The sequence below is a fragment of the Cydia splendana genome, chromosome 6 (assembly GCF_910591565.1).
Source record: "Cydia splendana chromosome 6, ilCydSple1.2, whole genome shotgun sequence".
Lineage (NCBI taxonomy): Eukaryota > Metazoa > Arthropoda > Insecta > Lepidoptera > Tortricidae > Cydia > Cydia splendana.
The window spans coordinates 6,802,447-7,051,036 of NC_085965.1; the positions used below are offsets into that span (position 1 = coordinate 6,802,447).

A 248,590-nucleotide genomic window follows, 5' to 3' on the forward strand; every position below is an offset into this window, starting at 1 on the left:
TATTTAAATAAAAATCATTATAACCAATTGAGACTTATTTTTGTACGCTGTACATTAACGTATTCACTGCCAGTGCGAGCTACGCTCATTATCTCGTGTGGTGTATCTGCTTTGTAGCGAAAAGCGCCTACGAAGAGAGAACCAGCCTAGCGAGTCGCTGGCAGTGAACGTTGTTGAAGTTGTCAATCATTAATGCGGTTCGAACAATATACTTAAAGCTACAGTTTTCTCGAATATATGATTATATGGATACCTTTTTGTTTATAAATATGAAGCAAGATAGGCCTCAGTCCGACCAGGTTAGGCACCCACTCGATGACGCCGCATTCCTCGTTTAGGGGGAGAACCGAGTATGTTCTAATGTATAGTCGGCGACGGCGCGTCTCTGGTGCATCCTAAAATTATATCGAATATTACACATGCAGTTAGGAAAGTTGGGAGGGGATCGGGCGGTCAAAAGAGCGTTTGAGGGAAAACCGATAGGGAAGACCGATAGGACGCCGCCCGGTCGGTCGACCTAGGTATCGATGGGCGGATGTGGTGAACGCTGATCTGCGCGAGCTCCGGGTTGAAAACTGGCGAGAAACGGCACAGGACTGGGATCAGTGGCGAGCAGTCGTGTTGGAGGCCAAGACACACTATGAGTCACTGCGCCTGAGGAGTAAGTAAGTAGTAAAGTTAGGATAACCCAGTTATCTTTATAGGTACTACCAGGGGCGCGAAACTCCTCCCTTCGGGCTAACTCGGCTCCGTTCGGCTCAGCATTGCTCCGAGCAATTATTAGGGTTGGCATTGACACCACTTGACGTCCCTTTGCGTGCACGACCACAGATAAGATAATGGCTTGAATTTTGACAACCCTAAATAACCGAAAGGGATAGTGCCATATATTAGAAAGGGACAGCATGATTCGTCCCTGAACCGCTGTCAAACTTCGGTTTTGTAGGAGGTTTCCTTTCTGTACGGTAGTACTATTCTTTATTCTTTATTCTATAGCTTAGATAAAAATATCAGGCATACCTGTAGGAATCTATTGACTACCACATTGAACTCCATCAAACGGTAGTCTTTTCTGAGATCGTCTCGTGGCTTCAGCATGATGATGTAGGCCTTTCCGTCTGAGCCTAAAAAAGATATAGAGTTACACAAATATTTGAATCAATCTTTATGCTTCTAGAGATACACGGGTGGAGTAGCGGTATGTTAAAGTCATTGAGTTATTATTACTTACTAAAAAAACTAAACAATGATATTGTCGCAATCGCAACCTCTACCACGCGACCAAAACGTCGTAAGCGCCGTAAAATTCATGGCGCTTACGCGTTTAGGTCGCGATTCACGCTCTGCTTCAATGGTTTGTTGCCAAAACGACAGCAACTCATGGCGCGAAATACTGGTTCTCTGTGCCGGTTCTATACGTTAGTTCCATGTAAATGTCAAGTTCAATGGTTAAAGTCGATTCTCTTGCCCGTCTTAGATGGCAGGAACTTGTAGAAATTAGTATAAATTTAATACCTTTCAGCGTGACTTTTCTCGGCTTCTGCAGCGACGGTAGAATGGTGAATGGTGATCGCGGGTATAGAGGAATCTATACCCGCGAGGTACACGGGCGGTGAGGCGGGAATGTTGAAGTGGATCCTTTCTTACCGAGCAGCCTTGAAAGGTAGGACGAACTTGCAGAACTGAGTCTAATGTTAATTACCTTTCAACGTGACTTTTCTCGGCTTCTGCAGCGACGGTAGAATGGTGATATGTTCCTCTATACCCGCGAGGTACACGGGCGGTGTAGCGGGAATGTTGAAGTCGATCCTTTCTTGTCGCGCCGCATTGGAACGTAGGACGAACTTGTAGAACTGAGTCTAATGTTAATCACCTTTCAACGTGACTTTTCTCGGCTTCTGCAGCGACGGTAGAATGGTGATGTTTTCCTCTATACCCGCGAGATACACGGGCGGTGAGGCGGGAATGTTGAAGTCGATCCTTTCTTGCCGAGCCGCCTTGGATGGTAAGACTATCTTGCAGAACTCTTGGAAGGGCATCATTATGTGGCTGAAGTTTTCGCTGGCTAGCAGACGGGGCAGGGTGCGGACTAGCGTTGATACTGTTGTCGTCTGAAATTAATACTTATGGTTATTGAAGAAAAAAATGCTAGCGGTTGAAACCGCAGCGACGCGCCGCATTTCAATTTAAGTATGCACCCGCACGTTATCGTATAAACAAATTGAACTGCCCACCAACTTAACCACCGACTACCCGTCCCAACAACATTCGATCGTCAAATATCGGCTTCTTAACTTTATCAGAAATGTAAAAGAATTGCATATACCGTTCTACCGTTCCGTAGCGGTGCGCAGCAATTACTACTGCTAGACACCAAATTGGTGTGGGCCGCATGTACTTGTAGCGACGCGATTTATCGCGGAGTGAGCCACGCCTGTCTGAGTGTAGTTAGAAGCATTAAAGAAGAATGTTACCGATGCACTGCCGACTATAGGTTTGTTACACAGCTCGATCAGCTTCTCGGCCAGCTGAGTGAAGTCGTTGAGCAGCTTGAGCATGTGCGGCTCCTTGAGTCTCGGGTCGGTGAACACGTCGCTGCAGCGCTTGATGCGCTGGGGATACGCGGATTTGATCACCGACATCATCATCCAGAGGGTGTGTTGCGGGTACGCGATTATTAGCTTTACGATTATTGCTTTTAGTTGGAGGTATACCTGGAAAAAAATGTTGATTGAGTTTTTACGTCTATCTACAATACAAATGTACGAAAATACAGGACAAATAGCAATTTTTGAAATTTACTGTGAACCAACAAGCGCGAGACCACGGACTATGTTGTAGTGATTTCTAGAAGTACAATATCCCGAATTGTCTAATTTTAGCTTATTTTGCCCAGCAGTGGGACACTCAAATAGGCTAAAAAAAAACAACTATATTTACTTTAGTTGTAATAATAACACATAAAATGTTTTTAATTATGAAGGAATGGCAAAATGACGGCATATGCCTTTCTTGTGCATCATAAGGTAAGAAAGGAGTAAAATTATAGGTCTACCACTTGCTCAAACGGTTTGCGAGAGTCCAACAAGTAGTATCGTATCCCATACATTTCACGACTCTTCTCTTTCCGCACAGACTCTAACCATCACTCACCTACTTCATCAATCTTATCTTTTGCACTAAGTGGCAAGGCAATAGGAAGTGATATAATCAACTCATTATACAAATAACTTACTTCTTTCACAGGATGGCAAATCCTCGACACAATTTGCGAGAAGGCAGTCAGATACAAGTAAAGGGGCAGTCTCTCCGAGTACGTCTTGATGACCTCCGTCATCTGCGCCAGCACTGAGTGGATGCTCGTGTCTGATGACGTCACTTCTACGTCCAACCTGTGAAATGAGAACAGATTACAGTTATAGGAGCAAAAGCGACATCTACTTGGAATGTCATCGGGAAAGCGCTAAATTGAGGTATAGTTCGTAGCTTTCTAATAGACCCCGACGGCTAATCCTTTGTCTATTGTTAAGTGAAACCGCTCGTGCCACGTGCCACAACCACCTGCATAAAAAATCGTTCGTTCACTTTATCCAGGTAATTTAATTATAACTCCTATGGAAATTGCAATAAGATTCAAAATGAACTAATGGATAAATATTTTGTTACGATGTGTGTGGTCCGTTCAACTCGCTTGCACTCAGTACTTCGGTTACTGAGTGCCGGCGAGTCGAACGCTACAGAACCAGTCTAAAATGTGTCATCGAGATGCGTAACAAAGGCGCGTTATCGGAGAGCGCACCTACACTGGTTTTTTGAGCGTTGGACTAGCCCGCGCTCAGGTGCCAAATAGAATAATTAAGACCCTTTTTGCAGGTAAGTAGCACGTGCGCTTTTACTTAACAATAGACAATAGGATTAGCCGTCGGGATCTATTAGAAAGCTACGAACTATAACGAGGGTATGAATCATAAAAATATTATGAATTAAAGCAAACTATGTTTTCAAAGTTTAATTCTTCTACTAGTTCTACTACATTATTGGACATGTGTGAAACGCAATGTGTGAAAATTACCCAAAATACGACGAAACGCTTAGAGATAAGGTAGGTAGTGCCATTGTCTTGTCTTAACGGGGGCACTGCCATGCCATGCCATGCCCCCAGTGTATTCATCAGACTAACTTACAAACCAGTATCTTGTTATTAATTATGTTATTATCAAAGAATGTTTGTCATCAACAATAGTGTTTTTAATGATAGATAGATAGATAGATTTATTTATTTCATAATACAGATTACATTATAAATTGCAGGCATGTCAATTTACAAGAATAAACAAGGATGTCACAAGAATATAATCAATAAAATATCAACTTAAAAATGAAATGATAAGATTTTAAAATAATGTCAAGAATAATGTTTGTGTGAATAATGTTTTTATTATTGATACTAATAAGTAATGTATTTACCATATAGACAGCATCCGAGGCATACTCTGGTACAGATACTTGTGGCCGTACTGAAGCGCTTTCCCATAGCTGTTCAGAGCGTATAACTTCCGAGACCAGTTGGGGCTGCCGCTGCCTGGCGTCTCGCTTACTTTCTCGTAGTACGCGCCTAAACAAACCTGGAGAAAAAAGGATTTTCCATCAGATTGTTTTACATTTTGGCCATGCATTTTTTACATGCCAAGTTTGACTGAATGTTGAATATGCATCAAAAATGTATGGCCAAAAATATGACCTTCAAATACGTCACTTACTATTGAAAGTAACGAAAGTGACGGCAAATACCTAGTTAGTGCTCAAATACATACTAATTGTACGTGCAACAACCAGTAATTTTATAAGCCCTAATTACCTACATCTAAGAATCTTTATTTACGAGTTTATTTTATCTGCTTTACTGAGGTGCAAGCTAAATAATAGGGTATTTGACTGTATTAAATAGTTATTTGTTTTACAAGGGGGCAAAGTTGTTGTTTAACTGCTCGTGCTAATATTGATACCCGAGCAAGCGAAAGATTCCAAAATTGAACCACGAGCATAGCGAGTGGTTCGAAAAATGGAATCTTGAGCGTTGCGAGGGTTTCAAAGCACGAGGGTTAAACAAAATTTGCCCCCGAGTGAAACACAACATTTTTCACCACATCAACCTGAAGCAAATATTAAATGTAAAATATCAAACAAAATCAAACCAAATCAAATCCAAATGAATGTAATTAAAAAATTATCATCCAAAATCATCATTTAAAAGTCATTTCTACCAGCAAACATAAGAAACCAACTCAAAATTTGCATTTGATTACTTTGTCTCACATGTGAATAAAATGCAACTTTGCTATCAGTTTTTAAAGTGCAAAGTAAGCCTTTCCGAGCTGGTGTGGTGAAAAATTAATTATTTTATACCACGCATGAAATAAAGCATCAGATAATTATTAGAGAAACGTTGACACAGTTATTTTTAGACACAATTTCTATTTTAAAACCCGTATAAAACTATAAAGAGTAGGTAATTTGATTGTGACGTCACATGCTAGTGTTTCATATAAATTCCATAGTAGCAAAATCGTTCTGACAGTTCGAAAAAAGAAACTGATTTGACTAGTAGTCAAATACCCTATCCATCCACATCAAAATATTAATATATTCTAAATTAGTATAAATTGTTTACCAAGCTCTTTTCCCACTGTTTGAACACATCGACGGCTTCTTTGTAATACCCGATATTGACGTCTACATCAACGTTCGTAGTTTCATCATTATACTTAGCAATGAGCAGCTTTGCTTTGGCACATGTTTTTCTGAAACAAATAAAACATTTAAAAAAAGTTCACCCCACCACGCACATATTTTGTACCTACTCTTTTTTGGAAGTCTGTAGAAAATGTAGTCCAGGGCACCCCGGTCATGCAAATCATGCGCGCACCCGAGCTGCATAGTGAATACATCGCCATTGTTAGTAGTAGTATTTAGTAGAACGTGTCTTATTTGAAATGTGCAATTTTTTGGGCAGTTGTGTAAAAGTCTGTGACAACCCTACCGTGTTCTTGTACGGTGTCGGCATTTACGCAAACATCAAAAGCGTCGGTCCAGTTACTTTTTACACTGTGGTAATGGGCCTTGGTTTTTGATTGTAAATATGATACGAAGGTCTTTCCTATATTCACTTACTTACCCCCTTATTCAAAAAAACTTTACGGGCCTGATTTAGTTAAATTATTTTTTATCCCTTTCTTACAAATACATAAGTCAAAATGACATAAGGTGTGATTATTAGCTAATTGAGGTTTGTAGCGCGTTTATGAATAAGGGGGTGATATATAAAAACGTAACTTCTCTGCATATGAACAGACATTACCTCTGCTCACTAGTAAGTTTGTCCAGCTGTGGATACGCATCTTCCAACCCTCTCCTGAGCGTCGTAAAGGCGTGCTCGTGCTGGCCGCGAGCCCAGTACATTTTGGATTTCTCTATAAACAACTCTTCTGGCCGGTATTCTTCGGCATTCAGTATGTACATGTATGACTGAAAAAAAAAACAGTGTGGGGAAATAGTACATTATTGTCGAGGCTCGGAAGTAGCTACTTGCAGGCTGAGGATTCGTTTTAAACGGACGACCTTGGGAGTCCGTTTAATTGAATCCGAAGCCAGCAAGTAGCCTTCCAGCCGAGTCATATATAGTGCTTTTCTCAAAAATGGTACAAGAAATATAAATATCATAGAAATATTTTACAAAAGCAACGTTCTTACGTATATATTTTCACAGAAAAAAGTAGAAACAATTGAAAAAATTAGCTTTGCCGCCTTTTTATTTTTTTAATAAAAAAATAGAAGTGTATTTTTCTGCCGAAAATACGCCAACCTATTTGAGACAGCTAAATAGTCGCGGTACTAATCATCTGTTTGGCTGTTTAATGGGCCTGTGCCTTCATTTGATATGGCCATTTCAACTTTTAAAAAGTTTGGAACTCGACAAATAATGGAATTTGTATGCAACATTGCAGTCCCGAAATCGAGACTGCAATGTTTTTAACTTTTTAATTTTTGACTGACCATAAACTACGCGCTTCGCGACCTATTTTTTAAACGGCAAAGTCGACTTTGCCGTCCATTTTTGAGAAAAAATATTTGCAGGCGAGATGGTGTTGTTGACACGCTCATACATTAAATAGTTTACAGGTTTATACAATAATTACCACTTCGTGGATGCACGTTTTAGTAAGATAGTTTTTTTAGTGTAGATCCATATTTTGTCACAGAACAGCGAAAGAATGAAAAATCAAATGGATGAATCGATGTTGATGAAACACCGGAAACCTTTATAGTTTATTTTAATACTACTCGTATAATCGTTAATTATTATTAAGTACCTGTTGAAATATTCCTGCTTTTCTTGCATGCTTCGCGCTTTGCAGCCACAGGTCGCCTATGCAAGCTTTGAAGATGCCCGCCGTCGTTGGGTGTGTTGGCTCCAATAACTCCTACAAACATACAAGGTTATTTTAATATAAATAGTTTCTTTAATAAATGGCACGCGGCACAGAATAAATAATAGTACTAGGTACTGAAGGTTCACTCTCTACCAAAACGCGTCTATTACGACAAATATGACCGCCAGGTGGCGCAAGCGCGAGCAGGCGTCCATTGCGGTGCGCGGCAACTAATAGTAGCGGCAGCCATATGGCTAGACACCAAAATTGGTGAGGCCTGCATGTACTTGTAGCGAAGCGACGAAATCGCGGAGTGAGCCACGCCTGGTCGCGGTTGATTTATTTGATGAGTGTTTTCGCCAATAATATGAGAGTGGCAGGACCATTAACCATGAGCAAAGTGGGACCTAATAATAGCGTTAGATGTTCATAAAATGATGTCAAAATTAAAATTCCGTCAAATATAATTTTGTGATTGTTATACCTAAAGAGACAAAACTTTACAGGCATTTTAAGCTTTATGAGTCCTTACTCACAGAGCTTAAAATGCCGGGCTAGTACCTATGTATCCTTGACCGTAGATTGAGTAGCCTAGATTTATACCTGTGTCTGTTGCAGCAATATCCGCCGAAGCCTCAACAAAGGCTCCACGGTCCGGACGTCCGACTGTACTACGGAGAGGCGTCGGCGCCACTCGTCTAACAACTTGTTTAATACGTCAGCGGCCTGTCTGTCCCCATCGTTTAGGGATTTTAGTCTGAAAAGAAAGTTTGGTTAGGTAATTATGTTAAAAACAAGGCAAAGTACATACATTCCTATGCTTCACTGACAAACTGACTCTTATCAAACTCATGTGAGTTTGATAAGAGTCAATTTTTCAGTGAAGCATAGGTATAAAGAAACATACTGTCTGCTTTTTATACTAGTACTAGACGGGCCCGCAGCTCCGCTCGCGCTCGACGCGGTCCCAGTACGTGTCGTCTTGAAACTTAAGCCATTGTCAATAGAGGTGTCATCTATTGGGCATTAGCATGTCGAGCACTAGTTCGTTTACCTTATATGTTATTACTGTAATGAGTGCCAATTTAATTCAACTGTTAAGCTCTGGTTTCCTAGGATAGCGGTGCCGTTATATATAGCGGCCGTCTCCATACAAAATACTCATCCATATTTAGCCGTAATATCTTGTATGGAGACGGCAGCTATATAACGGCTCCGCTATCCTAGGAAAACAGAGCTTAACGGCCCGTCCACGATATGATCTCATACGGCGGCGATCGACAAGTGATCTCCCTCTCTCTCCTACTCATAAAGTGCAAAAAATCAAACGCGCGGTGTAGGCGTAACTAGTACAACTTAGCATTACAAATTTGGTACCCTTGCAAGACTTCTTCAACATGTCTCGCCTCAGTAATAACATGCAAGCCCAGCACGCTTTGATATCCACTCCTTAAAGCACTTTCTCCCTTCGCCTCCCCATCCATATGAGCCAATAGCTTAGCTATGGCAGTTTTGTCGTAGTTTTCTAGAACTAAGGATGACCTAATCCTACCTTTGCAAGACTTCTTCTACATGCCCCGCCTCAGTAATAACATGCAAGCCCAGCACGCTTTGATATCCACTCCTTAAAGCACTTTCTCCCTTCGCCTGTCCATCCATATGAGCCAATAGCTTGGCTATGGCAAATTTGTCGTAGTTTCCTAGAACTAAAGATGACATAATCCTACCTTTGCAAGACTTCTTCTACATGCCCCGCCTCAGTAATAACATGCAAGCCCAGCACGCTTTGATATCCACTCCTTAAAGCACTTTCTCCCTTCGCCTGTCCATCCATATGAGCCAATAGCTTGGCTATGGCAGTTTTGTCGCAGTTTCCTAGAACTAAAGATGACATAATCCTACCTTTGCAAGACTTCTTCTACATGCCCCGCCTCAGTAATAACATGCAAGCCCAGCACGCTTTGATATCCACTCCTTAAAGCACTTTCTCCCTTCGCCTCCCCATCCATATGAGCCAATAGCTTAGCTATGGCAGTTTTGTCGTAGTTTTCTAGAACTAAAGATGACATAATCCTACCTTTGCAAGACTTCCGACTCAGTAATAACATGCAAGCCCAGCACGCTTTGATATCCACTCCTTAAAGCACTTTCTCCTTTCGCCTCTCCATTCATATGAGCCAATAGCTTGGCTATGGCAGTTTTGTCCTAGTTTTCTAGAACTAAGGATGACATAATCCTACCTTTGCAAGACTTCTTCTACATACCCCGCCTCAGTAATAACATGCAAGCCCAGCACGCTTTGATATCCACTCCTTAAAGCACTTTCTCCCTTCGCCTGTCCATCCATATGAGCCAATGGCTTGGCTATGGCAAATTTGTCGTAGTTGCCTAGAACTAAAGATGACATAATCCTACCTTTGCAAGACTTCTTCTACATGCCCCGCCTCAGAATAACATGCAAGCCCAGCACGCTTTGATATCCACTCCTTAAAGCACTTTCTCCCTTCGCCTGTCCATCCATGAGCCAATAGCTTGGCTATGGCAGTTTTGTCGCAGTTTCCTAGAACTAAAGATGACATAATCCTACCTTTGCAAGACTTCTTCTACATGCCCCGCCTCAGCAATAACATGCAAGCCCAGCACGCTTTGATATCCACTCCTTAAAGCACTTTCCCCCTTCGCCTCTCCATCCATTTGCGCTAATAGCTTGGCTGTGGCGTTTTTGCACGAGAGGTGCAAAAGAGTGTTGTCTTGATTGCGGTACGAGAGGAGAATGCGGCCCATTAGGACTCCCCAGTTTTCTCGGGAACTTGGCTGGAACAATAAATTATTGCTTAACTAGGATTGTAAGTTAGTGCAAGTAGCAGAAGGGAAGCCTAATAAACCCCAGTGGCCCTATGTGCGATGTCATGGGGTTCCCCTACACATAGATGTGTCAAGCGACGAGATATTTACTAATCTGAGTCCTTGGTATAACAAGATTTAATTTAGAGGACCACTTGAGAAAAATCTTCAACATTGGAGCAGTTTATGGAAGTCGCCCCTAAGATCGTTAAACGGTGGGTGGACAAGCTGCCTCCTGTGACCTTTGATCAGTCGGACATACATTATTTTGGTAAACGAATCTAAGTCAAATAACATGTGCTTTTCACATGACTTTAGCTGCACAACCGTCTGTCTGCTTATCTACTGAACCGGCCGAGCCCCCATAGTGGTTCGGAGGTAACTACAGCAGACCCTTTACTTCACTTAATTAATACACTGTGAACTGGTCTTAGTATACCTAGGTCCTATGTCTTACCAGTGGCTTGTTTATCAACTCGTCTAGCTGCTCGAACCGGCCGAGCCTCCACAGTGACTCTGCGGCTAACTCTGCGGCAGAACCTTCGGCCTCGTGCTCGCTTAGCAAGCGGTATGCTGTGAACGGCTGGTCTAGACCTAGGTCCTATGTCTTACCAGTGGCTTGTTTATCAACTCGTCTAGCTGCTCGAACCGGCCGAGCCTCCACAGTGGTTCTGCGGCTAACTCTGCGGCAGAACCTTCGGCCTCGTGCTCGCTTAGCAAGCGGTACGCTGTGAAAGGCTGGTCTAGACCTAGGTAGCAGTCTACCATGCCCTAAAAAGACAGGGTTTAGGATGAGATTAAAGTCGTGATTGATAATATTTGGCACATAGATGATCTGTAACCTCGACGAACGTATAGTGTTGGTTTACAGAAGTGTAAAGTATGTGTCACAGTGACACGCACTTTAATTACCAAATACAAGTAAATACTTAAAAACATTTACAACAATAATTAAACTTCCAATAGAAAACAAGTACCCGCAAACTGTGCCTATCTAGCTGGCCCTCTTGCGCCAGTCGTTCGTAGCAAAGAGCTGCATCTTGCAACCGGCCTGTCACCACTTGCGTCAGTATTAGCTCGTTCAGAGATGGTTCTGACCTCTTGATGGATAATATGCCTGAAAATTTACAGTTATAAAAAAGTCATTATCAAAAACAACTATGTTTTCACTACACACTAATGCCTACTGTACTTCGCACGTTGAAAGTATTGGGCTTCGTCAACCTACACTCGGGCGGTATACTAGGATAGTAGCTGCGGATAAGGTCTTCTATCTACCTCCTGCCTCCATAATCAGAATAACTTCGATAGTACTGAATGAACACTGGGCTAACCGTCCAAAAATGACAATATAATTAATAAGGTAAGAGTTAATGTGGTGAACTCACGGTGAAATATTTATTATGCTAATTTTATTTTAATTGTTAATTTTTGTTCTATTTTTATTTTTAATGTAATTATGAAAAACGACATGTAATATGAATTTTTATGAATATACGAATATGAATAAAATATCCTTGAATGATTAATATCTTACCAGCGACCGAGTCCGGTTCATCCAGCAGCGCGTATATCTCGGCCAGCAGCGGCAGTTGTTCCTGCATATTGTGTTTCTTCTCTCCCATGTATAGTTCTAGGTATTGCAGGGCGCGCTCTAGTTCGCCGCAAGCGAAGTTGCCGCGAGCTATTAGAAGCTTGTCGAATTTGTCCATGAACATTGATATCGCCCTAAAATTTAAAACTTTTTAGATAAATCAGGGACCATAGCCAAGATAGCAATCTTTTATTAACAAACGCCAATCGAAAAGTACAAAGTAACGGGATGACAAACGCGACGAAAAGTCACGTGATCATTTACCTACATAGGTATATAATTAAAGTTTCGTTTGGCGTTTTCTATAAATGATTGTCACTTGGCTAAACCCAGTGATAATGGACAGATGGGCTGTTTGAAACATTAATCGATCGTAAAACACAAGCTTTTACAAAGAATTTCAATATTGTAAATAACATTACTTGTAATTCTCATTCTCCAAAGGCCGCTGTTTTGAATGGCACCATTCCAACATCCATCTATTCAAGAAGTCCAGCAGGGTATAGATAGTTTTACTACATTTGCTCTGAAATTAGAATACATCTTTATCATTATGTTTATCGACAATTTTCACAGATCTTAATAGAGTAAACTTAAGGTTCCATACATAAGTATTACCAGCTGTGTCCACGGTTTGATCTGCGGGATTCAGTTTGTATCATGTGCATGTAAAGTATGCTTGTTGTGTGGAAGTTTGAATTTACTCTAGAACCCTAGACCTGCAGAACTAAGTTAGCAGTATCTAAAAATATACTTAGTGTAGGCTTACCTGGTTGCCTTCCTCTGCTTGAACGGTATTAATGTTAGGTGTCAAGCGTACGTCTCGAAGCATTTTATATCGGTTTCTATCTGATATCCCGCTTTCGGTTCTAGCGCTCTCGGACCCTGAAAATTGTATCTGATCAAAAACATTTGTCATATTTACATTAGTGTTTGTTGTAAAGAGAGAAAACCTGTTTTAACAAATAAAACCGTAGGTATTGTGTTCACAGTATCTGAACGTGTAGCAAGAAAAAGTTATTTTATATAGAAATTAGCATACACCCCTATACCTACATGACAGATTATATCGGGAATTTTGAACTTTCCGTTACTAATGTTATTCAAACTGAGATTTTGTCAATCTAAAGGCAATCTGTATTATAATAAAAAGCTATTATGTATTTAATTGTGGTCGTTATAAATAAGGCGGAACTACCTGCAACCAGTATCTCCTCCTGTATGTACTGCGTGTTGTTGTTGGACATGACCGCGTGTAATACGTAGGTACCTACAGTAGAAAAAGGAACAGAGTTCTGTCACGGCGCATGCTCTGGTGCACGGTGGCATAAGCAAGGAATCACAAGTGTTCATATCGTACCTATAACAGCCAGTATCTCCTCCTGTATGTACTGCGTGTTGTTGTTGGCCATGACGGCGTGCAACAACACGTACGGTAGGAACAGGAACAGGGTTCTGACGTCACGGCGCATACTCGGGTGCACGGTGCGTAATAGTTCGCGAATGTTCTCTGACTCTATTAGAGGGATCAGTTGACCGGCCCAGCTGTAAACGAAAATATATTTTGGCATTTCAGTGGCAAAGAAATAGCGCAACAGAAACATTTCAAGATTTACTTTACTTTTATGCTATTTAGGCATCGGAACACTCATGCGAAAAATATTTAAATTTTGAGACATGCAGAAGAACCTTATTCTTCCAAGGTCGTCAATACATTCAAAGGCCCAGAGCCCCAGAGATGACGAAGAAATATGAGCAGCAGCATTTCATGCAGATACATAAAAGAAATATTAAATATTATCGAAGTAAGAGTATTTGTTGACTTACTTGTGCGCCCATTCCAAGAAAGTTGTGGCGAACGTACTTCCAAACAGAGGATGAGCTTTCTTGGGTTGAGACGGATAGGCCAAGGTATACCTGCCAACAAAAAGATAATCAATGGATGCGCGTATGTGTATTTTTGAAGTGAAAACTTCTTTAGCGGCGCTGTGCACTTTTTGTGATGGGGAAAAAATGTTAAACTCGTGACAGCGTAAGACGCTTCGTAAGACGGACACGTGACCTGATCGAAAAACTGTTACAATGTCATTGAGTTTTTACTTCTGCCGGCACTCCCGGAGTTCAACCCGTTGTTTCTTTCACGCTTTATTGTGCAAGATATTATTGCATGTTATTTTTGTGAGTCTCTTTTTATGTCATTTTCTACCGTGAAACAAAGATTAACAGAATAAAATCGATATAATACACATAATATAATTATAATATTTGGAATACAGATTTTACGATTATTGAGACAAAATAAAAAATTAAATGTTAAAGGTTATCATAATGCATAATTATGTATGTATGTCACAAAGTTTGTCTTTATTTCTACTCTTCATTCTCCGTGCCTCTTCCCATTTCATTTGGGGTCGGCCCTCTGAATTATGCTTCCGCCATTTGGCTCTATCATAGTAGGTTGCTGGTATTTTTAGCGACTATTTCACCAGGTTTCCCCACGGTGGCTTTTGGGTGTCCTGGTGGTTGTTTGCCTATGTCAATTTCAAGAGCAATTTTTACCGGGTGATGTTTTTCTCGACGCATTACATGCCCGTACCATCGGAGCTGGCTTTCGTGGAGTTTGTCTTTATTTCTACATTTCCCATTATTCCATACAAATGATACAAACCTCGAACTTAGCAGAGGAAACATGATCTGGTGCATGTGCTCTGGAAAGCTGTCCCACACATCTTTCTTGCTACCGGTCGGCGAAATGTCGTATATCTTCAGGATTTCTTGAATCGTCAAAGCATAACTGTCCATATTCTGAAACAATAACAAATAACTGAATCTGAATGCGCTCACTAATTAAAACAAATGTATTGCTTTGCTAATTCGCGAAATAATAACGTGCTAAGTCGATCAGTGCTAACCCGTTTATACCTCTAGCGACCCGCCCTGACTTCGCACGGGTTTCACAAAACCTTAACAAACTATACACCTAAACCTTCCCCAAGAATCACTCTATTGATAGGTGAAAACCGCATTAACATCCGTTCAGTAGTTTTGAGTTTATAGCGAACATACATACAAACAGACAGACGCGGCGGATGACTTTGTTTTACAAGGTGTAGTGAAGGATACTATGGTAAGTGACTTCAAAAATACATGTCACTTACCATAGCAGGTATCCTTCTCATATTGAAAAGCACTAGCTAGCTCGATCAACGCTGTGGCAGCAAAACAGTTGTCTCCAATAGAGAAAGCGAATGGCGACCTGTCAGGTTGTACGTATTGTCGGGGTAGATGACCGGCTTCTATGGCGCCTAGTTGGCCTAGACAGTCTTCAAAAATATACAAAGTCATAAAAATAGGTGACTTACCATAGTATCCTTCTCATATTGAAACGCTCTAGCTAGCTCCATGAGAGCTGTGGCAGCAAAGCAGTTGTCTCCAATAGAGAAAGTGAATGGCGACCTGTCAGGTTGTACGTATTGTCGGGGTAGATGACCGGCTTCTATGGCGCCTAGTTGGCCTAGACAGTCTTCAAAAATATACAAAGTCATAAAAATAGGTGACTTATTACCATAGTATCCTTCTCATATTGAAACGCTCTAGCTAGCTCCATGAGAGCTGTGGCAGCAAAGCAGTTGTCTCCAATAGAGAAAGCGAATGGCGACCTATCAGGTTGTACGTATTGGCGGGGTAGGTGACCGGCTTCTATGGCGCCTAGTTGGCCTAGACAGGCGCCGCTGGCTGCGCTTACTTGGGGGTCTGGGTGCTTGCAACCTGGAGAGATTAAACGCTTTATAAATTTCAGACTCGTATATATATGCCGCATGCACCCACAGAGGTGGGCCAAAATAACCACGGTACGGGTGCAACAAGACGGCGAGGATCTGGTAGGCCCAGACGGAGATGGCGGGATGATCTGGACGCATATCTTAATGACTGGCCGGAGATGGCTCAAAACCGAGACGAATCTAAATCGAAGGGGGAGGCCTTTGCCCAGCAGTGGGACACCGTATAGGCTTATAATAATAATAATAATAGAGAACATGCACTCATTGGCATGATGTTTCAGATAGTGGACCAACCTCGACAAGTCTACGGAACTCCTATATGCGTTAGGGTCTCCCCAGATATATCGACGCGCATTCGGCAAAATCCGATAGGAAACAGCTTTATGTAAGCGCGAAAAAGCCGTAACACGTCGGCAGGTGCCGGCCGATGCGAGCCGAGCCGAACAACGACTTTTTCGCTCTTATTGCGTAGACATAAAGCTTTTTCCTATCGGGTTTTGCCGATTCCGCGTCGACATATTTGGGGGAACCCTTATAGTCACTACTCTCACTCTAGCTACGACCACGCGAGTGTGAATGAGAAGTTTTACAACCCCGGTCGTCAGTTTGGTTTGCGTCAAAAAATCCTCAATCGAGAGGAAATTAATTATTGTGAGGCTACTCAACCTGCACACGGAATTACAGCTGACATTCATGAGGCTTCATGATGCAAGTCCCTGAAGCATTATAGGTATGATTTTTAGTGTAATCGATACTGCATTCACTACATATTTTATGAACGGATATCACTCACCTTGCAGTAACGCATCTATCAGCTCAACAATAGCCGAATCTATGTTTTTCCCACCAAATATAGACTTATGAATCTCAGTTCTATTCTTCTTCAGCAGCCTATCCAACTGGCTGAAAGCGTATGCCTTTATACTCGGTATATCCTGATCCAAATGGTGCAAGTACCATTTCACTTTATCTAGGAAAGATTCGGGCTGTGTTCGTTTCACGTGTCTCTTTATTACCATCTTGATTTTTTCTGACAGTTTTGTGTCTTCCAAAAAAAAGAGCTCAGGGATGTGAGAGCTTAATAAGTTCTCGTTGTTTATAACGAGATACTGGAATATCTTGTTGATCTCTTGAGGCGCGTGTTCGAACTGTTGTAACAGAGACACGGCTAGATTTGTCAGCAATGGCCCTAGTGACGTGCTGTCTATGTTGTGTATGAAAGCACCCCACGCATCAGCCAAAATTTTCGGAAATTCCTTCGCTAAAGGAAGGGCCGATCTCAACGTAGCTAACACCTTAAACCTTAACGGTGTTAAGTACTTTTCACCCATCAGTTGCATAATATCTGGAAAGCTTTTCAACGCTTTCCGTTTTACGGATAACGCTACTTTGGCATTGACTAGCTTGTGATCAAAATATGCCAGCACTCCCAAGAATTTAGGATTTAGGAAGTCTGCTATTTGTGATGTACTCATGCTCATGCTTCCATCTGGTGTGGACACGTCAGGATCGTGACAGGCCAAATATCTGCACGCGTTTAAAACTTTCTCAGGATTGCAGCAGTATTGCAACAGGAATTCTGTCAGAATAACCCTAAAATGCTTCTTAATAAGGCTCAACATAGACGTTTTTGTCAGCTTTTCTATCGTGTTATTGCATTTCTGGGCAACCTCTTTAGTTTCGTTCAAATACACATGCACGTAAACGTGTGGAAATCTGTCTATTAGAAAATCTGAAACTGAGCATTGGACTAACGATGCTATCTCCTCAATCATGGCTGGTACTTGCTTCACTATGACCGAATATGGCATGAGATACGGAAGAAAATGATGGACATCTTTTGAGATGAAATCTCTATATCCAACAAAGCCAAACGCTCTTACAACCTTTAGAAGTGACACAGTGAATTCTTTCCCACTGTATAAGCTACATTCAACAAACAGTTTGCAGTAGTCCTTCTTATATCTGTGGTATACTTGGTTCGGTGTATATCCATGTACTTCGCATATTTCTCTTAGATAGAGAACCGCTTTGGGCCCAAGGGAACATTGTGGATGCATGATAAAATATACCAACAACTTTGTCACTGGTAAAATCACTTTTTCACTGCCGTGAATACCAAACACTTTTATATTGTTAAGGGTTTGTGTCTGTCTGTTATAAGAGTTGTCTTCTAGGCAAGATCTTGTCGACTTAACAAGTAGATTCACACACAAATTTAGGGCGTCATCTTTATGGGCATGTAACTCTGTGTTCTCCTGGAAAACAAAGGAACAGGTCAAATTTAAAAGCGGAAAATTTACTGTCTTGGGTGGGATTTGAACTCATGACCGCTGGATCACTAGCCCAATGCTCTGCATCTGAAGTAATAATGAATGATTTTATATTTACCGTTTCATTTCCCAATAGGGACTTGAGAGCTTCCAAAATATGATGGCAATTCTCTTCACACACTAGTTCATTCGGCACACCACCATTAAACACATAATAGTGCCCACATAATCTCCTAACAAGATCCCAATAGCATGTATTTTTCAGGTCTATATATTGATTAGCATTCAAGAATTTGCTAAAAAGGTTTCTCAAGCCTAATGTTGTGGTTTGGTTCTCTGTTGTATTGGTACTTTCTGAATGAAGAGTCAGACGTTCAGAACTGGTTACATTTGTTTTATGACAATTAGAACAAATTATAGACACATTTATAGTGCCATTATTGAATATTGAATGGCCTTCAGTGCCATCGGCATTGTCTAAGACAACATGGTATGTGCCCAATGCTATACAAGAGATTGCGGGTAGTTCTTTGGTTAAGAGTTTTTGTATGTCTTTGTTTTTGGTCAGGAATGCAGGCATGAGTATATCGCCTATGAGTTTGCTGGCGGATAGAACTTTGTTGATGAGAAGGAGACCGCTCATGGATATGACCTGAAATGATAAAAAAGTATAAGAATATGGGTGCAAAAAAATACTTTGTATGGCAAGTTTAACATAATGTTGGCCATGAAGGTACATTATGTTATGCAGTAACTCTGGTTGTCATAAGTTGAGATTTAGCGTCTTATTGCGCCATCTAGTTCAGCTGTCAAACACGCGGGCACGTATTTTTCTTAGGCTTTACAACTCTTCTACAGTCAATAACTCTTTGGTGTTATGTAGCACTGGATAGTAAAACAAAATAACTCCATAATAGTAAATAAAAAATTTCTTATGGTACATTTTCTACAAGATTACATGGCCACTTTATGAAGAAACTTATTCATAATGTGTCCACACAATTTTGCAGTACCATTACCTTGAAAATAAATCATCCAAAAATAACAATTAGAAACTTACCTCTAAATACATCAATTCATTTTTAACTTTGATCAGGTAGTTGAACATGAGTGTCACAAATCTGGACCAAGCCTCATTTATTTTATTTTTCTTCATAATGGTCAATGCAGCTAGCACATGTTTTAAAATAACTGCCGTTGTCTTTTGATCAAAATTAGATGAAAATGATGAAAACCCTGAAGAAGTTTGCAGACATATCAACCGGAGTAGTTCATTGGTATCATCAACTGCCAATGTAGATTTGTCTAAAAGACCAATTACGTCTAATATCATATTTAGCATTGTATCCAGGATATCTTGAAGATGTAATAGTTCATCTCTAAATACTTTTACATTTCGCAGTTGTAATGACCATATTCCTTTTGCTGTTTCTTTACTCAACAATGAAAAGTAGCTTATGTATTCTTGTCTTTTATTACTTTTCATTCCTTGTATAAAAACTTGGTATAATATCCTCAGAACTGCTCGGCATTTATGTAAAGTGTACTCATAGAGCACCTTTTCACCATGTATGCTGTCATGTTTTCGTAACTCTTGAAAAACTGACATTAATTGATTATAATACCAGTTTTCTGTTAAATTAGCAGGTTGCTTATTCTCTATGTTGCTCTGAACATGAGTTATGATGTTACTGCAATAGCATTCCGCTAGCATATTTACTTCGGAAGCATCTCGTTTTTTTATGTCCATCAAATCTTCCGGTAGCTCAATTTTGCTGCTCATCAAGAGGCAATATAGTTTTAACTCTTTCCCAAAAACATCATTACTCTTAGTTTGAAGAATAACTGTGCATATTGTAGTTAATATTTCTGTATATTCTTGCTCTATATTTACATCTATGAACTTCATCAATGTCAAAGATATAGATTTGAAATTCTCCAAATCTAATTTGTCCACTTCACCTTTTTCATAGTACACATGCAAAGACTTTACTACAGCTTCAAAGCTCTTCAACATTTCATTGTAAACCTCTGGAAATATTTGGTGGAACTTGCTTATAGCCATTTGCTCATAGTTTCTAAAGAGATTGGTGAAAAACTTCAATGATTCAAGTTTTAGGTCTGCACTAAAATTGTCAAGTACATACAGCACTTGCTCAAAGATTTTCTCATATTCTTCCTTATACTGATCAATGGCTATTGCTTTAAATGTAATGCTCTCGGACAACAGTTGCAATGTCAGATCTATCATTGATTTACATGTCTTTAGATCCTTTATTTGAACATAAATCGGTTCTAATTTCAATTCCACATTTGGAATTATAACTTTGTCTGGTGTAAAATGCTGTAAGCATATCTCTACAGGCTGATTATTTGCAGCATCAATATAACACTGAGTAAGTTTATTTAATATTGAAAAATATTCAGAATGCAATTTGTCATAAAATGATGCGTCATTCATACTCAGAATATGTAGAATTTTCAACTGTGCATCTTTACTTAATGTATTTATTCTGAAAATAAGTTACATTCATTCATTGTCAATATATAAGTACGAGTAAAATAGCAAAGTACCAATTGAACCTAGTATTAGTGTTTTTACATTGTTATTAGTATAGAATTTGCTATAGGTAACCATTTGAAAAAATAGATAGATCTGAAATATTAATGTTTATCTGTTTTATATTTTGAACTAAAGCTTGTATTGTACTAACTTGAACTTCATATTTATGGAAATGCCTTGAGATATTTAATTAAATCTGACATCTGTTTATTTATTATTTACCTGTTTAGCTCCTTTACTGACCACACATAGAACAGCCGTCCTATCAACCAGGTATTAAAGGCGCTGTAATACACATCAGGATACTTTGTCGATCCTGGCCGAGGCACTAGGACTTCTGAAACACTGAAAATATATACATTTCAAAATTGTCTTCTTTAGCCAATTCCAACAACAAAATACAATTTCAACAACAAAATATATAGGTAGGTATTACTTTATTCTATGATAATCAAGCAAACTCTACAATAAAAAAAATTACATGTATTTACCCTGATAGCTTGAGTATTGAATTTAACAGTCTTTCAAGACCGTCAGCTGCGTTTTCCAAGTTGTTGAAGAGCACCATAGTCGGCGCATTGAACATTTGCCATACCGTGAAGGGCCCGTCTTGGCCCTCTTCATCCATATTTGTAAAGTTTACGACACCTCCGACACGACACGATTGGCGCTGGTTCTAATAAAATAATTGAATATTAATAATTAAACCCATGAAATTTTAAATAAACAGTTGCTTTTATTTCCTCACATTCAATCACAAGTCACAACTCGCTTGCTTTATCAACTGTCAAGTGATTTTCATTTCCCGCCATTTAAATACATAGGGATTCATGTACCATTAAAATCAAAGAATATAATACTCACTAGGAGAAGAACGGTAACTCCATACAAAAAAATGTCCCCAACCGTTTATACGTTTATACTAGTGGCGCCGTCTTTGTGTACCAATGGAACTAAAGTTGACAACCGGTTTAGCCTGGCGGGTATTGGTAGGTAGTAATTCTGTTGATAAACATATTTGTTATCTTCATATCACGAAATATATGCAAGATGCTAATATTACCCCTTGTTTGTGGTATTATCAATTGATTTAAATAAAAGGCATGTTTATGTTTATAACATTATATATATTATTTATTAAAAAATGTTTTACATATAAAAATATACACTGAAAACTGGCAACTGGCAACTTAATAAAAAAATAGACATTAATAAAGCGCATTCACAAAGTTTTCAGTACCTTTTATACAAATAACATTAGGCATGCCTACCTATTACACTTTACACACAGATACACTACACTTTACATACGGCATTTTACACAGATTTCCAACTTGTATTCATACATTTCTTCACGGTTAATTAATACGCTTTCCAGATGCGTTATGACTCGGTTCCTTCTGAACCCACTAAAGTTGTAAATTTCACTCTGGCTGCTTCAACAGCCGTTGCTCCGCATTTAGCACATTTTCTATGTGCATTGCTGTAATCCATGTAGGTACAGACTTACAGTCTTAAGTGGTACGTAGCGGTACACGTTGTATGTATTATTTAAAGAGTTAATAAATAAAATTTTCGTTATGAACTTTAACCACAGCAGTTGGACAGAGTCATTGACAAATATATTTTTTATTATGGTGGGTAGACGTACCTACCCTCCATATATTTTATGAACATTGATAAAGACAGTTGGAAGCAAATATTCATTATAAAACTTAATCGCATGTAATTAAGTTTTAAGCGTTTTAAGTCCCGTTTTATGATTAATATTGTATAAAATTCGTGATAATTTAAATCAGAGTTGGGAGCAATGTTGCTGTAGAAAAATGTTTTTATTTTTATTACTCGCAACTTTTTCCCGGAGGCCAACGCACACATAGAAGATTAAGGCGCACACATGCGCAATTATTTGGGGACATAACTTTCTTAGGAAGTGAACAGGCTTTGATTAAAATATTATCGGTTTTTTATTCTGTTTGTGCAAGCGTTAATTAAATAAATAAAGAATAATATTAAAGCCTGACAACAGTTTATTTAACCCTGAGATAGTGTCGCTGCAAACAGCTTACGTATGGCAATAATGTGCGTACGTCATGTATAGTCGGGGTAGTGGGCATTGGCTTCATGTTGATAGGTACTCGTATAATGTCAAAACATTGCTTACAGAAAATTCGGTTCCTTCAATTTACCTATTCGTCAAAATCGGATTCTAAATATTCAATATTTATATATTCTTCGTTTTCTGACTCTGACGAAGTCTGATTTTCATCAGATGTTGTGTCGCTTTCAGGACCACCAACCTCGATTATAAAACGTTTAGTCTCCAATTCGATTATAGGATTTTTATCGTCGATCTACATAAACCTTAAATGAAATATTAAAGTTTAAACCAAACAACTAACCAGTTCAATAAAACCGCACTATAAAATGTCAATACCGCTCATGTCAACAACCAACTTTAAAACATTGTTTATTGGAATGCTATGTAATCCTTCGTCTTTTTTAAGCTGTAAGTATTTGATTGCATTCACTGCATTTTTTTTCGCATCTTTGGTAATATTTTTGGCATTTTTGTAATAAAACCGTTTATATTTGAATATATTCGTAGATATTTTCCGTTTGTTTACATCAGTGACATTCGATGACATCCAACGTTCGTTGTCAAAGAGTACTTGTTGCCAGTAAAAGAAATGAGTACCATTAAAAATCCGCAAAATGGCGAGGGGCAAATAAACTGTTGTCAGGCTTTAATATTATTCTTTATTTATTGATAAGTATCATTTACTAATACATCAATTATTTATTTCTCAACATTATCATTTTTTTGGTTCAGTCCGAGGTGTGTTCGATCGAGTAGGTAGAAGGTAGTCCGCCGTACGTCCGTTAAGGACGCAGCTATAACTGAGAACGAGAAAAAGATATGCTGACCGGACCAATGTCGCGGTCCGGTATACCCGTCTGTTATAGCTTCTAGGTTCCAAGCAGTTTTAACCGTTTTATAAAATATGACCCACCTACACTTCCGTATCCGCATTTCTCCGAATCAAAATACGAATGCCGAACGTGAATAACTTAATAAGAAAAGGTAATAGCTGGTAATAGGGTAGATAGATATTTGCTGAGGGTCGAATGGATTTTTCCGAGTTTGAAGTTAAGCGACACAATTTACGAGTGCAAGGTCAAAGCTAGTAGGTATAGGTTTATTTATTTACCTACTTTGACTAAAAACAATTACTTCTTTATCGTTGAAGTTTATTAAAGTGTAGGTACCTACCGATGAAGATAAGTAGGTATAGTTGGTCAAACCAATTTGTCAATCAATAAGAACCAGGAAAACTATACTCATCCTTTTCTTTTGGGTCCTAGTACTAGTGTAAGACAAAGATAGTATGATTCTCTCTGTCTATGATTGAAATGAGACAGTCCTATGACAAACTATATATGTTGTTTGAAACACTCGCTCGTGTACGGAATTTTACAGACTGATTTACCTTAAGTAAATAATTTCTGTTAGATAGGGTATGAATGGGATATGATTTTGGGTATTAAAAAAACAGTACAAAAAAATAAATATTTTAAATGTTTTATTGTATTTATACATCATAAATCATAACTTAGATAAATAACAAAACATCTATCAGCAAATAAAAAAATCGCTAAACAAAAATATTTTCAATTTCTAAATATAATTCTTGTATTATCTAAACCTATAAAATGACAAATATTTTACATGTTACACATTTACATACGTTACAAAGGCCATAAGAATGGTTTATTTAAAGAACTACACCAAATGAAAGGTGAATTTAAAATGAAGACTAATAATTTGCCTATCAATTATGAAACATAAATTGCAATGTTTGATCGGTAAATACAATAAACTTGAAATATTGATGAAAATGAAAAGCGTGAATATATCATATTATATTATAGTAAGTTATAATATAAAAACATTTATTATACTATCAATATTATAATTTCAGAAACGCTATATCTTACTGTGAATTCTAAGTGCTTTTTATTATTGCGTATTAATTTTACGTTACGTACAGATGATCGCCAGTCATTTTAATAATCTCCTATACAGGCCTCTCATATACGATCAATTTTATTGCACAATATAATCTACCGACTACACTGCTATTATGAGGCCGAAATCAACTTGTAGGTAGGGCAATAAAAATAGTGAGAGGGCCGCACGCCGATTTGCAACTTGCATGCATATTTAGGCCCCGTATGTCAAAACATAAAACATATATGTTCCTGCCTAATCGAATTTTATAGATTCAACTATTGACAGCCAGGCTACATAAAATGAGTCAGGTAGACAATATTGTCAATAATGCTCCGTCTTCACACTTGGAAGTTTTACTTCCATAAGCATTTAAAATGAGATAGCAATAATTTCTCATTCTAATATACAACTGTGTCCCTATCTCTCTATATGATTAAAACTTAGCAAGTGAATAAAACTTCCAAGTGTTGTCTATGGGCCCTAGCACTTCATTAGCAGTGTTAATCAAAGCTGATGAGTTCCGCTGTGTTGTTGTTGCTCTCCGACTTGACAGGCGTTTGTGGTTGAGTCTGTGGTTGGTTCTGATTGGGCGGCAGCTGATTGGGCGGCGGCGCCGGCTGGCCATTGGTGAAGTTTTGTGACGGCACTTTAATTGGTTGGCCTTGGTTGTTTGGCATTTGTTGAGGCGGTACTTGCTGACCGGGCGCCATTTGCATGGCCGGGTTTTGAGGCATGGTCGGATTTTGAGGCATCGTCGGATTTGGAGGCATTTGTTGCCCTTGAGACATTTGTTGAGGCATTTGACCCATTTGCTGTATCATCTGCGGATTTTGTCCTAACTGGCCCATGTGGATGGGCGTTTGTCCCGCGTTCATCATTGACTGTTGAGGAAGGCTCTGTGGTTGCTGGCCTTGAATGTTCATTTGCTGTCCTGGCACAGGTTGCCCGTGCATTGACATAGACTGCATGTTTTGTGGTATCTGCTGTATATTCTGATTATTATTAGGTTGCGGCATACTTTGGTTTGGTGCTTGCTGTCCCGGTAACGACATGGGTTGCCCCGGCAATTGGGGTTGCTGCATATGAGGTTGCTGACTATTTGGTTGGTTCATCGGAAACTGTGGGTTTTGGCCTTGCATCATGGGCATTCTCATGTTTGACAATTGCATTCCGAGCATCGGGTTAGCCTGTGTTAGTTGAGGCTGGTTTGGTTGTCCGAGAGACATAGAAGCCATCATGGATGTTGGCGGTTGGTTCTTTGGCTGTGCCTGTCCATTTTGCTGTACTTGCCCTGGGAACATTTGTGGCACGCTCTGCCCAGGTTGGGCCATTCTCATCTGATGTTGATGCATCATCATTTGCTGTATTTGCTGCGGGGTCATGTTTGGTCGGATGTGGGAAGTCATTGGAGCTTGGCTCATGGTCATAGCTGAGGTGGGCATGGCGAAGGCATTGCTGTGTTGAGGCAGGGACTGTGACATTGCTGCAATTTGGTTGGCGTTGAGAGCCATGGCTTGGGATATCTGAGGTTGACCGGTTGGGGGGATAGTACCGTCTGTGGTCTGCGGGATCATCTGGTGGAACTGTGGGTTGGCGTAGATGGGTTGGTTGGGGAAGCCGGGCTGGTACTGCTGCATGGTGACTCCTGGCATGAAGAAACCGGTGCCTGATGCCATCATGTATTGGTGTTTCTGTTGTTCCTGTCTCATTTGCATCTCTCTCTCTTGTTCCTGAAAGGAGAAAAGACTTAATAAAAACACTGCACATTCTAGAATAGTTCATTAAAATTTATATTATAATTTATTAACTCCGACATAGTAACGACGCCAATGCTTTAACGACTGCTAGCTAAAGGGGCCCACTGATTAACAGTCCGCCGGACGGTATCGGCCTGTCAGTTGTTCGGAACTGTCAAAATTGCAACAGGCCGATACCGTCCGGCGGACTGTTAATCAGTGGGCCCCTTAAGGGTGGTATTCCATCTATCCAATATTTTGGTCCAATGTGTATTTGCATCTCACATCTTGCTTAATGAGAGAGTGAGACGCAATGCACATTGGACAGGTGGAATACCACCCTAAACAGCAGTGATTGTATGCAACACCACCCAACTAGAATAACTATAGAACTCTGACCAGAGCTCAAAAATGACCTCACGTTTTATTGACCAATCACAACTTTTAATTAAATATTCACATTGTGTATTGCGTAATTCAAAGCTACGGGGATACGGAAGCTATAGAAGAGATATTAGTCAGAAAAGTATCAGTCATATCAACCGTTTTTTGAAGTCAAAAATGTACTAAGAGCTTCGTCTATACATATTCGCTGTCGCTGTACCCAACACGAATGGAATTCTCCTATACCTGCACCCTCTGAAGCGCGAGCTGGCGCTGATACTGCAGATACTCGTGCTTCTTCTTGCGCATGGCCTGCAGCTTGGCGGCCATTTGCATCTGTCTCTGTCGCTCGGCGGCCTCGGCCTGCGCGGCTAAGCGCGCCGCGTGCTCGGCGCGGAGCGTGTCGAGCGCTGCGCGGCTGTCGCGGATTTGGTTTATTTTGTCCTGAAAGAGTATATCGTACGTACATGATTTAATTACACTATTTTCGATCATGATGTATGCCGAATGGATTTCCAACTTATATCGTTTAAAATTATGGCTATGGCTCCGAACAATTGGATTTTTGGGAAGTGTTGTGAAAAACACTGTAACACGATATTAATTATTAGGAAAGTAATTACGAACAAAATTGCAAGAAGCGTAGTTAGTCCAAGCTAAGTTGGCAGCGATTTTGATAGCCCAGACTGTGCAAGGGTTATTTTAGAAGTCAAACTTCTATGAAATTAAGTCGTTATAACACTCGCATAGTCTGGGCTATCAAACTCGCTGCTAATACTTAGCTTGGTCTAACTCTAAGTTCAAAAAATCCAGTGAAAGATTCAAATGTCAGTGACAGTGTCGTGTGGACAAAAGAACTTTACAAAACTATTTAGAATCAGAAGTCTAAATATGTCGGCTTCTCAATATGACAACTAAGCCTGAAAAGCAAAGCTCATTTTTACCATTATTTAACTGAAGAATGTTTAAAGGGTCCCACAGATTACCAGTTCGCCGGACGATATCAGCCTGTCAATTATTCGCCACTGTTACCAGTGTTACCTTTTGCGATTAACTGACAGGCTGATATCGTCCGGCGAACTGGTAATCTGTGGACCCCTTAATACCTGAAGGCTTTCGAGATACACTCGCTTGTCATCCTGCTGTTGAATGTAGCGCAGTAGCTGGGAGTGCATCGCGGTTATGTTCATGAACAGGGACTGTACGGATGTGTCGTTCGCGATGGATCGGCCTCTGTATAAAAATAACACAATAAAATATTAACAACTAAGGTGTCATTCTATGGAACTTGCTAACTATGTAAACAAACCGCCATATTGAAATTGTCTCTGAATTATAAATTTACTAGTGATTTTTGTTTACATAGTTACCAATTTCCATAGAATGACACTTTAAAAGATAATACGCAAATAGTCCTAATGAGTATACATAACTTGTTTTTAAGAAAGCCAACGTTGTATTGACTTATGTAATTGTTAGTAATTTAGGGGTATTTTATCTAGGTCTGTACTATATGGTATGCGGGACCGTGGACCGTACCAAAAATAACAAAAAATACAGCTAGTAAGTATATAAAAAAATAGCTAGTATGTATATACATTTCACTCGATTATATACGGTGGCTAAAACATAACTGCATTCCCGTTGCCAGGGAGGTTTTATTATTATACTGAGCAACTTTTACTATGGGACCAACCCCGAAATAGACAATTTATCTTATCTTATATTATATTATCTTTATCTTATCTTATCATCCCGTATATTCTGGCAATCCCAATTTGTAAGTAGAAACAAGCGCAAAATTCTAATTTTGTATTCAAGACTCCCACATCAATATAACGTACCGGGAAGAGTTACTCTTCATTCGGTTAACAAAAATCTCGACTTGTGACTTGAGTTTTTCCACGAACTCGTCAATTTCTTTGTCCTCATTGTCGTCCTCTTGCGCCTTGCTTGTGGCTGGCTTGATATATTCCTGAATAAAAATGTATATGTTTAGTTACAGACATGCTCGAAGGACCTACTTAGAATAAGACGCGTAAGGTGTGCCCAATATTGTAGGCGAACAAATTTACTACTGAAATTAATGTCGGGGACATCAAAGATTGGCCGGGAAATAATCGATCTTTCTTTAATCCCAGCTTCGAGTTTTGAAGACTCGATCACAGAATCGATAAGAGTATTATAAGTACAAATAATTTTTAGGTATAGTGGTCTAACAAAACCGAATTTAGCAATTCAGTTTAGGTCCTAAACAGAATCGCAATAAGGACATGGTAAGGCCCCTGTACCTCGGAGGTGTCGCTGGTGGTGTGTGAGATGGGTGCGGTGGACGCGCTCTGGCTGGAGATGCGCTGCTCCCAGTAGCTGCGGTCCAGGTAGCGGGACAGTTCAGGGTTCTACTGGTGAACTTATATAGCTCCGTCCTTTAGTGATTCAGTTTAGGTCCTAAACAGAATCTCAATAAGGACACTATGGTAAGGCCCCTGTACCTCGGAGGTGTCGCTGGTGGTGTGTGAGATGGGTGCGGTGGGCGCGCTCTGGCTGGAGATGCGCTGCTCCCAGTAGCTGCGGTCCAGGTAGCGGGACAGCTCAGGATTCGACTGGTTCGCGTGCTCTGGAGACGCGCTCACGGATGACGGGGTTGGCGATACTGTAATAACAATAAAATTTATATGAATGGTCAAATTGACAATATCAAACGAATAGGGAATATTACGCAAAACTCTGCGTAGGGGGCGCCACTACCACTATCCATCACAATCTAGGGGTCTACCGCGAAACAACTTTATCTAACTAATCTCTTTATCACTCTTGCATATTCGAGCGATAAAGAGGCAGATAACTAAATTTCGATTTTCACGTTTCCCGGTAGGCCCTTGTTAACAAAATGCATCAATGACATATTTTACTGTGTGTAAAAACTTGCCAAAAAACAGTTTAAGGCACATGTATAAGTTACTCTATGGTTTACTAGCTAGCTTAGTGCTGCACTCTGGCGGCAGAACATTGCAGTAATACCCCCTATTATTCCAATTTTAGACACAGGTAACAGACCTTATGCTACTTCTTCGGACTGCGATTTCGCATTCACAAGTTTCATGTGTAAACTGTAAATAATTGATTTTAATTAGTTTTTTTTTCTCCTGTAATGTTCTGCCGCCAGCACTAGCGCCTATCGTAAACCATAGACATCCATAATAAAATATGACATTGATGCATCAAGGCGGTTTGTTTACAAAGGGCCTACCGGAAAACGCGAAAATCGAAATTTAGTTATCTGCCTCTTTATCGCTCGAATATGCAAGTGATAGAGAGGTTAAATAACGTAATTTTGATTTACTTGTTTCGCAGTAGACCCTCAAATTGTGATGGATTGTGGTAGTGGCGCCCCCTACGCAGAGTTTCGCGTAATATTCCCTATTCTAAGAACATCAACACCATGGTTGCAACGAATAAATAATTTAGGATTAATGAAATAAATTACCAGTAGGGTGCGTCACAGGGTCGGGCGCGATGTGCGAGCGGGAGCGCGTGCGTTCCTTCTCTTTCTGCTCGGCCTCTGATTGGCTGAGCGCGAGCGCCAATTGTAATTCTTCTTCTTCTTGCAGGTCCTGCTCGGATTTGCCGGGACGTTTCTGCTTTCAAATTGAATAGTAATTATCTAATTACTAATTATAAGTATGTCTTTATTCTGGATAATGTTCCTAAGTGTATTGCGTCTCACATTTTGCTTTAATGAGAGAGTGAGACGCACTGACATTGGACAAAGAAATTGGACAGGTGGAATACCACCCTGGCAAAAGCCCACGCTGTGCAAAAGTATCTACAGCCCTTGAATATTTTTCCAAATAGTGATAAATCTCTACAGTTCTCGTTCACAATTATTTGCTAGTGTAATTATTCTACATATTTTAAGGTATTAGACATTGGTTACACGCTAATTCTAGAGTCAGTTCAGTCCATCATTCTGGTCAGAATGACGAGAGAATTATCGTGTAACACTCGGACTGATGAAAATTTAATATTTTAGATAATATTCGTCAGTCCATTTTGAATGACAGAAAACTGAAAGGAGACAAAGTCACTACATTAGACAAGACTAAATGACTGTGTTGCGTTCTGTGTCCAAACGGCGACTGTGTCGTAATTTTATCAGTCTGTTGTCAGTCTGGACTGATCGTGTAACCGTGTCCATTTTCCATCATTCTGGCATCAGTCAAAACTCAAATAAGTTTTATGACTGAACTGACGCCAGAATTAGCGTGTAACCGATGTCTTAGAAAATAGAATAAATACTTTTGGCGCCCAATCTGATTCGCTACTATAAATGCCGACCGAACCAGGCGTAGGAAATGGGTAATATAGGTATATAGAGAATACATTACTAATACTCGTAAGAGTCGTAAGATAGCTCTTTATAATTTATTTTAGCATTTTTTTTATTCTGTGGATAGATGGAATTCCTAAAAAAAGAATTTTACTCTTTGTTTCGAGTTTAACACTTTCGCAACCAGGCATAATTTCAAACAATACCCCAGAAACCGACAGTACTCGCTAGTCGGGCAACGACGTGCAACTCAATGCCGCACGCCGCGAACCCGCTAGTCGGGCAAGCGGCGGACGCTCAGGGCTGTGCCAAGTAACTTTCGCATAAGTACGTGGATAAAATTAAATCTGCTGTCTCATCTGTTTAGGCTCCCCGTTTTGTTCTTCTCCTAATTCTAAGTCCAATTGATACATACCCGTGTATGCAATTTCACGTAACCAACTAATAAGAATTTTTATTTTGTAATCGCATTAGGTAAAGTAAATAAAAATACAAAGTGAAGTAATAAAATATAATAATCAACTGTACCAACTTTTCGACCACATGATAATCAGAAGACTTACAATTTTTTCTGTTAGTGGCAGTGGCAGCCCTGAGGTAGTGAAGATGCAATGCTTGCCCGCCTGTCGGGCACTTCGGCGTCGCGTGTAGGTTTATAGCTCTTGCCCGACTAGCGGGTATGCCGGCATCTGAGTAAAGTTTACGAGTGCCCGAGAGTCGGGTATGCGGTGTCGAATGTGTTAAATTTATTTGTTTCTGATTTATGTTGAGAGGGGACAATTAGAAAAACATCACCAGCGGCAGCGGCGGTAGCATGGTGGCGTTTTTATCGCCTGTCGGGTCATGCGTCACTTTCCCACTTAAGTACATACTTGTTAGAACATGACAGGCGATAAAAACGCGACCACATTACTGCCGCAGCACTTTTGCTGCTTGCACAGTTTCATTTTTGGGATAACTGAGAAGTCTGAGAATGTTTTGTTCCATTCGCCCTACTAAGGGGGGGATCAATTTAATTTGACTTAGCGCCCCTTGCACCATCCGACTAACTCGGGGTTAACCTGTTAAACCGTTAACCCAGGGTCAAATTGTACTGGTAACCAGGGCAACTCCAGGTTTAACCGGTTATCCTCGGGTTAGTGAATGGTGCAAGTGGCCCTTAAAGAATTACCTGTAACTTCAGCAATCCCAAAAAAAATTATGTCCCGATTGCATTTAAAGAACAGTTGATTAATGGGTAGAGAAAACAACAATATTAAGTTAGAAAACTTTTAATAAAGTGAGTTAAAGTTAACTTACACAATTACTAAACCAATCATTATTATGTATGTAATGACATATAAATGGAAAACATTATTACAATATGTTAAACTACACAATACAAACTATTTCTAAATTAAAACTACTCAAAATCAATGAAAATGTCATAAAATTTATGTAGAAATTACTAATGACTTGACTAACATTAACATTATTGTCAATCAGTCCACAATCTAAAATCATTAACAATAAAATGTCTATACGTATAACTAGAATGACCACAATATGTTCAATTTCTAAGCATTCCTTCCTCCGGGCAAAAGTGCCGTACCTTTGGCAAAACCACCTAACTGTCCAAAATCTCCTATGGTCCAAAACTAACTTGGAATCCTGGTTCACTTGTGACTATTATTTGAAATACTTAGTTCTGAGGCAACATAGTTTCATGAATGGCGGAAAGCATTTAGAAATTACTAAAAATAATATTGGTATTGGTACTTAATTAAAAGTTGAGGGATTTTATGGTACCATACTTTATACCTTAAACGGCTTAAATGGTCAAAGGAATTTGAAGTTTCTTAAAAAAAAAATGTTTCACCATCTTCCACATTACCACTTTCCTCACTATCATTTATTTTACCATCTTTCCCACCATTAATCATTAAATCGTATCTCTCATGCATTTCATTTTACTTTTCCCGGCTTTGTTGATGATTATGGAGTTCAATCAATAAATTTTTGTGTATTATGGCTCCATCAGGGCTTGATGATTCCGCCAGTGTCGAGGTTGGATAACACACGGCCAGTATGATAAAGATCGTCGGTGATGTATAGACGGTGTTCGGTAGAGTATGGAGTTGTCCGAGTCCATGTGCTTTTTGACAGGTGCGGGTGACAGGAGTCTGTTGTGGTGTTAAGGGATTTCGGGCGGGTAGGTGGGCGACGTTTGGGTAGCAGTCCTAGGAAGACTTCTTCATCATCACTGCTCCTTGAGACATTTTTGGGAGCTTGAGGGGTGTCTTTTTCATCTTCTAATTCATCATAAACAAGAGATTACCCCGAATCAGGTACAACCTTGTGGTTATTTCGCATTGGGAGTTTTCATAGGAATTTTTGGCATCAAGTCCTCGAGAACACTTTCTTTGATAATGTCAGTATCTGAATCACATTCTACTCCCGCTTTATCTTGGTATTCATAAAATGAATTCTCCATTTTTGTCACCCAAATTAGGATAACACTTATTTTATTTCATATACTAATCCAAATCTCCATTTCAACATATTATTGTGTAATGAAATTGCTGCTAAGTAACTTTTTAAAATTTAAACAGTCTCAGCAGAAGCACACGGAACATTACCAACATCAGAGGACCTACACTTCATTTGGCTCCAGATTCACATTATATAACATTATAAAAAGGAAAGTAATGCAAGCGTAATTGTTACAATTAGACATGTGTCGTTCACGAGTGAGTGATTTAAATGAACTGTATCATTTGACTGAACTCACTCACTCTTCAACTCAGTGCAGATTCAACTCGCTCATTTCGCTCAGTAACTAATCTCAGTGTTCCTTGCTCGCTCTTTCCCACTCATGATTTGAATGAGATCCACTGAGCGAAATGAACAAAATGAGTCATACATATCACTGCGAGCGAAAGATATGAATTAATCAGCGCTCAGTGAAGCATTTTGCGCATCTCTAGTTACAATTATGATTGTATACAAACAATCAACTTACTGAAAATAAAATGATACATTTTATACAATAGATTATAGAAATATAAGAATAGACCCGTCCAGCTTTGAAAAGCTCGTTCTGGTTGGGTGCGTCGAAGGGAGAAGGAGTAGAGGCAGGGCTCCAACTCGGTGGTCTGATGCCATACGCGACGCTACGAGCGTCAACATCCAGGGGTCAATACAGCTGGCCCAAGACAGGGGGGTTTGGAGAGCGGTGGTGAAGAACTGCACTCCTGATGGTCACGACCCTCAGCCTTGAGGAACCGACTAAGAAGAATACAATAGATTAATTTCATATACAACCCTACCTACCAAGTTTGTAAGAAGAGGAATAAATGCTATAAAACAATGTGATCATTCTAGTATGCTAGCCTATTAATGTTGCTTCAATCTCCTAATAAATTTAGGGGTTTCTGGCACAGTGAGTGTAGCCACAGATCTTTCCGGAACAAATGGGTGGTGAACAACAGGAACTGGTTTTGGATGGTGCACCAGTTTAGCCCTCAGTTCAGCATTAGCTCGCTCCTCTGCCTCTTGAATCTCCTTCTCTCTCTGTTGTCTAAGCCTCTCTTGTGCCTCCTCCTTGTCTTTCATAATCTTATCAAACCTCTCCCTATCAACTGCCCTCTTTTCTGTTGTAAGCTGGAACGGAGCCGGTTTTACAAGTTGCACTGGCTTTAATACAGGTTTGAAAGGTTCTTTGTACAATACTACAGGAGGTTTGGCTTCAAATTTGAAGCGGTTCTCTTTATTTTCCGAGGATGCTGAAGATGAACCACATTTGACTGTAGTGACTTGCATTCGCTTCTTTACAGCTCCTGGCAGCGGTTGCGCTTTAAATTGACACGCTTGTTTGCGCTCCTCTTCAAGTTGTTTTCTAATTCTCTCTTTGTGACGGCGCTTGATTTCTTCATCTCTCTTTTCAAATGAAAATGGCTCTACCACTAGGGGTCCAAGACGGGCTGGCTTTTCAACTGGCTTGGTTGGTTTAGGTGCAGAGTTGTGTGTCTGCGGGGGTGGTTTGTAGTGGAACTTCGGAGTGACAGGTATTGTGACTGGAATTGCCTGTTTTGGACAGACCTGTGGTTTCTCAAGTATGTGTTTGGGTGCAGGACGCGCTTTGAATACAGGAACATGTACGGGTGATTGAGCTAATTTTTTATTCACTTCGGTCAAGTGGAATGGTTCAGGAACCGTTGGCGTTTTCTTTGGCACCTCAGGAAGGTTTCTACACCCTTCAATCACTGATTTTGGAATTGGATTAGCTTTAATCTTGAATTTTTTGATTTCCTCTGCTTCCATCTCTTCTTTTTCTTTTTGAGACATAACGTGAAGAGGTCGGGAGCGTGCCTTACATCTCAACATGGGTGACTGAGGAATAGTGAGCCCTGACGGCCCTGGAGCTACACTAGAACGGAATGCTTGAGGTCGACTAGAATGGAAGCGATTTGGCGTATCTCTCTGATAATGATAAACTGCTTCAGCCATTGATACAAATTTTGTTTTTGACAGCTCGCCTGTTCCTGTAACTCTACGGTGCCTGTGGTCTGCATGTTCATGATATCCTAGTTTTATTAGGTCCGAAGTAAGTGAAGTTATGTCGTTCATAGACATAGATTTCCTCATTCCTCCATATTCGAGTTTAATTGAATCATCCAAATTGTTGTGATCGCCGAAGTCTTCCTCAATTGGAGTAACTGGCTCGTCCTTTATGTGTAATTTGCCGGTTGGCGTAAAGTATGTATCACCACGATAACTTGTCACGTAATTTTTAGACATTTTTAATAAACTACACTCCAAAAAAACAGTTTTTCAACGCTTAACAAAATACTATCATCAAAATATTGTCTGTACGTCGTTAAAATTCAAAAGATTTGTTGAAAGAAGAAGCTAGTTTTCTTTTCAGTGCAAAAGTCTACCTTGGATTCAAATCAATTGGCCAATACAGTGTTGCCATACCAAAGTAAAAACCGGTAAATCCGTAGTGATGTGCCAACGCTGTTTCAGTTATGTTGTAGCATATCGTTAGTTATTGTGTGGAGACGACTTATCTATGCCTCAAACGCAACTGTCAGATTTGATAACCTTGATCACAATTTGCGTTCGAAGCGTTTGTTGTGAGTGATTTATGTACGTTTCTTAATATTTCACTAATTATTACGTCCGAATTGTGTTTAAACTAACTATAATATACTTGATAACGTAGTAGGAAATCTATCTATCGCAAAAAATGGCTCAATCGTCGTTACCAAACCCAAACACGCTGTTGCCGCTAGAATTAGTGGACAAATGCATAGGTTCCCGAATTCACATTATTATGAAAAACGACAAAGAAATGGTGGGAACACTACAAGGATTCGACGATTTTGTGAACATGTTACTTGATGATGTAACGGAATACGAATCGACGCCGGAAGGAAGAAAAATAACCAAATTGGACCAAATTCTACTAAATGGAAATAACATTGCAATGTTGGTGCCGGGTGGTGAAATGCCAGGAGAAAATTACGAAGCCCAGTGATATTTATAACATAAATAAGTTAATAAAATAAGTTTTCTAACATATTTGTAATAATTTAGCAGATGCCTATAAAATCCCATAATTTAATTAGAAAGAGTTATTTAACTTCACTTCATAAGCTTCTTGTTTTTAGTGCAGTTCGTTCTTTTAATATAGATACTACAAAAGTTATTAGAAAATAGTAGTAGCACTTTTGCCACAATAGTCTGATCCAATACTTTTGATGCTGACTGTACATGTACACAGCTGCTAAAATGCATACCCACTTAATAAATGGAATTCATTCATAGTGGGTATGCACTTTTGCAGCTCACTGTACATTCACATGCTGCTGTACAGTCAGCAGCAGAAGGGCTAAGCAGGTGAGGTGTTTATAATTACCTTCACATGCTCTTATTCTTTCAACAATAAACTCGCGTCAAGATAATTTTGAACACCTGGCCCGCTTAGCAACTTCTGCTGCTGACTGTACATTACTAAATATTCTCCAGATAAAATGATGATTTTATTGAAACAACACTAAAAATCTGTAATAATAAGTGTGCATACCTGTGGCTGTGCTGCAGCAGGGCCATAGTCACTGGAGGTGTCAACTATCTCCAGCTTCGCTGTTGAGGTCGGCGGGCGGCTCACCTTGTCATAGCAAGCATCGCAAACTCGAACCTGAGTAAAACATAAAGCTACAATAGCTTTCAGGCCCAAAAACCAAGATTTCGTACAAATTTTGACCGCATTAAAAATTAAAATAAGGCCTGGTTTGAAAGTGGTACCAGTAAAGGAGTAATGTTTCATTTCAATAAAAATACATCAACAGAAGACTACATCATAATTAAAAATTCAAACATGCATGTTTTTCAACCAAAAGATAACTTAAATGCAGTTAAAAATCATTCTTATTGCCAAAAAATTTTGGTACTGTTGCACTATTATCATATAGTAGTAGTAGTAGTAGTAAAATACTTTATTGTACAAAAAGAAACATAAAACATGAAAGAACACACATCATTAGTACAAAGGCGAACTTATCCCTTTCAGGGATCTCTTCCAGTTAACCCTTGAGCAATTACCAAAACCCACATAATTAAAAAGTATGTAGGTCCACCTATCATTTAAGTTTGTCCCATTTTAGTAATTTGAGTACATAACCCATTTTAAACCTACCTCCTTCTCAATACCGAACTTGGGCAAGGTGGAACTCTTCGAGCTGCACTGCTGACAGAACACCTGCCCGCAGGCTCGGCAGTGGTGCCGACGCACCATCAGGGAGAAGGCAACTCGGCATCTGTGTACATTTGTGTTGGGTAAGTATGGTATCACAACACAAGAATCAGAGAAAAACCCAAGGTAACCGACGCTCTTACCCATGCTCTCAAGCTTAAGTGATGGACCATACAAACCACAAAATGGAAGGGACCACACGGAAAACGCCCCCCCCCCCGGCAGGCCGAAGAAACGCTGGTCCGAAGACATTACCCAAATAGCCGGAAAACATTGGATGGAGACAGTAGAAGACAGAGAAAGATGGAAAAAACTGGAGTAGATGTTGCTAAGCGGATGAGGTGTTCATAATTACCTTGACACGCTCTTATTCTCTTAACAATAAAGTCGTGTCAAGATCATTGTGAACACCTGGCTGCTGACCACTGAGTTTCAAGTACTGATAGCTAGGATTCTCCAGACACATACTTTATTGGTTTTCTAGTTAACAGGTTAACGGGGAAACCTGTCAAAGATCAGATATTGCTGTGATAGAGGAAATCCTTAATATATTGTAAAAAAAAAAAAACATTTTATCTTTATTTTGTCTGATTTCAGCAATTTTGCTGTCCATAAAATTAGCAAATTAAATTGGAAATGTCATACATGTGCACATATAGCAAGAAAAGCCTTTTAATCGGGGTAAAAATTCGTTCCATATACAAACCTATGGCACACTTCACCGTCAGCCCATTCCGGGGCAGTGTCAGCGGAGAACATGGCATCTGACTCCTTCAGCGGTGGAAACTTGTATCCTTCGGCTTTCAGAATATTCACCGTGTCCTGTTGACAACCATTCTATTTTAGTTCTAACCGCTGCTAAAATTACTCCTAAAATCACTAATAATATTATTGGTTCTCTAAAGGCTATTTGCACCATGCACTAACCCGGGGTTAACCGGTTAAACCTGGAGTTACCATGGTTACCAGTGCAATTGGACACTGGGTTAACGGTTTAACCGGTTAACCCCAGGTTAGTGGGACTAAGTGGCAGTGGCGCCGCCTGCCCGCCTGTTGTCATCGCATTTATATATAGGTACCCCATCCCTAATACTAACTATACCTATTAACTTTTCAAAATAACTAACATTTTTCATAAAGAATTAAAGAAAGTATAAGCTCTAAGGTGGAAATGAGTTACATAATTTTTTGAAATTCACCCCTGGTAGGAGAAACAGATCTAACCGAATTCCATGCAGGGAGAACAGTTTCTACCTACTTATTACAGCTTATTACACCATAACGCGAGCAGGTAAAACAGTCAATAATTGAATGAAGATTATGAAGAATATCATACCATTTGAAAGATATTATTTCCTCTTCACTGATTATACTTAAATGAATTTATTTAACTAAACGTACAGCGCCAAGTAGAACACAAAGTGAAAAAATATTTTTTTTAACGAGTCACTGAACAGTTAAAGGACATTGTATTGAATGAATGCTAGTTTCAGTATGACGTTTTGCTTTGTTTAGGTATGACTCACTATCATTGACAGGTAGGTGATAACGCAACTCGCGTCACAAAGTTGTAACTTGTAAACCACACAGACTATGATGATAAAGAAAATATTATACCTACCTATACAGATTCCTGGGGAAACTTAAGACGAAACAGGAGCTGAGCCCGTTTTCAATTTTGAGATTTCAAGGTGAATATTCCAGATGAAGTCGTAGGCAGTAGCTAGTAAGTAGATTAGAAACCATTCGAGAAATAGGACCTTGTGCAAATCTGTCTGCTACTGCCTAGGCACCTACTGTTATCTAAGTAATTGTGAGGTGATAATGTCAATGACCTCATTGGCGTGTTGTTGTCGCTGGTATCTCGTTTGAAATGAAAACACCAGAACTTATAGTTCGGCTAATAAATAGATATTATACTTACCTATTGATCTAGGCGGCTATTTATTATTTAAATTATACCTAAATAAAGCAACACTGCGAGAATTCCAAGTCCCGAGGGGTGACCAAAACTTGGTTGCAGAGTGAAAAATTTTGAAGTCGGTTGATACTTGATTATAAAATCAACAAATACCTAAATAAATTCATATTCATGACAACGACAGTTGTTTTCCAGAGAACCCTCGATACAAATAAACACATTAATAATGAATAATGTTTAACAACTATTACTGTAATGAACTTACTCTTATAAATGGTGCTGTCATTTTTATCACTAGACGTACCTACAAGGTGACTGGGCTCTGAGCAGAGTCAAGTAGTAATGGGGCCTAATTAGATTAGCTGGGTTACTTGTATAAATCAATAAAATAACAGTAGTTTAGGTCAAGAATCCGAATGTACCCGAAGCGCTGGACCAAACTAGCTACAGACTGGGTCCCACAGGATGGATCTCGGGGCAGAGGAAGACCAAAACGGAGATGGCGGGGCGACCTTGACACATTTAGTAAAGAGTGGCGGGAGTGTGCATCGGATAGGACCAAATGGCGGGAAAGTGAAGAGGCCTTTGCCCAGCAGTGGGACACTCCTATAAGCTAATAATAAAAAAACATGTCCAGAAAACATGTTTATTTGGAATAGACGCAATTCTTTTAGCTGTGTGTAGGGTTGCCAGATCGAAAGGCGCTATTATCGGGAAACAATATCAATTTTTCGGGATTTCGGGACTTAAGTCGGGAAAAAAAATTAGAGATGCCACGATTGCCACGATGCCATGATTCGGCAACTATTCGGTATTCGGCCTATTCGGACACTTTGCCCAATATTCGGTATTCGGCCGAATGTTGCCTACTATTCGGCCGAATACCGAATATCTGTTGCAACTACCTAAAAAGAAAAATTACAAAAAAAATTACCGTTAACTAGGTATATTTAATATTCAAAATGTATTTTTGGAAAGTAGTTAAATACGAAGGCACGTTTTTGAGCATTTATCGATTACAAAATATTTTATTTTTATCATGGGTCTGATTTGATTGACTCTAATATACATTCATTAATTCTGTTCAACATAAAAATATATCTTAGCAAACGCAGTGCTTTATTTGATGGCGAACAGTTTGCATAATAATTGTGACTCAAAATGTTCGCATGTCATGCCGAATATTCGGTCGCCGAATATTCTGTAATCGGCCGAGAGAGGGGCCGAATATTCGGTATTCGGCCAAATTCACTATTCGGGGCATCTCTAAAAAAAAATACATTCAAATTAAAGTAATTGTATTAAAAACAACGATATTTTACATTATTGGCACTACGTCAGCTCGCTCGCTCGACGACAGTTCGGAACTTGAAATTATTGTTTTATAACGTGATTAACGTGAAGCTGTTTTTCGGGACAGTTTACACTTTGTCGGGAATCGGGAACACCTGCTAAAAATCGGGAGAATCCCGCCAAATCCCGACCATCTGGCAACCCTAGCTGTGTGCATGAATAGGTATGGATCCTATCCTATAATAGAGTATAAATTCTAAAAAGATTTTTCCAACGCCATGTGTTGTAAGTTGTAAGCTAGAGTTAAGTAATTGAAAGCATACAAAGAAATTAACTGGTGTCATAATTAGAGAATCCGTATCACTACACCTTATAAAACGTCCCCCGCCACGTCTGTGTGTTTGTATGTTCGCGATAAACTCAAAAAGTACTGAACGGATTTTCATGCGGTTTTCTCCTATCAATAGAGCGATTCTTGAGGAAGGTTTAGGTATTTGTTAAGATTTTGTGTAACCCATGCGAAGCCGGGGCCGGTCGCTAGTTATTGTAATAAAAGCAAAATCGGTGACTGGGGCTATTCATAAATTACGTCATTTCAAATTAGGGGGGGGGGGGTCTGGACATCGGATGATGGTAGCATGCAGTAGGAGGAAACGGGGTAATTCGAAGCATGATTTTTGGATGATTTTAGGGGGGGGGGGGGGGGGGGGTTAAAAATAGATGACGTAATTTATGGACAGCCCCTGTTAACTTAAGTGTAAGAATCATATTTTTGTAGCCGATTGTACTCTGTGACCTTAACATTGTTGATCTTTGAACATGATTTCGTCTAGCTAGAATTTGTCAATCAATATTCTGTTAGGGCGGTATTCCACCTGTCCAATTTGGACAAAGAAATTGGATACCACCCTTAGAAGATAGACGCAAGCCTTGCCAAGAAACTAGTTTTATGTACTTGTAGTACTATAAAAATAGATTGTTACAGAAAATGAGAAAGGATGACTCACACTACACTTACATACCTATAAACATAGTACCTAATGTTGGTTGACCCTTTTGATATGATAAAGTAAAGTAAGCATCAAGTACAAGTAGAAATATGGAATATGTAAATTACGTAAAGTGCGCGATTGCACCGAAAACTAGTTTCCTTTCCGAGAGTGCTATTTACCGAGGGCTGACCGCTCAGTCACTTTTAAATACATATGTGGAACAGTATTCCGATTTTAAAATATATTTCGGAGCCTGAGGGCTAAAGTGGCCAAATATATCGTAACTAGCCTTTGTTACTACTTAATATATATATATATATATGGGAGACCGAGCTTTGCTCGGAAAACATATAAAAACTCAAATTCATTGAGCGACTTGCGACAGCGGCAGCGATAACCATAAGTTGGAGCGAGACACAGCGATCGGACCTTTCGTTCTCACCTATGGTTGTCGCTGCCGCCGTCGCGAGTCGCTCAATGTCGTGGCCGAGCCGTTAAGGGATAAGAGAAGAAGATGAGCGATTTTTCGCTCCCGAAAACCCCCTATATACCAAATTTCATCGACATCGTTAGAGCCGTTTCCGAGATCCCCGACAAATATAAATAAATATACATACAATAATTGCTCGTACACAACACAAGAATACAAGAAAGAAGAATATAGAAATAAGTGTGTCCTGATATATTACAAACTCTTGGCTAGACCCCTATATGAGCAAGATCTTCTGGGGGCCTAGCTAAGATGATAATGCCAAGATGAACCATCTAGGCAGCATATAGGCACTACAGGGGTAGTTGAAGACCGTACATCAGTGAAGTCTCTAATAATATTTAAAAACTAAATAAAATTCATATTGCAAGTAGGTATTGCTGATGATAAGAATACTCGTATATTCAAGTGTTTCTAATTAAGATAAATAAGGAGATAATAATGTAAATATGTAAATAATGATAGCCAATTACGATTTGGGTGTTGCTATAGGATAGGAAAACGACAATGACTAATGTGAAGTAGTTACCTAAGCACCTATGATACATTAATTATTATAAAGATAACTATTATTTTCCCTTCTTTATTGTCAATCATGGCTACAGTTACATTTATGACAGTTACATACATTTAGGATTTGGTCTGCGTTCTCTCTCTCTAAACCCAGGGGGGGTTGATTCACAAAGTATCCCATAAACCGACAGAGTCATTTCACAATTTAGAATATCAATAAGTATGGATTTCATTGAGCATTCAATATCACATTACTACAAAAATAAATATATTTGTTATTCAAATTTTTCCTGCAATCCTTTCAAATTTTGAGGATAATTGATCTAAATGCTGACCTACTTTAGATTACCTATTTATTTATAGATCTAGATTATTTATATAGTCACAAATATATTGTGTGTTACTTAAGAACATTACTTTTTATATTTCGTAACATTATAAAGCTGACTTTTGGTGGTATTTTAGCCAAGCTATGTAATATAATATATATTGATTTTAGTCAGACCAATATATTGGGTCCGAAGCATTTTTGAAAGCATTAAAAAATGTTAGTGAAAAACCCTGATGGAATAGTGTTAAGAGCATACCTGTACTGCTCTATATTTCGGATTGTTCCGGAATGCGAATCCCCATGCCTGTATCAGTTCCAAGATCTTGGTACGGAGATTCTCATGTTGGGTAGTCTTTACCAGGTCCCGCAGCATTTCACAGAACGCCTTTGAAGCCACTTCATCATGTATGCCAGAGCCTGTGGTAATGGTAAGAATGTTAAAACTATAGCAGAGCTAATACCAGCATCAGCTGCCTGTCTAAAACGAAATAATAATAATAATGTTATTGTTAATACAGCAGGGTTAAACTGGCTATGGAGGGCACAGGACAAAAACAACTGTCAAGATCTGGAAGAGGCCATTACCTCAGAAACTTCAGAAAGGGTTATGGTGAGAAGCATACTAGATTAGTTTAAGTTACTATAACTAAAATATCTAAATTTCTTTATTAATAAATTATATAAAACATTTTAATTCTTATTTATTTAATAGTAGAGGTAATATTATGAACTTTTCACATACGCCTGGTGAGGTTAAAGAATTCACATAAAGCTTGACTGTATACATATGTTTGATAAATGATGCTAACCAGTGGCATAGGTAGCTAGGTGTGGGTGAAGTTGGCACTTACCCATGGCCTCTCACTTAAGGGGGCCTCTGACTTATTATGTATTGGGAACACACATTGAAGGAATAGGGCCTCGCAGATGTGATTTAGCCTATGGCTAGATAAGTTCACGCTACGCCACTGAAGTTAACTATTGTAACCAAGATCTTATCAAATGTAACATGAGAAGAAAATATAGTTTATGTAATCTAGCTCTGGGCTTGTATGTTAGTTTGTTATTATTGGAACTCTGAAGTGTTGGTTACACCAAACCATTTGTTATTGTTAAAATGTTAGATAAATTTCGTTATATTGAAAATTCTATAGTTCACCGCTGAGTAGTGTTAATCAGTCAATCAATTGCGGTTGGTGCAACTGTCTCTAACTCAGTAATACTAATTGGGCTCCGAGTCATTGCATTATGATATGAAGTAAATGAGTTTACCCTTACCACAGTTTTTTACAACACTCTCAAGGGTGAGCAGTGCAAACATGGCCTGATGCGGGTTCTGAGAGTACAACTTCTTCTTGATGGCAGCAACTGCGTATTTTGGCCTACAAATATTATCACCATAAGACATCACCATCATCATACTATACGAGTAAATAATCATCAAGTAAACTTAAGTTTCGTAGTATATCATACGTACGTGCAATCATTTTGCCGAATCAAATCACATATTTGTAGAATAGTCGGCCAGTCTGGATCCAAACGTAGATTACTTGTGGCTTTGTCTGAAATTAAAAATTTCATAACATTTCGATCATGTATGCAGGAATTTTACAAATACTGTCAAGTTCTCCAATTTTGCTACCGTTACGTCGGCCAAGATAAGTGATTCGTGTTAGAAACTTTTTATACGTAGGAAAGAAAGTGAATCAGAGTAAATTCTACTAGCTAGTGATATCGGGAGATATTGGAATTGTCAACTGAAATACTAGAGTTAATAATAGTTACTGTATAGCATACTATGTATAAAGTGACTCTTAGATACTTACCGAGCAACTTATCAAAATTATTTGCTCGAAACATAATTACTAATATTGTTAAATAGCTTTTGTTTTAGAAAATCAACAGTGATTGATTTGGGACAGAAAAATGACAGCACACTTTTGTCAATTTTATTTTTTTCTAATGTTGGCATTTGCAGTGTTGCCATACTAAATACAGGTAAGTGAAATGTATTTTTCTATGTAAAACGCATTTTCTATAATAATCGATAGTATGTATCGATTTAAAAAATAGACGATATTACAGGCATAAGGCCCCATACACAAGAGAGCTTTTTCAACGCGCGTTAAAAAACGCGTTTGAATGACACAAATGGATACATTGTATTTGTTAAGGCCATAACACACTATCGCACCACACCGCGACCTTGGCGCGGTGCGATAGTGTGTTACCACTTTTAGACACGATGGCGGTGGCGCTTTTTATCAAGCGTTGTTGGATTGTCGACTTTAAGCGTTTGTCGTTAAATCGAATTCAGCGTGTGGACGGATTCAAGCGCTTTTTTAACACGCGTTGAAAAAGTTCTCGTTTAATGGGGCCTAAGACACAATGTAGAATTTATCTTTTATACGTTGTTACGTGAAAATGAACTGGATATAATACATCCCAATACAAAAACGCCCCTAAATCGCGTTATCATATATACAAATAATATAGGTCGAGTATCTTTATCATCTTTATTTACTATGTTATCATCGCACACCTTAATAAATTACTCATTCTTGACTATTTTCAAAAATGAGTCAACGGTAACGTAACATGTTCTCATTCATTCGAACTAGATTTGAAAAAGTAATTTTAATGCTTCAAGTTTTACAATGAGTGATCAAACATTGCTTATTGCTACATCCTACTTCCAAAAAGAGCTAGATGTGAATAAAAAACTATTGGTAAAATTTGATTCGGAATTGGAACAGTGTAGTATGCAGCTAAGTGCAGTTAAGTTGCAAGTGACGAACCTACAGCTTCAAAATAAAGTGATGCAGACTACCTACTATTGTTTACTGGAATTAAGAAGAATGTTAAAGACAAAGCTCGCAGTAGAACTTTGATTGTGCTAGACAGTGTGTCCATGTTTGAGGAAAAAACGGAACAGGTAATAAATAACATTTACCTATATATTATGAAATTTAGGTATTTATCTCCATTACTACTTTATTTTTGGTAATGCCACTCACGGCACGTTTAGAATATTGCTTGATCAATTATGATTTGGCCTATCTTTTTGTTTTGGTGCAATAACTGTATTCTCTTTTATAGATGGCGCTACTTTAGGGGGCTCAATTCTATTTGTACGCCATATGTGATGAATGATACACAGGATTGGAAAATTTACTGCGGTATGAAAAAGTTCGCAATCAACCATTTATTTGTGGAAATTTACATAAAACAACGTAAAAATATGAAAATTAAAGTAATTATGTAACTCTAAATTTAATTTAACACACACCTGCAAAACGCCCGTTTACCTTTGATTGTTTCCAATACTCAGTTTTTAAGTTACTTTTGTTAGACCACAAAGCTTAGACATAGAAACCATTATAACCATACGTAGCATACGTAGCAAAGCATAATGTTGCTTTTACTACTCAACCAGAGATGTCGCTAATAGTATTGAAATGTGATTTATTTGACTAACTTCAATGCTGATGCGGCCCAGGGTTGGGCAGTATTTCAATTACATGTATTTGAAATATGTATTTGAAATACATTTTAGTATTTTGTATTTGTATTTCAAATACTACCTGGAAAAGTATTTTGTATTTGGTATTTCAAATACTGCACTCACATGTATTTTGTATTTTGTATTTCAAATACTTTATTTAACCTTCAAAATACATTTCTACAAAATACATTTTTTTATTAAATTCTATGATCCTAAAATGGAACGTTTTTCTAAATATAATGTACGACTTGTACGAGGGCAAATATGTAGGTACAATGCGCGAGCTATTCTGCGCGGAACTTTCGTCAACAGCCAGGGGATAAGGTCATTGCAGTAGTTTCCGTCCATGCTCTAGTTTTCGACCACTTGATAGATTGGCAAATAATATATTTCCTTTTTAATTTACTATTTGTGAAATATAATTATTATATGTAGACAGATAGGTATATTGTTTAGCTAAGGGTTGAAATCAGTCCAAATATGTGCAGCAATGTAGGTTTATATTCAAATTTCGTCAAGTGGACGAAAACTAGAGCTGGACTAAAACAAGCGCAATGACCGTATAAGTTTTTAGGAAAGGATATTCGTTAAAACAACTAAATGATTAAACAAAAAAAATTAAAAGTATTTTGTATTTGAAATACATTATTTTAAACACTGTAATTTGTGTGATCCTCCCCAGCCGGACCACCTCGTCTGATTGCGCTCAGTTTTTAATGGCGAAATGTACCTCTAATGTACTTCACGTACCTCGTCGGAAATTGAACGTACCTCTGTAGTTTGGCAGATATATGCGTTTAAAAGGGGTCCGGCTGGGAAGTAGAATCTGCAGCCGGACCACGCCTGGATCCGCTGATATCTGTTATTTTGAGATATAATTTAAATAACAGATGAATGTACCTGTTACGTACCTCTGAATAAATACTTTTTTTATTTAAAAAATGGTCTCATAAATGGATTTTCATACATTTCATTTTTTGAGTATACTACGCGTAAGCGCCTGTCAAAAAATAATAGCAACAGAGATAGTAGAAAACAAATGTATTCAATTCGGGCAAGGCGTCTAACGTGACAACTAGATACAAATGTGGGTGGTTATAGGGAGTGTTTCAAACCGACACGAGTTGCGAATTGCCTTTTCGCACGTGTATTTTACAACGTTATACAGAACATATGGATATGGCCCTTTAAATTTTCAGACGTCCAAAAACAGGCAAGCCGGTGGGAATCGGCTTTTATGGACGCGCCGCCACTGATAGGTAGGGTCCTTACAGGCGGGATGCATACTTTCAGATCTTGAAAATCAAATAAGAAATAAGTAAAACTAAACTTCATTCCGTCTGAATATTTTTTATTTAAGAATCACAAAATTAATATCACGAATAAATTGTCAGTTTCATGAAGTTTCGCTAGGTTACTTAATTAGATCTCGAATCCATGAAACAGATGATGAAAAAAAAACAGCCCTGTTACTACTTCGCACCTAAGCAGCAAGAACATATCTGGCCTGGTGCCGCCCAATGTACTCTAGGATGTACACTCAGTTTCTATGTTATGTCCACCTTAATTTAAAACAAAGTAGGTAGCATTTCATTTGTCTTGTAAAATTTCCGAACAAATGAAATTCAACTCAGTTGAAAATAAAACAAGATTCTAACTTTCTTTTGATTATTGGCTATTATTTTGTATGGTGGGCGGCACGAGGGGAAAACACATAACATAAATAGAAATTAAGGTTTAAGTAAATCACCTTTACATTTACAAATTAAACAATTACAAAACTAATTCTAATAGACACCGCTCTCGTGGGACAAATCTACTTATGTAGGTAGGTATACTACATAACAAACCACAATAAGGTAATTCATTACGTATATTCCCAGTTGTCCCCACCGGGCACAGATGGGAATAGGGGCCTCATAAAAATCGTTCCTAGTTGTCCCCGCCTTATGTATGGAGGCGGCTACGTGGGGCGGAGAGAAATGGGAATACAATCACATTATTTATTGGACGAGAAACTAATGTAAATGCAAAAACCTATTACTATAATAATACCGTACATTTATGCGAAAAAACGGGCCGAGTGAGAGATGACAAATGAAGTTTGTCCCTTTCTTTCACAAGAAAGCGTAAAAACTATATATACAGCAGCAAACTATAGTTTTCACAATATGGCTGGTGTTCGCTAGGCAGATCATGAAATGGCGGCGTTTCATGATCTGACTGGCGACCACCAGCTATATCGTGCAAACCTCAAGGGGTGGTAATACTGATAGGTAATCCTAGGCAGATCACCAGTGAACACCAGCTATATCGTGCAAACTAATGAAACGCCGCCATTTTATGATCTGCCTAGCGAACACCAGCCATATTGTGAAAACTATAGTTTGCTGCTGTATATATAGTTTTTACGCTTTCTTGTGAAAGAAAGGGACAAACTTCATTTGTCATCTCTCACTCGGCCCGTTTTTTCGCATAAATGTACGGTATTATTATAGTAATAGGTTTTTGCATTTACCTAAGTTTGATATATATTTGGCCAAACCAAAGTCAGTAAATAAGAACAAAAAAACTATACCCATCCTTTTCTTTTGGGTGCTAGTACTAATGTAAGACAAAGATAGTATTATGATTCTCTCTGTCTATATTTGAAACGACATGTAGTCCTTTGACAAACTATATAAAGTTGGTCAAGCAGATCTTGTCAGTATATAAAGGCGGCACATTTGAAAAATGTAGGCGCGAAGTGATAGTCTCATAGAAAATTTGAATTTCGCGCCTTTTCTACTGACAAGATTTGCTTGACTATCTATATGCTCTGGCAACACCCACCTTGTCATTAGAAAATTTCGCCAATTTTAAAAATGTTTCATGATTGGAATTTCGCGCATTTTCCTACTGACAAATTAGATGTGTTAGATTACCTATAGGTAATGCAGGGTGGAAAAAATTGATGGGCCCTGGAAGGAAACTGCCTTCAAACCTTAAGTTATAGCGCATTATACTTAAAGGAAACATTCTTTTATTTCTAAAAAGAAACAAAACTGCATTCAAAGATATTCATTTTTCTTCAATTTTTTTTGTAATAAAAATAATTATTTTTGAGTACTAAATATTCGATTTTATGGATATGTTTCTTGTTTGCCTAATGTTTCTTGGAGAAATGTTATCATTAACAAAAATTCTAAAACTTAAACACACGCTACGTTATTCTAAGCTAATTAAAAAAAAAGCTTTAAATGCAGTTTTGTCTCTTGTTAAAAATAAAAGAATGTTTAATTTAAGTAGGTACAATGAGCTAGCTTAAGGTTTTAAGTTACTATTCTTCCAGGTTCCGTAATTTTTTTCCACACTGTATATTCCGGTATAACCGGCATATTTAGTACTTAAGTTATACATAGGATATAAATTTCAGTCGGAAATAATAATGATAATCATTTAAATACAATAATATTACAGTTTCAAAAGTCTAATAGAGCGTCATGGCAAGAAACAAAAAAACCGGTCAAGTGCGAGTCAAACTCGTGCACGAAGGTCCTCGTACCATTCCGTATTATCACTAATATCGAGCAAACAACGGCAAACAAATCACGTTTGTTGTATGGAATGAACTTAAATATTTAACTTATTGTTTTTAGTATTTGTTATAGCGGCAACAGAAATACTTCATCTCTGATGATTTCAACTGTATACTGTAAAACGTTGTAAAATACACGTGCGAAAAGGCAATTCGCAACTCGTGTCGGTTTGAAACACTCCCTATAACCACCCACATTTGTATCTAGTTGTCACGTTAGACGCCTTGCCCGAATTGAATACATTTGTTTTCTACTATCTCTGTTGCTATTATTTTTTGACAGGCGCTTACGCGTAGTATACTCAAAAAATGAAATGTATGAAAATCCATTTATGAGACCATTTTTTAAATAAAAAAAGTATTTATTCAGAGGTACGTAACAGGTACATTCATCTGTTATTTAAATTATATCTCAAAATAACAGATATCAGCGGATCCAGGCGTGGTCCGGCTGCAGATTCTACTTCCCAGCCGGACCCCTTTTAAACGCATATATCTGCCAAACTACAGAGGTACGTTCAATTTCCGACGAGGTACGTGAAGTACATTAGAGGTACATTTCGCCATTAAAAACTGAGCGCAATCAGACGAGGTGGTCCGGCTGGGGAGGATCACACCTGTAATTTGTATTTTGTATTTCAAATACCAGTCACCAAAGTAGTTTGTATTTGGTATTTCAAATACTTTTAAAAATGTATTTTGTAATTTGTATTTGAAATACGTGGAAGCCAGTATTTTGCCCAACCCTGGATGCGGGGTAAGTGCTCAATGTCTATTCAGCTCAGTTTTTCACTTTCTTGTTAGGTGAATATATGCAGTTTGTAAATAATTTGAATTTGATGTTGAAAAGGTGGGTATGGTACAGTCATGGTTGTAACGTAGGTTTGTATAAGTAGGTACTTACAAATAAAAAAAATTCGCTGTAATGTATTTATGTCTTTTTTTTATTATATCGATCGAGTGACACTAGTTACGGGGAAAATTTCATTATATATATAGTACCATAGGGCACAAACCAAAAGTTAAATTATGACTATTATGAGGCCCTATGTCGTCACTCATTACCCGTGTAATACAAGGTTTCATAATTCAATAATAAATAGTGATTACCTACTAATTTATGCTCGCTTTAGAATTTATTTCGATAGCCTGAGGGTAGGTTTGCATCGTTAAAGAGGCTCGGACATATAAATAAGACAGACTGGTAGTTACTTAGTAGCCTCTATAGAATGTGGCATTCGTGATAATGATAAAGGAACGCCACTTGTATGGGAAACTGAAGAATCTATACAGGGTGGCCCATTTAGATCGGTCAGTATGGGAAAATCTGAAACTATAAGACATACGACGATCTCTTCTTATTAGGAACCATGTCATCGATTTTGATAACAAGAAAAACCGGTGTAACAAATTAGGTACAGTCAGCATCAAAAATTGCTAAGCGGGCGAGGGTTCAAAATTACCTTGACACGATCTTATTCTCTTAACAATAAAGTCGCGTCAAGATCATTTTGAACACCCCGCCCGCTCAGCTACTTCTGCTGCTGACTGTACCAGATTAGAGTCGAATCCAGAAAGTTTAGCAGAGGCTACAAGAAACAAAATACAAAGAGGCCTACAGATCGTCATTAAATGCTTGACATTTAATGACGATCTGTAGGCCTCTGGGAGCTGTCTCCCCCCTCTTTTGGCACCGGGATACTTCTAGTCTGGCTTCTTTGTAAAGCCCCCCATTCACACTCCTACCTTGTAGTCCGCCTCGCAGGATTACGGCGTAGGATATAGCTCACACACCCTCCTACGTTGTAGTTCGCCTTGCAGGACTACGGAGCAAGAAATAGCTCACACACGGTACTGTTTTGCCGTCCATCATCAGTACTGCTTCGTATTTGCTATGTATTTTCTTGTTATTGGATAAAAATAAAAAAGAGTGTGGGAAAAGAAACTGCTAAAAATTCGCCAGAGAGGGTCATATTTCTTAAGCATTGGTAATAATTGTTGCAATGCCTATTCCTCCATTGTTTGTTGGAGTGATTGGGTGAATCAACCAAAAAATTTTTGGTCCCACAAACAGCGATTTTCTTTATAAATTTGAAAAAAATGGTGCGCACTGTTGTCATACGTCAAACACGGTAGTCCGCAACGTAGGACGACAACCCACACACAATCCTATGCGGCGGACTACAGCGGTGGGCGGGGCTTGCAGGATTTGTAGGACCCAAGAGGCATCCTACTTGGGTGTTGTAGGACGGCACGTAGTCCGCGACCCCCATACACAATCCTACCCAATGAGGCGGACTACGAGGCGGACTACAAGGTAGGAGTGTGAATGGGGGGCTTAAAGTACCTAGGTACAGTTAAACAAAATTTAACTTTTTTTTTCATGAATCAATTTTAGATGGTCAAGCAAATCTTGTCAGTAGAAAAAGGCGCCAAATTCAAATTTTCTATGAGACGATATCCCTTCGCGCCTACATTTTTCGAATTTGCCGCCTTTTTCTAAATGATACCTAATATTTTTTTTACCGGTCGAAGCTGCAATTCTGCATTGCAACCGCATTCCAACCACATCCTATACTACTTCATCATCACCATCGGAATAGGGATGCACAGAGGCCGGCGGACGCACCGGCCCTGGCAATCGAAAGAGCAGCGGCAGCGGGGTCCTAATTCGATAATCGGTGTGCTCTTGAACGAGTCCATCTGTCATGGCGATGTCGTGCCGAAAAGGTGTAGGGGGATTATATGCGCTAGCTGTTATATCCTGTACCTGGTGAATAGGGTTGCTGCGCGATTATTTATTTAAATTCAGCACGGCTATCATGTCGCGTTGTGTTGCTACTTTTAAAGATGTTTTAAAGTGCTTAGATTTAATCGGCGATTGAAAAACAAAAAGTGGAGATCGTTAGCTGAAGAAGTTGAAAAGTTTCATTGAACTACTTAGGTATATATAGTCGTCATCAAAAGTTTATACAATAGGTACTGGTTACTTAAGAATCCGGCTTGACAAATAGCGTTTTGCATACAGTGAGCTCGGTTTAATGATTTGTAATAGCATTGGCACCTGTACAAAGGTACTTTCTATTAAACTGTATGGTACTTTCATATTACAATAACTTAAAAAATATGAAATAAGTATGAAATCAATAAATTAAACCACTACATTTGAGATACTGCAGAAATATTTATAGTTAATGCTATTTTAGACAAACCAATTAACACAAGAATTATAGGTTAGGTACCTATAATTCTGTTCGCTGTCCAATCGAAAAAAATACCACTCATTACTCTTAAAACTCATTTCTCTACTTCAGTTGCATATGAAAATGTTACACAATCTCCAATCACTATTGACCGCTCCCTTCTTCTAAGTAGTTTGTAACCAGGTGTCTTTCTTAAATGGTCTGGTAGCAGGTTTGAATGATTGGCAAGACGTGCGACAAATGAGACGGCTTGACAAAAGGTGATGTCGAACAATCGAAGTGACAAGTGGAGCGGCGCGTGGAGGCGTTAGGGAATGTTATGTGGGATCGCGCTATGAATATTTGAGCGTATGTTGCTATTTCATATTGATAGGTTGAGCTTATATTTAATTCCACATATTGGTTGCTCGTCACATGGCAAAATTAGTAATATATTATTAACTTTTCCCATATGTTTAACTTTTACTACGGTGAATTTTGAATAGGAGCTTCTAGCTTGAAATGTAGGTAGTGATAGGTAGTACTGGTAGTAGATACATAGTACATAGGTTGAAAGTGGCCATGCAATTTTTTGGTTGAGTGAAGGTAAGTACCGATAGGTGAGTATTGTTTTATTTGTAGTCATACAGTTGATACAGCTATGAGTGAATCTAACGCGTAACGTTAAAGGGCACAATCTGTATTTAAGTAGGTACATATTAAGGCAAATATAAGCACCCCCTATAATAATCTTCTTGTATTTCTTTCCAACGCAAAATTTTTAGGACTATGTATAGGCAATGAGGCTTGATTTGTGGATTATTATAATAGACCAATAGTGGGACCGGATTTTTGCACTAAAAGTTTTGATAATTCTAAAGATGAAAAAGTGATACTTATCTGACATGGGACATATTTTTAAGCATATTTGTAAAATATGACGAAAAGTTAGAACGAGCGTTAGATATAAATTAGGTATTTATATATTTTTAGTAATGATTTTTTAATATTGAATTAAAGTGCAATGTTTAAGTTCCATCGTTTATAATATGTATGACGCTTTATAATGTAAAATTATTAGAAATTTTTTTAACGTGCTTCTTAGCCAAACTACAAATTAGCTTATTATTTTGTCGATATTGAATTAAAGTTTAATAAATCCACAACAACATATCTAAATTCTTAAGTTAATAGGCAAGCTAAAAATTTAGAAGAATAAGATATATGCTTTAGAATTAATATGCGTTTTTTGTCCTATAATATCTAATATTGAATTAGAGTCTGTAAAAATAAGTCTATTACTATAAAATAATATACGCAGCCATATTATGGAAAATAAGAAATTTCGGTGTGTAGCTTGCATTGTAATAGTAAAATATATTTAAAAAGGCGCGAAATTCATACATACGCCGCGCTGGTCCGTCAGTGTCGCCGGCGCGGCGCCCGAGACCCTATCATAGCCTACCTATACCTCGCCCCTCGCCTCGCCCCACCTGCCGCTCACAGCACTGTCTGTCTTTTCTTATCATTCATTTGTTTGTTTACTGTGGACATATATAAATTAGATGCGGACATTACGTGAAATTAAAGGGGTCCCTTTGTTTCCCATAAAGTTTTAAGTCATAATGTATTGTTTGTCATATAAGAACCTTCGGGCTCTCGAATTAAGGTTTATTTTTGAATGGCCTTAGTAGCAGTTTGATAGCGTTGACTCGGCTCGGAGAGTTGGTGAATTGGCGATTCATTCGCCGAGTTAGCGGATCGGATACCAAGTTATCAGTTAGTTTAGTGGCCGAGTTGATTAGGAAGAACATTTGAATTTCGAAATTGTAATAAAAATGTACATGATATTCACAACTATTTTTTACCATAGTTTGTCAAAGGACTGTCTCATTTCAAACATAGAGAGAATCATCATACTATCTTTGACTTACACTAGTACTAGCACCCAAAAGAAAAGGATGAATATAGTTTTTTGTTTTTATTTACTGACAAATTGGTTTGACCGACTATACCTATTTCTGGTTCCTATTGTCATGTCCTGTCCTATTCAACGTCAATATCATAACTATCATATTATGTATATTATAAACCAACTGCTCAATACTCACTTATTGTATATTCCGTGTCGGCCGTATATGCCTATATACGGCCCACCTTAAATTAAAATGTTTTTTTTTTAATAAAAGGATATTAAGTATGAAAAACTCACTCAAATAGGTATCTTATTTATTGAAGTTTCTTCATTATACCAAAATAGTTATAAAAATATTACGATACTCTTGGAAAATATACCTTTTATAAAAGTCCTATTGTGGGCCTTATTGAACACTAGCAGGGTATTACTTAATCCCCTTAATAAAAATAATAATTTTGACAGTAGACAATAACAGATTTTATTGTTTTTAACTTAAGAGTTATACATATACAAATAACAATATTTGGTACTTCACAACAAGAGGATATTTATAATAAGTTAAAAATAATTCTTTTGGGCCTTATTAACTAAAGATATAAAAATTGTCTAGTTTACGCGAAAATAGTAGGTAACTAAAGTCACTAAACATAAAGCTTTATTATTATTATGTTTTAACATCTGGGGGCACGGCAGTGCCCCCGCCAAGACGAGCAAAGCACAAGGGCACTATCTACCTTTTCTCGAAGCGCTTCGTCGTTTTTTGGAACCCTCATAACTTGGGGTTGGATTATACTAGATAAACAAAGTTATCGGACTTATTAAGCACATCAGTTGCATAGCTCTTATACTTTAGATTTTATTCATATCTAAAAACTTCGATTTCGTCACTGACTCACTCACTTGATGATTATCATTACCTTTAGGGTACTTCCTGAAGTCCTCTAAGAAGCTGAAATTTGATATGTAAGATAGTTTTAGTACACAAACAACAAATAAATTCAAAAACTTGAATTTTTTAATCCTTAAGGGGATGATGAGGGGGTTTAATCTTGTATGGGGAATCAATAATCGCTGAACCGATTTAGTTGAAATTTGGTATGTAGATAGGTATTGTTATGGGAAAGGATATAGAATAGATTTCAATCTCAAAGTTTACCCTTACGGGCTGAAGGCAGATTTCAACCCCAAAGTTTACCCTTACGGGGTGAAGGGTTTATATGGGGAATCAGTAAGAAGTACATTGTGTAACAGATGCCCCCAGATACTTATTTCAGGATTTTTAATAGTAAATCACCCCCAACCCTTTAAATTAGGGGATGGAAGATTGTCATAAGCAACTTACAAAAAGAAGTGAAATCCCACCAAAAACATTTTGATGTAAAATGTTGCCCAGACGAAACCATAAGGCTCGCACTGTCAAAAAGTTATCAGATCTCTTGCCAAGCTTCTAACTCTACAAGCCCTAACTTCACTTGCTCTACACCTTAGTCAAAGTATGTAGCTCGGCCGTTTCGTTTCTACAAGAACTATTGTATGTATAATAAAAAAACCGCCCAAGTGCAAGTCGGACTCGCGTTCCAAGGGTTCCGTACATTACACAATTTTTAACAATATGTTTTTTTAGTGAAAAGTGAGTAAAATGTCTTTTAAAAACCCGTAGGGATCGGATCAAAAACTAAGTACTTAAGTCCGACTCACGTCACAGATTATACAATAGTTCTTACGAACTGATACTTATCTCTCAAACAAAACGCAAGTACCTACCGTTTTGATACCTACACAAAAATACAATGGAGTGACCTTCAACGCGCCGCTCCCCGCACCGCGCGCACCGGCACAACGCTAGGGTTGCTGACGCTTAGAAATGATAAATAAATACCCACTTAAACAGAGGAGTGAAATAAAAGGAAAGCTAAATCTTAAATTATACCTAATATTCCGATTATGCTTTAGTGTTTGCGAAATAGTCATTTTAAAAGGTCATATGTCCCTGCAGTAACCGCAGTGTTTACGCCGTTTTATAAACCGCGCAATAATCCCAGCAAGAATTAGTTTTAAAACTTCGTGTAATTTAAAACCAGATAGAGATTAATGTTACATAGTAAAGAAAAATAATAGAAACCCCATGAATAAAGGTAATTAATTATAAGTTAACCAGAGCAAAAATGAGTAGGCACTTTCCGGTGTAAACTTACTGTCGTTAAAATAAACATTTACCAAAATAAATTAAAAATTTACTACCTATTTCAAATAGATAGATATCTAAATCTATACATTTGTCACACATATTAAACATTACATGTTTAATTAAAGAAATTCAATAGTAGGTAGGTACCTACTACCCGCGCGATTCGAACTTTAAGATATCGCGCCGTTAGACTTCACTAGATATGAAATAGTAAAGATATGTGACGTTCCACGGCAAAAGGTACCTTATGGCGGCTGGCGCTTACGCTTATTATTATCGCCACTCCAATATTCAGTCGGGGCAATGGTACCTTTTGCCGTGGAACGTCACATATCTTTACTATTTCTTATCTAGTGCATCTCTAATTCATTTCCCGAATCCCGCCGTCCGTGTAACTATCGTAAAAATTGACAGTGCGGCGCGCGGTGACGTGCGTACGTGAGCGCGTGTGGCAACCAACTGGCTTGCTTTTCTACCGTGAACGGGAGCAGATTCGTAGGTATTAATCCGAGCTCGCGCAGAGAGTTCCATAGGCCTGCTCACGCTTAGCTCCACATTTCTAATAGGTTTTCCTGTCATCTATAGGTAAAGAGCTAATATGTGTATTTTTTTCATAATAAAAAAACCCAGTAGTTTCGGAGGTAAGGGTAATGTTAATTTTTTGCCTGTTTTCTTAAATAACTTCTAAACTATTTATTTTAAAATTATGAAAAAAATATATTTGAGATTCTAATTCTAAAATGAGCCCCTTCATTTAATATATAATAAAGATATAGTTTTTTTTCTTCTATTTATCATTCATCTCAAAAGTGACCCCTTTATTTAAATTTATATTACATATTTACTTTACATGTATGTCTTTGGGTTATAGACAAGTTTCAACTTATTAGTCCAGTAGTTTCGGAGCAAATAGGCTGTGACAGACGGACAGCCAGACACACGAGTGATCCTATAAGGGTTCAGTTTTATTCCTTTTGAGGTACGGAACCCTAAAAATAATGATTATAATAAGTTTTTCACCTTATGCCCATGTGGCGGTAGCAAAACAGCCAAGCCACATATTTTGACTAAGGTGTAGAGTTAGTGAAGGGGCTTGTAGAGTTTGAAGCTTGGCTCGACAAGAGATCTGATAACTTTTTAACAGTGCGAGTCTTAGGCTTATGGTTTCGTCTTAGCAACATTTTACATGAAAATGTTTTTGGTGGGATAATTTTTTACAGTATAAATATTTCTTCGTAACAGTTAGTATTATCTTTTAACATGATTTTTACTGTACATCTGGGCCCTATTTCACCAACGTGACAGGTGCGACATTTGTCGACATCACTGTTACTGACGTCACAGGCCTTTATAGGCTACGGTAACCACTTACCATCAGACGAGCGGTGTGGTTGTTTGCCACCAACCAGTGTTGGGCGTAATTAATTACTCGTGTAATTTAATTACATGTAATTAATTACTCGTGTAATTTAATTACATGTAATTAATTACTCGTGTAATTTAATTACATGTAATTAAAATGTTTGTAATTTAATTACATGTAATTAATTTTTCTGTGTAATTTGCAATTGTGATTACATTAATTAGTAATTAAATTACTCAATTACTTTTCATTTACCTTTTTAATAATATGCAAATATGAACAAATTTACTTGTAGTAATTATAAAGAAAAACTTTTATGAATTCCATTATACGCTGGATAACGTTATAACATATTTTTTATCCCTGGAATCATACCTTTACAGGGTACTATGTGACAAACCACGTTGAATATGGCGGTCGGCGCTTACGTCGCGTAGCACCGCATTAGTTTGCACGATGCACATCCCTGGTGCGCCGGGTGCGGGCCAGCCCCAACCCAATCCTGTGTGTGATAGCGGACAGACTTGACTGCCCGTATATGAGACACTGCTGCGAAATGCATGTTTATCTACACACATATCATAAACTCTCTATGATACCTTCAAAATCCGTAAATAATGGCCCACATTACGATAAACTGTTTTGTTACAGCAAATTTCTTATCTGTGAAAATGTGGTAATAGCTTCATTACTATATCAAAATCGATTTGGTAATGACATTCAAATTTCGAACATCTCTGGAAAAAAAGGCAATTTGATTTGACCCCTATTCTAATATCAGTCGAGATGACGTTTTATTCGAAATCAAATGACAATTGCATACAATATTGACAAATCTCGCTTGTAAGTTGGTATCGGACGATATGGTAATCGACCCCGACTCTAGTTTGTCTTTGAATTCAAAAAAAACTACGGATGCGTGACATGCGTGAAAAAAGTTTTCATTTGCCGCCATTTGACGTACAGTTTATCTTTTAATTAGTTTGTAAGTAAAAAATAATTTGTTTTGTTGTTTTTAAAGTAACTATAACAAAAGTTTCGTGTAAAATGTACGATAAAGATATTTCGGAGACGCCATCTCATATCCGCGAGTTCCGCCAGAGAGGAAAGTGCCCCAATGTCGGCTGTAATATGAGGTTAGTGAATATATCATAGAAAGTTTATAATATGTGTGTAGATAAAGCAGTGTATGTAACTGTACATAATTAGGCATTAAAACACTCGTGTGATACTATTATGAAACTCATTTCATGCGTTTCATAAACCCACACTCGTATTTTAATGCCTTTCATTATGTAGCAGTCACATAAACTACTATTCCAGCAGTGTATATATATTGTAATAGTTAATTAGGTACTAACATTAGGAACGTAAGTCTACTAACAAATCTGTATGAGTCCATAGTTGCTCGAAATAAATATTTTTCATTTCATTAGTTAATAGGGCGCCGGTAATAATGACGTAAGCGCCGACCTAAGGTGCCTTTCGGGTTGGACTGTAGCAAAGGGGGGGCTGGGACTTGGACAATTGTCACAAGAAATACGACAGTTGTCACGAAATTCCGACACAGAACTCATTTACTGTCATGAATTACCGAAAGTTCTTTGAAATCTTGTGTCAATTGTCATCATTATCATCATAAACAAGAAAGATACCTGTTTTTTGCCGATATAATAAAGTTTTTTTTTTAATAATACAATGATAGTGACAAACAGGAATAAGGCCCGTCCGATGGTAAGCTATAACCGTAGCCCATGGATGCCTGTGACGTCAGCAACAATGTCACGTTGGTGAAATAGGGCCCTGGTGCTACATTACGACACCGGTGCTATAATAAGCACATTAAAACACTCCCTTTGGCCGTGTTTTAAAATTCGTCATTCGTTGCAAAATTTCAATTTTTCGCACTTCTATCGTAAATAACTACCTATGTATTGATAAAAAAAGTTACCTATATAAGTAAGTAGTTACTGCCTTTAAAAAGTATAAGTGTCTAAATGTTATTAGACTTTTTGATTCTTTAAAACGTCTTTAGGTCAATAAAGCAAGTGAAAAATTATTAGAGTTAGACCAAGAAAAGTCTGCAGCGATTTGGACAGCCCACGCAGTGAAGGTGTTATTTATAAGTCATAATTTCATAGAAGTTTCTTCAAATCGGTCTTATTAATGAGAGATTAAAAATATTCAAAATTATCTAAAAATATTTTAATCTATTATTTCATCTCATACGTTCAATAAGGCCCGGGACTGGACCTTTTTACCTGCACTGACAGTGGATCTTCTTAGCAACAAGTACAAATTCAGAATAATAGGGAGCAACTGCTATTTTTGAATGCTGGGCCTTGTTACCCGCCGGGCCTCATATGCCTGCACCTCACCTACCTTATTTATTTGTTTTACAAGGGGAAAATTTGTTGATTAATCATGCTAATATTGATACCCAAACAAGCGAAACATTCTAAAATTGAACCACAAGCGTAGCGAGTGGTTCGTAAAGTTGAACCTCGAGCGTAGTGAAGGTTTCAAGGGACGAGGGTCAAATAAAATTTTCACTACATCAGCTCGTAAAGGCCCTCTTGATTGTTCGAAACGGATAAGAAGAGTGGCATTTAATTTGATGCAAATTTTGAGTTGTTTCCGTAGGTATACTCGTAAAGCTCAGTTGGTTGGTAAAATTGACTTTAAAATGATAAATATTGAATAACGTTAGTTTGAAATTGATTTAAATGATGAAGTAAATATTATCGGAGATATATATATCGGATATCGCTCTTAAACAAAAAATATATATCGCTAGTCATTTATAACCTAAAAGCGCCAAATTACGCAAAATTATATTGAAATGACACCTGTCTATTGAATTTGAAGAATACTTTAACAAGGGTGGTTATCTGTATGACAATGCACCTAAAATAATTTTCAAATGGATCTATTATTTCTATACTTAACACGATAACGAATTCTACGTAAACCAAACCGCGGGCAATCCCTAGTACATATAGAAATAAATAAGTGTAGGTAAGTTTCCATTAGTGTACCTACTATTAACAATATAACTATTTACCATTGATAATAATTTTATAAACGTTTTACGTATTTTTTACGGGCACCGCGCTAATCGCTAGCCCGCCACCGTCGATCGCTGCCTCCTGCCACGGCGCACAGCGCGGCGCGCGAAAACGCCGCGCGTTTGAAATGTAACTCAATATAAGCGCGGAATGCATACTTACGTATCAGTATTTAGTGTCGCCGTGATTTTATATTTCTAATATTTTGTGTGGGAACTAAGATCTTTATTATGACCGTGTAATATTAACTCTACAAACTTTAATTCAATATTGGCTATACTGCTTAACCAGAAATCAATATCTAGACAAGCACATTGTCTACATTTCTAATTTTTTACAAGTATGCTAAGTTGATAGATAATATCGTAATTTTACAATATCAGCTACTTTAATTCTTTATTGACAAAGTAATTCGTGTTTTTACGTTCACCAGAAAGCAGCTGTTCCAGATTTCTAAAAACCGAATATTGTGAATAAATTAAAGTGTTATTGAACATGTTACAGTTTTTTGTAACTTTAATTTTATATTTACATAGTTATTTAGCAAAATTGAAATATTTAAATATGGCCGAACGCTCCACCTATAATTTTCTAATATTTTACATAAATGTTATTTAACATGCATGCAATAACATATCAAAAAAGAAAAAACTTTAATGTTATCAAAACCCATTTTTGTTCCACCGCTGGTCTATAAATCTGGCTCATTAACGTTAGTTTATTTTACACTTTCGAGGGCTTGTCTACTCTTTGTTTTTAATATGGTGCTGTGATCCCTAAACGAACTTAAACTGACCCTGCACAATCTGCAGCAAAATGGGCATAAAATCTTATCTGCAAAGGCCAACAGCGAACACCGTCAATTGTTTCCGAGCGCGTGGCTAGTTAACAAATAATCGCGGTCCACAATTGGAGTAGGTACCGGCGGAGTCCGCACGCATTGCCAGTCCACACTATCCTGGCGATCAGACCGCTCGCCAAAAACCGGTACGATGGTGCACGGTGCAGCCCTAGTGTAGAGGCCCGCGCAGATAAATTAAAAACAAACTGTCTCTTTTTCAAACCAGAATGGCGAGGATAGTTTGATAAGTTTTTGCAGTTGCGTGATTCTTGAAGAGAATTTGTGTTTTTTGTGCTGATGACGTTGGTACGTATAAGTACTATAAGTAAGTTTCTTTTAAAAGTAGAATTATTTCTTAAATGCCTTGAGCATTGAGCGGTAAGCAGATGTTCATTAACTACGTTTTAGGATGCTGAATATTGCATGGCATAAATTACGTAAATTCTAGAAGTTGTGCACTAGCTTAAGGGACTCGAATCTGATGAGGTGTTTCAGTCATTGAAAATCAAAACCACTGGGGGCCTAGCCAAGATAACAATCGTACATTGACAAATGCCAAACGAAAAAAAAGTAAAAATATATTTCTATGAAAAGTTAAGTGACTATTTCCATACATTATTTAAGATTCGATTGGCGTTTTCTCTCAACGATTGTCACCGTGGCTAGGCCCCCTGGGGTAAAACGAAACTCTAATGTCTTTCTATCACTCTTCCATGGATATTAGTGCGATAGAGAAAGAGAGGCGTTTCGTTCGCTACGTTTGCCCTGATTGTCATCTTAGCTTATTAGCTAGGCCACCAGTGGTCCGATTTTTGAACTTCGATCGCTCGATTTCGTCACTCGAAAATTGGTGGAAAACGACAAAATGCTAATTTTTGAAATACGAGCGATAGAAATTGGGAATCTAGTGGTATTGAACACTCGTTTTCAATTCTATTAGTAGAATTAAAATGCCTAGTAGTGGAGATATTATTGAACGAAATACACGAAATCGAGCGGTAGAATTCCAAAAATCGACCCCCAGGGCTATAACCGCGAAAATCGAATTTCGCAAATTGCGGGCATTTTTCTCTGTCATTCTAATTACGCGCGCCCTCATTGGAGTAAAAGAGAAAGATCCCCGCATTTTGCGAAATTCGGTTTTCGCGGTAGCCCCTCAGGCCCCTCTACTTCACTACGGTGACAGGTGCGACAATTGTAGACATCACTGTTACTGACGTCACAGGCCTCCATAGACTACGGTAACCGCTTACCATCGGACGGGCGGTATGCTTGTTTGCCACCAACATTTAATAAAAAAAAAAATATATATTTTTAATTAAAAAAAAACTCCAGTATAACGCCAATAAATACCTAAGTACTTATTTTGCGAATTTTGTCACAAGAAACACGACAATTGTCACGAAATTCCGACACAGAACTGATTTCCTGGCAAGAATTACCGAAAGTTCTTTTAAATCTTGTGACAATTGTCATCATCACCATCATCATCATCATAAACTTCGCAAGAGAAATACCAGTTTTATGCCGATATAATAAAGGTTTTTTAAATAATACCATGATGCTGGGGTAACCGTAGCCCATGGAAGACTGACGTCAGCAACAGTGACATTTTATAATTGTCGCACCTGTCACCGTGGTGAAATAGGGGCCAGGTGAAAAGGTTATAAAATTAAGTACCTATGTAGTAGACATTGTGGAAGATGGTACCTATAATGTAATACTTATCACAAGTTATCAACCACACCTCATGTTTGCGACTTCTAAACATCTTATCTTCTAAGAACTGCCGCTGATTCAAACGTCAAATAATATTTGTTTCCTATGATAAAGTCAGCTGACAGTATAATATACAACTTGGTATTTACTCGCACTACCCGTTGAACTACATATTGTAGTAAACATTGAATGCATTTGAATTGCAAATGAACGAAACACACACAAGGTATATTTAGTTTAAATCTACTTATACAAAATGTGTAACACTGAGTAGTTGAGTACTTACTGAAAACCTCACACCCTTTTTAGTGTACCGCACAAAACTTTGTTCGCGGTACACTTATGAGATCACTTCGGTCTTATCAGTCTTCGGTCTTCGGTCAATCAGTTAAATTTTATATTCTAAATTAATTATTTTTTTATTATTAGGGATCCGCACTATAGTGACAGATAGCTAGGTAATGCATAGCCTAAACCATTGAAAATAGGACCTTGAAATATATCAAATAGGTATGTGTTTTCCATCTTCACCACTTAGAATTTAGATGGTTGGCAGTCCTCAACTGTGCGTTTCTCCAGAAACTTCCTGCCTCGCACAGCCAAACTGTGGAATGAACTGTCGCCTGCGGTATTTCCGGACCGATGCGATCTTCACGTTTTCAAGAAAAGAGCGTACTCCCATCTTAAATGCCGGCAACGCACTTACAACCCCTCTGGTGATGCGGGTGTCCATGGGCGGTGGTAATCGCTCACCATTAGGTGATCCGTCTGCTCGTTTGCCTCCTATATCATACAAAAAGATTACAAGAAAGGATTTTTGGAAATTCAACCTTTAAGAGGACTCAAATGGGGTTGAAAGTATTTAATAATGACTTCAACGCGGACGAATTCGCGAGCGGGGGGTTCAGTTAAGTTAATGGATATACATTATCATACCTACTAGAAAAACAAGGCGTACCTAGATATATTATTGTTTTCATTAAGTGAAGTGGCCTCAGGTTATTTACTCAGCTTGGTACACGGACAACTTGTCTGAGAACTACCTTTATTACTTTACAAGTACCCGATACATGCTGCAAAGTTCAAATATGTGTGCGATTTTGAATCTTACCTCCCAGGGATAAGTTACAAATTGTATACACGTTATTGGGAGGGATATGTGGAAAAGTGCAGTCGTAAATCGAGTGGTATCTAGGAATTTAGATGTAAGCTGGATTCTTGAGTGCGTAATGAAGACAATTAGAAAATAGAGACTGGCAGTATCCATATAAAGTTGATTTTCTTATCACTGTAGAGGGCGCCGCAATAGCGCATTTTCAGCTCCATTTATATTGTTGTAACGGTTTGCTTGTACTTACTTAAAATATTAACCTCAGAAAATCACTCGCCTGCGATAGGTGCTTTTGTGCTAACCAGCTGACAAATTGGAATAAAATTGATAAACACCATCTTTGAGATTATAACAACTATGAGTTTGAGTAAATTTTCTAGATTTTCCCAAATCAAAGAGTGCGGATACCACTCGTGATGATGCCTCTACAAACTCGACGAAAGTGTACAGGCACTATGACGGTGAGTAGGTGAATCGAAACCACACAAACGTACTGCTCTTTATATTTATGAATGGATTTGAGAACTCAGTGAATAGCGTGTAGTGGCACCATTACAACCGCGATCGCGACTGTGGTGCAGATTGACAGTCCATATTACTGAGTTGTCGCCGGTTTCTAATGCTTTAGTCAGGTAGCTGGGCTAGTCATAAAATACTAAGTAGAGGTAACAGGATAAAATGCTATTATTACATACATTACATTCACGACAGTACGTGTGGTCCATAACCTTCTAATGCTCTAGGTGCCTATCACATTTTGTGCATGTATTATGGCAAATAGTGTGAGACATTATGACGTTAAAGGCTTGATTTAAGGGCATTTGTGGAATAAACATTAGGTACCTAAGTATCAGGGGACAAACGTTCATCGCCAAACGAAAATTAAAAACGTATTGGGATAGCAGTTGTTCTGACCATTTGTGACGTAAGATGACAATGGGGTTGGCAACTATCAAAGGTTTGCATAGATGGCGCCATCATAGCGCCCCTTTTTCTATGAGATTTGGCTTAAAGGGCTGGCATCCAGGGCATAAAATTCCATTAAAAACCCCCATTAAAGTTTGATTGGCATTTGTACTTGTACCTGTAACTTATAAGAAGCCATTTACACATTGTTTTTAAATACTCTGCGAGGTGAATGAGTACCTAGGTCATACTAAACAACTTTTCTATGAAGCTAGTCCCGATATAGAGAAAATAAATGGATTTTGCATTCTTTTTTCCCCGATTTTAGGGTTACTGCCATATTAAAAATAAAAGTTTCTCACAGTTGGCTAATTGTTGAAAAAGTACCCTGTAGCGAGAAAACTTTAGTTGAAATGGACATATCGCCAATTTGGTAATACTGCGGCAATACTAATTGATAGCTCGGCCATGGAATTACGCGAGCATTAAAATATTATAATAACTTTATTGGTATAATAATAGCATGGTGTTTAAATAATTACGGGGTTTGTAACGATTGAGTAAGATTTTGCGCATTTTAAGGGGTCATGACACGGCGATGTTGAGAAATGAAGGCCCAGCTAATGAGTAATGAAGAGCGGGTGAGTCAACTGAATTGACCGTGTCGTTAGCCGCCGCACTTGTTCTAATCGAATCATACGAAATTGAGAGGCTAGAAAAAAAAAATCTCAGGTGGGCCAAATTAAATGTCCGGTAAAGAGGGACCGGCCGGACTAAACAGTGTAGGCGCATTTACCGGTTTCTTTTACTAACGGGAACAATTTTCCGCCAATCTGATTAAATTGTCCGATCAAATCAGGTGGTGCGGACGCAAACGCCAATTTGGCCTCTTTCACCAACTTTAAATTTATGGTGATATTTCAGCGCTCTACATTAAAAAATGCCTCCGAACGCGAATACTAGCGTCACAAATTGGTATTCTTGCCTCCACACACATTTTATCGGTAATATCGGTCATAATCGGCGGTCTAATTCGGCGAGCCAAATTGGCGTTTGCGTCCGCACGGCCTGATTTAATCGGACAATTTAATCAGATTGGCGAAAAATTGTCCTCGTCTGGACAGGCCTTAAGGCCGCGAAGGATGTCCCCACCGGCGAAATATACCGGATATATTAGGGTCACGAAATGACAATTTTTCTCTCTAAAGATCGCTGGTATTGCTTCCAGAAATGAAACTGGTTGTCTTGTCTGTAACGTACCGTGAGTCATTGACCGAGCGGAAGTGAATATCTGTTTTACAGCTTGGGCAAAAATGATTTCGTATATCCGGATGTTCAGCTACAGGTCGCATTTCTCAAATCTCAACCGATTGTCGTGAAATTTTGTGAGTAGGTTCGATAATTATATATACAACTTTATGCCAATTCAGTTTTTGGAATTTTTCAAAATGTCTGATCCATGGGGATTCGTGAGCTCTACAGTAGTCTACAGCTCACAGAAGAAGGATTCCATTCGTTCAAAAGCTGGTGGCAAACATCTATTTATGATATTTTGTACTTAATCTCAGCAAGTCTACAATTTTGGACCTTCGGTTTGGAAGTTATAGTATATAGACTTTTTCACCACTACTGATAATTTGCCGTGTCGCGTGATCCAAATCACACTAGCAATAGCAGGGCATTTGCCTGCAATCAAATCACTGGTCAATTGTGCACTATAGTAATAGTCAAATAGCCATATGAGTCAGAAATAGATTCTTCCTGCTTCATTCACAGTTTGTAGAGGTAATCGTTGCAATAAATTCTTGTTCCCGCTGCCTGTGAAGACAGTAAAATGCGATGCGAATTATACTCTGGATGTGCATTCACATTGCATTGTATTAATGTATTATTACAGTCGACTGACCGTTTGTACATCTTATTGCAGCGAGATAAGGTACCTATGCCATGGCTAGGTAACTGGTTTGCCCTTAGTATATATCCATTGAGCGTGGGCGTCGGTAGGCGAGTGAAACCTGCAAAGATCACTATTACCTATCAGTATCATCATCTGGAGCAGTTCATAATTAGGTAGGACATCTAAAGTCCAACGGTCGGACCGGTGAGCTTCATAAAAAAAAAGTCTTACATTCGTTCGACACACACAGGAAAATAAAAGTTCACTTTTTATTTAATCCAGTAACTTTGTCGAATTTTGTAACCTGGCTCTTTTGCGTCAAATCCGGTAGTTCTGATTTTTTGCAGACTTGTTTATGATGTTAGCCCAATGAATAATCCAAGTTTGTGACTTCGAGCGCCGAACGCAACTTTGTCAAAAATCGAATAACCGCAATTTTTTTTAGATTTGGGCGATTATAACCCTAAAGTACTAGTTTTTGGTAGTAACTTCCTAGGGCGTTTTTAAAGTAGACTAAATTTGCTACAATAAAACACTAGAATTGTCTCTGTACATCTAATATTTTCCGAGATAAAGCCTTTCAAAATTTTATAATTTTACATCAGTTCTTAGGTGTAATATAAGGGTTAGGCGGGTAATTTATATGGAATTCATCACCGCCACGCTCTACAAAATATTTATTTTCCTTAAATTTTTTTTTTTCCAAAATAGGCTCTTATACAATTTTTTATCCAAATATAAAAAAAATTGCGGTTTATTAGATTTTTGACAAAGTTGCGTTCGGCGCTCGAGGTCACAAACTTGGATTATTCATTGGGCCAACATCATAAACAAGCCTGCAAAAAATCAGAACTACCGGATTTGACGCAAACGCAAAATGTATAATTTTACTGTATTAATTGCTGAAGGTTAAAGAATTGTGCAAACTAATTTCTGAGTGTGATATATAGGTAGAGTAGAGGTAAAACGATCAAAGCTTCTCCGTAGTAGTTTTGGACTGCACCAAATTGGTACTGTACCAGAGGTAGATATGTATATACCTACCATCGCCCACACTGTTAACTGTACATCGGTGGACCTTATGAATTTTGTAAGGTCCACCGATGTATAGTTAGGATAGGAGTGTCGCTGTTTGTACAACTCACACTGGTTCCTTCGAAAGTTCTCAATGCTCTTTATACTTTAATAGAGCGTATCTCAGCCATATATCTTTATTATTTACTTAAGTATGAGTAAAATTATATATTTACACATGTTAATGTCAGAACTTGAAATACAAGTTTTAACTTTGCAAAGATCAACTCGTGTGACCTCAAGACAAAACATAATAATATGTCAAAGTCATTAATACACCGTGAAAACTGAGCACCTATGAGTATGAATTATAGCATATACGACAGGCGATGGTTCTATTATAATATATTTCTATCTAGTAGTCCATCTAAAAACAAAACTTTAGCCTGGATTAATCTGGATCAGAATTTAGGGACTAGGTAACTATAGGTAGTATAGGTCTACCGTTTAACTGATGGATGTTTATTATGGTCAGCTAGTCAGCTACGGACTATTTGAAGGCTTGGCTGCAATGAAGCTTATTTGCATTAGGCATGTTAAGTAAAAATGTAATGTACCTATTTTTATAAAACCAATTTTAGTCCCAAAACTCCGCATCCTTCTATTACTAGAAAATGACCGCGTAACTTCTTTACCGACCGTCACCGCCGAACCGATTTAGAAGAAAGGTATGGAGTTAGAAGTCAAAGCCTCAAAAAAGTCTAAGGACACGGGATAGTTTTTATCAATCATCATAACCATCCCACGCAAACGAAGTCGCGGGCAGAAGCAAGTTCCGAAATAATTTAGCGACTTATTACTGTTTGTAATATGAAATCTGTTTTATTATGCTATTTATGATAATGTATATTGATGTGGCAGATCCGAGATATAAATTGATAACAAAAATGTAATTAAAAAATATATAACACACTGCTACTTTCACTTGTTTTAAAATTGTCATAGTTTCCTGTGTATGCATTTTAATAAAAGGATGACCATGACGTTGCGTTGCGATTGAGAGATAAACATGTTTTCATAATAAAGTCGTCGCAGTGCTATTTTTGTAGAGACGAGGTAGGTCGCGTCATCATTTTATTAATTTGTATAATTTCAAATATAGATTGGACATAGGTAGAAGTGGTAGGTATTTTTTATATTTTATTATTTTATCGTACTGTTATTAAAAATGTGAAAGAAAGAATCTCAATTAGTACTGTGGGTCTACTGCGAAATCTAAATTTACCTACCTGCCTTTCCATCGCTCGTTTCGCTCGAATATGCAAAAGGCAGATAACGAAATTAATGTTATTAGTTCCGCGAATACTAGTGTACAAGGTAGCAGGGTAGAGGAGGGGGTGGGAGGTCTTAGATAATTTAGCCTAACGACTTTCGGAAGAAGACTCTTGTTAATTTCTTAAGTTGGATTTAATTTTTTTTTTCTACTCCAGCATTTCGATTTGTCAGTTGAATGATTGCCAGTGATTCTAAATCAACTTCATTAGACGTATTTTAGTGAAAATTAAAATAGACTTAAGTACTTCAAAATTAAGGCTTCGTTCCATGGTTCTAGTAAAAATCATCCTAGGCGTTTCCTAGAGTGTACAAACTGCCAAGTCAGTCCACCCTTGATCCAAATAGGAATCATGAGATGAACCAGAACATACCTCAAAACTAAGGTCACACGCGTGACTAATTACTGGTCACCGTAATTGAGACCGGCCTTCGGCACTCAGGTGCCGTGACGTCACACTTTTCATTGGCCACCTTCGTGCATTTGTAATTATGCAATTGCACATGTCATGCGAGCGTTTATAATCGCTTGATGAAAGCTATGTGTATCAGTTATGTTACACTGATTTTGTATCTGGAGACTGTTTTCTGTTGGGCGAGAAGATATTGTCGACGAAGTTGACGCACAATGTTTTGACAAACTGGGGGGTGGGTAAGCATTTAAGGTTATCTAAAGTACCTACTTACGAAATATACCTCTACTATAGTTGGTCAAACCAATTTGTCAGTCAGTAAGAACCAGGAAAACTATACTCATCCTTTTCTCTTGGGTGCTAACTAGTGTAAGACAACGATAGTATGATTCTCTCTGTCTATGATTGAAATGAGATAGTCCTTTGACAAACTATATATCTTCTGTTCGTAATCAAAGGCTTAAAGATCCGCAGGGCATAATTAAGATTTAAAGTGAAAAAAAAAAGAAATACCTATAGTGAGACTAGAGGGACCTAACCGTGACCTAACCTAATCTATTCATAAAACATAAGATTACGATTTAATGGGATTTCTCGAAGTCCCTTCTAAAACTTAATTCTTCTTGATTGGATTCTTAAGAAAGTTTAGCTAAAGGCTTACCTAGCTAGAGGTAAGCTAAACCCTGGGGCTCTAACCCTACTCATTCCAGTAATGAGGCTATTACACCTACGCAACTCACTCATTAATAAACATTTTATAATCTTCCTCAATTTTATACCATTTACTGAAACGGCATGAATTTTACAAGGTTTTCCGCAGTATCGTGGACGTAGGTGGCTATCAAGACATCCGCCAAGCGTTAACTGGGTAAAGTATGGCGATAGCGCACATCCTTACGGCTGAGGATAGTGAGGATGGATGTGTCAAAACGGAACAATCTTCCTGAATTGATATGACATAATGACGACAACAACACTCAAAACTTTTCAACTGACCTATTAAATAAAATATGTATTTCCTCAATTTCATAAAAGCTTCGTAATTTAAGATATCTAAAAATATTTTTTATATGATTCATTAAATTAAGTTAAATAAACATGTTTGTTAAAAATATTTTTTTAAACTGTAAAAATGTTCGAAAGTTAATTGTACATCTATGTATCTTCTATACATATTATGAAACAAAGTCCCCCGCCGCGTCTGTCTGTCTGTCGGTATGTTCGCGCTAAACTCGAAAAATACTGAACGGATTTTCATGCGGTTTTCACCTATTAATAGAGTGATTCTTGAGGAAGGTTTAGTTATAATTTATTAAGGTTTACACGTGCGAAGCCGGGCAGGTCGCTAGGGAATTAAAATTTAAAATGCAATGTTGGTATTGCTACTCATCAACAGATGGCGCTGGTATTCGTAATTTGTTGGTAATTTAATTTGTAATCAAACGAACGAACATAACATAGCTAACCCATAGGTGGTTCAAGAATGCGACTGTATTAAACTAATTTTTTTAATGTAACATGATGTTAAAAAAAACACCGTTAGATATTCTGATCATGTTAGGAGGATTAGCAGGATTACCTATTTCGCGAGAGATAAGTAGTTAATAGGCAAAAATTTAATTCATAACAAAGTGACAGGGGTGGTACCTAATAAAATATCCCTAAAAATATCATTTTTATCCTTCCAGGATCAGCTGTCCCCAAAATGAAACCCCGCAACATGAAAAAACACAGTGCGAGTGCAAGGACGATAATAATATTGTGACAGTTCAATTCGTACATTGAATCATGACAGCCGAGCCCAGTTCCTACGAAATGGAGATCAGAACTGAGGATAAAGAAAAGCCCAAACCGGCCTCGGGAAAGATCTTTTATAACCCGGAGGAGACGGATGAAACCAGCGTGTTTGATAGTTCGATGGTGGAGTCACCGATGCTTGGGGCTGGATTTAGAGGCAGCGGGTTCCTCAGGCCGCCGTTGACGTTGCATGTTTCGAACAGTCTACATAGGATCCCGACGTACAGCAGCTCTATTGGACAGAGTACTATTTATCGACAGGATACGTGCAGGTAACTTTAATTCATTCATTCATTTCATTAATTCATTCATTCATTCATTTTGACGACCGGTCTGGTCTAGTGGATAGTGACCCTGTCTGCTAAGCCGATGGTCCTGGGTTCGAATCCCAGTAAGGGCATTTATTTGTGTGATGAACACTAATATTTGTTCCTGAGTCATGGTTGTTTTCTATGTATATAAGTATGTATTTATCTATACAAGTATGTATATCGTCGCCTAGTACCCATAGTACAAGCTTTGCTTAGTTTGGGGCTAGGTTTGATCTGTGTAAGATGTCCCCTAATATTTATTTATCTATTTATTTATTTTATTCATTCATCCATTTCATTCATTCATTCATTTAGTAATTTGTATTTTTTTTAACAATATCAAATATTTTCTAACAGCTAAGTCAGTTATCTGACCATGTAACCTTTGACCTAGTGTCTCGTGAAAGTTTATACATCGTTTTTAAAACAGTAAACTAAACTACTCTATTCGTTTTTAAAGTCAACTAAAGTACTCTATCAAAAGAACCGTAAAACCACCCAACTATTGTCTGAAATCCTCCAACTATGCTTAAAAACTAACAAGAATATCTAAGGGCCACCCCACACTAGCGTCTTTTGAGCTTCGGCCAGGCGTGGATCACTCCGCGATTTCGTCGCTTTGCTACAGGTAGCTAAAAGTTCCACCCCAATTTTGGGGAAAGCCATAAGCCGCGCGTGGCGCTGTCGCCACCTAGCGGCCATATCTGTGCTGATCGTAACAGACGCGTTTTGTTAGAGAGTGAGCCTTCTGTACCTAGTACTATTATTTATTCTGTGCTTCGGCGTCTAGTCAGCGCTATGGAAAAAGGCGTCACTGCGCAGTTGCTCCAACGTTGCGTCGATCAGCAGCCATAGAGTTTAGTAGACGCCGACGCTCGGGAGACGCTAGTGTTGGCCTTTAGTTTAGGTGAGACTATTTAAATTAGCTAATTTTTCGGCGAAATATTTTCATGAATGAGAGAAAAAACCGATAACAACATTTCCATTAAACTCCTAACTTTTACCTCTAGTCTAGAGATGAATGGGTTAGGTAAACAATAAAGATTATCTACTACATATTCATAAAGTTATCAATATGTGACTTTTTTGTACATTGGAAGAGTCATTTAAAAAATGTAACAACTCCTTTTAATCTTACAAGTTACATTTAAAACCGAGTCGCTAGTGCAAAAATGCTATGCTATTTATATAAGTAAGTCATTGGACAAATGTTTAATCACACAACGAGGTTTTTTTCTAAGAAAGATAATAAATATGTATAACTTCGCTACTTTGACAATTAGGTGCTATTCTAGTAAACTAACTTAAAAGTGGCAGACGTACTAATAAAATAATTAAGTATAAAATAGTGTAGTCTGACATGTGTGTGTTTAAAGTAGAACCGTGATCCAGATGCATCCGCAAAATTGTTACAGGTAAGGTGTTTACAAACTTCGAACAAAAACTCACAAACATCTGGATGAATCATATTATGCGTTCTACGAAACGCGGAAAATAATTATCTGATAGTAGTAGCCTATTTTGTTTAATTTAAGAGTTTTTCAATTAATTATAAATAAGTCGTTTCGCCGCTTTTAGTCATTTATAGTTAAAGAAAAAATAGATATAAATACTCGTATTGTGTACTTTTATTTAAGTAGCATCGTCAGAAAAACAGGTTAAATTGTGTAGATATCAATAATTTCCTATAAATTATAGATATCGGCTTGCGTCCCGTCCCGTGATACAAATCTGTTATCTAATAAGCAATTCGAATGGTGACCGAGTGAAACTCTTTAATAATCTCGATCGATAATTTAATAATTGAAATACGATGTTATTGTTAAGGGTACGAGTCCTGAATCACCATCCTTGAAAGTACCTACTATCTAATCAGTAAACTTAGATAAGTGACTTCACTTACTTATCGAAATAGTTTTGTTGAAATATTTATTCGCAATCCAGTATCCGTTGTGATTGTTTAGTTTTACATTTTAAAAAAGTTATTCTATTTATTCCATATAAATCGAAATTTTTGAGCGGCAAGCGCCATTTTGAAAAAAAAGAGGCCATAGTGTAAAGCGAGAATTGTATTCTGGAGAAAAACGTTTTTTTTTTCTGGAATCTTCTGTGTTCAGACTTCATTTTTTTGTGTCGTTTTGTATAGAGAAACACGTGAAAAGTGTCTGAAAATGCGTCGTAGACGTAAATAAGTGATAAGGTAGACATTATCGTTGTTGACCAAGTGCTCCAGTTCTGTTTGAATTAATCACCAGTGACAAGGTATGCTAGTTTATAGTCAGGTGGTTGTTTATTATTGATAATCACCAGACAAAATAAGTAAAATTACATTGAATAATGAAATAAACTTAGGCAGTAAATTAAGGGTCATAAAACTCAGTCTCAAGTCGGTCGTGTTTATATCAGCAAGTAAATTCACAAACCTTCAAGAGCGTAGCATGTGAAATGGAAATTAAAAAGAGCCACTTCCCGGCCTAGGCCTGCAACTTTGTATGAAATTTCATTAAAAACCTCTCATCTAGCCGCGCCGGAGACGTGATACTTCCCAGCCTAATATGAAGATCATATCATAATATCAATATTTCATTGCATGTTTGAGAAAAAATTACCAATAGTGCTCCGTATTGACCAATTTTCGAGTCAACTTCATGTATATTTCCATTAACATTTTCATTTATAAGATTAATTTGGTTTCCTCCTCCTGACAAAAGCTATGAAACATAATTTTATTTCAGGTTTCTAAGTTTTAATTATTCCCCCCATTGTGATATCACATCACACATCACACATACACAGTTCGTCACATCGTATATATCGTGTATACAAACTTTCGAATATTAATTTCCCCTCTCAAAGATTTAGTAAGAAACTATTCTTGTTAGGAAATTTAACATATAGTCGACTACGGTATGTGCATATGAAGTTATACAAATATGTCGAATTTACACAAATATTGCGATTTGACTGAATAGACTATTAGGAGGACTTTTTTTATTTTTAGGAAAAATAAGTACATACACGAATTTAATTAAGATTAGGTACCTACGTTACACAATATAAAATAAATTAAAAACGAATTTAACTAACAAACACAAAAGCTATGTTAAACGACTAATATTCATAGAGTCGATTATTGAAATACAGTACCTAAGTGACTTATCGATAACGAGCAAAGTTATTTAATTTTCTGAATTACATAAACAATGACGGCATTTCTTATTTCTTTTATGAACCGGCTTACCCGAAGGCTAATTGCCCAAAGTGTCACTTTCCAAGGCTCACAAATAAAAAGGTAAACACGGAGAGACGCGCCATAATCTGCCAAATCCACAAAAATCCTCAAACACTGATATGTGTCTAGGTAATCTTGATTAATCGCTTCTCGAGACATTTCCACCACGCGATGAAATTACCTACTAAGAAAAAGTAGTTTGATTTTTGTAGATCTAAGTCTCTAAAAACATCGCCTTAATATTCTGGTATTTTTCCTGATACTATAAAAAAAAATGCTGTTTCACTTTTAATTTCAAACTAACGGCATTTATGGCACGCGTCATGTTATATTGTAAAATGTGACGTTTTCAACCAAAAGGTACCACATTGTCGGTGATCGATAAGGTTGATTTCAAATTGAAGCTATATGGCAATAGCGCCTTATTGACGACCGACAATAAGTACCCTTTTGATTGAGAATGGCACACATGATGATAGGTGACTTACATAATCTATTAGCTTATGCCACTATGGCTTGTTTATTAATCTTTTTTCTCAGCGTTTTATCTTATTTTAATGTAGCTCGTAAATTTAATTAGTCATTTTCTATTACCAATACCAAATTCTTAAGAGGTGGAAGAGATCTGTAAATCTGTGTAAGATACCTTAAGAGCGGATTTGATAGCCCACGCCTTAGAGGATATAACCAACGGAGACGCCATGTCTAAAATTTTCGGTACAAAATAGTCTGCCGTTTTTTGCGGGGGAGGGGCACATCAAATGTATAAAGTCCATTCCAATAGAACTTGCTAACTTTGTCAACAAAGCACGTAACTTTGTTTTGTCACTGTTTCTCCTTGAATTTTCACATAATCTCATCAAACACCATTGAAACACATACACTATACACTATTAAAGCGGTCGTTACCGTAAAATACAACAATATATAACTGTATCTTGGATATTTCATTAAAAGTTTAAAATGGTTTCATAAGTTAGGTTATTAGGCCCTGATGTAATGACGTTTTTGTTTCTTTTACATTCTACAATTGTCTATGATGGGTAGTGTTGTGACTAAAGTTGGTGATATACTCGTAAAGCCGCTACACACTACGCGACTCACGGTCTGTACCTGCCAACGCGGTTATATACACTACGCGGTAGTTTGACAATTTTAAATTTCAATAAATATGTAAACTCAGATTAATCGTTTTAATTCCTTTTTTTTAAATAACCTTTTCCATTATTTCGCACCATTTTTAAACATTATTTTTAAACTACGGAAAATTATAACTGGTTGTTTTGGACTGTTCATAAATAAAAATCTACCCTACATTTGACAAAATAATGACTGTTGAATGATTGACGGTTTCAATATTATTTTACTCGTTCACTGTTTTTCTTGGCATGTACGCGTATCTTACTTCTTTGTTATTGAATTTTCTAACGACTTGGCCTGATTTACGGATTTTGTTTTGCATTGTGATCTGGATATTATTTAACTTTGGAACGACGACTTATTGCTACCTTACACGGATTCTGATATTGCTTATTATTGCCGGCAACGAAAAAATGAGTGATCAGCCAGGAACATCTCAAACTTCGGACTTGCAACCACGAAAGAGAGCGAAACACACTCCAGTTCAAATGACGGAAAATGAAAAACAAATTGCTATTAATGTGTACAAGTACGTAGAAAAGACATTGCCATCCTATCCCCATAAAAAAGACGTGCTACCGATTGTTTCAGAAATAATGGGAGTTTCTAGCCATACAATTGATAACGTGATTAAGTTTTATGAAAAAACTGGGACGGTTAAACAACCCGCAGCCAGCAGGCCACCAAACCGCGCTAAACTTAGCAAATTTGATAATTTTACGTTGACGGCTATTAGGAGAAAAGTACATCAATTTTATTTTGATGGTGAATTGCCCACTGTTGAAAAAGTGACGGCAGCAATCAACGAAGATTATTATTCGATATGGTTTGGCATAAAAACTGGGCAAGTGCGAGTCGGACTCGCGCACGAAGGGTTCCGTACCATAAAGCAAAAAAAAAAAAACGGAAAAAAATGCAAAAAGAAAACGGTCACCCATCCAAGTACTGACCACGCCCGACGTTGCTTAACTTTGGTCAAAAATCACGTTTGCTGTATGGGAGCCCCACTTAAATCTTTATTTTATTCTGTTTTTACTATTTGTTGTTATAGCGGCAACAGAAATACATCATCTGTGAAAATTTCAACTGTCTAGCTATCACGGTTCGTGAGATACAGCCTGGTGACAGACAGACGGACGGACAGCGAAGTCTTAGTAATAGGGTCCCGTTTTACCCTTTGGGTACGGAACCCTAAAAATGGTAACACACTATCGCACCGCACCACGACCTTGGTGCGTCGCACCCATAAGTGATATATAGTTCGTTTTTAGCATTAAAAATAAGGTAAACAATCTTTATGTCTTTGTTTTTGATTGAAAAAAAAATTCAAAAAATAAGTTACGGCAAATATGTAACAATAATGAATCCAATACGATCATTTATATTCTTCTGCTTTCATAAGTAATAGTTACTGATTTTTAATAAGCGTTTTTCAATTAAAAGACATGTCAAGATCGCTTACCTTCTTTCAAGTTCTTTTTAATGCAAAAAAACGAACTATAGAGCGAGAAAGAGATATCTGTTTCTCGCTCTCACTTATGGATGCGACGCACCAAGTTCGTGATGCAGTGCAATAGTGTGTTACGGCCTTAAGTAAAGGACCAAGTAAGACTCTTGCCCATCACTAGCAAATTCATCATTCAGAGACAATTTCAATATGGCGGTTTGTTTACATACTTTGCAAGTTCTATTGGAATGGACTTTAGGTAAGTACGTCATGTCAGATAAACGTCAGTCCATACATATGCTTGACATGTGGTTGACCATTGGCCGCCTATTTTCGACAGAGGGGAACGCCTGTTAATGGCGGCTCCATTGTTAATTACTCCGAGGCCCACGCAGTGCACGTGTTATTTTAAACGTCAAACTTCTATGAAATTATGACGTATAATAAATGACACTTGCATGCACTGCGTGATGGGCTATACAGTGTGGAGAGATAAGTCGGGCCCTGGAGGGAAACTACCTTAAATCCTTAAGCTGGCTCATTTTACTTAAAGGAGACATTATTCTTGGGCCGACTCTAGGTACCCACCCCCTTATTCATAAACGCGCTACAAACCTCAATTAGCTAATAATCGTTTGTCCTTATCTGTCATTTTGACCTGTGTATTTGTAAGAAAGGGATAAAACATAATTCAACTAAATCAGGCCCGTAAAGTTTAACGAATAAGAGGGTTAAAGTATACAATTCTTTGTATTCGCTATCAATTTTAATTCGGCTATTAACGTCATCTATCTCGCCCGCTGATGCATTCTCCTGATAATTCGTCATGTCGCAAATATATTATATAGGTATTGTAAAAAAAGGCATATCGTGAGTTTCCTGGATACAAGTCGAATTTACCACGTATTACTGGGAACGCTGCGCGCAATTTCTTAATGCGGATGTAAGTATGCATGTTAATAATGTTAAAACTTAATTTTTATTTTTACATAAGATAATACAATTTTTATTTTGAGCCATTCGACATCAGAGTGCAAAGTAAATAGAGTAAAATATTTGCAAATTCATATCCAAATCCGCTCAAATCTCCAGGTTACGAAAATATGCAATGTTAGAAATCCAAAATTCTCACATTGCATATTTTCGCAACATGGAGATTTGAGCGGATTTGGATATGCTTTTGAAAAGATTGTTCTTAGCCATACTACAAATATAAAATATTGTTAAGAAATATGACATTGCTTAAAATATTCCAATTGATCGATTGGAAGCCACAATGCTACAGGAATCGCATGCGATTTGTTGCAAATTAGGTAGAGGCCATTAATTCGACTCTGAAAGGGCCGAGCAAACATTTAGCTGAACTGTAAATTCGTTTCGTAGGTACTATCGGCCAAAGCCAGAGTCAACCAGTTTCAAAACAGTGTCGCTTGCAAACGTTGATTTTGGACTTGACCCGCCCCTAATTTGTTGACCAATGAGAAACAAAGATCCTTTTGACATTGGAAATGTCTTTTCGTTCGCTCCAGTATACGGTCCGATTTCACGAAAAAGTGCGATCCCCTTATATCTCGGAAAGTTGTGAAGATATAATATTAAAAAATAGGCTCAAAAGACGCATAATCACGAGAGCTGTAAGGTGCAAAAATAATTATTCGAGAAAGTCAAAAACAAAAAAGTTATGGTCGAAATAGTGAAAATAAAATTCAATTTTTTCCGAATTTTTGATTTTGGTGCTCGATAATTTGGAAACGAAGAATGATATCAAAAATTTGAGAAAAACGGCTCTGGACAATTTAGTCAGCTACAATTTGAGCCTAAAACAAAGATGATCGGGTTAAGGGTTTGCCCTGTAGCCTAACCTTAAAATAGTCAAAAAGTCAGAACGACATTTTTCACAGGACATTTATGACTTCATGTTTCGCAGAGTTCGTTATCGGTGTTTGTTGTGAATTATCGGGATTATGACGGCAGAATAACACTTGCACTGCGTGGGCTTTCAAAATCGCTGCAGATTTTTCTTGGTCTAAGGTAGAGGGAGAGGGAGAGGGAGAGGGAGAGGGAGAGGGAGAGGGAGAGGGAGAGGGAGAGGGAGAGGGAGAGGGAGAGGGAGAGGGAGAGGGAGAGGGAGAGGGAGAGGGAGAGGGAGAGGGAGAGGGAGAGGGAGAGGGAGAGGGAGAGGGAGAGGGAGAGGGAGAGGGAGAGGGAGAGGGAGAGGGAGAGGGAGAGGGAGAGGGAGAGGGAGAGGGAGAGGGAGAGGGAGAGGGAGAGGGAGAGGGAGAGGGAGAGGGAGAGGGAGAGGGAGAGGGAGAGGGAGAGGGAGAGGGAGAGGGAGAGGGAGAGGGAGAGGGAGAGGGAGAGGGAGAGGGAGAGGGAGAGGGAGAGGGAGAGGGAGAGGGAGAGGGAGAGGGAGAGGGAGAGGGAGAGGGAGAGGGAGAGGGAGAGGGAGAGGGAGAGGGAGAGGGAGAGGGAGAGGGAGAGGGAGAGGGAGAGGGAGAGGGAGAGGGAGAGGGGAAACACAAAATAACAACTTATACAGAGAAACATAAAAAAGAAAAAGTGCCACGAAATGGTCGCACCTCAGCATGTTGCTGGCGGCTGCTAGCAGATAGCTGATGCTGAACCCTGGCAGTACCTAGTGGAGCTCGGGTTTAATACAACATAAACACACGCTGTTTTGGTCATCGGACTCGTCTCGATGAGCACTTAGGAGAGTAGTACCCAAGATAGAGCTCATGCTGAACCCTGGCTGTACCTAAAGGAACTCAGGTTTGTTGCAACATAGGCACACGCTGTTTTGGTCATCCGACTCGTCTTGATGAGCACTTAGGAGAGTAGTACCCAAGATAGAGCTGATGCTGAACCCTGGTTGTACCTAGCGGAACTCAGGTTTGGTGCAACATAGGCACACGCTGTTTTGGACACCCGATTCGTCATGATGAGCATTACCCAAGATAGCTGATGCTAAACCCTGGTAGTACCTATTGGAACTCAGGTTTGGTGCAACATAGACAAACGCTGTTATGGTCATCTCTCGTCGCGTCAAACTGCTGTCAAGAAAATTTCATATCTTGCAGCAAATGGGCCGCTGGCGCCGCTGCCGATCACCACTTCTCGAGTTGACTACGGATTTGCCGTGTAATAATTTTCTTGTACTTTGAACATTAATATATCCTGCTTATTAATCGAAAAATGAAATATGTACCTATACTTATGCGCCACGGCGACAATTATTCAAACTTGGACACGCGTGTGGAAATTTTGCAATTTGTTTGTTCACATGCGTTATGTCCAGGATACTTGTGTTAGTCTAAGAATAAAATAATTATCATTCAACGTTGTAGTTTTATTTTGTAACTTTTTCCTTATCCAGACTTTCTCGTTTTCTCAGCGACAATATTTTTTCGAATTCCGTAGATTCATTTCCAATGTGCTCGATAGTCGTGTGAGGCACGAAATCTGTGAATTTTTTTGTTAAGTAACTGTCATTGTTCACAATCTTTACGTAGTAGCTAGCACGTGTTTTGTCAAGTCAGTTGCATCTTGCACATCTAAATCGGTAAAAAAAGGTGGCTAGAAAAAAGGCACTTAGTCGTCAAAAGATTTTATTTTAGAACCGAAACTGCGAGGTAAGGAATTTGAGTTGGGTCATTAGAATGCACGCAATTTTAAGTGAGTGTTACTAGCCAGATCAGCCAGATGTTTCGTGGTGGTTTACTTATACAGTATAAAAAAAGCTACTCATTTCAATTTCCTATCCATTGTAAATTGTACCGTATTGTTAGGCACGTTATGTTTATATTAAAATTTTAGAGTTACTGGTCAAAAATCTTGGACTGCATTTGAAAACGAACTGTAGCATGCTCAACCGTCGCTGCACCCGATGCACAACAAATGTTTTATTGACTTGTCGGCTATTTAGATTTGAGAATGTAAAACAATGCCTATTAGTTAAATGTTATTACGTTTGAGTAGTATTGAATGCGGTCGAATTAAAAATATCTACGCGGACAAACTGGTAAAATACATGGTGTGTCTGACCATGGGGCTTTAAATCCAGGGCTTGATTTTACTCGCTAAACTGAGCTACTTTTACTATGGGACCAACTCTCAAATTGGGGAAAAATTTTTGGCTTTTCCATAGAAAACGTCGACATTCTGATCAGCAAAAATGAAAAAGTAAAATTTTTTTTCGGAATTTCGGGGTTGGTGCCATAGTAAAAGTAGCTCAGTTTAGCGAGTAGAATCGAGCCCTGGATTTAAAGCCCCATGGTCAGACACACACTGTATCAATGAACTCGACTTTATAGTTAAGGCAGTAAGAGCGTTCAAATATTGTCGTCTAAACTGAAGCTCGATTGTATTGGAATATGGCCGGTAATATTAAAAGTAGTTTACAAGTGTCCTTTTGCGCACCTTTGGAGTGGCGGTATAACTTATTTCCTAGTCCACAAAGCTGTCAACACCATGCATACGGGGACCAACATATTTTGAGCTTCCTGTTCCAACAGTTGGTACTAGTCCAGGGTTCCAAAATATTAGGGACGTTCACTATAGCGTAGGAGTTTTTCGTTGGCCTGTCAATCTGGCATCGAATAACTGCGTTTACCTGCTGGGGTCCTAAAGGACATGACCAGAAGTTGCATTTCAAACAGATGACCGATACCCATACACTTTTTTTTACAAAAAACTTCAAGATAAATTCTAGTATCCCGCCCCCAAATTTCATTGGTGGACGAAAGCTGACGAGCCTCGGGCAGATGTTCCCGCTTCAAACAAAATGCGCCTTTAAGGTGGTCGACTCTGGCTTTGGCCGATAGTACCTCCCTAGATGAAATTACCCTCTCTCATCGTACACACAAATACCATATAAGTTATGTATAGTACACAAACATTAAGACAGCTGACGGCTAAAAAAATCATAAGAGAGCAAATACCTTCATGATTTTTAGGGTTCCGTACCCAAAGGGTAAAAACGGGACCCTATTACTAAGACTCCGCTGTCCGTCCGTCCGTCCGTCTGTCACCAGGCTGTATCTCATGAACCGTGATAGCTAGGCAGTTGAAATTTTCACAGATGATGTATTTCTGTTGCGGCTATAACAACAAATACTAAAAAGTACGGAACCCTCGGTGGGCGAGTCCGACTCGCACTTGTCCGGTTTTTTTATACACCTATGACTATACAGGGTGATTTTGTTATGTATGACCATACTCGGAGGGGTGATCATGCTGAACATTTTTTTTACTATGGAGCCAACCCCGCATAGTGAAAAAACAAACTGCTGTTCCATAGAAAACTTTGACAAATGATTCGTCGAAACAAGCAGATATATTTTTTTGTTTTCGGGATTGGCCCCATAGTCTGGTGTGACATCAGAGTATGGTCAGACAGGAAAACCACTCTATATAAAGGAAACATCAAGCTAGTAAGGTGCAGTATAATCCAGTACCTGCCCTCCGGGGTCCAGCACGCGCGCCCCGTCACTCTTCATCAGTTACCACTGACACTTGTACACTTGCTGCACTCGCCACGCGTATGCAAGTGCATGATTACTATGATTATCCTGTACGGGGGCGAGACCTACGTGCGAAGTTATGAAGACATATGCGACACTGCAACTGCAATACAGTCGCGATCTTTTCATTTTTTTGTATTGCACGAGGTGTGATTGTTTGAAGCAATGAGGATATTTTAATTTAAAGGTTTATGTTATACCGCCGTGCATACCATGTTCGCTGGGCCTGATTCTTGATACAGTGCAAGTACTTGAGCGGTGGCCGGCTTATACGTTGAACTATATGATAGTTTTCAATATACGCGTCGCGAAGACGAGCAAGTGACTCTATCATACATAGCACTATAAAGCACATATAAAGTGTCCTCCTTATTCTATGAGTATCTTCTTTATTCTAAATTCAGCGACAGTCTTTCATACAGAACTGTGATTGGAACCCAAAAATACGTTGATAATGAATTTTTAAGAATATCTATCTTGTTTACTCTACAATCACTTTAAATAAAACAAAACGTATTAAGTACGAGTATCTTCAAAATAATCTCCTTTAGCATTGGTACAGAAACTCAAACGTATGTTAAAATTTAAAATTATGAACAATATGCCGTATTAAAAAAACGTCAAAGTATTATTGGGCCTACCTGTATATTTATATTGCAAGTTAGTTCAAAACACCGTAAAATGGGGGTGAGTAGGGACAAAACTATAATTCAAACCTGATACTGATTTCTATACATAATAAAATTAATAAATGTTTCGGTGGTTTGAATTTTAGTTTTTTTAAGATTTTGTATAGTCCCATTTCATAACTTTAAAGATAAATACGAAATAGTAGAAAATCCCAGCTCACCCCGTAGTAGGGGGGTAAGGAGGGATTTCCTACTAAGGTGAGTTTTGAAAATTGTTGGATCGACACTTGGGATTATGAACATTATAATAGCTTGATTTGTTTTAGAATATATAATTTACGTAGCAGTAGCTTGTAAAAACCAACTCACCCCTGTGCCATCCCTCCTCACCCCATTTTACGGTACCTGTAATTTTGTTAAATATAACTATATCATAGGATAGTGATTTTCAAGAGGTATCAAGTTATTTTTTAGCAAAATTATTTGCAACCTTACTTGTTTATTTCATCAATCATTACATTACGTATGTATCGTGTCACCAAGGTGCTTTGTGACGTCCCACGGTCAAAGGTACCTTATGGCGGGTATGGAGTTATGCATACCCCAGTAATCTACAATAAATAAGCTATCGATAACACAAAAGATCAACCTTCTAGGTTGCGTAGTTACAGAGATATGATTTTTTGAAAATAATGTTGTGAAATGAGCAACTTTACGATAGAGAAGTTTTAAGTTTAGCCGCCTAAAAAACTATGTTCCTGAAGTAAGTTACATAGTTGACTACAAATAATAATGCCTTATATATCTGAGATTAAAAAAATATTGCGACTTGTTCTGTAATGCAAATAGAAACTTTTGATATCGACTGATTTATGTGTATACTAACCAATCTCTTGAAAATAAAGTTTTATTTCATTTTCACGATTGATTGCAATGAGCTCTCAAGATTTAAATTTTATCTATTAGAAAACGACACTGACAGACAGTTTAAGCAAAAAACAATACCGATTTAGAGGTGAAAATGTATTTTCTGACTTTTTCATATAAAATCACAAAATTGAATATTTTTACTTTTAATGTGACACACAATCAATTTTTCTGAGCACATATGAAAGAAATTCTGTCATTCAAATGAAATAAATCCTAAAACCCCAACTAAATACTATATTTAACCCCTTATGCCACTTTAAACTTACATAACAATAACAGTATTTGCTCCATACATTTACGAAAAGGTACCTTATGGAAATAAATCTAATAATACATCACTACAAAATATCAATCATATTATAGTTTATCTTTTATGAATAGAAAATATTAATTTACATTAAACTGCCCCCAATTTAATTAGTTCTTCGTCATAATAATCTTAAAAAAGACCAATAATTTGTATGTAATGAAAAGGTACCTTGTGGTCAAGTTACATGATGAGGCATGATGATGATGGAACAGTTAGGATAAACTAATAATATTTTGGGGTTAAGATGGTATAAATCGTCTATTTCTTATCAATAATATATTTCGGTTGCTATTGAAGATAAGCGGCATTGAGGTTCAATGACCTCAGATATTCCTTAAGGTAATGCGTCGGGTATTGGCATTTTTCAGCAAACCAATGGCTGATTTACTGCATGCGACCAAACCAAATGAAGATTATTCTAGTTAAGAAAGACTTGACGAGAGTAACTTTGGTATAATAGCAGTCTACTTGGATTTGTGATGTCGGTCTATGTACGGTTATAATATTTGCGAGGCGCCCCAACCAGAACTGAAATTATCAAATTAGTTTTGCAGAATGCTAATACAGTTCTCTACCAAACTTCTTTTCCCGTATTGACTAGTTTTTTTGGGAATGTTCAATCTTTTTTCCATAAGGTACCTTTTCTACTAAACTCTGAGACGACATTACTAGGCTTATAACTAACTTATAACAAAAATAAAAACAGGTAAACAAACGTTAGGCATTAAGGTTTCAGATCACACAATAAAAAAAAATTGAGCATTTTTTCACCTCTTTACAAAACATTTAATATCTCCGAAACTAGAAACCCTCATAAGGTACCTTTTCCCGTGGAACGTCACATTTTAATATCACGACTAAAATGTCGCCGTATTTGCTCGAGATACAATAATGTCGTGAGTAAATTTGTTTATACGGAGGTTTCGTGTGAATTAGTGCACAGAAAACGGAAATATCAACGTGACGGAACTTGTAAAAAATATTGGAAATATTATTTATAATAAATTATGTACCTACCTATAATCAAAAAAATAGCGATAGCAAAAAGTAACAAAGTCAAAGTCAAAGTGTTTATTTGTAAAACATAGGTAAAACTGTTACAGTGGTGTCAAAAACTTTTTGTACAATAAAGTATTTTACTACTACTACTGTGGAGTGTAGACTGTAGCTTTTCGTGATGTGGGGGTTCGTTGGGAGAAGCGTAGAAATCCGCCGCTGGAACGCGCTGGCCGCTGTGCTGTCTCGAAGTCCGCTATACCTCCATTTACCGGTATATGTGTTGTGTGAAATGAAAACACATATATTTGATTTATTCACTTGGAGAGTGTTCAGGCTGGTATGAGTGAAGCTCTCTTGATGTCTCTGATATCTCTGAATAAGCCACGAAACGGCTCTGCCTTATATAGTAAAACACAAGGCCGTTTGGTACCTTCTTCAACTAGTGGGTGTATCATGCAGAGTCAGTAATGTATATTTTTGCCAATCTCGTTAATTATAAGCACGTATGAAAGGAGCACGAATCCTAGACTTATAAATAGGTACAATATTAAGCACGTATGAAAGGAGCATGAATCCTAGACTTATAACTAGATATAAAACATTCCACGCAATTCATTTGACATAATATACGAGCACAAAGTAAAACATGATATACAAAAGTAAAAATAGTAACCTAAACGTAGAGACTAATTAAACACATACATGAACCCTAATAGTTATTTACGACAGTCTCCCCCACGTGTGTCAACACCGTCTTCATGCGCGGAGTAAATGGGGATAAGTCTAGAAACTGGGCGGCGGACGTCACCTGCGCGTGTGCGAACAATGGCCACTCTCACATGACCATCTGGGCCAGGAAATAGCTGGGCGATTACGCCTCTGGGCCACGTTCCTCGTGGCATGGAGCTATCCGCAATGATGACTACGTCACCTTCATGCAGTTTTCTCACGTTTTGGTGAGCACCGGGCCTGGGGAGGAGGCTGGGTCGGTATTCCCGCTGCCAGCGCCTCCAAAATTGGTCGGCTAGCGTTTGCGCTGTTTTCCACGAAGAGAGCGACATAATTGCGTCTGTGAAGACACCCAGTGGCGACATGGCACTTGATCGACCGATAAGAAAGTGATTCGGCGTCAGGGCTTCGATGTCTAAATCTGGATTCACTGGTGTCAGCGGTCTGGAATTGACTATGTGCTCTGATTCTAGCAGTAAAGTATGTAGAACTTCTTCGTGGGGTGCTCTTTCTTTCAACTCGTTGATGACGATCGCGTGGTTGCCGTGACTGTAGAGTGCATGAAAATGCTGTACTAATAACTTGACGAAATCTTCTTTTGCATGTAAAACAGGCATGTGCGTGTTTTTATCGATTCTAGCATTTAGTACGATGATTCCGTTTTTGTCAAGTTGTACAGCGATTTTGTATAGCGGAGATTTCTTCAGGAGTGGCCGCCCAGTTTCCAGAAGCTTGATTTCCTCCGGAAATGCAGCATGTTGACTCCGTCGGATTAGTAATATCTCTGCTAAATCTAAATGCCCCTTATTTATTTCTATGTCTGTTTTCTTAGCGAACAATGCGGCTTTGAAAACCTCGGCGGCAACCAGAATACTAGCGGTGGCGCGAACTAATCGTACGTTATTAATAATGAACGATCGCCACGCGGGTGCGAGTGAGACAGGTATAGGCGAGTCCCAATCGATCCCTGTCCACCAAACGAAACGTAACGTATCGCGATCTTGCTCAATTATTTCGATCTGTAAAGACTCTAACAGGTCGGGGCCAGCCAACAGCGCGCTGTTAAACGAACGTCTGTAAGCTGTGGCTGCCGTGTCCCAAACTAATCGCGTTTTCCCGCTTTGCGGCTGAAAAGTTGGGAAGTGCGCCAGAGGCCACGTCCGGGGTGCCTCGGGGGGCGGCGGCGAGTCCATTTTCTCCGCGTAACCTTTGTTGAGCAAGTTGTTCATATGCTTCGCATATTCGGCTTTAAGTTTCGCATCGCGGTCTAGCTTTCGTTCTAGACTGTACAGCCGTTTCAATGCTTGCGCTCGGTTATCGGGGAGTTTCTCGTCATTTGACCGCCAAAGTAAGCCCGAGTGATACCTTTGCTCCCCCGGTATCTTCTCGCAGGTGGCTTCTAACAAATCTAGCGCACGTTGGCCGGGGTCGGCCCGAGGTACCTTCTGCGAAACGCCTAATGATTCTGTCTCAGAATGTCGTTTCGCAAGTTGTAAGGCCTCGTCTTCCGCGGTATTAGGCTTTGCGTGCCCAACAAATTGTACCGCAGGTGCGATGCTGTCCGCAGTTTCGTGTATCGTCAAAGCCATTGCCGCGCCTTCGTCAAATAGCGCGAGGGTTTGGACGGTACCTAACGGTTCCGACACCTCTTCAGGAATGACTTTGAGACACGTCTGCGGCAGCCTAACATTGAGTACTGCAGGTGCCGCCGGGACACTATTACCGTTCGCGGATGCGGCCGCGCTTAATCCGTGTAATAGTTTATTATGTCCGGCTTCGCACTGACTCATGCCACACGCGACATATTTACATTTAAAACGCGCACGGTGACTCGCGCCTAAACATCTATAGCACAATCTAGTACCCTTTACCAAGTCCCATCGCTCAGATATAGTCGCGGCTAGAAATTTCGAACACTCGCTAACTTTGTGTTCTTTGCCGTTTTTACATATGGCGCACGCATCGCGCGAGACAGAGACAGACGATATCTCCCGCTGGGGCTTAGCTCCGGTTGACGCTGGCTTTTTTAAATTACCATCGCGGCGCTTTACTTGAGCTATAGTTGATTTACTAGTACGCGATCTATTTCCCGTATCACGTGTGTATGATTCGCGGGAATCTGATTCCGAATCCGAACTATAGTCGCGAAGGGACGCGGGGGCGCGGGACCTAGCGAGAGCGTGGCTCGATCGACTGGGCTCGCGCACAGAGGAAACCGCGTTTCGTCCATTTCGCGATCTATCATACGTATCACGGTAGAACGCGGGGTCGCGAGACCTAGAGAGAGCTTGGCTCGATCTTCTGGGTTCGCGCGCAGAGGAAACCGCGCTCACTGCATTCCGTGATCCGTTAGACGTATCACGCGTGTACGTTTCGTGGCAATCTGCCTCCGAATCAGTACTAACGTCGCGAGAGTACGCGGGGGCGCCGGACCCAGCGAGAGCGTTGCTCAATCGACTGGGTTCGCGCACAGCGTTTACCGCGTTTCGCGATCTATTAGACGTATCACGCGTGTACGTTTCGTGGTAATCTGACTCCGAATCCGAACTAACGTCGCGAGAGTACGCGGGGGCGCCGGACCCAGCGAGAGCGTTGCTCAATCGACTGGGTTCGCGCACAGCGTTTACCGCGTTTCGCGATCTATTAGACGTATCACGGTAGAACGCGGGGGGACGAGACCCAGAGAGAGCTTGGCTCGATCTTCTCGGTTCGTGCACAAAGGAAACCGCATTCACTGCATTCCGTGATCGGTTAGACGGCTTATGTCGGTTTACGCGCTTGGCCGCAGTGCTAATTTCGTTAAGAAACTCGGAAATTGCTACTAACCCGGGTGATTCTACGTTAGACTGCCTGTATTTGGCCCATTCATAGCGCACTATCAGATTTAATTTATCCACGATTTTATTCACGAGCTCAGGCGCGTGCAAGTATTTCTCTTGACGCAAGGATCTAATGGTGGCGACGGCATTCGCTACATGCGCGGCGAATGAGGCTATATTCGAATTGTCTTCGGATAAACGCGGCATGCGTTTAACATTATGAATTTCCGTAAGAACAATCTCCTCAGGGTCGCCGAACTGCCGTTCCAGCGCTTCCATTATCTCGTACGGATCCTGAACTGTGTACATTATTGATTTTACGGCCGTCCGAGCTTCGCCCTTAAGTGCGCGCCTAATCCGACTGACGTTATTGACGGCACTAAACATGGGCGACGTATCTTCGAACTCTGCCCTAAATGATATCCACTCGGTGATATCTCCGCCGAATGCAGGTAATTCCGGCGGTTTATGGTACATTGGCGCGTAGGTACCATGCGGTACCTCTAAAACGCGCGGGGGCGGTCTGCTAGCCCGGTCGGCGGCTGCACGCGGCGGCGGCTGCGCGGTCTTTTTCGGCGGCGGGAATTTAACGTTTTCTTTCGCGACCTCGTGCTGTAACCTAGCTTGTCGTTCTACCCAACTTCTAGTACGTTCTTCGACGGTCGCGTCACTGCTGCCGACAGACTGCGCCTTCAGTGGCGCAACCTGCGGCCGCAAATTTGCAGTGACGGACCCTGTCTTAGAAGCTTCGACGGTCGCGCCACTGCCGCCGCGAGACTGCGCCTTCAATTGCGCAATCTGCAGCCGTAAATTGGCAGTGTCGGACTCGGTCTTAGCAACGACTAGACGGGCTTTATGAACCTCGAGCTCGGCCATTAGCACGGACAATTCATTGTCGCGTTCCCTAACCGATTTGCGATTCTTTAATTCGCGATTAGACGGCGCCCGCGACGGCGGCGGCGGCGCATCGGCGTCTTTATTCACTAGCGTATTCGACCTACTACGATTTACTACGGTGGCGTCTAACATCTCCGAGTGTACCGACTCGGTTCCACCGGTAGCATTCGGGTTGCCACTGGTGCCCTTGCTCCACGTATTAGTCTCGTTGGACGTAGTCTTACCAGACGAGGGGGTAGGGGTATCCATGTTCGGTGCGGGCGCAGGTGGGCCCTTGGTGCGTGGTCGTAGGCTCCTTGCTTCCTTTTCGGACATCTTTCTGGCTGGAACCACTTCACTTAACACACGCGGGGGGTCCCTAACTTGACCTGCCTATGCCTATGACTGACCGTTGCCGTGCGCAACGTCAGTGCCCTAAGCGTGGATCCCTCGTGGCACTGAATCTCCCGCAATGGCAAAGTGCTATGCCTAGAACGTTCGAAAGCAGTGTGTGGGCATCAACCATGTGACACATGCAACGAAAGTTGCCAGGACACGTGAGCGGAGGTGTGGTCCTACGACGCTGCACGGTCCGTCCGGCAAGCCGGTAAATGGGTTACGGAAAGGTATAGGGTTTGGGTCTAAACCGAAGCGAACTTCTAGGCTCAGCGCGTCCTTTATTCTTTCTTGCCGTCTGAGTCAAGCAACGTTCGCTTAAAACTCAGCGCGTACTTGTTTCTTTCTTGCTGTCTGAGTTAAGCAATGTCGCTTGAAACTCAGCGCGTACGTTTTTCTATCTTGATGTCTGAGTTAAGCTATGTCGCTTGAAACTCAGCGCGTACGTTTTTCTATCTTCATCCGGCTTCAAAAGGACCAAACTGTGGCGTGTAGACTGTAGCTTTTCGTGATGTGGGGGTTCGTTGGGAGAAGCGTAGAAATCCGCCGCTGGAACGCGCTGGCCGCTGTGCTGTCTCGAAGTCCGCTATACCTCCATTTACCGGTATATGTGTTGTGTGAAATGAAAACACATATATTTGATTTATTCACTTGGAGAGTGTTCAGGCTGGTATGAGTGAAGCTCTCTTGATGTCTCTGATATCTCTGAATAAGCCACGAAACGGCTCTGCCTTATATAGTAAAACACAAGGCCGTTTGGTACCTTCTTCAACTAGTGGGTGTATCATGCAGAGTCAGTAATGTATATTTTTGCCAATCTCGTTAATTATAAGCACGTATGAAAGGAGCACGAATCCTAGACTTATAAATAGGTACAATATTAAGCACGTATGAAAGGAGCATGAATCCTAGACTTATAACTAGATATAAAACATTCCACGCAATTCATTTGACATAATATACGAGCACAAAGTAAAACATGATATACAAAAGTAAAAATAGTAACCTAAACGTAGAGACTAATTAAACACATACATGAACCCTAATAGCTATTTACGACAACTACTATTTTTGCCTATTGGCGTACAAAAACATGTCCTTAGGATAATTTATATAATAAAATAACTTAGCTAACAAATACAAACAAATAGTAAAAATAAAAACATTAAAAATTACAATTAAAAATTATTAGTTAATTAATAATATTACCAATCTTAAATAATACTTAACAATAAAGTCATTCCTTACATAAAATAGAAACATTTCATTTTGAATTACCTAAGATAATGTTTCGCATTATTATTACCTAAGATAATGTTTCGTATTAACGAAAACTAATGGTAAATATCTGAAATCTCTCTCTCTCTCTTCCTACTTACCTATAAATTATATATCCCACTGAATCGTATGGGCAGCTTCCATAAAGTTTCTTCTTCATTTTCATTATTAATATGAACTCCGCAAATCTCGTTAATTAGTTAAGAGTGGCCAGTTTGGATTGCCGTAATTAAACGTTATTTTAACACTGCACTTAAAAAAAAGGTAACTTTTTGTTTTTCTATAACGCCACACCCACTATAGTGCTTACAATAATTATAAAGATTTTTTTTTAAATTTATTTTCAGATAAATTAAGTATTGGTATGTAATGCAATGTATATGTAAGTATTGGTACATTTTAAACTTATATATTATTAGGTTCGCCAAACTTACGTTTAACGGCGACATGATGCACTCATTTTCAACGCTAGTACCTTAATCTAACTTTCATTACTAAGGTTAATTAATACATCATGATATCATATGAACACAGTATAAGTTGTATGTATACAATATTTACCTATTCTATTTATTCAATCATGTGTTGTACCTATTAGCTACTTCTTAATTTTTGAATTAAATATTTTTACTACCACACATTCGTCTTCAATAATTGATAAACTGTTAAATATTCGAAGAAGTAAATTGACAGCAGTGTAAAGAATATGTAAAAATAAAAGTTAATAAAAACTTTGAAAACAATTTGTACGTTACAAATGTTAATCCACTATTTTCAATTCTAGACTAAATTACTGAATCAATAAAAAATAGTTCGCAATAATATTAAAATGTTACCAATAACATGATCATGTAAAGTGGGTGTGTACTGTAGGTGTGTAAGGAGTATATAATGAAGATCGACCTTCGAAATGATCAGGAGTAACAAATTAGAGGGGGGGCATTAGCGGCCCAATTCGCACTTGTCAAATTGGCTATTTAATGAAAAGTTTGCGGCCATCTTGGTAAATAGAGGGTGTAGTGACATTATAAATTAATTGAAGTACCTAGTTTCGCAGTGTTTTCCTCGTGTCGATGTGGTGAAAAAAGTTTAATTCGGTGGCTAAACTTGTTTAACCATCGTTCAAGATTCCACTTTTCGAACCACTCGCTACGCACGTGGTTCAATTTTGGAATCTTTCGAGCGAGTGGTTGAAGAACAACTTTGCCCCCTTGTAAAACAAATTATGTTGTTATAAAACACTCGATGTTAATTTGGAGTTTTCCCCCTTAATACTCAACCCAATTTTACTGTTACGTAGCTTTTTACTAAAATTGTTAAGATAAGTACCTAAGTTCGTTTTAATGTATACAATTTATGGTTTATCATACACAATATTTTGCAATAGTAATGATTATCTTTACTTTTATGCTGTTAAAATTCAGAAGTTCCTTTAAAATTAACGACGGGCTTTAAGGACTCAAATCATAGAAAAAGCATCGTTTCACAACTAAAAAGACTTGGAACTTTTTGAATCATCGAATTCTAAAAATTAAGACTCATACTAGTAAGAATCGAATTCAGGCAGCAATTATAAGTTGGTCGCTCTTTTATCAACTGTCATCATGACCCTCACTTTAACGAGAATTTACTTACCTAAGTATAACAGAGATAGTGCAGGCCGTTTTTCGAGACATGCGTCGCTTAATGACATAGTCCGTCGGTCTCTTGCCACCATCAATGTGCCTGCTCTTCTTGAGCCGACTGGCATTATCAGAGATGATGGCAAGAGGCCCGATGGAGTGTCCTTAGTTCCTTGGAGCTTGGGACGGATGTTGGTGTGGGATGCTACCTGCGTAGACACACTGGCACCGTCCCACCTCCAACGGACTACTGTAAAAGCGGGCGGAGCGGCGGAAAGCGCCGAAATTCTAAAACGTAACAAATATAAGAGCCTCGGTAGAGAGTACCATTTTGTACCATTTGGTGTTGAAACTCTAGGTCCATGGGGTCCCAGCGCGCATAAGTTGTTCGCAGAAATCGCGAAGCGTCTGCTTGACGTAACTGGTGACCGAAGAGCTGGCGGCTACCTCGCACAACGTATCAGCATTGCGATACAGCGAGGAAATGCCGCCAGCATCCTTGGTACAATGCCTCAAGGGCCTATTTTAGATTTAAGCTAGTTATTAATTTCGTTTAGTAGTACCACTGTATATATATTGTATGTAAATAAATGATTAAAAGATAAACTGTACGTCAAATGGCGGCAAATTAAAAAAACAGAGATAGTTAGAGATCTTTATTTCCATACCAGGTATATTATATCTAATACGTATCCGTCTCGGTAGAATCCTAGGCATCCCATGGCTCCTTCAAAATGGTAAGAAGGGTGACGCCGGAGTAGGCTTTTAGTGGGTATACCTCCTCTCCCCCTCTCAATAGGAGAGGACGGCTGCAGGAGACAGTTCCACATATCCCCCAATGGCTCCCCAGGCCGGGGGAAAGCGTACCTAACGCATGTTACCACTCCGTCAATAAAAAAAGGTATATTAGGTATATGGACCCTGGAAACGGTTCGGAACGGAAAGTTCACTTATTACGTTTGACTTAATACACTTAGGTTCTAATAACTATACATTTTCTGAATTACACTTACAACTACATAAGTAACATATAAGAATGACACATTACGCAATTTTGGAATCGCTTCGAAAATTCCTCGAAAGAACAGATTAATCATGTAGGTAATCTTTAATACTGAAAACAGGAAAATATTATCGTTAAATATATTTTTATTATATGAAGAGATAAAATTAGTTCATTGTTATTGAAAACAATAAGATGCGTAGGAAATACTATGTGGTTATGTGGCGCTTGAATGAAGCTATTCTCAAACTAAATACTTCAATACCTACAGACAATTAATGTTATACATATATAGTAAATGATGTGATGAATAGTAAAATGACGGTAAAGATTTAGTAAAAATATTTTTTCAAAATATTACCACTAATATTGTAGAAGAGCAGAGTTTAAGGATGACTCACGTTAGACCGGGTCGTGTCCGGGCCGGAGCTTCCGGCGCTTACTTTTCTATGACATGACAGGCGATCACGTGATGCTTTCCATTGAAAACGATGCGCCGGAAGCTCCGGCCCGGACACGGCCCGGTCTAACGTGAGTCATCCTAAACACATACATAGATCAATTTTCACCCCTTCCTAATAAAAAGTAAAGTTCTACAAATTGTACCTATTATGAGTTCTACGAGTTCTATAATTGTAACCTAGTTTACCTATCTATGTGTGTTTATGTAAAAAATTTATTGTGTTTATAATGTTTATCATCAAACAAATAATGCTTGATATGACCGTTAATAAATTATAATGTTAATTGAGTCATAAATTCGTTAAAAATACCTGCAGCTCCAATTAAATACTTTTTAAACGACTCATCCACAATAGCACCACCCTGTACTTCCTTTCCGACGTCAATACGGGCACTTGCTGAAAATGATTTTCCGTAGTTTGCTGATAATTTTGATTAAGCATCTCGCGATACAATTATACAGTGTTTAGCGCGTCGTTGTGCGGAGCGGCAGTCGTGACCGCGGCATTATCGCGCGATGCTTCAGGAGCGCGCGCGCACGGGGATGGAGCAGACACTCGCCCGCCAGTGAGGCGCACACACCTGCCAATCCTGCCATGCACGCTGACCCCGAGTCCCCCGCCTGCCGCGAGGAGCAGCAACTCCTACCTGACGAATGGCTCAAAGTCAAGACGGTCCCCGCTAACGGGAACCTCTCCCCTGGCGTGTACTATCCCACGGCCAGCAAGAGGTTCGTCGATCTGCGCAACCCTGTGCCGTCGCCGAGTCCAACGTACTGTTTCGCTTTTTGTTTTTCGTCCCGCATCCCCTACGTGTTTCATGTTTATTTTAAATACTTGGGCACATAAGCTCTGCTTGGATTCGATGAAGGGATTTTTACATGTGTCAATGTGTACACAAATTGGTCGTTGAATAATTTGGGGGTGTTTCACGCTTGTCACCGTGTTCTAATACTGAGAAAACTATTTTACTTAAGAGTTAAACAGAACTGGATAGACTTTCCCCCCTTCGTTATCGCCTATACTATAAAACTCATCGAAATCATTAGGCGCATTGCTCGTTTTATAGTATAGGATAATTAACATAAGATATATATTCTCTAAGTTTAACTAGTACACATTATCGACATTAACATTGACGAAGGTCGCCAACGTACTGACGATGCAAGCGTGAACTAGGCATTCTCATTTACAAACGCATAGATCATAACGAGAAGCCATTCATGCGAATAGTTGTAACGAGCCGTTTGTTCTTTACAGGAGCCGGTCACACAGGCACGGAGCCACGCGGAGGACGAGGCGGCGAGCCATTCTCAAAAATGGAGAGTGTAATATCCTCAAGTCAAAGATCTCGCAACGGCGGCTGCGATTCCTACAAGATATGTTCACCACCTTAGTGGACGCACAATGGCGATGGACTCTGCTCGTTTTCACACTATCCTTCATCCTCTCCTGGCTTGGATTCGCATTGATCTGGTGGCTAATTGCATTCACACACGGAGACTTAGAAGAAAACCACCTCCCAACCAACCAAGAAAGCTCAGACTGGAAACCGTGTGTGTTCAACATTTATGATTTTACATCGTGCTTCCTATTCAGTATTGAAACCCAACATACTATTGGCTACGGATCTCGTACGACCACCGAAGAGTGTCCGGAAGCGATATTTATTATGTGCCTTCAAAGTATTGTGGGTGTTATGATCCAAGCTTTCATGGTCGGTATTGTGTTTGCTAAAATGACGCGACCGAAGCACAGGACACAGACTCTTCTGTTCTCGAAATACGCGGTCGTTTGTCAGAGAGATGGTGAATTATGTTTAATGTTCAGAGTGGGTGATCTCAGGAAGTCGCACATTATTGGTGCGAGTGTGAGAGCGCAACTTATTCGCTCAAGAACCACCAAGGAGGGAGAGGTGTTGTCTCATTATCAAACAGAATTAGAATTGAACGCAGACGGATGCGACAGTAATCTGTTCTTCATCTGGCCGATCACTATGGTGCACCGAATAAATGCCGAGAGTCCGTTTTACGGTGTGTCTGCAGCGGATGTGTTACAGGAGAGATTCGAAATAGTAGTTATTTTAGAAGGTACGATTGAATCGACAGGGCAGACGACGCAAGCTCGTTCTAGTTACACGACCAGTGAAATCATGTGGGGGCACAGGTTTGCGCCGCTAGTGACGTACAACCGCGAGCGCCAGGGCTACGAGGTGGACTACTCGAAGTTCGAGGAGACGATGCAGGTGGATACTCCGCTTTGCTCCGCCAAAGAGCTGGACGAGTTCTACGGCAGCCAGACTGATCGCCGATCTATCGGTGAGTTCATTTTCCAAGTGAAATCTCGTGGTGTTGGTGGCTGGCTCTATATGCGACAAACTTATCAACAAAAGCTTTAACATGTGTTTTGTGTTCTCAACCAACTCAATCTTGTCAAAAATAGCCTAGTACCTAATCAAGATAATTCCACGCATATCAGCGTCACTGTTGGCATACTTTACGTTACCAAAATAGGAGTTAACAACTTACACAGATGTCTAATGTTATCGGTGCTTTATTTATTTGGGGTCAGCTGGTGAAGGGTCTAGATACTGTTCCTATCATATGCTGTAATGATAATTATGTAAGAGCCTCATAATGGTAATTTTCTGTTTAACTTTTTTCTCACACAAAACCAGTTCCTGTGAACGTGTTATTAACCTCGTAAGGTCCTTTTTAGGGCCAAAGTGGCTCTTGACATCAAGTATTTCCAAAAATATAGACCTTTCGGGGCCTTAGATTTTTAGTCAGACTAAATAGATTAGGTAGGTACTACTTATTTCAGTAGTACCTACCTAATCTATTTAGTCTGACTAAAACTTATCCATAAAAAGTAAGTTAATAAAATCTTAAGTACATACTTAATCAAAGATTTGTACTAAAGTTATTCCATAGTAGCCTCGCGCGACAGTATCTTAATTTCTAAATATTGCAGCTAAAAACGTATAGTACCTGTATGTTTTAAGTACTGCAAATATGTTCATAATTCCTAGTCAAAGCACTGAAGTATGCTTATTATTCATTAGATCATGTATTCACGTGCATGTCACATATACCTATACCTGCACGGGCTACTGTATTCAGCGCCGCATACTGCATCTTGATTTGTTCATTGTTGTCTTTGTACATTTATCTACACTTCACTGATTTGATTTATTATCACCTGTTACAATCAGTGTAAAATATTTACTTTAATTTGTTTAACAACAATGGCACTACGAAGGATTTAATTACCATGATATTTGACGATTCAATCCGGTATTTCATTATTGTAAATTTTGATCGAAAGTTCATCGTGAGTATGAACTGATATTGTTCCTTGTTATGAGGTGCAATTGGTGTAAACAAGATGCTAACTTGTAGGACGTAATTTATTTAAATCACTTCAGTGGTTCGTGTTGTACGTAATTAGGACCTATATGCACAGTGTCGTCATTTTCACGTGACTCATTTACTTAGATTTCAGTAAATATAAATTCTTCGGTAGGTATAAAATTCAAAGCGTGTATAAATTAAAATGTCTGGGGCCTATTTCGCCACATTAACAATTGACACCTGATGCCTACCTACCACCTGTCCATTTCCAGGGCGATAAATATAAAATAACTATGGTACTGATGATGGTAGATTTATTTACTTGCTGGACCAGCAATGTACGACAAATTGTCACTGCAAGTTGACAATGTCACAGTTGTTATACAGCGGTCAGGATATCTCGTCTCTTCGATTATTTATTCATCTTTTTGACGACTTCAAGACTTGTTTAGGCAATAACTTTGTAGAAGACGTTATTAAATTTGATTTTCGTAAGGGGACTTGATAGTGCCATTAGTGCCATTTTGCCAATTTATTTTGATATATAGACAAAGGATCCCCCCTTCTGCGCCAGGAAGTTATCCAGATTCCGAAGGCGTTTAAGAATATTGACTCCAATAAAAGGCAATTTAGCACCGCTTACTGTTAACCAAGACTATTCCAAGTTTTAAGCGTAACTCTAACGACCATACTTAGATTTGATTGCTGGCTAATTATACTGTAATATTCTTTCTTTTTTCATGCTCTGACATATACAAATAGTATATTCAGAGGTGATTGGGGTGTAATGTGTGGTGTAACTACATTTGCATTTCCAACAGATTTCTTCGATCTTTGTTTTAAGTTTTCGAGATAAAAAAGAGCCTTAATTTAATAATAAAAAATATTTGTAATATAGGCAGCTATAATTACTAGTATCTACTTGTTTTATGCTATTTTTAAGACTTTTATACTATATACACTAGGTACAGTCGAGTACTTAAATATTTATACTTTTTTCACCTTATTGCAATGGGTTAAACTAAAATACAGAAGAATGTATATATTTTACTATTAGAAGTATTTGAACAAATTAAATAACCTTGGTCACTTTTTCTTAGTATATGACATTTATTTCAGTTTAGAATGTATTTTAGTTTATATACATGGGATTAAGATACCTTTATACAAATTAATGATAATAATGCTGATAATAGATCTAATTTTAATGTTATCATAATTTCTAATTAGAATAATAATAGTGCCATGTGTAGGTATGGTTATTGATCTGCAATAGGAACATATTGATATCTTTATCTCTAACTTGACATGACGTGATATCTTCTAGAGATACTCTTGCGAATAGCTATAAAACATATTTACTAAGCACATCGTTTGTATGCTACAAAATCTGATGCCTACTTAGTTATTATAATGTAATATCAGAAAATATCTCTTAAGGTCACGGGTTCAAATTCCTCTCGCAGGTTAACATTTTAATCATTAATTTATCTAATATGATATAAATACCAAGATACGTAGGTACACCAAGATAAAAGAAGATGCGGGTTTAAAACTTAATCTGATATTTAAATAAAATATATTGATAATACCTATGATTTATTCAATATTATTTTTTTCCTGTGATTGTTATCTTGTTTATTGTTTTATACACATAATGGACTTTTCTGCGATACTATAAAGCGAATAAACTAATATCTCAAATAGGTCACAAAGGTGTAGCGTTAACCCCTAACTGCTCGTAAAAAAATATTTGCGTTTAGAAACTTTAATAGTTGTCAATAGAGATGAATATCATATACGCCATATCATATGGCTCCGTGTGCGGTAAAGGGTTAATTGAACTGCTTTTTCTTATCTTTTATTTTCCTGTTGTTCAATTGTTCATTCACCCACGTCAATGCACGAGTATTAGTGCAACACATGTGCAACAGCTTCAATCTTGCTTGTCTAACGAAATACCTATTTAATTAACATGCCTTTTATATTTTGCAGTTTTGTGTTTATAGAGTTAGACCAAGAAAAGTCTGCAGCGATTTTGATGGACCACGTAGTGCAAGTGTCATTATTTCATAGAAGTTTGACGTTTAAAATAACACTTGCACTGCGTGGGCTATCAAGATCTCTGCAGAAATCACTAACAGTGTACATAGGATGAAAGTTCATCTTAGAAATTGTGTATGTACTTATACTTAGGTACAATTCCTAATGTAAGTATTGTTGGCCTATTTTCTTCTAATACAATCCTTATAAATACCTAAAGTAGTTATGATTTAAGGATTGTAGCAACTCAAAAGTAGAAAAGAGAAACTAGATAAGAGAAATTTTGGTAACTAATTTAAAAATTATCAAAAACTATTTTTTTTTCTATTTTATTCTGTTTCTAAATTGGTGATGGAATTATTCTCACTACACACAATACATATTCTGCATCCTTAAATATAGTTAATTATAATTCTTATGTAACCGTTATACCTACTGTGTTTTATGTATCCGTCTTATATGTTTGTGTTTGTGGTGCCACACAGAAAACGCGGAACCCCTTGTCCTGAAGATGCCCGAGCGAACCCCGACGGAACCCAAAGCCGAACACAAAGATGGAGATTACACTGTCACTCTTTAAAACTGTACCTTATGTTATTTCAGAGACGTATAAGTAGGTATTTATAGGTTTACTACTTATTTCAGGCGGTTGGTAAAAAGTTGAGTTTTGTGACTAAAACTAGTTTATGTTACATAGATTATGTACCCAGTTCATACGAGCAAAAAATTAAACTTTAGACTGTACTCCTCAAATTGAGTTTATACATATAATACCCTGTAATACGAGCAAATAATTGAACTTTAGGCTGTACTCCTCAAATTGAGTTTATACATATAATACCCTGTAATACGAGCAAATAATTGAACTTTAGGCTGTACTCCTCAAATTGACCAACATTTGTTCAGAGAGTTAAGAAAAACTTGTAGTTATTTTGATTTTTTAGCACACTTTAAAGTTTATTCTAAGACGCAATGTATTGCGAATTTTGTTATGTTTAAAGCGTGACAAACAACGTCCATTACACTGATGACAGCCTACATTAAAGATAATATTTAATTTGTATGAAAAATAGGAACGCTGAACAAATGTTGGTCAGTTTGAGGAGTACAGCCTACAGATTTTTTTTTTTCTCGTGTTACAACAGGCCACACCCGGTATTACATTAGAAAACTATACTATGTTATGTAGTTTTAGCAACTACTAATAACTCCATATCGACAAAGTGGGATCTTCAGCTAAAAAATGACACATATTATGTAAAAATAAATTATTTACATACTTAATACAAATCCGCTTCATGCATCTCACCAACCGCCTCCGGTAGACCGATAATGGTGTCTGAGAGCTGAAAAAACAAATGTATCAGTTACATGGGTATGTTAGTTGAAAAACAGTCACTTCTCCTATTTATTTTACTTCCAATAATATTCCGTAAAAATCTCCTAGTCAAGTTTAGGTTTAAAATGTAAAAAATGAATCTCAAACTTACAAATAGATCACGAGTTCAATACTTCAAACATTCCATTTACCTGTTTATGATTTAAGTAAGAGTATAAAATATTGAAATTATGTTTATGTTTGTGCAATTATTTAATTTAAGTTAATTTGTGTATGTGTAGTTCAAGTTCAAGCATATCACCATAGTTATATGCAGACGGCTGACGGCTGTATAGTAATATTATGTGCCTGCCTACTTATGATCAAGATATATGTAAATAGACGAGATTGAACATTCGAAATGTATGTTGTAACGTTTTTGTGTGTGTTTTATTTATTTCTGCCTCTTGTTTTGCTTTGGCCTTTAAGCTTTAAGTTACAAATGACACCATAGGATTCATACTGCAAGGTTTTTACAACGTACCTAAGGTAATTAGATATGAGTATTAGCTTAAATATAATTATTATGTGGATTTATCATGCATATGTAACAGTTACATATGTATAACACATAAAGCTCAGTAACTAAGTACCTATGGGTAACATAGAATTTGTCAGTATCTATTTTGGATTCTGCAATAAGTACATTTTATTATGGTTTATACTTAGGTTCATGCAGTTATTGTTACCAAATGTGTAAGGAAATCTGGTAACAAAAAAGGAATGTTTCTTAGAAAGTTTCTGGGACATTTTGGGAAATATGGTGGAAATTGGCTTCATGTACTTTACCAGCATACCAATTTTTATAGAAATCTAAGATGTGATCGAAATGTACATATAAACTTTTTGAGAATTCCTCAATTACGAAAATATTATCTTAAATCTAAATGTATAATACTGTATTTAAAATAAATTATTTTACACCATGCATGAAATAGAGCACCAGATAATTATTAGAAAAACACAGATAGAAGTTATTTTTAAACACAAGTTCCATTTTATAAATCGGACAGAAATATAAAAAGTAGGTGAGTTGACCGTGACGTCACGATGTAATGTTTCATATAAATTCCATATTAGCAAATCGTTTTGACAGTTCTAAAAAAGTAACTGATTTGACTAGTAGGAAAATACCCTATTGTTTGGCAAATCTATTCGATTTAATTTTAGAACGTACCTGAACCTGACAACTCTTTTTGTTTTTTTTTCTTTTTCGTCCATCAGGACAGGCTAAAGCTCTAAGCCATACTGCCTAGTCATAAGTAGATTTTTTTGTCTTTTCAGTAAGTTCAATCCGGTAAATGTCTTCAGTAGTCTTGATTTTCAAAATACTTTAAGTAAAAGCGTCTCTTCCAGTTATTTGGTCATATCCATTAAACATCCATTCTCATTCTGTTTCATTAAAATCTTGTTCAATAGTTGAGTTTTGAGGTTCTTGTAAGGCGATAGCTGGACGTTACAAGGGCCTGCGTGAGCCACCCAGCGTTGACGCCAGAATGGTGGTTAAATGCGTTTCATGATCAATTTTTCGTTATCTGCACACTTCCACATTAATTTACTGCATAATACGCTATCAATATTACACTTTAAACAACATTAATGAGCAAAAACAAAGAAATGAATCACAAAGCGATACAACCACTATGGCGGTCGATGAATAACTCCCAACTCTAAGATTTTACGCAGATGAAAATTATAAAAACCCCGAAAGTTAATTAAATTGTTCAGAAGGAGTTGGGTTACATTTATAGTCTGTATCTTTAAGTATTCCAAAAAGAGTAAACAAAATGTACCCTCAAATGACTTCTTAAGCCAGTTGAGGGTAGATGAAAACATTACATGATCAAATAACGTAGGTTAAAGTCAGGTCGTTAAGTGACAGATCCAGGTGGTTTTGTATTTGGTTGGTTAATCAATAAATGTTATAACTACCCGAAAATGTACAAATTATTTCTTTACTTTTATTTAAGTACCTAAAGATACAGAGTTATGGTCCGTAGTTATGCAGAAACCGATTAATTCAAATTTTTTATCAATGTAGAAAGCGACCAAAGCTACTGAGTTAGGGTGTAGGTCACTTTGACAAAAATAAATAGGGTCGCTTTCTACAGAACTACGGTCGGTTAGCTATCCTCGTCATACTCATGGGAATATTAAATGTTGTGCTCGTGTATGTGCCGTCTCTATTTTTTGCTGGTAAGTTTTTTGTACTTCATAATATTAATCAAGAAATACTACGCTTTAGGGATAACTTAATTTAAACCTTCAAATTCTTAACTATAGTTATACTTTTCGGGCCTTTCACTCGAGTAATAAATTGACTGCGTAAATCTCAAACTTAGTGAGTAAAGTTAGTTAAAAGATATTTCGGATTAGATACCTATCCCTAAAGCGTTAATTAAATATTATTTATATAAAATTACGACAATAGTGCATCTCGTAACAATTACAATTAGCCCCAATACGTCTTACGTATTTATCACGGATGAATTCTATGGTCTTATTAATGAGGAGTTGCAGTTCTCTTCACCATTGTTTAATTCAAGTACTTGATTATTTCATGAAAATAAAAAAAAACCGTTACGAGTATGCTTATTATAAGATTTGAGGAATTTCCTCGATTCGTCATGGATCCCATCATCCGAACTAGTTTTTCCTAAGTTAGCTGGTTAGGCTACCTAGTTATCTACCCCATACTTGAAACTATACATTTGAACCAATTCCTTACTACCTAAAATGGCAGTGACACTAACTCAAATTTCCTTCCAATTCCAGGCTATAGCTCTCCCCTCCCTGATGAGACAATATACCGAACTTCCCTCGAGTCACCTCCCCTCGGCATCGCCGACCGGCTGGTAGCCGAAGCCATCAGAAGGTCCAGCCTTACCCACCGGCCCTCGATCGTTAAGTACCCACCAGACTTCTTCAATGGATCCGCTGAACCGTCTTCGTCGTCCAGTGAAGACGAGAAGGACAAGAAGAAACGACAGTCGAAGAGGCCTAGTAATTCTTGATCAAGTTGTGGCTAGATATTTTGTCATCAGATGGCGCTAATGTTAAAGGAAAATGTTAGATGGCTTTTAAATTGATAAAAAACATACGTTAAGGGAAAATTTAGGAGATAAATTGTATAGCAATTTTATATTTTTTAAGTGGCGCCACCTGTTGTTGAGTAGCAAAAGTACGTAATATATGCTTCGCTATTGTTTGTGACTCAGCGCCATCTGTTGTCGACTGGCTAAATAATCTAAACTTAAGATTGTTACATACAGATGTAGTGCATATAATTATTTTCCATCGTATTTTCACGGAAACGTGCAAACGTGTCTTGCTATTTCAGTCAGTCTCGGTACAAACAGTACAGAGATTGACTGGCATAACATGACAAATAGGTACGAACGTTTCCGAGGAAATACGATGGAAAACTATTAATTTACACTACATCTCTACTACCGTGAAGCCGTGAACCGTCCCCGGGGTAAAATTAAATGAGTACTTTTATTCCTAAAAAAATTATCTTAGAAAAAATAGACATACATAACGGACAATTCGAAGATTAATTCTTGGCTTGATGATTTACTATTATTTAATTATTACCTACTTCATTCATTGTTTTTCTTATTGAATGAAGAAAAGTCATAGTTTTACTATTAGAGCCAAGTATTACTCGAGAAAGTGCACCAAAAGGTGCAAGTAATATTTATTTAAGCACAAATTCTAAGCTTTAAAAAAGTACCCCATGCCAAATACTATTTGTGGGTTAGGAAATAGTCCGTCCATGCTAACTCTGCACCGACAACGACTGAGTGTGAAAGTACCACTGTAAACGTTCTACTTTTATAGGAATTTGACGTTTATGGTGGCATTTCTTCATTTTGTCGCTTGCCAAATCAGTGCAGAGTTAGCTTAATCCGACTATTAAGAGTCACGCGTAGTCTCCGCCGCCAAATATCCACTCACATAAAATGGAAGTTACGCTCTCATTTACAAAATAAGAATAAGAATTCGTTTATTGTTTACCGTGTCAAACAAGATGTTAAAATAATACATAGTCACAACGGCTACCCTCACAATATATCGTAATTCGATTGTATGGCGGCGGCTGGATTCGTCTGATCTAATCTTAGAGCATTTAGTTACTGGAGACGCCTTGGCTGTCATTTTCTGTACAAAACAGTCTGCCGATTTTTGCGGGGGAGGGGCACGTCAAATGTACGCGAGTATGGCTATTTGTACATGATTTGTACGTAATGTACAAATAGCCATGTCAGATAAACGTCAGTCCATACAAAAGTTTGCACAATTGTGCAAGGTTTTCGGCAGAGGGGTAAGCTCTTAAAGGCGTCTCTGTTTATTAAATGATCTAAGGATCTAATCTAATCTCGTGGCGCCTAAGGTACGACTTTCCGTACGTTTCTTGACTCGGTGGTGAAAGGGACAAATACTTGGCAAATATTGAGGATGTAAATAAAAGACGAGTGTATTTCATTATTGTATATAATACCTTTCTATTCTGATAAACACTAGGTATCAGGTTAGGTAAGGCAATACAAATTCAAGCGTATAGATACAGCGCCCGCGCTGTGGAGGCCCCTGTGTCTCATAGACAATAGAATAATACTTTTTAAACTAACCTAACCTTCCAATTGTGACTACAATTTAGGCAACATTATATGTATGCGCTTTATATTAAATTTATAGATATTTTTGGTATCGTAGATACGATTATTATTAAGCAGTATTATTATTCTATCGCCTTAACAACAGTCCATATAAAAATATAATAGTGATATATTATTGATAAATAGATATATTTATAACTAGGTACAAAGGCTATAATCAGGTTGGGCAACGGTTCTATAAGTAGCCCCTACTTTCTACCTGTAATTTTAGGGCTGATCCACTTGTCCCATGCAGGGCACTTGCTCCACCTAATCATAGCATTTCTAACACTTATGTTGTATAAATATTATAAAAAATTGTCCCAATGGCAATACAAAAGCTGTATATTTCACTAGCAAATATATAACAGACGCGTACTTTGTACGAAAATACCGATTAATGATTAGTTTTTATCACACTTCATGTTCGATTCCTTACTTAGGGTGATATTGTCCAATTTCTTTGTCCAATGTGTATTTGCGTCTTACATTTCACTTAGTGAGAGAGTGAGACGCAATGCACATTGGACCATAAAATTCGACAGGTGGAATACCAATCTTAGTTACGTAAAACCACACAGTAGTAATAAATTAATAAAGAGTGTCACCTTCTCGAAATATAAAACTAGGTATTTTTTAAATCCTTAGATGGCGCTGTCACTCATGACTTATAATCGGCGAATCAAGTATAGTTCATTAAATTTTTACACGAAAAATAACTCCTCGTCTCGTCGTATCATCGTTATTAATCATATGTGAACGTGCCATAATAAAGTTTAACTACGAAAATTGGCGATTAACACTGTTTATTAATTTACCATTCCCAGGTAAACATTACAACGTAAAATGTCTCATATCTACATAATGCTAATACACTGAATAATCCATTATTTTCTCACAAATGTTTACTTAATTTACATTTAAGATACATCTAGTGAATACGACTGCTTGTATCTATCTATGAATTTTATTCAATCTTAAAATTGCCAATAAATAACTGTACTGAATTTGACTTTAAAAAGATAATTAATACATAAAGGAAAATAATAAAAGTAAGTAAACTTATATATCTAACATTAAATACGATGTTTTATTTCACTGTGTTATGAATAAACAGGGGCCATTGATTTGTGCTAATCAGACTTTAATATTCAAAGTGACAGTTACTCTTGACTGTCCTAACCCGAGTATGTTAATAAATAAGATGTTTTAATGTTGAGCGTAAGATATTCTGGGCGTTCGAACATCTCATTTATTTGGATACGTTTGTCATCAAGTGGTTCTACATCATCTCAAAACACTTCGTCAAAAATGTGTCTAAAGAATGTAGAGAGACAAAAACGCTCTGATGTAGGACCTTCTAAATATTAATAGATCTCATCATTATTGTATAGGTGACGCTATTTGGAGAAAGAAAACCCCCTCTAATGTGCACTCGAAGAATGACAAAATATATTACTTTTAATTTTTATCCTTGAGTGGCGCCATCTACAACAATGATGAGTATCGACATGAATGGATATTGTATTTATTAATTACTAGTCCAGAAATTGTGATTTGTTTATAACAAAACAACAAATTATTAATAAATCAGGTCAGGATTGCAAAAGTCAAAACCAGCATCCAACCGACAAAACAAGTAAGTATCTCATGCACTTACTGTAATCTTTTAGACCGCAATGAAACGGATTTCTAATATTTACTATAAACTGAAATAATCAGCAATTAACTACACATCTATCGTTAGTTCAACTACCGACAGTATTATTACAGACTTTATTCCTACAAACATGTTTGACACACGCTGCGGAGCATTTCATTTCGCATAAAAAGACAGATCGTGATGTCATTTTACTCGTATGTCTATAGGTACCTACCTAAGAAAACATAATTAGTATCTTGACTCTACCTAGAATTAATCGTTCATGATTTAAAGATCAAATATGTGAATACATAATATTATGCCATGACATACAATAGGTAGGTATCACTTAAGTCAAGTTACTGATTATGAAGAAGTAATTAAAATTTGATAGTTAACATAAAAAATTAAAGCTCTTGTTATAAATTAGCTCCGCATTTTTTGGCCGCATTTATTCGAATAAATACTTGGTCTAGAAATTTTTAAATATATTCACTCACACATTGTCAAATTTACTACATAAAAAGGGAAATCGTTACTTCCGTTCTCACCTCATACACAGATAGGAAACCTAGTCACTAAGCAAATTCGGATAGATAAGTGAAGCCTATTTTGTAAGTCCAGTCACTGTTATGAAATCAATTGTAAAAGTATGTATACACTTTATTGTGTAAATGGAGAAACAGAAAGGAAGACTTTATTTGGCACTATTTTTTACACAGGCACGCTGTGAGTGTGATGTATTTGCACATATCAGACAAACACTAAGAGGAAAGTATGACCGAAAAGTCACTGTACTACCTATACTATTTAAAAGGTTGCACTTAAGCACAGTAGGTATTACATAATACTAAAGAAGTTACAAGACTCCTGAGAAAAACGTTCCATACCTTAAGTATTACCCTTTTACCCATGGAACGCCACAATTATTTAAAAGAAAAGGTTATTTTCGTGCGTGATCTTCGAAAAGTATCTTGAAACGTGCATAGCTAGAAAACGATATAATTATCCTCAATTAAGAATGTTTCATTTTTCTGCAAGCATCATAATTCGAGCTTTTTGTGGACATATTTCTGTAGAAGTCGATTTTGAATGTCGTTCCGGTTATTTGAAAGAAATATGAAATCTTGAAATAACCGACATTGCCATCAAAAATTATAGTCAATGTAACAATATGTCCACGAAAAACCCACAAGAAAGGCATATCTTCTTTAGTATTACGCACTACCATAAATTAAGTACTCATAGCGCCATCTACCCACACGTTCTCAGTACTCTCGCTGCTGAAGCGAACTCTGTTCTTAACCCTGCGTGGGTGTTCTCTGTTGTGCGGCCTCAGAGGGGGTCGCAGGGGTCCCGGGGGTGCCGGGGACCCCAGGAGTCACGGGCTTCGAGAAGGTCAGGCGACGTCGGCCTCCGTCACAAGGATGGGGATGGTGGGAGGCGCCGCCAGCTGGTTCGCACTTGGCGATCTGCGGACATAGGCTGCGGATCAGTTACAATGAAGGTCTGTTAATACACATTGGAAATCGCCACAGAAAATGTGAAATATCTCAAACTTTATTGAGTTTCATGTATGGAATCGAAAATCAGCTAAATTCAGTCGACATATAGATCACATCATATGTCGCAGAGAATTACCTACTACAAGTATATGTACATATATAAGTAGTGCTAGAGACAGTTAAAAAAAATATCTAACATTTTTTAATTTAGAATTTTATACTTAGAGTTCAAAACTCGATTTGAATTTGTACTTGGACAATGTGAGGACTTAAAATGAGGTTATGACCTCAGGAACGAGCAGTAATTTCCAGTGGAGAAGTACTCAGCGTCAGGCGTAAGTATAAAATATAAGTGGATAAACAACAAAAAAGTACTAATTACGTAAAACCGCAAGCCTTACACAAACTCCTTGAACTAAATTCAGAAAATAGCGTACCAATTAACCTCAATATGAAGTCAATTAAAAAACTTGCAGCCCTGACCACAAATATTAATACCGATAACACGAAAACAATAATGTAATATACTAACTTCTTTATTCTGTTGATATCGTCGATTTTGTTTTCATGTCCGTGATGGCCGATGCCGTTTGGCGTGAGGCCATGGACCTTTTTCATACTAGCGTGACTATGGCTTCTATGCATATGATCTTCCTTCGCATCTACATTTTTGTTGCTTTCATGTTCGTGATGATTCTGATTCTTGGGTAGTTCTTGGCCGTTCTCAACGGCTAGGTGATTGTGGCTGGTGTTTCTGGATTTCTCATTGATGTTTTGTACGAAATTGTTTTGGGCGAGCAGCCGGTTCTCCTTGGCCCTCGCGTCGGGGATCTTGATCTCTATATGCTCGTCCAGGGACATGGAGTCCACGGAGCTGAGGTCCAGGGTGTCGTTGGAGAAGGTCTTTGGTATGGTGCCGAGCAAACGATCTGGAAATTAACAAAATTATTAAAACCGATATAGTTTTAGGTTTAAGTTCTAGGGTTAAAATTGTGTACCTCAACAATTTTCATCTCACTTCAAATGAAAATCGACATGAGCTATCCGCGTTAAAGCGAGAGACAAGAAAAATCATTATTGACACAGTTTAATAGCGAGTTATTTTTAAAATTTATTACGTTTTTAATTGGCTGCTCAGTTATCCTCTAATGATTTTATTAGATTCACCGGAAAAATCTGGTAAAGTTGCATAATTACCGTAATAAACTAGAACGGTCGTAGGCACATAATTCTATTCTTGGATTGGATCTAAACTAGTCGAACTTGTTTCCATTCACTTTAATGTATCATCTTCCAAATAACTAAGTGTCGTTGTTGTAGGTATTTTAAACTATGAAAACTAACATTAAGATTTCGGACTGGACTACCTTACGTCGCTTGAGATATACTTGCCTCCAAAGGACCTGTTTCTCTTGTACTTGAAGCTGCCCAAACAGTTGTTATTCCAGTCCTTCGGGCACGTCTCAAACGATCCTCTTTTCGCATCCTTACCTAGTTTCTGAGAAGTAGACACCGTCGCCCTCAGCTCGTCGAGTTGCTTCGCCGAGCACAGCGGCGTGTCCACGTCGTAGGTGTTGTTGAAGCTGTTGTAGTCGACCTGGAAGCATCACCATTGTCAGTTTATGGGACATTAACCATCACACATCTGAATGGAGAAGGCAATTGTCAACTGTGTATTTGATTGAATTCCATACGAAAATGTACCATCGTCGAGAACGCCATCTACAGTTGGTTTTGACAGACTATCAAATTCCATATAAAAGAATGTACCTATCATCGTGGTATAATGTAGACTGTAGACCATAGCCAAAATGTTCGTGATCGTAAAAATCTGTCGATCATAGTTTTATCTGTCTGATTTCCGAGACTGTAGACAATCCGGCTCTGAAATAGACGTGTCTAATATGATCACTTCAATGCTGGATACAGGTGTCTCAAGGACGAGAGGACCGGCAATATTGTATGTAAATGGGACCTACTGGAACATTGCCAATATCGCAACGTGTGAAACCAATGAGAAAGTACGGTAAAATCTGTGCCATTTGGTAAGGTGCCTATGATACAGACTGGTGAGATCAAAGGCTGTCCTTTCCTATTTGATCACAAATTATGGATATACGGCTAAACGGCTACCTTGTCGTAAATGATTAATCGTCTGATTCTGACAACCAGACTCACCGCATTATGTACGAAGCCGTACAGCGCCATCTACATTTGCTGTCAAATTCGAAGCACAATTGACTTTACACATCGAATTAATACAATCTTTGCCTTTGGTGCATTGCAGGTGGTATCACAATGTCGTCAAAACTAATTTGTCAGTCAGACCACAGTCAAAATCACCCAATATTAAGAGCCCTTATTCCTTAGAGCGTTCACCGATTTTGCGAAATAACACTCGATAGATGGCGTTAGCGCTCGGTACGCGAGCGCCGGCAAAGCTAAGCGCGTTTCAACGCAGACAAGAATAATTTGGATACTTTTCAATTTAATTTGCAAGTAAATTTATTTTAACGTTATATTGGCACTCTGTATTTTATTTTATAAGCATGGTAGTAGTCAATAGAGTATATGTGATAAGATAATATATAACCAACGACGAGTAAAAAATAATGATTGTTTACCTCTGTATGTCATGGAATTATTGTGACAAGTTCATCCACGAAGTCAAGTAACTTATTCAAGTCAGTTCACCAAGGAAGTTGAATAATTAAATGTTTTAAAGATAAGGTTATATTAAATAATAATATATACAGGGTGGCCAAAAATAAGTGCATGCCCGTTGCCAGGGAGGTTTAGGGATTATACTGAACTAAGCAACCGCGAACCGCGATGGGACCAACCCCGAAATCGCGAAAAAAAAATTTGGCTGTTTCATACATTTTGTCTAGTCCATTTTCTATGGGAGGGTAATTTTTTTTCCAGCAACCATTTTCTTGCCAGCAGCGGAAAAGCACTTATTTTATGGCCACCCTGTATAATGACAATAAATTCGAGAGTACCTGCAAGTAACAACTACTGAACTCTCTGAAGTTCGATTTTATGTCTAAAACAGAAGTATCTCCGTTTTTAGGGTTTTGTACCCAAAGGGTAAAACGGGACCCTATTACTAAGACTCCGCTGTCCGTCCGTCCGTCCGTCCGTCAATCACCAGGCTGTATCTCACGAATCGAGATAGCTAGACAGTTGAAATTTTCACAGATGATGTATTTCTGTTGCCGCTATAACAACAAATACTAAAACAGAATAAAATAAAGATTTAAGTGGGGCTCCCATACTGTTGTAAACGTGATTTTTGATAGAAGTTAAGCAACGTCGGGCTCGGGCGGGGTCAGTACTTGGATGGGTGACCGTTTTTATAGATAATGGTACGGAACCCTTCGTGTGCGAGTCCGACTCGCACTTGGCCGGTTTTTATTTAGAACGAAGTTGATTTATAAGGTTTACTTGATCCTTGTGGGAAGCAAATGAAGCTTTATTTGTAAGTATGTATGTAAAATAAAATAATATTAATAATCTATCAACCGCATCTAGATCGATAGTGCTCGTCAAGGAAAATCTATTGAGCCCAAACACGATGGAGTTATGATGAGTAGATTAGGAGTTCTGGTGACCAACTCCTGACTCCATCATGAAAACCTGGACTTCATCTAGATTCTAGATCGATGGTGCTTGTCGGGGCAAATCTATTGATCCCAAACACGATGGAGTTATGATGAATAGATTAGGACTTCTGGGGACCAACTCCTGACCCCATCTCGTAATGGAGTCAGGAGTTGGTCACCAGAAGAGTCTCATGACTCTGGACCTCATCTAGATAGATGGTGCTCGTCAGGGCAAATCTAATGAGCCCAATCACGATAGAGTGATAATGAGTAGATTAGGATTTCTGGTGACCAACTCCTGACTCCATCATGAGAACCTGGACTTCATCTAGATCAATGGTGCTCGTCGGGGCAAATCTATTGAGCCCAAACACGATGGAGTTATGATGAGTAGATTAGAACATCTGGTGACCATCTCATGATGGAGTCAGGAGCTGGTCACCAGAAGGGTCTCATGACCCTGGACCTCATCTAGCTAGATGGTGCTCGTCGAGGCAAATCGATTGAGCCCAAACACGATGGAGTGATAATGAGTAGATTAGGAGTTCTGGTGACCAACTCCTGACTCCATCATGAGAACCTGGACCTCATCTAGATCGATGGTGTTCGTCAAGGAAAATCTATTGAGCCCAAACAGGATGGAGTTATGATGAGTAGATTAGGAGTTCGGTGACCATTACTGACTCCATCATGAGAACCTGGACTTCATCTAGATCGATGGTGCTCGTCGGGGCAAATCTATTGAGCCCAAACACGATGGAGTTATTATGAGTAGATTAGAACATCTGGTGACCATCTCATGATGGAGTCAGGAGTTGGTCACCAGAAGGGTCTCATGACCCTGGACCTCATCTAGATAGATGGTGCTCGTCGAGGCAAATCGATTGAGCCCAAACACGATGGACTTATGATGAGTAAATTAGGACTTCTGGTGACCATCTCATGATGGAGTCAGAAGTTGGTCACCAGAAGGGTCTCATGACCCTGGACCTTATCTAGATAGATGGTGCTCATCAGGGCAAATCATTTGAACCCAAACACGATGGAGTGTTAATGAGTAGATTAGGAGTTCTGGTGACCAACTCCTGACTCCATCATGAGAACCTGGACCTCATCTAGATCGATGGTGTTCGTCAAGGAAAATCTATTGAGCCCAAACACGATGGAGTTATGATGAGTAGATTAGGAGTTCGGTGACCATTCCTGACTCCATCATGAGAACCTGGACATCATCCAGGTCGTCCGGGTATAATAAAAATGCAAACCCTAACCAGAATTCAAGTAACACTGAAAATCTATCACATAAGCGAGAGTCGGTTGTTAAAATTAAATATGGTGTAAAAAATGTACACCCTTGGATCAAGATTTTCTAATCATAGTATACAGCACTTCTCGGAACTCTCTCGATGGTTACGAAAGCAACGAACGCCTGACGGTCGAGCACAGGTCCGTCCCCTAAGCGCACTCGGCGGAGACTGAGCGCGCGGTGTCGGTGCAGCGTGATTTATACGTCTTTAAAAAAATATAGATTTACGGCTAGGTAGGTCCTATAGTTATGATTTTTTTTTTATGAGTAGACATAAAGTTACAATTTGATAAAATATTATTTTTGGGGCAAAATATAAGTCCAATTTGCGATAAAAAAATGTAATGTAACCCTGTTTTCACCAAAAAAATGAAGAAAACTCGGAAGGTTTTTTATCAATTTTTTAAAATGAATCTTCGATTTTCAAGCATGTCAGCCCCTCGTACAAGATATGGTGAGTTGAATTGTAATCATTCATGTACCAAATGATTCTTGTTTACTGCAAAATTGAGAACCGAAACGACCCTTCTCACTGCAAAATTTGAAAAAGACTCCTAAGAAAACTCATTTATTTTAGGTTCAAAAAGAGAAAATGAAAATTTGAACGTTTTCAGCCCCTAGTTTAAGAAATGATTATTTAAGTACGTTATCAGTTTTTGAATAAATACTAATAGTTACGTCGTAATCTTAAATGAAAAAGGAAGCATTTTGCAAAATACGCTCGTCTGTAGGAGTAAGGACTCTTAATCAGTAATAATGAAATATAGAAAATTGTTTCCGTGGCTAATTTTATTGGCGATTGAATAGCTTACAATAAATTCAAATGGCTCCACATACTGCGCACACGTGACATTGATTACCTACACTATAAATGGTTTAGGGATAATTTGACTTATCGCACTTCCATAAAGTACCATAACTAACGTCATTCGTCATGATTCACGTTGTTGTGTTATTATATTACTTTACTCCATTGAGTTTCATAGAAGGAATTGTTTGTTTTACGGATCCTTGTAACGAATACATTACTAGTGATAAGTCACGTTTTGTGATGTATTTACATACGATAAAAATAACAACCAACGAACTGGATCAGAGTAACTATAGCTGGAATTCCCCCTGTAAAATTTCTCGGTTTTTAAGCCACAATGGGTGGAAGGTCAACAAGTAAAATAAAAAGACAGACACTCGACTGTGGATGTAACCAGGTACATATAAAGAATATAAATAGTATTAAGGTAATAGTACTTCGAATTTGACAGGTAAACGAGATGGCGCTGTACAGCTCCATACATTTTGCGGTAACTCTGATTGTCAAAAGTTGACGTTTGACAATTCAGTGACCGCAAAATATATGGCGCAGTACAGCGCCATCTGTTTTGGATGTCAAACTAAGGGGCACGTTTTTTTCTTAGACTTTACCTCTCTATTCTCGTACATATCTATCATGCGATCACTTTTATAATTACACAAGCGAGTAGGTATCTCTGTTGAAAAATTTCGCCATTTTAAGTAAGTAATAATATAATAATAATAATAATTCAGCCTATATACGTACCACTGCTGGGCACAGGCCTCCTCTCATGCGCGAGAGGGCTTGGGCTATAGTCCCCACGCTAGCCCAATGCGGATTGGGGACTTTGAATTTCTTCGCAGATGTATGCAGGTTTCCTCACGATGTTTTCCTTCACCGAAAAGCTAGCGGTAAATATCAAATGATATTTCGTACATAAGTTCCGAAAAACTCATTGGTACGAGCCAGGATTTGAACCCGCGACCTCCGGATTGAAAGTCGGGCGTCATATCCACTCAGCCACCACCGCTTCCTAGTAATCGCTTCCAAGTAAGTAAGTAGGTACTTATTTAAGATGTTTACATACTCGTACAGTGTAAGATTTACAAGTCGATGGAAATATTTCCTGCTTATACAATGATACTTTCCTCCTTGTTTAGGTATAGTTCCTGACCTGAAGACGGGTTAAAAGAACTAACCTCATATTCTCCAGTATCCTTCCTGAACGTCACCATAGTCTCGAACCGGTGCCCCCACAGAATTTCTGACGGAAGGAAACTGCTCCGAGCCTGCGTGGTCATCCCCGTAGACTCGATTACACCCTCTGTAAACATTAAATTATTAATTATTAAGTATACCTGTCTTTTTACCGTCATCTTCACTTTCTAGCCAATGCTCCTAATATCACAGTCGAAGACAGGCTGCCTAGGCAAGATGCAATTCGCACTAATATGGAAGAGTGATAGAGAAAGAGACTACTGTATCGTTCGCAAGGCACCTATACTAGCTGTCCTTAAAATTCTATGAAATGGCATAATGTTACCTACTTTCCGAAAATTGAGTCAGAGTTGCATTGTTGCAGAAAATTTTAATTATACAGGATATGACGTTGCGTTTCCCATTTCCTGATGCATTTTCAAACTGCATTGCTGCAGGAAATGTCAAATTAAATATCAATATTTTACCTGCAGCAATGCAGTCGACAGCAATGCAGCAACTGTCGACTACATTGCTACCGAAAATGTCAATTATCCAGGAGATCGATACTAATATTAACATTTCCTTCAACTGCACAGGAATGCTATCGCAATTAGAATGTGACCTTAAAAGATCCACTGCCAACGTTTTCTTAGCGCTACGCTTGTAGCCGATCTCAGCGTTTTCTCGCTTTGTGGAGGAAAGCGACTACGAACAGAGAACCCGCCAAGCGGGTTGCCCGTCCAGTCCAGTAAAGAAAAACCTAACATTAATGAACTATCTTACGTCATGATACGACATAAACCCATCTCCAATACGGGATTATTTTTGGCTTATGCTATGAGTCATTATAATTAGCTAGCGGTGCTAGCACTGACCTTCAAGCATTTATAGATGAAGCAAAACATTGCCTTCTGTATGAAAGGAAAGAATATTCTGGAAAGATAATGGGTGACCCCATTTGGTGACCTTTATAGGTAAGTACAGTATGAGTGTCTTGTAACTGAATAACGAAAGGAAATGTGTAAAGAATCTCTCAAACATTGAAAACCTATTTATTTGTATTTAAGTAAATATGTAGGTGAATACTTTATAAAAACTATACTCTTATGTTCTCTAGTATCTTAGACGGGATGCAACATTCCACAATTATCTTTTGAATTTCAAGCCAAAAATCTATAAATATTGGCAATTATCGTAATGATGTCACACGTAGGTACCTATGTTCGTCTGTTACGTAGATGATGGTTATTTAAGTAAAGTTCAGGGCAAACTACCAAAACAGTACGAGGAAACGCCAAAACATCAACTACAGAGTAAAAACGTTACAAAAGTTATACCAATAATATTACTTTTACGATCTAGTTATATTAGTCACTGAAATTGTATATTGTGGATGTGACTTGTAATTGGTAATATCACAATGCTAAATATTATAGTTTACTTTGAATAGTTTGAATTAAGTTTATTGTCATGGATGTGGTCTACGAATTGATTTGATCAATTAGTACAGTAGGCTATTATGTAACCGAAATATATGATGGGTGCCAATATAATGTGAAACGTTCACAAGGTTGCAACTCTACAGTTTTGGACTATACAACTACAATATGAGATGCACCTGTTTAAGTCTTTAGTGTCCATAACACTATACAGTTAATTAGGTTGAAATGTACCTACGAAAAATGACCAGTAGCAGTAAAACCTCAACTAGTGATATTTAAATGGTTCATTTTCGGACCTTAAATTTTGACAAACGTTTTAAAACAAATTGCTAGTGCAATAACAAAAATTGTGAGTCTCATTACTGCTGACCAGACTAAAACTAAATTTAACGGAAGAGCAACCAATAATAACACGTTGTTTGTAAACGGCGATTACAAATAGTTAAATAGGGAAGTCCTAGCAATATAAACAAGGGGAATTACATTGTTTTCCGTCTGTCAAAGTAGCGAAACTATTTAATGAGCTGAATTTTTTTCTGTCCCATAATAAATATCGCAAAGACATAATGTCGACCAATGGACAACTAAGAAATTTTCTGTTAGTACCTACGTTAAGATTTTCTTTTATGCAATAAAATTAGTTTATGTGACTGATATATAACAAAGGACATTAAAATTAATTAAAACAGGACGTGGGTTTGTGAAACGGGCTGAAAGCGAAAAAAATTCACAGATAATAAATCTCTAAAAAAGGGTATCGTTACGTTATACTGGTTTTAATTCGCGGTTTTTGAACGCATCATAAAGGGTTTATGATATGTGTGTAGCTAAAGATAAAGATATACATAGATATAATAAATAAAATTCTCACCTAACATCACGACGATTTCGAACCTCTCCCTAAGCATATCGGCAGCCGACAGATTGTAGAGCGGCGACTTCTCGTTGATCTTGTGTACTATGGTCATGGGCCAGATGAACATGAGCCGGTCCTCCTCCCCGTCGGCACCGACTTTCAATTCTTGCTGGTAGAACGGCAGCACCTCGCCTTCTCTGGTGATCTAAAGGTATAGACCAGCTTTAAGTTTGAGGTACACTGTTTTGTTGGAGAGTGATTCCGAATTTGAAAGTGTTATGATAAAGAAAACGTTATTCTATCAAATTATCTAGTTCAAACATTATCCCAAAGCACTTTATGGTAAAAGCAGCTATAGCGTGAGAAAGAAGGAATATATAAATCTTTATCAGATAAATTTATTTCAATTATTTATTGATGCTCTATCGCTTAAGTTGATTCCTTCTTTCTGTCCCACCCAACGGCTGCTCAAATTTTTTACTTAAGTTTATTCAACAAACATACCCATGTCCTGATTATTTTCCTTGCAAATGTCATCATAATATATCTCTTTGTAAATGACGGCATTATAGTTCATGCATTTGATTTGACTGTATCTACAACTGCGTCTAATTCTAGATCTACTGTTTATTTTACTAACAACCAGATCTAAGCAATATCTTCCACCAATGAACAACGAGTGATAATGAATATAAATAGCTTTAAATCTAGTTTTAAAGGTATTTTATGGTATACTTACAATTATTTACGTTATTTTGTTTATTTATAATGCTACTGCTTGTTCATTGGCGATAAACTGTATCTAAAGCGTAAAATAAAGCGCCATGCATATTGAAACATGCACTATTTGATACTGACAATATAGAATAAAATACGGAGTACCGTAAAATGGGGTGAGTAGGGACAAAACCGACATTCAAACCTCGATAACATTTTATGCAAACTTAATTTTATTAATAAATGTTCTGGCCGTTTGTATTTTAGTTTTTTTTATGATTTAAGGTAGTTCCATTTCATAACTTTAACGATAAACACAAAATCCCTCCTCACCCCGTAGTCCCTCGTAGTTGGGGTGGGATGGGATTTCATACAAAAGGTGATTTTGAATCGTTGTTGAATCGATATTTTTTAATATGAATATTACTATAGCTCCATTTGTAATAGGAATACATTATTTAGGTAGCAGTAGCCTTAAGAGCCAACGGGAGTGGTCATTTCTCCATACAAACGTACTCCTCGTTTTCCTCCGTGGTTTTTGAAGCTAGAGCAATGATTTTTTCAACACAGATTAATATTATCAATATCTGTGTCGGACCGTTTTGCTTTTTTTGATATTTTTGTTTTTTAAGGCGCTAGAGCCCTTCAAAAATGGCCAAAATGGCCTAATTGACTATGCCGCAATGAGAGGCGTGGCATTCAAAACTGATATCAATTAGCCAAAAAAGCAAAACGGTCCGACACAGATAATTTCATAATCATTTAGATTTCCAAATTTGGTTACGATTGGTTAAGTTTTGGAAGAGGAAACAGAGGAGTACGAAACCTCGATTTTTGAGATTTTTACGCAGGATTTTTCGCCTTGTCCTTATCGCACTACTTTTAGGTGCCGCTTCCGTTAGCGAGACGGGTATATTTACCTAAAATATTTAAAACTCAGCTCCTGTTTCGTCTTAAAAACCAGCTCACTCCCCTGTCAACCCTTCTCTCCCCATTCATAACCCGCCGACTCTCCTCGCAGTCCCTACTCACCCCATTTTACGGTATGCGGGTAATTTCGAAAGTCACCAATAATTACGTCAGTTAGAGTAAATTTTTAGAATTATCAATCTGACGTATTTTTAATTACCCGAACACACAAAAAATACTGTGACACACAGCAAGAAAAATCCATGTGATCGCACCGCAAATCATATTCGTGTTAAATGCCAATTCATTGTTCGTTTGGGTCTGGGCAAATACAATTTTACGTCAATTGCCGTTTGTTTGCTCCGTCTGCTGTTGTTATTCGTATTTTAGTCTGCCCACCATTTTAAACATGTCTGGGGAAAATCAAAACGTAAAACTTTGATGTTTAATAGGATACATCTGAAGATTGTTTATTGAGGGTATTTACGTTGTATAATGTTATTGTTCCTACAAATGAAGAAAATGAACTTTTTACTGCAACTTTTTTAGCAGAATACCTATGCAGCGTTATTCGAGGAGTTCAAAATATTTTGGAATAATTGTAGATCAGGACAGGTTAATACAAAAACGCGCGAACAATACATTTTTCTCTCCTGTGGGCAATAGTTAACAGCTTGTGGGCATGTAAGCAATGATTTTATCATAGTTCTCTAAATAAAAGGAGGACCTTTTCACGTGGATAAGGGTTAAATAAGAAAATTAACCTTTATAGCCCTTAACTCTTGTGTATGTCTACAGGAAAGACATAACACAGTGATCTTTTTGACCATATGTCATTGGATTAAGTAGGTAAGTAACTCTGTTGAAATATATTTTTTAACTGACAGATAGTAGTTACCATTATGTAATTTATATTGGTAGATATATTTGGATTCTAAAAGGGCTGGCTATCATAACCACTTGAATTATTTGAATTGTTGCGAGTTCAGTTATCATAATTGTTTGATTCGTTCCAGAGGCCGTTGGTATTACCGACAAAAACAACGCAAATGGTTGTTCTACGTATTAAAAAGTCATTAGCTTCGGACTCCAATCATAGCTTTATCGTTTTCGCTTAACCGGAGTGAATCAACCGCACAACCACGTTGCTAAAAACTCTAGAAGCGTAAATAGTAAACATAAGCGTATGTTAACTTGTTAAGAAGCAAAATAAAGAAGCGAGCATGCAGCATGCGACACGAACAATTCTATAGATGGGTCTAACAAACACAAGTAAATAAAGAAAGTTATGGTTAAACGCGCAAATTAGACATCAAATGCACATTTACATTGCGTTAACTTAACAATTATCTAGATACCTTTTTCCGAATAATCTGAGCACGGATGTGCGCTTCAAGTATATGCGACTTGCGTATGTCACCCACTCTGAATAGGAGACAGAATTCGCCGTCTCTCAAACAAATGACAGCGTTCCTCGAGAACAGGAGCGTGGTGTTACGCTTTTTGGCTCGAGCCAGCTTCGCGAATATTAGACCCACCTAAAGACAAGAAAATTAAATGAGACTTGGCAATCGAAACTGTGAGAGTCGAAATTTGAATAGCCAAATGACGACCCGACGTTAAGGAGTGGAGACAGTGCTAAGATGCTTCTAAGCGTGCGAACTGAAATCCCCAATCACTAACCAGTCTCCGTTTTTGTTGAAATAATATACCTTGCGGCGGATTATCTGGGCTCTTATATGGGCTTCGACAATATGTGATTTCCTCATGTCGCCCACGCGGAACATCAGGCACAGCTGCCCATCCCGCAAGCAAATGACGGCGTTTCGGGAGTAAAGTAGGGTCTGGGCTCGCTTTTTGGGTCTAGAGAGCTTTGCGAACACGATTCCCACCTAGAATAGAACAACCTTGCTGTCACTGTCACGTCGCTCAGCGGCGAGGGCCATGGTTCTCAATTTTGCATTTTCCAATGACTGTTGCACTGAAATTAGTCTACAGCCACCTTGACTACTAACTCACTATTATATTTCTAGAACGCATTGATATAACTATGCTAATTGCTAAATCGTTAAATAGATTAACGATATTATTTTCATGTGGTATGGTCTCTATAAATCTAGTAATCATTTTTAAGAGATCGTCTGCATCACTTGATACGTTAGCAAAACTGGCGCTGTGCCAAGTTTATTTTAAATTATCATATTGGCTTTAAATCAGGTAGATTTCTAAATACACACTGCGCAACTAACGCTACGCTGACGGACAGTAATTTACTCTAAAATGTGTCGTTCAACATCTCTATATTTTGTTCTTCAAAGGAAATTCATGTCTGGTCAAGAATGTCATTAATAAAAGTTTAATATAGTATCGTTACCCAGACATCCTGGCAGACTGAATCACTGCATACGTAGAGTAAATAAAATAAAATTACCATAAATGCTTGAATGAAGACTCCAACAATACTCTGCAGGCACATAACGAAGATAGCCTCCGGGCACTCCTCGTTCGTTGTCCTGGATCCATAGCCGATGGTGTGTTGCGTTTCTACGGAGAACAGGAAGCAGCCGGTGAAGGTGTTGACGTTGTTGAGGCAGGGGATGATGGGATCGGTGTTGTTGGCGGGGGGGTTTAGGTCTCCGTGCGTGAATATGATGAGCCACCAGATGAGCGCGAACAGCAACCAGGAGAGGATGAAGGAGAGCGCGAACACCATCAGCGTCCAACGCCACTGCGCGTCCACGAGGGTCGTGAAGATGTCCTGGAGGTACCGGCGTCTGCGCTTGGCCACGTTCCATTGCACGACGTTGCAGTCGCCGTGTTTGAAGATGACGCGCTTTCTCACGCGCCTCGCTGCATAACGGGCTTGACGGTATCTGCAAAGCATAACATTGATTTCTATTATTTGTTTAGCTCAGACGAGCCGCTAATTAGAGAGACGCGATTACGTCACAGCTTTTGTTAAACGAGACCGTAATCGTGATTTTGTGTTTACTGCTGTCAATTAACCGTTTTACGTCATTTCAAACGAAATCTGAGGTGTTTAGGAAGCAATGACTTAGAACAAACGTCGAAACACCTACAATAGGTAGGTACATACATCAATGCGAAATTTTGGAAACCCGCTAATTATGCTAGTCATCGCCTTTGATCAAATAAATATCAGTAAATCCCAATAAATCATTTCAGCAAACAGGGAATCGTGTTTCAGACTTCGCACTGTTTGATGACTAAACGTTTGCGCACAAGTCATTAATCATTATCGAAACAACGGAGTTCGCTTTGATTGGACGAGTACAGTGATCCATCTGTAATCTGGACGGATGCCGCATGGCTAACCGTGGGTATAAAACGGGTTTGTTTTACATTCAATAAATGTAAATAATCATAGAATATATATATAGAAGTAATAAGTTGGTTGTTTATTTGTTGTTATTTAATGCCAAAACCTAAAAACATTAACGGATGTATCTTCATAGGAAACGATTTACTTTTTTTGCAGACTGCTTAATTTGTTAGTGCCTTTTCAGCGGCGGTCGGGGAATTGTCAACTTTTGTTTAAAAAGTTTTAGTGTATCATTAGCCATGTACTTTTTGTGAGATTATGGTAATGCCATAGCATAGGCACAGAGAATTTAGACTACATCGCTCGAAAAGATGGCACCATACCTTTGGCCTATCCTCGACTAGATGGCGATACTGTTTGACATTTAATAAATTTAACACATATCAGTGAAAAAATAAGGATCAAAGTCAAATGGAGTTCTAAAAGTGTTAATCATTTGTGTCGAAAGATGGCAATGTACTGACTACATAATTTACTTTGACAATATTCCTCTATTTCAAATAAATAGGTACCTACAATACAACTTGCCGCTTATTAAATTAGACTGAAAATATATATGGTTTTAATATACTATAAGCTGTGAACAACATTGTTACGTTACGAATGTTACGATGTACCGGCCCACAAACCAATAAGCTCAATTATTACGCATAACGAAATATGAATTACCTACATTTACCACATTATTCAATTAGTACTGTGTAATGAAAAGTCAATTAATAAGTTCATGCCGCAGTCTGTCCCACTTTTAACGTAAGTGCACTAAATGTGGTTTATTCAAATGACGTACTTTAGATTATTTTATCGCGTTTAATTGCACTCAGACCTAACCCATATACGCCGAGTGCCTATATTTTAACATTATCAGTAGAAAAGCTTTCTAGATAAATATGCTTTCTGTAAACATTATAAAGTAAAGGTTTTATCCGAAGTATTTATCATTTGAAGGATAGTTACTATTCTAACTAAGTATATATATATGTACCTAACGAATTCATGCATTCAATCCGCTCGCTCTATTAATTGTCCTTTATGAACAGAAGTAACAACACCTTTATTTAATTTTAAACGCCGTGTAAACATGCAATATTGTTTTTACCACACGCGAGGAAAATACTAAGTGTAAAACATTACCTACATATCAAATTCAAATTATCGCTATACAATATTTATCAATCAAAATCATTGTGTAATTTAAAAATAATTCCTCCAGACAACATGAGGTCCCTACCAACTCAAAATTAGCATAAAGTTACTTTGCCACTCTTGTGAATAAAATGCAACTTTCTCATCAGTTATTGAATAATAAAGAGATTCTTTACAAGCTTGTGGTATGAAGAATTAATTTTTGTAGGGAATTAATCGGTCCGGTTAAGTTATGATTTCAACAATTTCATTCAACTACATTAATACCACCTTCTTATAATGCAGTTCTAAAATACAAGATCAGAATCAGCTAAAATTACAAAAAAAAATCTTAATAAAAGTAACTGTCAAAATGGAAATTGGCTCGAATTATAGAAACTCAAGGCAAACCGAGATATATTTGTATAGTATGTCGCCGGGTTGCAAATGCCTGCGCCTGCGGTTGCCCGGTGCCGAGCGGCCGGACACTCCGGTTTTACATTTGTTTACATTCCACAGTTACATTCCATGAACCTGGGGGCGTATTCTAGGTGCATTTGGATATCAACTGAGGAGGGTCTTTTCAAAAGGGCTTATTTTTATATGGTTTTCATAGAGAAGTAAGTCCTTTTAAAAAATTTCCTTGATAAAATAAGTGACGTTTGCCGCCGCATTACTGTCGCGATTATGACGATCATTTTGTCACTCATTTTTTGAAGAAATACAGGAAATTTACAGCTATAGCCGCCGCAACAACGACGCTGCACTTAACAACACTACGTCACCTTAATTGTAATTAAAGGTTAAAATTAATTTGATCTGGATTCCTAATGGATATGATATGTGAACATACATGGTATCATTTATGACTGAAATGTAATAATTTATTTGTATTCTTGTGTTACTTTCTTATAATGACACATACAATTTTGCAACAACCGCTTAGTTCTCTCTATTCTCTATTGATCCCTTAATTATTTTATCACTACACCAGTGCCCTGTTTATCAAAAGTGAAAGTCAAGTGGAAGTCCCTTTCTAACAAAAGCTGTCAAAAAGGTACTTCCACTTGTAAATCTTGTAATACAAGTTACAAGCTTTTGATAAACAAGGCACTCGTAGAGGTTCTATTTAATCTTCTTTTTCTTCTTCTTCTTCTTTCGGCCTTGTCCTATTTCTATAATAATTGAGGTCGGCTTTCCTAATCCTCCTTCTCCAGAGATATCGTTACCGGGTCGTCGCTAGATCTAAATTGTTATTGGAGAGATCCTTTTTAATAACTGACACCCATGTAGTAACTAGGTTATTTAATCTTCAAAGACAAACGAGAAAAGTATTTGATGCTAACATTGAGTTGTTTCTTCATGTTAGTTGGTAGATTTATGAGTGACGATTTTAAATGATAAATATTGAATACCTAACCTTAGTTTGAATTAGATTTGTAATGTTTTACAGGCAGTGTTTTACTTGTCAAACTCGCAATACCTATGTGCAATGATTTTAATAAGTAGGTATGTTACGCAATGAAATCGTATAAATTGAAGGAAAGCCGCAAGACATGGTTATTGCGTGTCAGATAATTATTTGGAATTATTTCATTTGCATTCAACGAGCTGATTTAATTGGTGACTGTAGTTAAGGTAAGTAGGTATAAAGTAGATGCTGGTTCATTAGTTGATTACCACGTAATTGAGGCATAATTTAATTTTGATTCTTTTTAAATTTTCATTAAATTTTTGATACTCGATTTTGATCAATATCTTCATTTAAAGGTAGGTAGGTATGTAGACAAACTGCCGTATTCGAACTTCAAGATATTCACAAGAGACGACACGTACTAGATCCATTCTAGATACGTTATAGTTTAGATTTCAACTAGTTCTCTTTTGGAGCTCAATTCGGGCAACCAGTGTCACTTTTACGTCAGATAGTGTTAGATATCTATTAGATGTGAATTGGATCTCTAAGTCATATCTTGTGGAAATCGTTCAAGAGTATCTCCAGAATCGCATAAATGTCAAATTTGACAGGTTAGATCTTAAACATATCGTTATCGTATCTTGGTGACGTCTAAAAGATATCTAGTAGATGTCTATTTAAAAATCCGAATCGGGCCCAAACATGTTGTTAATGTTATTCGATTCTAATAGCTTCGTAACAAGATACACGCTGCAATATATTCAGTAAATTAACTGGTACCAAATACTTGAGACAGCCTAAACTATATTACTTGTAGCTCTTTGTCTGATGTGATTACTCAGTGCCAGGTTACGTGTATCCAGTTATTCTACAGACATGTCTTTCAGCTACATGACTTTACCTAATCTATAACAATACGAAAGACGATTTCGTATTATACGATACACTCGTATAATACGAAAGAACATACTGAAATAAAACTCACTTATTTAATTCTTCTCTCCAAGCAGATTCCGACGAATTCACAGGTTTTCCAGTCATGAACATAGACACTTGACTTATACATCTTTTCAGTCCTGACATTCTTTCTTCCATCTTAAAATTGACTTTCTTTTTACCAGACGACGTGATTTATACAGAAAGTCTCAAACACTCCTTAAAGCTGTCTTTATAAATACTGTATATTAAGCTATTTTATCACATTCAGTAGCGAAACCAGCGCTTTGTAATGTCGTATTAACCTAAATCACCGTTTTATCACACGGGTAAATATCAGCGGCAAATATAACTACAACGATCGCACTAACAGACCGTCTCCACTCTGTCTTTCAGCAGAACATTTATTAACGATTCACTGAACACTTCCTTGATGTCGAACAACAGCGCCACGAATTTTCGTACCATTGTCCCCCGGGGAATGCTTCGCGACACTGTCATCAAGAAATGGCGACGCAGAAAAATCGTCCCAAGAAAACGTGCAGTTGACTTTCCACTCGCACCGATTGTGAGGGAATTAGTCCAATACTGAGCGGATGTTTAATGAAACAGATGCGAAGACGTTCCCAAACAAACACTACAGGCGTCCCGTGCCAACCGGCGGCGCGCGACGCCGAGGCGCGTCGCGACGTCGCCCGCTCTCATTTTTGAGTAGTACGATATCGTCTCCACTCTTTCGCTAATCTGGCTTATTCCATCTTGTTTTACTATTCATTGTAGCATAAATATTTGGATCTCAGCGTTCTGAAGAGGAACAAAATATTTATCTGTTAAGATTTACGAGTACAGATAAATAAAGTCGAAAAGTGATTTCAGATTAACAATGACAGCTGGATTGGCGCGGGCTATTTTGCACGCGTAGTACTATTACGTGATTATTAAAATAGCTACGGAAACGTTGAAGTGTTTCGGATAAGAATTTGCTGCCGTCATCGAGATGATTAGTCTCGTACCAACCTGAGTTACGCATTAGACAATTGAAGAGGTGGATAGCGACTTGTTCAGTCGTTTCAGAGCAACGATTCATAGAGATAGGGTTGCCAATTGCCATACCGAAAAATGGAATATCTTGACCAAAAATCATATCACAAAAGGACGGTCATATATGTCTAAAACCCCTCCCCACCTAACCCATTGGTCGATAGACTACTCGTCCTTTTCTATCTCTATTAACTATATAGAGACCAGTAATCTATATCGCGCGCAAGATACAGTCGCGGCGCACCCGCAGACCCGCACTAAGCCTACTCAGCACGCCAAGAAATCCTGTAACTACAGCATAACCTTCGCTTTCCTCTACCCAACTCCAAACTTTTAGCTAGTTTCTAGATTAGTTGAGGTTTCCAAAAAAACCTTGACCCTCGCCTACTCCCTCCGCAATCCTGACAAAAGACTAAAAATCCTGACATACCAGGGGAAATCCTCACGAACTAATACTACTACGAATGGAGGAATGTTGCTTCTGTGACGCAGTTGCAGGTGTTTAAGCTAAGCATGCGTGTAAATTTGATACAGCAGCCACGTGAGAAACGTGTTGGTGGTTAACTACCTGTGTAGTGGAAGTGAAGCCTGCGGTGCAATAGAACTGGACACGTGATACTCAACCAAGTTCGCGGCTGTGCAATCACAATGCAACAGAACTATGAAAGCTGTAAGATTCTAATTTTTCTAAAACTAAAATTGGTTGACTGTAGGTGTATAGATATGTCTGCCACTATTGAACGTGTTTTACGTGCACAATCAGACTTTAAATCAAGGCACACAAAACTAGTTTTAATAGACAAATTGAGTTCTTCAATATTTAACGTATTGTTTTGAAGCATTCTCCTAGAACAACAAATGACGCTGGAATATCGTTGAACTTGAAAAATCGGGCTAATAGGAGTCATTCCAGAGCGTAAATAAAATGTTTGCTATATTAATGGAATCACAGCGACGTTTATTCGTTCGACCTTGGACTGGGAGCGTTATTGAGACAGTCACCCCCAGACTTGGACAATGACATAAGGCAGGTGCCGATGATGCCGTCTTCTAACTTCAGCGTGTTTGGCACTACTGTCTTGGCGTTTCGAGATGTTTACGCTGTTATTAAGTCACATTTTTGACGAGTTTCATATAGATCACATGCGAAACTCTTGTATTTTACCATTATTCAAATTATCTGTCTAAAACCTAGATTTTGGCAATTCAAAATCAGAAGTTGGTTAGCCGAGCTCTAAATCAAATACCGATGGTAGTGACGTCATGTCTTGGCAACTTTTTGCACCAAATTTTCAGCCAATAAGCTTACGACAGTTACGAGTCATCTAATAGTACAGATGTAGTGCATAATTATTTTCCATCGTATTTTCACGGAAACGTACGAACGTAGTGTCTTGCTATGTCGGTACAACGAGTACTGACGTTGACTGAAGTGAAGTAGCATGACAAATACAGAAAATACGATACAAAACAATTACCTATGCTTGAGTAGGCACATCGCGCATTGTCAACCCCTTAAACCTCTACAAAAGTATAAGACGTAAGTAATAGGTTTTGCTGACTATACCTACAATTATTCTGTAGTCTTTCGGCCAATGACATGATATTATGTAGGTATGTAACCACTAGTATTTGCTTCTTTTGGTTAAAGGTTAGTTTATGTCAACATTATGTTTTTTAGACAGTTTTAAATAACGCCATGAATTCGACCATCCTGTAATAAATCAATTTAAATCTAGATTATCTGGTTAAAACAAAATTTTATGCGGTTCTTTATTATTAGCAAAAAAAAATTAAATAGAGGAATATTGTATAGTGCCATCGCTCGAAAAGATGGCACCCATACCTTTAGCCTATCGTCGCGTAGATGGCGATACTTTTTGACATTTAACAAATTAAACAAATTAAATGTACTGCATAATTTACTTTGACAATACTTTTATTAGCAAACTGTCTAAACTCTAATAAGTAAAAATCAAAATCAAAATCAAAAATATACTTTATTCATGTAGGCCTAGCAACAAGCTCTTATGAATCGTAATTAATCTTAATCTAATTATCAGAGCAATTTATTGATGTTAATATTATTCCATAATAAAATTGGATTATTATACATATCAAATTTAACACTAAGAATTTCACAAAAGGATCGTCAAACATTAAAAAGATTGTAAAAAAAAATACTAGTCTAGAATTTCTAGAATAAAATCTAAATGTCAAAAAAAAAGCATAAGTAACAAAATAAGTAGATAGTATTACATCGGAATATCCATTTCATCATCAATAATCAAATATACCTAATAAATAAATAATCATTTCGAATAACAATTAATCCCACGTTGTAATATCATTCATGTAGTCTTGTGTGGATAATAAGCTTTAGAAATGAGTTTACGCTTTACATAATTCTTAAATTTATTAATAGATAATTCAGTAATATGGTTTGGAAGTTTATTATAAAATCTTACACAATTACCCATGAATGATTTTTTAATTTTATGGAGCCGAGTGAAGGGCACTGCGAGCTTATGTTTATTTCTAGTATTAATATTATGAATTTCACAATTTTTCCTAAAATTTACAATATTTTTATGTACATACAGAATATTCTCATAAATGTATTGACAGTGCACTGTCATTATGTCAATTTCCTTAAATTTATCTCTTAGTGAGTCTCTATGGTTCATTTTGTATATTGCTCGAATAGCCCTCTTCTGCAGAACAAAAATGGTATTTATCTCTGAAGCACCGCCCCACAGTAAAATACCATATGCCATAATGCTATGGAAGTAACTAAAATATACTAATCGAGCTGTTTTCACGTCAGTTAACTGACGGATTTTGCTCACTGCAAAAGCTGCAGAGCTCAGTCTATTCGAAAGAGTAGCAATATAGGGACCCCACTGGAGTTTAGAATCTAAAGTTATACCAAGAAAAACTGTACTATCAACTAATTCCAATTCCTCATCCTTCACAATGACACTTGTTTTCACATGCCTTACGTTACTACTAGTGACAAACTTAATACATTTAGTCTTTTTCTCATTTAACAATAAATTATTAACATTGAACCAATTTACTACTTTTGAAATGGCATTGTTTACATCATTGTAAGCTTGTTGCTGTCGTTTGACTTTGAAGTAGGTACGTATACAGCATCTAATTCGTTGCCAAAATGAAACGTCACGAGTGCTAAGTCCGCGAAACTACTTTCAGTTTCTATTAATTAGTCGTTACATCCGTAGCTGATTTTCGTAATTTTCTAGCTGTTTTAGCTTCCGGCAGAATACATGAGAATATTGCACATCATTTGAAGAGAGTTTTTTTTTAAGTGAAAACTTCTTTAACGGCGCTGTGCACTTTTTGTGATGGGGGAAAATGTTAAACTCGCGACAGGTCACGTGACCGTAAGATTCGTAAGACGGACACGTGACCTGATCGAAAAACTGTTACAATGTCATTGAGTTTTCACTTCTGCCGGCACTACCGGAGTGCAACCCATTGTTTTTTTCTCTCTCTTTTCTCTATGAACACCACACAATAATAAGTCCTTATGAAAAGACAATTTACATTTGTGAGATCTTTTAAGAGATAAAAGATACACTGTAGTAAAACTATCAGTAAAAAAATATCAGTAGACTGTCAGTAAAGTTTCTTATACAATGTTGCGTTACTGTATATTTTGTAGCATTTATAGTCAGGACGCTAAGCACAAAGAATTTTTCGTGCTTAGCGTCCGTACTTTAGCATGGTCGCTGTTCCATAGATTTTGTAAAGCGCTTGGACCTCTAGCTATTGAGTGAACTGTCTAAGACAGCACAAATTGGTGATTTTCAAACATCAAAACGCCGAATATAACGGCGTATACATTGCAGTACGTCAGCTCTTTAAGAGAGCAAAATTAGGTGTTTTTAATGTAAAGTACTAAACATTATTTATTATTTTGGATACGGAACCCTCGTATCCAAAGGGTTAAAACGGGACCCTATTACTAAGACTCCGCTGTCCGTCCGTCTGTCTGTCCATCTGTCTGTCACCAGGCTGTATCTCATGAACCGTGATAGCTAGACAGTTGAAATTTTCACAGATGATGTATTTCTGGTGCCGCTATAACAACAAACAAATACTAAAAAGTACGGAACCCTCGGTGGGCGAGTCTGACTCGCACTTGGCCGGTGTTTGTCTCTGATATTTAGTACACCAGGAAGTCTATCTAAAGATTTGCAAGCTGTTGACGCAACCAGATTTCCAGATTTGAAATTAGAATATTGATACAATTTTTCCAGTTATTATTAACCCACATTACCGAACTTCGCTCACAATGAAATAGACACCCGAGTGCTGTTGCCAAGTCGCAGTGACACGTGAGTTTGAAATAGCCGTTCGTCTTGAGATCGTCTTTCCGGCGCGTGCGGTGTGAAGTTTCTAACACGTGAAGTTATCGGTTTTCAGGAATGAAGGTTACCGCTACTCGCCGGTAGATGGCATAGTCAGGGACAACTATAACTAGGAGAACTTTAAAATGCTTGTACATATTTTTTTATACAAAGTTTATTCTCAACCTCTAAAAATTTGTAGTTCAGGCCTTAACTGAGACCAAATTCGTCTACATTTGGATAAATTATATTGGGTACCGCAAAAAGGGTGTTTGTTTAAAAACAAGTTTTCCCTTATTTGAATTAAGGGTTTTTTATTCTTATTTTATGAAATTGTTAGGGCAATACAAGTTTTCGTACTTTTCCCGAAAGGCCCATTCCATTAAAATAGGTAGAGTTAGACCAAGAAAAGTCTGCAGCTATTTTAATAGCCCACGCAGTGCAAGTGTTATTTTACTTATTTTAAACGTCAAACTTCTATGAAATTATGTCGTATAAATAACACTTGCACTGCGTGGGCTATCAAAATCGATGCAGACTTTTCTTGGTCTAACTCTACCTAAAATTATTTAGCAGGAAACATAACACAAGGCTTATATAGTTTATATTTATGTTTGTTTGACGGTTACGAAAGCCATTAGTCAATCGATGAGCGCGCATCTAAAAATACAAACACGCAAAAGATATAGGTAAGAATCAGAAAAAAAGCTTCACTTTGGGCCCAAGCTTAAAGTTCAGCCGGTTCAATGTAACCTAAGGGGGTTATATGACTCATAACGAATCTAAAAAGAGGCAGGTAGAGACGATTGGTAAAAAACGGGCACGTTAGTAACGGCTAGTGTCATTATTATAGCAGCTGATGGTCCTAATTAATTTTGCATTAGCTATATATAGCTACCTATTAACAGTTCAGATGACAACAGAAATAGTAGGTAAACTTTATAATTAATACAAAAATATATATTTGCGGTCGATATATTCAATTGAATATATTTGCCGCCAGCATCGCCACAGATAGAGCTATAACAGCCACAGTAATGTAACAAAAAATGGTGTTATTTGGTTAAGGACTTGCTGTTTGTTTTTTGGGAAACATATTGTTCATTTATGACATTTTTAATCATATAAGGTTAAATAGAGTAATGTAAGATAAACATTGGGGCAAGATAAACACTTACAAAGAATTCGCATACTGTACAGTCGACGTCAAAGATATGTTTACATATTTCGCCTTAGTACCTACAAAGGAGTAAGATGCAAAAGTGTAAACATATCTTTGACGTCGACTGTACCTCTTGCCTCGAGTAAAATAAACTGTTTCTCTTACGTACCATAACTTTAGGTTACTTTACAGTGTTTAATCATTTTTTTTTTTCAATTTTTTTCGATGGTACCTATAAAGCCTTTATTTTCGTTTTGTGTAAGAACCTATACGTCATCATCATTGGCCACAGCATCTTTGCAGACGATAGTTGCATTGCAGCGACTAAAGAAGGTATTTTGAGGAGGTAGTCTACAGCCTACATCGACTGCGATGGCTGTATAGACCAATGGCCGATCGACATTTCTTGCCGCATCGATCACAGACGTGTCTTGACACCCTTGACTCCTGGGGTGGTCCAGCAGCTCTACGATTTCGTTTCTGCTTAAGTTGGTCCAACCAGAGCTCGTCATGCTTTGCCATACCTTCCCGCAGGTTATGACGCCACTCCGGTCTCATCTCCGCGCGTTCCTCCCAACAGTTAGCTGGAATGCCGAAGCCATTCATGTCGCGTTTACAGGAATCCTTGAAACGTAGTACGGGTCGACCAACCGGTCTCTTAGCTTTGGCAATCTAGGTATAGGTATTCGCCTGTTTCGCGGTCATCTGTTCCCGTAGCTATGCATATATGTAGGTATGCCTATGAACATTTTACATAGTAAACGTGTAAGTATATCAAATAATTGCACTAATTATACATACTACCGTTGTTAGAATAGTAATAGCTCAGTACAACTCGTGACCGTGACTCACCGTTACATAACAATTAGTAATAGTTACTATTCGTATGTTAGTGTCTCATTGTTGTCTGTTATCGCACCCATCTCATAAGGAATCAACGATCAGCCGTATCCTTGATCTTACCTCTCTGATTTATTCGCAGCTACGGCGGTAAATTCACGTTTACATTCTCACAATGTAGCTATTTTCTTTTTGATTTTATTTATTGATAAATAATACTCGTATATAGGATATAATACCCAATGCTTTTAAAATCCTGTCATTTAACCCTATTTTTGTAGGGAAGTCTCTATTGTGCTGCCTTAAAAATAAGGCTGAAGGGTAATGGCGGCGCATCAAAAAGGTGTGCAGGCAAGTATTTTAAATAGTTTGGCTTTCCTTTTCTTTATTACTTCCATAATGAGCTGTAAGAAAAGTGGCCTGCTTGCTGAAAATTAGGCATGCCAGTGGGATGAGAGTGATATCTATGGATGCCCTGTTAAAATCTGAAGGGTTTAGTCATTGGAGAAGGGCTGACATTAATACCCACAGCTTACCTACCCTATACGAGTACCTACGCTCAATTGTCGAGGTGCAGGAGGAACGGTTTAGAGGCAGAGTACTCGAAGTAAGAAGTTGTATCGTACGCCATTAAGCCGTATGGCGCCAGGGATTTATTCTGATCAATGATATTATCGGTGACGTCACGTTTCTGTCGATCTACAACGCTCATTTCTCAATAATGATCATTTTCCAGCGTGATTCATGTGTTTTCATATAAATGACTCAGGCTGAAGCGAATTTCTTTTGATCTCTGTAATGGATAATTAATTCCGTTTTATTATTACAGTAAACCTGGACTGGCAGCTACAGCGTTTCTAGACTTCGTGCAGATGATATTTTAATAAATAATGTTTCTGAGAATTCATATTTCTCGTGCCAATACCATCTTTACTGTGAACTGTTTATTTTGCATTTTTAATGTCGATACATATTTTTCTTGGTCTATAGTCAATATTTCTCGTAATTGCGTTGTGCTTGATTAAATATGGCACTTCTATGTGATATTGATATATAAGCGAGTGACATCAATATGCCAATTATTCTACCGTCCTACACAAATAAATTGTGTCAACCAACTGTTGTGTATCTAGCCAGTGTTGATGCTACAGAATACCTGCCACCGACGTGTAATTTACGTTTTCTGTGTACAGTCACCAGCTATAATATGTGACACAACGAAGGCCGCAAAAATATCTGACACGATCGTAGGATTCGTAGGTATTTGTAGAGCCATACGAGCGTGTCAGATATTTTTGCGGCCTTCGAAGAGTAACATATTATTGCAGGTCACTGTACAACCATTTGCGGAAAACTCAAATAAATCCTTATTCATTCCTGAATTTCCAAGAATTGGCCGGTTTTTAGTGATTGTTAGCAGCAGTTATGTTTTCTTATTTTAATTACAATGTATTTTATAGGCATCGACAATGTTGCTAAGAGACTCCATATTTGTACAGATGATATTGTGTGTCTGTGTCATATTGTATTACGTCAGAACGAGGTTTATTTGTAAGCAAGAATAAAAGAAACGCAGTAAATTAATTTACTTAATATAATATTGATTCCTATAGAATTTTATTAAACAGAGATCAGCGACTGTTCACTACTATGATACTCGTAGTCGCTTATTTAAGTGTAGGTAGTCAACCCTTAAGAAAATATCTTATAGCTGTTTTCGTAAATTCGATTGCAAATAAAGATGGGCATATCTTTAATATATACTTATCAAAATGTAAAAAACATTAAAAGTCTTAGTTTAAATAAGAATTTAGGTAATTATACATAACACTACTTCACGAACATGGAACATAATATACCTACCTATGACGCTAGCAAAGCACGCAAATTATACCTACAATATTCAGTTTATGCTACATTTTAACATAAATATAGCACAGTAACCACTAAATACTATCGGACTCCCACACAGCGGGAGCATGAAAACGGTAGGCCAATTTAGGTCGCCACGTGGTGATAACGTACAGGGCCGACCGCTATTACCAACAAAACATCGCCACGCGCATACCAGTGTTATTATGATCCCTAAACACAGTGTAAATGTAAACCCATAATAATACAATGTGTTATAAAAGATATTTTTTACTAGTTCGCGAACGCTCACTCGCGCTCGTTGAGTAAATGTAATAGCAGCAAACGTATGATGCCAGTTTACAAACGACACATGTGTTGTAGCGTTTGAAATCCTCATGCGCTATGAAAGAATGGTGGCATTGGCATATATTAACATGCGTGGACGCACGCTATACATAAAACTAATACCCTCACACATTTGCACGAATGGTCAGAACAAAAATAAACAGATGAGCATCACCGTAGTTCAGAACAAGGTGAAGTACAGTAAGCTGCAGAGTTAAGTGACATCCCCACTCCACGCTCTACGAAAATCTATGCAGGGGAGGTCACTAAATAAACTTTGCAGTTTACGGTACCTAGGTAACCTAACTATACATATATTCTAAACTTGTTGTTAATCAAATCATTGTAAGCTTAAGAGATATAACTTCTCTGAGGGACTTATGAAGTGTGCAGCAAGATAGAAATGTTATACTTATCCCTATTAAGATTCTTAGACTTATTTCACGAGTAATAACATACTTAATGGCTTCACGATGACAATATTACTCATGCTTTAATAATAACATTGAGTAAAGGTAAATATTACAAGTTACTCATAAGAATAAGAAAAGGTATGAGTAATGATTTCGTAAGTGTACAAGTTCTGGGGTTTAACTTTCTCGGGGTATTTATTTCGTGACCTTTTGTCACTGGACGCTAGTACCTACAAATGAAATACTTGTTAAAAGCCAAGGTAATCTCAGCTTTTTGTCCGAGTTGCACTCATTGGAGTCCATGGTTTTCATTGGCGGATTTGCAGTCTTTGCCGCTCTAGGGCCCAGGCCACAGGGTGGCTACAGAGCCGCCCCTTTCTCAGCATCAGCACCCATCATATTGACTGCATTTTGAGTTATTTCTTGTTATCATCAGCGAATTTTTTGCCACTATTTGGCGCCCCTAGTATCTTGCCGCCCTAGGCCCGGGCCTAGCCTACTTGGCCTTAGGGCAAATCCGCCACTGATGGTTTTTATTTTTATATAGGACCTCAGGCTCTCACACCTACGTCTGAAAAATACTACCTGATGTTGGCCCGTGACTCTAAAAAGTTCTTCGTGTTTAAAAAAAATACTAATCTTTATTGGACAACATAAATCAACTTTACGTTTGACAAATTCAAATCCGCGACGTAGGCTTCGTCAGGTGGGTAAAATAATTAAGCATGTTATATGTTACAAAGTACATTTTAATATGTATTACAAACTACATTGCTGTACAAGTACAAGTATGTTCCTGGGACACATGTTGTGAAGCTTTAGAATTTTACAAGTCTAAAGCGGCGACACTGGCCGAACCGGCCGCCTCCATTGGTTAAGCGCGTGTCAAATGCCGTTTTACACCTGTAAACTTGTAGGCTTATTGAATAAGGTTCTGCCCTCTATTACTACAGTCACTACAGAGTTGCCTATCTATATGCTTAATCTTTCTCAAGTATATAAACGGTCCCCATGTTATCACGTTGGGTTCGTTGAAGGAAGTGAATGGCCTCGCCGAGTTCGTGCCAGGAATCCGTACAGCGGTCAATAAGGTGCAAATTAATTGTTTAATTAAAATAGAAAGCTGGCCTCTTGAGTATTAAATTATAGGTATGTAAGAATGTGAAGATTTCTGATGCGTGATGAATTAACTGGACATGCCTAAGTGTAGTACGAAATTCTTTCTTTAACATATCTATACTTGGAACGTATTAATTAATTAATTAATTAATACGAAATTAATTGTTTATTTTAGTGAAAAGCAACGGGCACGCAAATTGATTACAAGCTTTTATTTAACTTGCAATGTACTTATGTAAGTACAGTCCGTGAGATCTTAGAAGAACCTTCGGGTCTCGGCTATAATCGGACGTAATCGTGTAATAGAAAATGACAGTTTCAATTACTTTGGTTGACGAATTAGTGGCAGTCCAACACCCAAAGAGTGCAGTCGTTTTTCTCGTCTTGAACTATATAGAGCAATTAATACCACCATAATATATTCGTTATTATTTCATGAGATATTTTAAAAAATTGATTTTAATGGAGACACGTTTCAAAAAGGGTATATCTGTAAATAGTCAATCGCGGGAAATTGTATATAATGTATATAAATATTTTGCGAAGGAAGCGGCAACTTTTAAGATAATTGTAAATATTTTAATAAACTTCAAGACCGGGTGATAGAAGCAACAGGCATTTCAAAAAGTACTTTAAAAAGAATTTTAAACGACGCCAACCAAAAATCTCCATCTATGCCTTTTGAAACGCCACAGAGAAAGAGACCGAAAAAAGATTATTTATTAAATTTAGATAGTTTTGATTACGACGTAATCAGGAGAATGGTATATGACTTTCATTATAGATTCAAAGAACTCCCTAATTTGAAAAATTTGCGATTGAAATTAATAGAAGCGATAAATTTCAAGGGTTCTACGTTCACGCTACGAAAAATTTTACGAAAATTGGGATTTCGGTATTGCAAAACCAAAGATAACCGATAAACTTTAATGGAAAAACATGATGTGCGACTTAAAAGGACACAATTTTTATCTAAAATAAAAAAATGTAGAGAAGAAGGAAAAGAAATAGTGTATATGGATGAATCGTACATACACACCTCGCACGTTAATGGCAAAGTCTGGTCAGACTCTAGCAACGCAGGGATTAAAAAACCAATTTCCAAAGGGCAACGTCTTATTATAGCTCATGCCGGCAGTGAAAATGGTTTTATACCTGGTGCGTTGCTTATGTACAAATCTACGGACACAACGGGAGATTATCATAAGGAGATGAACAGCGAAAACTACGAGAAATGGCTTAAAAATCAGCTCATTCCAAATTTGCCGCAAAACTCCGTGCTAGTAGTTGATAATGCCCCATATCACAACAAACATACCGAAAAGATGCCAAATTCTAATACCCGGAAACAAGATATGATAGATTGGTTGAAAACTCGCAACATTCCAGTAAACACCCGACTAAACAAACCCGATATTTACGAAATTATCTCAAAACACAAACCAGAACATATTCAATATTCAATAGATAAAATAATGGCTGAACATGGTCATTCTGTTCTGCGGTTACCTCCGTATCACCCAGATTTTAACCCTATCGAAAATATATGGGCTCAAATAAAACAATATGTAGCCCAGCGTAATGTTGATATGAACATGACAAGCATCAGGAATCTTCTCCAAGAAAAGGTTAATATGATCGGTCCGGAAGACTGGCGAAAAGTTTGTCAGCACGCAGTTAAATGTGAAGAAAATTTCCGTAAACACGAAAATAGAATTGATAACTACAGTGACCAATTTATAATTGATACACATGACTCCGATAGTGATGATGATAGGCTCACACCATAGCATTAAAAATGGTAATATTAACGCAATTTTCTAATCTTGAAGTTTTACTTTTATATTATAAATTCAAATCTACTTCTCCTTCTTCTTGGTCGTGACCTCATGACTGAGGGACGTGACTTTATTGGGCTATTCTTTCTGTCACTGCTCTCCAGGCCGTTCGATCTTCAGCCATTTGTATAGTTGCCTGGAGGTCCTGGTAACGTCTTGGACCACATCTGTCCATCTTCTGGGTGCACGCCCTCTACTCATTCGTCCATTGACACTCCCAGTAATAATACGTCTTTTAATGCGTGTGCGTGCCACGTCTGATTGTATGATCGAAGAAAATCCAATATGCAATAGGTATTCTCAGCTCTATATAATTTCTTCCAGAAGCGATACATGGTGAGATGACATTCTGTTTTCAAATTTACCTCCGGTCGAAATTCAAATTCTGATTCCATTTTCTTTAAATTATGACAATAAGTCTAATCGCAATATAGTTATCTATCGAAATTTAATTTAAGTGCCTTTAGATTAGGGTTTATTTTATGTTGATGCTAATTGTCCACTTAACTTTTTACGATAACTTCAAAAAGTTGTATCAGCTATTAAGAAAGCAGAACAGCAGTATCACCTTCGTACGTTACCGCCGATAACCGAAGTCTTTTTCTAAATTACGAAGGTTCTTCTAAGATCTCACGCACTGTATGTAGTTATGTAACTATGTTTGTACGGGTCAAAACTTGCAAATTTAAAATTTAATTTGACCCACTTCCCGACTTCCAATGAAGCTGAAAATTTTCAAATTTAGACTATTTTTTTTCCTCAAAGCATCGTTTCTAACTTCTATTGTAATTTATAAGTACATTCATTAAAATCTGAATATTTGACTCGTCACATTCATTGAATTATCGGGATAAATATTCTATGCCTAACTAGTGAGTATTACTTTTCAGTTCTAGTAACCTTCATCTTGCAGTGCCTCTTCCATCAAACATATGTCATACATCGATTGCCATGCGATGTAGCCAACTTTTCTGAGTAGATAGAATGTATCCGCTGTGACGTATGAAAAAGCGGTAATATTCATGAAAATTCACTGCTGTGGGTATAGCTAAAGACCGTAACGTAGTGTTTTTATGATTGGACTAACATAAACACCCGAGCCTTCCAAGTGCACAATCTCATTCGTCACATTGAGATAACTTTACCTTTGTACCATTGAGCACAGGCAAATAGCTCTTCAATCCTTCTGAGTGCACACTGCGTGTTCAAATTGCCAACAAAGTGCTCGTCTTGGAAGAACCAACATAAATGTGACTTTAATCTTTAAATCAAACAAGCATAATTAGAGATCATAATAAAACTGGTTTTCCTGTGAGCCTGTGACGCCACGGCTCTGTATGACATGGAAAATACAGGCTCCGCATTCAAGCAATGTCTTTGACGTCATCGGATCATTGCAGAATCGTGTCCTCATTATCATATCTCTGACATTACGGAGTCAACTTTATAGTATCAGCTTTAATCTATTCGGGTAACTCTATAACGTCATCAAGCTGCCGCGTAAATCTAAAATTTATAATTCCAATGATGCAAAACGTTTGCGTCACAATAAAAGTGTGTTTTCTGAGTAGTAACCATAATATAGGTTATGGCATCTATTGTGTACGAAATGGGGTTGAAAAGCTGATAGTGTATGGGGACATTGATAGTTTTAACAAGTGGCAGACGGGATAAAACAATTAAGGTGAAAACTGGAACATGGATAAATAAAGCTGGGTATACATACGTGTGCGTATGCACACTAAACGCTCCAGTCGTAGGTATAGTATAACCGACAAGAAATTTTAGAAAAAATATTTTGGGCGCCACTGTCACATATTTGACGTAAAGTGCTTAAACATTGCAATAATTTAGTATGAAATTTTTTAAGTTGCATTTTTTAATTTCTACTATTTTATGTCCCACTATATTAATGACCTTTATCATCCACTACCGTATTGATTATCAATTTGGTTTAGTTTAGTTCAATCCGCAATCTGAGAACCGATAGGAGTCCAATACAATGTTTAAAGAGGACAAAGTCAGTGGCCCTGAGGTCTATGCCAATTATAATATTGTCAATGAAGCATTGTTTTCGGCTGTCTAGCGACGTTTCCTGCATTCGGCTATTTGTATGAGGACGTCCGTTTCCTTTGCAGAAATCTGCATGCGAATACGGTGCGTGAAAGCGTTTTGTGCCTTTCCTGGCGTCATTTTGGCGCATAATTTCTAAGCAGTATCGAAATAAAAATAGTTTTAGCATACGATTAGTTACTAGAAGTGTGTGGCACACTTATATTTGGTTTTCTGAAAATGTTGAATGAAAATACCGGCTGTCATTTTTAAATTTTAAAATTGAAATATATTATTGAAAAGCTTGCTTGTAAAGTATAAAAAAGTAGCGTTCGTAATTAAATAAATAGTTCTGGTGATCACTGTTTTGGGCGGCTCTTATTTCAGTCCAAAGAGTATTCGTAAAATAAATGTGACATGAAAATAATGCGTAATTATTTTGACTTATCGTACCTACAAAATTCAGAAACATAATTACCTACAGTTAAGTCTTCATTAGGGCTGATTTAGACGGCGCGCGAACTCGCATGCGATTTTAGTTACATTGCGGACTGTTGGTTACGTCCGATTCAACCGACCGATCAAAAACCGCAATGTAATGAAACTCGCATGCGACGAGTTCTCGCATCGTCTAAATGAGCCCTTAGGCTTCGACCGGAATGGTTGTCTTTTAAAAGTTATGGTAAAATAGTCGTGGTAACATTAAAATAGTAAAATTAAAACTTTTTCTAACCAATATATTTATAAACGCTCAAGTTATCAGCCGTCTCATACTGAAGTAGCTAATAAATCAGAAGGGTACGGCGTTTCAATTAGTTCCAGTAGGTCGAAGCAAGCGAAGCCTGGTAAGTTCTACTAGTTCTAGTAGGTATATTTTAAAATAATTAAAAAATATTTATTTGTATTTATTATATATGTATTTGTATTTATTGTATTTATTATACAAAAGGTATTTGTATTTATTATACAAAATATCAAAATATCAATTACGACGAAGTAGCTGGGTCATACTTACCTGAGCACCTAACTACAGAACTGTGTACCTAAGTACAGAACGTTTCTCCAAAGTTAAGGGATATAAAACCAAATTTTCTCATTGAACCCTAATACGCATAAAGGGGTACTTTTCTTTAACCCGTGGGATACTAAATAATAAATCATTACTTAGGTGTATATATGTATATACCTACCATACCACTCTATTAGGCCTTTTATTTATCGTCCACAGTAGTGATGGCTTTTACAAACCATTTTTTTTGTAATTATCTTAAATAGATACTTATAGGTATATACTGAAATAATTTTACTTAATAAAGAAAAAGCGAATAAAAACTTTTTACAAAAAAAAGCAAACCGACTTCAAAAAGGATGAAATAAAATATTATCCTTTTTGAAGTCTATGCGTTACCAACTGATATGTTTGAAGTCGGTGCCAAGCCAAATTTTGAAGCATACCATGATTTTGGTGCGATTCGATAAGGATATACCTACGTTGGATTGCCTTACACGACGACAATGAACATACTTTCTGTAGGTACAGTCGACGTTAAAAATATGTTTACACTTTTCGCCTTATAACAAAGGTGTAAGGTGCAAAAGTGTAAACATATCTTTGACGTCGATTGTATCTAAGAACACACCTCAGAACACACGATCAAACCTTCTTGGCGCAGTCTGTACCATGTTTGTCGGCACATTAGTGGAAATCCAATGCATTTTTTTTCCGTCGTATTTTTTAAAGAGAATTTCTTACTAATGCTCGAACAGTCTCTAGCACGCAAGTGTGAGATTGGGACTGAGTAATTTCCCGTCCCTTATCCAGAGGACTACATTTCAAAATATAAAACAATTCAAGAAATTTACCTTCTTGCCAAATTTCACCTAAAGCGGTTCAGTTGTTTAGCCATGAAAAGACGACAAAGAGGCAGACAGAATTACTTACACATTTGTAATAGTTATTAGTACAGTTCTAATGGGATTTATAGCCATTAAGCTGATTATTTTTGACTGGTATTGTTACTACTTGGCTTGGCACCGACTTCAAACATATCAGTTGGTAACGCATAGACTTCAAAAAGGATAATATTTTATTTCATCCTTTTTGAAGTCGGTTTGCTTTTTTTTGTAAAAAGTTTTTATTTTTCCATTTTTAGTTTTAACGCATTGTTAAGAGCGCGACGCATGAATGAAAAACAAGATCATGTTTAACACTAAATTCGTGTACCTATTTCTTTAATAAATATGTAATCAGGAATTTTCTCGAGTCCGTCTGGGAAATTATAATTCCTGTCGCTACTACACTAAATCCATCCTCCGCCCCGCCACTGACCCAATCCCTCAACGCCCCGATCACTCAACCTCACAGCGCATCAACCCCTGATCCAGGAACCCCTCGACCCTGAACCAGGAATTTTCTCGAGTCCGTCTGGGAAATTATAATTCCTGTCGCTACTACACTAAATCCATCCTCCGCCCCGCCACTGACCCAATCCCTCAACGCCCCGATCACTCAACCTCACAGCGCATCAACCCCTGATCCAGGAACCCCTCGACCCTGAACCAGAAATTTTCTCGAGTCCGTCTAGGAAATTATAATTCCTGTCAACTAAATCCATCCGCCCGCCCCGCCACTGACCCAATCCCTCAGCCCCCCGATCACTCAACCTCACAGCACATCAACCCCTGATCCAGGAACCCCTCGATCCTGAACCAGCAACCCTTCAACCGCCATTCCCCGACCCCTTAATCCCTGACCCCTTAACTCCTAACCCTAATCCCCGATCAGTAGCCTTACCAGCTTACCACGAGTTTGACATTGATATATTCGCTAGCATGTTTGTAACTTGCTTCCTATGCATCTCGCTCGTACTAACCTTAGTGTGAGCGAGATGCATAAAAAGTTACATTTAGATGCATCTTGTTAGGGAATAACGACTTGTTAGCGAATGTGTCAATGTCAAACTCGTGGTAAGGCTACAGTTGCAGTACATCAAATTGGTGGTTTTCGGAAGCAAATGCTCGAGTTACTTTAGAAAACCCCGAAATCACTTAACACGTGCCTTTAAAAATTGAGGAGTTCCCTCAATTCCTCATGGATTCCATCATCAGACCAGAACCAAAAATAATACGGAAACACCTTGGAGGTAACTTCTTCCAAACAAAAAAAGAATTACTCAAATCGGATCACAGGTGCCGGAGTAATCGCTGAACATACTTACATTTAAAGAAATCATCATCATTATCATCAAAATAATCATCATCATCAGGTCTACTTCATCAAATTGGTGGTTTTCGGGAGAAAATGCTCGAGTTGCTTAAGAAAACGCCCAAAACACCATGCATGTGCCTTTAACAATTGAGGAGTTCCCTCAATTCCTCATGGATCCCATCATCAGAACAGAACCAAATTAAAATGGGACCAACTCGGAGGTAGCTCCTTTCAAACAAAAAAAGAATTACTCAAATCGGACTACGGATGTCGGAGTAATCGGTGAACGTACATAGAAAAAAAAAAAAAAAAAAAATAGCCACAACCGAATACAGAACCTCCTCCTTCTATGAAATTGAAGTCGGTTAAAAAAGCCGATCTCGGCCATTAGAGGGATTGGTATTTTTTTCTGTTATTTTAAAATGTGTCCATGCAGCAGATAAATCATATAAATCAGCAGTAATGTTAATAGATAAATCTGAAGGGTTTCAATTAGCGCCAGTGGGTCGCAATAGCCGCGGCCGCGAAGCCTGCCGCACGGGCGCCGGCGCCGGCCGCTCTTGACCTGTCTTCAATGACAACTCCGTGGAGAAATTTCTAGACACGCACGGCCTATTATCGTGTCTAACTTATATAACCCATTGTTTTCATAATTACTTATGTCATTAACACAGTAATTATGCTCTTTATTATAATTTATAATTTACAAGAACTAAATTGCAATGTTTTTTTTTTATCAAAGAGAGGTAAATCGAGCACTGAATTCCGGATGATTAATTCTCCTTTAATAATAGTGCTGTATTGTACACCGTCTTATAACTAAGTGTATACCTAATGGACTACTTAAAATCTTAATTTAATAGCCCCACGCCCCACTTGGCGGTATGTAGGTACCTACTATAGTGTAGTTTAAACAATAATTTAACATGACAACGCAACGCTACACTGCATGTACAGTGAAACCTGGTTAAATAAATGGTTTATAAGAACAATTTTGTATGCAACTTTGTTCGAATAAGTTAATAACGGCATTCTTTGTTACCGCTCCAATTACAGACGTAGGGGAGACCGAGTTGAGTTGTGACAGAGGAGAGTTGTGACATTGTCGATTTTTTGGAATTTAATAACTGTTAGTGAGCTCGCAACAGTGTGCGTTTGTTAGCTCGCAACTTGAACTAACAAACGCGCGCTATTGTGACCTAGTTTTTAGTTAATAGATTCCAAAAAATCGACAATGTCACAACTCTCCTCTGTCACAACTCACCTCGGTCTCCCCTACCATAGCTCAAGAACAATACAAGTATTAAGAATTAACATTTGTCTAAGTTCTTTTCAACCACATTTCGCTATTCAGTGAACTTAGTATGTCATATGACTCACCTAAGTAGAAGGTTGAGGGAGCTGTCATTCCGTGTGGTGGGCACGTCTTTGACACTGGACGGTTCGCTGTGGACCCCTCTCAAGGAGAAGGAGTTCCTCAACTGCCGCGGGATAGCCGCCAGAAGCCCGCTGCTGTTCCTCCTCTGATGCACCAGGCTCTTCGAGCGCGTCAGCTTGTTGGACTCCAAGTCGATAGCCTGAGGATGTAGGGAAACCTCCTCTCCGCTTCTAGAAGTCGTGCTCGAAGCTTCGGTCTTAATTATAATAGGAACAGTACTCTTTTCGTCTCCTAACAACTTGTCCCAGGGCGAGCCATCCTGTCCATCCTCCTCGGAAATAGTCTCGAAACTTCTCGGGCCGACCGACGATGTAGTCTTGTCCGACATGGTAACGATTTGATAAACAGGTAAGTGAGCAGCGGAACGTAGCACTACAGACACCAAATGGCACTTCGTCACTTTGGGTTTTTAGTTTCTTGGCAACACTTCACTCTTATCATAATATCCATTTGTAAATCATAATGTTTGGGGTAGAAATGTTGACACTGAAACAACAGAAACGTTTTATTAATAAAAGAGTCTGATAAGTATTATGCGATTGGATTGATAGTGTGTATTAGAGACACAAGAGAATAACACATGTGTTTTAATAAACTAGATATATGTAAAATCCATAGAATAACAAAGTTGTTGACAAACTTTAATGTTTCGGAAATCATTAGATAGTTAAATCTCTGTGCCCTAATAATTGCATACGTAATATTTAGTATGCGCTATACTATGTTATTCTACTTTAATAACCGCAATTTGTCTTTTTGCAAATTACGAACTAAAACGTAATAAGAAGCCGTTCTGCTCGAAAGCCAATACATTTACTTTCGTGAGTGAAACCACCCACTTTTACTCAAGTTTCGTACAATACATTTAGACACCTATTAACAACAATGATGAAAGACTGTCTATTTGTTTGTGTCATATTTCTGAAATGCGTTTGCTGAAAAATGTGTTCCGTTAATATCCCACAAGGCTTTCTAACCATTTCTGTGTAACCCACTAATTAGCTTGTTTAAAGAGAAAGGCACAAAGCAGGCATTGCTAATAAGTAAAGGCCTCAGCTAGTCTTAGCCATTTTATATTTACGCTGGGTTTCACCTAAGTATTTTTAAAAGAATTTGCAAAACAGATGAAAGGTCCTATTTCAAAACATATTTTTATACCGTACTTATAATTTGTATACCCCTGTAAATGTATAATGAACAGCATCCAAAGGACATCGCGTTCACAATTATCCGGGTCCATAATTATTTGATATTATAAATGCCTATTGCCTATATAGACTCGTACATATTGTTATCACATTGACTAATACGTTTAAAAAAGTAAAGGAAATATAATCCAGTCTAACCCCAAAAATATGCGCACTCAAAGGCACCCTGAAATAGTTGCAACACGGTGCCAAATTTGCTAGAAGATATGATGATTTCGCAACACATATTGTGTAGACGAAACTAGTAATCAAATTTCTAGGTAATCACATTTTAACATTCACCAGGAACATTAAAAATAACAAGCAAATTTCATCTAAGAACGTGAAAGTATCATTTCGCAACGGCTCTTTCATAACACTGCTTTTTCGCAAAGTCATTGTTATTTCTCGGTTCATTATAGAATATTTTCTAATCTTATTAAATGTTGATGATCACAATATATTAGGTATAGGCTTAACTACGCTTTAATTGCCGGATTGATAGCCACCGACGTATTTGCGAAAGTGAATGCATGTTTATACCGGCCATTTCAACTATGCTTAATGATAGCTCGTGACTAGGCCACCAGCACTCCACCAACCACCATCATTTTGGTTGTGTTTGGTTACGATTTTGGTTACGAAAGTGCACGACCGCGCGAAACAGCCTTTTCATTCAGGTTATAGAAAATATTTTATATAACACGCTAACTGTGCTTTCATAGATGTTGGTGCAGCTGATATGTATCAACTCCTAAGTAGTCATGTAAGTTAATGTATATTTATTGCTATATAAAGATATGTCGGCCATGTCAGAAGTTTAGATAGCAATGTCACGACGTGCTATTAAAATACTGTATGGAGCGCCTCTAATGAGATCTGCGCAAATACTCATTCAGGAAAATGGCTCAGGAAAAGTGAAAGCATGAAACATATTACTCACTAAAAAGACGTGGAATGAATGTATACTTAATTCAGGTTAGACTAACAGACTGATTCGTAGCCACTGGCGTGCTAATTAAATGAAATACTTACGTAAACGCAATTATTTTAGAGCAGGAATGCTCTGCTGAGCCACCGCTTCAGAAATGTCAATCTATCTATCTATCTATACATATAATAAAGCTGAAGACGGTCGATAGTCTGTACATGGAAGATATTTGAAAAAAAGTTGGCTGGGAATACTTAGAATCGATAACAGAACACGTTCCAAAAGTTTTTAGAATTTTTGTCTGTTTGTCTGTTTATCTGTTTATCTGTTTGTCTGTTTATTTGAACGCGCATCACGTGAAAACGGCTGAACGGATTTTGATGAAAACTTTACTAATCTGTCGAGAAAATTCCCGGCCAGGTTATAGGCTATAAAAATTCAACCCCTAAAAGGGGGGGTAGCCACAACACTCGATTGACTTAAGTTTGCCCCTGAATCTTATGGCGCTACTTAGGAAGGAGGGGCAAACTTTTTTCAAATATGTGCTAACACTATTGAGTACCCTGGTAAACTAACAGATGGCGCTGAATTTAATACTTTGTGACATGAATAAGCCACCGAGGAAAAATTTTGCCAAATTAACTCTAAGTTTCAGAGGAGGTACGGATATCAACAAAAATAATTGAATAATTATGTAGATTTAATAAACTAATAATACAACAAAATTAAACGACAGTAAATTAATTGCCCCTCATTGCACAGTGCCATTTTTTGGGGAACTGAGTAAACATGAAGTAATCAAGAAAATTAAAAATGAGTTTACATAGTTACGTAGTGGTAAAATAAACACACATATCAACACGCGTATAATTGCATAATTATTTAAAATTATAAATTTTCTCTATTATGAATTATACCTAATCGTAATTATATCGCACCCATATCAAATCCATATTCATACGTAGGTATCGCCTCATTTAAGCACTTAATAATGGCCACGAAGGTGGGTACTTTCAGGAAAAAAACATTAACCTCTGTCATTTGCAGTGCCGGATTAACCCTTTTAAGCAAAATAAGCACTTGCTTAGGGCACCACGTCTAGGGGGCACCAAAACCGTAGGCAAAAAAAACGCGCAGGCTGCATCAGCATTGCAGTCGTCGTGGAGTAGGTACCTACATGAAACTTTTATACGTGTACAAGTACCCATCTTATAACGAAGGGTCGTAGGGATCAAGTAAGAGAGCGTAAGAACATCTCCAACGTAGGCTTTCGATTTGACCTTACGCGGAGGCCCTTAAAGTCATGGAAAAAAAACCTTGCTTTCGGGCTTGCGGCCAACCGATTTTTCCGACATAGGTTACCGATTTTATAGCGAATTTTGCTCTCTTGCACGCCAGATTTGTCGGCCAAGCCGAATTGCTCCTTAGCCGCGATCCTGAGACCTAACTGTCAAAGTGTTATAAGGGGCCCCGTGAAAGCCGAAAACTAAAAGCATCCTATCAAGTAGCGCTTTCGAGTGAAGCCAAAAAGCCAGTAGAAGAGTCGTGATTACATGCATAGATTCGATTTCAAGCCACTCTTTTGCAGTTCGGCGTAAGGTCTTATGCGAGGTCTTCTGCCTTATGGAAAAGTTGATCTTCTGCCTTAATTACACTTGGGCGTGGATCCAAATCCAAGCTTTCCTCTTTCGCAGCTGGGCCTTCTGCCTTGCTCACACTTCGCCAATTCAATTAACTTGGTCAATTCCAAGCTCTGCTTTCTTGCATCTTTTCTGTATGAAAACAACCTCGCTGAGACTCTTAAATATCGAGCCCTATGCGAAGCTAGGCTGATAGAAAACTGTCCCATCCCTTCTCTGTATGAAATCCTGGATTCGCGCCTGGTTGGTACTAAAAGTAAAAATGTACAACTGTCTATCAAATTGCGTTTTTTATATCGAAAAATTTTCGCGCTCGCTTCGCTCGCGTTTACAATTACATTATGAGATATGATAAAGGTGACATTCGGGTGGCGACTGCAGCAGCATTACTCTGTTGTAACGTTACTGCTGCAACACTGTCAATTTTCGTGATAAAATTCTTCTTCTTCCTCGCGTTATCCCGGCATTTTGCCACGGCTCATGGGAGCCTGGGGTCCGCTTGACAACTAATCCCATGATTTGACATAGGCACAAGTTTTTACGAAAGCGACTGCCATCTGACCTTCCAACCCAGAGGGGAAACTAGGCCTTATTGGGATTAGTAGCCGGTTTCCTCATGATGTTTTCCTTCACCGAAAAGCAACTGGTAAATACCAAATGATAATTCGTACATAAATTCCGAAAAACTCATTAGTACGAGCCGGGGTTTGAACCCGCGACCTCCAGATTGAAAGTCGCACGCTCTTACCGCTAGGCCACCAGTGCAGTGCAGTCTTATAATTTTCGTGATAAAATTATGAGACTGACTTCCATACTAAACGTAAAAATGTACAACTGTCTATCAAATTGCGTTTTTATATCGAAAAAGTTTCGCGCTCGCATCGCTCGAGTTTTCAATAACTTTCTAAGATATGGCGACTACAGCAGCATTACTCTGTTGCAACATTACTGCTGCAGCACTGTCAATTTTCGTGATAAAATTATGAGACTGATTTCCATACTAAACGTAAAAATGTACAACTGTCTATCAAATTGCGTTTTTATATCGAAAAATTTTCGCGCTCGCTTCGCTCGCGTTTTCAAAAACTTTCTAAGATATGGCGACTACAGCAGCATTACTCTGTTGCAACATTACTGCTGCAGCACTGTCGATTATCGTGATAAAATTATGTGACTGATTTCTATATAAGTATACTAAAAGTAAAAATGTACAACTGTCTATCAAATTGCGTTTTTATATCGAAAAATTTTCGCGCTCGCTTCGCTCGCGTTTTCAAAAACTTTCTAAGATATGGCGTCTACAGCAGCATTACTCTGTTGCAACATTACTGCTGCAGCACTGTCAATTACCGTGATAAAATTATGTGACTGATTTCCATATATACTAAAAGTAAAAATGTACAACTGTCTATCAAATTGCGTTTTTATATCGAAAAATGTTCGCGCTCGCTTCGCTCGCGTTTTCAATCACTTTCTAAGATATGGCGACTGCAGCAGCATTAGGTACTTTGTTGCAACGTTACTGCTGCGGCACTGTCAATTTTCGTGATATAATGATGTGACTGATTTCCATTCTCAGCTGAAATGCAGCAATGAACGTCACTCAATTTACCAAAAAAATTAAATGCAATCTTGATGCCCGCGGGCCCGCGGGCCCGCGGGCCATCTGCGGCCCGCGAATGGATTTTATCCGGCCCGCCGCCGGTCCTATGAAATAATTAGAATGTGGGCTATATGGCATTGGCTCACGATTATCACAAATCAAAAAAAAAATTGGCTACAATTCTGGCCCTCCACTTAAATTTCCTAAACTTTCTGGCCCCCCATGAAGAAAGTTTGCCCACCACTGCCCTAGGGAGAGGGGGCACCATGGTCTAGAAATGCTTAGGGCATCAAAATATCTTAATCCGGCCGACTGGTCGTTTGCGGAGTCAAACGATTTGGGACTCGCATTTTATACGCATTACCATGCCTTCCCGAAAAAAATCGAATCATTCGCGAAAGTTTCGCAACGCATTGGGTTAAAAGGGGCACGTGGTCTTCCTCAGGAGTCTGAAGAAGACCACGGTGAGTGGCGCTCTAGCCAGGCAGGCCGCTTCGCTTTCGCTCGCGCGCGTATACCTTACTGTATCGTCCGATATACAACTACTTACTACTCTGTTGTCGTTTAAATCACGTGTAAAATTTGAATAAGGGCGAAAAAAACTATTGATTTTGGAGTGTAGTTTTATTTAGTGGTACCTAATTGTAAAATATTTTATCTGGACTACAGGCCTCTAGCATATCCATCTGTCAACTTTACTTCAAGTTCCGCCTCCAGGGGAGAGGGAGAGAAATTAGGATTAGAAATTAGCCGCTTACTGACACAGACCGAATTCCACGCGGGCGGAGCCGCGGGCACAGCTAGTATATGATATACCTATTAAGTCAAATAGAAAATCTCACAAGCGTATTCAAAACTTAAAATATACGTAATTTAATTTTAACAATGGCCGATTCCTTATAGACCTCAAATTGGTATCATTTATTATTTTTTGTTCACCACGACGGATATTTGAATAGAGTCCGTCTAAGCTAACTATGCACCGACTGGAACTGAACAAAAGTTTGACAAAGTCAAACAGTGTGTCGTTATAAACGTCACATTTTTGTAGAACTTTAACATGAATGATGACATTGGCACACTTTGTGATTGATAATCTCACGCAATTAGCTTTGTCTGTTGTTTCAATATCCGTCAGAACTACAATTAGACCAAGAAAAGTCTGCAGCAGTTTTGATAGTCCACGCAGTGCAAGTGTTATTTTAAACGTCATACTTCTATGAAATTATTACGTACTTATAAATAACACTCGCACTGCGTGTCCTATCAAAATCGCTGCAGACTTTTCTTGGTCTATACTCTGTATCTTTAGGTATTTAAATAAAAGGAAACAAAATCTACCCTCAAATGGCTCCTTAAGCCAGTTGAGGGTAGATGAAAACATTACATGATCAAATAATGTAGGTTAAAGTCGGGTCATTCAGTGACTGATCCAGGTAGTTTTGTATTTGGTTGGTTAACCAATAAATGTTACGACTACCCGAAAATGTACTAAGTAATTATTTGTTTACTTTTATTTAAATACCTAAAGTTACAGACTATAACTCTAAGTAAAAGTAGGTAGATATCAAACATTTGTTTTTAGGGTTCCGTACCCAAAGGGTAAAACGGGACCCTATTACTAAGACTTCGCTGTCCGTCCGTCCGTCCGTCCGTCCGTCCGTCCGTCTGTCACCAGGCTGTATCTCACGAACCGTGATAGCTAGACAGTTGAAATTTTCACAGATGATGTATTTCTGTTGCCGCTATAACAACAAATACTAAAAACAGAATAAAATAAAGATTTAAATGGGGCTCCCATACAACAAACGTGATTTTTGACCAAAGTTAAGCAACGTCGGGAGTGGTCAGTACTTGGATGGGTGACCGTTTTTTTTTTTGCTTTTTTTTCGTTTTTTTTTTTTTTGCATTATGGTACGGAACCCTTCGTGCGCGAGTCCGACTCGCACTTGCCCGGTTTTTTCACAAATTACGTTACAGTTGGTTACAGCTATCTTCAGTGTTTACTGTTTAGATAAATAAACGTAGGGTGCAGTTGTGCACACATGTCTTTACCTACAGTTCTAGGAAAAATTTACATTTCATGAAAATTTCCACACGACTCATCGCGGAACGAAATATTTCGAAACACATTTATAAGAAGAACTGTTCTACACGTTTGTGACTAATATACGCCTTTCATATAGACAAAAAGCGACCTTCTCATGTTCATATCGAAATTAACATTTTGTATTCTGTTAGTTTGACACTAAGACTTGACGTGGCTTAATATGCATCATCTCTGTCAAATATCACGTGTCAAGGGTAACATTCCATTTCTGACCGCAGCTGCACTACTAGTAGGAACGCGTCGGTGTTATTGTCAGTTTCCATAGTAAAATGAATGGTAGTGCTGCTGTCGTTGGAAATGGACTGTCACCTTAAAAATATCACGGTTTGACCTAATATTATTATTTCAAACTCTTTATCTAATCTCTTGGTTAACTTACGCTATGTGAAAAAAAAATAGGTAGAGTCGGACCACGTTAAGTTTGTATGCCAAGTGCTACGTCAAGTATGGAGCTTACAGGGATATGTATTGCATTCTTACTGCCAAGTTTGTGCAAAGTTAGCGTGGTCAAAGTTTACTTAATTGTAATTTTTGCCAATGCATTATTATTATTATTTAGTCCACAGTCTTCCAATTTTATCTTATCTTATATACTCGTATACACTATACATACATAGGTACTAATACATGACAGACAGTAGGTACATCTGGCCAGCCAGACTGTAATAAAATTTTATCGACAGTATCTAACAGAATTGTAGATCGATAAGTGCTATATATTTTACAATGACACATGCATGTAATATTCATAGATGAACAGGCCGGCGTAAATACTCGTAAACCACCAAAGACAGGACAAATAAATGGGGTTTTCGGCATGCATGAAAGAATATGAATGTGGACCGGAAAACGTCAGAATTAGTAACTTTATACTGGCATATTTCTTCTTTGACCTAGTTGTACATTCGACAAAAACCATTGTATCTAAGACCACGAGATTCTTAATAACTATATGTGTTTAGAGAGCACTTGTAAACTGGTTGGTCTGTGCGTTTGGTTCGTTGATGGTTGGAATAACCCTTGGCTCGTCGTATTTTAGATCGGCGCGTCTGCCAAATGTACCGACAGCTCAATCTGGGTCAATGCTCCAGAGACCACTGACTCGTGGTCTTGCAAAAAGGTGTCTGATACTCTTACATGAATTATTAAAAAAACGATTAACCGGAAGGTTATTGTGGAGTCCATTACCGTGACTGTTCTCAATGACTCATTGGCAGCTTCCAAAATGGCGATTTGAGGTGGGTGCCATTTCACTTAATGTTTGATAGTGACATTGCTAAAATAGTGACTTGGCTGATATAATGGATATTTACCGTATTTATATTATTAATTTTTATTTATTCATTTGGAGATCCAACAGCTATGACATTAATATAGACATTATAGTAGATACAGGAAGCCAATTATAGGAACTCACTAAACTAACAGGTACTATTACATATACTAAGGTTACGCACTATCGCAACCACATATGTGAACAACAGATCCTAGGAAACATGGCTTTTCACAAAAGTGGTATAATGGTCTTGTCATGGGCTGTCTTTATAGCAAGTCGAATTGGCCTCCTAGCCGTGTTTTGACTCTACAACAATGCGGTACTTAATTACGTTAACGGTAGTGGGTAATCTAATATAAAAAATAAACATTGTTAGTCATAAATATTTAATTAGACATATTGCGAAGTACTTAAGTTATATAAGCCTTATAATTAATTTCCTATTATCAATTAAAATCGAAATTAAAATGAATCGGCCAGGATGGAGAGCACTACAGCACAGAGCGACTTATGGTGGTCACGACCCTCAGACATAAGGATTCGACTAGGAAGAAGAGAATCAATTAAACTATAAACCTACAGTAATTATAATTATCAACACTTAAATGGCGCCGATAACCTATAAAAATGCCTAGACCAAGCTAGACACGACACTTATTGAGTCAACGCTTCACTTAAACCAGTATTAATGGCTTCTTCATACACACATAATTGTTACATAAATCTTATTTATGAATTTAGTAGTTGGCTATGTTATACCTAGTCCTAGTAATATAAGTTCTGAGATAGGTACCAGATTATTATTTTCTTGTCAGACTATGGGAGACTGGAAACAATGCTTACTCATCAATAATCTCTGCAATTATCCACTTTTTTATCGACGATTATATCTGCACCTCCATTACTATTATAAAATAAATGCTAGAACTCAGATTAATAATAGCTGATAGCGAATCAAATAAACCGCAGGCCACAGACGCAATCCAAGAAAATTGGCGTCTTGCAAAATGTTTATAAAATAGTGTGATTTTAGAGGAAAATCTTTGCATAGCTAGTTTCCGGGAAAACTCATAAGAATAAATTATTTTTATTATTACATATTCATTGTTCCAAGCAACAGCGAAGTCACGTTTGAGAGAAAATTCTAGGTCAAACGTTCAAGTATACAGCGATGTTTATACTAAAACTAACTTTGCACTTTGGTATGTGAGTTTTAATAATTTTCCATTTGTGATACGCGTATCTATCTTCTTCATCTTGATTTTCGTGTTTTTGAACAAGCTACTAAAAGTATGCGAGTTTGATCAAAGAATGACTCATTACATGATCAAATAATGTAGGTTAAAGTCAGATCAATTATAGCAAAAATCTCTCTATTTATGTCGAATTACCGTGCGGTGTAGATTTGAAACATGACCGTACTAAATCGTTATAAAATCATTCAACGCAAAATCATAACAGCCACAAACTAGATCAACAAGATTGATATGTTTATACAGGAAAATTCTCATCCGTCATTAACAGTTATCGGGATAGATCGAGCATTGATAAATCGTTTGTTTACCGAAGAATTACCAGTCAGTCATAAAGGATGCAATTATATATTATCATAGCTATCAGATGTAGTTCCTCGTGGGGTTTAATTCCAATAAATTAACAAACGGGAGATTTGATTGCTAGTAAAAACCAGTGTAACAGTCTCTGTATAGTTGTCATAGACTTCGAGATCACATTGTGCTGGTTCTATCAAGAACTGAGAATGCCCGAGCGTGCAACCGTAAGTGAATATTGTACAGGTAAAACATACGGAGGAAAACGTGAGGTGTCAAACAATGCTTACTTGTGTACGGACAAGGGATCTACTCACGTTCGAGCGGTTTTATTTATTTTTTATTACAAAAATAATTACTAAAAAGTAGTAGGAGGGAAAAAGCCGGAAAAAGACATTACACAAATCAAAATATTTTATCCCTATAATGCGCAATTTCATTTCATTTATTCAGTCACATTTACATTGTATATATATGAATATCAATTATTAAATTGATAAAATTATAATTAAAGTTAAACTTGTTGTTTTTTTAGAGAATCCACCAACGTTATCTAGAACACCTATCTAAGAAGGTTCTTATGTTTTAAATTCCAATACAAATTCAAATATTTTTTTTGTGCAAATGATCATAAACATTAGTTTTAACCGGAAAAACACTTAAGATTTTAACTATCAATAAAATAAATATTAACACGTAGTTAGTGTAGGACGTACGCCAGACGTGATTTTGACTCAAAGTCGTGCGTGATGATTTTTATTAGCGAATAAAATTTTATGGCCCCTTTCATGATCATGACACCAATCGCATCTTTAAAGTTTGTTGTATCTGATATTCGGGATTTACAATATTAAAAAAATATAAAAATATCGATGATTTCCTGAAGTTACAGAAATAAAGAAGAATATGAGACGAAAGAAGTTTATAATATTTTTTAAACAAAATAGTAAATTAATTACCTATAAGATATATTAGGAATTATACAAGTTATAATTTGGAAACATGATCTAAATGAATACCCCTGATTGTAACAGATGTTTTCTAAGTTGTTTAACTTAAATCTTTTTAAATTAAGCAACTAATGTGACGTATTGAGTCTAAATTGGAATCATATTTTACCGGGTATATTCGCGTTTGTCCAGGATACCCTACATTGTCTTGCGTCGCCAAAATTAGAGCACCAACGCGGAAGCCAACGCACATACCTACAATATCATACATTAGGTATATGTTTATAATGAACACGTGAATACTCCGAATCAAGATTATTTCCGTACATTTGTGAAATTATTTCAAGAGAAACGGCACATTGGCCGGCGTTCATTCACCGGAGATAAAACGGACTTTTTACTGACCCTGTGGCTTCATTGTGCTCGTTGTCGCCAAAAATATACCGTCTCAGTAGGTCTGTGCCTCAATATGGCTGTTATCAAAAACGACAAATTAAAAAATATGTACCTAGTACCTACTTCAACACGTGGCAAGACATTGTAGCAGAATGGTGCAGCGAATTAATTGAGCATTAGAGCTCTATATAAATTTGTAATATTAATACTGGGTGTTATGAAATTGAGACTTTTCCTTGAAGGACCACTACTAAACATACTTTTATATTAATTAGTGGAAATTATAGGCCCTAATAACCAAGGGGCAAAAATATATTTTAGAGATAAAATTTAGCATATATAAAACATGCCATTATAACAACATAGTACCTAATATGTTACAAAATCACACCAAATCGTATCGGTAATTATAAAAGATCGATGTTAATACATACAAAGATACAAAATACAGAGACTGACAACGATTCCAACGGATAACTTTAAAAAAATCTTAAATCCATGATATTTTGAAATTCACGAATCTGTTTTAAAGTTTTAATGCAAATAATTTGATACAAATTAACTCCTAAATCGAATCCTCCAAGGTCTACATCCAATTTGCAAACAGCCTGTAGGTACATAAACTAATCAACACTGCTAAGATACTCTCTAAAATTGCAGGTAAATAGGTACGTATTGTCCGTCAGTAACCAAGCGTGAACGTTGGGTAAATTGATCATTAAATAGTCTAGTTGGCAACAAAACTAGCTTGCACACAGATTTCTTGTTGCCAAGGTGTCACCTGACTCGAGAAACTCAGTGCGACCTAGGTAGAACGGTATTTCACAACCACATGATTTACAAGCAAAATAAATAAGATATGTAAATACTTTGTTACTTGAAAGTGTTTATTTAGGGAAGTATTAATGTAATATAATATAGACTTGTGTAAAGGCCTGTCAGTTGTATTAATTTATGACACCGCTATCTTGGTGTAATTATTTATTTACCAGATGGTATATGCGTTTCAGTAGCTTGTCGTGATAAAGCTGTCTTTGAACGAAAATACAGGACGTACGGTCAGACAAAACATTTGCTGGAAATTGATGTTTGTTTAGTCGGTTTTCCCCAAAAATATTTATAAGTTTGCACAGATATCTAAAACAGGTGTCTCTTTACAAACAAATCAGTCAATGAGACTGCTGCCATCGAATTGATCAAATACATTTCCATTAGAATAGCGGACAGAGTAACACAAACAATTCGCACCTTTAGAATTATACTGACCTTATCCAAAATTTACGGATTTTGAGTTTCACTTATAAAAAGTCCTAAAATGATGAACCTCATCGAACCTTAATACAAAAGTGGCCCAATACAGTGTAGAAAGGGATAGACTAAGACTTCGGTCTTTTTCCCCTCCCTCTAACTTCGCGTCATGTTCGGTTTGAGTGAGACGCAAGCAGTGATATGTCGCGAGTGTACTGAGCAGGTCGTTACGTGTTCGGTTTTGTGGCGACGCAAATAGATTTGAGTCAATTTAGTAACAAAACTAAGGTAAGTAGATATTTTTATTTTTAATACAATAAAGACTGAATTCATATTAAGTTCATTTCATAGCAAAATTGCTTTATTACCATATGACTTGTTTAGCTTTAAGTCAGTCTTTGATTAATAACTAGTTCGATTTAGACGTCGCAATCATAAATGGGTTTATATTATAATAAAGAATAATATTTATTTAGAGTGTTATCTAGGATACCGTCTTTTTTATAATAAAAATGAGCATATACTTAGTGACCATTTAAGTCATGTGTCTGTGTAAATGCAAATATTTGTTATTTTATTTATAAATGGGACTTTTTATAAAACCAGTTAAAATGACGAATTAAATGCTATAAATATTTTAATGTTAATTAAAATATTATCTAGGTATCTAAAATAAAAAGAATTGAGCTTCCCATATAAACATAAGTATAGAAAATGAAAAAAGGGCGGTTTATATTTTAGATAAACTGAAAAAAAGTAGAAGCCAGGTGAGACTGTATATTATTATTTACATAACTTACATATACGAATTATCTACGTACACTTAGTCTGGTGATAGTTTTTTTTTTTCAGGATAACGATGTCAGCAGTAAACAGGAATTTACTACACGGCGAGGACAGCAAAAGTTTGAAAAAATCAAAGTGTCTGATATTAAAATTGTAAGTATTTGGTTTACAAAAATAATATATATTTAATGCTTATTACAACAACAGTTGTTTCAGGTATTATAGTTATTAAGTCAACAGGTATTATAGTTACTATAATACCTATTACTTATTTTTCAGAACACTGCTAATGATGTAAGACTATCGTTGGCGGATAATACGGACAAGGAAGTAAATAATATTTTTTTAACTATTCATAAAATTGTTAAAAAAAGGAATATTAGAGAGCTTTAATTAAGCACTAAAATTTTAGAAGTTCTTTCACTGTTGAATAATATTTTTAAGAAATATAATAAGTATTTGTGTTTCAAAATAATCCTGACAAGGAAAACAACTCGTCAAGTTACTGTTCAATAATAGACCGCTCTCCGGAAAAATCCAGTCCATACATTGACCCAAAGACGTTTCTTGCTAGCAATAATATTGAGGTGAGTTTATAACTTTACGATATATTATATTATTCGGTTATTAATAGATATATTTTATATGCCATTCCCTAGCGAGAATTTAGCAGAAATTAATCTTGTTATCTGTGTTTCCAGATAAACGTTCAAAACAAAATCGAGGATATTGCTCAGAAACCAAATCAATCAGAGTTATTATCATCTCAGCAGGATGTTTTACGAAATAATACGCCACAATCCACAAAGGGTTCTATCTGTATCTAGCAGTTCATCATCTGATAGTTCCTCCTCTTCTTCACGTAGATCATCATCTACATCTTCCACATCGAGCAGCTCTGCTTGCATGAGTAATTCAAACGCATATTCCACCACAGATGGGCCTTCAACATCTAAATGCACAGGACAAATTATAAGCAGTAGACCTACAAAGAATTATCATCGATCACCTCTAAATTCCGATGAAAGCGATGTTGACTTAAGTGACTCAGACCCGACTTACTAAATAAATCTATTCGTAGCGAACATGTATCGTACGTATATATGATTCTAGCCCCAGTTCTAGTTCTTCGGCTCCTTCCAGATCAACTTCCAGGGCATCCAGAGACAACGGTGAGTCTGTTCCAGAAGTAGCCAGAAGATCCAGAAAACGTACCAGAAACCCATCAAAATGGAAACAAAATGTCGCAATAAGATTGACAAATTCAGGAAAATCTTACGTCTCGTCTATAATTAAAAAAGAAGTTCCTGCTCGTTCCATCAAAGGTGTTTGTGAGTGTAAACTCATATGTTCTGAGAATATAAATGACACCAATAGAGAGACCTTATTTGACATTGATTTTCAAATTTGAAAGAAAACTGGGGTTATAATTACATTCATAACTTAATTCCTAGTTATTTTGCAGATTTTTATAGTTCTATTCTCTAATGTAAAAGATTTCCCAAAGTTTATGATTATATTGACAATTATTAATAAGAAACAATTACAATGAGTATAAACATAACTACGGTGCCTATTATGTGATCTCTTTAGTAGAGTATATTTGTTTTTATGTTTAAATATTTTTTTAACTAAGTATTAGTATTATATTAGATTTATTTGTTAACGGTTGTTGTTTAAGATGAAAATCTTTTGTTTAAAGTGTGAACATTAGTAGTTATGTGATCTCAATAGGTAATAGAAAAGTGATTAAGTAGGTATTTTTCTAAATTTATAATAATATATTTTAGTAGTCCTACAGAACATCTATTAGAATGGACAGGAGCATATTGTTAAAATTAGTTTAAAGTATTTAGACTCCCTATTTTTCATACAAAATAAATATTATCTTCAATGGACGCCATCGCCACGCCATATCATTGTGATTCACGTTGCTTGTCACGCCTTAAACATAACAAAATTCGCAATAAATTGCGTCTTAGAATAAACTTTAAAGTGTATTAAAAATCAAACCACAAGTTATTTTAAAAAGTGGCTGAACAAATGTTGGTCAGTATGAGGAGTACAGCCTACAGTTTAATTTTTTGCACATATTACAGGCCAAACCCGGTATATTTCTAGAAGGATATTTGATTTGTTTTTTATGATTGTTGTTTAAGATGAAACCATCTTTTTGATTAAAAGTAAATCATGTTCGACTATTGTTATGTTTCATTAAAAAATTGAAAGTGTCCCTTAAAATATTTGTAAGTTTACTATTGTATTGACTTAACTTGATATGATACGTTTTGAATGTGTTATTGTTCAGCAATATTAAGACCTAAGCAAAAATAGGTCATTAAAAAAAAATATGATTTCAGTCGTAAAGAGACCTAAAATTGACGCACTTTATAAAAAAATTAAAATAAAATAATTAATACATTTATTTTACGTGTTTATGTGTAAAAGCGTGTTAAGAAATAAGTAAAGTTTAATTAAAGACAAGTTGTAATAACTATTTCTCAATCAAAGTTTGGTAATCTTTATTTTTCTATGGAATTTATGAACCCATCAATCTTTATTTAACGTTTCCCAAAAATTTGCATTTTTCAATTAGGTCAGTATAATCCTAAAGGTGCGAATTGTTCATCGCGGTCCATCATCATTGTGATCTGGATGGCAAATATCAGTAGATTCTGACATATCTGACGCACGGACACCGAGACCGCAACATTTGTTTAATGTTCTACTTGCCTCAGATTTAGATCGAGTAAACAGTATACTTCCTTGATGATTGCCAATTCCATTATGAATAATAAACAGTGGAATATTGGGAATTATTCTAAGCTTCTATTGTTATTTGATTAAACTTATGCTGAAGGCGTGTGCGTTAGAATGTTGTATGATATTAAAATAATTAACTACACTTATTATACATAAGTTATTGCAATTATTTGCCTGTTAGCTTTAGATACTTATAAATAACTGCTTAATATAATCAATTTTCCTGCACATGTCAACATAAAAATTACATTATCGCCTCTGTTTTACTTTGAGAGCTTAGTACATTTTTTCTTGATTTATAAATTAATCACGAATTCCAGATACCTACTCGTACTAAAATAATTGACATTCTGCCAACATCGCCAGTTTCCATGAATGAAAAAAATTGATTCATGTCAATTCTAAGAACGAATGGTATTATTATTTTTATGAACAACAAAGTATACCATTATCACATATAATATCGTGAACAGAATACGTATATGAGGGCATTACCCTTAATGCTTACAACCGAAGGAGTTTCTTCAAAACAAATCCGACCTTGTTTTGTTTGAATAAAGCCCAGCAGTAGGTATAATAGTTATTTGTACAACAAGAGATCAAAGTTTGATATTTCTTCGAGTGCTTATTTTGAGTCCCGTGCAAGCGAAAGATTCTATAATAGATTCACGAGCGTAGCGAGTGAATCTAATTTAGAATCTTGAGCGTAGTAAGGGATTCAAAAGCGCACGAGATGTAAATAACTTTGATCTCGTGTAGTACACAAAATTTTTCACCCTAAGCAGTGAGAACATACCTAGAGGGACAGAGATAATAGAACCCAAGTATATCGAACTTGTATTAGACCCCGCATGTTGAAATGACATTTGACTATAAAGGTCACTTGAATGTCATTTTGTCTCACTCAGTGAGCAAAATCGCATTTTGCTCACTGTTTTTAAGAAGCAAAGTACCCTTATTCGAGCTGCTGAGGTGAAAATATATTTACACGATGATGGTTTTGGATTATTAATTAAATCAGTTTGACTAATTTAATTATCATCAAGTTCATTCGAATGATCTCAAAATAGACAACTACTTAATATGTTCTTATTTAAGCAGATATGTAATATAATTTTATGTAGCGTCTCATCTCTCTACGCAGTGACATGTTATGTACTATATTGCATTTTTAGGATTCGGTAGTCAACTAGGATCCCTTATATTTTCCCCACGTCTGTCTGTCGGTCCGTCTGTTCGTCGTTCTTGTTGTTGCTGCGTGGTGATGCGTCAAGTCTTTTTAAACACCTGTGTAAGTATTTTTGTGCTGACCTTAACGTGCTTTGATCGAGCTAGCTTGCGTCTCGACTTGATGGAAAATCCATGAATCAATACGCAATTTGACACACCTTCTAGAATTACATTGAAAACAACAGTTTTTATCTATTTGTTTTTCGGTTGACTTGCAAGCCATTAGTCTCGCCTTCTAGTCATCCGATATCCATTCTTGTTGGCAACTGTGTACTTAACTATTACGGTTGAATTGAAGCACGTCATTTAGAAAATAAATACTTTATTCATCCTTTTGTATGAATGAAGGAACAGCTGAATAAAAATTACTTACAAGGTGTCTGAAGGCCTACCGCCAACCACGTTCGACGTGTTGCCTCCCTGCCACACTTACGTACAAATTTACAAGTGCGACAGAGAGGCAACACGTCGAACGTGGTTCGCGGTAGGCCCTCGGTATAACGTAGGTACAGACTATTATCCTAACCTAACGTCATATAGGGTAGTTCCTTCTAATTGAAAATGGTCTGTCGGAGTGTTAGTCCGTCCCTAAGCATGATATCGCTATTCCTCGGAAACCAATATAGCACAATCTAAAGTTGTAAGCAGGTACCTATTCCGATATACAGAGTGGTACCCCAAAATAATCGATTATTTAAACAGTAGTGAGTATAGGACCCTATAGGATCTGAAGAAGTGATATGTTATTTTTTTTAAACCGGCCAAGTGCGAGTCGCACTCGCGCACGAAGGGTTCCGTACCATAACGCAAAAAACGGCAAAAAAGAAACGGTCACCCATCCAAGTACTGACCCCGCCCGACGTTCCTTAACTTCGGTCAATAATCACGTTTGTTGTATGGGAGGCCCACTTAAATCTTTATTTTATTCTGTTTTTAGTATTTGTTGTTATAGCGGCAACAGAAATACATCATCTGTGAAAATTTCAACTGTCTAGCTATCACGGTTCGTGAGATACAGCCTGGTGACAGACGGACAGACGGACGGACGGACGGACGGACGGACAGCGGAGTCTTAGTAATAGGGTCCCGTTTTACCCTTTGGGTACGGAACCCTAAAAAAACTGTATCCTAGATTTTTACTTATATCGAGCCGTAATGTAGAGCAAAACGCAGAGTCCATTACCCTTGTTGACAATTTTATGCCAGCTGTTTCTTTCTACCAGTCGTCAGCATTTAGTGTCTGCGATCTGTTTTTGCTGCCTACTGGGTTAGAAAAATATTTTTTCCAAATTTACAGTTACATTACCTACTTAAATCTATATATAATATAAAATATAATTATTATTAAAACATCATTGCAGGAAAAATTGTTATGCATTCAACTAACAGGCACTTAGTAGATAACCCATGGGTTTAAATTACCACATTATTTATTATTTTGTATTTAAAATTTTATAAAACCAATTTCAAGGTTTCCAAGTGGCAAAAAAGTTTGTGTTTGGGCATGTTCGATAATATTGTATTTCCACACTGTATACAAGGCAGTATAGGTAGGTACGTCGACGTCAAAGATATATTTACACTTTTGCACGTTACTCCTTTGTAATAAGGCGAAAAGTGTAAACATATCTTTGACGTCGACTGTACCACTCCTATCAGTTGATTACGTCAATGCTCGGTCACCCCACCCGGCGCCAGTCACTCACTGTTAATCGCGAAACACATATACGATAAACTTTATACCTTTACAACGATTCACTAGTTTTTTAAACAATTCATTGACTTTTAAATGATGTAATAAAGTAGGTAATAATCATGTAATTAATTTATAAATAACAGCCTCTTAGGGCCACTTGCACCATCCCACTAAGTCGGGGTTAAGCATTTAAACCGTTAACACACTGTCAAATTGTACTGGTAACCATGATGGTAACTCCTGGTTTAACCGGTTAACGCCGGGTTAGTGGGATGGTGCAAGTGGCGCTTAATTAACTAAGCTGGAATGATTTCACGTGAAAGAGGAAGAGATTTACAGAGAAGGTGAAGAGATTTTTATTTTTATTAGTTAACCTATTAACCTATGTCACTACCAGTGAGTGCCTATAATTGGCTTCCTGTATCTACTATATAATCACAGCTGTTGGGTCTCCAAATAAATAAATAACATAGATAGACGACAGTGACGATGGTATCATTGGTATCAGCAGTTCGTTTAACGTTTTCCTGTACTGATGCTTAATATTTATCCACTTTCAATGATTTAAGTACCTAATGCCAATATCAAATCGTCGTTTTATGATTAAACCACGCTCGTGTTCAGGAAGTCACAAACAAAACATATCGTATGTAGGTACCTAAACAAGTTTCCATGTGGCAAGACTATGTGGTGGACCAATCAAACCGCAATGAATTGCCTCCTAGTGCGCAAATGGTACCTAAAATATAAATATTATAGGACATTTTTACGCAAATTGACTAAGCCCCACGGTAAGCTCAAGAAAGCTTGTGTTGTGGGTACTCAGACAACGATATATATAATATATAAATACTTAAATACATAGAAAACAACCATGACTCAGGAACAAATATCTGTATCATCATACAAATAAATGCCCTTACCAGGATTCGAACCCGGGACCATCGGCTTTATAGGCAGGGTCACTACCCAGTAGGCCAGACCGATCGTCATTCGATACCTATTTAGAATAACCGCGGGAAGGAAGTCGACTAAAGCTAAAGAAGAAGAATAGAGTATAAAGTTTCCGTCACACAGGAGCGTTTGTCGAGCGGGGCGTGAGCGTTTAATATGTAAACGCCCCGCCTGGAAACCGCGCCTGTGTGACGAAGCCTTAAGCTAACTTTGCATCGACTTGGATAAAACAAAGTGAAGGAGTGACATCATAAACGTCATATTTTCATGAAAATTTGACTTTAATGATGACTTTGCCACACTTTGACATTGCACATGTCATGTAGAGGGTACCTGTTATAGCTTGGCCCTAAATTTTAATAATGTATCTATCTTGTTTGCCTGTTAAAATTGTATAATTGTTGTGACATATCTTGTACATATTAATATGTACTTACTTACCCAATTCCTGACATGTAAAATAATATTGCTTTTACCAATAAATGTTCTGATTATGATTCTTGGTCCGACTATAGCGCCGGGCGATTTGATACTCACTCACTTCTACGAGTTCTACGTATTGGTGCGTCCCTGTCGTGAGTTATTGAATTAAGTAAGGTTTGTGGAGCGCTTTAGCCCATAGAATTATCTTTGCCCCTATGGTCAATTTGCCGGTACCGTCAGCAGGACAGTTAATTAATCATATACAACTTCCGTACAAAACATATAAGTAAACCAACTGTGCTTACATATTACCTATTATTCGTTATTTTACATAATATTATTAGCATAACTAACCATATCACCAGGAAACAGTTTTACACTCATGTCCGTCCTATAGCTGACGCTCAAATATAGACCCCACTTTGTCGGCATGGCCGTGTATACTACCGATCATTTTAAACGCGGACTAATATAAAAGACAAATTTAAACTTTAATTATGAATAAAAAATACCAAGTTTATTATTTGCTACCTAAAGTAGTGGTACTTACCTAAATTGTGTCAAGTTTAAACTAGTAATTTATTGCCATGCAAAGTATATAAATCTATTTAATTAGTCTCTTCGTCGAATCTTGAGGTTAATACTACGAGTATTTAGGGCCAAGCTATAGCAGGTACACAGAATGTTTTGTGACGTAGTTTAAATACTGAGTTCGAACAACTGAGGTGACCATTGACGCCATACATTTACTCATGAATTTAATTACCGCTAACAGTTTTCCTGGTGGCATATTACATTTTAATAATACATGATACCTACTCACTTTGATAAATAATGTATACCTACAATCGAATAAACTGTATAAACTACTGTACTAATAAACTGTATAATCGAATAAACTGTGAATAAATAAAATCATCTCTATCGAGCAATACTGCGAATGTAATTACGAGTATAAAAAAGTATGAACTGAAAGATCCAGAGCCTCTACCATCAGTTTTGACAATGACATAACGCTCACGTCTACGTAATTTACTTTCTGTACATCTCGCTTGCACTAATATGCGAGTACCGAGTACGAGCGACATGCATAGAAAGTAAGTTACGTAGACGTGAGCGTATATGTCAATGTAAAAACTGATGATAGACGTACAGTTAAAACTTATCGCGAGTCTCTACCGCTTTGGGACGATCGGATTTCATTTGAATACGACTTTTAACTTAATGCGATAGATATCGCATGTCTTTGTTTAGGTCTTTTACTACTTACTTTGTTAAAAAAAAGCTCAATCAGCGTTAGCTGGACACTATTTCAGTTTTTAAGAGAATATGCAATTGTGCAGGTCATCTCGAGCACCTTATACGTATCTTCATTACATTTTCTACAAGATTGAAATATCATATATCGACTGTTCACTGTACCATGGTCGCGTGCGAACAGCCGTACATAATAAATGCAGATCGTTGCATAATCCTATTCAATATGTCATTGAATTCATAGAATTAATATCGCCGCCGTCTGGTATGAGTTAACTGATTTGTTGGGTGTGGCTTGCAGGACTTACTTTGAATTTATTTATCAAAAAGTTCTAGGGTAGGTTCTATCGCAATGATTTTCTTGGCGGCCGTAGTAAAGATGACAATCGTTTATCGAAAAACGCCAATCAAAAAGTAAAAATGTACCGGGACCGATGCGACAAAAAGATCCCACCAAAAACATTTCATGTAAAGTGTAAAGTGTTGCCAAGACTAGGCGCATAAAGCTTTTACACTAAAAAGTTATCAGATCTCGTAGTAGGTACCACGACTTTTACTCTGTCAGTCCTAACTTTATAAGCTCTAACTGTATAAAGCCAACATCTTGGTCAAACTGTACGGCTTGGCCGTTTCGTTGCTGTCATGTGGACAATCCCGTAATGACACTTTCAGAATTTGAAAGACCTGTGTTACTACGTTGTACAACAAGTCCACCGAGGGAGTGTTTATGTGACTGCAACGAAAGGGCCAAGCCGTCCAGTTTGACCAAGATGTTGGCTTTATACAGTTAGAGCTTATAAAGTTAGGACTGACTGAGTAAAAGTCTTGGTACCTACTACGGGATCTAAGATAGGTCACCGAAAAGAGGATGGAATATGTAGTAAACGGTCCTGCCTTTCCTAGATACAAACAGCTTTTTTGGGATTCATTCATAGAGCCCCACCATTTAATGGAATTTATTCATAGAGTGGGCAGCTGTATGTACTTTTGCAGCTCGCTGTACCATTAACGGGTACCTAAGCTCGCTTGTTTCCACGCTTCCAACTATAATGTAACGAGAGAATAATACCTACTTATAGCTCACACCATACAACGGAAGTTCACGCGATGGTACAATGCCGTATTTTTGGTTCCAAATTACCATTATTACGTTTAAATTATGCCGACTGCCGGTATTTGTGATTCTAATACGATTCAATACAGAGTATAAAATTTAGAAGAGTGAAACATATCTGGTAGGCAAAGCTGAATAGCCAATGACACCTAGGAGGCGATAACGAATCCATTTCGCTTGTCAAAAGTGTCACTTGGCTAGACAATGTATGGCAGATATCGAATTCCGGTAACGAATGTTTTGCGTTTCGTTACAACATTGCAACTTGGCTAACATTTTTGTATTCGTTAATATTTTTCGACAGACTCATCTACGGTACCTGTCATTCCCATACATTTTTTATCGATTCGTTAGCGATATCTTTTTTCGAAATGCGTTTCGGCTAGGCCCCCAGTTCGTAGAAGTTTTCACGTAATTCTAGTTTATTAAATGGGTCACATAATTGTTTTATATCAATATATAGGCCAGGCCACCTCTCTCTATTCGGTCTTTCCCTCATGACATCATATGATCATAGTAATTACTGGTGTGCAGTGTGCACTTACGTGCACCCCTATCCCTATCCAAAGCTTCTTTAAAGGGGCCCACTGATTAACAGTCCGCCGGACGGTATCGGCCTGTCAGTTAGAACAAAATTTTGACAGTTCCGAACAACTGACAGGCCGATACCGTCCGGCGGACTGTTAGTCAGTGGGCCCCTTTACAACTGAGTGGCAACACATTGAAGGTGTTGTCCAATTGGCAATTGGTCTGATCGGGTCGTAGACCGTTGTTAAGCATATTTGACATCTGTGTTTCCAGTTTTCGTATTAATAAGTATTTGCATGTACTAATTCCTATTGTGGGCGACCAAATGTGAACGGAACTGTAAATTATTCAGCGTCCTTTTGACACTAATGCGTTTAAGTAGGTACTTTAAACGTTGTGAAACTCAACGCTATGAGGCTATGACTAATAGATATACCTAGTAGATACAATTGTTAAAAGACGAAAATAGATGTCATTACTGTAGAAAAGTAGTTGGTTCTGGAATAATGTATAATTTAGCCAAAGTTTAAGTACTTACATGATGATGTAATTTAGATACCTAATATTAAAGAAACTAATAAAATAGATAACCATAATATAACATTCAAACTCATTTAAAAAAATCTACTTACTACACACCAGAGCAGACCCCTAGTTGGTGATTTGTTGACTGTCCTATTTACTATTTACGTTGTGCATTCAGAATATACATAGACAAGTATTCATTATTATAAACTTTTTCTGATCCATACACCCATTACCAATCCAGATTTCAAGGTAGAATATCGTCTTTAACATTAACAAGTTGTGTAAATCTTCACACGTTTACAAACAATAGGTAGCCAGATAAATAGGCAACTAAATTGGTGACAACATTATAACAGACATGTTACGTGTGCCCATTACTCGGGGTCAAACGCGGCCGACATCGGTCCAACTATACAATAAATAAAACAATTTATTAATCATTACAGACAAGCTAATTAAAAATACTGGGTGATATGTGATATTTCTGAAATGAGCCACTGATAGCTCAATGTATCCGCATCTTATTAACCTCTTTTAGTTTTGACCTGAAACTGAATAGGGTATTTCGTCGGTGCGAATAAAAAGATCGCCATGTATTTTTAAGCTACTTTTCAGGAGACCAAAAAAACTGTTTATATTCCTGTTTGTAATATATTTGTTGCACCTGTATTTTTTTTCTAATAGATCAATGTTTTTTACATGATACCTACTCGTTACTACTACTTTTTTTCGTAATTTTTTACAATATTATTATTTTAACCAAAATATTGCTACATAGCGACTTAAATTTGGTTCACTTAAAATCGTCATGTGTGAAGTTTGTACACATAGCGATTTGTTGCCAAAGTAACATAGTACGAGAGATGATACATAGCGATTTTAGGGTCTATGTCGGGTAATCCATTCTACAATAAATCGCCATGTGCAGCATTATCACCATCACCCTCGACCACAGAACACCGCCTCTAGAAACCTAATATTGGCCATTTTGTTCCCGACGCAAATCACCAAACTGTGAGGTGCGGGAGGGGTGCTCACGGCGTTGCGATTGGTCGTTCCAAACACGGCGAGCTGACACGTGTAAGCGTAGGGATGGGACATGTTCATTACAGGTAGTGGGTACTACTACCAGTGGTACCGAAATTTATTGTAGTAAAATTGTTACCAATTTAGTATATTTAGAGTAAACTTACTTAATAATTATATTGATTAATTTAATATTTCATTAAGTAATTTAACAATGTACCTGAAATGTTTACTTAACATATTAGGGCATTTCTGTTTAAAGTTTAGAATTTTTATATTATTTCCACTCAGAATCGCAATCTGTTTCGATACGAGAAAAAAGTGTTTATTAAGGTCATAGAAGGTTGTATTGAAAACATATTCAAATGGACCAATAACATATGCCTATTACAAATCAACTCCGAGTTCTCTCGCACTTCTTTGAAGTTCATCATCAGGTCCATCTCGTGACATGAGACCTAACTGCTCACCTAGAGGATTCTAAAAAACCCATACAACATATGTCTATTACATACCAACACCGAGTTCCCTCGCACTTCTTTGAAGTTCATCATCAGGTCCATCTCGTGACATGAGACCTAACTGCTCACCTAGAGGATTCTAAAAAACCCATACAACAATGTCTATCACAAACCAACACCGAGATCCCTCGCACTTATTTGGAGTTCATCATCAGGTCCATCTCGTGACATGAGACCTAACTGCTCACCTAGAGGATTCTAAAAAACCCATACAACATATGTCTATCACAAACCAACACCGAGTTCCCTCGCACTTCTTTGAAGTTCATCATCAGGTCCATCTCGTGACATGCGGCCTAACTGCTCCGCTGGCCTAGAGGATTCTAAAAAACTTACACAACATATTACCTATATATATTATGTCTAAAATGGTACAATACGGTATGACGAAGCACGAAGTTTCCGCAACTGAAAAACCATCATCGTCACATCACTAGTCGAAAGGGAAAGGGATAGCGCATTGCATTTTCAAGTTGACCAGTATAAAATGAACCCCGCGGACAAGAAACATTATTCAATGAAATAATGAATTTGACTTTCCTGTGGGATGTTATTCCATCTGTTTCGTAAGTAGATGTCTTAGATGACTTGCCACACCATTTTACGCTGCAATATCCCATGATTTCCCAATAAATTCAATACTTTACGATTTATTTTCTTAGACTCGTGCACACTGCTAACAGGTCGTAACCTTGGGCGCAACTGATCGGAGCGGCGCGCGAACAATCTTATATTTGACCTATACACCATACGGGCGGTGACCGCGAGTCGTCCTATAAGCTCGGTCTATAGGGGTTGGTCTGTGCCCTCGACGGAAAACAAGGCATTTCATTTCGTTATGTGCTAAAAAATCACATAGCTATTTTTTTTGTTTCTATTCTATTTTTTTTGTTCAAATGTTGTTCTGTGTTCACATAGCGGAATTGTTATTTTCATAACTAATAAAGATATAACATAAATATTTATGTGGGTCGACGGGAAATTGAAATAGGAATTCAAATATGCCAAAATCAAAAAATCGTAAAAAAAACACATAGCGGTTTTTTTATTCGCACCGACGATTTGACTGTATTTAAAGTAAATTATTTTTCACCTCAGCAGCTCGAACAAGGGTACTTTGCTTCTTAAAAATAGTGAGCAAAATGCGATTTTGCTCACTGAGTGAGACAAAATAACTTTCAAGTGACCTTTATAGTCAAATGTCAATTCAACATGCGGGGTCTAATACAAGTTCGAAATACTTGGGTTCTATTATCTCTGTCCCTTTCACACTGTTAGCAAAAAGAAACAGACGAAAAAAGTTCAAACGACATTCAACGGTATATTGACTGTTTATAATAATAGACCCCCGACAAACTTCAGAACGCATCGTTCCAAACCACGTACGAGCTCCGTACGAGTATGAATTCTTAATAATTATTTAAATAAAAATAAGTTTAAGATTTGATATAAATATTATATTTTAGGTATTTTATTGTACAATTAAAATAATGAACTCAAAAAATACACAGCTTATCACGCAAAATTAATTATTTTACTTTTAAGAATTTCTACTATAGTTGACAAATAGTACGTATCCGCAATTCGGACCGTATCTTAAAAAGTTTTGTTTTTTACAACAAAGAAGTTGTCGGTTGATCAGTTCGTTATTTGCATATTATTTTACTGAAATTTATTATTACGTTTTGTTTTTGTGTTCGATTGCGGTAATTAAACTTAATTGTTTGTATATCTTAAGAAAACATCAGTGCATAGGTATTAAGTGACGAAGAAGGATTACATTTTTCAAGTTGTCTAATAGGTATGTTCTCACTGCTAAGGTGTGAAAAATTTTGTGTACTACACGAGATCAAAGTTATTTACATCTCGTGCGCTTTTGAGTCCCTTACTACGCTCAAGATTCTAAATTAGATTCACTCGCTACGCTCGTGAATCTATTATAGAATCTTTCGCTTGCACGGGACTCAAAATAAGCACTCGAAGAAATATCAAACTTTGATCTCTTGTTGTACAAATAACTATTACACAATGCTTGAAATAAAGAACCAGAAGATATAGAGAAACGTAGACAGGAGTTATTTTTAGACACTATTTCTATTTTAAAACTCGTATAATACTATAAAGAGTAGTTAGTTTGATTGTGACGTCACATGCTAGTGTTTCATATAAATTCCATAGTAGCAAAATAGTTTTGACAGTTCTAAAAAAGAAACTGATTTGACTAGTAGTCAAATACCCTATTATGAATGTCTTGGTTTACAGTAGGTTTCTATACAATTAGACCTTTCTAAAATCTTTTGAAATCTTTATCTTAGAGACATCACACCGATCATTTTCAAGGAGTCAACATGGTTTATGGGTATTTGCACTGTGTACCATTAACGCCGGTTAGCAATCGTCACAAAACTGACGGTCAATGGCAAACCCCGTACATTTTATCAGGATAGTGACACCTGTCACGTTTAAGTCACGTCTCTATTACCTAGACGTGACTTAAACATAACATAATCTCTTGTCTATGCTGTGTATGATAAGGATTCTGACCGAATATTTAGTCATAATTTTTTTCGGCTGCTATTTAACTGATCACCAGATTTAGTAAAATTTAATACCAAAAAAATCTATTTTACCACCCTAAAATCATGAATGATCACCAAAATTATAACACCATTTTAATGTGAAATGATTACCAATTTTATTACATTTTACTATCCTTTTAAAGGAAATGACACCAAACTAATCATTATTAACCCAAAAATAAGCAATGATTACCAAATCTCAAACCCCATTTTAATGTGAAACGATAACCAAATGTTTACATCTTGCTATCCTATTAAGGAAAATGACACCAAAATAATCATTGTAAACCCAAAAATAGTAAATGACCACCAAAATTAGAACTCCATTTTAATGTAAAATGATAACCAAATTTTTAATTCTTGCTATCCTATTAAAGCAAATGGCTCCAAAATAATTATTGTAAACGCAAAAACAGTAAATGATCACAAAAATTGTAACCACATTTTAATTAAAAATGTGCAAACATTTAATATATCGTTATCCTATTAAATTAATTAATCCACTTCGTCACCTTTTTCTAGTAGCATTTTATTTCTGTAACAGTCGCAGTTCTAACCTAACCTAACCCACTTTTCTAGTAGCATTTTGTTTCTGTAAGGGTCGCAGTTCAAACCTAACCTAACCCACTTTTCTAGTAGCATTTCTTTTCTGCAAGGGTCGCAGTTCAAACCTAACCTAACCCACTTTTCTAATAGCATTTCGTTTCTGTATGGGTCGCAGTTCAAACCTAACCTAACCCACTTTTCTAGTAGCATTTCTTTTCTGTAAGGGTCGCAGTTCAAGCCTAACCTAACTCACTTTTCTAGTAGCGTTTCGTATCTGTATGGGTAGCAGTTGAAACTTAACCTAACCTACTTTTCTAGTACCATTTCGTTTCTGTAAGGGTCGCAGTGCTAACCTAACCTAACCCACGTAACTGATAGCAGTTTAACTTACTTTTCTAGTAGCATAACGAAATGCTACTAGAAAAGTAGATTAGGTTAGGTAGGTATGCGGTGCGGGCTACGGGGGGTTGAGCGGGAGGGGCTAGTAATTTTGGCATCAGTTTACTTTATTTGGTAATATGTATACATTTTTTGGTAATCATAGTGGTTTATTTAGGTGAAAATATCGCATTAATTTGGTCTTCAAGATTTGGTGATCATTAATGATTTTTGGTGATCATTCAATATATTTGGTATTTGAATACAATTTGAAGTGCAGTCGTAATTAAAGTGGTGGTACTTTTGTATTTTTAGGCCTTATTTTTTTGGTGTTCAGTAATTTTTTTTGGTAAGCATGATTTTTTTATTTAGGGTACCAAAGTATTTTTTGGTGGTCATTATATTTGTAGCCATTTTTTTCTACTCTATAGCACAACCGAGTAAACCCACGATTTTTGACCACCACACACATACGAGGGGCAAACTGAAAGTGTTTAGAATAGAAAAAGCTGAAGTAATTAGGACGTTACTCTTTATTTTAATGCGTGCTTTATCTCTTTCTGACCACGCGTACAAATTTTCATTAGGATAGGATTACCCTGAAGCGCACACAGCTCATTCTTCCAATGCCTTTTTTGTATGGCGATTTTAGGTCCTCGGAGGTTTTGTATGAAATTCATGAGGTACCCATCGGGATTCAAGCTTTTTTGACACAAAATAATTTAAGTAAGATTTTTTTAACAGTGTCATATGAATACTGAGGGATATCAAAAACTACTGATATACAATTTTTTGCCAGTATTTTTTATTAACCGCACAACTGTGCGATGTAAACTTTTGACGTCACTCTTGAATGACATGCTTCTCTATGATCATTCGTTGAATAACTACAAAAGCGATTAAATGTGTAATTTAAAATATAAACAGACGTACAAGAACTAGGCTTCATTATGAAATTATAACTGAAGCCTACTGTAACTCTGTTGTTGGCTGAGCCCACAATGAAAATCGTTATAAATAGTAATACGAAAAAATTCTTAGGTCGAAATTGGAATAACGCTCGACGTACCTACAATTTCCAAATTGCCATCAATCCTGAAACTTAGATAACGACCAAAATATGCAATTTGGTCGTTATCTAAGTTCGTCCTCAAAAAGTTATATTTTCATAAATAATATGTCTCTTTTTGTTATATGATCTCTAAGTAGCCTTTTCTAAGAACTTTCAGAGTTGCCTACGTATCTACATGGAAGGTACCCGAAGGTACAAGTTAAAATGAAAATGCTCTTATGCGAAAGTAGGCTAAACAAGACATATTGGTGATTTTGTATTTTGGCCGGCAATATATCAAGTACAGAAAAGGCAAATTTAAATAGTTCATTACCCGAGTAAGTATTACCATATGCCCCTCCCACAAGTTTAATGACTCCTGGCTTTTTGGCCAAATGTGTCGACGTTACAAACTTTACCCTGTTTGAGGAAGATCGATTAAAATATTTTAGGAAAATGCCTTGGCTGAACGCAGTATACGTCGATATACATATTTTTTATACCGGCCACTTGCACCATACCACTAACCCGGGGTTAAGCGGTTAAATCGTTAACCCAGTGTTATATTGTACTGGATACCATGGTAACTCCAGGTTCAACCGGTTAACCCCAGGTTATTGGAATGGTGCAAGTGGCGCTTAGTAACTGCAACATATTCCTTTGTAGTCAGGAGAATATATATTATGTACATACAGTAGGAACAGCTATTTCTGTTACAAGCAATCATACCTATACATTTGTTTTGGTATCGCTCGCCCAAATAGCACTGATTAAATCAATTTGACCTTATTGAGGTTAAACATTCGATTTACTCTGCTATTTTAAAAACATGGCAAGAAACGAGATTCTTGTAAGTGATTTTAACGAACATGTTTTGGAAGTATTGCTAAATTCGGAGAATGACTGGATAATTCTGAATGAAACCTCAAAAAAACTTGAAACTAGGTAGGTCGGTGAATGAATATATATATATATATACATATAATGTTAACAACGATCCACGGCCAGACACAGCATGAGTCAGAGGTCCAAAATTTCAAGAAACACGTCGTTGCTATACCGTTTTTATACCTCAGACGTGACGTAAAATCGTGACCAATATTGATACCTACGGGTTAATTTTAATTTGTTAACGTAACCAAAATACCTGCACAGTCACGTCACGTCTCATCATCATCATCATAGGCCTTTTCGTTTATTGCAGACGATTTATGATGTAACTTCGGAGAAACACCTTTTTTGGTGGCTGAATAGACCGATGCGAGACCGACATGGTCTACCACAGGTCTGACAAGAGAAGTTTGCGAAAACCGGTACTGAGACCCTTGTCGTCGTCACAGTCACATCTACGTCAATAATATCTGCACATTTTTTCCCTTATTGGGATGGAATAGGGCCCAAAAATGTTTATATTTAAATTTTACTTAAACACTACGTAAAGCGGTTGAGCAATATAAAAAATTCAAGTGGTTTACTAGCCAACATTTTAATAGGAGCAGTCGGCCAATTCATATTTACTAAACCTATAGATAACCTAATATAACATCATTATAATAGCTATTAATAACAACTAGGTTCTTAAGACTCTTTAGTTTAGACTTTAGAGTATCCTGTTTTCTATACCTGCCAACTTAGAGGATATAACCAACGGAGACGCCATGTCTAAAATTTTCGGTACAAAATAGTTGCCGTTTTTTGCGGGGGAGGGGCACATCAAATGTATAGGTACGTCATGTCAGATAAACGTCAGTCCATACATATGGTTGACATGTGGTTGACCATTGGCCGCCTATTTTCGACAGAGGGGAACGCCTGTTAATGGCGGCTCCATTGTTAATTACTCCGAGCCTGCCAACGATTTACGACAGCTAACTAATAAGGTCTTTATAGGTACATTTATGGTTTCGTGTAGTACCTACCTACCTCAATAGATACGTTTGTAGGTACCTAGGTCCTTTTGGGGGCGTTTTTTATTATTTATTTTAGAGTGATTTAGAACATATTTCATGTTCATTTTCAATGTTTAAACAGCTATAGAGTAGGTATTTATGTATGTATAGTTTTTTAATGGTTAAGAATTGTACATAATATATGTCTAAACATATGAATAAGATAACAAACAACTCACACTATCGTATGATAACAGTGATGACTTACCTTCATATATGGACCTATCATAAAGAAAAATTATCGAACGCTTCGCGAAATTTGATTTCACGAAACTGGAATACAACCGAACGGTTAAAGTTATGCACTGGGTACAAAGTTTCACAGCAATGTACTATCACAGATTTTTACACGCGAATACGCCACTTAAACAAATGTCATTAACACGAATTCACAATAATTTAGCACATGTTTTGAAATAATTTATAAAATAACTAAAAACGCGACTTAATTTCAACTATTTTATTTCTTTTTAGGCATGTTGTGTACCGCGGAACGATCGAAAGGAACTTGCAATTTGAATTTGGAACACGCGCTTTTTAAATTCGCGCGGGAAAACTGGCTTGCGCGCGACGCGAATCGTGTGTCGGCTGAGCGGCAACTGGCTGTAGGCCGCGATCTCCACCGCTTGTATATTCGCAGCCGTTAAAAAATAAACTACGAGAGGTGATGATCGAAGGCCTGTTCAGAGGAACTGTTATCTAACGTGCGTTTCCAATGCGCCGCCGGCGACCGCGTTGCGAATCGCTTCCTTTCACGACTCTGGAAAACAGATGACATATGACATGTAGGTTATGGGAATTTCTGAGTATTCGGGTGAGGTGCTTATCGTAAATTAATGCTCATGAGTGAATCTGTCACTCAGAAAGCCAATCACGCGTAGTATTGACGCGAATGATATGCGGATGTTGGCTCTACTATTACCTACTCTATACTGCTTAACAGTCAAGACGTCCATAGAAATTTTACTCACTTGACTGTTCTGAGTATTTTAGCTGATGATGATTTTATCTGAGCAGCTTAATACTTACTTACTCCGTTGGCTAAGCGACCCAAACAAAATGAGACCGGCCTCCGACACAAGACAGCGCCCTTCCTCGATCCTGTGCGCTGTCTCGCCAATTGTAGCTTATAATTAAACGACTTAAACGTACTTATTTCTAAACTTTAATATGATCAAGTCACCTAGCTACTGAGCTAAAACCGCTAAATTACCTACATAAAAAAACAGCCAAGATAATGTCGGGCCATGCTCCGTTCCGTAGTAACCCTGCCATCACAATAGGCTGTCTTGAACGGGGGCTATAAGTATCATAATTATCATAAAGCAGGCAGCAAAACTATTAGCTGAGCACTCTTACTACAAATACGTATGCAGGGGTGTTTTTGCAATAACTATATCGGGCGCTACTGATCACAATCTCTATACTTTTCATTAAATGTCTTTATTATGCTCTCTTTTCACGACGTTTCTTTTTTAAAATTTTTGGACATATGGTTCAAAAGTAAAAGGGAAGCGATTATGTACGAAAATGTTCACTTTATCAAATAATGGTTTTTGAAGACATCACACCACAAGATTAAATCATGATCGGTTTAACCTTTCAGTGCATAATTATAGGTATTATGTGCAAGATGTGGAAAGTTTGCAAAAAATTGGAAGAGTCCTCGGAAATTTCGGGAAAAATTCACAACAAACAAAGAATACTTTCGTTTTAGAAATGGGAAATTCCGATTATTACATAAAAATATGAACATTTTCCGAAATTTTCCAAGTAAAAATTTTGCAATTTTGGAAACTTTTGGACCGCACATCAGTAGTTGCAAAACAATTTGATTGGTACTAGATACATAAATTGATAATATAATGTGATGTATAGGTAACCTAACGGAATTTTACAAATGCAAGTGATGTAAGTACACAAGATAATTACGCACACTAATTATAAACAAGTCATATTTTATCTGTGTACTTATAAATAGGTTGTGTACTTACAACAACCCCTGCTAATCACTAACCGAACACTCACCTAATGAACCACTGTAAGTACTGATATGCCGTTAGAAAGTTTCCATAAATGCGTAATTTACGCATAGGAAAATTTCGGGAAATTCTCATATTTTTGCACGGGGATCGAAAATTTCCGTTTCCAAAATGAAAATTTCCTCAAGTTCCTATGAAATTTTCCTGAATTATCCTAGAACTTTTCCAACTTTTCTGAAACTTTCCCATCAACATGCGGTTAAGATCGGGACCCTATTACTAAGACTCCGCTGTCCGTCCGTCTGTCACCAGGCTGTATCTCGTGATCTGTGATAGCTAGACAGCTGAAATTTGCAGATGATGTATTTCTGTTGCCGCTATAACAACAAATACTAAAAACAGAATAAAATTAAGATTTAAGTGGGGCTCCGATACAACAAACATAATTTTTGACCGAAGTTAAGCAACGTCGGGCGGGGTCAGTACTTGTATGGGTGACCGTTTTTATAGATAATGGTACGGAACCCTTCGTGTGCCAGTCCGACTCGCCCTTGGCCGGTCTTTTTATACCACGTCGGTGGCAAACATGATGGAAGGAAAGACGGTCTACACGCTATTCACTCTGTGTTTGTACCATAGAGTAATATAAGTAAAGAAAGAGTGGTAACTCCGTACATCAGTTTTCTTATCAAAACGGTCGTTATTTCGTAGTCGACATCTAGCGTCAAGTAGTGGACTTTATCAGTACTGCTAGTTGACATTAGATGTCGCGGCAAACAAAAACTCTAATGTCCAACAATTTTCAGCTATTATAACCGAATTAACTGGAAGTCTATTTTCAACTCCTTCTGCTTAAAATATTAGTTGTAAATTGTTTTAGTAGTACATTTTTCGTCAGTAGCGACACTTCTGACATCTGGTGTCAAGTAAGTTCCACTACTTGACGTTAGATGTCGACTACGAAATAACGCGCGTTTTGGTAAGAAAACTGATGTACGGAGTTACCACTCTTTCTTTTCTATGGTTTGTACATAGTCAACACTGTATACCACTCGGTAAAAGAACTGGTTGATAAAAACTTATACTTACATAAATATTATACTGCTTAACAAACTGTGTCCAAAAAGATATCATCAAAATAACTAATAAACACTCAAATTCTGCTCCATGCTGTTGGTCAGGTGGTGTGCGAAAACTCATCGGCGAGTAAAATACTCTGCAGGTACAACAATTACATATTATAAATAACTTACGAAACCAAAATGACTTTAAATCAGTATTGCGACCTCACCTATCTGGGGTCAGTTTAACTGGTTCCCGTTAGTTGATAATTCGCCTGTGCACCCAACGATGAGAATACATAACCCCGAGCATTGACGTAGACATCTAAGGACTTGCCTTACGGGCAATAAGAATGAGGCATGAATGGGGCCAGTACAGCGGTGTGACACCGCTACAACGCGATTGGTTGATAAGTTCGCATCACACTCGCGGTTGGTCGCAACTAGTTGCGTTAGACTGCACGATTGGCTCAAATTCGTGAGTGACACCGCTGAACTAGTGCCATTTTTAGGGTCTCCCCAGATATATCGACGCGCATTCGGCAAAAGCCGATAGGAAAAAGCTTTATGTCCGCGCAATAAAAGCGAAGAAGTCGTCGTTTTGCTCGGCTCGCATCGGCCGGCGCCTGCCGATGCGCCGACGGCTTTTTCGCTCTTATTGCGCGGACATAAAGCTTTTTCCTATCGGCTTTTGCCGAATGCGCGTCGATATATCTGGGGAGACCCTTAGTGCCCGTACGGCCAGTCCTTAGATATATGTCAATAACCTCGAGAGATAGATCCTGCAGCGGACGATAACCTACAACTGCTGTGATTTTACCAGACACTTTATCAAAATAAACATGAAGTAGCTAGGTAGGTACCGTATAACAACCCAACTTTAACTTAAACCAGTGCTACCACTATGATCCGCAACTTCAATAGTACATTGTGCAACATGGGGCGTAAGTTAAATATTGCAAACGGGAGTAAGTTAAGTCGCGACGGCTTGGCGGAGCGATTTATAGACTCGAGATTGCAATATTATTACGCCCCGAGTTACACACAATGTTTTTCATCACACTTGCGATACAAAAATTAAGTATAAGGACAAAAAACTGTTAATTATGGCACTAGAAACTTCATAACTCCCTAGGGAAAACGCTTTTTCTATAACTCCCGCTAAACCTGCGTGCAATTCCACATTTACTGAGGGAGTGTGATGAAAAAAGTAATTAAGTACCGTAAAATCAGGTAACTATATATAGTTCTATAATATAACTATGGTCTAGTTTTTAAAGTTGATTATCAACTAGCCTTTTTAGGCGTGGTCTGCACATATAAATTTATGATTAAGTAATTTTGGTAACCCAATGAAATCAATTAATATTTGGTACCTACGTAATTTAGGTTCTTAACTAAGTCTACTTATATACATTTTTTTACAATCATTCATGTATCATTTAAATGCTAAAAAGTCACCTAACGAAGTGTTGAATCCTACAAATGACGGTGATGTGTGATATTGACACAGGTTGGGGGTTGGGGGCCATGCGCAGCTGACGCATCGCAAAGTCCTCACATTCAAATACATTTACCGACATTGGCTAAGGTTATAGGTAGAGCAGGTATTAAGGTGCATAGGGGTATTTGGGGTAAGTTCGAAAGCGGGGTAATTTTGAAAATTGTTAGGGCGAGCGAAGCGAGCCCTATCACTATTCGACGAACTATGCATTCTTGTGGTACACTTTACGGAAAAACTACTGCACTGTTAGGTTTGAAATTTAACATAGTAATTTAAATTCATGTCTAGATGTGTTATCAAACATAAAAATATCATTTTATAAACCTAAAAAAATAAAATAAAGTAATAATACTTTGTACTACTACTAGCGCCATCTGTTGGCAAACTGATGAATTAACATTCGTGCTAATGTTAATTATTTCTTTCTCTAACAGATGGCGTTAGTAATAAATAAATAAATAAATATTGGAGATTCTTATACAAATTGACTAAGCGCCACAGTAAGCTCAAGAAGGCTTGTGTTGTGGGTATTCAGACAATACGATACCTATGTGGTGTTTTCAAGTTCAATAATGTCGATGGCGCTTACGCCATTAACAACGATGAATACCAAAGTGGGTACAATTTTGGATTCAACCCACCTCGCTTCACTTGGTTTGATTCCCATTTTAGCCATTAAGTTTTTATGAACACCTACTAGAACAATCAATCTTGCTATTCTTGCTGTATATTTACTGCGGAGGTCAATTTACTCGTATGTTTTGTGACGCTGATGATGTGATGATCAGTCATGTTGTGTTAGCAAACTTAAATCGGGTATTTTCAGTTCGAGGTACAGTTTTCGCGCCATTAATTTATTACGTAAGACGATTTTGGGGTGGAGGGGGGTCGAACATATCTTATTTTTTCTTATTTACAAGGGGGTGGGAGGGGGTTTTCACAGTTCTTACGTACGTTAGTTAGTAGTAAGATCACAAAGATGCGATATTTTTTTAAATTCCTATGAAATTATGACGTTTAAAATAATACTTCCACACTCTATGCTATCAAACACGGTGCAGAGTTAGCTTAAACGAGCTCAAGTACCTTTGTACAGGTACAAATAAACATTCATAAAAATATTTTTTTGAAAATAAATTATATTGGTGGGAGAGGGACGGGGCAGCCTATTCTTATTATTTCTTACATAGGGGAGGGAGGGGGTCAAAAGCTGGCAAAAATTGTCTTACGTAATAAATGAATGGCGCCTTTAGTGTTACTATTGCTTGGAACTACTAAAATTATAAATAAAGATAAGCATAATTAATGCAAACTTCAGTGACTTAGGGCCGATACAGACGGACTACAACCCGACTGCAACTTGTATGGGAACTGCACGCCAATCGAAACGTCGGCGTGCAGTTCAGCAAACTGACCCAGAACCCTGGCAGTACCTAGTGGAACTCAGGTTTGGTGCAACAAAGGCACATTATGGTTTGGTCATCCGACTCATCTTGATGAGCACTTAGGAGAGGAGTACCCAAGATAGAGCCGATGCCGAACCCTGGCAGTACCTAGTGGAGCTCGGGTTTGATGCAACATACATAGACACACGCTGTTTTGGATATCCGACTCATCATGATGATCACTGGGTAGATCAGTACCCAAGACAGCTGATGCTGAACCCTGACAGTGCCTAATGGAGCTCGGGTTTTATACAACATAGGCACACGCTGTTTTGGTCATGCAACTCGTCTTGATGAGAACTTAGGCTGAGCTGATGCTGAACCCTGGCTGTACCTAGTGGAACTCGATCAGGTTTGATGCAACATAGACACACGCTATTTTGGACATCCGACTCGTCATGATGAGCACTTGGGAGAACAGTACCCAAGATAGAGCTGATGCTGAACCCTGGCAGTACCTAGTGGAACTCAGGTTTGTTGCAACATAGGCACACGCTATTTTGGTCATCCGACTCGTCTTGATGAACACTTAGGAGATTATTACCCAAGATAGAGCTGATGCTAAACCCTGGCTGTACCTAGTGGAACTCAGGTTTGGTGCAACATAGGCACAAGCTGTTTTGGTCATCTGATAATGAGCACTTGGAAGAGCAGTACCCAAGATAGAGCTGATGCTGGACCCTGGCTGTACCTAGTGGAACTGTGTGTGTTAGTTTATGTGCGGAGCAGCGTGATTACCGCCAGTAGGTGTCCAGACGGGATAATTTTTCGATCAATTGTGTGGAGTGGACGCAAAAATAAATTCAAGAACATTGGCTCGCTGACCCAACATTATGTAGGAAAGCCAGTTGGGTTCCTTACAAAATGTACTGGGCGGCCGTTTAGGATGTAATAAGCACTTATGAAATTGTATATTACGTGTGGATGATATTGGCAATTTGATTTTGTCATCTGGACACGTTTTTAAAGGACAAAGTAAAAGCTGTAACAGACAGGCGTACCGACAGCAACCGGGGTCCGGTTAGTATATTTCTTTCTTGCTCTCACTTAAAGCTGCGTTATTACGTACCCACTAGATCAAACATGAAACAAACCTCGGATTGGATCAAAATCGCGGTCCGGTACGTATAGGTAGAAAACCTCCGCGAGCCCTTACAAAGCTCTGCTTTTTGCTAGTTAATATCTACTAAACTAGAAGCACTTTCAATTGTAGCAACAGCAACCAAGATGACCCATGATAAGCGTAGCAGTAGCGCAAGTGTTGCTAAAGTATGAAGTACTTCTGTTTTAGTAGATATTAGTCAAATTACCCCGCTTTCAAAGGGATCCCAATGCACACTACACATAACACATTCATTAAGCTCAAAAAATGTGCTCAATAAAACCATCAACCGCGACTTATACGACTTTTTAACTCCCCTTTAATGTCAGTTATAAATGATGGCCGCGGCAAAAGCGTCTATTCTCGTATTGCTCTACTGAAATGTCAGGAGGCCTGCTGCGAACATCGAAAGTTCGAATTTCGTTATCTGTCTCTTTTGCTCAAATCTAGCAAGTGCGATAGAGAGGGAGATAACGACATTCGAATTTTCGATGTTCGCGGTATCAGGCCAGGATTGTAAGAACGGATGGCCAAGGTAAATATTATGACTTCAATATGCTAGGAAATAACAACGGAACAGCAAACCAGACAGCAAACGAGTTGTTTAAGAGCTTACAAGCGTTATATTTCTATTTTAAACTTTATTACCTCTAAATCCTTACAACAGCTTTACCTTCTTAATATAACGAGTGATATATAATTATGTAGCAATAAAAATATACTCATTTTATCAAGGAAATTGAAGTGACAGCGGCCGCGTCAAAGCCACAGCAGGTAATGCCGCAACAGTACGCTGGCCCAATATTACAGGGTTCTATGTTACATTTTCAAGATAGTTGAAATTCGACTTAATGTCACTATGACAATGTTCAAATTTCAGTTCGATAAAAGTGAAACATAGAACCATTAGAACCCTGTAATATTGACACAGCGACTGACTGTAGGTAGGTACCTGTTAATGCAGCTATACATTTGCCATCCGAATGTCACCTTAAGGGGATAATTGGCAATAAGTATTGCCAATATTGGCTATTATATGAGTGAATTGTGTTGTGTAGCGGTGTATTCCTGTAAAATAAACGCCCACAGTATTCGATCCAACAACCAGCTTTTAATATACCTAAGTACATTTTTAATAGTGCTCTCACGTCGCAGTTATTATTAAAACACACTAACAATAATCTGGAATCTAGATTGCATTATGCAAAATTAAAGATAGCTATAGATTTTAAAGATATTCGATAATAAATAAAGATAGTTACCCGTTTGAACATCCAAAAAAATCTAAAAGTGTGAGAGTTGGGGGGTAGAGTGGTTATAAATACCTAATATAATTGAGCCCTAAAAGCTCTTTATTAGTAGATATACGTTAGCAGACAGTTTGATGCAACCCTCCCTGTTTGGAAAAAGATTACGAAATCCTGCATTAGTTCTCGGAATAATTAAATGCATCGAAAATTATCGTCGTATTTGGGAAGACTGGTGGCAGTCCAGTGGGTGGGTCGACTTTCATACCGCTGAGGAGACAGCGTTGAAGCGGATCTGCGGCAGCTTCAAGCCCATAATTGGTAGGATAGGCAGCAGCGCAGGATCGCGAAAAGTGGCGTGGTCTTGTTTCGGAGGCCAAGACTCTCTTTGGGTCGCTGAGCCACAGTTAGTCGAAAATAAAAAAAAAATAAGCAAAAGAGTTTCCCGTACCGGGAATCGAACCCGAGCCTCCTGGGTGAAAGCCAGGTATCCTAGCCACTAGACCATACGGGAGTTATTAAATGCGTTGAATTTAAGCAAAACAAGACCCAATGATATTCTTAATTAAATATAGGTTAATAATATTTTGAATATTAAATTATTTTAAATTCCTTTACGAAATTAAATCACAATTATACAGTTTAAATCAAAAACTGAACGAAATGCAATCTATTCACTTTGCTGTACGCTGAGACATCTACCGAAATATGTCGGTACTAGTAGTGTCGCCGTTTATCGTATTCGCCCGAGCGCTTTGTCGTCGTAGTTCATCTACTCAACAAGAGATGGCGCAGGGATACATAAAAATAAATGATTGTTTTTACTTTGTTGCAAATATCTAACTAATTACGAATAACATTAACAATGGAAGTTCAGTCAGAAGTATTTTTCATGTTTTCATTCATAATTTTAAAGTTAGTATTTTGCTTCACCGAAAACTACCAAGATATTGTAAAATAATCGTATGTGAGTGTGACAAGGAGTTGTTTTTCCACGTTGACTACTGGAAAAATTGACTTTTGCACGCTGATCATGACTCACTCATTGATGCATAATTATTTAAAAACAATAATATTCACGGATTTGTATTATTTTACTCGTCGCAATGTAGATTTCACTATTTAGTTCATACAGCAGCAACGTATTTGTAACGTTTGTCACCTTTTGGACGATTGTAGGTATGTAGGTGATGCTGATGTTGATATAGGTACATAATATATTATAATTTTCCGGTGATATACAATAACTTTTAAGCAAACGTTAGACACTTGTCACAGCGCGCCATTTGGCACGCTTGAGGACAGTTAAAAGATTCGACACACTCACGTTACAACACGAGGTGTTTATTACATACATTGTTATCAATCAATGCCCTTGGATAGGTATATATGTAAGCTCTGTTTTTATATTCCAGACTAAAAATAACTGTGCGATTGCACGATTGGTTAAAATCCTACACAGTAAATCTACCCAATCCAACTGTGATTTTAGTACAAAATTAACCAAATTAAGTAGTAGATTGGCGAATTTTGCTACCACTTAAAACAGTAGAACCCGCTTAATACGATTTCCCGCGTTATACCCATTTTCTTATTTATAAAGTACCTACGTTTCTTCTTAAAATAACACAGATCAAAATAGTTTAATTAGACGACTTTCCTAGAGGTTATGCTCTAAACATGTTTTCATACGCTCGACCGTTTTTAAGATGCAAAGAACGCGCAGTCAACTGCTTTTGTGAGTTTTGTATAAAAATAGCGTTGCGTGTGTAGAACACACATATGTAGGTACTTACACTACGGAAACTAGAAAGAAATCGTTTCCTATGCCCATAACGCTTATATATCATTAATTATTCGTATTTCACGCACGTTCGATATCGAGTACTAGCGGGTAAATCGTCCAATTTGTAGAATAGAATACCGACTAGTGTGAGGAGAGCCACGCCGTGTATAGGGTTCTTCATAAGTACATTATAATAAATTTTGACATGTTATTAAGTATTTGTTAATTTCTTAGATACAGTAGGTACATATACCTACATATCAAATCTATAAACCACGATGGTAGCATTAGCAGACACGGTCTGCCTAACGCCTGCTGGTAAGCGATGGCCGTAGCCTATGATATAATTGCTGATTGCTACTCAAGTGCGTCACATAAGAACCGACCCTTCCAAAGCCGGAAAACAATGTAAACTTGAAAAATTATGTGTGATTAAAATTAAACTTAAATCGGAATCAACCGTCATTGAAAAATTCAAAGCCTTGCTCTCGCTAGAATAATTAAAATAGTGTTCTATATTTGTTAAAAGTAGGCCAGGTCAGCTAAACACGTTAAGTACCTTAGGATGGTAGTCCGTCTCACATTTTGCTTAATGAGAGAGTGAGACGCAATGCACATTGAACAAAGAAATTTGACAAGTGGAATACCACCCTAACTTAAATGTGATGTTAATTTGCATTTATTATGAGCAGACATCGAACATTTTATAGCATTTTCGGTGCAGCGGAGTGGTGTTAACGGAATTGGTATAAACAATTTCAACCCTAATGATTAATTAGCGTTACTTACGTTAATATTAAGTTATTAATCTTAATTTACCATTTCAGTTGGAATTATATCTATACCAATTCCGTTAATACCACTTCGCTGCACCAAAAATGCTATAAAATTTACGATGTCTGATTATGAGTACCTATTCGATAATATTTTCAATATGCCTATGATAGTTAATAATATAAGAGGGCGGGAAACAGCATTTACCCAGAGCAGTTAAACTCATTAAAAGTAATTTTACTGGAAATTCGCAATAATTATAAGTATGTAAAAAACTCGCATTTTTAATTGTCCAGAGTAAATTGAAACGATGGAATGGGGCTATTCATAAATTACGTCATTTCAAATTAGGGGGGGGGGGGGTCCGGACATCGGATGACGGTAGCACGACGTAGGAGGAAACGGGGTCATTTGAAGCATGATTTTTGGATGATTGTAGGGGGGGGTAAAAAATCGTCAAAAAACGATGACGTAATTTATGGACAGCCCCAATGCAGCCTTGATCTAATCGTGGCGGCTGGTAGATATCGAAACGTCTAGTCCATATCTCACATCGAACCATAAGAGAGTACTGAAAATGCAAAAGCAAGCTGTAAGAGTGATCATGATTATCATGAATACTAAACTTGATACACTAATCCAGTGGTGGGCAAAGTACGGCCCGCGAGCCATCTGCGGCCCGCGAATGGATTTCATCCGGCCCGCCGCCGGTCGTATGAAATAATTAGAATATGGGCTATATGGCATTGGCCCACGATTATCACAAATCAAAATAAATTTTGGCTACAATTCTGGCCCACCACTTAAATTTCCTAAACTTTCTGGCCCCCATGAAGAAAGTTTGCCCACCACTGCACTAATCCAATCTTAATCCCAATAATTTTGGGACTAATCCCAATAAGGCCTAGTTTACCCTCTGGGTTGGAAGGTCAGATGGCAGTCGCTTTCGTAAAAACTAGTGCCTATGCCAATTCTTGGGATTAGTTGTCAAGCGGACTCCAGGCTCCCTTGAGCTGTGGCAAAATGCCGGGACAACGCGAGGAAGAAGAAGACTAAACTTGATACAAAGATAATATAAGCAGAATCAGCAGAAATTTTGACAACTTATTTACATACATTGTCTCCTTCCCATCTCCTTATTTACTCCATCCCATTAGTAACCTTAACATGTTGTCTAATGCAACACCTAAATAATGTAATGTGCTAACCACATATGAATTACAATTAATAAATATGCAGTAGGTACCTAGGTACACACACAGCACGCGCGCGGAAGACTACACAATTTTAATGTATGCGTCTTTTGTCTCCATACTTAGAATCATTAATGCAATATATTTATTTATTTAAATTGTTAAACTTAACACAAAATATATACAACAATGTACATTTGGTGGACTTAACGCAAATTGCATTCTCTATCAGTCAACCATACCCAAGTAGCATTGCAAGCTGTATATAAGCTGTATTAAAGTTTATTTGTATACTATAAGCTGTACAGTTAGGCTGTACAAAGGCTGTATAAGCGCTTATACAGCCCTTATAAGTAAAAAAAGGGCCCAAATTATACAGCCTTTGGCGTTATTAGAGCTGTAGAGTAGCTGTATAAGCAATACATAAGCTGCATAATAGCTGCATTACAGCTATATTTCGGTGTAACAGGAAACCTTAACACTACAGATAATCTCTTATAAGTACGATATAAGAATATAAGTTTTAAATGAGTTATAAGAAAGAATTACAAGAGAATAATAATCATTTAAGAAACTAAAATGTCTTAATCTTGTTCATTCGTAATATAGTAATGGCGACAATAAAGTGTTATAGTGGATGGTAAAAGTAAAAGTAAATATTATACAGGACTTGAATGGAATATTACATTATTGGTAAGTGCGGATTATTATTTATTGTGAACCTGTGTATTTTTTCTGGCAAAATATTTACGCGCCTGCAAAATAACAAAGAGAAACCATAAGGAAAATATCAAAAATCGGTAAAGTTACTGTTTGTTTTTAAGGTTAGAGTATCAAAAATATTTATAAATATTAATTCTAAGGCTAAACAATTTATTTTAGCTGGTAATCATTTCACACGGCGTTAGTCTGCTAAATATTTGCAAGTATTTCTTTAATTATATTTACAAATAGGTTTTTTTTTATTGTAAAATGGCGACAATTTTTAAACAGCCTACAGGATAGTTGGAGAGCATTATAATCTTAGTAGCTGTGCTGTGTAATAAATGGAGTGTCTTTTACAGCTTTTGTAATTAAAACAGCTTTATAATAAAATATTTGTATTCGTTTGGCTGTATTTCGGCTCTCCGTACATAAGTTATAATTCTCTTTAGAGATCCGTATAACAAATAAAAAACCTCCTTTATTATTATTCCTTTAGTTTTATAATACACTTATTTTCAGAAATCATTACACTACTATACTTATACGAGTGTAAAATTACGCCAAAAGATTGTTATAAGCGACTCTATCAGTAATACAGAAAAAAGCTGTACTATAGCTGCCATTTATTCATTTGGTTTTATAATACCCTTACAGACAGAAGTTATACAACTACTATTCTTATAGGAGAGTAAGATTACGCCATAAGAAATAGCTTTAAAACGGGGTTGACAGATACATTTGTACAGCTACAAGTGCCAAGTGATACTACAATACAGCCTGTATACAGCTTTTACGATAAAATTAGCTTGTAGTGTTTCACAACACTTAATGTTTTAAAACGGAGTTGACAGATACTTTTGTACAGCTAAAAGTGCCAAGTGTTACTACAATACAGCATGTATACAGCTTTTACGATAGAATTAGCTTGTAGTCTCTCACAACACTTTTAGTTTTATAGTAGATTTTTTATATTCTGATAAAGCACCCCATGCTTACGCAGAATCCTTTATAATGATTTTATACAGCTTGAGCTGTATAATGTCTGTAAAGTACCTTTTATACAGCTTAAATCTTTTCTGACACTCTCATACGTCCCTTAAATCACTCTAAGTTCTTAATTGGCTGCTATATTGATGTTGCCGACACTTCCATGCTACTTGGGTAGGTACTAACAAGTTGTGCAATTGGTGAAGAGAGAAAAGTGTATTGAACGAATATACAAATCCATGTCAATGGGTAGGATGACACGTGTCATCTCCATATAATGTATAACCTAAAAACGCCAAATCTCGCAAAATTGTATTGATATGACAGCTCTCATCCTACCCATCAAGTTTGAAAAAATATAGCGGCTATAGAGGCGCTCACATGGAGGGAGAGGACGGAACTTTGTTTAAAAAATTTTAACGTTTAAAATGTATTTGACAATGAGGCGGGTTTTGTCAAGGTAAACGTTTTTAATTATATCGATGTCGCACTACATATAAGTATTAGGCACCTGACCAAACTAATTGTACGTATTATGTACCAGGTACCTACTATGTAATCTTGGTTTTTGTCTTGATAATGATGAGAATTGTTTCTAAGAGAAATCGATTCACACTGCTTGACAGCCAGCCAATTGAGTCGCTTAACTTCGAACTCGGGTAAATCCATCTGTCAGATTATGCGATTTTGGTATTAAGAAAAGGTAATAGGGTAGAGATTTGCTGAGAGGGTCGAATGGATTTACCCGAGTTTGAATTTAAGCGACACAATTGTAATCAAATAAATAACACTATAACACTAACAATAAGTAAGTCTAAGTATATAAACGTACGTAGTTGGTTTGTGAAGTTAGGGCGTGTAGGTAGGCTCTACAAGAGATCTGATAACTTTTGGACGGTGCGAGCCTTATGGTTTTGTCTTGGCAACATTTTTTACATGTTTTTTTTGGTGGGATAGCTCTTACAAGTTGCCATCAAACTTAAGACTTACAGAGGCTAGACCAGCCACAGTCAGAAAGGAAGAACTTAAATTCTGCTCTACCGGCCTTCTGTAATTGGAGTAGGTACTTATGTGTAAAATCGCAAGAATTAGGGTGGTATTCCACCTGTCCAATGTTATTACATCTCACTCACTCATTAAGCAAAGTGTGAGACGCAATACACATTGGACCAATATATTGGACAGACGGAATACGACCCTTAGAAGCGATAAAAGAGCTTGTAGACGGTCTTGCCTGATAGATGGTCTTTTCCACATTGACCTTAGGTAAACAGGTACCTACTTTTCGATTCGAAACTCATCCGCTTGTCATATCAGCAGGCGTATTATAGATGGATTTATCCACGTGATAAAATAACCGTCACTTTTTAACACCGGGCGATTGAAAGTGACGGACGCCGTTTTATCACGCTGTCTCGTAGACAAGAACGACCATCACATCCGTGCTGATAGTTAAACCCATTACATAAGTCATAAAAACGTGTATATCTAATTAACGATACTCGTCCGGGGCCTGTCATATGGCCGTCACACACGCTAAGTCAATATTATTTCCGTTGTTTACTCCAGTCAATATTTTAGAGATCAAATAGAGCTAAATATCGAATACCAAGGACTTTCCTAGCAGATGAGAAGTGGTTTGATTTGTACGTATAAAAACAACTTATGCTTATGCTTTATTTATAAACGCGTTACAGGGGGCCGATTTTTGAAATTCGACCGCTCGATTTCGTGTATTTCGTTCAATAATATCTCCACTAAGAATTTAAGACGAAACAGGAGCTGAGTTTTAAATATTTTAGGTAAATATACCCGTCTCGCTAACGGAAGCGGCACCTAAAAGTAGTGCGATAAGGACAATGCGAAAAATCCTGCGTAAAAATCTCAAAAATCGAGGTTTCGTACTCCTCTGTTTCCTCCTCCAAAACTTAACCAATCGTAACCAAATTTGGAAATCTAAATGATTATGAAATTATCTGTGTCGGACCGTTTTGCTTTTTTGGCTAATTGATATCAGTTTTGAATGCCACGCCTCTCATTGCGGCATAGTCAATTAGGCCATTTTGGCCATTTTTGAAGGGCTCTAGCGCCTTAAAAAACAAAAATATCAAAAAAAGCAAAACGGTCCGACACAGATATTGACAATATTAATCTGTGTTGAAAAAATCATTGCTCTAGCTTCAAAAACCACGGAGGAAAACGAGGAGTACGTTTGTATGGAGAAATGACCACTCCCGTTGGCTCTTAAATTGTACTAATAGAATTGAAAACGAGTGGTCAATACCACTAGATACCCAATTTCGATCGCTCGAATTTCTAAAATAGCATTTCGCCGTTTTCCACTGATTTTCGTATGACGAAATCGAGCGATCGAAATTCAAAAATCGCCCCCCTGGCCTGAATTAGCTAAGAATCGTTTTTCTTTATCTGTTATTTTGACTTAAGTATGTATTTGTAAGAAAGGGATTAAACATAATTTAACTAAATCAGGCCCGTAATAAAGTACTATGAATAAAGTGGTAAGAGTCCACTGTGTCCTACGTGCTGGACAAAGTCCTCCTTCCTCTTTTTCCACTCGTCTCGGTTAGGTGCAAATTGTACCGTTTCTCAAGAAGGAGAGATACTCATTCCACTATTCCTGCAGTAAAGTCCACCATCGCTGACAAGGTCTGCCGGCTCCTCGGTTCGACTCGTGGGGCTCCCACTCCGTGGTCATTTTGGCCCACAACTCATCCGGCATTCGTCAGACACTACTAGGCCAATCCTACTTCAACAGCCCCTTTTTTAGCTACGTCTATTTGAGTCTTCACATCACGTTTAATTTTATAATAAATGTTAGTAATATTACCTAATATTACTTACCTTACTGTTAGGCACCTTTTTACAGGCTGTGTTAGAAGATGGGCAAATGACAATTACTTATGTCTCTACTAGGCTTTAAACAGAGCCGCGAGCCCAGCTAGTTTGAATCTGTAACTGACTACAATTGTAATTATAAGTCGTACCAAGCTAGGTGTATAAGCGCTGGTGGCCTAGCGGTAAGAGCATGCAACTTGCAATCCGGAGGTCGCGGGTTCAAACCCGACTCGTACCAATGAGTTTTTCGGAACTTATGTACGAAATATCATTTGATATTTACTAGTCGCTTTTCGGTGAAGGAAAACATTGTGAGGAAACCGGACTAATCCCAATAAGGCCTAGTTTCCCCTCTGGGTTGGAAGGTCAGATGGCAGTCGCTTTCGTAAAAACTAGTGCCTACGTCAAATCATGGGATTAGTTGTCAAGCGGACCCCAGGCTCCCATGAGCCGTGGCAAAGATCGCGGTATGAGATATGTACGTGTAACCTTTTATGCCAAATTTCGTGAACCGTAACATTTGTACTTATTATACTTACGTTTTTTCTTATGTTTTGATTAGATCATGTACACAAGTGACTCTTCACCATTGATGACTCAGTCAGGAACAGGATTTGAACCTTGAGCGGGACCACTGACTCATCACACGGAGCACAATAAAGTTCATGACATAAATGCGTAACGTTGCTAATAAATGTTTAATAGGTTTCCTGTCCATTAGCCTTCGGGCACTAGATAGAACCTAGGTAGCCTAGGTCAGGTTGACAGCAACAATTAATAACAGATTAAAGTCTTGCCATAGATTAAATTGGGGCTGCATTAAGACAAATATTTACCTACTAGGCTACGGCGTAGCGCTACGAGTGTAGCTTGGCGTATCTTTTGGATCACGAGCCTTGGAGGGTTACTTGAAAATAAACACATACTTAAATAATTGACGAATATTAGTATTTGACTCGCTACCTCCGTTAAAAATAAAGTTCAAACGCACTAGATTTTTGGGGTTGTGCACAAATCACGCGAGGTGTTTTCGGCTACTTTTGACCCCCTCCCCCCTATCGAACCTCGCGCGATTTATGCAGGGCTGGATTAACCCTAAGTCAAAGTAGGCAACTGCCTAGGGGCCCCGCCTCGGCTAGGGGGCCCCGGCGGCTCAAACCAAAAAAAAATTTGTTTCATACGGTCAAAATTCACGCGTAATTTTTTTATTCTTAATAATAATGAGTATGCTTTGTTATTTTTTTTTTCGATCCCTTCTTTAATTCAATGAAACTGTAATAAAATTGAAGCAATACGTTTACGCCGTATATGCGACATATGCGTACCCTGTTGTAAAGGTTTCCTGATAAAATGTTAACATTTACTTTTTTTCGAACAACCAACAACTTCTGGGTTATATCGAATCACGAGGAATATTAAAGCAAAGAAAAAAAGTGTCCCCAGTTTTTCATACGAATTTTGGGTATAATACAAAATGTATGTATGTAAAAATGCGTTACAAAAGTGACCTTTTTTCGACGATTGGTTCATGTCAGAGCGCTGCTTCCTTACAGCTCGGCCTTCGGCGTCGCTTTTTAAGAAATATCAACATAGATTTCAGTAGCTTGGCCTTTTGCCTCGCATGAAAGCTCACTTCGCTAAAAGACGCTTCGGGCTTGTCGAGCAATGCGGAGATTGCTGAGCTCGACCTTTACTTCAGCCTCACTTTTTACCTCAATTTACCATTGGTTTGTGTTCCTCATCTCCTCTACTTCAGCTTAGCCTTTGGCCTCGCTGCGCCTAGCTCGGCTTGCGGTCTCGCTTTTTAATACAATGGACATTGGTTCGTGTCTGTGCTCAACTATTTATCCTGTAGCCACGGTTTGAGTTCGCATGAAAGCTCGCCTCACTGGGGCACTTCGGACTTTTAGGCCCAGGTGAAGATCGGTACCTGGCCTGGCCTTTTAACAGGCTTTCACAAATTGCGATATTGTTAAAAAATTTCGCGCTCGCTGCGCTCGCGTTTTTGCTAAGTTTTTTGGTTGACCCTCTATCTACATATTAGCTTGACTGGTGAATGAATACAGTTAGACCAAGAAATGTCTGCAATGATTTTGATAGGATACGCAGTGCAAGTGTTATTTATACGTCATAATTTCATAGAAGTTTGACGTTTAAAATAACACTTGCACTGCGTGTGCTATCAAAATCGTTGCAGACTTATCTTGGTCTAACTCTAATAATTTTTACATATGGAAATTCTTTATTACTAGATTGATTTAATCATGTGGCTCGGCGTTTTGTCTTATGGTCGGACACGCTGTTCAGCCTCGCAAAATATTAACTATTGAGAAAATCAACTTTGCGGCACTAATTGAGCGTAGCCTCGCTTAAATTTTTCCATTAGAGGTACTTAGATAGGAAAGTGACGCGAAAGGGCTCTCCCCACACTTGACGCAACGCGGAATCGGCAAAAACCGATAGAAAAAAGCTTTATGTCCAAGCAATAAGAGCGAAAAAGACATCGTTCTGACTAGACTCGGATCGTCTCGGCTGAAGATTGAAATTAAAAACGCAAACTTATTTCCCTATGCTGAACAACTAAACATGCTCTATGCATAATTGACTGTAAGGGGGCCCTGAGCCTTGCACTGCCTAGGGGCCCCAACATGCTTAATCCGGCCCTGGATTTATGCACAAGCCCTTTTCATTTCAATTTCAATGAGGTACCTACTTAAATAACTGACGAACGACTGATGAACTGATGTATTTAACTCGTTACCTCCGTTAAAAATAAAGTTGAAACGCACAATACAATGCACTAGATTTTTTCATTGCTATCATTGGAACATTAGTCGCATGAGTCAATAACATAAACATTGATTTATGCACTATTCAACCAAACATAACAATGTTTATTATCTTCAGAACAACAGGTTTATTTTTCTTATGTGTAGTTACTAGTTTACTAACAATGAAACCATCCTTATAGCGAGTGTATATATGAAAGAATATGGGATTATTTGTAAATCTTAAGGCCCCTGTACACAATGGGCCAGCGCCGGCCACTCCAAGGGACGCAGCCATGCGGTAGAATGAGATAGCAATATCACTTGCTCCCTCTAACGCATAAATGCGTCCCTTGGAGTGGCCGGCGCTGGCCCATTGTGTACAGGGGCCTTTATATCTAAAAAAATTGGTAGAGGTAGACCAAGACAAGTCTGTGTCGATTTCGATAGCACACGCAGTGCAAGTGTTATTTTATACGTCATTATTTAATAGAAGTTTGGCGTTTAAAATAACAATTGCACTGCGAATGCTATCAAAGTCGTTGCAGACTTTTCTTGGTCTAACTGTAGGTACTACCCTAGATGTTATCGAAGGCTAAATAATTAATAATTGAGCAGTTCCAAAATGAGTTTGATAAAAAAGTGATCTAAGTTACCTACAATGAAATCGGTTGAGAATTGCGCATTTAAAAAATTGCACAAACATTTTTTGAAATGTTCAATTCCTATAGACTTTATAGGATTGTAGGAGTACCAAATCAAATTAGATCCAAAAAAAGCGTTTTGAGGAATAAATTCCCAGCAAGCCAGAAATCATTTTTAAATTTAAACCTTCATTAGATCCTAAACTCGTATAATCCGAACTCCATCCCAGGAGATAAATTTTCGGGGCCTTGGGAGATACATTTTACCTTCGATTGACAAAACCATTCGATGTACAAGGAACCCACCGTCAAAATCAATGTTACTACCAGCAAGGTTGTCGTGGATTAGACACTGGTAAAAAAAAAACTCGGATTTTGACACGATTTTACAAAAAAAAGAAATTCAATGTGGTGGGGGTTTTTTTTTACAATCTTTGACTACGAACTCATATTAAGGTACTTTCGGATCCTCAGATGTCAATTTTTAACATGATTAGAGCAAATTTTCCGTCGGACGTACCGTTTTTGAACTACAAGCAAAAACCTGAAAAAGAACAAAAATTTTTCCACAACTCCTCGAATGGAGCAAACTCGGATTACGCTAATTTAGAACCAAATGAAGGTAATTAATAACGTATTTTTAAAATACCTACTCTAATGGTCTAATGTGTGAGCTAGAACTAGAACAAAATATTCAAAGTGAAGTATCATTGTGAATATCATTTGATATTTACCAGTTGCTTTACGGTGAAGGAAAACACCGTGAGGAAACCGGACTAATCCCAATAAGGCCTAGTTTTTACCCTCTGGGTTGGAAGGTCAGATGGCAGTCGCTTTCGTAAAAACTAGAGCCTACGCCAATTCTCGGGATTAGTTGTCAAGCGGACCCCAGGCTCCCATGAGCCGTGGCTAAATGCCGGGATAACGCGAGGAAGAAAAAGAAGTTAGTTGTTAAATTAAGTATTTCAACGACATCGCCGTTTGAATTCAAAATAGAACTTCTTTAGATACAATGTACTGCAGTGAACTCATATCCGTGAAGTAAACTAATTCTAAAGTACCCTAACGAGTAAATCCAATTGAATCGATTGTTAGACCCTCTCCCAGACAGCCGACCCTTCGTCTGGATGGGGTGAGAATCGCGACCTTGCAAAACCCTACCCGGAAACTACATTTGAATACATTAGAGATTCTTACGTAAGTTAAATGCATGTAATTCAAACATTTTGTAAGAATGAAAAAATATTTCGCAAATTTTAATAATTTTACAAAGAGATAATCTTAGAATGAGAGCGACTGAGCTTGTTATTATGTCCCGCGCAAAACAAAAGTTAGTCAGTAGAAACAGAAATGAAGTGCGTCTGTTGCTTGGGGTCCGTTTGTTTTGTTTGTTAGTCGGCAGTGACGTCGCGGTGTTGTCACGCGCGCTCGACTCGCCGGCACGGCAGCGGCGGTCTCGGCTCAGTCTCAACGCTCGCGCCGACCGCGCCACTCGCGACCTCCCGCGCCACCGACCATGCTGCTCGCCGCAGTGCTCGCCCTCGCCGTCGCCGCCGCGGCCGCCCAGAACGAGACGCGACCCCCGCCCCCGAGGCGCGAACAGTTCCGCGTCATCTACGAATGGAACGCCATCGATTTCGACTGGGCCTCCCCGGCCGATCGGGAGGCCTACCTCAATACAAGCAGATATATTCCCCAGAACGTCCTAATATCTGGAATAAGCTTCTACGGAGAAAACCTGTTCATAACGGTGCCGAGGATGATGCGAGGGGTCCCGGCGACTCTCGCGACGATCCCGGTGGTTCAGAGCGACACGGCGCCCAAGCTGCGCCCGTTTCCTAGCTGGGACGCCAACAAGGTCGGCGACTGCCAGGCGCTGCAGTTCGTGCAGAACGTGCAGGTTGACCGCAACGGGATCCTGTGGGTCCTAGATAACGGCCGCGTCAACACGCTCACCGACAAGCCAGACTCCAAGTGCCCGCCGTCGATCGTGCTCATCGACCTAAAGACCGGCAAAAATGAGATGCAGCGATTCCCGTTAAGCCCAGTGGACAGCTCTAGCACGTATCTAAATGATCTCGTCATTGATAACCGTCGCGATGGAGACTATGCTTACATTACGGATAACAGTGCCACCGATCCGGGTATTATAGTTTTCCGTCGCAGTGACAAGAAGTCGTGGAAAGTGCGTGATTCCCATTCAATGTCCGCCGTTCCCGAAGCGACCACTTTCCGCATCAACGGCACCACGGTGGACCTGCCGGTCAACGTGGACAGCATCGCGCTCGGACCCCAGTTCCTCGCCGGCGTCACGGTCGACCGCACCATCTACTACTGCCCACTGTCTAGCTTCCACATGTACGCCATCAATGCCTCAGTTTTGCGAAATGAAACTATTGGACAAAGGGACGGCGCTCTACGACCATATGTAGTCGATCTCGGAATTAAAGCATCCCAGACGGATGGTATGAAAATGGACGCAAACGGCGTACTCTACTTCGGCTTGGTGGGCAACTCTACCATCGCGGAATGGAACACGAGCCTGCCCTTCCAGCACGGACAGAGGACGATCGCCCGCGACGCCAACTACATTCAGTGGGTGGACCGATTCGCTTTCGACGACCACGGCAACGTTTACGTAGTAGTAAACAGGCTATTTAATTTCATGAAGAACGAAGTTTCGCTGAGTGATGTGAACTATAGGATTCTGAAGTCGCACACGGGGTCGAAGAGCTACGTGTTCGGGGAGGAGGTGACGCCGCCGGGGCTGCCGGGCGGCGCGGCGCCGCTGCGCGCGCTAGGCGCGTCGTTGCTGCTGGCGGCGCTGGCGCACCTGCTGGCCTAGTGCGCGCGCGACCCGGTCGCGGCCCGCGTCCGGCCCTGACCGTGATGCATTGTGCGCCGCTCTGACTGATGCGTATCATTACCAAATATTAAGGTTACCTTGACCGCGCGGTCGACCCAGTGATAATGTGAATGAAAGCTGTGCATATCTTGACGAATTAATATTATTCATAGATTAAGGTGTACAATACAACATTGGTGACCTTTAGACGGGTTAGAGTCGTGAAGAAGAGGCTCCCCGGCGATATGTCGGGGACGCATTGCCAAAGCTGCGCCCGCGACTCGAACAATTAACATTCCAGCTCTTTGTATTTAGTTAAGGCGCATCGTATGCGTAATATTTATTCATTAACATATACATAATATATATGAAATATTACCATTTAAAATGATATGTACCTCAATTCAAAGTTCTCGGAGTGTATAATACCTGATTGTGTAAAATAACAATAGATAACAGGTTATTTGATAATAGGTTATTGTAACTATAATTGTAAGAATGGGGCGTGAACGTGATTGTATGTTGAATTTTAAAATAATAAACGTGTTTATCGTATTATTGTGTTTGCTGTTTTTATTGCTCGTCTGTTGACGAACACTGCTCTCGTGTACTTTTAGATAGTACTATAATCTACTGACGAGTCTAATGACATTTATCCTTTTTTTTCTTTTGAAGAGAATCATAGTTAGGTGGTCGTCGTAGGTACTGTAATATACCACAATGTATACTTGGGTTGTTATTCGGGCTTTGCCATAAATTCACTTTTGAGGACACATTTTAACCCTTCTTTGCATGATTTTCAATTTTTGCCCGAAATGAATATATGTGTCACGTAATTGTTTACTGATTCTGGGGAAAATAATAAAAAAAATGATAATATCAATTTTTACTGCGAAATCATATTGAATACCTAGGCTAAATCATATTTTTGTAAATATATAACTATTAGTAAGGGGTATAGGAAAAATTTTACTGCCATCAGAAAGGTACACTATTTGTGATATTCCTATGATAAAGTTTGTACTTAAATATAAAATAATTACAAACCCCGAAAAATCTGCCCAAAAACACATACAAAAATCATCAACTTCCAGGTTACCCCAAGTTTTCCGACATTTCGTCTTGAAGCAAATGTAATTTTTGACATTGGAAATGTCTTTTCGTTCGCTCCAGTATACGGTCCGATTTCACGAAAAAGTGCGATCCCCTTATATCTCGGAAAGTTGTGAAGATATGATATTAAAAACCGGCCAAGTGCGAGTCGGACTCGCGTTCCAAGGGTTCCGTATATTACACAATTTTTAACAATCAGTGCCGGATTAAGATATTTTGATGCCCTAAGCATTTCTAGGTGCCCCCTCTCCCTAGGGTCATCAAGATTACATTGATTTTTTGGTAAATTGAGAGAAGTTCATTGCCGCATTACAGCTGAGAATGGAAATCAGTCACATCATTTTATCACGAAAATTGACAGTGTCGCAGCAGTAATGTTGCAACAGAGTACGTAATGCTGTTGCAGTCGCCACCCGAATGTCACCTTTATCATAGCGTAGAAAGTAATAGAAACGCGAGCGAAGCGAGCGCGGAAATTTTTCGATATAAAAACGCAATATGATAGACAGTTGTACATTTTTACTTTTAGTATGGAAATCAGTCACATCATTTTATCACGGAAGTTGACAGTACTGCAGCAGTAACGTTGCAACAGAGTAATGTTGCTGCAGTCGCCACCCGAATGTCACCTTTATCATATCTTATAAAGTAATTGAAAACGCGAGCGAAGCGAGCGCGAAAATTTTTCGATATAAAAACGCAATTTTAGTTTTAGTCCCAACCATGCGCGAATCCAGGATTTCATACAGAGAAGGGATGGGACAGTTTTCTATCAGCCTAGCTTCGCATAGGGCTCGATATTTTAAGGGTCTCAGCGAGGTTGTTTTCATGCATAAAATATGCAAGAAAGCAGAGAGCTTGGAATTGAATTGGCGAAGTGTGAGAAATGCAGTAGGCCCAGCTGCGAAAGAGGAAAGCTTGGATTTGGATCCACGCCCAAGTGTAATTAAGGCAGAAGATCAACTTTGCCGTAAGGCAGAAGGCCTCGCATAAGACCTAACGCCGAACCGCAAAAGAGTGGGTTGAAATCGAATCTATGCATGTAATCACGACTCTTCTACTGCTACCGATTGTTTCCCAAAGAATTACGCGCCATTATTTTTGCAAATTAGCTTTTGGACAGCTAAAAAATTCGTGTGGTAAAAACGATGTGTCTGTCCCTAATTTTAAAATTTGTTCACCTTTTTCAACCTGGCATTTTGGTGCCCTCCCTGAACGTGGTGCCGTAAGCACGTGCTTGTTTTGCTTATTGGTTACAAAGTCTTTATTAATTCAACCAAATTCAACTTTGAGCTAGCTCTCAATTTAACATATTTTTTTATACATTATTTTTAATTTGACCTTACAATTACTCGTAAGTAGGTAAGACCGTTAAATATTTAAAATGATTATCTTATCAGAAAATTATCACCAATTACTCTAAGAAAACTACTACTCTAAGTAATCCGGCACTGTTAACAATGTATTTTTTATGTGAAACGTGAGTGAAATCTCTTTAAAAAATCCGTAGGGGTCGGATCAAAAACTGTAATTAAGTCCGACTCACGCTTGACTGTACATTTCTAATAGGTTTTCCTGTCATCTATAGGTATAGACCTATTTTATGTATTTTTTTTTAAATTTAAGACTTAGTAGTTTCGGAGATAAGGGGGGGGGAATGGTCATTTTTTGCCTATTTTCTTGAATAACTTCTAAACTGTTTACTCGAAAATTATAAAAAAATATATATATAAATATATATATATAAATATATATATATAGATATAGTTTGAAAAATTATTTTTTTTCATTTTTTCATTTACCCCCCAAAAGTGGCCCCCATGTTTAAAATTCATTTGTTTACGTTACATGTCCGTATTTGGGTCACAAACTTACATATGTGTACCAAATTTCAACTTGATTGGTCCAGTAGTTCCGGAGAAAATCGGCTGTGACAGACGGACAGACAGACAGACAGACAGACAGACAGACAGACAGACGCACGAGTGATCCTATAAGGGTTCCGTTTTTTCCTTTTGAGGTACGGAACCCTAAAAATAGGCTCAAAAGACGCATAATCACGAGAGCTGTAAGGTGCAAAAATAATTATTCGAGAAAGTCAAAAACGAAAAAAGTTATGGTCGAAATAGTGAAAATAAAATTCAATTTTTTCCGAATTTTTGATTTTGGTGCTCGATAATTTGGAAACGAAGAATGATATCAAAAATTTGAGAAAAACGGCTCTGGACAATTTAGTCAGCTACAATTTGAGCCTAAAACAAAGACGATCGGGTTAAGGGTTTGCCCTGTAGCCTAACCTTAAAATAGTCAAAAAGTCAGAACGACATTTTTCACAGGACATTTATGACTTCATGTTTCGCAGAGTTCGTTATCGGTGTTTGTTGTGAATTATCGGGATTATGACGGCAGAATAACACTTGCACTGCGTGGGCTTTCAAAATCGCTGCAGATTTTTCTTGGTCTAACTCTATCTATCCTGTTTGAGACGGGCGTAGATAACGCACTATTCGACAATCTATGCATCCTTGTGGTGGTGGAAGTAGAAATAGAGATAGAGGCAGAGGTAGAGGGAGAGGGAGAGGGAGAGGGAGAGGGAGAGGGAGAGGGAGAGGGAGAGGGAGAGGGAGAGGGAGAGGGAGAGGGAGAGGGAGAGGGAGAGGGAGAGGGAGAGGGAGAGGGAGAGGGAGAGGGAGAGGGAGAGGGGAGAGGGAGAGGGAGAGGGAGAGGGAGAGGGAGAGGGAGAGGGAGAGGGAGAGGGAGAGGGAGAGGGAGAGGGAGAGGGAGAGGGAGAGGGAGAGGGAGAGGGAGAGGGAGAGGGAGAGGGAGAGGGAGAGGGAGAGGGAGAGGGAGAGGGAGAGGGAGAGGGAGAGGGAGAGGGAGAGGGAGAGGGAGAGGGAGAGGGAGAGGGAGAGGGAGAGGGAGAGGGAGAGGGAGAGGGAGAGGGAGAGGGAGAGGGAGAGGGAGAGGGAGAGGGAGAGGGAGAGGGAGAGGGAGAGGGAGAGGGAGAGGGAGAGGGAGAGGGAGAGGGAGAGGGAGAGGGAGAGGGAGAGGGAGAGGGAGAGGGAGAGGGAGAGGGAGAGGGAGAGGGAGAGGGAGAGGGAGAGGGAGAGGGAGAGGGAGAGGGAGAGGGAGAGGGAGAGGGAGAGGGAGAGGGAGAGGGAGAGGGAGAGGGAGAGGGAGAGGGAGAGGGAGAGGGAGAGGGAGAGGGAGAGGGAGAGGGAGAGGGAGAGGGAGAGGGAGAGGGAGAGGGAGAGGGAGAGGGAGAGGGAGAGGGAGAGGGAGAGGGAGAGGGAGAGGGAGAGGGAGAGGGAGAGGGAGAGGGAGAGGGAGAGGGAGAGGGAGAGGGAGAGGGAGAGGGAGAGGGAGAGGGAGAGGGAGAGGGAGAGGGAGAGGGAGAGGGAGTGGAAATACGCGTGTGGAAATTTTGCAATTTGTTTGTTCACATGCGTTATGTCCAGGATACTTGTGTTAGTCTAAGAATAAAATAATTATCATTCAACGTTGTAGTTTTATTTTGTAACTTTTTCCTTATCCAGACTTTCTCGTCGCTCAGCCACAATATTTTTTCGAATTCCGTAGATTCATTTCCAATGTGCTCGATAGTCGTGTGAGGCACGAAATCTGTGAATTTTTTAAATAAATTACTGAGTAAATTTATGTAAAAAATCAGAAAATGGATTAGTGTTGAAAGTTGACAGTCTTAAAAATAAATATCAATCACCTCCGAAAGCACCTTTATTTCATAGGACAATGTTATGATGGAAATTTCCATCACCATGCAAAGAAAGGTTAAATGTTTTGATTGCATTGCCGTTTTTTTTATTGATCACCTGTACCTACATACTATCATCACCATAACTATCTACTCATGCCATGTAACCAGAAACACCATCGAAATATCTTCACGGAAGTGAATCGAGACACTACGGTTAAATAATGCCCCGCCCCGTTCACATAATATGTACACCAAAATAATACGGATTTCTGTGAGTACCTACGTAAAAATCAACCATAATTGGTATATAATTATTTTAGTTAGATATACCTTCACAATTCTATCCTAGTTATTTTTAGGCGATCCCGCCCTTGGGAGAAATCGTTGCCTAGTCATAGGAATAACTAACTAACTAGGAGCGCCTGTCTGGGGGCTAGCCAAGATGACAATCGTTAATATAAAAAGTCAATCGAAACTTTTATTGTGTACATACACTGGCCTTCAAAAGTGCATGTGTGGAGATGTTTCAACCGTAATATCAATATTAAGGCATTACGGTCGACATCTATCCATACACTTTTGAACGCCACTGTACCTATGGGAATGGTCACGTGACTTTTCGTAGCATCTGTCACCCTTTTTCTTTTCGATTGGCACTGACATGTCGAATTGTCGATCTACAATTGTCATCTTGACAACGCTCCTTGTTGTCTAACCGCTAAGTTTATATTTCTGAGACATTATTAAAAAAATGATATTTATCGAGTAACGTATTACATGCCAATTTGAACGTATACACTGACATTAGAATATGACAATAGAACCATTTTATTTAGTTATCGTGCGTCTCGCCTGCGCCAATACATGTACAGACAAGTACCTACGTCACCTACGAGCAAGATGAAATCAGTTACGTTACGTTTGAATTGGCATGTTAGGGTGGTATTCCACCTATCCAATTTCTATGTCCAATGTGTATTGCGTCTCACATTTTGCTTTAATGAGAGAGTGAGACGCACTGACATAGGACAAAGAAATTGGACAGTTGGAATACCACCCATAGGCATGTGAGTATTTGCACAAATAATTTGACATAGCGGCAGGTGTCCGAAGAGCCAACTACCTTACTGTTCGTCTATAAAAAGTTGTTAGCCAATAGCTTCTTGCTAATTTATCGTAAACGATATATTGCGTTACTTCCACACTTCACTAAAAAGGCATGTATTTATTCAAAAACAGGCAATGGTAATGGGTGAAGTCAAGCGAAGAAAATGTGGATTCTGAACATATTTTTTGCTATTGACAATGTAACTAACCATGTCAATCGCAAAAGTATTCAGTCGGTGTTCCGCAGAACCTAAATGTCTATTTTATTTTGCCGCTCGACCAGAAGTTATCTGTCCCACAGAAGGCATGTACTGTTCAGCGGAGGGTCTGGTGGCTGGTTCTATATGGGCGAAGAAAAAAAAGCCGTCTTGTGGTAACAATATTTGTATTTAATTAATAAAGGCACCGCAGAAGTTAAACCGTTTACATGGTAACCGAGTAGAATGAATTGCATGAATGAATACGTAGTGATTATATTATCTTTGGAATGAATGACTTAAGTATATTACTGTGGGAGTTGCCATATGTAAAAGTTGTACTTGTTATGTATTAACTATAGTGGAAAGATGTCCCCAAGACGGTTCTGTACATTTCCTTACGTTTATGATGCCATTAAACCAATAATGAAGTTATCTAAACCAACACAGGACACTGTTGCACAAAATTACGGCAATCATTGGTTCAGCGTAGTAACGTAACGTTAACGTACTATCAGCCGCAAGAGCATGGGGACTTTATCAATGAATTCATTCATAATTTCTCCATGCAATTTCTCAGCTCACTATACCATCGCCCACATTGTTAACTGACAGTTGGTAAACCTTATTACAAAAAGCATAAGGTCCACCGATGGACAGAAGACCGTTGCTGTTTGTACCTATCCTTTATTTTATTTTATAAAACTACCTACATTATAATCGATAACATTCTCAATTCTCAGTAGGTATCAGAGCTAAAGCAAATTATCGAAATCCATATTTAAACGTATCGGCAATTTAAAAGTCCTCTAACACATCCACTGACGCCACTAATTTCATTCGTCATGTAAATTTCTCCGCTGTCAATTAGTTTATAATTATCGGCAATGTGACACTGACAAGTATCAAACGAGTTTGAGAGGAAAGCTTGATGAGTTCAGATCAAGTTCGGCCCCGACTGGTCTAATTTTGACATACAATTTTTTATCTGAGACATAGAAAGTAAAAGTATGAAAGTACTAATTTTAATGTAACAAAATGTTAAGTACCTATTTGTCTGCTGATGTGACAAATTGTAAGACTATTACTCTTAGGTATTAGATAAATAGTAGTTCTCTTTTTAACGTCCATCTGATCTATGTCTTATTGTTTAATGTAACTGGTTTTGTTTGACGTAAATAAATGTATATTTTTTTTCTTTTTTTTTCTTCTTTCTATATAATATTTTACTGTTTTTTTATCTATCAAATCATTGTATCAAATCTTGTTATAGAGGTAACTAATAAAACGTCAAACCGGTTAATAAATAACTTTGCCCTAAAAGGTAAACATATACCTACATATACAAGAATTGCTCGTTTAAAGGTGGGTATAAGATACATATCGCCACTTTTGGCAAACGTCAGTCGTCATATCGTCTGTTTTTATAAAACAAGTGCAATATCGCCCGTCACTTGATTATTTAGGTTAGGTAGAGCTTTTCTTAAGTGAAAAATAATGTGCTATTGCAACTTGTTAAAATATTGTAGGGGGGTCATCCATTAATTACGTCACACGAATTTCTAGGTTTTCATCATCATCATCATTTCAGCCTATATACGTCCCACTGCTGGGCACAGGCCTCCTCTCATGCGCGAGAGGGCTTGGGCTATAGTCCCCACGCTAATGATAATTAGCGTATAAAATAATTTAAATACATTTTCGGTTAGTGTTGAAGTTAAAGTGACGTCACAAAGTTTATGACTCCCCCCTCCCCCTTGTCACACCATGTCACATTTTCTTTACCCCCTCCCTCCCCCTAAACGTGTGATGTAATTAATGGATGACCCCTAGTCGCAATGCGTATCTAAAACATATTATGGTAAATTAAGTATATCTTGATTAATTTAATTAGCATCGAAATACAGCTTTCCATACCTATCACAGCACATTAAATGGTACCTATAATATTTTTCAAATTCGAACGGTAGGCTGACACCTGTCATCTCCATATAATTTATAACCTAAAAACGCCAAATCTCGCAAAATTGTATTGAAATGACAGGTGTCATCCTACCCTTCGAGTTTGAAAAATATTATAGCTTCAACGTTACCAGTAGGTACCTACGCTAAAGAGCAATTACGTTAGAATTGTAAATCCTAATCTCTAGAGCATAAAACCAACACGTACCCTTTCAGTGTTTAATAGTTTGTCATTACGGCTAGCCAGGTGGTTACTGGTTACGGTCATCGGGCCAGAGTCCCCACCGTGAAGGTCGTCTTTTGTTTTTGTTAGTATCTCGGACATCTCAGTGAGGCGTATGATGGTAATTTGGAGGTATTCTGTAGATGAATATATAATCAATTGTAAATTGTAATTTAATTTTAATTATTAATTTAATGTCTTCACATACAGTACTGCATGAATAATCGTAGTGTAAGTTTAGCTTTATTTGTACATAGTTAGTTTAGCTAGTTAGTAGGTATGTTGTAGTAATATTTGTAAGGTTTACTCGGGTAGGTAATTCTGAAATTCGGATAATTCCGAAATTCAGGTGAAAGTCACCCAAAGCTCCATCATAATAAAAGTCTCTTTTCGGAATTATCCGACAGTTTTCGACATTCGGAATTACCCGAACACACCTTACGCCAGTCATGGCAGAACAAGAATCGTCCTGGAATGAATGAAATAAATGTATAAACACGTTTGTTTAATGCAAATAAACGATCATTCAATCATTCATTCATTGATAGGTTTATTGCATAGAAATAAAGGAATAGTAGAAAACTCGTTGTTTCAGGCGAGCATTTTATTTCTAAAGGGGCCCACAGATTACCACTACGCCAGTTGGCCGGACGATATCAGCCTGTCAGTTGTCCGGAGCTGTCAAATTTTATTTAACTGACAGACTATACTGCCGCCTTAAGAAAAAAAACCATTTTAAGTGACAATTTTTGCGAAATTGAGTTATTGACACCCTCGAAATCAGGAAGAAAAATGTGATTTTTCTATCTAGCAGTTATTTCCTTATCTCTAACAGGGTCACGATTTAGACAAGCATAACTACACGCCATTTTGGTAAATTTACTGCCTTTTTGATAAAGAAAAAGCATAAGTATATATTCATAGACAGAAAAGTACTAAATTGACGACTTGTGTTTTTTTCCTTTGTCTTGAATTTGAGCCCAACAATTATTTCACAAGAAGAAAAACCATAATATTGGTTTTCTATAAAATTTCTATGTAAAAAACCCATAAGTTGACAGAAGTGTTCATTCTTGTTAGTATAAAATAATTATTAGTCATAAAATTATTCGTAAGTATACTTATAGCCATGTTACGTTTCTCGTCGCGTATTCCAGATTTTGCCTATATTTTTGAATAACTTTAGGTATATTTGTCGCGGTCATTTAAGGCTTGGCGCGCGTATTCAAATGTATACCTATGCGTATCTGGAATTAATATTATCTATTTATATTGGTGTTAAGTAACTTGTCTATTGAGACTGCTGCTGAATACCTACCTAAAACATATTATAACTTAATTATAACCCTAACCACGAATTGAAGGTACAATTGTTTAAAATAACGTGGCTTTAAGTTTTGGTCCTATGCGTGATCACTCCGGCACCACCAAGCTATGTATGTTGGAAAATAACACGTACAGTTTTACATTGGCACATGGCTTAATTTTAGTACAGGATACACCGCCCAAAGTCATGCTTGTTCATGAAACAGGCATTTCCCAACTACTTATTTTTCATTATGTTTGTTTCATGAGTATCGCTTTGTTGTTATTTTTATAATTGCAAGTTTTGTTATAATTAAATAAAATTGATAATTCGCTGAGTGTTTGAGCTGTATCTAACATTCTAATTGTAACCATATTTTATTCTAGAACTCAAAGGCTGTTTGTGCTTGCTTCTTGGCTGTGGGCTGTGGGTGCGTTTTTTTTTTGTTTTCGTTATAAGATTACTAACGATGCGGCAGTCGTCCAGGAGCAGACGGTTGCTTCTTATAGCCAGATGTGACATTCAAGAAAATAATGTCTAGCCACAAACATCAGCAGCATCTCAATAAATTAAGGACTAGTACTTAGTACAATGTACTTGTACCTCATTTCAGTTTTGTATTACATTTGACATTTTAAAGGTCTCTAATAGCATTTGTACTTAGGTAGTGCAATCTAATTGTGCAATTTTTTAGTTTTATATTACATTATTAATCAAATATCTCTAAAAATATCTCATTTGTTTTCTTTTAATAAATAATTCTGAATCTTCATCGTATTTTTATGAACTCCTTTAAACGAGATAAATCATAATTTGATACTTAACGTTAACTAAGCAAAAAAACATAACGCAATTGTGCTTTTTCAGCTTCGAGATCGGTCAGTAACATAAGCACAACTGTGTACTTGTGTTTTTATTTCTTAGACATCGTAGTGCAAAACTAACACAAAAACCATAAGTACACACTTAGGTCATTTAATGTTCGTAAAGATATTTTTATTTTATTTATATCACGAGGCAGTAACAATTTTTTCTAAATAACTTATTTAAATAAAAAGATAATAGAATAATTTACAACGCATAAAAATTCTACACAATTACTTTGTTCATTAACAAAAGTTTAACTTTGTACTTTGAATTTAACCTATTTGAACAGGAGTGCAAAGTTTTTTGGCTTATTCTCGAAACTTACTTTTTGTCAGTTATGGTTTTTTTTCTTAAGGCGGCAGTATATAATATCGTCCGGCGAACTGGTACCAGTGGTACCTAATCATTGGACCCCTTTAGCATTGTGTTTCGTTTGCAGACGTTTTCATTTATTTATTTATTATTGATAAGCGAAATGGTTTCACATTTTGTATTGTTCCGTGAAGTGGGCCGTACGCTTGTTTGCTACAACTATTATACATGATAAAATAAATCTATATATCTGTCTGTTATCTCTTCACGCTATATATAGTGCTAAACCGATTTGGACGGTATTACGATAGAGTCGAGTCACGCTAAGTTTTCCTGCCAAGTTTGGCACTTCTATGATATATGTACCTATGCATTTACCAAGTCAGTACATAGTTATTGTGGCCGGAGGCCGGCCCACAATAAGATATTATAAGGAAAATAACAACCACCTTATAGCATCATTCTTTGTATTTTTTTCTTGAATAGAATTTTTAGGATTGTATTGAGTATTTTTATAATCTGAACCGTTAAAGGGTTAAGTCCCGGGAAGGACATAAAATAGTTTTGTCCTTGGAAATCATGTCTATACTCATACGAAGACGAGATCAGAAGCTAGTGTTGTATAAAATTAAAGATAATAAAAACAATATTCAGTGCGCTCTTTACTTGTTTCACATTTGTAAGTTTCCACAGTATTTTTCTTAATTAAATGATATTTGAACAGTTTTCTTTACATTCATTTGCCGTCTTGTTGTTTTCAAATAAAGCATTTGTATGACTGTTCTATGAAGATGATCTCATTGAATAAATATCTATACACACTCATTGTGTAAAGACAAGCAAGTCTCTCATTTAATTTCTGTTCCTGTTGCATCCTAATTCCTAATCGTACAGCTTTTCGGAATACTTACAGGAGGGGTATTCGACAAGTGACGTTTGACGTATCGTGTTGATCTCCCGTTGATGTGGGAAAAATTGTGAGTTTTCGAATACGTCAATGTCAAAATTTGACATTGAATTTGAATGGTATGAATTTGGTCTGGTGAATTTGGTTTGGTTTGGTTTGGTGGTGGTGGGTTGGTGAAAGACAGAGGAGAATGGAAGAGAAAAACATGTTGTGCCGACCCCACATAACATGGGATAAGGGCAGGCGAAAGAAGAAGAAGAATTTGGTCTGGTACGGGCCGGGGTTTGAACCCACGATCTCCGGATTGAAAGTCGCATGCCCTTACCGCTAACGCTAAGCTACCAACGCTCTAAGTAGGTACATCATGTAGTAACCGCATCGTGTTTAAGAGAACATTAACAATCAATTATTTACTTTACATCCATTTTCCATTACAACTATAATTTAACGTTTTCGATTTGTTTAATGAAAGATACTGGAATTGGTTTCAACATAATTAAAACAATGTTTATTTAAAGCAAGTTTTTTTCAGCAATCATGGGCAGTATGGCGCCATTTATTTTAAAACAAACGGAAAATAACAAATCTTCAGACTTAAGCAGCTCTATGACTCTCGTTTATGGTAAAATGTTGCCAGTGTTAAAAAACAAATGTTATAGTAGATTGTTAACCAAGGGATGAAAGGCACTCATTTTTGCCGAGGTAGTTTAATAGTCCGAGGCTGAAATTATGCCTTTCACCCGAGTTAAACACTCTACTTTTCATTTCGAATACGAGGAAAGTAAAATACATGTGTTTTTTTTTAAATAGGTAAGTAAATATTCTTTACAGTACGTCTGGTGCTACATTACCTACGAGTATTAATTACAACACCAGGTGCTATAATAAGCACATTACGGAACAACTATTACGTCGAAAATTTAAAAGGCCATATGTAACTACTCTAAAACGTTGGACAATACACGTGCGAATTTCCTATTTTTCGCACTTATATAGTAAAGGACATTTAATTACCAATAACAAACAAAATGATTTAATTTAATCAATTTTTTTTAACATGAGAAAGTAGACATTTTTATAGTAAATCTTGAGGGTACTTTCAATTAACAAATTAGGAAAAATTTCGTTATTTATGGAATGGGGAGATACATATCAGAATGGAAATTGTATAACAAATCCATTTAAACCCAAATTTCAATTGCTTATCGTAAAAAAAAAATATAGTCGTACTTGGAACGTCAAATGCTCTAGTGCAGAAACGTATCATTTTCTGCACACCTTTTAGAACAATAATGACCCTCTTTCAGAGCATGAGAAATGAAAAATACTTATTTTACAACATTAGTGGTAACTATAGGCCTAAGTATAGGCATATGAGGCATATCTAACCTTAATAAATTCCTTGTTGGAAATATTTTAAATAATTGTTTGCAGTTATGGTCGTGAATTTGACCTACATATAATAGCATTAAGGAAGCACGGTGTTAGACATGACATGGCAATGAGATTCTACACTTGCATTGCAATATGGCTTTTACATTATTAAGAATCTGTATCGCGGATGAGAATAGTACATGCACATCCTACATTGTTGCAATAAATCTGTTTGAGGTTGGTAGAAAATGATATATTATGAACCGTGGCACGCAGAGGCGCCATTCCATATTTTGTTTATTTAGTTAGTAATATATGAACTATGGACTGGTATTCGCCACAAAAACCACTTCATTTAAATAAGCTAGGTAATTTTTTCGATAAATGAGAAAACCAACAAACTAAAATCATTTTGGCTATTGATTAGCACAATTTCGATAAAAACGCAATCTCATTTCATTCTGCGATTTATGATGAGTACAAATGCTAATTAATAATTATGTATGCCCATCCTAAATCGGCAACGAGATGTGGTCGGGATGATATCACACAATGACGCAAACACAAAACGTGTTCCAAGTGCAAATTGCACGGAACAACATTGTTAATCCACACAACACCTGCTTATGAAGACGCCATTTATTTATCTTTAACTATAGCCTAAGCAAATTAGAAAAATCCGCGGAAATAATTCGTGTAGTTTTGAAAATTGGTACAGGTATACCTTGCGGTGTCCAGATAAACATACTAAAAGTCCTCGGGGGTAGGGGAAGTGCTGGGGGTACAGAGGGGGGTTGAAGGTACCTTTTTTCATATTTTTGCTCATATCTCGAAGATGTGTAACAATAATATTTTTTTCGGATAAAAGTATTAAATAGTGAATAGAATCAGGCGTTACTTTGCGGAAATCCATATTAATTAAAACGAAAATATTACTTTGCTAATCCGCGAAAAGATAACGTGCTAGTCAATCAGTGCTAACCCGTTATACTTACTTGCGTATTTTTACATGCAATTAATATTCCCACCCTCCCACCGCAAAAATAAATACGCAAATAAATATAACAATAAACCACCACCAAAAGATTAATCCTCGACACGTGTTTCGCCTCTCTACGAGGCATCCTCAGGAGTTGTTGACGGTCTGACGCCCGGCAACGGAATGACCGGTCTAGAATGGTTCTTTCTTAGTTCTTGGTTTTAGAGGTTCTTTCTTGGTTTTAGAACTTCTTAGTACTGGTGAATAAAACTCAAAATATCATGACCAAATATTTAGATGCGAGGTCTGCAAGGTAACTTTACAATTTCTATTCAAATTTTAAACAATTAATGCTACAAATTTAAGCTCACTGGCCAGCAATTTTGGAACTAAAGTTTTTCAATAGAAAGGAGGATGGGTCAATTATACATAGTGCTGCAGACATTTTGGACTAGTCATTGAGTTTTCACTTCTGTCGGCACTCCCGGAGTGCAACCGGTTGTTTTTTTATCAACTTAATATTTTCGGAAATAATCGATCTGAAAGAAAAAAAAGTTGTGTTTTCCACTTTAGTTCCCCTAACATTTGAACAATGGGTCCAAAAAATATGAAAAAAATCGTGAAAATAAAACTTAGTAAATACTTTCAGGGAAAAATATAGCAAACCTAATTGGTCTAGCAGTTATTGAGTTTTTGCAAATAGTCTATTTTGACGGACGGGTAACTACGGAACCCTACACTGAGCATGGCCCGACATGCTCTTGGCCGGTTTTTTTTTATATTTTATCAGCAGGTTGTTTAGCTTGCTTATTTTAAACTAAAAATTGTATTTATGATGAACAATTATGAAAATACGACGTTTTCTTAAACCGTCTATTTTTTATCTCTCATTTAAATTTAACAGCCTGTAGCTCCTAAAGTATTGATCGCAGAGTAAAAATAAACATAACCAAATTTGTAGTAAATTCTATGCTAAAACTTTTGTCCGAAGTAATTATAATGCTATTCGTACAGATATTCGAGATATGAGCAAAAATATGAAAAAAGGAACCTTCAACCCCCCTCTACACCCCCAGCACACCCCCTACCTTCGAGGACTTTTAGTATGTTTATCTGGACACCACAAGGTATGCCTGTACCAATTTTCAAAACTACACGAATTATTTCCGCAGCTTGCCCAAATTCGGCTTAATTTGACGTGGCTACTAAGAGGGGGCAAAGCCAGCAAATTAGAAGAAAACAAAACATACGGCGCGTCACGCGAAATTTGCGACGGGAAATATAGCCGTCGCGCGGGTTTATCTTATTGTATCTCAATTACGTACTCTGGAAATATACTTCTTTTTATTCTATGATAGGTATTTGACTCGTCAACCAACTTTAACCTTTTACGGTTTTGGTTGGAGTGACCCTTACAAATATGTCAAATATAGTAGTTTCCGTGTAATGCTGTCATTATATGTACAACGTGGATCTAACAGCGTAGGTATATGCTTTTCGAATAACCCGAATACCGATAGGTTCATGCTTATATTAGAAACATATATACTTACTAGCTGTGCCCGCGGCTCCGCCCGCGTGGAATTCGGTCTGTGTCAGTAAGCGGCTAATTTCTAATCCTAATTTTTCTCTCTCTCCCCTGGAGGCGGAACTTGAAGTAAAGTTGACAGATGGATATGCTAGAGGACTGTAGTCCAGATAAAATATTTTACAATTAGGTACCACTAAATAAAACTACACTCCAAAATCAAAAGCTTTTTTCGCCCTTATTCAAATTTTACACGTGATTTAAACGACAGAGTAGTAGATGTATATCGGACGATACAGTAAGGTATACGCGCGCGGCCGAAAGCGAAGCGGCCTGCCTGGCTAGAGCGCCACTCACCGTGGTCTTCTTCAGACTCCTGAGGAAGACCACGTGCCCCTTGTAACCTCAATGCGTTGCGAGGCTTTCACGAATGATTCGATTTTTTTCGGGAAGGCATGGTAATGCGTATAAAATGCGAGTCCCAAATCATTTGACTCCGCAAACGACCAGTGCCGGATTAAGATATTTTGATGCCCTAAGCATTTCTAGACAATGGTGCCCCCTCTCCCTAGGGTCATCGAGATTACATTGAATTTTTTTGGTAAGTTGAGTTACGTTCATTGCCGCATTACAGCTAAGAATAGAAATCAGTCACATAATTTTATCACGAAAATTGACAGTGCTGCAGCAGTAACGTTGCAACAGAGTAATGCTGCTGCAGTCGCCATACCTCAGAAAGTTATTGAAAACGCGAACGAAGCGAAAATTTTTCGATATAATAACGCAATTTGATAGACAGTTGTACATTTTTACTTTTAGTATGGAAATCAGTCACATAATTTTATCACGAAAATTGACAGTGCTGCAGCAGTAACGTTGCAACAGAGTAATGCTGCTGCAGTCGCCACCCGAATGTCACCTTTATCATATCTTATAATGTTATTGTAAACGCGAGCGAAGCGAGCGCGAAAATTTTTCGATATAAAAAACGCAATTTGATAGACATTTTTACTTTTAGTCCCAACCAGGCGCGAAAGGGATGGGACAGTTTTCTATCAGCCTAGCTTCGCATAGGGCTCGATATTTAAGGGTCTCAGCGAGGTTGTTTTCATACAGAAAAGATGCAAGAAAGCAGAGCTTGGAATTGACCAAGTGAATGTGAAGTGTGAGCAAGGCAGAAGGCCCAGCTGCGAAAGAGGAAAGCTTGGATTTGGAACCACGCCCAAGTGTAATTAAGGCAGAAGATCAACTTTACCATAAGGCAGAAGACCTCGCATAAGACCTTAGGCCGAAATGCAAAAGAGTGGCTTGAGATCGAATCTATGCATGTAATCACGACTCTTCTACTGCTCGCTCTTTAGCTTCACCCGGAAGCGTTACTTGATAGGATGCTTTTAATTTTCGGCTTTCACGGGGCCCCTTATAACACTTTGACAGTTAGGTCTCAGGATCGCGGCTAAGGAGCAACTCGGCTTGGCCGACAAATCTGGCGTGCAAGAGAGCAAAATTTGCTATAAAATCGGTAACCTATGTCGAAATAATCGGCTGGCCGCAAGCCCGAAAGCAAGATTTTTTTCCATGACTTTAAGGGACTCCGCGTAAGGTCAAATCGAAAGCCTACGTTGGAGATGTTCTTACGTACCCTCACTCTCTTACTTGATCCCTACGACCCTTCGTTATTAGATGGGTACTTGTACACGTATAAAAGTTTCATGTAGGTACCTACTCCACGACGACTGCAATGCTGATGCAGCCTGCGCGTTTTTTTTGCCTACGGTTTTGGTTTTGGTGCCCCCTAGACGTGGTGCCCTAAGCAAGTGCTTATTTTGCTTAAATGGCCGGCACTGCAAATGACAGAGGTCAATGTTTTTTTTTTCAAAGTACCCACCTTCGTGGCCATTATTAAGTGCTTAAAAAAGGAGGCGATACCTACGTATGAATATGGATTTGATATGGGTGCGATATAATTACGATTAGGTATAATTCATGATGGAGAAAATGAATAATTTTAAATAATTGTGCAATTATACGCGTGTTGATATGTGTGTTTATTTTACCACTACGTAACTATGTAAACTCATTTTAGTTTTCTTGATTACGTAATGTTTACTCAGTTCCCCAAAAGATAGCACTGTGCAATGAGGGGCAATTAATTTACTGTCGTTTAATTTTGTTGTATTATTAATTTATTAAATTAACATAATTATTCAATTATTTTTGTTGCTATCCGTACCCTCTCTTCTAAACTTAGAGTTAATTTGGCAAAATCTTTCCTCGGTGGCTTATTCATGTCACAACGTATTAAATTCAGCGCCATCTGTTAGTTTACCAGGGTACTCAATAGTTGTAGCACATATTTGAAAAAAGTTTGCCCCTCCTTCCTAAGTAGCGCCATAAGATTCAGGGGCAAACTTAAGTCAATCGAGTGTTGTGGCTACCCCCCCTTTTAGGGGTTGAATTTTTATAGCCTATAACCTGGCCGGAGATTTTCTCGACAGATTAGTAACGTTTTCATCAAAATCCGTTCAGCCGTTTTCACGTGATGCGCGTTCAAATAAACAGACAAACAGACAAAAATTCTAAAAACTTTTGGAACGTGTTCTGTTATCGATTCTAAGTATCCCCAGCCAGCTTTTTTTTAAATATCTTCAATGTACAGACTTTCGACCGTCTTCAGCTTTATTATAAGTATAGATAGATAGATAGATAGAAGATAGATAGATATATTACTTATAGTAGGTAGAGTCTATGCGGAAAGAGAAGATAGAAGGGTCGTAGAATGTATTGATTCCCATATAATCCACGACTCTTTTCTCTTTCCACACAGACTCTACTTATGTCCGTCTTGTCTAAGTAAGTAAATCAAAAATGTGTTACGACTAGAATTTGTTGTTGTTTTCCTAATGACAGTAAATTACATCCTATACCCTCTGTGTATTTAAACGGCTTAGGTAAGGTCTCGTACTAGTGCTCGACGCGGTCCCAGTACAATTCATCTTGAGACTTAAGTCATTGTCAATAGAGGTGACAGCAAGGTGTCATCTACTTATTGGGCATTAGCATGTCGAGCACTATTAGTACGTTTACTTTACCTATTATTAGTCGGCGTCTGTAAAGAAACTAATTGCTCTATCTACGCAAAGTGTTTACTGATTATTGTCAACGGATACAGCAGGTATCATATCAATTCAGTCTACATCTATTGTCCGATTAGTCAGTCTTTTTCTGCGCTTAATACTCAATTTATAATAGGTACTCGACCCAAATGGGCTGTCAATTTAGTAAGTAATCTGATATTTTTTCTTGAGAGGTGCGATTCTTTTGTGCTAATCAAAAAAGGAGTGTACAGGTTTTTAACCCTTAAATCCATAGCGGCAACATATTTCGCATGATACTTAAAATAAAAACCGGACAAGTGCGAGTCGGACTCGCCCACCGAGGGTTCCGTACTTTTTAGTATTTGTTGTTATAGCGGCAACAGAAATACATCATCTGTGAAAATTTCAACTGCCTATATTATTAATAATAAATAAATAAATCACGGTTCATGAGATACAGCCTGGTGACAGACGGACGGACGGACGGACGGACGGACAGCGGAATCTTAGTAATAGGGTCCCGTTTTTACCCTTTCGGTATGGAACCCTAAAAACGCACCTCTAGGTACTATAAGAATTACGATTCGAAATCGAATAACTAGAAAGGATTCTAATGGTTTAAGAGTTAAAGGGCCGGCAACGCGCATCAGTGTGACACCGGTGACAGCTTTACCATCAGGTGGGGCATAGGCTTGTTTGCCACTGACAGGGTATTAAAAAAACCGGGCAAGTGCGAGTCGGACTCGCGCACGAAGGGTTCCGTACCATAATGCAAAAAACGGCAAAAAAAAACGGTGACCCATCCAAGTACTGACCCCGCCCGACGTTGCTTAACTTCTGTCAAAAATCACGGTTGTTGTATGGGAGCCCCACTTAAATCTTTATTTTATTCTGTTTTTAGTATTTGTTGTTATAGCGGCAACATAAATACATCATCTGTGAAAATTTCAACTGCCTAGCTATCACGGTTCATGAGATACAGCCTGGTGACAGACGGACTGACGGACGGACGGACGGACAGCGGAATCTTAGTAATAGGGTCCCGTTTTTACCCTTTCGGTATGGAACCCTAAAAACGCACCTCTAGGTACTATAAGAATTACGATTCGAAATCGAATAACTAGAAAGGATTCTAATGGTTTAAGAGTTAAAGGGCCGGCAACGCGCATGAGTGTGACACCGGTGACAGCTTTACCATCAGGTGGGGCATATGCTTGTTTGCCACTGACAGGGTATTAAAAAAATACTACCTACCCAGTATATTTTTTTCCTGTCTACCCGCTGCCTGGCTTCACAGTTCATTACCTATCCCTAAATAACGCCGGTGATCATTAGCGTTTCCTTATCTGATTTACATAATCGTGTTTCCATGTCTCTCTGTCGCTTCTTCATTCTCTTCCTTCTTGTTCGATAAACATATTAGGCACACGCTGGGTGATGTGCTCTTTATTTTCATTAGTGTTCAAAGTGTCTTTTGGGACAGATGCTTCCACCTAAGCTCAAATTACAATACAGCATGTTTATAAATATTTAACTGACACAAAAATGTATATCAATAGCTTTACTAACTGCCATCAAACTGTTTCGCAGTTTGGCAGTCCTATTTCAATGTAACACCTACGTACTGTGTCTTATGAAAATAAATAATAATAATAATAATATCGGTCTATCAGCCTGACATCGTGCTGATAGACCGATCGCAGCGCCGGGCCGTGCTCGCCGACGTCACCATCCCCCATGATGAGAATCTCGTGAAGGCCGAGAAGGACAAGTCCAGCAAGTACCTAGACTTAGCTCATGAGATTACCGCCATGTGGGATGTTGACTCGACGATCATTGTTCCGATAGTCGTGTCAGCGAACGGTCTCATAGCAAAGAGTCTCGACCAACACCTAGAGAGACTCTCGCTGGGTGGTTGGATCAAGGGTCAGATGCAGAAGGCGGTAATTTTGGACACGGCGCGTATAGTACGTCGGTTCCTCACTCTGCGGCCCTGACCACCGGCAGCTTGGGCCAAGCCCCGCTGCCGGCGGCACCCTAGGTTAGGTTTTTTATAATGTGTTTATATGTATTTTTTATTGTTTTGTAAGTGTTTTTATATTTTACTTTTATATTCATATTATAACAAACCTAACTTAAGACGAAAAATAAATAAAGAGAATAATAATAATAATAAGCCCGCAGGGCAGCTTGTGGCGAGCTGTTGGGGAGTGACGACCCCACGGACCCGAGTGCTCCAGAGAGTCGATCAGGGTCTTCGTCTCCGGCGTGTCTTCGTCGGTCGGAGTGGACCCCAAGAGGACCGCAGGACTCTCAGCTCTGGCTTGTCTTCATTGGCCGTCCAGAGGGGAGTCGTAAGAGCTATATGCTCCAGGGGTGGAAGTGTTAAAGGGCATAACGCCGCGAGTAACTTCGAAGAAAGCGCAGCACCACCTCTCGACACCCCTGAGCCGCTCACGCCGGTGTTGCGCCTGGCCGCCTTTACGATGGCGCATCAGGTGCCCATCTAACGAGTGGCGAGTCATGGCCTGCCTCGATAACTTGTGCAAGCAATGTTATGGCAGGTGTCCGGACTTCTTTGCAATAGCCCAGTCTTTTTTCCATCCAAACTTAAACCATAGACCAGTACTCTGTCCATATTCTCTACAATAGCTTCCAATGCCTGCTGAAACCGGTTCACGGGTATCTATTGACGTACCCGTGAATGGGTTCCAGCAGGCGTTCTACATGACATCAAATCTCTCCAAACGGCCTCTACGTGTTGGATCTATATCCGCACGCACGCCTAAATGACCGGGCTCGAAAGACCCGAGAGTTTTAAACGGAGATACAAATAACAATAATAATTCAAATACTCATAACTTACACTTTACCTTATACTATTTCAATAAATGAACATGTTACTAAGTAAACATATTTATTACGGCGATCTTGAACAGCTACTGACTGATATGAGTGATATGTTTTAATGAGAATAACTAAGTATCCATTTAAAACTCTTAAATGTGGGTCCATTAATCATCATTATACCTAGTGTATGTAATGGGGGCGTATATGGTAGGTACTACATTATCGTGTAGCTTATGTAATATGCGCGTATACTTACCTATACCTAGGTATTTACAACTCTTTCTTTGTTTATTTATAAACTAGGTCCATGTTCTTAGTAAAAATCTCTATCTGATCTATAGGCTGAATTTTTTTTCACCAGCCATACTCTGCGTAGTGAATTTATAGGTCATACTGAACTACTTTTACTATGGGACCAATGCCGAAAAAAAATTCAATCCTGTATATCGGCTGCATTGTATTTTATATTCCATGATGAAAAACAAGCATTATGTCAAGTGTAAGCGCACATTAGTTTAAAAGTTACCTATACTATAGTTACTCGTACTCCATGCAGAACCTAAAGTCAGCGATGACACTGAATCTTAGAGGATATAACCAAACGGAGACGCCATGTCGCCGCCAAAACAGTCTGCCGATTTTAGCGGGGGAGGGGCACGTCGAATGTATGCGTAAAGTCAAAATAGCCATGTCAGCTAAACGTCAGTCCATACAATGTGCTTGACCATTGGCCGCCTATTTTCGACAGAGGGGAACGCCCGTTAATGGCTACTCCGTTTGGTTATATCCTCTAAGCACTGAATATTTAAACACACAATTGTATTAAATTTTCCGTAGTACCGTGCCTAATTAAAAAAAAAGATCTATGGAAAAATACAATTTCACGGTGATTGTCACATCACAACGAATGAAGGTTCCGCGACGATCCTTACAAAAACCGCGCAGTGTAGCCCAGTGCCATTGTTTCGCTCCAATGGCGGGCTATTGTGAGAACTATTTATTCGTTTTTGTGACAACTAATAATTATCATCGATAGCCTTGGTATTATAGTAAATATTGCCTTGTTTTGTCATCAGCAAACGAACACTGGGTACGAATTAAACCAACTCAGTTTGACCTCTGATTAGGTGTAGGTAGTATTTATGGAACGTAAGGTCATAGTTATATTGGGTGGAAATCGGTAAGAAATGGAAGTGCAGTGCGAAGACATTTATGATAACCATTGTTTTAATGGCAGCTTAGACCGCAAACATTCTTGTAACTGATATTTTCTCACAATTACGTTCTACATATACCCACGTGGTGCAGGAAAATACTTCATAAACATTGAGTGTCAGTCAATAATCCTTAAAACTCTAGTTGGGAAGAGCTCTAATGTGTCATTCTATGGAACTTGCTAACCATGTAAACAAAAGTCTCTAGTAAATTCATCATTCTGTGTCAATTTAAATATGGCGGTTTGTTTACATAGTAGCAAGTTCCGTAAAATTCCACTTTAAGTAATTCATGAAGACACCATACACATAACACCATAAAAATAATAATTAGCCACCACATATTCATAATTACATATATATTATTACGTAGTTCATAAATGTCATTTCATAACAATCGTATTTCGTTGGATCTAGTCATATTTTCCATTGTATTCTTGTTATATAGCAATATGATTTCATGACAATCATAATTGAACTTGTTTACAGGAAACTAGTCTATAGGAATTGTTTGGTTTAATCATTTAAGTAGTGTCCCAACTACCTTGAGCAATAAACTTAGGTCACAAATTAATTACCTATAGATAATTATTGCTAACAGCCACTGAAAATGAAAGCAATTAATAGCTATAATAGGTCGCTACTGAAACGCTGAAGCAATTGTTCACAGGTTTTTCGCTTAAAAGTATACGTAAGGATTTTTTGTGATATGTCAGGATTTCTGGACCTTTGTCAGGATTGCGGGGTACATACTTGGCGAATGCATGGCAGGGTTTTTTTGGAAACCACAACTACCCACTGGACGCTAGCTAAAAGTTTGGAGTTTGGCAGAATAAAGGGTAGGTAATACAGAGTACGAAGAGTTTTGGAATAAGTGATTTAATGGGCAGAATTTTGACTAACTGACAATTCAGGAAATTTCAGAATTTTTGGGGTGATGCCCGGGTTTTTTGTCAGGATGTACTCTTACCATTTTTTCATATGTCAACTCTAATGGCACCATAAAGAAAAACCTTAGCCATGTCCCTCACGCAAAACATCTGTAACAGTCATTTGAATACTCATTCAAAATTTACCTTACGAGTATTCCTGTGCAATAGATTCCAAATTCAAAGTTATTTCACAATGGAATATATGTGCTCCTATTTGTTAATGACTTACAGGTGGGTACAAATTTTGCACGATAAAAAGCAATAAATAAATTGGTCATACTCAAACGACCGCTCCTAAAATCTATGAATTGTGCTTTGACTGAATTAAATTGAATTTCTTGTCATGAACTGCCACAGAATTTAAAATAACAGCTTAAAAAAGAGGTCATATCATAACAGATCTGTTTTTCTAAAACACCTACCTACCTATAGCCTTAGTATAGCCTGACAATCATAGTTCGGCACGAAGGTCGTGACCTCTCAGAAATGCCATCAGTATCGGCAGACTGCATTCTTGTCGAGTCGTCTATATGCTCTTGAATTCCGTATCCTAGTACCTACAGGCTAGACATGGCCATCGTTAGGTACATCTATGCTATGTAGGTGTAGAGTCAGGAGGTCAATATAGATGAGCTTCCCAAGTTACGTTGAGAGCTCAGTTAAATATATAGCTTTTGCTATTTTTACATCTGAATTAGATCGAAAGATTATAGGTACCGTAAAATGGGATGAGTAGGTGCAAAACTGACATTCAAACCTCGATAACATTTTATTTTTACACATGCAAACTGAATGGTGTATATAATAAGTGTTCTGGACGTTTGTATTTTAGTTTTTATTTTATTTTGGGTAGTTCCATTTCATAACTTTGACGATAAACAGGAAATCCCACCTCACCCCGTAGTCCCTCGCATTTGGGGTGAGTTGGGTTTTCATACAAAGGCGATTTTGGAAGGTTTTTGGATCGATTTTTTTTATTATGAGTATTACTATAGTAATACTCATAATAGAAAAAATTACTATATGAAAATTACTATTATGAGTATTACTATAGTAATACTCATAATAGAAAAAATTAGCTCCATTTTAAATTGGAATACATTATTTTTGTAGCAGTAGCCTTAAAATCCCATCTCACCCCCCTTTCATCCCTTCTCTCCCCATTCATAACCCAACTCTCCCCGCGAACCCTACTCACTCCATTTTACGGTATATTAATTGTATTGCCATTATTACAAACGACTGTTTTTCCGTTATAAAAAATATGGAAGTTGATACAGTCTACTGGGTAATGTGAACGAATATGGTTTAACGTCTAAAACGGTATGATATGAATAAAATATGAGAACATAAAGCGTATGATTCCATAAATCCCAAATAACCCCAAGGGATCATTAGCTCCACGCCCCGGTGTCATGTCATTATTTTATATGCTGTATATGTATATCAGTTAATGTACTTGTATAAAGATATAACCTACTATATAATAATTTAATAATCTGTCAATGAAACAAACGGATCTTTATTAAAAAATCGCTTACACTAACCATCATAATTATATAGCTGGAACGATATTGATTTATTGTTTATCTGTTTTTGATTAGATACTTATTAGGTACTCTCAATAAATCTGACGCGTACCTACTTACATATTGCTGAAGAGGCCGTAGAGTAATGCAATATCAAATCAAGCATAGGTATATTTTTGAAATTGGAATGTCCAGGTTATGACGTTTCAGCGCCACTTCAGCGCACTCAAGCATGCCATACACCATCGCGTGACCACGTCCACCCCATATTTTAGAACCGAATAATTCACTACGTTACACTTTTACTAGAGGCTTATTTTTAGAGCATGACTATATTCCATTAAGAGCGTTTTCGTGCGAATGCAACACGGTATAAGAAAGTATAAAGAGTTGTCGAAAAGTAATGCAACCTTACTTGTTACCTACTTACTTATTATTGGGCGGTTTACTTATTAAGTGGCAGAAAACAACGCACTTGCCATTCGCATGTGTTTCAATAATTATTTAAAGGTTGGTTATTTATGAATTGCACTGAGCACCTTCAGTCATAAACTTATTAATTCGTGCATATACTCGTACTATATGTCTTATTGTATACTTATATATTAACGTACTTATGAACATGATAGACCGCGCTAAGTACACACATTTTTTTTATAATTTTGTTCAAAAACTTTTTGTCGCGTGAATATCATGTCGAATTCATTCTCAAAAACGCAAGTCTATTGTTGTAGGTACTTACGAGATTACACTTTCTTACAAATATATGTAAGGGATTTATGAAACAAAAATAAAAAAAATGGATTTAATGACTTTTCCCTAACTACAAAATTCTATAACAACACGAACAGAAATGTAATTTATTTATTAAAGAAAGCGAAATAATGACATAAAATAACACACGAGGTGCATTTTTGACATCAATTAGAGTTGTTACCACTGTTCTGCGATCCTTTCAGCAAATAAAATATTTTTAAACCGCCTTATGGCACGCTCGACGGCAGACATGCCAAGGCTTTGCTGGAAAATCAATGCTCCTGTCTGCAGCGGGTCAAACCATACAGGGTGGTTTTCAAATCGACGCATTCCTTTGAGGAGTTTAAGAAGCTAATACTATAAATAGAGTTAATGTGCAATAATTAAGACCCTTAGCTGTTAACTGAGGGACAAATGTTGTAACATTGTTTTCTTATTTATCTGTCTTGCCGTCGAAAATTAACTTTTCACCTCAGCAGCTCGAACAAGGGTACTTTGCTTCTTAAAAACAGTGAGCAAAATGCGATTTTGATCACTGAGTGAGACAAAATGACATTCAAGTGACCTTTATAGTCAAATGTCATTTCAACATGCGGGGTCTAATACAAGTTCGATACTTGGGTTCTATTATCTCTGTCCCTCTAGGTATGTTGTCACTGCTTAGGGTGAAAAATTTTGTGTACTACACGAGATCAAAGTTATTTACATCTCGTGCGCTTTTGAATCCCTTACTACGCTCAAGATTCTAAATTATAGAATCTTTCGCTTGCACGGGACTCAAAATAAGCACTCGAAGAAATATCAAACTTTGATCTCTTGTTGTACAAATAACTATTAACTACTTTTGGGTTATTTTGACTCAGAAGAGTCAGAAGGACAAGGACTTTTGAATAAAAAAATAATAACAGTGTCCTTAGTCTTCCATATAAAAATTTCAAGTCAGTTTTCTGACGGCTTATATAAAATATACCTATGCGATAATGCGTAACAAAACTATACATTTTTTTCGGACACTTATTTTATCGTTAGGATTAAATAAGAATAGCCCAAAGCTAGTGGGTTTTTCGAAAAATAAATTATCATTAATACACAATCACATTTCACGTACCTACAAATATCCCTCGGTGGGACATTACAGTAAAGTCGATAAGATAATAAATTGTCGCTTTGCTTGACTGACTAACTGTAGCGCTATATTTTAACAGATGCAATGATGCGTCATAAGGTCACATAACAAAAGATCAAAATATATCAGCTGCATAATAAAAAAAATATTACCACGGTTTTCCAGCAATTATCTACTTTAGAAAAGTGATTCGAACGGTTGTCACAGATCCGACATTTTCATGCTTCACGCTCACTGAACTTTGCAAAGACTGATTTAGGTACAATGCCCACAAAACTCTTTGCGTCAGCTAAACCAGTATAAACTGTGATGTCCGAAACTATATGCGACAACGACAACAATCATGAGACATTTAAGAGAAATATTCTAGTTTTGTTGATATTTCACTGATACTTGTTCTTTCTATTTATTTTTCTCCAGTCATTAATTCATTCTTTTAAAATTATGGCTTCAGCGCATTGGGGCTATTTCGCCAGTGTCAAGGTCGTAGTAGCAGGGTAAAACGACTGAAATTGTACGGTTAGTACAAGACAGTGTACGGTGATTTAGCTCTTGTAAAGCGATAGCGGGCTTTACAAGAAACACGTGGACAACCGGCCGTTGACTCCAAAATGATGGTTAAACGTGCTTCAAGATAAATTCTCCATTCACTGCAGATTACCACATTAGTTTACTGTATAATAGGCTATCGATATTACACTTCAAACAGTATTAATGAGCAAAAAACAAAGCAATTGATCCCGACGCGTGCCATCAAGATGGCGCTCGAACCGGAAGTCCTTTTCTCCAGTCACAGTATGACGCTATTTAATTTACAACAGTCACATGAAACGTCAAACTTAAAACGCTCTATGACTCTTGTTTATGGTTAACTAGCGACCCGCCCCGGCTTCACATGGGTTACACAAAACCACACCTAAACCTTCCTCAAGAATCACTATTGATATGTGAAAACCTCATGAAAATCCGTTCAATGATTTTTGAGTTTATCGCGAACATACATACACCCAAACAGACAGACGCGGCGACTATGTTTTATAAGGTGTTAGTGAAGATTGCTGTGTTTAAAACCTGATACTTGTTAGAGAAGACAAGACCAAGATATACTAGACACGATTTAATAGTCGAGATGGAAATCTTTGTGAATTAGACGGCTGCAATAGGCTGACAACGATCTGACGCCATTTGTTCGACATTGTAATAGAAAAGAAAAGCACCTTTAAGTGTTCCGTAACAGATAAGGAATATAATCAACGTTAAGCGGCTAAGTACCGTAAAACAATTAAGGCAATTAATTTACTATTCTCGAATATGCGCGGAAATATTTATAGGTAAGTACGTTGTTTATGTTTCTTAATTGACCACGTAGATTCGGGTGCGGCGAGTTGAGAGCTAAACGCTAATGCAATTTCGTACTACTTACCTTACAAGTCTAAGTCTGAACCCCCTAGTGTAAATTTCATTCGATAGCGTGACGAGCTATCTTTACTTGCGTTATGTCTATTTTTGTATAGATTTTTAACAGCGCGCCAAGCCGGACGTTTTGGAAACTCAAAATCCCATACAAAATGACACAATGCAAACGCGTACGTCACTTTACGCTATCGAATGAAATGTACACTAGGGTACTGTAAAGAAGACCTTGGCCTGTAGATCGCAAGTCGCACTGTACATTGAGCTTTTTAGGTTATTATTGGTATGCCTTGCTGTGCATTAAGTATGGAATGAACTGAGGGCCTGAGGGCCTACCGCCCTACCGCGCGAACACGTTCGACGTGTTGCCTCTCTGTCACACTTATAAATTCGTAGGTAAGTGTGACAGGGAGGCAACATGCCGAACGTGGTTGGCGGTAGGCCCTCTGCGCCGTGTCGCCCACGGTATTTCCAGACCGATACGACGTTCAATCCTTCAAGAAAGAGCGTATCTAATACTCCCATCATCTTAACGGCCGGCAACACACTTGCAACCACTCTGGGTGTTGCAGGTGTGACAGGTGTCCATGAGCGACGGTAATTGCTTACCATCAGGCGAATCGTCTGTTCGTTAGCCTCCTATATCATATTTTTCTTGAGAAGAGAGTTTCTTTCTGCTATTTCCTATTTCCTTTAGTACTATTTTATCCTAAGACATGTTTTAATTCTGAAACAGTGCACGAACAGGACATAAAAACACAACATTCGCATATGAAATGACACTGCATTACCTACTTAATAAACAAACAGTGGTCAATACAATGATGACATAGGTACCTACTCGTAGGGCCACAAGGTAAGCGGGTGCGAAACAACCTGTCTTGTACGATTCCACAACATTAGTAAACAATATCATATATGTTGACTTGTAACTGTCGCACACGCGTAACTCATTAAACTAAACAATTCTAAACACGACCTTATCCCGTTAACTTAGAGCTTACATCCAAATGAATGCCTGAGAGTGAACTGAGCATGTGAAAGCTTGCAGTCGAAGTACCTTGGCTAGTTGTGTACAATTATATGTGACGTCCCACGGTCAAAGGTACTTTATGGCGGGTATGGAGTTATGCATACCCCAGTAATCTACAATAAATAAGCTATCGATAACACACAAGATCAACCTTCTAGGTTGCGTAGTTACAGAGATATGATTTTTTGAAAATAATGTTGTGAAATGAGCAACTTTACGATAGAGAAGTTTTAAGTTTAGCCGCCTAAAAAACTATGTTCCTGAAGTAAGTTACATAGTTGACTACAAATAATAATACCTTATATATCTGAGATTAAAAAAATATTGCGACTTGTTCTGTAATGCAAATAGAAACTTTTGATATCGACTGATTTATGTGTATACTAACCAATCTCTTGAAAATAAAGTTTTATTTAATTTTCACGATTGATTGCAATGAGCTCTCAAGATTTAAATTTTATCTATTAGAAAACGACACTGACAGACAGTTTAAGCAAAAAACAATACCGATTTAGAGGTGAAAATGTATTTTCTGACTTTTTCATATAAAATCACAAAATTGAATATTTTTACTTTTAATGTGACACACAATCAATTTTTCTGAGCACATATGAAAGAAATTCTGTCATTCAAATGAAATAAATCCTAAAACCGCAACTAAATACTATATTAAACCCCTTATGCCACTTTAAACTTACATAACAATAACAGTATTTGCTCCATACATTTACGAAAAGGTACCTTATGGAAATAAATCTAATAATACATCACTACAAAATATCAATCATATTACAGTTTATCTTTTATGAATAGAAAATATTAATTTACATTAAACTGCCCCAAATTTAATTAGTTCTTCGTCATAATAATCTTAAAAAAGACCAATAATTTGTATGTAATGAAAAGGTACCTTGTGATTAAGTTACATGATGAGGCATGATGATGATGGAACAGTTAGGATAAACTAATAATATTTTGGGGTTAAGATGGTATAAATCGTCTATTTCCTATCAATAATATATTTCGGTTGCTATTGAAGATAAGCGGCATTGAGGTTCAATGACCTCAGATATTCCATAAGGTAATGCGTCGGGTATTGGCATTTTTCAGCACCAACCAATGGCTGATTTACTGCATGCGACCAAACCAAATGAAGATTATTCTAGTTAAGAAAGACTTGACGAGAGTAACTTTGGTATAATAGCAGGCTACTTGGATTTGTGATGTCGGTTTATGTACGGTTATAATATTTGCGAGGCGCCCCAACCAGAACTGAAATTATCAAATTAGTTTTGCAGAATGCTAATACAGTTCTCTACCAAACTTCTTTTCCCGTATTGACTAGTTTTTTTGGGAATTTTCAATCTTTTTTCCATAAGGTACCTTTTCTACTAAACTCTGAGACGACATTACTAGGCTTATAACTAACTTATAACAAAAATAAAAACAGGTAAACAAACGTTACGCATTAAGGTTTCAGATCACACAATAAAAAAAAATTGAGCATTATTTCACCTCTTTACAAAACATTTCATATCTCCGAAACTAGAAACCCTCATAAGGTACCTTTTCCCGTGGAACGTCACATATAATCGCGAAGCAACCTCGCGCCCAAAACGTCGTACATATTTTGTTTTGGTCCGTTTTCGATGATATAGAGTTGCCAATCAAAACAAAGCTATTTACTGAATTGTAAATATTGTTAGTTTAGTAAACAATGTATTGTTATATTTGTTGGTACCTACCGTCCTACATACCCGATTGTTATGGTATCCGCATGTAGTCACAAGACAATAGAAGAGGGGTCAGCGGTCAAACTCAAACCCGATAAGTCGAGAAAATGGGTTTTTCATACTTAAATTTTAAAAAATCTAGACTTATCGGGTTTGACCGCTCAGCCCTCGTTTTACGATCACCAGTGCAGTGGAGTTCGTCTAGAGATAAACGAAAATCATATTGTATTTCAATATATTTTACATATCAATAATTATTTAGTAATGTTTATTGATTGCATTATTTGCATTTAGATATTTTAATGTTGAAAAACGGTGTCTAAATCATATTGTCCTCCACTAATGCACTTCTTCATTCAAGGGCTGGAAGCAAAATTGACAGTATATTGACAGTGATGCTGTGTCTCCTTACCTATTATCTGGAAGACCGCTTTGCTCGGAAAACATATAAAAACTCAAAAATGCGCGTTTTCCCAGAGATAAGACCTAGCTAGATCGATTTATCGCCCCCGAAAACCCCCATATAGCAAATTTCATCGAAATCGTAAGAGCGGTTTCCGAGATCTCCGAAATATGTGACGTTCCACGACAAAAGGTACCTTATGGCAGCTGGCGCTTACGTCGCATAGCGCCGCAATAATGTTGGAGCGGCGTTAATAGCGTAAGCACCAACCGCCATAAGGTATCTTTACCCGTAATAGGACGTCACATATTATATATAAACAAATATACTTATATACAAATAAATTAACAAGAATTGCTCGTTTAAAGGTATTAGAATATCTGTTATGGTTAAATACTACATCTATTAAATGCGGAAGCGCTGGTGACCTAGCGGTAAGAGCGTGCGACTTTCAATCCGGAGGTCGCGGGTTCAAACCCCGGCTCGTACCAATGAGTTTTTCGGAACTTATGTACAAAATATCATTTGACATTTACCAGTCGGACACCGGACTAATCCCAATAAGGCCTAGTTTCCCCTCTGGGTTGGAAGGTCAGATGGCAGTTGCTTTCGTAAAAACTAGTGCCTACGTCAAATCATGGGATTAGTTGTCAAGCGGACCCCAGGCTCTCATGAGCCGTGGCAAAATGCCGGGATAACGCGAGGAACAAGAAGACTACATATATTAAATAACTCGAAATGCACTATTTAGATAACATATTAGTTTTCTAGTCATATTACATCTTTATTACATATTTCCATTCAGCTAGTACGAGCGGACAGTGAAATGATTGGAGTAATAAAAACGTAGTATTTCGCCAGTACACAAATAGCGTAAAACACAATGCTGTTACTTCAATAGACGTAATAAACTTTAGAATCTAGTAACGCAAACTATCAGTTGGTGAATAAATAACAATTCGGCGTTGCATCACGAATCAATTTTGACGTAGGAGTTATCGTGTCGGTGGGTAATGACGAGGTATTTGATACCTGTGGCCTGGCTGTAGCAACATTTTACTATTTTACAAGCTTTTATTTAGTTTCACCTGACCGTTGTCTGTCTGTCTGTCTGTGTGTAATCAAATCTTCGGATGACAATGCATATTATGGTAACATCGAGCTGATCTGATGATGGAGACAGGAGGTGGCCATAGGAACTCTGTGATGAAACAACGCCACCTATTTGTGTTAGGGGTTTTTAGAATTGTCTCGATGAGTATTAGTTGTCTGTCGTAAGAAAAGTACAATCAGCGATAAAAGCTTGTACCAAAAATGAAATTTTTGCCAAAAACTTATTACTTATACCAGTTATACCTACGGTGACGGACTTTGTTGGACCTTTAAACCTCCGCCTGCCCGTTAGCTTCACCCCCACCCTCCGGTACTTTTAATATGTTGTTAAATACACCATTCCGTACAACTATGCCAAAATACGCTTATACACGAATTATTTCCCTCATTTTTCCTTCGTTTGGTGGCCTTAAGTGGCTCTGTGAGCTGTAGACCTGGTGATGAACCCCCATGACTCCGCCATTTTGAATAAAATCTAGGAACTGAATCGACAAAAAATCTACCTATTCAAATATTGAACCTGCTCAAAAAATTTAACGAGAATCGGCTGAGATATGCAACATGTAGAGGAAAAAAGTACAAAAGCATTTTGCCCAAGATGAAACGGATACCTTCGTTTCACTCGGTCACAAAACCCTTTTCCTCGTTTCCTTCGCCGTCACATCTATCTCTGAACTTTGACAGAATACAGAGAAACTTTTCATTCATAAGTAAAGATACGCTACTGGAGCGCAAGAGAGTTTTGACAGGAATACATTTTTAATCAATTCTAATAGTTTTCACCCAAACACTTTGTGTAAACTAATTTTGTCTGCAAAAGCACAGGTAAAATCTAGTTTAAATTCTCGCTGTGAAAGCCCGATATGGCTAAAGTATTTAGGAAAACTAATTTTGACTTGTATAAATGCGTTTTGCGATAGGTTGCAATAGCATAGAGATTTTCAATATTTATTATTTACTCTACTCTGATATTTTACAAAAAAATTGCAAGATTTTTAAGCTCTACCCTACCTGTTTTTATTTTTAACTAGGTACATTAAATAGTTATCATTACATATCACATAGCCTTGCAAACCAAAACTGAATAATGACTCACCATCAACATGAATAAATTAGTCGCATTACTTTATTAGCTCAGATGTTACCACTTTTCCGATTTTCACGGACTGCCAAAAGTATTGTGGTACCCCGCGGTTACCGCGCCACACCGCAGCCGCGCGGGACAGGGGAGCTCAGATATTTAATTACTTAAAAACAAAACGCGAGAGTTTCTATTAGACACGTAGTTATTATGAGATATTGTATTACGAATCTGTTTTCCGTGGAAATTTTCACACATCAGAGAGCGGATAGCCTCCTAAGATCCCGCGTACAAATTGTACAAACATATATTGCACAATCTATTTTGAACTTTTATTGTGTACGGTTCTAGATGGATCAAACACATAACTGTGTTCACGTCTTTCCTGTAGACATACCCAGAAGTTAAGGGCTATAAAGGTTAATTTTCTTTTCTACGGGAAAGACGTGAACACAGTTTAGTGTTTGACCCAAATTCAAGAATAAAACAACTGCCTCTGGGCAAATCTGGGTCTCAGGAGGTTAAGGGTAAAATTTTGAATAAAATTTAAATTTTGTTAGTGATTTTGAATTAGATGGGAACCATATTAACCAACACTTTTCTATTTTATTATTTAGCGCCATGATGCCTTACAGTATATTAATTAAAAAGTTACCTATTAGCTTGTATATTATAATGATGTAGTAGTTTGAATATTAAGTTATTATTTATATAACTACCTACTCAGAGAAAAACTATTATTTAATTACTTATTTACATCAATTTGTAATCGCCTATCATGTAAGTTTGGTGGACCATAATTGAATAATTAATATTATGTATGTATGTACCTATGACGCCTAACTTAGCGAACATTGTGTACCAAATAGGTAGGTGTGTGCCGTGTGTGAATTATCGCAGTTCGATTGTCCAGTAGTTAATCAGTAAATTAAAGATGTCGCTGGATGTTTAATACGTGCAACAGAATTGTTAATTAATAAAAAAAGATGTGTTAAGCTGGTAGCATGTCCGTGGCAGCGAAGCTGATTAATTAAATTACAGATGTAATTTCAAGAAAGATGGGCAATACACCAATACATAATATGAAATAAACATTACATAATACAAATAACTTGAAACCGTACAATCTGCTTGTATTGATTCGGAAAAAAGTATGAGTACCTACCTAAGTAGGTATCAATTATTTAATCAATAGAATTTCATATATTTAATAACGAGCAATTATTAGGGTTGGCGAAAACTTGACGTTCCTTTGCGTGCACAACCACAGATAAGATAATGACTTGTATTTTGACAACATGATTCTTCCGTGAATCGCTGTCAAACTTCGGTTTTATAGGAAGTTTCCTTTCTGTACGGTAGTACTAAGTGTATTATTTATTGTGTGCTATTACACTTCCTGTAAATGGCCTTGTTATTTAAATAAAACGGTCAATATATTGATCGTTTTGCAAGTTTCACGGTCATGGTAGTGTTAAATGGTATGACATCGAATGAACCAGCGATGTATTTAGTCGCCGCTCTATAACAATATAGGTACCTACATAGCTGGTCACGAGGTTGACCGTGTCGTTTACTTTTACAAGCTTTTTTAACTTTCTTATGTTTCGTACTTAGTTGTTTTTAGGTAAATCAAGTCAAAGCAAATTGTGATCCATTTCTCGGTATCAGGTTGACTGGGCACGTATTTTCGGTGACAATGTAACGTTAGGGATTTAGTATGGTTATAGTTAGGGTATCAACGAGCTCTCTAACACTAACACAACAACACAGCCAAATTGAGTTTAAGCTCAGAGGAATCGTCTCTATAAGTATAAGTGCCAATTACCACTGAGCAAAGAATGGTACAGTCGGCATAAAAAACTTGTATTTATACCTAGGAATCTAAAATTGATTTCATATTGACTGATTCCTATCCCAATTCCCATGACTTCACAAAATGTCAAACGATTCAATTACATACCACAACTTCAGTCAGTAAGTTCACGTCAACATTCAATAATTATGTCTCTTCAAGTGGCGCCATCGAAAACGCGAAAAGTAGTCAAGTGGCGGGGCCCCGGTGGGTGGTCAGCGCAGATTAAGAAAATTTTACAAAATCGTCGATTTAAGCTTTTCTATGTTTGAAAGTATATTAATTACATATTGTTAGAATCAGCGTTATATATACACCGTGTTTTTATTGAATTCCGTTAACTTCGGGGTATGGTTAAGTACGTTTAAGAAAACTAAATGGTATAGTTAATTTTGAAAAAAAAAAATATTATTTTGCTTTTTTTTTTCAGAAAAATTAATATTAAAAAGTAATTAAATGTAGCATATAGCGTTGTTGTAACACGGGCATTACATTTAACTAAACCAAACAATTGAAATCTGTGACATATCAATGTCAATTCGAACATCGATCGACCGAGATTTTACTTAAGTTTAGTAGCAAATGTATGAACTCATTCTAAACACTAATCAATATGTAAACCGGCCTTAAGGCAAGTGTACAAGCTTGTAGAGGCCTTATAGGAAAAAAATAAAATATAAATATATGATTATCTTCGAAATGGAGTTAATTAGAATATCGGTGTCTTTGGGAAAGTTACTTGATTTAAGCTCAGGTATGCACCCTTGAAATTAACGGAAATCAAAAAAAACACGGTGTATAGGCTATTTGAATATAGCAATAAAATTATTCTAATGTTTATACATTTGGCCAGACCTAATCAAACTCCGGAAGAATGACAGTTTTCCAGCTTCCTTGTTAAAAATGACTACCACCATAAAACTAATTGATTATTGGAGGCAATTGCTATTAAATTATCAAAGGAAGACTTTTATCTTTAAGATTAAATCAATAAAAGGGACCTAAGATACAATTTCTTTTACAAAAGAACCTCTTAAAAAATGAGTCTGACCTTGGACTAGGCGGTCGCTCCCGAATCAATGGTCCTCACCTATAAATTTTATACCAAGTGTTTTTGTGTTTCTTATGGTATGCTATCCTTTTCTAACTCGCTACCTAATTTTGGGCGCTAGAAGAGCGTAACTATACTTAAATGCGTTCAATTTCACCTTTAAATATGTCAACACGTTACCTCATTAACCATCTCATCTCTCACTGGTGGATGACAGTTTACTGGTTTTCGCATCGACCATTCACGGGTTGACCGCCACTTGAAGGGTTATGCAGCCATAGCATTCATTTGTAATTAATTAAGATTAAGGAAAATATTGTATATATTTACTTAGAAATATTCGTACTCATCTAGTTCAAGGATAGTAAAGTATTTACCGACAAATAAATTGAGTCAATAAAATGACGTCTTCGTTGACTAAGTAGCACTAGCATCCTCTGAACTGCCGGCATATTATGGATAGTTTTATCCACGTGATAAAATAACTGTCACTTGTCAACACAGCGGGATAGAAAGTGACGGACACCGTTTTATCACGCTGTCACGTAGACAAGAACGACCATCATTCCATACTGGTTATGTTAGTTTCCATTAAACGCATACATAATATATGTATGTATCGATCTATCATGTGATAGATCGATCTCGCTTTGTTATATTTAGACAGACAAGGACAGTAGCAAAACATTATGATTATGACCTCTCATTAGCACTTATTACGATGCACTAAACCTAACTCAGGTTTTTTAAGTGACAATTAGTATGAAAACGTCCTATAAGTACTTACTTATTCTGCTAACATGTTATTATGGAGGCATTCACGTAGTATATTAGTATTTATTACTAGTAATAAATAACTTTAGCTCGCTTGTTTCATGCTAGAAAAACTTTGCGTTTAGAAAATTGATAGGTACGGAACATACGAGTAGGTAAGTTTGGCGTGACGTGACCATTAATAATAGGTAGGTACTTAACTTAGGTACCGTATCGATTCAGTTTCAACAAATAGGTAGGTACCTAATTGGGTAGGAAGTTATTACTGTGAGTAATTTTAAATAATGTCATTTTTATCGATTTCTTCCTTAAATAAATAAAATTAAAGAAAATGGACTTCAAAAAGGATAAATAAAATATTTTTCCTTTTATATGCGCTAGCAACTGATATGTTTGACGTCGGTGCCAAGCCAAATCTTAAATGTTTTTTAAGCGTGAAGAGGTAACAAACAGAGAGAATTAATTCGTTTAGCATTTGTAATATTATTAGGGATTAACATTAGACTATGTATAAATGGATAACATGAAATAGGTAGGTACTTCCATATGAAATATTTTCTGGCTGTCTTCTGCATATCGCTGTTCGATAACAGTGAAGGTTAAATATTCATAACCGCGGGCCGCGGCGGCCAGGGCGAACTTCTGTTACCGGGGTCGATTCAATATTGATATATCATTAAATGTATGATAAACCGAATAATATAGTACTTAGGTACCTGTGCTCAATAGAAAACTGCAAATGGACTCGGCGAATGAACTGCACTTTTGTGCCCTCGATAAATGTAGGCATTGTGTTATTGGGGTAAAAAAAAAGTAGAGATCGCACGTCATTTCGTTTACAGCAAATAAGTCAGTAAAGTGTAGTGAATGCAATAGACTAATAGAACACTGTTTTGTTTTTAAATTGTGGGTCGCGACCTGATGAGTCGCGTGGTTCTTTTAGGGAAAGCGCGATGGGGTCAAAAAGCCTAAATAAAAAAAAAGTTACAAACAACTGAGGTCAGAGAGGGTCCTGTCGTGAAAAGGTTTGAAAAATGTTTGAATAACACTGCAATAGAACCTTAAACAGTAAAGTTTAAAACAAACAAAAAATGTCAAGTAGGTACCTAAGGGGCTATTCATAAATTACGTCATTTCAAATTAGGGGGGGGAGGGGTCTGGACATCGGATGACGGTAGCATGAAGTAGGAGGAAATGGGGTCATTTGAAGCATGATTTTTGGATGATTATAGGGGGGGGGGGGGTCAAAAATCGTCAAAAATCGATGACGTAATTTATGGACAGCCCCTAAGGGTCAGTGTCAATACAATCAAAATAAATTTGTTATTTAGAAAAAATATTTGATTTTCTTAGGACTACAATCTTATCACGATTTTTTCTTCTTTACCTACTTACTTGTCTTTTACTGGCATTTTTTGTGACTCATAAGTAAAGGAAAAAGGTTTTCCCGGATCTTGAATAGGGCCGGAAAAACCTTTGTGGTGACTCATAAACGCTGTGATCGATTTTATCAACACAAATATAATTTCATAAAATTTTAAAATATGCTGCGTAATTAAGAGTAACAACTTCTCAGTTATCTTGTTTACTTACGAGTATACTGATTTAACTATTAAATTAAAAAACGCCCCCTATAAATGCTCAAAGATGGTGTAATTCCATTAACAATGTAAGTTATTATAAATTATACCGACAATTAGGTACTTATCAAGCATTTAATAGGACAAGAATACTGTTAATGTTTATCATAAATCAATGACTAACATTTAATTTACTTATGCTACATTAATTTTTTTTTTTTAAGTTTTGAGTTGTTTTATTGATGTTGGTTGGTATAATTAATTATGAATGATATATTTTTTTTTTTTACTTTTTACTTTTACTTTTACATATTCATTAACAATAAGCTAGCTACTTTTATATTTAAATGCGAATTTAACTCTGTAGCTTTTTACAAGCTTTTATTTAACTTCCCTCTTAGTATGTAATATCTTGTAGGTATATATATTTTTAGTATATTTTTTTGGTGAACGATATGTTCTGCTTAATACGGCGCAACCGAGATATGAAAGGTTAATTTTAGCTCCCAGAGCTGAGGTGTCTGAATCGTGGCTTATTTATTCAAAACGCTGAAGAAAATGTGTAGCTTAAAAATATTATAGAGTAGGTAGGTTATCTATATGCATTACTTATAAATTACAATGTCGCCTACCTACTTGTAAACATGCAGGTATCGTCATATTTCAAGGTTTTCGCTGGTTGTTGCACCAGAACAAAAAGCCTTGTAAAAGGTATACTGTGATAACAGCGATACCTAAACAGCTTTTTCATCACACTTGCTCGGAAAAGATGTATTTACACGTAGGGCTTGCGGGCGGGAAATTGAATTTTTCGCCCTAGGGCGGAAAAAATCTTTTCCGAGCAAGTGTGATGAAAAACACTTATTTACACGTAGGGCTTGCGGGCGGAAAAGATTTTTTCCGCCCTAGGGCGGAAAAGTGTTTTATACAGAAGTTTGTTTTTATTAATTCTCCTTTTTTTCCTTACAAGTGTGATGAAAAACATTGTGTGTGCCACGGGCGGTAAAGAAATTCCGAACTCGTGAACATTTTAAGCCCTCGCTTCGCGTCGGGCTTAAAATTGACACTCGTTCGTAATTTCTTATTTCCCGCCCTTAATACACAATGTACTATTGATATCCTTCGATGAAAAGATTTTTCGTGGGAACGTTATTCGGTAACCGAGTTGTGTTTCGTGTCAGTAGTCCAGAATTTCAGTGCAGTAGTCCAGAATTTCAGTGCTTTAGCACAGAGCAATAGTACAAGTGTATAAATTCGAAGGCCGAAGGTCGAGCTCCGCGTAGGGCCGAAGGCCTGTAGCGTCCAGCATGTCAGTGCTTACACAGAACAAATAGGAAGTATTTACTTAATTACCTTAATAATTTACCTATATTTACTCCTGATAATGTTGATCGCGATACTAACTCTTGACTTCACTTACGATGCGCGGGAATTTTCCACCTTCGCAGATAGTTCCGTTTGCACAGAATTGCTGAAGATGATCATGTGCTCCGAGGCGTCGTATTCATTGACGGCAACACCTAGAGTAGGTATCACTTGTAAAACCATGTTTTGTTTTGAATGTTTGACAGCAAGAGACGCATCAAAAACCTATTACCATTTGAAATACACTTAATTAAGTTGTTTCGTGACGCGTTTGGAACTAAGTTCTTTGAAGCAGGCGTTTTAAAGGGTCATGGAGACCCACGTAAATGTGTACCTATGTTATTATTGTTATAGAATGCACTACTATTTCGAAGTTTTGTAGTTCTCCCAACACGAAACAATACGAAACTGACGTTATACATAAATATAATTATTATTATAAATACTCTTTGCTGACGTTAAACCAATAAACGCAGCTGCTGTTATAGTCTGTGCGGAAAAAGAAGAGTCGTGAAATGTATTGGGCGCCATACATTCCACGACTCTTCTCTTTCCGAACAGACTTTACGTGTGTGAGTTTCAAAACGGCCAGCATTTCGTACCATTGAGGTTCTTTTATAATAATGTCATTTAATATAACTAGTAAGACCAAGAAAAGTCTGCAGCACTCGATAAAAAGTAGTTTTTAAAAATCCGTATGTGACGTGACATTACCACAGAAAATGGATTAAATAGTCTTGATACTTGTGAAATTTCTACCATATTTACCGTCTATGAAAAATGTAAGCTCTTTAATAGAGGCAGGCAACAATGTGTAAACCGACATTTCTGGAATGAATGAAGAATGTAGGTAAACAGTAACTTAATTACACTTAATTTAAACTGTAACTCTTTAGTAATCATTAATTGGGTAATAGTAGCTACATAGCATTGAGCCGGATACCCTCACTTAACGAAATATTCATGAGTATTGAGTGATTTATTAGACCTAATTCGTTTGTTAACAGTGTAATATTGGTACCTATAGTTAGACGTTAGCGTCAAATAAATAGTGACGGTCAAAGCGGCCAAATATATCGGGACACATCCTTATTTTATATAGTAACAAAGGCCTACCCTTTTTAATATTGTCAGTCATGTGACCTATTTAAGAGACCGGTTTTAACCCCAATTTAAAATTTCCGGCAAACAATACAAGCAAATACAAATACATTATTATTCGTATCAACTCTGTTAACCCTAGTATTTTTTTAATATTTTATACGAGATAAAACAGAAGCGCACCTACAAGTGAAGAACTATATAGACAGAATGTACATAACTATATAGATTACGATGTTCCCTTGAGCATATCCAGGGGTGCGAAACTCCTGACTTCGGTCAAACTCGGCTCCGCTCGGCTCAGCATTGCTCCGAGCAAATATTAGGGTTGGCACCACTTGACTTCCTTTTGCGTGCACGACCACAGATAAGATAATCACTTGATTTTTGACAACCCTAAATAGCCGAAAGGGATAGTGCCATATATTAGGAAGGGACAGCATGATTCGACCCTGAACCGCTGTCAAACTTCGTTTTTGTAGGAAGTTTCCTTTCTGTACGGTAGTACTATTAATTATTCTGTGGCATATCTCACCGAGAACATAAGTGGTATTAGCTACCGGCTCGATTCGGAAAATGAATTAGATTTCTACTAGACTTCAACAAGTTACGATACGGATAATTTAAAGATATTTGTAAGATAGATATGTCAAATTAGACGTTTCCGCGATTCTGGAGGTCCTCTTGAACGATTTCGACAAGTTATGACTTAGATATCCAAGTCACATCTAGTCGATATCTAATGTAGATCTAGTTGATCTCTAAATCGTCTCAAGATCTTGTGATTATTTCGAAATCCGAATAGGCCTGTATACCTGTTTTTACTTCTACAGCATTATTTTTAGGCTATAGGCATCGATGTTTATGTGCCTAGCCATGTCTAATTTACTACGGTCCTGAAACTTTGGTAGGTATTTAAGTAATTAAATATATACCTACATATAACAAATTAATAATTAGAGAAAAAGTTTTATAGTTATGCGTCACAATTGAAAACTCTCGGAAAGGCTTTTTTGTTCCTCTAATCTCCGAACCAAATTAAACTGTCTATTGTCTATTGTATCTAATGATAGAAGTACGGAAGAACGAAACTATAGCACGTTTTATAATCATTGCAGAGTTTTCGTGACCGCTGCAGTTATCGCAACGGAGGGCGCCTGTAACACTTAGCGCTCTCGCAATTGCATCTCAATGCCATCGCCCAGCCGGCAAGTGAAAACGGCGGCGCCTTCAGCAGATTCAACCTAAATAAATAAAGGTTTTATCTTTCTATAACTTGCCGATTCGATCTAAGAATATGTAGTACAGTCAAGTGTAAAAATATGGGTGTAGACAACTTACTCAAAAATATGTCCCATATAGTTCTTAATTCCTTGACATAAGAGCTATGGGACATATTTTTGAGCAGATTTGTGCACCCATATTTTTACACTGACTGTACTTTATCCAATTAAACTTAATTAATAAGATTTCACTTGCGCCCCTCTAACCACTTATTCCGGCTGAGTTTTTAAGTTCGCTTGATTTTTATATCAATTAACGACACGAAGCTATGTCATCGGCGATTATGGGTCGAAATTATAAGTAGGTAACTAAGGACTATGTCAAATATTGATTGTGTCCCAGGCTAGCGTGACTGTCCCGCACAGTCAATGTAGTGTCCGAACCGAAATCAACAGCATTTCACAAGTTTAAACCGTCGAGAACCCCAATCTATAAGTACGTGATAGGTTATATTAAATTGAATAGCATGCATTGCACAAGCAGTTTCACTGGCGTCGGAAAAGGAAGCCGAGTGCGTCACGGTCGGCGGCGCGCCGTTAGGAAAAATGTGTTACTGGTGCGTGGTGTAGCTGATGGTACACTCGCCTTCGCATATACAATATATGTACTTATTTTGACGTGATACATTTTTTCCCTAGCCTATTTTGGTGTCCCACTACTGGGTAAAGGCCTCTCCCCTGATCTCCACGACTCCCGATCTAGTACCTCTTCCGGCCAGTTGTTAAGGAAGGTTTCTAGGTGGTCTCGCCATCTCCGTTTGGGCCTACCGCCACAGAATAAATAATAGTACTAGGTACAGAAGATTCACTCACTAACAAAACGCGTCTGTTAAGATTAGGACAGATATGACCGCTAGGTGGCGACAGCGCCACGCGCGGCTTATGGCTAGCCACCAAAATTGGTGTGGGACGGATGTACCTATACTTGTAGCTACCTGTTGCAAAGCGATCAAATCGCGGAGTGAGCCACGCCTGCTACCGCGTCCGCACCCATCTTCTGGCATCCACTTGGTAGCTACACTAGCCCACCTGTCTGGATACATGCGGCTGTGACATAGTGCACGCAGTTAAATTAGTCAGCTACAATAACCAAATGAACCGAAGTGTTATCGCGCAATCGCTTTTAGGGGAATGCTTTAGAGAGTTTAGAGGATCTGACATTTTGACCTCTATAACCTTAGGTAGCACGAGGTCACTGCGACAGTATCGCGAGATATTTTTCTAATTGTATTAATTACTTTATCTCGCAAATTAACCGCCTCTTTCTTACTAATACAATTAGAGAACTTAAAGACGGGTATGGGTAGTCTATACCGCGTGCAATTTGGCTGATATTTTCGCGGCGCATTCTTGCTGAGGCTAAATTGAAACATGACTTTGACAATTAGGTCTCGAAAATAAGCAGTGTTATTTATACGTCATAATTTTATAGAAGTTTGACGTTTAAAATAACACTTGCACTGCGTGGGCTATCAAAATCTCTGCAGACTTTTCTTGGTCTACCTCTACATACTTACTGGCCCTACAGTGCCTAAATTGGAAACTTGAACTTGACATGTCGGGGCTGTCGCGTTTCTATTCAGGGACAAGGTCAAGGTGTAATAATTAAGCGCGGCTCTTAGAAATCTTCACTGCAAAGATCATTTTGGTGGCGCCATCTAACGACCAGTAGCAGGAAATAACATGAAAAACAACCAAATCCCTCAATCATGTATAATTTGTTCATGTCGCTTCGCATCTTTTGCTTGCTTCTGATGGTTTCGGACCACTTGTGACTTGGTTGCGTACGGATACACATGGCACAACAAAAGCAGTATTTATTCATATATTGCAGTAATTAGAAGCTGTGATAAATTAACTACTAACACTAACGTGACGGGAAGGAGTAACGTACGAGTTGAATGGCGTGCCA

General features: G+C 37.8%; 7 protein-coding genes and 1 non-coding gene across 20 annotated transcripts; 3 read left to right on the top strand and 5 right to left on the bottom strand.

The window, feature by feature from the left end:
- Window positions 1–218: 218 nt before the first annotated feature.
- Window positions 219–21,183, bottom strand: LOC134791555 (serine/threonine-protein kinase ATR-like). Its single transcript, XM_063762603.1, has 26 exons — window positions 20,978–21,183; window positions 20,709–20,831; window positions 18,984–20,436; window positions 18,042–18,575; window positions 16,444–17,908; window positions 15,434–15,636; window positions 14,537–14,673; window positions 13,696–13,785; window positions 13,229–13,413; window positions 12,638–12,753; window positions 12,291–12,394; window positions 11,812–12,002; window positions 11,252–11,391; window positions 10,887–11,045; window positions 10,018–10,244; window positions 8,034–8,187; window positions 7,371–7,481; window positions 6,359–6,525; window positions 5,672–5,801; window positions 4,468–4,625; window positions 3,236–3,392; window positions 2,475–2,714; window positions 1,887–2,111; window positions 1,703–1,853; window positions 1,021–1,124; window positions 219–395 (listed from the first exon to the last, which is right to left on the bottom strand). The coding sequence occupies exons 1-26, from the start codon at window positions 21,112–21,114 to the stop codon at window positions 219–221; spliced, it is 7,038 nt and encodes a 2,345-aa protein (XP_063618673.1). The 5' UTR covers window positions 21,115–21,183.
- Window positions 21,184–24,053: 2,870 nt separating this feature from the next.
- LOC134791285 (hepatocyte growth factor-regulated tyrosine kinase substrate) lies at window positions 24,054–45,205 on the bottom strand. Of its 3 annotated transcripts, none has more exons than XM_063762281.1 (13): window positions 45,057–45,205; window positions 44,708–44,792; window positions 44,509–44,612; window positions 43,487–43,647; window positions 38,397–38,512; window positions 37,634–37,754; window positions 37,022–37,135; window positions 30,109–30,259; window positions 29,114–29,274; window positions 28,466–28,596; window positions 27,728–27,854; window positions 26,868–27,065; window positions 24,054–26,231 (listed from the first exon to the last, which is right to left on the bottom strand). In XM_063762281.1, exons 1-13 carry the CDS (start codon window positions 45,088–45,090, stop codon window positions 25,002–25,004), a joined length of 2,733 nt encoding a protein of 910 aa, XP_063618351.1. In that variant the 5' UTR covers window positions 45,091–45,205; the 3' UTR covers window positions 24,054–25,001. The 3 variants fall into 3 exon arrangements, with proteins under 3 accessions (XP_063618351.1, XP_063618350.1, XP_063618352.1); XM_063762280.1 differs by having other exon boundaries at window positions 30,109–30,262; XM_063762282.1 differs by lacking the exons at window positions 43,487–43,647; window positions 44,509–44,612; window positions 44,708–44,792; window positions 45,057–45,205 and adding an exon at window positions 39,027–39,139 and having other exon boundaries at window positions 30,109–30,262.
- Window positions 32,207–35,790, bottom strand: LOC134791301 (targeting protein for Xklp2 homolog). The gene has a single exon (XM_063762309.1). It carries the CDS (start codon window positions 35,728–35,730, stop codon window positions 34,327–34,329), a length of 1,404 nt encoding a protein of 467 aa, XP_063618379.1. The 5' UTR covers window positions 35,731–35,790; the 3' UTR covers window positions 32,207–34,326.
- On the top strand, window positions 36,029–36,516 carry LOC134791324 (U6 snRNA-associated Sm-like protein LSm5). The gene has a single exon (XM_063762339.1). The coding sequence runs from the start codon at window positions 36,182–36,184 to the stop codon at window positions 36,470–36,472; it is 291 nt and encodes a 96-aa protein (XP_063618409.1). The 5' UTR covers window positions 36,029–36,181; the 3' UTR covers window positions 36,473–36,516.
- Window positions 45,206–62,971: 17,766 nt separating the features above from the next.
- On the top strand, window positions 62,972–109,334 carry LOC134791297 (G protein-activated inward rectifier potassium channel 3-like). 6 transcript variants are annotated; one of them, XM_063762301.1, is made up of 5 exons: window positions 62,972–63,178; window positions 72,953–73,333; window positions 98,023–99,080; window positions 106,312–108,622; window positions 108,743–109,334. In XM_063762301.1, exons 2-4 carry the CDS (start codon window positions 73,053–73,055, stop codon window positions 106,548–106,550), a joined length of 1,578 nt encoding a protein of 525 aa, XP_063618371.1. In that variant the 5' UTR covers window positions 62,972–63,178; window positions 72,953–73,052; the 3' UTR covers window positions 106,551–108,622; window positions 108,743–109,334. The 6 variants fall into 6 exon arrangements, with proteins under 6 accessions (XP_063618371.1, XP_063618374.1, XP_063618372.1 ...); XM_063762302.1 differs by lacking the exons at window positions 62,972–63,178; window positions 72,953–73,333 and adding exons at window positions 75,516–75,634; window positions 97,227–97,535; XM_063762303.1 differs by lacking the exons at window positions 62,972–63,178; window positions 72,953–73,333 and adding exons at window positions 75,564–75,634; window positions 97,234–97,535.
- Window positions 109,335–111,125: 1,791 nt separating this feature from the next.
- Window positions 111,126–181,487, bottom strand: LOC134791288 (G protein-activated inward rectifier potassium channel 3-like). Of its 6 annotated transcripts, none has more exons than XM_063762287.1 (9): window positions 181,108–181,487; window positions 148,622–149,165; window positions 124,604–125,045; window positions 123,531–123,710; window positions 120,562–120,751; window positions 118,248–118,372; window positions 112,836–112,941; window positions 111,877–112,273; window positions 111,126–111,324 (listed from the first exon to the last, which is right to left on the bottom strand). In XM_063762287.1, exons 2-9 carry the CDS (start codon window positions 149,005–149,007, stop codon window positions 111,141–111,143), a joined length of 2,010 nt encoding a protein of 669 aa, XP_063618357.1. In that variant the 5' UTR covers window positions 149,008–149,165; window positions 181,108–181,487; the 3' UTR covers window positions 111,126–111,140. The 6 variants fall into 6 exon arrangements, with proteins under 6 accessions (XP_063618357.1, XP_063618356.1, XP_063618359.1 ...); XM_063762286.1 differs by lacking the exon at window positions 123,531–123,710 and adding an exon at window positions 123,885–124,064 and having other exon boundaries at window positions 181,108–181,483; XM_063762288.1 differs by lacking the exon at window positions 123,531–123,710 and adding an exon at window positions 123,885–124,064 and having other exon boundaries at window positions 111,193–111,311; window positions 181,108–181,481.
- An 8,195-nt stretch (window positions 181,488–189,682) lies between these two features.
- On the bottom strand, window positions 189,683–189,754 carry Trnae-uuc (transfer RNA glutamic acid (anticodon UUC)). Its single transcript has one exon. It is a non-coding gene; the product is annotated as a tRNA-Glu (tRNA).
- Window positions 189,755–202,387: 12,633 nt separating this feature from the next.
- LOC134791273 (protein yellow-like) lies at window positions 202,388–204,353 on the top strand. Its single transcript, XM_063762259.1, has one exon. It carries the CDS (start codon window positions 202,470–202,472, stop codon window positions 203,796–203,798), a length of 1,329 nt encoding a protein of 442 aa, XP_063618329.1. The 5' UTR covers window positions 202,388–202,469; the 3' UTR covers window positions 203,799–204,353.
- Window positions 204,354–248,590: the final 44,237 nt, after the last annotated feature.

Coding starts and splice junctions, on each gene's coding strand:
- LOC134791555 (XM_063762603.1), bottom strand. CDS start 21,114: ATGGATGAAGAGGGCCAAGACGGGCCCTTCACGGTATGGCAAATGTTC. Junction 15,637..16,443: donor GATAGATGCGTTACTGCAAG/GTGAGTGATATC, acceptor TAATCTCTCCAG/GTTGCAAGCACCCAGACCCC. Junction 12,003..12,290: donor TTGGAGAATGAGAATTACAA/GTAATGTTATTT, acceptor TTTAAATTTTAG/GGCGATATCAATGTTCATGG.
- LOC134791301 (XM_063762309.1), bottom strand. CDS start 35,730: ATGTCTAAAAATTACGTGACAAGTTATCGTGGTGATACATACTTTACG.
- LOC134791324 (XM_063762339.1), top strand. CDS start 36,182: ATGGCTCAATCGTCGTTACCAAACCCAAACACGCTGTTGCCGCTAGAA.
- LOC134791285 (XM_063762280.1), bottom strand. CDS start 45,090: ATGTTTCGAGCAAATAATTTTGATAAGTTGCTCG. Junction 37,136..37,633: donor AGTTCGGTATTGAGAAGGAG/GTAGGTTTAAAA, acceptor TGTTTTACTCAG/GTTCGAGTTTGCGATGCTTG. Junction 30,263..37,021: donor CTGCTGCAGCACAGCCACAG/GTATGCACACTT, acceptor TCAATTTGAAAG/CAGAAACGTCCCGGCAAATC.
- LOC134791297 (XM_063762301.1), top strand. CDS start 73,053: ATGACAGCCGAGCCCAGTTCCTACGAAATGGAGATCAGAACTGAGGAT. Junction 73,334..98,022: donor TATCGACAGGATACGTGCAG/GTAACTTTAATT, acceptor TGTTCTTTACAG/GAGCCGGTCACACAGGCACG. Junction 99,081..106,311: donor GACTGATCGCCGATCTATCG/GTGAGTTCATTT, acceptor TTCCAATTCCAG/GCTATAGCTCTCCCCTCCCT.
- LOC134791288 (XM_063762287.1), bottom strand. CDS start 149,007: ATGTCGGACAAGACTACATCGTCGGTCGGCCCGAGAAGTTTCGAGACT. Junction 120,752..123,530: donor CTCAGATTATTCGGAAAAAG/GTATCTAGATAA, acceptor CTATACCTTTAG/ATCACCAGAGAAGGCGAGGT. Junction 112,942..118,247: donor AGGATACTGGAGAATATGAG/GTTAGTTCTTTT, acceptor TGATGCTTCCAG/GTCGACTACAACAGCTTCAA.
- LOC134791273 (XM_063762259.1), top strand. CDS start 202,470: ATGCTGCTCGCCGCAGTGCTCGCCCTCGCCGTCGCCGCCGCGGCCGCC.